General features: G+C 57.1%; 7 protein-coding genes and 1 pseudogene across 18 annotated transcripts in view; 4 read left to right on the plus strand and 4 right to left on the minus strand.

The window, feature by feature from the left end:
- Positions 1-3,113: 3,113 nt before the first annotated feature.
- On the minus strand, positions 3,114-13,007 carry CFAP410 (cilia and flagella associated protein 410). Its single transcript, XM_057698003.1, has 7 exons — positions 12,832-13,007; positions 11,439-11,457; positions 10,033-10,079; positions 7,391-7,620; positions 6,517-6,688; positions 5,616-5,706; positions 3,114-3,573 (listed from the first exon to the last, which is right to left on the minus strand). Exons 1-7 carry the CDS (start codon positions 12,906-12,908, stop codon positions 3,442-3,444), a joined length of 768 nt encoding a protein of 255 aa, XP_057553986.1. The 5' UTR covers positions 12,909-13,007; the 3' UTR covers positions 3,114-3,441.
- A 12,090-nt stretch (positions 13,008-25,097) lies between these two features.
- Positions 25,098-69,319, plus strand: TRPM2 (transient receptor potential cation channel subfamily M member 2). 5 transcript variants are annotated; one of them, XM_057697832.1, is made up of 32 exons: positions 25,098-25,268; positions 26,025-26,113; positions 30,485-30,653; positions 31,967-32,147; positions 32,710-32,876; positions 34,458-34,638; positions 35,666-35,727; positions 36,839-37,039; positions 40,929-41,031; positions 42,783-42,904; positions 43,090-43,428; positions 45,536-45,673; positions 47,101-47,230; positions 47,418-47,563; positions 48,295-48,407; positions 48,770-48,983; positions 50,425-50,543; positions 50,940-51,072; positions 51,489-51,660; positions 57,126-57,288; positions 58,316-58,497; positions 58,730-58,862; positions 59,517-59,604; positions 60,850-60,937; positions 61,583-61,740; positions 62,355-62,431; positions 62,606-62,707; positions 63,910-63,996; positions 64,497-64,602; positions 66,106-66,207; positions 67,387-67,503; positions 68,144-69,319. In XM_057697832.1, the coding sequence occupies exons 1-32, from the start codon at positions 25,098-25,100 to the stop codon at positions 68,267-68,269; spliced, it is 4,479 nt and encodes a 1,492-aa protein (XP_057553815.1). In that variant the 3' UTR covers positions 68,270-69,319. The 5 variants fall into 5 exon arrangements, with proteins under 5 accessions (XP_057553815.1, XP_057553816.1, XP_057553817.1 ...); XM_057697833.1 differs by having other exon boundaries at positions 45,542-45,673; XM_057697834.1 differs by lacking the exons at positions 25,098-25,268; positions 26,025-26,113; positions 30,485-30,653; ... (18 more) ...; positions 58,730-58,862; positions 59,517-59,604 and adding an exon at positions 60,312-60,416.
- Positions 69,320-79,823: 10,504 nt separating this feature from the next.
- LRRC3 (leucine rich repeat containing 3) lies at positions 79,824-82,371 on the plus strand. 2 transcript variants are annotated; one of them, XM_057697470.1, is made up of 2 exons: positions 79,824-81,140; positions 82,130-82,371. In XM_057697470.1, the coding sequence occupies exon 1, from the start codon at positions 79,824-79,826 to the stop codon at positions 80,595-80,597; it is 774 nt and encodes a 257-aa protein (XP_057553453.1). In that variant the 3' UTR covers positions 80,598-81,140; positions 82,130-82,371. The 2 variants fall into 2 exon arrangements, with proteins under 2 accessions (XP_057553453.1, XP_057553454.1); XM_057697471.1 differs by having other exon boundaries at positions 79,824-80,775; positions 81,021-82,371.
- A 13,440-nt stretch (positions 82,372-95,811) lies between these two features.
- On the minus strand, positions 95,812-211,492 carry TSPEAR (thrombospondin type laminin G domain and EAR repeats). 4 transcript variants are annotated; one of them, XM_057697490.1, is made up of 12 exons: positions 211,304-211,492; positions 137,103-137,323; positions 119,318-119,556; positions 117,337-117,427; positions 116,126-116,282; positions 114,693-114,824; positions 113,805-114,031; positions 112,095-112,281; positions 110,925-111,154; positions 101,499-101,686; positions 99,012-99,113; positions 95,812-96,439 (listed from the first exon to the last, which is right to left on the minus strand). In XM_057697490.1, the coding sequence occupies exons 1-12, from the start codon at positions 211,386-211,388 to the stop codon at positions 96,286-96,288; spliced, it is 2,013 nt and encodes a 670-aa protein (XP_057553473.1). In that variant the 5' UTR covers positions 211,389-211,492; the 3' UTR covers positions 95,812-96,285. The 4 variants fall into 4 exon arrangements, with proteins under 4 accessions (XP_057553473.1, XP_057553476.1, XP_057553475.1 ...); XM_057697493.1 differs by lacking the exon at positions 211,304-211,492 and adding an exon at positions 137,718-137,745 and having other exon boundaries at positions 95,832-96,439; XM_057697492.1 differs by lacking the exon at positions 211,304-211,492 and adding an exon at positions 137,595-137,722 and having other exon boundaries at positions 95,832-96,439.
- On the plus strand, positions 149,034-164,219 carry LOC130830459 (uncharacterized). Its single transcript, XM_057697679.1, is given in 6 exon segments — positions 149,034-149,544; positions 150,004-150,175; positions 155,097-155,312; positions 155,537-155,573; positions 156,225-156,449; positions 163,731-164,219. Coding segments are annotated over 6 exon segments (1,650 nt in total).
- On the plus strand, positions 168,801-172,840 carry LOC130830460 (keratin-associated protein 10-8-like; annotated as a pseudogene).
- Positions 211,493-233,558: 22,066 nt separating the features above from the next.
- UBE2G2 (ubiquitin conjugating enzyme E2 G2) lies at positions 233,559-269,655 on the minus strand. 4 transcript variants are annotated; one of them, XM_057697030.1, is made up of 6 exons: positions 269,525-269,655; positions 256,337-256,372; positions 256,198-256,243; positions 246,611-246,729; positions 244,251-244,375; positions 240,866-242,668 (listed from the first exon to the last, which is right to left on the minus strand). In XM_057697030.1, exons 1-6 carry the CDS (start codon positions 269,565-269,567, stop codon positions 242,471-242,473), a joined length of 567 nt encoding a protein of 188 aa, XP_057553013.1. In that variant the 5' UTR covers positions 269,568-269,655; the 3' UTR covers positions 240,866-242,470. The 4 variants fall into 4 exon arrangements, with proteins under 4 accessions (XP_057553016.1, XP_057553013.1, XP_057553015.1 ...); XM_057697032.1 differs by having other exon boundaries at positions 244,235-244,375; XM_057697033.1 differs by lacking the exons at positions 240,866-242,668; positions 244,251-244,375 and adding an exon at positions 233,559-233,967.
- A 2,863-nt stretch (positions 269,656-272,518) lies between these two features.
- SUMO3 (small ubiquitin like modifier 3) overlaps positions 272,519-280,173 on the minus strand; it is a 10,533-nt gene continuing 2,878 nt past the window's right edge. Inside the window, exons 2-4 of the mRNA XM_057697034.1 lie at positions 278,348-278,476; positions 275,048-275,119; positions 272,519-273,742 (exon numbers count right to left, since the gene is read on the minus strand). Of these exons, the coding sequence (XP_057553017.1) occupies positions 273,473-273,742; positions 275,048-275,119; positions 278,348-278,476 (471 nt within the window). The 3' untranslated portion in view covers positions 272,519-273,472. The remainder of the gene's footprint in view (positions 273,743-275,047; positions 275,120-278,347; positions 278,477-280,173) is intronic.

The raw sequence follows: 280,173 nt of genomic DNA on the forward strand, positions 1-280,173 counted from the left end.
GCCAGCGCTCTCGCATCTGTCTCACCGCGTGAAGAGCGATTCCAGGCCCTGGGAGTGCTGCTCCCGCGCGCTTTCCCGGGGGTGCCGCCCATGAGTCCGTCTCGCGGGGGTGATGGGACTCTGAGCAGCGCCCACCGAAGTAGACGTAGACACGTGTGCAGCAGGTGTAACTGGAGCCCTTCGCTGTGATCACGCCGGCGGCAGGGCTCGGCGGGTGCTGGACAGTCTTTCTGGAAGACCACCCCAGAGGCTCCTGTGCCCGTGCGCTCACGACAGGACTGCGGGAGGGCCTCCCCCGAGGGCCTCCACGCAGGGGAGCGGGGGAGGCCCTCGGACACTGTCCCAGACCCCAGGCAGTCCAGGCAGGGGACACCAAGGCCACAGGCAGCGTTTGTCTCACTCTGATGGTTGAGCTGTGGTGCTCACCGGTCAGGGCGCTCGCTCACCTGTGGGTGTGCTCACCTGCTGAGGCGCTCACCTGTGCGCAGGCGCACCCATCAGGCCTGTGGGTGTGGTGCAGCGACGCTGTCCTGGCTTTCCTGCTTGGTGGCACCTCGAGGAAGGGTTGGCGCTGCACCCCCAGCCTGCCAAGCTTCACAGGTTTGTCTCCGCCAGCCCCCACGGAGGGGGAGGGGCACCCGTCGGGCTCCCCCAGGCTATCCGGGCCGCGTGCCTCCCCCGTGCGATGCCGACGGGCACCTTTGCCCTTTACGTAGAAATAGTAAAAAGCGTCAGCCCTGCAGAAGCAGAGACACGACTTCCCAGGGACTAGACCCCTCCCTGAACAAGGGTGAAGACTCGGGTCGACGACTGCAGGGTGCAGGCCGCGCTCGGGGTCCCGTGTGCCCAGGCGGTCCTGGACGGCTGAGCGGCCGCAGGGGGGCAGGGCAGGCCCGACTCACGCCCGCAGCCCCGCTGGCCTCACTCAGCCAGGCCACCGTGCACATCCGCTCCTCTTCGTCAGCCGAGGAGATCCGGCGATCGCCATGGCGGCATCCCGCTCTGCCTAAGCGGGTGCTCCCACGCTCTGGCGGGGCCCCTGGGAACCACAGGCTCCCCAGGAAGTCACTGGAGCCCGTGTCCCCTCACAGAGCCCCGAGGACACCAGCAGCAAGGACCCCTTGTTTCTTGTCTAATTTCCCCCTGGTTTGACAGGGGGCCGTGAGCGTCCTGCAGCCCCTCTGGGGACGGAGGCCCCCACCGCGGAGGAAGAGCATCAGAGGGACGGCCCAGCGTCCTCCTGCACACAGGGCAACCCTGGGCTCGGGGACGAGGGGGGTGAGTGGCCCTGGGAAGGCTCCTTTCCACCCCCGCTCCTCCCGACCGTCGCCCCCGGTCAGCACGATCAAAGGGCACCCCCATCTGCGTCTTCCCCAGAACGCGCTCACCTCCTGACCCTCTGTGTGCGGTGGTGGGGAGGGGGCTGAGGGAGGAGGGTCTGCGGCTCAGCTAACGGCTGTACTGTGGGGGCGCTCAGGGTCCCTGCCCACCCCGCAGCCAGGAGATGAGGAGTCTCCTCCACGTGGGAGGCTCTGGTGGGGGGACTGGCCACCTCCCGGCCCTGGCCGTGCTGCAGCCTGGCCCAGTCAGTGTCACACATCAGGTCAGGACCCAGGTCTCGGCTTGTCCTGCCACGAGTGTTGGACCCTGCCTGCAGCACCCTGGCTTCTGGCCCGGGTGACCCCGTGGTGGGGTCCGAGATACAGAGTGACCGCTCGCGTTCCTGGGCAGCAGCCCTGTGGAGAGCACATGGTGCGTCTGGCCCACCTCCGGCTGCACCGACCAGCATTTCGGACGCGCGACGTGTCCTCCTGGGCCTCAGCCTCTCCTCCATAAACTGGGGCCAACAGGACACACACACAGGGTGTAATGCCAACTCCTGGGAGCAGTGATGTGCCCCCGCTAAAACCTGGGGTCCAGGAGGCCGGGGTGGGTGCCCTTTGTCCTTGGTCCAGCTTGAGGGCTTCAAGAGGGCAGAGTGAGCAAGTGGCTGGGAGTGGGGCCCGGCGAGCTGACGGAGGCTCTGCCTGGGGGGTGGCGAGGGTGGGATGCGGGGGGAGGTGAAGAGTCAAAGGGCTGAGGCCGGCAGCTCACCCGACCCGGGTCCGAGTCGAGGGTCCCCAGCTGAGGCGTACCAGGTCAGGGGGCAGGGGAAGTGGGTGTGAACTGTGCCCGGTGGGTGGGGAGAGGGAGGGTGTGTCACATAACCACCCCCCGCGTGTTCTGACCAGGACGGGGCTTTATTGAGAGCATCCAACACCCCATACACACGAGAAGGCACGTGCACAGGCCGCGGGCACCCATCCTAGATGCCCACACACGGCGAGGCCTCGCTTCCTGTGGCCAGCACTCACCCCCCTGCCCTGAGAACTACAGAGAGGCTGCAAGGTGCGCCACCGCCTTCCCCGGGCCTCCCACGAGGCCGGCGTGAGACGCGCTTCCACGGGCACCGCTCCACCTTCCCGGAGGTGGTGGTCCCCCAGGCTGGTTTCTTGCACATGTTGCGGTCCGTCCCCTTTGGGCCTGTGCCGTCCTCGTATAACCTGACACGCCCTCGGCTCCCACGGGGACATGGACGTTCCTGCCCCAACAGGACACCAGTCCCTGTCATTTCAAGCCCATCAAGAACAGACTTTCCCTGATGGCTCGGAAGGCACCCTCCTCCTTGCACTGGAGGCACCAGGAAGGCCCCCAGGGCTGCAGAGGCACACCGCCTGTGTCCTGGGCACCGCGACAAGGCCCATGACTCTTCCCAAAGGAAGAAAACATGAGACGCAGTTTCCAGAAGGCTGTCCTTTCCCACGCAGCTGCTTCAGGTCCCCAGACAGAAGCGGCAGACCTGTCCTCCAAGTCCTCTCACACGGGGGCAGCACAGACCCCTCTGTACCCTGCAGGGCTCTCAGACAGGGAGACAAAATGCCCTGTGGACAAAACGTCCCCAGAGGTGGCCAGTGGCCTGTCCTTAAGGCTGGAAGTCTCCCGTGGTCGAAAGAAATCCACCCCAAGACCGAGTCAGACGACTGGCATGGAGAAAACATGCGTGAGTGACGGCCTTTACCTTTAACAAGAATGTCAAGGCCATGCCTGTCATTCAGGAAACGTCTGCTTCCAGATCAGACTTTGGAAAAATATTTATTAGGGCAAACGGCTGCAAAACCCACCTTCGGGAAGAGGCAAGGGGAGGAGGCCCTGCTGTTCAGGGGGGCATCTGGCCACGGCCCCTCACAGCGGAGGGCACGGGGCAGGTCTGCCCAGCCAGCCGCGCCTGCCCCTGCCAGGATGCCCGTCCACGGTGAGAGCTCGGCTCTCCCAGGTGGACGAGGCTTCCCAAGGATGCAGCCCTGTGAACCAGGGCTCAGCCTGGGGTCCAGCAGAAGCTGCGGCTGTGTCCGCCCAGGTGCTCAGGAAGGTGCTGGGCTTTAGCTCGGCATCCCCGCTGAGTCACTCCACATCCTCCTGCAGCTCCTGCTTCTGTAGGGCCTGGAGCCGGCTGACCACGGTCTGGTGGACGGCCTCCAGCCCCTCGCTGTCCAGTTCCCGCAGCAGCAACAGGATGGCGGTCAGGATGTTGTTCTGGGGGCACAGAGAGTCCCTGGGTGAGTGCCGCGCCTGTGAGGCTGGGCCGCCCGCACCGTGAGCTCTGGGCCTGGCCAGCACCACGCTCACATCATGAGTGCATGGCCTCCAGGAGGGTGGCCTTCCAGGCAACAGACAGAGACTCAGGTGGACTGAAACCGCAGCCGTGGCACAGGTATGGCGCTCACAGCCTGCAGGGACTTCCTACAAACGGACTCACCCCCTGCTCACAGCCCTGAGGCCCAGAGAGGCTAAGTGACAGGCCCTCGGTCACACAGTTGGTCGGTGATGGAGCAGAGACCAGAAACAGGTTCTCAATAACATGCGCCCAAATGCACACGTGCTTAGCGTGTGACACACACATCTGTCCACATAGCTACACTGGTTTCCACCTGCATTTGAGCAGGGAAACGCTGCCACTTCTACCGGGAAGGATTTCGCACAAAGGGGCTCCATGAACGGATCCCTCTCACGGGACGGCTGCAGGCACAGCCACGAGCTGGAGCACACGGCCCACGTGACCACGTGAGGACACGGCTCAGAGGCTGACACTCAGGGTGCTGAGCCCGGGCTCTCCCACACCCTCCGGCTCCTGCTCCCCTCCAATCTCGCCAGACCCCCCGCCCCGTGCGCCCGGGGCTTCCTGCCACCTGCACCCCACACTGAGAGGCTTGCGGGGGGCTCGATGCCCACAGGGACACCCAGCACGGCCACGGCCCTCCCGTGCTCTGCTGTTCGGAGCAGGGCGTTCTGTCTGAGCGGGTGTGACGGTCTTCTGTTTGCCTTCATGGCAGGCGTGGAGCCAGGGGTCTTCAGTCTCTGGTCCGCACTGCGCTGCAGAGGCCCTGGGGTGGGGGGAGCTTTGGGGCTCTGCCCACCCGCCGGGCACACCCGCCACCGGGACGGGACACACCTCCACACCCCTGGCTCCTCCTGAGACGTGTGGGAAGTGTGTACAGGGACCCCACGCTGCCCCACGTGGCCACCTCGCTGAGGAGGACAGTGTGGTCACGAGGTGACGGTGACCTGCCAGGGCGGGGAGGGCGGGGGAGATCGGCCACAGGCCCAGTGACCGCTGCCGAGACTGGCCTCAGCCTGCGGTCACATCTGTCCACAGCCCTTGGGGCCTCAGTCCGTCCGCCTCTGTACCTCCCGTGAGCTTTGCATGCGTTTGACGTGGTCACTGCACAAACGAGCGAGGCCTCGTGCAGCCCTCGCCTCTGTGAGCCCACGGGGAGGTCAGAGCACCCGGCGGCTCTGGCCAGGCCGAGCTGGGGCTGCAGCAGGTGCTGGGGGGTCAAGGGCCTCCCCACAGACCCTGGGGAGGCTCAGACAGCCCCCCTTCCCGCGTGACTAGGTGGCAAGGTGCCCTCTGGGGTGAGCTAACTGGTGACCCGTTCTCCCTGCCAACGACCAGCTCAGGGAACTGACACCAAGCCTGCGGGGGGGGGGGGGGGGGGGGGGGGGGAGGGGCACACGGGGAAGCTGCTGGGCCGGTGAGGGGACACACGGCAAGAAACGGCCCCACCTCTGTGCCGGACGCGAGCCTGGAGCAGGGCCCCTGTGACCAGGGCACGAGCCCAAGTGCGACACGGGCGGCAGGCGGGGCCTCGGAGGCACCTGGTCTTTACTGACGTCACCCACTGCCCACGTGACCTGGTTACTGTTCAGCCCACAACCCGTGCTCCGTACAGGGATGCCTGCGGAGGCTGCCGCCTGGGCACTGCACGGGGACACCGCCCCCGCCCTGGACAGAAGGGTCCCCCCTCCTGAAGCAGGCGGGAGGCCTCTTCCCAAGCAGCAAGCTTCCCGCCCCCAAGACCACCCTGGGCCCCGCCACGCCCTCAGGCACCCCCTCCTCTGTCTGCCGCGCCCAAGCAGCTTAGATGCGAATGCAGACACTGGACCCAGACGGCCAGCGTCCCCCCCTCCGGGGCCCGGCGTCGCGCGTCCCTCCAGGGTCTCCAGCCCGATTCCCACTCTCTGGGCAGGGGCAGCCAGCAGCCATCGGCGGCCAGAGCGGCCTCCGGCATCCTCACCCTGTTCTTGCGACTGCTCGCGGCCTCCCTCTGCGAGAAGGAAGGAAACCGGTCCCGGGAAGGGGGCTTCAGGCCAAGCTGCCCCTGGACGCTGCCGGTGGGGGGAGGACAGGGGTGCGTGAGGCCTGAGGGGCGCGGAGCCCCGCCCACACCGTCCGCACGTCTGTGGGTCCAGCGCCTCCGGGCCCAGTGGGGAAAAGGCCCCTGACAGTGGAGCCCCGCCGCCCGTTTGTAAGGAACCCCCCACTCCAGCACTCCGCTCTGGGGGGACAGGAGCCGTGGACTGGGGGGCGGGGGTGGGGCAGCACGACGTCTCTGAGCCCTGGGGTCACCTCCCTGCCCCCGGAGCTCCCCCCAGGGCCCGGTGGGGGGGGCGCTAGCACAAATGGCACGTCAGCCCGGGACGGAGAGCGACAGCCGTGCGCCCTCCCTCCCACACCACCGCACGGCGAGGCAGGCGGGCCTCCTCCACGGGCAGACACCGGCCTGGGGCCCCGCGGTGAACGATGGTCTCCACCATGCTCCCCACGTCCGGCTTCTGCCCACAGACGCCCGTGACAACCAGTCAGCGGAGATGCCGTCTGGGTCGGGGGGCCGTCCCTCAGCCCACAGGCCCCGCTGCCCCCGGGGGCTCGGAGGCTGCACGGGGGCTCGGGCGGCCGTGGCCACGGCCACGCGGCTTCCCTCCCACCCACCAGCCCACCGCCCGCGTCCACCCCTCCCCGCGAGGGGCTGGTCTTGCCCTCGCCCGTGCTCCCTGCCCTGGGCCTTCTCTCGGCCACGCGGCTGACACCAGGCTGGGGGCCCCGAGAGCCAGACCAGAAACAACCACCAGGCACACCACCCACCCCCGTCGCAGAGGCGCAGCCACGGGAAGCCCGGGCAGGCCCGCGGGCCGCACCTGGCCTCCTCCTGGCCGAGGCTCAGCGGGTCCCGTGGTGTCTCGCCAGTGGCGTCCACAGCGCTCAGGACGTAGGACAGCGCGGGCGGACCGTTCCCCAAGTCCTCTCTGCTGGGCGCCGTGACCTCCTCTCCCTCCACCAGTGCTCGGGACACCTCCTCCTCGGTCACAGCTTGGGAGAGGAGGGGGCAAAAGCGTCAGTGGCCTCACCGCACACGAGCCCCATGAGCCGCGGCCCGGCCGTCCCCGTGGCAGCCAGCACGGTCTGCTTCGGGGAGGGGCCCGCTGTTTGTCTGTCCTCACAGCCAGCGCCCGAGAGCAGGGCCGGGTCCCCCACCATCGCATCCCCGCCCTGGAGGTGCTGGACACGGGGCAGCCGTGACAGCTTGTGAATCCACACCTCAGCATTTGCCCAGAAAACCCCAAACGAAGGCAGGTTTTTAAAAGGCACAGAATCACTACATTTCTTCTATCTCAACCCCATGTGACAATTTATCTGAAGTTTACTTATATTAAAATGGTTCATCTAGGAGAAAATAAGGGTGCACATGCGGGTCAGGAACCAGCACGGAGAACGCCCGGGGCCCACGAGGAAAAGGCAGAGCCCCGGAAACGGGCCGGAGCCCGCGGCGGAGCAGGAGCGGCCCCCCCCCATCGCCCTGTGGGTGCCGGGAGGCCCCCCCAGCCCCCCCCAGGAAGGCAGGGAGGTGGGGGGCCGAGGAGCGACGCGCGCCGCACCTGGTGCGCTGGGCACGGCCCCCGGGGCCCCCCGCGCAGCGGCAGCGAGGCCGCGCGGCCGCGCAGGGGAGGCGGGGGCGCGTGCGGAGCAGAGGCCGCCCGGGGGGCGGCGGCGGCGGCGGGGCCCTGCACCCACCCTGGTTGTCCAGCCTCTGCAGGTGCGGCAGGTTGCGCAGGACGGTCATGCGGTAGAGGCGGGGGCAGGCGCCGCAGCAGGGGTTCTCCGCCAGCCACAGCACGCGCAGGCGCGGGAGGCCCTTCAGGTGCACCAGCTCGGCCAGGCTGGGGACGCGGTTCTTGCGCAGGTAGAGCTCCCTCAGCTGCCGGCAGCGGCTCACGGGCTCCAGGCTGGAGATGCTGTTGACGCTGCAGGGAGACGCCGTCAGCGCCGCCGCGGGGAGCCCCCGCCCCAGGGACGGGGGAGCGCTGCCGGGCCTGGCCGTGCGCCAGCGCCAGGGGGGCGCCAGGCCCAGGGGAGAGCCTGCGGGGGAAGCCCTCCAGCTAAAGGGGGAAGCGGCCGCCCCTGCCCTGTGGAGGCCGCGAGGAGTCAACGTGGGGTGCGAGGTCTCAGCCCCCTTGAAGGACAGGAGCCTGAGGCCTCCCTGGGACACACCCCCGCGCGCAGAGTGGGCAGCGGCCAGAAAAACCCAGGCGACCAAGAACGGAGCACTGAACTTCCAAACCCCACGTTCACCAAAGACACAGCTACGGGTTTAAACTGTGAGCGGACCCGAGACAGGACGTGCCCGAGGCGCCAGGCAGAGACCCACAGGTCCGCGCTGGCCCAGCGCGATCCCCTCTGCGCACGCAGGTGGACCGGCTGGCTCCGCTCGAGGGGGTGGCCGAGCATCCCTGTGCCCGAGCCCCCGGCCCTGGGGGACCCCGCCCGGCGGGCCGGGCCGCTGCAGACCGCCGTCTGCTGGACGGTGCGTGTGTGCTGGGCAGGGTGCCCCAGGGCTGCTGCACCCCCCCCCCCACCTCTGCAGTCGCTGCAGTGCTCGCCTGACGCCACCTCACCAAGAGCGAACCCAGGCGTGGGTCCCCACCGTCGGGGGAGCGGCCCAGGCCGGGGGGCCAGCGAGGGCTCGGACCTGCAGCGGCCTGGGGTCCCCCCTTGACCACTGGGCTAACACTGCACCGCTACAGGCCGGATGTGCCCCTCACCCTTATAGCAGGGGCCCCACAGGGCTCCCTGCACCCTGCACCACGTGAGGACACAGGGCGAAGCCACCGTCCGCGGCCCAGGAAATAGCCCCTCGCCACACACTGACCTCGGGCTGTGGCCTCAGCACTGTGAGGGGTACACGTCTGTAAAGCCCCATCAGAGAAGCCAGGACGGGCCTGGCCTTCCCTCCCACGGCACCGAGACCAGAGCAAAACGGCATCGTCTCACGGGACTGCCGCCCCGCGTGCGAGCACAGTCCCCAGGCTGCGGGGGCCCCACCAGGTCCAGCGCGGCCCGACGTCCAGGCCACAGCCCCGGGCGCTGCCCTCACTGGGCAGGGGTGATGAGAAGCCCACCTGCCCGAGGAGGGGCCTTGGGCTCAGAGGCCCAGCAACCTGCCCCCAGTCCCTCAGACAGCGCCCAGCAGAGACAGGGTCACATCCACGCCCCGCTCCGTTTCCTGCTGTTCTGGGGGATGAAAGTCTACATTTGTTTGCCATGTAAGGCTTTCTGGGCGTGGCTCACGTCCCAGCTCCACGGACAATCCTTACAGACACGTGACAGCGGACTGCTGGCGCCGGCACACGCCGGCCGCTCCATATTCCCCATGGCGTCCGCCCCTCCTCACCCGCCACCACCCCCCCCCGCCACCCCAGGGCAGCGGCTGCCTTTATGCCCGTCTTACAGCTGGGGAAGCCGAGGCACACAGGCCTGAGCCGGCCATCATTCATTCATTCCTTCATCCCGTGAGAAGGTGCGAGCCTGAGCCTGGCGGGTCGGGGCCGGGGGCACCTGGGCACAAGGCATGGCCCCCACAAGGCAACCTCGGAAGGTGCAAAGGAGACCGAGCAGAGGGCTAGGGAGGGACAAAGAGGGTGGCCGGCTGTGTGATGAGGAAGGGAACTCACGGGTCTGCACGGGATCAAAGGCCTACAATCCCACATGCAGGGCGAGTCTGAGACCTTCTGAGCTGCCAAACAGGGAGTCTGTCTCCCTTGCCCGGCTTAAATCTCCTCGAGGTTTTAGGTGGGGGGACCTACAGAAAGCACCCACCCCAGCACCTGCCAGGGTCAGCTCCCTCCCGGGCCCAGAGTGGGCAGGACAGAGGTCAGGCCTGGAGGGCGTTCCTCCCTCCCCGACCCTCCAAACTCCCCAGGGGCCTGAAGCCCCAAAGGCAGTATTTAGTTCATTCAAGGTTTCCTTAGTCTGTTGAAGCCCTGACGACTCTGAAGAGGTAAGGATTACCAAGGACAGGTTATGCAGGGCAGGGAAGCTGCCAGTGCTCCAGGCAGCGAAGGACCAGGAGGACAGAGAAGGCGGGGCACTGGGGCCGACGCGGCCACCCTGGGGCGCTGCTCACCAGCAGGAGGGCAGCGCGGCTCCCACTGACCCCAGGACGGGCAGGGCGAGGGCAGGGGGAGGCCCAGGTGCCTCCAGGAAGGAGGACAGAGCTGGGGAGCTGCCGGGCCCTCGTGCTGCCTGGGCCTGGCCTGCAGAAGCAGCCCTCCCGGACTACGGCTGGGAGGCCTCAGGTTATCTAACGGCCAGCGGGAGGGACCTGGACATTCTCCTCCTCTTCCAGCCCCAGGGACTTAAGAGTGGCAGTGTAGTACCTGAGGGTGATCACTTCCAGGCTGGGCATTTCCCGGCATATGGAGATCTAGGAAGGAAAGGGATGTGATTGTAAACATTGCTGGGCACTGGCCGTGTGACGTCACACCTCTCCCTCAGCCAAGAGAACCAAGCTGGAGCTGCAGTCCACCCCGCACCCAGGGTCTAAGCGGAGGAGCCTCCGTCGCCCCCCTAGGAGCGCGCTCGCGGGGCTCTGCATCCCGCTCCCTCTGCAGCCCAGACGTCCCTCTGATGGAGAAACGGGCACCCTCTCTGCAACCCTGAACAGCATCACGACCACCAAACGCTGCCAGCCATCAAGATGGACCATTGCTAATCTCAGACGCCCTCACAGGGCATCGGCAAGGGGACCTGGACGGACGGAGAGCCTTTCTTCTTGCTACCCCTGACATCCGGGGAAAGGACAGAAGCCCTTTCTGGCCCACAGAGCTGCGCCAATAGCGAGACAGGCTTGAAGCTGGATCTCAGAGCATCTTAACACGGACTCAGTGGAAAAGAGCAGCGGGGGCTCAGGTTGGTCCATGAAGGCTCCCTAACCTGTAAGGCTGATACGTGGTGAAGCCCCAGAGATCTGCCACCTGCCAGACCGCAGGCACGGGGCCAGATGGGGCCCCTGACGTCAACAAGCTCGCCGGTCAGAATGCTGCACGTTCACAGTGGATTTGTTTTCTGTCACAGTGGTATTTCGTTTTTATGTTTTTGCTGCTAAATATGCAGCACTTCAGCTAGAGAATGAGGTGGAACCGGCTCTTCTGGACAGCCCCGCCACGCAGCATTTCCAACTTTGTTTTTCAGGAAAGGTACAGCTCAAGTTACAAAACAAAAGTGGGTAAGAACCAACTGACTGGCACCCACACTCTGCGAGTTGGAGACATTCATCCCAGGAGTGGGAGGGAGGGTGGGCTAGAAATCTGTTGACAGACAGACAGCTCAGCCCAGCTTTGTGCTCTGTTCCCACCCAGGCCCTGCCTCTTCCTGCCGTGGGAGTGGGGGGAAGCTGGGTTTGGCCCACGGGCAGAGCTGAAGTGAGGCAACTCCTCGGGACATGAAGTCAGGCAACCCGTGGAAAAAAGCCCCAGCCAAATGCACTGCTTCTTAAAGTCAACCAAGCCCCTGGGGCTCTTCCTTGGGTGGCAGCAGGTCTGTGTCTTGGACCCGCCCCCTCCTCTGCGAGGCCAGCCTTCCATCCGCAGGAGAACGCGTGAAGGAACGCCACAATGCACTTGGGTGCTACAGAACTTTTTTTCATGAGTGGCTCTGCTTTACAAAAACTGCCAAAGGAACAAAGTCCCACACAGGAGTCTGGATAGAATGAGTGCAGGTCTGGCAACCTAACCCTCCTCTTGGGGACCAGGGATGGTTTGGAGGTGATCAGCACGATACTCACATCAGTCAGGCGGCTGCCCCTGGGGAGAGAAAAGACATACGCACTTTTATTCTGTTAAAGCTGAATTAAAAAAATTAAAAACAAAAATTAATGACTAAGGCCTACAAACTTTAAGAGTCCATGATTTTAACAACAAAGTAAAAGAAAGCTTTCCCAGATAACTGACAAAGGTGCCAAAAATCATTTCCTGGCTGATTTTGGACAAAACGATTTGATACTGGCGGGCTCCTTCACAGACTAACCTCTACCAGGTTGTCCCGTTTGAAGGACACAAAGATTTACCCGTTCTCCAGGCAGCTACACTGAGGGATGATTCCCTCACTGGGGAAGATAAACAAGGGAGTCTTTGTAACAGGCCAAGTTCCAAGGCTAAACATTCGACTTATGCAACACGCTTCAGAAAGCCTGAAATAGGGTCGTTGTGCTTCCGTGCTTAGGACAAGGACGACCGCCCCACGCAGAACAAAGGCGTGCCTTACTGAAAACAAATAGCAGATGTGCAAGGCTTTTAATGAACAGACAGAGCTCACTGCAGTCAATCTGCCTGATTCCAGGGGGAGGACGCTCTGCTGCTGACCGGCCGCCACCTGAACCGTCCAGTGTACAGAGGCGCGTGGAGCCGTGCTCTGAATCCTTGGGGAACATGTGTGAACCTTTCAGGAGTTTCAGAAGTACTTCCGGCCCCTCCTTGGCTCAGCTAGGCCTGGCCTCCCTGCCTCTGAGCCTGCACCTGTATCTCTTCCTGTCACCTCCCAGACAGTGAGTCACCTGGGGACAACCTCTCCCCGCACCCTCAGGGCTCAACTACAACCGTGTTTACTGAAGCATCACTTTAGAGGCTCAGTTTCCTTTCTTTGCCTAGAAAGGGTGTTAGTCACCTTGATCTCCTAGCTTAGCAGCAGGCCTGGCTCCCAGGGACTGCAGGCAATTTCAGAAATGAGACTGTCTACAGAGGGAAGGGTCTGCCCCACGAAAGCTCTCTAAGGCCCACAGCCAGTCTTCAAGGTAATTCCAAGTGTTTCCAGCAAGGAGGGCAGTCTGGGGCTGTGTGTAAGTCACCCCTGCTCAGGAGAGGTGAACACTCGGACCCGATCTTTGCCAAAGGCCCCCTGAGCGTGTGCAGCCCCTCGCCCAGGCTGCGAGCCCCCGGGACCGGGCAGACCAGCCTGGACGGGGGCCGGGAGGGTGAGGCCGGAGGTGCCCCCTCCACCCCGACGCCCACGGCCCCCTCCGCGGCCCTGCTCCATCCCGCCCCAGAGCAGAGGAGGTGCCGGGCAGGGGCCTCCGTTTCCAGACCGCTCCTCCCGGCCCGGCCCCGCGGAGGGGGGTCCCGGGGAGCGGAGCCGGGCAGCGGGGAGGACGCGCGGGGGCCGCCCCGGCCTCTGGGCCTCACCAGCAGTTGAGCTTCCGCACGCTGTGCAGCTCCGCGGCCTTGGCCCGGGACAGGACCATCTTCCGCGTCAGCTTCATGGCGGCGGCCGCCCGGGTGCCCCAGCCCGGCGCAGCTCTCACGCCGCCCGCGGCCCCGGCGGCCGAGCTCCAGCCGCCGCGCGTCTCCAAGGGGCGGGGCCCGCGTCTTCAGGGGCGGGCCCGGAGAGCTCATTGGGGGCCGGCCAGGGGGCGGGCCGGCGCGAGCGCGGTGGGGCCGCCTGGGCTTCCGCTCGGAGCCTTGGCTCCGCCCCTGCCCGCTCCGCCCCGCCCCGCCCCGCCCCGCCCCTGGGGCCGCGCGCCAGGTCCCGCGCATGCGCAGCGTGGGGACGCCGGGGTCGTCCGTGATTCCGCCGCGACGGCGTTGGAGGCCCCCGCCAGCCGGGAGCGCCCGCCCGAGTCCCGCCCCCCAACCCCGGGCCCGAGTCCGCGCCCGGAGCCCCGTGCATTAGCAGTGATGGTCTCTTAACTGCCCTGAATTAGGGACGTGAAGGGAGGCGCCGGGACAGCCCGGGGGCTGCGGGAGGCGGCAGGTGGCGGAGGGCCGGGCCGGCCTCGCACAGAGCTCGCCGGCCCTTAAGCGCGTTAGGAGTCAGAGGCTGCTCGGGCTGCAGAGTACGTCAGGACAGGTATCCGGGACCCCAGGCCTGCTGCAGGTGCCGAGACCACACTCGGCCGCCTCCGGGACCTCCTCCCCGCCAGGCCCCGGGCCTGTCTTTGGCCTGCCCAGCCCCGTCTCAGCAGAGGTCCTGCTGCGGCACTCCCTCCCTCCATCTCTGATGCCCTCGCTGTCTGATTAAGGGCCTCAGCCCTCCCTCACCAGTGGTAGCTGCTCTTCCCGGCCTGAGCCTCGCCAGGTCCCTGCCCTTGAGGTCTCGTAGGAGCTTTGCACTCACTGGCCGCTCGCCGCCCCTGGGCTGCAAATCCCCCTTATCCTTGTTGAACTTGGAGTCAAGCACCGTCTCTCCTCTAATTGCAATCATCTTGAACAAAGTCTTCCTTACGCTCTTAGCAAGTGTCGGAATCATTTTTTCTTTCGCAGAGGTCACAGGTTGCTTTCCCAGGATGCCACAGCAACACCCGAAGCCCAGAGCCCTGGAGACGAGTGGAGGACCTGCCTGTACGAGGGACCCCTGGCAGGACCAGAGATTGCAGTTCCGTGGGGGGAGGTGGGATTTTGCCGTAGGATCTCCCATCCCACCCAACCCCGCCATTTTTATTATAAAGACAATAGAGGGAATTCGAAACAGAGAAGCGCATTCCCACGCTGCGTTTTCTGTATCTCTTCCCATGGGCTGTATTTTGCTGGCACAGGCGGTGTTGTGAAGGGTTTATCAGTCAGTTCTGGCCCCGAGCCCCCTCACCCACGTCTGGTTTCTGCCCTACGGTGGGTGGGCCCAGGTGCGAGGGGGATGGGGCGGAGGGCACAGCCCGCGGGAGCAAAGGGCCCCAGACCCCCTTGCCACCTCCGCCGCTGTAAGCGTGCCTGTGGCCACACGGGGGCTCCTCTGTTCAGCCGGTGAAGGATGGCCGGCTCAGTGTGGACGTGGACCCTGGAGCAAGCTGCAGGAAGTCACCCTCGGGTGGCCCCGAAAGACTGGTGAAGGCCGATGACAGCAGCGGGCAGAGGTTTGAGCAGGTGTCGGCCTGGGATCTGGTTCGATCCCACGTGCAGGCTAGTACGTCAGCCTGTTGCTCCTTCGTGGGTGCCGGCGGGAGGCTGCGACTCCTGGGTCAGAGACAAAGGACGGTTGTTCCTTGTGGCACTGGCACGTTTGCGTCTGTGCCCCGAACCCCGAGTTCCACGGAGCGACGCGCGGGCCTCAGTAGGTGCTCACTGCCCAGGCCGTGGGTGCCCGCGGTACTGGGAGGGATCAGGGAGCTCTGGGTCCACCACTTCTCCAGTCAGCAGCGAGCAATCCTCATCTCGTTCCAGGGAAGACGTCCCTCATGTCTCAAGGTTACCAGCTGTAGGAACAACCTGAGGAAGTGGGCTGGCAGACTTGGCACACCAGGGAGACCTGTAGGCGAGCAAGAGGTCCTGGGGGGCCCGGCCCCCACGTGGAGCGCCTGTTCCTCTGCTCTGTGTGGGGGGACGTGCACTGGCGTTGGAGCACACGTGGACTCCCGGGTGGGCAGGGATGGCCTGACCCTCTGGTGGGGGGACCAAAAGGAGAGAGACTGGAGAATTGGGGACAGGGAGTCTGGCAGAGGCGCTGGGGGTGGGCCACGGTGCGGAGACCCTCACACCCCATGGTGAAGCCATGGGGCACCCACCATGGATGAGGCGCTGGATGGCCAGGGATGGCAACGCCACAGCCAGTGGACGGCCATCAGCCTCTGTCCTCAGCTAGACCAGGGCTGGCTGGTGGGTCAGAGAGGGTGTGGCCACGGTGGCCGGGACGGAGGCGAGCGCGGTACCATCCCTTGGAGAGATGGGACAGTGACGCGCTCACACAGGATGGACGGGTTCTGCGTCTGAAGGCTCCCAGTGGTTTCATCCACCAGCACAGGGTCCCACAACATCGCATCAGACCAGGGGACCCACTTCATGGGCGCGAAGGCCTGGCGCGAGCTGGCCCCAGCCCCCTCCCCTCATCTTGTGCCACGCTCCTCTGGCACACTCCGCTGGCCACCATGGCCTTCCTGGTGGTCCTCAAACACACGACTTGAGTTCACCTCCAGGCCTTTGCACCTACTCCTCCCTGGGGTCAGTCCGCTTTCATTGGGTGGTTCCAGCTTGATCTGTCGCTTCCTCGAAAAGTGGACCACTTCTTCAATCCACCTTGCTGAGAAAGGCCTACCCAGCCTGCCTGACACTGACCTTATGACCTCCAGCTCCTGCCCCACGGAGCTCCTAGTGTTCATCACACCCCGAGGTGGTTTATGTCATTCTCCCCCTGGACTGCGGGTCTCGGGGAGCCCGAGCCGCTAGACGGCGTCTGTCCGTGGGGAGGCTGGCTGGCCGACGTGCACGCAGGGTGTGCAGGCGCCTTCGGACGCCAGCTCTGGCAGGCCCCCACACCAGCGCCCCCTCACAGCCACTGGGGTGAGAAGGTTTCCCTCCACACTGGGTGGTGAGGACTGCAGGTGGACATGGGAGCTGAGCGTGGTGCTTGGCAGGCGGGGAGTGGGGGGGCACCTGCCAAGCCATCGAGCCTCTCTGTCCTCCTCTGCAGAGCGTGACCCCGGCCGGTGCAGAGTGCTCTGGACAGGTGGACGGATGGACGGATGGGTGGGCAGACTCTGCGGCAAACCACAGAATGGACTTGTAGAAGACAAGTGTGGCCTGAATTTATTCATTTTATTTCGTGTTCTGGCTGCCCGGGTCACTTCCTGCTCCATTCTCATCCTTGTCGCTGCAGCGCGAATGGCCACCTGGAAGAGCCCTCTGGGTGGGCATGCAGCCACTAGGGCATCCACCGTCTTTACTCTCCTGGGCAGCACCACCGCACCCACTTACTTCCACGGGCAGCCCTTTTACATTAGATGGTTCTGGAATGCAGGTCGTCTGTTGACCTCGGAAATGAAATGATAAAGGAGAACAAGGTCGTCCCCCAGCACGAAGCCCACTTCTCTTGGTCCTTTCTCTAGACCAGGGGTCAGCAACCCCCAGCCCGCGGGCCAGATCCAGCCACTGCTTGTTCTTGTAAATAAAGTTTTATTGGCACACAGCCAAACCCATCTGCTCACGTTTTGCCAACGGCTGCTCTCTGGCTGCAAGGGCAGAGCTGACAGTTCAAACGGAGACCATCGCCTGCAAAACCTGAACTATGAACCATCTGGCCCTGGACAGAAAAAGGCTGCAGCTCTTGCTCTAGGCTGTGGCCATGTTGGCTCCCAGCCCTCGGCCCCTGCCTGCCTCCCTCTGCTCTTCTCCAAGGAAGCGGCAGCCTCACCTCTCTGCTCCGGTGCGTCAACCACGAGCAGAGCGGCCGTGCTCATCGGTCAGATCACCATCTGCTCAGCAACTGCAGTTTTTTCGCGCCTCCAGGCCCGGGGGCTTTATATCTTGGGCGTGATATAACAGGCCATAACAAAGCCCTCTGTCCTGCACTTCCTTTATCTGAACTCGAAACAACCCTCAGTCAAGATCAGCACTTGCTGACCTTGTACTTCATGGTTCTGCTTTTTATTTTTATGGAAAAGGCATTTCATAATTGCTCTTGCAGTGGAGTTTGGCAGATGCAACATGACCTTCTTGTGAAACACGTGATTTTCTAGAAGGAGGGAGCCCCACGGTAAATAATGTGGGCACGCGTGTTTCGTCGGAAGCCTGATTTGTGAGATACCTCGCCTTAAGCAATGTTCCCATGGAGGCCCTGAGATGCTTGGAAACGAAAGCCAGCCCGTCCGCTCGTGTCCACCAGATGGCTCTGCACTTCCTGCTGTCTCGTGAAATGTTAACTTCGCCTCAGTATGCTTTTAGTCGTGAGATAACTCTTGTGCCAGAGGGCACCCGGGAAGGAGCACCGGGTGAGAGTGTGGACACAGCTGCAGAGAAGCAGCTGCGGACACAGGTGGGTCTCCACTTCCTTTGCCTGTTAACTAGGGTCGGAGACACCTTTGGGGGGTTGTGGCCATCCTTGCAGCAGGATAATTCCTGTAGCGGCCACTCACTGAGCACTTGCTGCTTGCGGGCTCGGAGAATGCAGCAGTGGCAGCCGGAGGGCTGTGCCCCCTGCAGCGTGCAGTCCTGCAGGCCAGAGCCGTTGGGTAACACCCACTTGGCTGTTCTTTAATTCCGTGGTGCCAACCACCTTGGAGGAGAGGCTCCAGCTGCCTCCATTATGTCTTGGGAAACCGATCGAGTGCTGTCCGAGGGGCCCTGATGGGTTCTGACACCTTCCCCAGGCTGCTTAGAGGCTCCGGGTGGCGGGAGAGTGAGACCGGGGCCAGCCTTTGGCCAGTGGACCTGTGGCGCTGCCGGCTGGCTGCTTTGGGGAGAGGCAGGGGTGGGTGGGGGCAAAGGGCCTTCCAGAGGAGGGTGCTCCTGGCAGGCATCGGGACGCTAGGTCAGCACACCTGGGGGAGGAAATGAGGGTCAGCCGGCAGCCCCCGGGCCCCAGGGTCAGAGAGGCACAGGACCCTGTTCACTTCCCTGGACCCTGAGCGGGGGCCCAGGAGTGGCCGTGGGGCCTTGTGGGGTGGCAGCTGGGAAGGAGAGGGCAGAGGGCCTCTGCTGGGTGAGACTTACGGCCGGGGAGTTTGGACCTTTAGAGAAAGTTGGAATCAGTTTTTCGGGAGTCAGAATGGAGTCCCCTTGATCCTCCAGCCAGGAGGACTGAGAGGGGCCGTGCAGCCAGGGTGGAAATCAGGCACCTGTGGGTCCAGGGGCCAGCACCTGCCAGGGTGGCTGCTGTGCGGTTGCATCTTTCTGGCTCCTCCTGCCCCTTTGGTTCCTGCCTTGCGGGGAATAGGCTCCTGGCTTTGGGGCCCCCAGGAAGGCGGGTGAGGGCAGGGGCAGGCCGGTCGCGGAAGTGGTTCACCCATTACTGGGGCCCAGGGTCTCCAACTCCTGCACCGACACAACCCCCGCCCAGCTCTGCCCCACCCCACCCCTCCCCCAGCCAGTGCCATTAGGACTTGGCGAGAGTGGCTGTCTCCGGGTTCACACGTGCCGCCAGCCTCGCGGGAGGGGGATCTGGGGAGGCGGACCCCGCAGCTCGCGCGTGGCGGAGGCCCGGCTCCTGGCTCCCGCGGCTCATCTCTCCTCTTCGCTCCACGGGACCGGGCGGGCTGCGCTCTCCGGAGCCGTGACGCAGAGCGCACTGCGGGGCCCGAGATGCGGACGGGCCCGCGGGGCCAGGGCGGCCGTCCTGCGCAGCGGCGCGAGTGACGCGGCAGCGCGGGCCTCTCGGAGCAGGTGCGCGCGCCCGCCGGGGTGGAGGACGCCGGGGCGCCGCGGCGGCGCGGCTCGGAGGGAGGCTGCTCCGGGGTCCAGGGGCGCGGGGCGCGCCGGCGCAAGCGGAGCGCAGGCCGGGGTGCGGGCGCCGGTCTGGCTCTGGGCGCGGGGGCGGAAGCCGGGGCGCGGCTGGGGGTCCGGGGCGACTGCAGGCTCCAGGGTCCGCGGGCGCAAAGGGCTGGGCGCGGGCGCGGGCTGGGTGCAGGTGCGGGGCTGCGGCGGCGCGCGGCGCAGGGACCCAGGCAGCGGACCGGACCCGGGCGCGGGCGTCCGCGGGGCTGTGGCGCTGCGACAGGGCTGGGCGCGCTCCGTCCGGGGGCGCCGTGTCCCTTCTGGGGGAGATCAGGGACTCGGCCGTCTTAGGCTCTTGCTCAGACCACCCCCCAGCCCCCGGCCCCCCGAGACCTCCCGGCCTAGTTCTGTGGCCGGTCCTTCCGTTGCCCTTCACCCGCGTGTGGCTATTTATAGTCCGGAAGGTGCTTTCACAAGCAGCATTTCAAAGGATGCTGGAGCTGGAGCCCCGGGAGCAGCTACAGGGCTTAGAGAAGCGGGAGTGGGGGTGCACAGAGGGCCGCAGCCAGTGTGCTGAGGCCAACCCGTGGTTCTGCTTGCTGGTGAGTCTTCTGGGCTGGGGAGGTGGGGTACCAGGAGGAGCCCTCTCTTGGTGAGTCCCCAGGGGCCAAATTGGGACACTCACCCCCTCACTTCTCGCTGTGCCAGCAGCTTCATGTCCCTGTCAGCGTCCTGTGCTGGTGACATTTGTAGGTGTCGTGTTGTGTGGCTGTACACTCAGGCCTATGCGGTCAGATCCTCTCCCTCTTTTCCTGGAGGTCATTTTACTTTTAGAGTTTTCTCAACACGCCTATGCTATTGCTTATGGGCTATTTTAGCTATATCACAGGGTGGCCGAGCTTGCTTTTAGGTGACGTGTGAAGAGAGCGAATGCTGATATGGTTTGGGGGAGAAGAACCCCAGAGAAGGTTGACGCGGGGCTTTGTAAGGTCATAGTCAGCTCTGGGCTTCTGGGCTCTCCCAGGGTCTAGACTGCTGGACAGGGAGCCAGGGTGGTGGAGAGGGGGGAGGAGGGGGAGAGGGTCAGGCCGGCATCTCCCCTGTGGCTGGGCGCGGGCCTGGGCATGGCTCCACGTGGCCCCTGGCTCTGCCCTGCGAAGTCTGTGGGGTGGTGGGCGGGAGGAGCGGTGTCTGACCCGTCTCCCAGGGAGCTGCTGGCAGCCGGGGTTTGAGAAAGGCTGCACAAGCCCCTAGCGGGTGCGCCGAGGTGGGAGACTGACAAATGCGAACCTGAGCGGACGCACTTGAGTTTCCTAAGACCAAGTGCTCTACTGCCCGTGCCTTTGCTGCTTGTCCTGTGCGGGACCGAGCGCTGGAGGGGGCAGGCGCTGCCTCTGGCCCAGGCCTCCTTGCAGACTAGCTGCCTGGCTGTGAGCTCTGCAGAGCCTCGTTTTCCTCTGTGGTCACCTGGCACACTTCCTGCTCTGCTGCTTCCCTGAGAAGCTGGTTGTGAGGCCCGGTGAGCTGCTGTGTAGGACCTGTAAAGGCCTGTAAAGGCCACACAGGGGTAAGGCCCCCTCCGCCACGCGTGCTGTGCCAGGGGGCCCCGGAGGGACGCGCAGCCAGAGCTGCCTGCTGCCTGTCTCCGTCCACAGGGGCTGCTCGGTGGCTTATAAACAGCAGACCTTTATGTCTCACAGTTTGGCGGCTGGAAGTCCAAGATCAAGGTGCCCGCGTGGTTGGGGTGAGGGCCCCCTTTGGGTTGCAGGCTTCCGTGCTCTCACTTGGAGGAGGGAGCAGGGAGCTGTCGGGGGTCTCTTTTACGAGGGCACTGATCCCACGCAAGAGGACTCTGCCCTGCTGACCTAACCACCACCCGAACGCCCGGTCTCTAGATATCATCGCACCTGGGGGGGGGTTCGACACAGGAATTTTAGGGGAACAGTCAGACAGTAGCATTCTGGCCCCCCAAATTCATGTCCTTCCCACACGCAAAATACATTCCCTCCATCCCAACAGCCCCTACATCTTAACTCCTTCCAGCGCCCACTCCGAAGTCTCAGTGTCGCCTAAATCGGGTGTGGGGAGACTTGAGGTAGAGTCACCCCAAGGCAGAGGCCCCTCCAGCTGTGAACCTGGGAAACGAGACAGTGTTACCAAGTGCAAGTTCACGTGCCTGAGGGACTCACTGTGAGGCCAAAGGAACCAAGACTCGCAGTTTGGAGCAGAGAAAAGTGTATTGCTGGGCCAGGCAAGGAGACGGGTGGCCTGTGCTGAGAAAAACCCGAACTCCCTGACGGGCTTCAGCGAAGCACTTTTAAAGGCCACGTGGGGGGGGGGGGGGGGGAGTCACAGGGTGTGTGATCTGCTCGTGCGCGATTCTCTGATTGGCGGATGACGGGGTCGCAGGGCAGGGTCACAGGGGTTCACAGGATCAGGCCTCAGGCGCCAGTAGGTCTGAGGGCTGCATGGTCACGGCCATCAGGTGGTTAACATCTTCCATTTGATGGGCGGTGGGGTGGGTGGTGTTCACACCTGTAAAACAGCTCAGGAAATGTACAGAGCGGAAGATGTGGGGAAAGGGCCTGCCCCGGGGAGGCCCCATAGGGTCCTGCTTGCTTACAACAAGCTGTGTGCTTCCAGAGCACAGTAGAGGGACAGAGGTAGGGTGGGCTTTCCCCCTCCAAAAGGGAGAGCTTGGAAAGAAGGCGGGATGACAGGTCCCGAGCAAGCCTAAAGGCTTCAGGCCCGCGGTGGGGGGGGCGCAGGGGCTCGCGGGGGCGGCTCTGCGCCACGGCCTTCCTGGGTGCCGCCCACTGGGTGCCCTCCTGGGCTGGAATCACAGGCCAGGGGCCCCACCAGCCTGGGGGGCCCCCCGCCCCTTTGCCCTCAGGGCAGCCCTCTGCTGCGGCCTGTGCCCCAGGCTCTGGGCGCCTCCGTCCTTCAAATCGGGGGGGAGACAGCCACTCTGCCCCCCCGTCCCGCCCCCACCCGGGCTGTGCACCCTTCCCCCAGGCAGGGACACCACCGTAAAGGCGCTGCTGCACGAGGCTGGCTGGAGCCGCGCCTGGGGCCGCTGGGGAGTCTGAGATGGGAGGGGCGCCGCGCAGCTGGGGCCCCTCCTGTGAGGTCATTCTGCCCCCGAGCCTTGCTGCGCGGGGCCTGTGCGGGGAGAGCAGCCCCACGAGGTCTGGAATGCCTCGGGGTCGCTCTTCCATCGTCGTGGGCGTGGGTCCCGGCTTCTGTGGAGACGGCTGACCCGTGTCCCCAGCTGGATGAAGACGGCCCGCCCACCTGCATCCTTAGCAAACCCGGCCACACCCTCCATCGTCTGTCCTCTCCACGCCCACAGGCTGAGGACCTCCCAGCTCTCTAAGCTCTGCGTCCTTTTGGATTAGAAGCCCATCTTTAGGTCCTTCCTCTCTCCTTGCATTTTGCTGCAAGCATCCAGGAGGAGCCTTGCTGTACTTCCAACACGGCCTAGATATTTCCTCATCCGAATTTCCGGTTTCATCACCTATGAGTTCTACCTTCCACAGAACACCAGGAGACACGCCGCGCCGTCAAGCGCTTTGCCTCTTTGTAACACGATCGCTTTTCCTCCAGTTTCCAATAACATGGTCCTCGCTTCCGTCTGAGACCTCAGCAGAATGGCCTTTTCCACGCACGTTTCTAGCAGCATCTGCTTGTGACCATTTAGGTTTCTCTAAGGGGCTGAGACGCTCTCTCCAGCTCTCCTCTCTTCTGAGCCATCACCAGACTTGTTCTGTCTGTCCATGGCGATGGGGGCTTTTGCTCGCGCCCTGTGAACTCCTCCACCCTGCACACGGCTCGGTTCCAAGGCTGCTTCCCGTTGGTAGGTGTTCGTAGCAGCGGCCCCCGCTCCTGGTACCAATGTTCCGTGTTTTCCCGGTGCCTCCGTGTGAGGGAGGTTTGGCACCCTTCCTCCAAGCAGGTGTGGGCACCTCTCCAAGTGACCCTGGCCCAGGAGTTGGGGGCGGGAGCTGCCCAGCGGGGGGACCAAGGATGCAGAGGTGAGGGTGGCCTGAGCCCTGTGCGCCAGCGACTGGGCGGCTCAGCCGCAAGTGCCCAGTGCGGAGCTGAGCAGCCCCGAAGAGGGCGCACCGGGAGGGCCGGGGGGCCAGATGAGTGCTGGACGGCCACCTCTCTCCATGGCAACCCCCCCCCCCCCACCCCGAGCACAGTGACCACATGTTGAAGCTGGATGAAAGGTGCTGGGGAGGGAAACTCCCCCCACGGCCCCTCGAGGGTTCTTCTGGCTGGACTAAGTAGAATTGACACAAGACACATGCGCAGGAGAAAAAGAAACTAATTTTAATTCATAGACATGGGACCTAAGAAGTGGCCAACGCGGGCAGCTTTTACACTTCTTAGCATAAATTTGTGAAGAATCGACAAGACAGAGAAATTCAGGCTTTGGGTGCCCACGGAGTGAAGGATCTAAACAGAGCTTGGGCTGCAGTCAGTGAAAGAAGGCATGAGGTTGGTTTACACGGGCTTCGCAGCCCCAAATTCCCCATCTTTGGTGGTGAGGGTGTCCTTCTACCTCCAGGTGCAGGGAGTGCACCTTTCACAGGAGAGACATTTCCTGCTCTCAGGGAAACAGGAAGGAGGGTCAGGGTGTCCCTTTTGCATCGGTCGTTTCTTAAGGAACCGTCATTCAAAATCATCCATATACCTTTGAGGTGCATTTTGGGGCCACCTACGCTGGGCCCCAGCGATGGGCAGAGGAAGGACTGTGCGTCAGGGACCATCGTGTGTGGGGGAAGGTGGTGTGGCCAGAAGGGGCTTCAGGGCAGGAGACAGAGAGAGACCCTGTGATCTGCTCTCTGCCCCCAGGGGGCCCCCGTTCACACCTCTGGAGCAGCCGGGTGGGGGGCGCCTCCCTGGATACGACGCCATGGAGTGACATTCTGGGACATCGTAGTGGGCATCGTGGCTCCAGGGACGGCCTGTGGGCTTCACACACAGCTGTTTTTCCTGTTTGTAAACTGAAGGGGATGCTCAGACTGCTTACCGAGGGCTCAGTGATGGAGACCACATCAGAGCTGGGGCGAAGGATGTGAGAAGATGAGATCTGTTGTGTTTGGAGGACCGTGTCCTGGAGCACAGAGCTGTGCCCCTCCCTGAGACCAGTTCTGTGGGCACCGGGCACTTTTTCCTTTTTGGAAAACAGAAGGAGTGAACCTTCTGGGAAAAGGAGGACAGAACCCCAGCGTGAGCACCGTACATGATGACTGAGTGGTTTCTCTGCTGGTCTGGGGGCTCCTGGGCGCCGCTGGGCACACAAGGAGGTGGTGGGGGGGGATGGCGCTTCTTTCTGACTCTTCACAGTAACCAGAGGTCATGGGTGCAAGGCTGGGCCTCGGGGATGTGGATGTGCGTCCAGACTGCCCAGGGCCCGATGGGGCCAGAGCTCAGGCAGCCGGGAAAACGTACAGACCGGCAAGCTGATGGGGCCCTGCCGGAGGACACGTCTGACTCATGTCCCCCCCTGCAACCCCCCGACCCACCACAGCAGCCCCCATGGCCTGCTTCTGACCTCGGGGGGCCGGGGGCTGCGGCAGCTTGAAGTGGGATCTCAGTCCCCTGACCGGGAGTTGAACCTGGGCCAAGGCGGTGAGGGTGTCGAATCCTAGCCACGAGGCCACCAGGGACGCGTGGCTGGAGTCAGGCCCCTGGTTCTTGTCTGCTTTGAAGAAAGAATTCAGCAACGAGACAGAAAGTAGTGAGGCAGGTAAAGAGTTGAAGCACAGAATACCTGCGGGTGACACATGGGTGGGCTCAGAGAGGCGGTTCAGATCACTCGCCTGGCAGCCACGCCCTGAGTCTTGGTTCTCCTCTGGCCAATCATCTTGCTTTGTTCCCATATCTGGTCTGACTCAGGGCCCCCACCCCCCACCCCGTGCACGCGCATCTTTTAGCCGAGATGGGTTCCAGCGTGAGGGTCTCTGGGAGGTTGACAGGACATGTTGTGGGCTAGGGCCCCTCCTTTTCGACCCCCAAGGAACTTTTCTGCGTACGTGCAGTGGGGAGGTCTCCTTGATCTCAGGAGTGAAAAACGTGGTCGTCTTATCTTTTTACTCCGTCAGAGGTTAGCGCCTCTCTGCTCCTGCTGTTAACTCTTCCTTGAAATGTCAGAAGGGGACATTTTCTTGAAACGTCTAATCGCTCAGCCTGACGAGTTCCAGCGGCTCAGCGGGGCCCGTATCTCTCCTGCCTCACTTCCAGGCCCCGGAGAACAGCCCGTTCTGAGGGAGCGGGGCCCTGCGGAGCGGGGCGGGGGCGGCAGGATGGAGCTGGGGCTGCTCAGGCATCCGGACGGAGCCTCCCGGCAGGAGGACTGCTTCGGGGCACGGCGCGGGACGGGGGCCGACGTGGGCACGGTCCCCAACCTCCGGCGGAGCAACAGCAGCCTGTGCAGGAACAGGAGGTCGCAGTACCTCTTCGGCAACTGCGAGAAGGTAGGTCTGGGGGTCGCCGGGTCCGCCCGGGCCCTGCTGGGGCACAGGGACCGCCCCGGGAGGGCAGAGACCCGGCCGAGCTGGGGGCTGCAGCGCCACACGGCCCTTTCGTGGAGGGACGAGGAGGGGCACGCGGTGGCCGGGCCCGTGCCCCGGGGATCGTTCCTGTCCGTGGTCCGCTTGGGAAGGTGCCGGGTAAGCACCAGGGTGCCGGGCTGCCCGCACAGAAAGCCCCCACCCCCCCCACCTCATCGCACAATGACTGCCTGTCCTTTACGGACGGGGAGGGCCCCGGGCACCAGCGACGTCCTGGGCTGGCCTCACGGAAAGCCCCGGGCAGGCCTGCGTTGGAGACGCTTGGACGTCACAGCCCCTGGTCCGTGGGAGGAGGGTGTCTCCCGTCTCAGCCTGCCGTCCCGCGGGACGTAGGCAGGTGTCCTGACACGCCCTGGCCACCTTCAGACCACATCCCGTTGTTCCTGAGGAATGGCAGCCTTGACCTATCCACTGTAAAGGGCTGTGACGAGTCCCGGGGGCCCAGGAGGACGCGACTCCCCAGCTTCACCCTTCTCTCCCCGATCCCCCCCCGAGGGCCTCCGGCAGGTGGTGGGGGAGGGCTTGGTCTCCCATCCCCGAGGAAAGACCCCTGAAGGACGTCAGGGTGCACAGGCGGGTCTGAGCGAGGCTGGGACGTGGTCTCTGGAGTCACGTTAATATGATTGTCTGAGGATCTCAACGTGCCCTTCTTACTCTCAGCAAGGAAACCTCAGTTCGTGGATTCCTGAGAATGTCAAGAAGAAAGAGTGCGTGTACTTTGTGGAGAGCTCCAAGCTGTCTGATGCCGGGTGAGTGGCTTGCTCCCACGTGGAGCGACCGATCAGGGCAGGATGACCGCGTCCCAGCAGGGGACAGCCCGCGTGTCTGTACCGGCCTGGGGTACGTGGGGCGTTTCCACGCACCCCGCAAACAGGGTTGATGCGTGTGTGCGTTTCCCCTCCAGACACGCCCTCGCCTGCACTGTGCCGCAGACGGCCTCGCTCTTTCTTACTTCCACCCCTTTGTCACCTGGTGACCTGCCTCTGCCTCGGAGCCCTCCTGGACCACGCCCCGGGATGTAACCGCTCCCTGCCACCTCGCTCTTGTTTCTCTTTTCTGCCAGTTGCCCGCGGCACTGCAATGATGTGGCTTTGTGGTTCTGCCTGGTGAGCCCTGAACGCTGACCGTGGCTGAGTCCCTGTATTACTTCCCCGCTGGACAGAGAGCCAGCCTGCAGCTCAGACTGTGGACAGTGCAGGCAGGGGCCCGTCCCGTGCGGGGACGACGGAAGAGGGTGAGGACCTGGAACTGTACGTGCGTGATCACCGGCGGTGGTGCCATTTCTGGGGCCCTGGGATGCGCCCAGCGTGTGGTCACGAAAAGCGCCCCGCGTGGGGGTTCACGCTGCAGTCAGCTCCTCTTCATACGAGAGCCCTCTTCCCCGCCCCCCGGGTAGTGGTAGGGGCGGACCCTCGCCCTGGAGGAAGTTGCCCGCGTGCTCCAGCTGACGGCCTCAAGGCTGGCAACCTCTAATGTACTTGGTGGTCATCCGAGTTCAAGTTCACACCGAGTATCCTGACCATATGCAGAGAGTACTTTGCACTGAGGTCTCCAGTTTTAATTTTTAAAAATAGGTTTATAAAAGCAGCCTCAGAGGAGACGTGTGACACCCCAGCTTTCCAGACGGGGATCACGGGTCCCAGAGCACTTTGAAGACGGTTCCTGCGGAACCTGGCTCCCGTTGGCAGGGGTTTGGAAGCACCATCCGTTGAACGTCAACCCCTCCTTTCCCCTGAATTCTGAACCAGTGGGGAAACGTCCACAGACGTCAGTGAGGCTTGGGGTGCAGTTTGAGGTGGACATGGGGCTCCCTCCTCATTCAGTGTTTCTGTCCCGCTTTGAAGAAATGGGCTCGGGATGCATTTGGCTCTGAAAGTTCCAGAAGCACCTTTCTCCTCTGGATCCAGGCGAGAGCAGCTGCAGGGGTGGCAGGGGGAGCAGGCCGTCACTCAGACGCTGCTCTGAGTGTGTGTAACCCCTGTAGCGGCTCCTTCCTCGTCTGCCCGAGGGGCTGGCGGAGGCTCCCCACGCACGCCCACCTAGGTCGCGAGCGCCGGCGGAAATGCTCTGGTTGCTCAGTTTCTGGGTCAGGGGTCTCCGCGCAATTTCCCCTTCTGTGTCGGGCTTGGGCACAGCAGGCGATTTAAGATCTAATCTCACCAGGTGGGATGCTTAAAGAGAGAAGGGAAGGGGTGGGAGTGTCTGTTCTAGGCTAACTGTAGGAACCTTTGAGAAAGTTTGGGGCAGCCTTGGGCCGAGACACAAGAGCAGGGTCCTCGTCCTGGCCACCCCTTTGCCCACCTGGGAGCCAGCTCTCTCCTCCATGAGTGGAGGAGCTCACACGGCGTGCTCAGCCCTGCAAGCTGAGCCCTGCAAGTCTGGGAGTGACTTGAGTCTCCCTGGGGAGTTGTAGAGGAAGGTGTAAGGGGCGTGCTTGGAGGTCCTCATGGCTGGGCCTGTGCTCCCAGCCCTGGGGACCCCAGCCTGAGCAGTGGGACCAGGGGTAGCCAGGGATGCGCCTCTTGGGCAGTGAAAGGGCACCCAAGTGAGCCCAGGACACCGGGGTAAGGATGGGCCGTGGGCCTCTTCACCCGTCCGTGGTCCTCTGCGTGGTTAGTTAACCTGCACGAATTTTATACATTATTTCTCATCTAGAACCTCATTTGGTGCTTGCAGGTTTTGCAGGCTCAGGGTCAGAGAATGTATCATTTTCCCCAAGTAACTACTGAGAAGTTGAGACAGGGAAACCCATTTTCTCTCTCTGAGTCCAGCCGTGTTTCCCCCGTGTCATCCGGCTCAGTTCTTACCTGGTTTTAGACTTTTTTGGTTTGGTCTCAATAGCTAGTCTTCTCAGTCACTTGTTACTAGCAAAAATAGGACTCTAAAAAAAATGTGCAGATTTCCAGTTAAACAAGCTGTAAAGAGCACAGTTGCTGTCTTCTCTCTCTCCTGCAACCCCAAGGACTAGCGGTAAAGGAATAAAATGATTTCAACCCATGAAGACAAAGAAGGCAAGAGAGGAGGTGACAGTTGAAAAGAGGTAGTGGAAGGTTCCTTACAAAACTAAAAACAGAGCTACACATGACCCAGCAGTCCCACTGCTGGGCACATACCCAGAGAACACCATCATTCAAAAAGACACATGCACTCCAATGTTCATTGCAGCACTGTTTACAATAGCCAGGACATGGAAGCAACCTAAATGCCCATCAACAGATGAATGGATAAAGAAGATGTGGCACATATACACAATGTAATATTACTCAGCTGTAAAAAGGAACGAAATTGGGACACTTGTAGAGACATGAATGGACCTAGAGATGGTCATACACAGTGAAGTGAGTCAGAAAGAGAAAAACAAATATCATATGTTAATGCATATCTGTGGAATCTAGAAAGATGGCACAGATCAACCAGTTTGCAAGGCAGAAATAGAGACACAGATGTAGAGAACAAACATATGGACACCGTGTGGGGAAAGTGGGGGGTGGGGAGACTTTGGGGTGGGATGAATTGGGAGATTGGGACTGCCATATGTACATTACTAATAAGAAAAAAATACCAAATTGTACACTCTAAATATATGCAGTTTATTGTATGAAAAGAAGAAAGAAAAAAAAAAGAGGTGGCAGGAGTTCTCTTTGGGGGACCACGTGCATCCTCTTAGTCCTGTGCCCAGAAGTTTCTGCTTTGAGCCTGCACTGTGTGCTTTTTTAACATGTATATTTTGCAGTAACTATAGATGTATAGGAAATTGCAAAGATACTACAGGTGGAGCGCATGGTCCCACTCGGGGTTACACGGTCACCTCCTCTTCGCCACCGTCTGTAACCCCTGGCCACCACTCATCTGCGCTTCACCTTTATAACTGTTTCCACTCCGGAATGTCGTATAAATGGACGCACACATGACGTGATCTGTTGAGGCTGGCTTTCTTCATGCCGCAGAGTGCCTTCGGGCTCCATCTGACTCCTGTGTGCCGGTGGTTGGCTCCTGATCGCTGCCAAGGAGCAAACTGGCCGCAATCACAGTATTCATAGTGAGGCTTTTGTGGACGAGAAACAGTTGGGTCTTATTATTTTTTTATTCACTCTGCCAATCTCTGTATTTTTGATCAGTGTATTTAGAATGTTACATTTAATGTAACTATTGATATATTAGGACTTGTCTGCCATTGTATTTTCTTTTTACATTTACGTTTACATGACGTTTACACATCTCTCTGTTTTTCTTTTCCTGTCTTTCTGTGGGTCACTTGAACATTTCTTAGAGTTCCATTTGGACTTATCTGTGCTGTTTTTACCTTTCTTTTTCTAGTGGTTGTTCCAGATATTACATCATATATACACAACTTATCACATATTACTGACATCTACTGAGCTACTGATGTATCCGAAACTCATCACAGCCTCCTGGTGTTGACATGTACCAGCTTGAGTGAAGTGTAGAAACGTTCCTCCTTTTGCAACACTTTGCCCTTCCCTGTTTATAGTGTAATTATTAACAAAATTCCCCCACATACGTTGAGAATTATGTTAGATCCTGGTGCAATTGTGCTTCAGCTACCAAACATACTTTAGAAAATTCAAGAGGAGGAAAATGTGTTGTATTCACCCATATTTTTACTCTTTCCGTTGTTCTTTCTTCCTTTTTAATGTTCCAAAATTCCTTCTTTTATCGTTTCATTTCTGTTTAGAGAACTTCCTCTAGCCATCCTTTTTGGGGTAGTTCTGTTGGTGACAGATTCCTTAGTTTTCTTTCATCTGAGAATGTCTTGACGTCCCTTTCACATGCAAATGATATCTTTGCTGGATGTAGAATTTTGAGTTGGTAGTTTTTATCATCTTTTGAAAAATATCGTGTCACTTCTTTCTGGCACTTGTTTCTGGCTTCTGATTTGAAGTCAGGTGTTGGAATTATTTTCTGCGAATAGATAAGGTGTCATTACTGACTTTCAAGACGTTCGTCTTTGTCTTTAGAAATTGATGACTGCGTGTCTCTACTGGCTCCGTGGCCATGGCGTCGTGGCTGAGGCACCAGTCCTGACTCACCGGGCCTCCTCTGACTCCTGCGGGGAGGGCAGGCACTGGTCGTCCCTGGTGACCACATGGTCTTTGCAGGAAGGTGGTGTGTGAGTGTGGCTACCCACGCGAGCAGCACTTGGAGGAGGCCACCAGGCCCCATGCCTTCCAGGGCAAGGAGTGGGACCTGAAAAAGCACGTCCAGGAGATGCCAACGGACGCCTTTGGTGACATCATCTTCACGGGCTTGAGCCAGAGGGTGGGAAAGGTTAGTTTCCATGACTCCGTTGCTCTTACTGTGGATCAGAGCCCACCCTGGGTGACTGAGGGGGCTGGGACGTCCTGCGGTGGGAGGGGGAGGCTGGCAGAAACCTGGGGCGCGGCCCACCTGCCCGGCACTGAGGGAGGGGCGGGGGGGGGGCTCGCCTGGCAAACGGAGGCAAGTGGTGCCCTTGGGGAGCAGGCAGGGCGCTGCCGGGCTCTGCAAGGTGCAGGCGGGGTGCAGCAGCAGACTCTGCGGGGCGGCCTGGACGGCTTTTGTAGCGACCAGGAGGGCGCGGGAGGAGCGCACGGGCCACAGGCGGGTGGGGTGGGGGAGGGAGGGCCTCGGGGATGGTGGGGTGACCCAGGGACAGAGGCGAGAGGCCTGCCAGCGGCGGGCGGAGCAGGGAGGGGCGGGTCCCAGGTCAGCCCGGGAGCACGGGGGCTGGGGGGGGAGCGGGAGCCCGGCTGGACTCCCAGGCGCTGTGGGTCTCAGGGTGGCCGCTGGGCCAGCAGCGTCACTGAGCAGATCCTCGCGTCCCGGTCCAGACCTGCTGAGTCAGAGGCCCGGGCCCCATGGCGTTCCGCAGCCTTCTGGAGGATTCCGTGGCAGCTCTTGGGCAGCCCTGTCCTGGGGGCCCGGCGGAGCCCCTGATTTATGTGCTGGGTTCTGGGACCCTGAGACTCTCATGAGCAGGGTGTGACCTTTCCCCTCGAGGACTCCGAGTCGCCGCCCGCTTGGCCAAAGAGGCTGAACAAGGAGGGTCGGCGTGGGGTGGGCACCGGCCCTAGAGCCACCTGCCTCAGCACGGTCTCCAAGCCCCGCCCCTCGCGAGCCAGTGTCTGTGCGATTCCAGGCCCCTCCGGACGCAGCTGGCTTAACCGGAGAGGGGGCAGGACAGGCCGGGACGGGGGCTCCGGCCGAGAGGGGGTAGTGCCGGATGAGGGAGCAGCAGCTGCTTAAACCCGGGCGGAGACGATGCCGGTGCGGCCTTCCAGGGAGGCTGGCGTCGGGCGTGGGGCTCAGGATGCGGGTGCTCCGAGGGCAGGGAGGCGGAGTAGCAAGGGCGCTGTGGGTGCAGAGGGGAGGCGGCGACCCGGGCTGGCCTCCCCGGGGGCGGCCCCTCTTCCCGGCCCTGCTTCCCCGTCCTCGCCATCGCTGTCCTGCTCCGGTGCGGCCGCTTTACCCGCGGGGCCTGGACGCGGGCGTGAGTGTCCACCCGCCCGGTAGGGCTCTCAGGCGTGGCTGGTGCAGGACGGCCGGGCTCGGGGGCCGGGGTGCCGCCCGCTGACCCCCGGGGTCTTCTGACCTCCCTGCAGTACGTCCGCCTCTCCCAGGATACACCCTCCAGCCTGATTTACCACCTCATGACCCAGCACTGGGGCCTGGATGTCCCCAACCTCCTCATCTCCGTGACGGGCGGGGCCAAGGACTTTAACATGAAGCCCAGGCTGAAGAGCATCTTCCGAAGGGGCCTGGTCAAGGTGGCCCAGACCACAGGTAGCACCGGGGACGGAGGGACCACGGGTGGTGCTCGGGCCTGGAAGTGATTGGCGGGCGAGACGGTCCCCGGGAGGCTGAGTCAGGGCCTTGGAACTGGCCGGCCCTCGGGGGTCCCTGAGGCCAGGCCCGGGCGGGGTGAGCATCCGGTCGGACTCACCCCACCCCGTCTGCCGCTGTGCCCGTCCTGCTGTGCCCGGCTTGTTCACGGTGGCAGACGCAGCTCTGGTTGGCTCCCCACTAGTGATGCCTCGAAACAGAGGCGTTCGGAGACCGTTCTGAGATACCGTGTCCCGAGAGCAGGACAGAGAGAGGCAGCAGGGGGGCGGGGAGAGAGGACAAGGCCTACGGTCAGAGATGGGGACCCTGGTCCCGTCCCCCGCCTGCCTGAGCAATGCGGGAGAACGCGGCTCCCAGCTGCTGCAGGTGGTGGGGCTCCCCGGGGTCGTGGCTTGGAGGCTCACACCTGGAGGGTCTGCAGACGTGGGACCGTGAGCCCCAGAGGCACTCAGGGCGCTCGGCGTCGGGTGCGTGCGTGGCAGGGTCCTCCGCTCCTTCCCAGGGGCCTGGATTATCACCGGGGGGTCCCACGCGGGCGTGATGAAGCAGGTGGGCGAGGCGGTGCGGGACTTCAGCCTGAGCAGCCGCTCCAGTGAAGGGGAAGTGGTCGCCATCGGGATTGCCACGTGGGGCACCTTGCACAACCGGGAGAGCCTGATCCTCCCCGCGGTAAGCTGGCGGCTGCTCCCAGGACGGGGGACTGGAGCACAGCGGGGAGGCCGAGGGGGGTGGAGGCTCTCGGTGGGTGCTCGGCGGACAGGCCACCGCCTGGCCGTCAGGGTGAACGCAGCGTGGAGGGAAACGTCTGGACAGGGCCACCGGAGACGCGGGCAGAAGCCCCCACGCCCCGGACTCTGGTGAGCCCCGAGGAGTAGCTACCTTGGCTGGACTCTGGTTTCCTCCCTGGAGATCACAGGATGGGTCCACACGGGAGTCCCTGGAGCTGCCGCCGGTCAAGGGCTGTTCCTAACGCCGCTCTGACGAGGAATGGACGTTGCGGAAGGCGGTCGCTTGGTCGGGAGCACACAGCCAGCCGGCACCTGGGCTGCAGGGCCCCGGAGCCTGACCTTCCAGCCCAGGGACGGACGATGCGCTGATCTCCCTGCCGCGAGCTTCTCTTTTGAGCTTGAAGACAGAGCCCTCCTGCCTCCGTCCACCTGGTGCAGCCCTGAGAAGCAGTTGCTTAAACGTGGGGACTTGAGCTGGGAAAGATCATTTGATTTGTTCAGTAAGATGTTTGAGGACACAGTACATGCGGCATAACGAGCACGTGTCCCCCTAATTCACGGAGTCGGGCAAGCCTGGGGGAAACACCGGCCCCGGAGACAAGTCTCCTGACGGCTGAGGAGGGGTTATTGCAGCAGCCCCACGCGGGGTGATTGTGAACCAGCCCTTGCCCCTCCAGGGCGGTGACGGCGTGCGCTCCCTTCCTGGGAGAGCTTCCTCCGGAAGGCGGTTCCTTGTGCCGGCCACAGAAGCTTGTCGTCGGGCCGGTGGGCCCCTTGGCCCTCGGCCCTCTGTGCCAGCGTCACAGATGTGCTTAGTGGATGGGAGCGGGTCTGTCCTGAATGCTCGTTATCCGGAGCGGACATCTGACTTCCAACATCAGTCTGCACTTTTCTCCGCATTTCGAGTTCAGAAGATGTCCCGCGGTACAGCTGCCACCCGCTGTGGACACCAGGGGCCGTGTGTGCGGGTCCAGCAGCCACCCTCCTGGGCCTGTGTCCCGGGGCTGCTGGGACAAATGGCCACAGAGCCGGTGGCTTAAAGCAACAGAAATGTACCCTCACATTCTGGACAGCAGAGCTCTGAGACCGGTACCACTCGGCCAAACTCGAGACGTCGGCAGGGCCGGGCTCCCTCCGAAGGCTGCGGGGAGAAGCTGTCCCTGCCTCCTCCAGCTTCTGGAGCTGCCGCTCCCTTGGCTCGTGGCTGTGTCACTCCAGTCTCTGCCTCTTGGCCACGTGGCCTCCTCCTCTTCCTCTGCCTCCTCTTCTGAGGTCACATGTCAGGGCATTTAGGGCCCACCTGAAGGATCCGGGTTTATCTTCCCACGCTGAGACCCTTAGCTTCATCACATCTGCAAAGACCCTTTTTCCAAGTGAGGGCACAGTCACAGGTTCCAGGGATTAGGGCCTGATAGCTTGCGGGGGAGCGGGGGGTCACTTATCCAGCCTGATGGAGCCCATTCCTGGAGGGGAAGATGTAGAGCTTTCCATCTGTCCGTGCCCACCTCCTCTCCGTCCCCAGGGCAGCTTCCCGGCTGAGTACATCATGGATGAGGAAGGCCAAGGGCACCTGACCTGCCTGGACAGCAACCACTCCCACTTCATCCTCGTGGACGACGGGACCCACGGCCGCTACGGGGTCGAGATTCCCCTGAGGACGAAGCTGGAGAAGTTCATATCGGAGCAGACCAAGGAAAGGGGAGGTGAGCGGGGCATGCTTTCCAGGATGCTCGGCGGGAGAGGGGAGCGGGCTGGTCCAGGCGTCTGGGGCGCGGCTGGCCGTGACCAGGACGTCCGGCAGGTGGGATGCTGGGGGCGGGGGGGGTCAGAACGCACCTGGGTGTCTGTACACTTGTTCAGGAGGCGTATCTCCTCGCGTCCCTTTTAACCACTGTCACTCAGGTGACAACATCCTGTGGTCACTTCACATCACAAACACGTCTCAGTTCAGAAATCAGAGTGTGCACGCTCGGGCCTTGACGTCTCTTCCCTTGTTGGTGGGGTGGGATGGGTTCTCGGGCTTTGGGAGGTCAAGTACACAGGAGTTTGTACGTGATTTGCAGGTTGGCTGGACAATTTTGAGCCGAGGTTTTCAAGCTTCTTTGCACATCAGGGTTCCCCAGAGTGTGGGTTCACCCACAGGGGCTCTGACTCACAGGTCCGGGTGGTGAGGACTTGCATTTCCCAGCTCCCAGGGGACACGGATGCTGCTGGCCTGGGGACCACACCTTGAAAACTTGCTTTGACTGAGAGAAGCTGGGTGGGGAGTACTGGGGGTGTGGGGATGGTGAGACCATGTGGGCTCTTGGAGAGAAGGTTTGCTTCCCGGGGAAAGATGTTTCTAGAATCTTCACGAGCTTCCCCCACCCCCCAGCTGCCGGGCTGGATGAAGGGCTGAGGGTGAGGCCAGCCGGCCGGACAGAGGTTCTCCCTGACGGAAGCACGTGCTCCCGTGCCGTGCGTGGTTCCTGCCGGTCTGATGTGTCCCCAGCCTTGCCCACGTTCGAGGCACCACGGCAGCGCTGCAGAGAAAAGCAGGCTGGTGGGGGTGGCCTGCCGGGCAGAGCAGACCGGCCGGGGGAGCCCTGGGTGTCATGGATGGTCCACAGCCCTTGCCTTCCCTGCAGCCCCGAATGGGACAGGAGCGCCCGCAGTTCTGCTGCAGCTGGCAGGGCTGAGGAGGGCGGTCTGAGCCCATGGTCCTAAACTGGGCTCCGCGCTTTGTCCTAGGCGTGGCCATCAAGATCCCCCTCGTCTGCGTGGTGCTGGAGGGAGGACCCGGCACGCTGCACGTGAGTCCTGGCTGGGGGCGGGGGACGAATGCCCAAAGTGCTGTCACCTGCCTCCCGGGGGGGCCCTCGACACAAGGGGGCGGGGAGCCTGTCCGCCAGGGGAGGGAGGGGCGCCGGGTGGGTGGGTTGGAGCCCCCGAGGGGCCCTGGCGCGGGACGTGTGTGCTGGCTTCGGCCCTGGGGCCTGACGGGCACAGAAGCAAGGGGGTCTCCAGAGGGGACTGCGGCAAGGGTGGAGCCCGTAGCTCCTGCCTCTAGGACCCCCGGGCAGCCCGTAGGGGGGTTTCTGCAGCTCTGCACCCAGACTCCCGGGAGGGGGTCTCAAAGTACAGCCCTTGGGCACCCCCAGCCCCGTGGGACCAGCAGCTGAATGCAAAGCAGGTTCCTCAGCAGCTCTGACACGCCGCCACGGGCCTTTGTTCAGAACCCAGTCTGCGGCACGGGGTGGGCCTCCCTCGCGGAAGGCGGGCCAACTTGACCTCTGCTGTAGAACGTAGGACGGCATTGCCACTCGCAGATTTGGGGCCGGAGCACGTCCCGCTTATGGGATCATAGAAAGTGTCCACGTGTGTTTCGTAACTGCAGGAGGTCAGCACAGGGTCCTGGGGTCCCTGGGGGGCGGATGCATCTGGTTCCCGCTCCCGCCACGGCTCTCCTGCAGGGTCGCCTGGATGGCTTCCTCACGCCCAGAGCAGGGCATCCTTCCTGCCGGGGTAGAGCCCCATCCTCACGTTGCTCTCACCCGGGGTCTCTGGGGGTCTCCCTCGATGTCCTGGTCTCACCCTGGGCCTTACCGAGGGGGCAGAGCTCCAGCCCGGGCAGCGGCCCCTCCTTCTGGAGGCAGCACTTGTGTCCGCACGTCAGGGGGTGGAGACGGCCAGACCTTCCGTGACCGTGGTGCTGAGCGATAGAGGTGGTGTGTCGGCGTGCACCCCACGCACGTCAGGGTTAGCCGCTTTTCCCTCTGAGCGGTGGGACGCCACCAGGGAAGTGTCTTCGGTAAAAGTCACAACAGCTGGGCGTCGGTGCTGTTGGAGGGCGCTCCGTACTAGGAGGTGTCCGCGCAGGTGAGGAGCCGGGTCCCGGGCTCACGGTCGGCCCCTGTGTCGCAGACCATCTACAACGCCATCACCAGAGGCACTCCCTGCGTGATCGTGGAGGGCTCGGGCCGCGTGGCGGACGTCATTGCCCAGGTGGCCGGCCTGCCCATCTCCGAGATCACCATCTCCCTGATTCAGCAGAAGCTGGGCCTCTTCTTCCAGCAGATGTCCGAGACCTTCACCGAGAGCAGGATCGTGGAGTGGACCAAAAAGGTGAGGCACGCGGGTGCGTCGGTCACCAGGCCTGGACCTGCAGCCAGCAAGTGAGACGCTGTCAGCCTGGAAGCGGGACACGCGGAACCCGGACATGGAGATACCCGTGGGCCTGAGGCGGGCACGGGGGTGATCTGCAGGGGGTGGGGGGCTGAGATCCCGGCAGGCAGGGCGCTCCGGGCAGGCAGGAAGCCGTCAGCTGAGCTGTCCTGCAAGGGAGGATTCCCTGAACCTCTCGCCTGCAGAACTCCAGGCCTGGGCTGGTACCACAGGGTGCAATGCATGGCCGTCCCAGGAAGAGGACCCTGCTGCGCTGGGCAGGCAGGAGGCTGGTGCTGAGGTCCTAGCGGGGGCAGCGGGGTGGGGAACCCAGATTCCGGCAGAGGGGCGCTTCCAGGTGATGGCAGTGGCGGCAGGGTCCTGCCTGGCGTCCAGGCCTGGTGACCTGTAGGCCACCGGCGAGGTTAATGGAGACCTTCTGGGGCTGGCAAGGCAGGCCGACGTGCCAGATGGGGGCCCACACGTGGCTTCGGAAACCGTGTGACTATCTGGGGATGCTTCACATGCCCTCAGGTAGGGGCATCTGTGGCCTGGGCCCGTCCTGGGACTCCCCTGCCTCCAGGGGGTTTGGAGACTCCAGACCTGGGAGGGAGCTAGCTACCCCCAAAGAGGGGGCCCTCCTGCCCTGTGGGCAGGGGTGCTGAGTGGAAGCACAGGGAGTCGGGGGCATGACCCTGTGGCTGACAAGTCCAGGGACAGACCATTCGAAGGGCAGATTCAGCTTTACTTCCAGTGCCCGCCTGTCCTCTCTCTGTCTTCGTTTTGGAATGATTTTAGATTTACAGAAAAGCAGCTCAGATAGCAGAGGGTTCCCGTCCATGCTTCACACAACTCTCTTGCCGTCGACATCCTACAGGAGCCCGTGCGTTTGCTAGAACCTAGCAGTGAGCTCTGGTTCATCCCTGTGACCAAACTGAGGCTGTTCAGATGTCACGTTGATCCACTAGAGGCCTTTTCCTGTGCTGGAATCCAAACCATTAGCCTGTTCTCCTCATTGCCTTCCTGCCTTCCTTCCGCCCTTCCGTCCTTCCGTCCTTCCTTCCGTCCTTCCTTCCTCTCTCTTTTTTTCTTTCTTTCTGTGTGACATTTTCTAGCTAGCCCACCAGAGTCCAAAGATTTTCTGGAGCCTCGCCGTATGAGCCGGAGGAGGGTGGGCTGCTCTGGTCGTGGGGTGGGCTGAGGGCTCCGCGCCCCGCGTGCTGCCCATCCCTGAACTCCTGAGCTGCGAGCCGCGTGGGCGCCGCCGCCCCCACGAGCTCTGGTTTGGACCCTTCTCCTGACCCAGGGAAAGCATGGCTGTTGCAGACCAGGACCGTGATTGCCCTGCATTTCAGTAATTTTGATTTAAAGCGTGTGGGTACTTTGCTCTTTCATAGCTACAGCGGGAGATGACATTGGTTGAAGACTTTGCAAGGACCCCTTACAGACGGGCCCCTCGGCGGACCCGGTGGGGAGTTAGCGCAGGAATGTACATATGACGTCTCTCCAAGTCCTGAAAAGAAGGAATTTCTCTCTCACGTACTTTGAAGTTGCTTGGCTCAGTGGGGTGACCTGGGGCATTTGGAATGGGCCTCAGAATCGGCCGTGTCCCCAGTCCAGATTTTGGGAGCCCCAGTGAGCTCTGCAGAGGGACCCACGGCCATGACCGCAGCCTCCAAGGAGGGGTCGGTGTGAAGGAGGGCAGCTGGGTGAGCCCTCAGTGCCCACGAAGCCCTTGGCTGGCCGAGAGCCCCCAGCACCCCCGGCCCCCGTGGTCCTGCCGGCCCCGCTGTCTGGCTGCACCTGAGCCCTGCGGCAGGGGCTCACCTGTCCCAAGGCCACCTGCCTTCATTTCCTGGCAGGATTCTTTGTGGGACGGGGGCAGTCAGCACCCCTCTGACCCTCGGTTTCCCCGACCATAACTTGGGGCTGACAAAGCAGTCGAGGTCTGTGTCTTTCATCAGCCCTGTGGCTTCTGAGGCCAGGTTGTAAAACCTCCTGGAAATTCCGTTTTAAGTGCCTGACGTGTGCTCTTCAGGGCCAGTCTGTGGAGCAGCTTAGCTCCAACCCCGTCCAGTTTCGGGCCACGGGGACGGTCCGTGCCCACCAGCCGGAGACCACGGCCAGGGTTGGGGCCCCGGGTGGGGGCTCCGAGGGGAGCCGGGCAGCTTTTGTGGGCGGCACAGCGGCCCTGCTCACGTCTGTCTCGTGGCCTCAGGGAATCTCCAAGGAGCCGACGTTCCGTGAGATTGTTTCTGCCGTCGGCGTCCGCTCAGCTCCTGATGGGGCCGGTGGGATTGGCCGGCTGCCCTGCAGCCTTTCCTCAGTTAGTTTGTAAATTATTCAGGCAGTTCTCAGAAGTAGCTCTAACCTGCGGAGGCTTAGAGGGGCCTGTGTTTTCAATCCACAGCCGAGTCAAGGCCTGTGGTATTTCATACACACCAGCCTCAAGCCAGGGGCTGCCCCCGGGAGTTCGGTGGGGAGGGGACCCCCAGAGCCACGATCACCGATTCACTCCACAAACCTCAGGGCTGGTCTGCCCCGTGGCAGGTACTCGGGTGCGGCCCTTGGAGGATGTGGGGGGTCTCACTGCCGGCCCACGGCCAGCACCGCTTGGCTGATGCTAGGAGGAGTTGCTGGCCCTTTCTCAGCAATCCTGTTTCCTTGTCTGCGAGACAGGAGTAACTGGTGCTTAACCTTGGAGGATAGAGCAAGGTCACCTAGGATGGCGCTCCACGCTGCCTGGCACGTGCTCACTGCCAGTAGCTGCTTCATCCTGTGAAGCGGGGGCCATGTTAAATCCGGGGGAGATGTTGGCTGGAGGACAGGGATGGGCTGGGGAGAGAGACCGGGCGTACATTGGAGCTGACGTGAAAGCTGGACCCCGGGGGCTGGGAGAGGTTGGGGTCTTCGAGGTGGAGGTGGGGTGTGCGAGGGGCCATCTAGGTGGGAGCCCTCTGTATATAGGTGGCAGCTGTGTGGCCAGCCTGGGAGGGGAGGCGGGAAGGCAGGCGGGGCTGGGCGGGGTGGCCGGAGCTCAGGGAGGAGTCTGAAGCTTTGAGGGTTTGAGGAACCAGCTGAAGCCCACCCCAGCCTCAGGGTGAAGGGATCAAGGCGGGGCAGCAACTGGTAGCAGACACGGCAGCTGAGAGATGATAGGTAGATAGGATAGACGATAGCTAGATAGACAGGCGACAGGAAGTAGGTAGGTAGGTGGGTAGATAGATAGATAGATATAGATAGAAAGGGTGGGTAGGTACCTAGGTGTATGGGTGGGTAGGTAGGTAGATAAGCAGGTATGTAGAGTGACTAGCTAAATAGATACATAGATACGCAGGAAGGGTGGGTAGGTAGATATATAGAAGGATAGGTAGGTAGATGGGTAGATAGGATAGATAGGGTAGGTAGGTAGGTAGGTGGGTAGGGTGAGCAGACAGTTACATAGATACACAAATACGTACATGCCTGCATGCATGGACTGATGGATAGGCAGGCAGGTAGCTAGATAATTGGATGGATGGGTGGACAGGCAGGTGGGCAGGTCCTCCCCGAGACGGCAGGACCGGAGGAGAAGTCTTCAGTAACCGAGGCTGGGTGTTCATCAGCGAGGTGACGATTCTTTCCACTTGGGCTGTGTTCTCCGCCCCACAGGCCCCTTGCAAACAGCGTGTGTGTGGCCCTCATGTGTCTTCACCTTCACCGTCTGGGGAGTGGGGGGCGAGGTGGTGGCCCTGGCCACGCTGCGGGCGGGACCCCTGCCTGGGGCTCTGGCTCCACGTCCGGGGCCTCGGTTCTGTGGTTGCTCTTCGAGGAGGCAGGAGGCGCCTCACGTGGGGAATGTCTGTTGCAGATCCAAGACATTGTCCGGAGACGACAGCTGCTCACCATCTTCCGGGAAGGCAAGGACGGCCAGCAGGACGTGGACGTGGCCATCCTGCAGGCCTTGCTGAAGGGTGAGGGTCAGGCAAAGCGGGGCCGAGGGGGAGGAGCGGGGGAGGGTTCAGGACCCTGAGTCCCAGCCTAGAGGAGCCAGAAGTGCCGCCCGTGTGCAGCTGGCAGTGGACCTCGCCAGGCTCACCTCACACTCCTGCCGGGCAGGTGGGGGCCCATGGCTGATGTTGGCGTACAGGCTCCTTTCTCAACTTACCTTCTTACCTGAAATCTGAGCACAGCCCACGCCGATTTACCCCTTCGTGGTCATCTTAGTTTCTCATAAAATTCTAGGGTGGAAAGAAAGAACCTTGGAAGTCGGCTCCTGTCTCCCCACGCTCTGCCTCGTATTTAATTCCTCTGCTTCCAGCGCAGGGTAGAGTCCAAGTGCAGGCAGAGTCCACGTGCAGGGGGCCTCATGACCAACAGAACGCTCGGCCGACGTCTGCTCCTTAGTCTGCGCTCTGCCCTCTGGCCCGTTGTCCCTGGGCCCACACTTCACTCTTCCCTCTTCTCCCACTTTTTCTGGGGGTGGAGGCCTGTGCTCCGCGGTCCTTCCCGCCGGCGTTGACGTGGCTGGGACATCCCTGGTGCCCAGCAGCCTTTGTTCTGCACTGAGTGGCCCCTCGCCCTGGAGGGACGTCGGCCCTAGGCCAGCCCTGACGGCAGAGCAGGAGGCCTCTGTGGGAGAGGGTCAGCTTTCACTTTATTTCCGGGCGTCCGTCCACGTGCCGTGGATGCGGGTCTGGGTGCTCTGCACCCTCGCCGACACTTGGTACTGTCAGCCTCTGAAGCTGTAGCCCTCCTGGTGGCCATGACGCCGGATCTCCAGGTGGTTTGGAATTGTGTCTCCCTGGGCTTGTTGGCCATTTGTATTTCATCCTGGTGAAGTGTCTGTTAGATCTTTTGTCCGTGTTTATTTGGATATTCATCTTATTTTTGAGGCCTACGAGTTCTTGACATAGTCTCATACAAACCCTGTGTTGGAGATCTGTGTTGGGGATATTTTCTTTTGGTTCATGAACCGCTTTTATGTGTCCTTCACGGTGTCTTTGCAGGAGGCTTATATTTTAACGCGTTTAATTTACCAATTCTTTCCTTTATGGTTCATGTTTTTTACATCCCAAGAGGTCGTTTCTGTTCCCACAGCGGCAAATATTTTCTTCCGTTTTGTTGTGAAAGCTCCGTAGCCACAGCTTTCATATGTAGGGTTATGAGCTGCCTCAGGTTACTTTCTGTGTGTGGTGTGAGGTAAAGGTCACAGTTCTTTTTTTTCTTCCTCAAATAACAACCCATGTTTTACAATGTTAACCCAGAAAGAGCAGAAACTAGTTGGGCAAAATACTTGCACTGAGAACCTGGGTGAGGTGGTGGTTTTGCAGACCAGGTAAAGAAGGAAACGTGATGGTTTTTGCGGTCTAACTTTTGAATGTGAATCTAAAATGCCTGCCTTTCAGAGACCCGCGTCTAACGTTAGGGTGGGGGCTTGACCAAGAGCTTGGGACAGAGTGGGGCACTGGGGTGAGCGGGAGTGATGACAGGAACCCAGAGAGTCTCCAGTTCTGCCACTGAAAGGAAAAGCGATTTTATAATACAAAGGGGTGTGGGGCGGGGGCGGGAGTGAAGGGGATTTTGTGACCAGTCACCTTCTCTGTTCATTTAGAATGACGGAGACAGGGGTTGGTGACACACCCCTCCCTCTCTGACTTTGTGAGACAGGAAGTGGCTTTGAGGCCTAGATTGAAGCCCCTGACGCATGTGCTCTTACCTACAGCCTCTCAGAGCCACGACCGCTTTGGCCACGAGAACTGGGACCACCAGCTGAAGTTAGCGGTGGCGTGGAACCGTGTGGACATTGCCCAAAGTGAGATCTTCACGGACGAGCGGCAGTGGAAGGTGAGGCTGCCAGGGGAGGGGCTTGCTGGGCCCCGTCCGGACCCCAGCCCTGCTCTGGGGACGGGGGACCGGCGCATCTCCTCTTCCCGAAGTGGGAGACGCCAGCACCCCTGTCTCGGGGACACCGAGGTCCGGGTTATGTGGGGCGATGACCAAACGCGAGGCCCTCCACGTCCCCCCCTCAGCCCTCAGAGCTGTACCCCGTGGTGACGGCCGCCCTCATCGCCAACAAGCCTGAGTTCGTGAAGCTCTTCCTGGAGAGCGGGGTGCAGCTAAAGGAGTTCGTCACGTGGGACACCCTGGTCTACCTGTACGAGAACCTGGAGCCCACCTGCCTGTTCCACTACAAGCTGCACAAGGTGCTGGCCGAGGAGCCCGAGCAGCCGGCCCCCCGCGTGCAGATGCACCACGTGGCCCAGGTGCTGCGGGAGCTCCTTGGGGACTTCACGCAGCCGCTGTACCCCCAGCCCCGCTCCAGCGACTGCCCGCACCTCCTGCTGCCCATGCCCAACTTCAAGCTCAACGTGAGTGCGGGCCTGCATGACGCGTGTGCTGCTGTGTCCTTGGAGCTTTGAAACATGAGCTTTTATTTTCAGTGGGAAAGTCGGCCCTGGCTGCCGTAACACAGACGGGGCGGCTTACACAGCAGGCATCTTTTGCTCCCTGCTCTGAAGGCTGGAGTCAAGGTCAGGGTGTCGGCAGGTGGGCTTCTGGCGAGGCCTCTCCTCCTGGCCTGCAGGGGACGGACCGTCCTCTTGCCCTGTCCTCACGAGGCCTGTCCTCAAAGCAGCTGGGATCGCTTCCTCTTCTCATAGGGACATCAGTCCTGTTGGATCAGGGCCCCACCCTCATGACCTCATTTAACCTCAATCACATGCATAAAAGCCAGTCTCCAAATACAGTCACATTAGGGGTTGGGGCTTCAGTCTATGAAATTCAGGCGACACCATACAGTCCATAACTCTCCCTTTCTAAAAACTTCCAACAGTACAAAAAGTTATGCGGGGAAAATGCTCCTCTGTGCCCTGTACCCCGAGCCCTGCTCATGGGTGTCATCTGTGTTCGTGTAGCCAGGTCAGCATCTCTCACCCGTTAGCTGTGTGAGATGCGTGTGTTGCAACAATAGGAGAAGAGGGGATTTTCTAGTCTGCATCCTTATTGGATGGGAATCCCGCAGCCTCTCGACATTAAGTGCAATGCTGGCATTTGTGTGTGTGTTTATGTAAGGGAGTCCCTTCTCCTGATTCATGAAGGTTTTACAGATGAAACCTCCGTGCTGAGCTTTGTCAGATGCCTTTTGAGGAGTTGAACTGCTCTTCTTCTTTGACCTATGAATTTGGTGAATTGTAGGTCATTATTATTTTTCTATTCCTGTTTTGAATCTCAACTTGATTGCAGAGTAACATGTATTTAATACAGTGCTGGGTTCCCAATATTTTTAGGGTTTTGCATCAGAAAGTTTGTCTTTAATTGTAGTTTAATTTGGGGGGTTATATTTGTCAGGTTCTGGTATCAACTTTATGTTAGCTTTGTAAAAACATTGGGAAGGCTTTCTTCTTTCTCTGCCCTGGAACGGTTTATGTGGCTGGAGGTCACTGCTTCTTACACGTTTGGCAGACTCCCTTGGGTGTCCATCAGGGCCCGGTGCCTTTTTGGGAAGTAACTCTGATAACTTTCTCATTTTCTTTCCTGATGGTCCTTATGTTTAGGTTTTCTATCTCTTCTAAGATCATATTTGATTTTGTATTTTTCCTGCTAGAAAATTACCCACTTCCTTCAGGTTTGCAAATCTGCCCATTGTCCCGGGTGAGCTATGCCCAACCCCTGAGAATGATGTGGTTGTGGTTTGGTTTTATATATTCACAGTTCTGCTTTTCTTGACTCCAGTATATTTAAGATGCCCAGTTGGAATGTGCTTAAGAAGATCCCAAGTGAAAGCTCACACTGAACCGTGTCTGTAATTTAAGAAGATGAACTAATTTTTCTTTGTTTATAAAGATGAGTCCTCAGGCAATTTCTAAAATCACTTAAAGAAAGTGCAGTTTTGTGTGTGATGTGGGTAATGTATTCTCTGTTTCTGGGAATCATTTCCAGACTGTCTGAGGATGTGTTTATTTACTGATGGGCCAGGAAGCCTGGGTTCTTGTATCACTGTAGGTTGAGTGTGTCTGGGGTCAGGGCCCTCCCACTCACAGGTGGCTTTGTCTGTCTGGTCTTTCTTGCTGGCCTTCTCTGCAGGAGACACTGTGTAGGTTCCCTTGAGGAGCTCACAGCGTGAATCTATTAACAGACTCTGTGTTCGAATTTTACTTCATAGAAAAAAGCTTTGATGCCATCAGATAAGAGTAAGAAACATCGGGGTGCCTGGAGAGCAACAAGAGTCTACAGTGTTGGTGTGGGCAGTGACTGGGTATTGCACTTTCTGGGTGTTTCTTCGTGTCTCCAGCGTGGTGCTTTCAAAACCCCAGTGTACATAAGAACAATTCGGGTGTTGTTGGAAATGCAGTTTGCAGGTCTCATGCTCCAGGCACCATGGGGCTGAGCTCAGGACCTGCAGGATTCTGCAGGCCCCCAGGATTCTGAGGCTCGCGGGGCCCTCGGTGGGGGCTCTGACTGTCCGCTGCTCACCAGGTGCAGGGAGTGAGTCTCCGGTCCCTGTACAAGCATTCATCAGGCCATGTTGCCTTTACCATGGACCCGGTCCGTGATCTTCTCATTTGGGCCATCGTCCAGAACCGCCGGGAGCTGGCCGAAATCATCTGGGCGCAGGTAACCAGACCCGCTTCCTGGCACACACGCCTGTGGGCGGACCAGTGACGAGGCTCTAGCTAGGGTGCCTGGCCAGAGAACCAGAGCAAGGGGGGATTCACACAGGGCCGTGGAGGGAGGGCAGTGGCGTCCACAACACCAGAGGAACTCGGGGTGTCCACGGTTGGAGAACAGAGGGCTTGGCCCTAGGCCCTAGGCAGGAAGAGAATTTTTAGACAGGAGCGCCACGCAATCTCCTCTTGTGGTCTGTCCGGGCCGAGGCCCACGTGGCACACACACTAAGCGGGCCAGGCCACCCTCTGTGGCCCACACGTTCTGGTGGTCAGTGCGCGTGCTGTGGCCGGTCAGCAGACTCTGCAGGCAAGTTCCAACCCCGGAGGGGCCTCCTCTCTTTCCATTGATGGTTGGGGGTCTCAGACACAACCTGCTACTAAGACGGGCACTTCCCAGGTGCCACCCTGAGCCTGGTGGTCCATCTGGGAACGCCCGCCAGCTGGCCGGGCAGCTCCTAGTCCCTGAGCCCGTGTGCGGCTTCGCCACCCGTGATGGGGGGACTCGCCAAGCGGCTCTCTGAGAAGCAGAGCACAAGTCTTCCTGTGTGGTTTTCCTTCAGTTCAAGCTGATTGTCTTCTTAAAGGGAAAGTAAATTTTCGTAATCTTTTCTCAGAGAGGCCCCGCTTTTCTGAGCTGGCATTTCCAGGCTGCGCTCAAGAGCCCTGCCGCCCCCGGGGTCGCAGCGGAGGCTCCGGCGGCTCCCCACTTCTCCGTGGTTCTGGGACGCTTGCCCTCTTGCCGGGTGCTTGGGGGAGGCTCTCAGTGACAGAGCCTGGCCTGACTGTGGCCTCAGGGGTGCCCCATGGGGCTCAGGGGACGAAAAGGCCAAACGCAGATTTCTGGGCCCTGACACCACCCCCTTGCTGGGCCGGCGCTGCCCGCAGGCCCAGCGCCCCCGGGCTGGGCTTCGAGAGCCTCCGTGAGATTTTCTTGGCCCCACTTTGGTGCCTGGGACTGGCGGCGCCATGGAGATGGGGTGCCCTGGGCTTGGACGGGATGTGCGAGGGCCTGGCTCCTCCTTCTCCCCTTCAGGGTGCTCCGTGCATGGGGTTAGCCAGATGCCCAGGAGCTCTGGGCCGCGTGCCGGCAGGGCCGTGCTAGTGCTTGTGTCTAGTGTCTGTGTTCGGGCGGGGGTGGGGGCCGGTGGGCCGCCTGGTGAGCAGACCCCTCCCAGCAGCCAGTGCAGGGGACTGGCCACCAGCCAGAGCGTCCATGTGGTCTGGGTGAGCCCAGTGGCTTATACAGAAGGAGCCGTAAGTACTTGCCTGCACCCCTGCTGTCTCGGGGCCTCTGCTCTCATCACCCTGGGTGGTGTGTCTGGGGTTTGGGGGCTGCACCATCGAGGTCCTCACCACAGCTTCCCTGGTGCCCAGAGCCAGGACTGCATCGCCGCGGCCTTGGCCTGCAGCAGGATCCTGAAGGAGCTGTCCAAGGAGGAGGAGGACATGGATAGCCTGGAGGAGATGCAGGAGCTGGCCAACCAGTTTGAGCAGAGAGCCATCGGTGAGCCTCTGGGCCACGGCCTCCTACCCGGCCTCGGCGCCTCGTGGGTCGCCCGGGGGTCCTCGCTCCAGGGTCTCAGCCCCGCCTCGTTCAGGCTGTGCCATGCTGAGAGGCCACGCTCCGCCACGGTCCCCGGCTGTCCCTGGTGGGGACCCAGCTGCTGTGAGGTGACCTTCCTCCCACCCAGGGGTCTTCACCGAGTGCTACCGGAAGGATGAGGAGAGAGCTCAGAAGCTGCTGGTCCGTGTGTCGGAGGCCTGGGGCAACACCACCTGCCTGCAGCTGGCCCTGGAGGCCAAGGACATGAAGTTCATGTCCCACGGGGGCATCCAGGTGACCTTCCAGAGACACCTGCCGTGCTGCTGCGGGGCACAGGAGGGCACCCGTGTGGGGTCCTGCGGGGCCCCAGGGAGGGCACCCGGCCCATCGGCCACGTGCTGCAGACCCGGCACTTCCTCTCCTCCCTGTTGCCGAGGAGGGAACTGACGCTGCGTGGGAGCGGGTGGCCGGTCGTGCACGCGGTAGCTCACCCCTGCACAGGATGTCCTTACGTGGGAGCCCCCAGCAGGCCCCCAGGAAGCCCCAGGGTCAGGCCTCAGCCTCCCCACCCCTTCCTCCTGGGGCCTCGGGAGGGATACGTGGAGGGCAGGGCGTCTTCCTGGAGCCCGAGTACAGGATGCTCTGGAGTTGCCTTGGTGACACGACACGCGTGGCACATGGTGGGTGCCGCTCGGAACCCTGGCACTTCCTTGGAGCACGGCCTCGTGCTGTCACCACGTCCACAGCACCGTCGTGTGCCCGCCGTGCTGGATCCCAGGGCCGTGGTGGCGAGGAGTCCTTTCCGCACCCCCCAGCTCTTCGGCTCTCCGCCCCTCCCCTCTGGGAGAGCTGCCCAGGCCCTGCCCACCGGGAGCCTCTTCCCCGGCTGGCAGACGATGGGGCCTGTGCCGAGCTGAGCACCACGTCGTGTGCAGAGTCACTCCTCATCGGGGGCCTCAGGGGGCACGGGGTCGGGGTGGGGTGGGGGCGCCCGTCGCCCTGAAACCGGCCACCTCTGTCTGCAGGCGTTCCTGACCAAGGTGTGGTGGGGCCAGCTCTCCGTGGACAACGGGCTGTGGCGGGTGGTCCTGTGCATGCTGGCCTTCCCACTGCTCTACACCGGCCTCGTCTCCTTCAGGTGCCGGCCTGGCGGGGGGCCGGGGGGCCGGGGGGCCGGGCCTTCCTCCCCAAACGCCCTCTCCGGGGTGTCCTCGCTGCAGCGGCTGCCACTGATCCCAGGATGGAGGGGATCCACGCTGGGGGAGGAGCCCCCCCGTACCCGCGGGGCGCCAGGCCCCACCCTGCCCCGCCCGTCCACCGTGGCCCGTGTCGTCACAGCCCTAAAGGAAGCTGAGGGCCCTCTGGGGACCCCTTGGCAGGGCCGTCTGGCCGAGCCCCTGCTGTAGCACGCACGTCCTGGGCCTCCCTTCTGTGCAGCGTGACCGTGAGGCTGGGGCCGGGTGGGCTGTGGGCCCTCACGGCCGCGGCGTCTGCCCGCAGGCACAGGCGGCTGCAGGCCAAGGGGGGCCTCCTGCGCGTCCGCGCCTTCTTCAACGCGCCCGTGGTCGTCTTCCACCTGAACATCCTGTCCTACTTCGCCTTCCTCTGCCTCTTCGCCTACGTGCTCATGGTGGACTTCCAGCCCAGGCCCTCGATCTGCGAGTACCTCATCTACCTCTGGCTCTTCTCCCTGGTGTGCGAGGAGCTGCGGCAGGTGGGGCCCTGCCCCGCCCCCAGCCCCACCCGCTGAGCCTCCCACCCTCAGGGGCTCCCTGGGCTCGGTCCCTTTCTCACGGGGGCCCTTGGCCTGGCGCCGTCCCTGGTGAGACGCACGGGGCCACTGAGAGCCGGGCGAGGCCTCTCGGAAAGGGTGGCCTGTGGTCCCCCAGCCACACCCGCCCTCACTGCTTTTCCACCTGATCCCGTCCTGGGCATCGCTTTCTGCTCGAAAGCCTCTCTGACCACGCCAAATGGGATGCCCTCACCACGTGGCCTGAAGGACTCTGGAGGTGTGGGACACCCTGGCTTCACTGTGAAGGGCACTGCAGAGCGCGGGGGTCCCGGGCCCACCCTCGGGTGGGATCGTTCCCCAGAAGGACGCCCGGCGCCCTGAGCCGGCAGCTCGCGGTTACCCGTGGGTGACCACACCGGAGTCTGCGGCTTCACGTCGGGCGAGGGGAGAGGCACGCACGGCGTCCGTCCTTGGATTCCGGACGCCGCGCTCCCGTGGTCCCCTCCCTCGGCAGGCGGAGATGTTCACGGGGGTCCGTCACGTGCTGCGGGGTGGCCCACCTCGGGGTCCAGTCCCCCAGAGGCCGAGCGGACCCCGGTGGCCCAGGCCCACCCCGGGTCCCACCGTTAGACTACCTGGTGAACAAAGACCCCTTCCGGGCTCGGAGGCTCCTCGGGGGCCGGCGCCGAGGGCGAGGCTTATCCTCAAGCTGTCACCCCTCTGTCCCCGGCTGCCAGGACCTGGAGGCAGCCGGTGAACGGCACCCTCAGGGCTGGGGTGGGGAGGGCCAGCCGCTGGGTGGTGCTGCCTGAGACTCACCCCTGCTCTCTGAACCCGGCAGCCAGGAGCCCCAGGATGAAGGCAGCTTAGCTTGTGTGTGTCGACCCGCTGCCTGCGGGGACCCCGAGGCAACCGCAGAGTCCCCGGGACGGAGGTGCGGGGTGGCAGCCAGGCCTGGGGCCGCGCCGGCTCTGCCGGCCTCACCTGGTGCCTCACGGCCTCCCGCAGCCAGACCCTATGCACGAGGGGTCCACGGCCCCCGGCCCTCGAGCCCCGGCCTCACCGGGGCGGCCCCAGGACAGAGGGAAAGCCCTCCTCCCCGCGTCTGTGCAGCGGTGCCAGGGAAGGGGCCCGGCTCTTCCCACGGGGCCGCTGCCCCACCCACCCAGCTGCCGGGGTCAGGCCGGTACCCAGTACCCAGGGGAGGGCGTGGGGAGGCCTGCAGGGCAGGCCCAGCAGGGCCGCGGTCCCTCCGTGGTCTCACCCCCCTCTGGGGGCTGGTGCAGGAGGCGGGGGTCACACCCTGGGCGAGGGGAGCTGGCCCCGACGCCCCCCGCCCGCGGCCCTCCCCACGAAGCGCGTGGTTTGCCGGGGGGGCGGGGTGGTGAGGAGGGTGACCGCAGGCCCGCGCGGCTCCCCGCAGCTCTTCTACGACCCGGACGAGTGCGGCCTGAGGAAGAGGGTGCTGCTGTACTTCAGCGACTTCTGGAACAAGCTGGACATCTGCGCCATCCTGCTCTTCATCGCGGGGCTGACCTGCCGGTGGGCGGCCTCCCTGCGGGCGCCCCTCCCGTCCCGTCCCGCCCCGTCTGAGGCTCTGTCCTCGTTGCGGGGGGTGGGGGGGACGTCCGTCCCCGCGGGTAGCTGCCCTGTGCGAGCGCCCGCGTCCCAGCCCGGGGCCCTGACCGCTCCACGGCCCATCGAGGCCGCGCGTCTGCCTGCCGTGACCCGCGTCCTCCACGAGGCGGGAGGGCCCGGCCCAGCCTTCGGGCTCCCGGGGTGCCCGCGGGGCCGGGCTTCTTTGCGCGAGGCTGGGCTCCTGGTCCCTCGCGGAGGCTCTGCCCCTGAGCGCCCGCAGCTTCAGGACCGGGCCCGGGCAGGAGCGCGGGAGGCGGGGCCGGGCCCCAGGGCGGCGTCTGAGGCCCCGCTCCCCGCCAGGCTCCTGCCCTCGCTGCTGTACCCCGGCCGCGTGGTCCTCGCCCTGGACTTCGTCATGCTCTGCCTGCGGCTGATGCACATCTTCACCGTCAGCAGGATGCTGGGGCCCAAGCTCATCATTGTGAGGCGGATGGTAGGGGCGCGGGGCCCCAGCGCTCGCTGCAGGGGAGGTGCCCCGGGCGTCGGCCTCGCCCCGGGGCTTCCACCCCACCCACACGCCTGTCTCGGGGCTTTGCCTGTCCATCGCCGCTTCCAGGCAGCCTTCCCTGATCCCTACAGCTCACTCCTGATCCCTGTTACAGCGCCTGTCCCTCCTCTCCTTGGGTCGTGGCCACTTTTGACCCTTCCTGCCCTTCATGGGGTGCCCAGCGCCCCTTTAGGGTATGGGGGCCGCCCCAGGGCGGTCCCCCTGAGCTCCTGGTTCCAGGCGTCCGTGCCACGGTTGTTGGCGGAGTCTCCCTGCCCTGCAGGGTGCACGGGAACCCGCCTGTGGGTGGGGGAGTGTTGGGGTGCATGTGGCTGCAGCCCGGCGCCACCCTGTCCCCGCAGATGAAGGACGTCTTCTTCTTCCTCTTCCTGCTGGCCGTGTGGGTCGTGTCCTTCGGGGTGGCCACGCAGGCCATCCTCATCCACAACGAGAGGCGGGCTGAGTGGATCTTCCGGGGCGTCGTCTACCACTCGTATCTCACCATCTTCGGGCAGATCCCCGCCTACATCGATGGTAGGACGGGTCCTGACAGCTGCGGGAAGGGAGGTGCCACCCCAGTGGGGGTCCTGCAAGCTCACAGAAGTGGGGGGACAGAGGGCGTCTCCCACTCACTCAGTACTGCCCGGGGGCCGTGGCTCCTGCAGCGTCCATGGCAGAAAGAGACAGGTGCATGGGGGGTCCGGGTGTGGGGGGAGGACGTCAGCGGGCAGAGCCTGGGCTGTACCTTGCCGCTGCAGGGAGAGCCAGGTGCGCCGAGGTGAGGCCTGGGGCCCTGGGGCATCAGGTGTGTGAGGCATCCGCTTCAGTGGTTTTTAGTATATTTACAGAATCTGATTTTAGAACATTTGCATCAGCCCAAAGAGACACCCTGCACCCATTAGCTGTCACCCCTCTTCCCCCCGTCCCCCCAACCACAGGTGACCGCCACTGTATTTTCTGTCCCCATAGAATTTGCCTTTTCTGGACATTTCATGTAAAGTGGATCGTGTAATATGTAGTCTCTTGTGTCTTGCTGCTCTTAGCGTGATGTTTTCAGGAGTCCTCAGTATCGCAGCCTCTGTCAGTGTTTAATTCCTTCTTGTTACCCAGCAGCGTTCCTTTGGGTGGATTTGCCGTGTGCTGTGCATGCATTCAGAAGCTGCGGAACCTCTGAGTTGTTTCTGCTTTTTGGCTCTTAGGAATAACGTGACTGGGAACGGTTTTCTGTACATGTGTGTGCGGATGTGTTTTTGTTTCTTTTGGAAGTGTACCTGGGAGTGGCATGGCCGGGTCGTATGGTAATCCCATGTTTGACTCTTTGAGAAACTGCCAAACCGTCTTCCGCAGCAGCTGCCCTGTGTCTGACGTCCCACCAGCAACGTACAAGGTTCCCGTCTCTCCGCATGCTCGCCAACCCTCGTTGTCATCCGTCTGTTCTGAGTCCAGCCTCCCGACGGGGCGGGAAACGTGCCGCGCCGTGGTTTGCGTTGCGCTTCCCTGACAGCCAATGATGTTGAGCGTCTCCTTGTGTGACTACTGAGCCATCTTCTTTGGAAAAATATCTGTTTCAATTCTTTGCCCATTTTTCAAGTGGGTATTGGTCTTTTCACCGAGTTGTCAGGGTTCCTTACGTATGGTTACCAGTGCCTTATCATATATATGGTTGGCAAATATATTCTGCCACCCTCTGGGTTGTCTTTTCACTTTCTGTATGCTGTCCTTTGAAGCACAAAAGTGTTTAGTTTTGTTGAAGTTCACCTTTTCAACCTCTTTGGCTATTTGTGCCCTCGGCGTCATATCTAAGAACACATTGCCTAAGCCGAGGTCACGAAGACTTACGCCTGTGGTGTTATTCTAAAAGGTTTGTAGCATTAGCACCTACTTTTGGCCTTTGATCTATTGAGATTAATTTTGTATACAGTGTAAGAGTCATTCTTTCGCAGCAAATGTTCAGTTGTTCCAGCAGCCTTTGTTGAAGAGACTGTTCTTTCCCCATTGAATTGTCTTGGCGTGCTTGTCAAAAGCCAGCTGACCCTTAATGAAAGGGTTTATCTCTAGGCTCTCAGCTCTATTCACTTGATCTATGTGTCTGTCCTTGTGCCAATGCCACAGTCCTGGCTAGTGTACCTTTGTAGTAAGTTTTAACATTGGAAAGTGTGAGTCCTTCAGCTTTGTTCTTTTTTTCAAAATCATTTGTATCTCTGGGTCCTTGGGTCCACGTGAATTTTTGGGTCATCGTATCCATGTTTCCAAAAAAGGCATCTAGGATTTTGGTTGTTAAACATAGGATGTCGTCCACTTACTTAGATCTTTAATTTATTTCCATAATATTTTTTATTTTTCAGTGTATGAATTGCACTTATTTTGTTAAGTTTATTCCTGTTTTAGTCTTTTTCATGCTATTGTAGGTAGAATTGCTTTATTAATTGGCTTGTTTACTGCTAGTGTATAGAAATGCACTGTATTTTGTATATTGAACTTGTATCCTTACACCTTGCTGGGCTTCTTTATTTCTTCTAATAGTTTTTAAGTGCTTTTTTGGGGATTTTCTATGATCATGTTATCTGCAAATAGAGGTGCTTTTACTTGTTCCTTTTCAACCTGGATGTCTCATTTCTTTTTCCTGCCTAATTATCCTGGCTAGAACCTCGGGTACCATGTTGAAAGGTACCAAGAGCGGATGTCTTTATCTTGTCTCCGATCTTAGGGGAAAGCTTTCAGCTTTCACTGCTAAGTGCAACGTGAGCTGTGGATTGTTTGTAAATACCCTTTATGAGGTTGACGAAATTCCCTGCTATTCCTAGTTTCTCGAGTGTTCTTATGACAGGGTGTTAGATTTGTCAGATCCTTTTTCTGCGTTGATTGAGATGTTCATATGTTTTTTTTTCTTTATAGTGTTAATATGGTGTCTTATATTAATTGATTTTCAGATATTAAACCAACTTTGCGTTCCTGGGATACACTTCACTTGGTCCTGGTGTGTAACTCTTTTCATATGTTTCAGTATTCAGTTTGCTAGCATTTTCTTGAGGATTTTTGCATCTATATTTGTAAAGGGTATTATCTGTAGTTTTCTTTTCTTGTGATGTTTTTGTCTGGTTTTGGTATGAGAGTAACACTGTCCTCATAGAATCACTTAGAAAGTAGTCCTCCTTATGTATGTATGTATGTATGTATGTATGTATGTATGTATGTATCTATCTATCTATCTATCTATCTATCTATCTATCTATCTATCTATTTACTGGCTGCATTGGGTCTTCATTGCCGTGCATGGGTTTTTCTCTAGTTGTGGTGAGCGGGGGCTACTCTTTGTCACAGTGCGTGGGCTTCTTATTGCAGTGGCTTCTCTTCTAGAGCACGGGCTCTAGGCACGTGGGCTTTAGTAGTTGTGGCACCTGGGCTCAGTAGTTGTGGCTCATGGGCTCTAGAGCACAGGCTCAGTAGTTGTGGCGCACGGGCTTAGTTGCTCTGCAGCATGTGGGATCTTCCTGGGCCAGGGATCAGACCCGTGTCCTCTGCATTGGCAGGCGGATTCTTAACCACTGTGCCACCAGGGAAGTCCCAGTAGTCCCTCCTCTTTTATATTTTGGAAAAGTTTGTGAAGGATTGGTCTTAATTATTCTTTAAATATTTGCTAGAATTCACCAGTGACACCATCTGGGCCTGGAATTTTCTTTGTGTGAAGTTTTGAAATTACTAATTCAATGTCTTTACTTGTTATAGGTCTATTTATATTTTCTACTTCTTTTTCAGTCACTTTTGGTAGTTTTTCTTTTTCTAGGAATTTTACCGTTTTTATAAGTCATCTCATTTATTAGCATACAATTTTTTTGTAGTATTTCCTTGTATTTTTTTCTATTTTTGTAAGGTTGGTAGCAATGTCCTCTCTTTCATCTATGATTTTAGTAATTCGAGTCTTTCCCTTTTTTTTTTTCTGGATCAGTCTAGCTAACGGGCCGTATTCTGTTCATCTTTTCCAAGAACCAGGTTTTGGTTTTGTTGACTTTCTTGATTGTTTCTGGCTTCTCTAGTTCATTCTTTTCCGTTCTGACCTTCATTATTCCCTTCCTTCTGCTTGCTGTGGGGTTTTTCCCTTTATTTTACTGTTTTTTTTTTATTAGTTATCTATTTTATACATATTAGCATATGTATGCCAACCCCAATCTCCCAATTCATCCCCCCCACTGCTGCTTCCCCCTCTTGGGTGTCCATACGTTTGTTCTCTACATCTGTGTCTCTATTTCTGCCTTGCAAACTGGTTGATTTGTACCATTTTTTTATATTCCGCATATATGTGTTACTATATGATTTTTGTTTTTCTCTTTCTGACTCACTTCACTCTGTATGACCGTCTCTAGGTCCATCCATGTCTCTACAAATGTCCCAGTTTCATTGCTTTTTACAGCTGAGTAATATTCCATTGTATATACGTACCACATCTTCTTTATCCATTCATCTGTTGATGGACATTTAGGTTGCTTCCATGTCCTGCCTATTGTAAATAGTGCTGCAGTGAACACTGGGGTGCAAGTGTCTTTTTGAATGATGGTGTTCTCTGGGTATATGCCCAGCAGTGGGATTGCTGATCATGTGGTAGTTCTGTTTTTAATTTTTTAAGGAGCCTCCATACTGTTCTCCACGGTGGCTGTACCAATTTACATTCCCACCAACAGTGCAAGAGCGTTCCCTTTTCTCCAGCATTTACTGTGCGTAGATTTTCTGATGATGCCCATTCTGACCGGTGTGAGGTGATACCTCCTTGTAGTTTTGATTTGCATTTCTCTAAAAATTGGTGATGTTGAGCAGCTTTTCATGTGCCTCTTGGCCATCTGTATGTCTTCTTTGTTGCTTTGGGCTTAGTTTGCTTTTCTCTTTTTAGTTTACAAAAAATGGAAGATTATGTTATTGATTTGATCGCTTTCTTTTTTAAATATAGGTATTTCTAGCTATTATAATGAGTTTCTATCTTAGAAAATTAGTAACACTCAAAAAATATTTTTTTAATTAATTAATTAATTTATTTATTTATTATTTTTTTGGGGGGCACACCAAGTTCAATCATCTGTTTTTATACACATATCCCCGTATTCCCTCCCTCCCTCGACTCCCCCCCACCCTCCCCGTCCCAGTCCTCTAAGGCATCTTCCATCCTCAAGTTGAACTCCCTTTGTTATACAACTTCCCACTGGCTATCTGTTTTACGGTTGGTAGTATATATATGTCTGTGCTACTCTCTCTCTTCGTCTCAGCTTCCCCTTCACCCCCCGCCCCTTCCCAAACCTCGAGTTTCTATCTTAGAAAATTAGTAACACTCAAAAAATATTTTTGATTACAAAAAGTGCATACTCATTGCTGAAAAAGTTTTAAATTCAAGGTAAGTATAAAGAAGAATGTTCATAACCCCACCTCCAGAGTTAACCACTACTAACTTAGGACACTTTCTCAGAGATTTTCTAAACGCGCCCGCTGAATATGTGTTTATGTTTTGTGATATTATATATCCTCTACTTTCCTGCAGCTGTGCGGCTGTACTTTGGTTCGCAATCACGCCTTCCATATATAGGAATGTCGCCTCTGCAGGGTTTTCCTTTTCTCCTGTCTCCCTTCCCTTTTCCACAGTTGTTAACTTTCTCTTTGGATTCTTTCCCACCACATTTTGCTCCCCGGGGCTGGGACCCATGACACGGCCTCTCCCGGGGCCGCCTCCGCCAGGGGCCCAGGAAGTGCCCTGGTGGGGCGGCTGGATCCCGGCAGGGGCGCCTGCCCACCTGGAGTGCAGGTCTGGCTCCTGGGCTTCCCTGGCAGCCGCGCGTCCTGCCCGTGAGGACGCCTGGGTGTGGACGGACGCCCCTCTGTGGGCTTCCCTCGGGTCTGAGCTGACAGCTGAGGTCACCCAGATGTGCGGGCATCCAGGCCCGGGGGGGTCATCGCCCGCGGGCACCCCTGTGCCTCCACTTGGCTTTCTCGGTTCACCTGCCCCCTCACTGCCGACGCAGGAGTGAACTTCAGCCCGGATCGGTGCAGCCCCAACGGCACCGACCCCTACAAGCCCAAGTGCCCGGAGCCCGCCTTCCCCGAGTGGCTGACGGTCATCCTGCTCTGCTTCTACCTGCTCTTCACCAACATCCTGCTGCTCAACCTGCTCATCGCCATGTTCAAGTGAGCGCGCCCCGCGCCCTCTCTCCTCCCCCGGGGCAGTGCGGGCGGACGGGGCGGAGCCCGGGACCGGGACCTGGCTCGGCCCGGGCGGACCGTGCGCGGCCACGCTCCCTGGTCAGCGCTGCATCCGTCCGGGACCACGCTGCTGCAGGACCAGCACGCGGGCCACGGGCCTGGAGGGCGAGGGCTGGGGCGCGTTGAAGTCTCTCCTCCCGCCCTGTGAGGGGGAGGGGCCTGCGGGGCGGCACTGACTAGAAATGCTGCGATGCAGGATGGCCTGTATTTGCTCAGGAGCACGGGCCCGGCCCTGACGATGGCGCTGAGGAGGCCGACCCCTGGCCCGGGGCATCGCCAGCCCCTCAGAGCCCCTCCCAGCCTCTGGCCTCTGCAGGAGGGCCCCTGGGACCCGTGGGGTCCCTGCTGAAAGTCCCTTAATTCCTGGTCTGGGCACCCGTTTCTCTTCCCTTTCATCGGCTAGAGTGATGAGGTCGCCACTTTCTGATTTACCGCATGTTCCGAGCAGTGCGAGACCCGGACCATGTGCTGGGCTGTGACAGGGGAGAGGTCAGAGGGCCCACGGCAGGGCTGTGTCTTGGCCCCACCCGGCCTCCCCGCCTCCCTCCGAGGGCCTCTCTCTGGCAAGGATTCGGGTCAGTTGAAGTCCACCCACAAGACTCACACAGTGCGGAAAATAAGTGTTGGCCCGTTGAACACACCGCCCCCTCTGCTTGTCGGGTTCAAGGCTGAGCCCCTTTTAGAGTCCGTTGCAGGACACAGTCCCTATCCTCCAGAGAGGTTTGTAGGATCTCAGATGTAGGTCTTCTTTCTTCCTTCTCCCCTTGGCTCCCAGGAAGCTGAGAGTTCCGGGGCGGCCGCTCAGCTGCCTTCTCCTGCACCTGGAGTTGCCCCACGCCGGGCGGGGTGTGTGCTCTTCATGGGCCGTCAGGGCAGACCGGCCGGGCAGTGTGACCGAGCTTGTGCGGCCCGTGCTCCCAGCCCCGCAGTAACAGTACTCCCCGCCCCGCAGCTACACCTTCCAGCAGGTCCAGGAGTGCACGGACCAGGTCTGGAAGTTCCAGCGCCACGACCTGATCGAGGAGTACCAGAGCAGGCCCCCTGCGCCGCCCCCCTTCATCCTCCTCAGCCACCTGCACCTCTTCATCAAGAGGGTGGTGCTGAAGATCCCCGCCAAGCGCCACAAGCAGCTCAGTAAGCGGCCCCTCCCTCGTCCCCAGAGCTGCGTCTGGGGTGCGGGCGGGGTGGGGGCGGGGGCGGCAGCTGCGTGGAGAGTCCTGGAAGCTCGGCGGGCGTGCAGACCACTCAGGCCACCGGCCTCCCGCCAGCCCGCCGCGGGTGGGCGTGGACGGCCTCCTCAGGCCCTCGGGGTCTCGGCCCCTCCCTGCGGGGCCCCCAGTGGGTCAGAGGCTCCCCTCCCCCGCAGAGAACAAGCTGGAGAAGAACGAGGAGGCCGCCCTCCTGTGCTGGGAGATCTACCTGAAGGAGAACTACCTGCAGGACCAGCAGTCCCTGCAGAAGCAGAGGCTGCAGCAGAAGATCCAGGACGTCAGCGACAGGTACGGGACCAGGGCGGCCCCCCCAGGTCCTGAAACGTCTGCTCACATGTCACGGCACGCCAGGCACTGGGGAGAAGGCAGCTCAGAAACCCCGTCGCAGAAGGCGAGAGCGTTTGGATGGGTGTTTGGCCGTGGAAATATTTTTTGTATAAACACAGAGGCCGAGTTGGGTGCAATTCCTGTGTTGTAGCAAAATAAGACAGAAACCAAACAAACATGCCCCAAACAACAGTGCTGCCCTGTCCTCCTTCCAAAAGTCCTTAGTGGTGCCCGGAGGTAGCTCGGTGCTTGGTGACTCGGTTGCAGAGCTTGTGGCCAATGGCCTGTTGGCACAAGGTGAGGAGCCCAGGTATGTGCTGGTCTGCACACCTGCACCCGTCACCCAGCCATGCCCCCGGGGCTGTCGGTGCAGCCCTGTGAGTCTGGGGTCGCTGTTGGCTGAAAGATCTTCCCCTTGGGCCACTAGGCGGTGCTCATTCTATATGGAACCGTATGTTATAAATACTTTCAAATTCAGGGGAAGATGCCTGAAATTAAGGCCACGGAGCCCAGGCTGCTGGATCTGATAGGCCACCCACGTGCGAAGGGGCACCAGGCTTCCTCAGTGTCCCCGCCCCTGGCCGGGCTGCGGGGCTCAGCAGAGCGCTCTTGCAGGGTGGACACCGTGGTGGACCTGCTGGAAACGGCTCGTCTGAAGCAGTTGGGCTCCGTGGAGCAGAGACTGGCCTCCCTGGAGGAGCAGGTGGGTTCCGGGCTGGGACCTCTGTTTCTGGGTGCCACTCTGATGGACCTGGAAGGTCGCGCTGCGGTGTGGTGACTTTGAGAGTGAGCGCACGGGGAAAGACCGGGAGGAGGGCTTGGGGACGTCGGGGCATCGGGGCGGCTTCTCCGTCCTCCAGAGAATCCTGCCGAACGCTCCCTGCCTCAGCTCCTCATGGCACACTGTGCAGCGGCCACACCAGGGGCTGGTCTGGGGGAGTAAACTCTCGTCCTGCCCCGGCCTCCTCGGAGCTGTCCTTTGCGACGGCCACTGTCCCTGGACTCTGCACCCGGAACCCAGGAGGGGCTGTGGAAGTTACCAAGGGCCCTCGGCTGCTTTCTCAGGCTGCTGGCCGTGCCGGGAGGGAGGGAGTCCACGGGGCCAGCAAGGGTGCGTGTGGATGTCCGCGTGGACAACTGGACGAGAGCAACACCAGAAGCAGCGTGTGGATGTCTCGAACCAGCCCCAGACGAGAGGGGGCGGCCTGTAGGCAGCAGGAGAGCAGCCTCCACCCGCCCTCCCCCTCACTGCCCGCTGACAGTCCCCCCACCAGCCGGGCAGCCCTGAGTGGCCTCACCTCCAGGAGTCATTGCCTCACAGGCCTGCTGGGCTCCAGTGCCTGAGCGATGCTGAGGGACAGTAATGTGCATCCGTCCATCCATCCATCATCCATCCATCCACCCAGCCAGTCATCGGATCATCTGCCCATGCATCCATCCGTCCATCCAGTCATTCATCGCTCTCTCCATCTATCTGTCCATCCTTCATCTCTCCAGCCATCTCCCATGTTTCCTGTGTGCCTCCTCTGTACCTGTCCGGGGCTGGCCTTGAGAATGTCAGGGTGACAGGCGTTCTGTCATCCTCGGGGATTCCCAGTGTGGGGGTGGCACAGACCTGAAAGCTCACTGTCACGACGTGGTTCACCAGGCACAGTGAGGGAGGTGGAGGCAAGGGCTTCGGTCAAGGAGGCCTCAGGACTCCAGGACGAGGAGGGGGGGACCAGGCAGGGGCCGGGTCCCCGGCCCTCCGTGCCCCTCCTGCTGTGCCCTGACCCTGTGCCCCCCACCCTGTGGGCCCGCCCTGGGTTCCGCTCCTCACTCGGGGTGCTCTGGCCCAAGGGCCTGCGCCTTCCGACGCAGGGGAACAGGCTGAACAGGCTGGGCAGGAGCAGGGCGCTCCGTGTGGGGGCGGGTGTTGACCAAGTCTCGTCTGGGATGTGCCTTCCAGGTGGCCCAGACGGCTGGCGCCTTGCACTGGATAGTGAAGGCCCTGAGGGACGGCGGCTTTGGCTCGGAGGGGGACGTCCCCACCCTGGGTGAGTGGGTGGCCACACCAGCCGCGGGTCTCTGCCTGCCTGTGCTCTCTTGCGTCCGGGGGTCCCTGGGGAGGGGAGGCAGCAGGCCCAGCGCCTCGGGGAGCACGGCCCATGGCTACCTGTGCGGAGTGTGGCCAAGCGCCCGGCTTGACCGGGCTGGGGGATTCTAGAGGGGGCCTGGCCCACCCCCGTCCCCCTCCTGTGCACCAAGCTGCAAAGTGGGGGCCGCGCCAGCAGGTGCCCGAGAGCTGCCACATCGACGGGGTGACAGAAAGCAAGTCTCTCTTCCTAAATTTGCAGCCGGCCAGGACATGGGCATGAGTAGCCCTCCTGGGGTGTCGCCGGCCCGGAAGGAGCCATGTGCGCTCCTCAGCTGGACGGGCTTCTGGGAGGGCCTCTGCGTCCCGCTAGTTACCGAGGGCTCTGCTGGGCGCTGCCCGAGGCGGTGGGAGCCTAACCCCAGGCCTCTGTCCTGCCGGGCCGCAGGGCTGGGGGCCCTGGGGAGGGTGCCCTCTTTGGGGCTGATGTTCAACCCGGGCTCGGGGAGGTGGGGGCAGCCCAGGAGTTTGAGGAAAGGACCACAGAGGGCGCCCGGGCCCAGGCCCAGCTTTGCCCACGGCTCTGTGGGGCTGTTCCCGTCCCCAGCACCGCAGATGGCCTCGGTGGGGCAGGACCCTGAGCTGGACGGCGGGCCGAAGACGGAGGACCCGGGCGACGCCTACCACGTGAACGCCCGGCACCTCCTCTACCCCAGCTGCCCTGTCCTGCGCTTCCCGGTGCCCAACGAGAAGGTGCCCTGGGAGGTGAGTGCCTGTCCTGCTGCGCCCACCGGGCCACAGGTGCCCGGTGTCCGGAGGGGGAGCGGTCCAGGCCCTCGGGTGGATGAGCCCACCGTAGCCTCACAGGGACACGACAGACAGATGAGGGAACAGGCATGCGGCCCATGCGGCCCGAGGGGGTGGCGCTAGGGTTTGAGCCGGGACGCCGGTGGGCCTCCGTGCACACGAGGCCGACTGCCCCACTTCTCCTCAACCCCGTCTCCCCAGCGAACAGGCCCCGCCCCCTCTCTGAGTGCCGGGGAGGCCGGAGGTGGAGAGCGAGAGGGAGAGGTGGATGAGGCATGGGGGTGTCCCCCCAGCCTTCTCTCTGTTTTCCGGGAACAGGCAGGCTGCTGCTCCTCCCAGTTTCTGCCGGGGGGCCCCTTCTCCCCTCTAGAGCCCAGCCATTCCCACCCCCATCCGGGGAGACCCCCCCACCCCGATCATGGCCCGTCTGGGTGTGTGCGTCCTCAGGTCTGCTGAGCACGGGCTCCTGGGCCCTTCAGGCTGCCTGGGGTCCTGGGCTCTGCGGTCAGCCGTCCTGGGTGCTGGCCGACCTGGGATGCTGACCGTCTGAGGGGAGCCCCTGTGTCGCACAGATGGAGTTCCTTATCTACAACCCGCCCTTCTACACGGCCGACAGGAAGGACAAGGATCTGGTGGACCCTGTGGGGGAGTGAGTGCCCTGCTTCCTGCCCGGACGGGCCCCCCGTCCTCCCCGGGGGCTGCGGCCGTGCTGGGAGGGCTGCGGCCAGGGAGGGGCCCTCATGGTGGACCCCTGAGGGGTCCCCGTGGCCGCTTTGCCTCCCGCTGTCTCTGTTGGGGACACGACCTCTCCTCTCCCTCCCAGCGCCCCAGAGCCTCTGTCCAGGATCAGCTACAACGTGATGGATGGATGTCTGGACCGGCGCAGCGTCCACGGGGTCTACGCCGTGCAGGGCGGGCTCCCTCTGTGAGTGCGGCCCTTCCCTGCCTTCCTCCGCGGCCTCTGGGGGTTTCCTTCTGGTGTCAGGGTTCCTCTCCAGCAAGGTAGACGTTTTTCTGATAAAAACAAACAAAATACAGAAGAAAAGAAACATCCACATAAAGTGTTTCCTTCGTGGGGAGCTGGGGGCCCTGAGCTGGCCTGCCGGCCTGGGTGCGGTACCCTCACCCCCAGATGTGGCAGGGACGTGGGGTGCAGCGTGGACCACCCAGCCGCCGGCTCCGCAGACGGTGAGAAGGAAGCGGGGCGCTGTTAAAGGGCCCCCGGGGCTACGTGTGGGGACAGAGGCGTTTCCAGGTCTGCTCTCTGTAGGGACAGGCATGGCGCCCCACTGCACAGGCGAGGAAGCCACATAAAGATGCCAGGTGACCATGGCGTCAGGCCCGGCAGGCACCTAGCCGACGCCTGCCATGTGCCAGCCTGGGGTCTGCAGGTCAGAGGGCCTCCTCTGCTGGGGTCGCCGGGGAGGCCGCGCCGCAGGGCAGAGCCGAGGAAGGGGCCGTCCGCATCCGCAGAGGGACCCCAGCCGGCCGGGATGTGGGGACCCCATGGAGCGAGCAGTCATTGAGGGGACCTGTGGGAAGAGTTGGGTGGCGGGCCTCTGGGGAAGGTTCTGGAACAGGGAGCAGAGGCTGTGGAAGGAGGTTGAGAGGCAGGAGCACAGATGTGACCAGGAACGTCTCCATCCCTGGATGGAGGGGTGGGGGGGCGTGGTGTTCAGGAAGAGAGCAGGACAGCGTGTCACGGGGTCGGGGGCACAGGTGCCGGCTCATGGGCCTGCTGAGGCCCTTGGGCGCAGCGCGATGGTCAGCCAGGCGCTCTCCGGGGGCCGTCTGTGGCGGGGCTGGGCTTCTGCTCCCAAGGAGACCCCTTTCCTTTCCAACTCACCCCAAGGTAACCACCCTCCCTCACCCCTGGAGTCCCCGAGGGACAGGATTTGAGGTGGACAGCCCCAGTGGGTGACGCGGCATCGGCCGGACTGGCAAGGGGCCCTCGGGAGTCGGAGGTCCGGCCCAGGGACCTCCGGTGGCCTCCTCCCTGTTCCCGTCTGCGGAGCTGCCTGGGCTCGGAGAATCCTGGCCAGGGCAGATCTGGGGGGAGCCGGTCCGCTGCCCCGGCCTGGTGCTCCGGCTGCGGGCAGCGGGCTGAGCCGACCCCTGTCCACCCAGGAACCCCATGGGCCGCACGGGGCTGCGCGGGCGCGGGGACCTCCGCTACTTTGGCCCCAACCACACTCTGCAGCCTGTGATCACCCGGTGAGTAGCCCCAGGGGAGCACACAGGTCTGCCACGCACCCCAGCCCTCGGAGAGCCCGGAGGACAGCTCACACTTAGCACGGGTGCCAGCCTCACGGCGGGGCCTGGATACACGGGGGCGCACCCCAAAACACAGGGCAGGAACGTCCATGCCCCCAGGAAAGCCCAGGCCCTGTCCCCGCCCAGGCTGCCCTCACTTCCCTGTGGGTGCCCCTCCCTGAGAGGCCCTGACAAAGCCAGGGCCGGGGCTCACGACACAGACAAAATAAAAATCCACGTCAATCCACCCAACGTTTCCAAAGAGTCACAGAGGTGGAAGGGCCGGATGCAGGGCGTGTGCTTCTTTATGGCTTCTGATAGAAAAATATTCTCCAAAGAGGCTGACCCGTTCTAGTCCGGCCAGCGGTTATGGGAGCGGACGGTTACTGTCTCAGTCCCCTGGAGCAGGTGCTCAGGAGGGAGATGGGGGAGGGGCTGACGTGGGAGCATCCCTCCCGCAGGTGGAAGCGGAACCAGGACGACGCCATCTGCATGAAGAGCATAAAGAAGATGCTGGAGGTGCTGGTGGTGAGGTGCCCCTTCTCCGAGCACTGGGCGCTGCCAGGGGTGAGCCCGCGCCCGCCGTCCCGGGCCCCGCGTCCGCGCGTCCATCCCGCCCACCGAGGGGACACCCCCCGCCCCCCCCCCCGCGGTCACTGCCCTGGACGGCTCAGACTCTGTCCCCGCTCCTGGGCGCCAAAGGCTGGTCCTTGCCTTTTAGAGGGAATCCTTCCTCCCAGCTCCTTGTTTTGCTGCTGTGAAATGGGTTCAGGTGCTCCGCGGAGTGGACGCACGAATTGAGCACCTACTGCATCCCGGGGGGCCCTGGGCTCCGGGCTGGGGCTGCCTCGGAGGCTGGCGTGGGTCTCCCTGCAGAGCTCAGGGGCTGGGGGCGGACGCAGCTCCCCGGGTGGGCGTGTCTCAGGTGCGCTCGCGTCTCTGGCCCTGCGGCCGAGCTGAGCCCCGCGGGCGGGACAGTGCTGTCTGGGGTGGGGGCGGGGGGCGCACAGGCGCGCGGCGGAGGGGCAGCAGCTCCTCGCAGCTCTGAAGGCCGCTGGCCACCGCAGAGGCCTTGAGGTGACAAACAGAGCTGGGGCGTGGAAGGCCCCGGGCCGGTCCTGTCCGAGCAGGCCCAGCCGCTCAGATTCTGACCCGTCCATCTGCCCGCCAGCCCCACCCCCCAAGCCCGGCACTGTTCTGGGCTTAGAAGAGGCTGACCCCGGCAGGGAGACCGTGTCCCCCGCCAGGCCTCAGGCCGGTGTCTGGGTGTGGCTCTGTCCGGGGGTCCCTGAGCCTGTTCCCGGGAGTGTGTGAATCACCCCAGCTCAGCAAGAAGCCCGCTGGCTTCCCCCACCCCCACCCAAGGGCGCAGCGGCTCTGCTGGGGCACAGGCTAATGGGTGTGGGGGGGCAGCAGTGCCACTGAGGGGCTTCAGACCCCAACCAGGGTTCCAGGGCCCTGGGCGGCTCCGGCTCCTGCAGCCACGACCCCCGTGCCCTCCAGCGGAGGGAGCGCCCAGGCCCGGCCCCCTCCCCCAGCGGGCTCTCCAGCACGTTCAGCCTCCCTTTCTGGCACTTAGCTGTCTCCTGCCGGCGGGCGTCTTCTGTGGCCCCGAGAGGGGCACTGAGGCCCCTGCCACCGCAGCCAGCGAGGGGCCTGGGCATCCTCAGGGCCGACGCGGACAGACGTGATGTGGACGGAGGGGGAGTGCGGGTGCAGGCCCGTGCCCGGGGCCGGTGGCTGGGAGCCCGGTGTGCCAGGGCGGAGGCTGGAGACGGGGACAGGGGTGCACACAAATAGGACACGGCTGGGCTGGTGGCCCGGGGCGGAGGTCAGGGCGCTGGCTGCCCTACGGTGCCCAGCGCTCCTCGAGGCTGTGCCGCCCCCGCCCCGCAGGCTGACGTGGACAGCGGGCTCTGGGCAGTGTCACTCCGGCCCCGAGGCAGCCGCTGTCAGACGCTCGCCTGCCTGTGCTCGGAGGCTGGCCCGCTGCCCACGCTGGGCGGGCGGCCAGAGGAGGCGGGTGCCCGGACGGCCGTGCCGACCTGCTCCCGCCTCCGCTCTGCTCAGGGCTCCCGGGAACCAGGAGAGACGCTGCCCCGGAAGCTGAAGCTGGTCCTCCGGAGAGAGTTCTGGCCTTCCTTCGAGAACTTGCTGGCGCAGGGCATGGAGGTAGGGCGGCCTTTCTGTTTTGCTCCCACCTGTGTGTCCTGGGCCCTGAGGTGCAGGTTGTGACGGCTGCAGGGAGGGCTGCGTGGAGCTGGGGACGCGCCCCGGCCCACATCCTGCAGTTCCTGGCGGGACCCACGTGGCCGCGGCTGTGGGCCCCTCGCCTTCCCTTCTCTGTCCGGGTTTTCTCCTCCCGAGGTCAAGAGCGGCCACAGCCTCTGCCGCCCTTGGGGCGGCCTGGGGTCCAGCCCACACTCGCTCTTGCCCTGAGCACAGCTGGGCGCAAAGACGTAACTTGCTTTTTCAGTTACTTTGCAAAGGCCGTATTTTTAGGTCCGTGTTTCCACATCCGCCTCCCTCTTTTCCACGACTGCATACTATTTTGTGCCATGATTTATCCAAACGGTCCTCCTAGTGGACATCCGAGACGTTGCTGGTTCTGCCTCTGTCGCATCTCAGGATGAAACAGGCCGTTGCCGACGTCTACGGCTTTGACCTGCAAACCCAGCCGTTTCACGCGGATCGTCCCCTGCAGCCCTCAGGGAGCACCGCCATCTCTCTTTCCTCTACTTTGTGAAAATAATTACACTTCTTTATCTGTTGAGGTGAAATCCAAACAACATAAAACGAACCATTTTGAAGTGAGCAGTTCAACGGCGTTTAGTACGTTGACAACGGGGTGTGGTTCCAGAACATCCCACCACCCCGGAAGGAAACCCGAACCCGTCCATGGTCACTCCCGTCCCCCTCCAGCCCCTGGCAGCCCCGAGGCTGCCGCTGTCTCTGTGGAGTTGCCTGTTCCGGGCGTGTATTGTAGGTGGAATCACACGGCGTGCAGCCTGTGCTGCCTGGCTGCTTTCACTTAGTGTTTTGAGGTTCGCTGGCCCTTTTTAATCCTTCCAGTCCTTTAACACCTGCTGGGTGCCAGGCCAGAGCCCAGGAGGGAGGTGGGTGAGGCCGTCGGCCCCCACGATGTGTCAGTCAAGCTGAAGGCCATGCTGGGGGCAGGTGGACGGGGCAGGGGGCAGAGCCAGGCGGGGCTTGGACACGGTGGACAGCTGTGCTCAGAGCGTCCCAGACCCGACCGGTCGCAGGGAATGCATGGGGCCCCTCCCTCTGGGAGAAAGCCAGGGGGACTTGGGGGCCCATCAGGCGAACCAGCTCACCTGTGCTGCCTCCCAGGTGTACAAAGGCTACGTGGATGATCCAAGGAACACGGACAACGCCTGGGTCGAGACCGTGGCCGTGAGCGTCCACTTCCCAGACCAGAGCGACGCGGAGCTGAAGAGGCTGAATTCTGTACGTGGCCTGGGTCTCAGGCTGTGAGGAATGGGGGGGCTGGGGGCATCGGTGTTCCAGAGGGGCCTCGGGGCCTGCAGGGAGGGGTCTGAGGGGTTCCCAGGCCTGGGGCCAGAGCAGCCAGGACCAGGGTGGGGCTGCAGGGGTCAGAGTCGTGCCCAGAGGGTACCAAGGGGGCAGCCAGGAGAGGCTGGAGGGCAGCAGAGGTGGCTGCGGTGGAGTCGGGGCTGGTCGGGGACCCTAGGGGCCTCCAGGCTCGCACCCGGGGGAGGCTGGTTCACGCGCTTTTGTGGGGATACCGTCCCCTCTACTTAGATCAATCCTACACACCCCTAATCCAGAACTGGGACCGGGAAGTCCCAGGGAACCAAACCTGGGCTGTGTCTGCAGGACGGAAAACCCCCGAATAAGCCGTACCGCCTCTGCCCTCTTTCAAGGGTCTCTAGGGCTTTGCGGGCATTTTCTGATGCGTGCCTGCTCGGTAGAAGGATAAAGTGAGCGGCCGCTGGCCAGGCCTGCAGTAGGGCCGGGAGCCGGGGCGTGGGGTCCCCGCCTCCCCGCTGCCGGCTGCGGGGTCGGAGTGTCTGGGTGGAGGCGGGGCGGTCGGTGGGGAAGTCAGGCTCGACCTCTGTCCTCGCAGCACCTGCACTCCTGCGACACGGGGACGTCCGTCCGGTGGCAGCTGGTGGATCAGCGCATCCCGCTGTACGCCAACCACAAGGCCATCCTCCAGAAGGTGGCCGCCTTGTTTGGGGCCTACTACTGACCCGGGGACGCGGCCCGGGCAGCTCTGCAGGGCCGGCGGGGCCGGTCCATCCACGGCCCACTTGGACCGGCTGCCCCTCACAGCCGGCTCGTGAACTGGGAGGCCTCGGGGAGCCCTGGGAGGAGAGCTGAGCAGGTCACAGGCAGGCTCCAGCCACGGGGCAGGGCCTCGGGGTTGAGGGGGCCACGGGGACCCCGCCGGCCAACACTGCCTCTCTCGAGGCTGTGGGCGGCCCGCGGACGCCGTCCGGGCCACGTCCCGTGAGCAGCACATCCACCCCCAGAGGGGGCGCCGCCCGAGGCCCGCACTTCCCGGAGAGTCGGGCTTCCCCAAGAGGGCCTCCACCGTGACCAACTCGGACCCTCGCCTGGCCTGGGGCAGCGCCCGGTTCCCTCGGCCCCTTCGTGGGGCAGGAGGCCCGGGCAGCTCCCGCGTTCTCCTGAGGCATAGAGGTCTCTGGGTGTGCTGCCCCGGGACCCGGGCGGGAGGATGGAGCAGCATGGGGTTGGGGGGGGCTCTCCTGCACACGGCGCCCCTGCCCCCTCCCCCGACAGCCCAGGGAGGAGCGGGCAGCGGGTGCGGACGGAGGGGCCACCCGGGTCAGCACCGGCGACTCACGGACCGTCAGCACAGCCGTCTGGAGCCGTGGAATGCTGCAAAAGGCCCACGTTAAACCTGCTCCCCCGCCCCCAGCCTCGCCGCCTCTTCTGTGCGTCCTTCAAATAAAGTTAGAGACACGCGCGGTGGTCGGGGGCTGTGTCCGGGCCCACAGCCGAGCTTCCCGGGGCCCGCGGGGTCTCCTGTAGACATCCTGCAGCCCCTCAGGTCCAAACTCACGATTTCTCCTTCAATCAACACCCCCCCTCCCCGCCCCCACACACACACTCCCTCTTCCTCATTTTCCTAGATCCCGGCTCCAGCCCCCAACCTGGGACTCAGCCCCTCGCACCTCCCCTGACCCCCACCCTCGATTTTTATTGGAATCTCATATCCAGCCAAACTAGTGCTCAAGTAGCAGCAGCAAATAAAGACATTTTAGAAGCATAAGGACCCAGAAAATGTGTTCCTCATGCATCCTTTCTGAAAGAATTTCTGAAAGACGAATTACAGAAAAGAAGTAAAGCTTGGGCTGCAGAACAAGGCACCACAGCTGGGACACTCACCTTCTCACAGCTCTGGAGGCTGGGGTGGAGGTCAAGGTGTGGGCACGGTGGTTCCTGGGGAGGGCTCTGCCCTGCTTGTCCACGACTGCCTCGAACTGTGTCCTCAGGTGGTCTTTCCTAGGAGTGTGCAGGGTGGGGGGGCTCTGGTCCCCTCTTACAGGGGCACTAATTCCATCGTGTCGGGGCCCCACCCTTATGGCCTCATTTAACCCTAATTACTTCCTTAGAGGTCCTCCCTCCAAATATGGTCACACTGGAGATTAGGGCTTCAGTGTAGGAATTTTGGGGAGGGACACAAACGTTTAGTCCAACACACACACACACACACACTGAGCTCTGTGGACGCAAAGGAAGCAGTACCACGTATGGCTAAGTTGCACCGTAGTTGAGGCATAACGTAAAGAGAAAATTGAACGCTAGTGTCCTGTTGAAGCCCCAGCTGGTCTTGCCGGATGCCGGCAGAGGGAAGGACGCAGCCAGTCCAGGCACAGGATGGTCTCCTCTCGCTCAGGAGAAGCGAGCAGGTGCTGGGCCGGCACAGTCTGGGAGAGAGACCTGGCGGCGAAGCCCGGGAGCATCTCACAGGCCCCGGGGAACTCACGGCACAGAGACAGAACAACATCAAGCCAGCAGAGGAACCGAACAGAAGGACCAAATCAAGGAAAGAAAAATATCAATAGAAGACAGTTCACATGAAATAAAATGGCAGGAAGTAGTCAAAGCGTGTCAGCAATTACAACACACGCACTGTGAATCTCGCATGGGGATACACAAATGACAACAGGTTTCTCTTCTTTTCTGTGTGTTTTTCTCTGTCACCCCAATGAGACATATACTAGCTGACGACACGGGGGAGTCGTCCTAGCAAGCGCTCTCGAACGGAAAGCTGCGGGCGCAGGTGCAGCGGGGGACAGGGGCCCAGGCTCACGCGTGTCCTTTCGAGGACGTGGGGGGGTATGTGAGGGGGAGAAGGTACAAATCCAGGAGGAAGGCAGCACGCGGGAGCTGCGGCCCACCTGGCACCACACCTTTTTAACTGTACAGTGCAAAATGCACAGCAGTCCAAGGAGAAATGGGCACACTCACAGTAATGTTTAAGATATTTCTCTCAGAAATCAAGGAATCACAGGGCAAAAAAGAAAAATAGGGCAGAATTTGAATAATGCCATCAACAGGATGGAAGTCACCCTGTGCGGCGTGTGTGTGCGTGTTTACCTACATGTTATGCGTGTGTATTTATACGTAAACACAGGTTATACACTATACATATTATAATGGACAGTTATGTAACATATACACATTATATATATAAAATAGTAATTATACTTATTATAATATATACATATATTTATACATTTGTTTGCATGTAAATCACGTGCAATATGTGTCTTTAGGTACACTGTGTGTAACATGTATTTACATTTGTGTAACAAATGATGTGTTCTACGCGCATATATGTACACACCGTCTATGTTGTGTGTGTGGTGTTGTACCCGCCCCAACAACACAGCCCAGAGGAGTCACGTGTTCTCAGACACGGAACTTCCTCGGAAGTGTGCGTCACCCCCGAGGGGATCTCCGCAAGTTTCCAAGGCAGCGCCATCCGGGGGCCACACTCCGCCCGCCGCGTCGGAAGAGTAACATCAGGACGCGGACGCGCACCGGAGGAGGGCAGCAAATACGTCAGTGGTTCCCGGTGCCTCCACGGACGTGAGTGGCCGTCCCCCGGCCAGCTCGGAGGGCGCTGAGGCGGCGTCCAGGGTGGGACACTGTGGCACCCCCGCCCGGGCCCTCCCTGGGGGGCTTCTGTCCTCACTCTGGAGCCTCTCGTTTCCCGGGCAGGAGGACCAGTGGGGAGCAGCTGTGTCTCTACTGGGGGAGGGGACACTCTCCCCGAGTCTCTGGTCGGCTCTAGGACCAGGGCCACCACTGCTGCCCGGGATTTGGGGCAAGAGAGTCCTGCGGGCTGGGCGCTGCCTGGGACAGCCGAGGCGGGGGGCTGCACGTGCTTCCACGCCCTCCACCTCCCGCCCGAGACCTGCACCCTCCCGGGGGGCGGCCAGAAGGAGACAGAGAGAGGGTCTCGGGTCATGGCCCCAGGGGTGTGGCTGGACGTCTCAGGAAGGAACAGTCAGGACCTTAAACGCACTTATTCGAAAATCAAAAGAGTGAAAGTAAATTATCTGAGGTTATGACTCAAGAAGCTCAAAAAATAGCGACAGCGTCGACAAGACCTCAGGGCTCAGACAGGGGGCTAAATCAGAATTTAATGAAAGAGGGAAAATGAAGAGCTGTTACGGTGAATACATTCAAAACTCGGTTCTTGAAAAAGAGCGAGAAAACGGATGAGACTTGGACGAGAGGAAGAGTGCGCGTCCTGGCTGGCGGTGGGGGGGCTGGGAGGCGGGGGACGGGGGCGACGGGCCCGAAATCCCAGGAGAACTCCTGGGTGAGGAGCAGGCGGCCTCCGCGTCCCTGGGAGACGGGCAGCCCTCCGCTCCTGCATCGAACCCCGAATCCCGCGGCAAAGAGTGTGCCCCCTCAGGTTCTGAGGGGCTCAGGAAGGACGCGGGGAGCTGGGCCCTAGCTGCTCAGGCCCAGTGCTCGGGAAGCAGCGTCAGGGTTTTTTTGGTTTGTGTTTTGTTTTTGGGGGGTTTTTTTGGTTTTCCAGTCTGGCTTTTCAAGATCAGATGAGCTGTCCAGGAATTCCGGCAGATCCAGGGAGTCGGGGCGCGTAGGAGGAGGCTGAGTCTGGGCCAAGCTGGGGAGTGCCTTTTCCAAAGGCAGTCCATCCATCGAGGTTCCTTGGCGAGCTCAGGCCCTGCCTCTGCGGCTCTGGGCAGCAGGCGGGCTCCGTCAAAGGGCCCTGGCTCCAGACCCTACCCACGAGCTGGCTGCAGTCAGCAGAGCCCGGCAGGCCCGGGGTTCTGTCTGAGGGTCCCCACAGCTGGGCGAGGGCAGGAGGCAAGGCCGGCTGGGGCCAGCATGGAGGCCAGGGCAGCTGACGGCCGCACGGGTGACTGTGGACGGGCAGGCGGGAGAGCAGGGCGGCCAGGATGTTCCATTTGTCCCCCGCACGGTGGCTGCAGTCGGCTCTGCTCCTCCCGGCTCCTCCCAGGGAGATGTACTCAGGCCTCGCTAGCACCGCAGCCTCGCTGGTGGGGAAACAATTACCGGGTCGGAGCAGCGTTTCTCCCTGGGGTCAGGAGGCCTGGATTCTGGGTGGAGAAATGGGTGAGATAATCATCCCGGAGCCCAGTACCAGTTCTAAGGGTGGATACGGTGGCAGACCACGTGGTCAGGATGGCGTTGGCAGGTTTCTGGTGTTTCTGCGAGCAGGCTGGTGGTCCGGAGTGGACACTGAGCCAGGCTCTTGCGGGGTCCGCGGCCTGGGCCTGGCCGGCTCCTGTGGAGCCCCCAACACCATCACCTAGTGAGGCCGCGGGCCTGCGAGGACCAGGAGGGCCACAGGAGCCCCGAGTGGACCCATCCCTGCATCCACCCATCCCTGTACTCACCACCTGCCCGTGTAACCATCTGTGAACACACACGTGGCCAGCACGCCACTGGTTCCTTTTAGTGACGAGTTACATGCCCTCAGTCACCCGCCCACATGGGAAGCGTGAGCAGCTTGGTGGGTTTTTTACTTATGTTGACGACCAGCACCCAGATCAAGACACAGGACGCGCAGCCCCAGAAGCCCCCTCAAGCCCCTTCCTGCCCTGCCTCCACCGCCAAAGAGCGTTCTTGAATGTTCCATAAGGGGAAGCCATGGCGTGGGCTCAGTGCCGGCCCCTCCCCCATCGCATGCTGTCTGGATTCGCCTGCATCCACACTGCAGTTTCGGGTGGTGACCACATTCCTGTGTTTAACTTAAGTATTAAAGATATTCCATAATTTGGGCTCCCCTCTCCAACCTGCTATACAGTAACACAGCGGCAGCTTCACGGCTCATCTTATTTTATTCCCTTTAAAAGATAGTTGAGGGTAAGATTTTAGGGGCTCCTACACACGTGGACGTCCACTGCATGGCCGGGGGCAGCACACCCTGCAGGGCTCCGACCCTGTGTGGCAGGTGGTCTGACGTGACCGACAGAGATGGGGACGAGACGTGACAGCCGACACCACCCCCTAAAGCAGCCACTGACATAGCAGCAAAGAGTCCCAGCGAGGAGTCAACTAACCATCGTAAATGGGCTCAAAACAGACTCAGTGCAGAAGGAGGTAGGAAGAGAGGAAAAGGGGACAAAGCAGAGTGACAATTGGGGCAGACACAGAGGACAGACGGGCTCTTCCGCCTCCCATCGCCCTGTGGATGTGGTCCCCAGGCCGTCACCTGCACCCCGGCCGTGTGTGCCCCACTTTCCCCACTGGGCCCGGGGCTATTCCAGGATCCCACATCCCATTTAGCTGCTATTTCTCCTTAGTTCTTCCAGTCTGTAACAGTGACTCAGTCTTTTCTTGTCTTTTATGATCTTTCCATTTGGGAAGCGTACTGATCAGTCACTTTGCATAAAATGCCTTTCAGTTTGGGTGTGTCTGACGTGTTCTTGCATTTGGAAAGAGATTGTGCATTTCTGGCAAGTGATGCTGTGTCTTTCTCAGTCCGTGGTCTTAGAGGCTACGTGAGGTCAGTCTGTCTTATTACTGATGATATTAACCTTGGTCACATATGTAAAGGTAGTTTCTGCTGGGTTTCTTCACCGTAAAGCTATTATTTTCCCCTTGCAGTTAATAAGTATATGGAGGACAAAACTTTGATGCTGTGGAAATCCTGAAGGAAATGAAATATAAAAACATAGGGGGTTGGGCTTCCTTGGTGGTGCAGTGGTTAAGGATCTGCCTGCCAATGCAGGGGACACGGGTTCGATCCCTGGTCGGGGAAGATCCCACATACTGCAGAGCAACTAAGCCTGTGCACCACAACTACTGAGCCTGCGCTCTAGAGCCCACGAGCCACAACTGCTGAGCCTGCATGCTGCAACTACTGAAGCCCATGTGCCTACAGCCTGTGCTCCACAGCAAGAGAAGCCACTGCAATGAGAAGCCCATGCACCGCAACAAAGACCCAACACAGCCAATAAAAAAGAAAATAAGGTAATTTATAAAAAACAAAACAAAACACTAACAGTCAGTGGCAGAGATTAAATTTTAACTGTTTAAAAAAATTAAAAAAAAATAGGAGGTTAAAAGCAAAAGGATGAAGGAAGATACCCATGCTAACCCATCACAGGAGAGCTAGAGTGGCCGTTAGTGTCAGAAACGCAGAATTCTAGGGAAAGAATCTGGGGATAAGGAGGCTCTTCTCATAATGATAAAGTGGTCAATTAATCAAGAGGATACTAATGTGAATACAAGGCTTCAAAATGTGTGAAGCAAAAACTGATAGGACTGCAAGGAGTAACAGACGTCTCTCAGGAACCTCAGTGCCCCTCTCTCGACAATTAAGTAGCAAGTAGATGGAGAATTAGTAATCACACCATCATCAGACTTGACTTCATCAGCATTTAGAGAACATTCCACTGAGTAACAGAACACACATTTAAGCACACACACAACAATTATTAACACAGGCCACATTCTGGTCCATAAAATAAGTGTCAATAAATTTAAAAGGATCCAAAGCATACAATGTATGTTCTCTAACCACAGTGGATTCAAATTAACAATCAAAAGCAGAATAATCTCTGCAAAATCCTCAAATATCTGGAATTGAAATAATACACTTCTAAACCCATGGGTCAAAAAGAAATCAAAAGGTACCTTTGAAAATATTTCAAACTTAATGAACATGAAACTACAACATATCAGAGTTTTGGGGTTGCCGCTAGAGCAAGACTTAGAGGGAAATTTACATGCCTGTGCAGGCACATCTTGTTTTACTGCACTTTGCAAATATTGTGTCTTTAACAAATTGAAGGTTTGTGGCAACCCTGAGTCGGGCTAGTCTATTGGCACCATTTTTCCAACAGCATTTGCTCACTTTGTATCTCTGTCACATTTTGCTAATTCTTGTGATATTTCAAACTTTTTCATTGCTATTACACCTGTTACAATGATCAGTGATCAGTAATCTTTGGTGTTGCTACTAGGGCTCAGTTGATGGTTACCATTTTTATTTTAGCAATAAGGTATTTTAAAATTAAGCGTATACACATTGTTTTTTTTAGACATAATGCTATTGCACACTTCACAGGCTACAGTATAATGTAAACATAACCTTTATATATACTGGGAAACCAGAGATTTATCTTGATATTTATTTTATTGCAGTAGTCTGGACCTGAACCTGCAATATCTCTGAGGTATACCCATAGTAGAGAAGAAGAAAGGTCTCAAATCAGTGACCTCAGCTTCTACTTAAGATACTAGAAAAAGAAGAGAAAATTAATATAAGTAAAAGATCAGAGTAGAAGTCAATGGGGGAAAAAAGGAAAAAGAGAAATATATGAAACTAAGAACTCATTCTTTGAGATTATCAGTAAAATTGATGAACTTCTATACTGACTGCTTAGGAAAAGAAAAGAGAGAAGACACAAAGTACCAACATCAGAAATGAAAGAGGTGACATCACTTCATACTCTATATTGAAAGGACGAACAATTTTATGCTGATCTTATGCTGAATCAACAAATTCGATGAAATGGGCAATTTCTTGAGAGATACAAACTATAATATTCAGTCAAAGAAAAAAAAATCAGCAACTCTGTGTCTATTAAATAATTCAAGAGCATATAAAAATAATAAATCACAAACAAGTGAGATTTATTCCAAGAACACAATGTTGATTTAACACTTGAAAATCAATCAATCTAGTCCTCCATATTAACAGACTAATAAAAAATATTCTTGATAGGTATAGGAAAAAGATTTCACAAAATCCAGCATCCATTCCTGATAAAAACTCTCAGCAAACTAGTAACTGAAGGAAGCTTTCTTATGCTGATAAGGACAGCTACAAAACCCTACAGTCAACATTATTCTTAATGGTGAAAGACTGAATGTTTCCCCCTAAGGTCAGGAGGAACAAGCATATCTGCTCTCACTCCTCCTATTTGGTATTGAACTAGGGCTCTAGCCAACACAACTAGGCATGAAAATGAAGTGAAAGACATTCAGACTGGGAAGAAAGAAGTAATACTCTTTTTATTTACAGATAACATGATTGTATATGTAGATAATCCTAAGGCATCTATTAAAAAGTTACTAGAACTAATGGGTTCAGCAAAGTTCAGATAAGTATACAAAAATCAATTTTATTTCTATATATTAGCATTTAACAGAGATATATTGAATTTAAAATACCATTTACAATAACATTAAAAAAATCAGAGATAAATCTGACAAAAGATGTGTGAGATCTGTAAACCCAAAACTATAAAACACACAAACAAGAGAAATAAAAGAAGTTCTAAATAAATGAGAAGATATACCATGTTCATGGATTGGAATATTCAATATTGTCAAGAGGTTAATTCCCTGAAACTGACTTGTAGATTCACTGCAATCCCAAACAAAATCCCACTAGGCTTTTTTGGTAGAAGTTGTCAAGCTGATTCTAAAATTCATGAGGCGATGCAAAGGATCTTGGATGACCAAAAGAACTGTATGAAAGAACAAAGTTGGAAGAATCATATCTCACACCATACACCAAAACTAACTCAAAATGGATGATAGACTCACATGCAAAATGTAAGTGCGATAGGTAAGATTTCTTACATATGACACCAGAAGGATAAGCTATAAAAAATTAAGAGAATAAAAAGACAACCCACAGAATCAGAAAAAATATATACAGATCACATGTCTGATAAAGTATTTGTATCCACAATATACAAAGAATTCTCAGAGCTCAACAATAAGAAAACAACTCAGTGAAAAGTGGGTAAAAGACTTAAACAGAACACTTCCTTAAAGAAGATAGACAGACTGCAAACAAACAGATGAAAAGACACTCAAACCATGAGTGAAATACAAATTAAAACCACAATGATACACCCCTGCACACCTATTAGAACATCTAAAATTGAAAAGAGCGACCGTACCAGGTGCTGGTGAAGACATGGAACATGCACAGCACAGGCATGTAAAACCGTACAGTCGCTTTGGCAGTTTCTTAAAAGTCAAACATAAGCTACCACATGATCCAGCCATTCCACTCCCAGATATTTACCTGAGAGAAATAGGACTGTTGGTCCAGACCAAGGCTGTACACAATGTCCACATCAGCTCTATTTGTAATAGCCAACAACTGGAAACAACCCAAGTCTCCACGAGCAGGTGAGTGGACATACGAACTGCAGCATTCGGGCAATGTCTCATTACTCAGCACTAAAAGGAACAACCAGTGACAAACGCATCAGCGCCTGGTGAACCCAAATTAATTATGCGGAGCGAGAGAGGCTAGACAAAACGCACACACCCACGATTCCACTTACATAAACTACGGGAAATGCAAACTGATCTCCTGACAGAGCAGCTGCGTGCTTACCTGGTGATGGATCCGAGGGGATGGATTGCAAACGGGAAACTGGGGTATTTACTACTTTGATTGCGGGGATGGTTTCACGGGTGTAGACAAACGTCTAAGCGTATCAGATTTGAACATGTGGCTTGTATAACAAGTGCGCCACAATAAAGCTGTTATAATAAAAAAAACCCTTAAATGTCCGGATGCCCACATTCCCCACGCCCCTCGGGATGCCCATGCACGGACCCTAAGACGCGGGATGGAGGGTGGGGCTGGGGACGGGGGGCGGGCGGGAGGCCTAACCCCATCCACGCTTCAGCGGCCGCTGGCACCTGACCTGCGAGGGACGCGCCGCAGGTCTTCGCGCTGACCGAGGGTCTGCAACCTGCCCGCGCCCCCCGCGTGCCCCCATCCTGACGCCAGAGCCGGAGGAGGCGCAGGACACGGGCAGGGGCGGGGCTATGGGGGGGGGGTCCCTTCGGCCCCGCCCACGTCCCCGCCCACAGGCCATGAGACACGCCCCCGGCTAAAATCCTGCTCCCAGGCCCGCCCCACGCCTTCCCACAGGCTACACCCCGGGCCCCGCCCAAGCCCCGCCCCTCGCCCTCAGAACCCCTCCCCCCACCGTCCAGGGCCCGCCCCACCCAAGGCGCCGGCCAGACCCCGCCTAGGCCCCGCCCTCACTCTTCGAGCCCCCGCGCTGTCCTGGCCGCGTCCTGCCGCCCAGGCTCCGCCCAGGCCCCGTCCCCAACCCGCGGCCCCGCGCCGCGCGGGCCCCGCCCCGGCCCGGACTCCGCCCCGCCCCGGACCCCGCCCCTGGCCCGCAGGCCCCGCCCCGCGAGCGCAGGCCAAGCGGCGCGGGTCCCGAGCGGCCGCGGACGTGGGCTCCGGCCTCCGGGTCGCCGGCGCGCCCGGGCGTGGCGCCGGCTCGGGCTCCGAGCGGCAGGGCGCCTCGCGCACGGCGGCCTCCCGGCGCGGCCGCGCAGGTAAAGCTCCCGCCCCGTCCCGGAGCGTGGACACCCCCCCTCCCCCGCCCATGCCCCGCCCCGGGGCCCGGGGGTCCCCGGCGTCCGGGGCCCGGGGTCCCGAGGTACGAGGGGTGGGGTCCCCGGGGCCCGAGCCCCGCCCGCCAGGCCCCGCGCGGCCCCGCCGCTCCACGCCCAGCGCGGGCCCGCGCCCGGGGCTTGGCTTTTCCCTTTTCTCGGTGCCCTTCTTTTCTCACACGTGACTGAAATAAAAGGCGCCGACCCTGGTGCGGGCGCGGGCGGTCGTTCCCACTAGGACCCACAGGGAAGAGCTTTAACATGACCGTTGCCGGAGGGAGTGTCACAGCTGGCCGAGCGCCGAGCGTCTGACAGCAGCCTGGCCCCGGGGATGAGGGTGCCGGCTCGCCCCTGCGCTCCAGGTGCTCCGGAAGACCCTGCAGCCCAGGCTCCCCGCTTTCCAGCCCCGAGCAGCTAGGAGGGGTGGACTCCCACTACCCGGCGCGGCCCAAGCCCCTGACCCCCAAGGCGAGCGGTGGGCGTGTCCAGGGCAGGAGGGCAGGGGGGCAGGGTTCTCGGACCGCTTTGCGGGGCACCAACCCCCAGCCAGCGGTCAGCACAACCTTGCTCTCCTGGGTGGCCCTGGGAATCTCCAGGGGCAAGTGGCAGAGACCCCCGCTGGTCCGGTGTGTCCGTTTGGCTGTGACATCTCCCCCAAAGTCACCGTGTGCGCCCGGGGCCCCAGCCGGACCACCGCTGGCAGTGCTGATTGCTCCCCCCTTTCAGAACCGAGAGAGAACGCCGTCCTTCCTGGCTCCGAGGAAGGAGAGTTTACGTCTGGGGGATGGTCCCTCGCGCAGCAGCGACCCGGGAGTGTGGAAGCGTGTGGACCCCGCGCTGAGGGAGAGCCGCGTGCCGTCTGTCCCCAGGCGGCCAGGATGGGCCCCGTGGGCAGACAGAGCCCCGCCTCCCTGCCGGTCCCCACGGGAGGGTCTTGCCTCCTCCTCCTCTTCTGCCTGCGGTTGGGCGCCTCTTGCCCGCAGAGCTGCCAGTGCCCTGACCACGCTGGGGCCGTGGCCGTCCACTGCAGTGGGAGGGGCCTGCAGGAGATCCCCAAGGACATCCCCGCTGACACCGTGCTCCTGAAGCTTGACGCCAACAAGATTGCCCGCATCCCCAACGGGGCCTTCCAGCACCTGAACCAGCTGCGAGAGCTGGACCTGTCTCAGAACGCCATCGAGACCATCGGCCCCGCGGCCTTCTCGGGCCTGGCCGGGGGCCTGCGGCTGCTGGACCTGTCCCACAATCGCATCCGCAGGATCCCCAAGGACGCCCTGGGCAAGCTCAGCGCCAAGATCCGCCTGTCCCACAACCCCCTGCACTGCGAGTGCGCCCTGCAGGAGGCGCTGTGGGAGCTGAAGCTGGACCCTGACTCGGTGGACGAGATCGCCTGCCACACCTCGGTGCAGGAGGAGTACGTGGGCAAGCCGTTGATCCAGGCTCTGGACTCTGGCGTCAGCTTCTGCAGCGTCCACCACAAGACCACCGACGTGGCCATGCTGGTCACCATGTTTGGCTGGTTCGCCATGGTGATCACCTACATCGTGTACTACGTGCGCCAGAACCAGGAGGACGCCAGGAGGCACCTGGAGTACCTGAAGTCCCTGCCCAGCACCCCTGTGTCCAAGGACCCCATCAGCCCTGCGCCCTAGGGCCCACTGGCTCGAGCAGGCCGAAGCCCACCTGCCTCCCGTCACTTTTGTAGCAGATGGTGACCGAGTCCTGCCTTTGATGTTCCCCCGGTGAGGTGGTGACACGGCTGCTTCTGTCCAGTGTTTCGCTCCTACAGAGCACTGTCCATAGGGCATCTAGTTGCTGCAACACCTCCAGGTCAGGCAATTTTACCATCAGACCCACTGACGGATGGGGACACAGGCTTAGAGAAATGGAAGGTCGCGGCCAGGAAGTGATCCAGTTGGGATGTAACACCAGGCCGTCCATCCTGACATGTCCCTTCCGCGCTGGAAGCTTGTCCCGCGGGGCGCCCGTGGGGTGGATGAGTGTGCAGAGAAGGAGGGGCGTGTGCCCGTGAGGGAGGCTCCCCGAAGAGCCTTGGTGCGTCTTGTCGGTTGAAGGCCCAGGTCGTCCTGCGCTGTGGAGCTGGTTTGCCTTCGCTGCCCCAGTGTTTCCTGAACACATCTAACTGCATGGTTCCTTCCAGAGCCAAGTGGTAGAGACAGGGTTTTTCTAGGGAGGTAAGTGGACCATGTAACCTTTGAACAACTTTGTTTATTCTCAGAATGTTTGTTAAGAGTAACACGTACCAAAATTTCAGTTCAGCGAGAAGGAAAAACAGAAACCCAAAACCAAAAAAAGTTAACCATGGAGAGGACCTGAGAAAGGTCCAGAGTGGCTCATCGGGGGCCGTGATCGCAGCCAGACGAGTGTGGCCCTGCCCCATTCCTGCCCCGCCGGCTCTGCCCCGCCCGGGGAGCCCGTCATCTTGGGTCGCGACGTGCCTTGCTTTTCTACTCCCTGAGCAGCTCCTTTCCAGTGGACAGGAGGACCCATGTCTGACGTTTCAAGGCTGATCAGCGGGCTGCTTCCTTGCCTCCAGGAGCAGGGACTCTCTCTCTCCTTCTCAGCTTTGCTGCCAGGAATCCCAGAGCTACTTTTCTGCTCCGTTTTCTTACCTAATTCACGTTCAGGGTAGACTTTACCTTCACCCATGTTACCCTGATCTGTCTTTCCAGTTTTATTTTTTACGGTCTTTTTTATGAGTGTTTATATTTTAAACTACTTCAGATATTTAGGGGGGACGCAAGATAGGGGTACATTGCTCATGGATCTAAAGTGTAAAGGACAGATGCTTAGAAAGGGTAAAGGCGGAGGGAGGCTTGTACTTGGAAAGCGTCGTGTGACCGGCAGCGGGAAACACATTTATGCGCTGACCCGGAGACGCCGCGCGCAGCCGTGGGACCCGCAGCTGCGGCAGAGACCTGAAAGGCACAGCGCAACAAGGTCATGGTTTTTCAGTTGGTGCATTAAAAAGAAACGACCAACAGATGCCAGTACCCCCCACACCCCACTTGGGTGCGTGAACGGGGGGCTCTGTGCTGCAAGAGTGCGGTGGGCGCTTCTCTGCCCGCCACCCAGACCAGTGGCGCGGGCGTGGGAGGCAGGGCCCAGACGAGGCTGCAAACGATGGCATCCTCAGGAAACCGACGTGCCCCCCCCTCCCCAGGAGAACTAGAGCCAGGCGGCCAGCCGGGCGCCGGTCCACGTGTGGGACAGACGCCGTGGGGGCAGGTAAGTGTGGCTGCCGGCTGCCCCGCGGGACACGGGCTCCATGGGTGAATTGGGCCCCACGTCCCTATCCATCGGGGTGCGCATGTGGGGAGAGGGGTCCTGCCACACAAGGAGCCCACCCGGCGGGTTTGCCCGATGGACGTGACCCTGAGTCCCTGGGTCAGGGGAAGAGAGCGGACTGAGGCCTGGGTGGAGGTAGGGGCAGGTGTCAGGGTCCTGCCTCTGCGGCTCGCGTCCTGTAGGTGCCGGCCAGCCTGGGCACTTTGGGGCGGGGGCCTCACCTGGCTGCCAGGGAACTCTTCATTTGCTCTTACACAGACTCAGCCCAGAGCCTGATGCCACCCAGATGCTCTTCTGGGGGCACGCAGGGAGCGAGCGGGGCTTCTCCCCCCTCAGCCTTTGCTGGCACCCAGCGCCCAGGTGGCCTTCCTCCAGGCGGGGCCTGCTGGGGAGAGGAAGTGGGCCCAGGGCCCCGGAGGACCCGCTCCCTCTCATCCTGAGTCCAGAGTCGAGGAGCTGCCAGGCCCTCCTGGCCTTTCTGGGCTGCTCACCCCTCCTGGAGTTTCCCGGGAGAGGACACCTCCCTCCCCAGACCAGCAGGATCCCAGCTCCAGGACCTGGAAGCTCCTTCATGCTCTTGGGAGCTCTTGTCCCTGGTGCCTGGGAGCCCAGCACCCCCCTCGCCCCTTTTCCCCTCCCTCCTTTTTTGTGTCTTCCCCTCCCCTCCCCTAAGGGACTTCTGAAGACGTGCCCTGCCTGGGCCCAGCCCGTTCCTTGCTCCCCTGGGTGCGTGCAGACCCCTGGACCCCCCACCCCCGTGGGCCCTCGGGCTGACCCCCCACCCTCACCCTGGGCCCTGGGCCTGTCTTCTAGTTCCGCAGAGGCTGGGGTCAAGCCGGCCCCATCCAGGGGACCAGTGTTGACAGTGGTGGGGACATGGCAAAGGGGGTGCCTCAGTCGGGGGGGGGTGGGGTGGCCCCTGGCTCTCAAAGTCCCAGTGGGAGGCCTCAAAGAGCTGCACGCACACGGCCCCACTTCTGCAAAACCCCTTCTGCCTTGGGAGTTAGCCCTTCACAGGGTCTGGGGGTCAGGGCAGGATGACTCTGGGGTTCCTGTGGGGCACAGGGACGGCATAAATGGAGTGACGGCGGGGCTGCTCATCCTTCCCGTGGGAGCTGGAGGAGCTAGAGGGGAGGGGAGGGGCAGTGAGGGCTCGCGGGACCCCTTGGGAGCCCCGTCCCCCTGCCCAGCCGCTCCGGGCTGGAGTGAGACCTCCTCCTCTCTGGGTCCCCGGCCTCACCGTGGACGGTCCCCTTGGAAACCAGAGCCCCACCCTGACCCTGACCCTAGGAGGGGACGCCCCACACTCACAGCCTCCTGAGGCCCCCCCTCCCTTCCTCTGGACGTGGGGGCCCCCAGATACCCATGGCCGCTCCTGTGGGTGGTCCCACGGTGGGGGATGCGCGGACGTACTGCTGAGCCCCCGGCACAGCCGTCCTGACACACACAGGCTGTCTGTCCCTGGTGGGCTGGGCCCCCAGCTCTGCTGCAGAGACGCGCCAGGCTCCTCTGCGAGGCTGCCGGGCGGTGGGGGGCCTTGAGGCTGGGGCTGGGAGGGAGGCGCTGGTGGCCTCAGACGGGATGGTGAGATGGCCCCCCTCCTGGAAGGGCCCCGATGCGGGGGCGTCGGCCCTAAAGGCCGGAACCAGGGACCGTCCTCCACCGCAGGGCCCCAGTCCCCCAGTCCACCTGCAGGGAGGGTGGATGACAGTTTTAAACTGGACATGGGACTGGGGTTAAACATGCATGCGTTTTTCTTAAGGAAAGTTGCCCAGACAGGAGGTGGGCCCCAGCGGAGGGGGTTAGGGCAGGGCCTGCACAGCGCAAAGCCGCGCCGGTTCAGCTCCACGCCGGTCGTCGCATGCACCCTGAGGTCTAAGAGACGTGTCGTGTGGACTCCCCATCCGACGGGGGTCCAAGTGAGGCCAGCCACCTGGACGGCTCCTCCCAGCTGGTCAGCCGGATGCTGCGGTGTTGGCATAGTCGGGGCAGGAGCCCGTGGAGCCACCTTCCCGGGAGCTCTGGGCAGAAGAGCGGGGCACAGGCCCTGGGCGTTCCCGGGGCACCCTCCCCGGGGCGGGCGCTGTGCCCGGCCTGCCCTGCCGGCCTGCCTCCCGGCCTGGCGCCCCCGCCTCTCCTGAAGCCGGTTCTCCAAAATGCGTTTGCACGAGACTTGGATCCTGGACTGAGCTCCCTGGGGAAGAGGCCTGCAGAGTGGGAGGGGTGGGGTGTTGTGGACTCACGGCAGCTCTCTGCCACGGCAGGAGCCTGGGGTGGTTTCTGGAGCCGTCTTTCCTGGAAGTTTGGCCCTAAACCTGATTCCGCTGTCCTCCCTGCCTAATATCTGTCTATCCTCAATAAACATTTGTGCTTAAGTCCGCTGGGTGGGCCCTGTTGTCTGTGGCTCTGCGACCCCACCCGGGCCAGATGCCCTCACCGCCGACCTCGCCGTGTCTCGGAGCTGCCAGCACTGCAAGCCCGCGGCTGGAAGGGCCAGGCCAGGGATGGGGCGCAGTGATGCCGGGCCCACCTGCACTGGCTCAAAGCGGCTCATGACGGCTGACTGTCAGGTTTTTAGGAACTTTGGGGGTCAGTGGACCTCATGGTGGCAGCTTGAGGTTGGCCATGGAAGCGTTTACTTCAAGGCCATTGACAGCAACTACAACCAGGACCCCTCTCCTGCCTGAGGAAGCCATGAGCTGTTTGGAGGTTGTTGGCACTGCTCCTGGGGTCCCACGGGGCACCGCCTGGCACCCAGCGAGCTGGGTCTGCTTTCACATCTCCTCCCTCTTCAGGCCAGTCCTGGGGGCAGAACAGGGGTCCCCGAGGGCATCCGGGTCTAACCCTGGGAGCCTGAGAAGGTGGGGACGGGCCAGCAGCCCAGGAGTGCAGGAAGGAACGCCGGAGCCTCTAGAGGCTGGAAGAGGCAGGGAACCGGTTCTCTCCTGAGCTGCTGGAAGGAACCAGCCCTGCGCACCTTGGTTTTAGCCCAGTGAGACCCGTTTGGACTTGTGACCTCCAGAACCCTAAGGAGATAAAGTAGAGGTCTTCAGGCCACTAAGCGTGTGGTCCTTTGTCACAGCAGCTTCAGGGAACTGACACCGTCTCCCCACTGTGAGAGCGGCCGGCGTGCTCCGGGCAGATGGCCATCCGAGCTCCGTGGCCGCCCTGCTCGTCCTCACTGAGCCCCGGTTCTTGGGGTCAGCACGTGTTCAATCCCTTGGCCGAGTGACCAAGCGTGACCTCAGGAGCTCACTTCACCTGTCGGCCCCACTCCCTTCCCTGCGAGACGGGCGCTCCCCTCCCACACGGAGGGCCACAGTGCAGGGGCCACAGCGCGGCTGGAGCTCTGAGCCCGCCGGCGTCCACGGTCCCCACACACAGCACACACCGCACATTCACCCCCGCTGGCAGGTGTGCCCACGAAGTGTGTGCATACATGCACACACACACTCGCTTCTCTGCCCAGGGGAGGTCTGGGGGCCCCACTCACACCACCCCGAAGCTGGGAAGAGAGGGAGGCCTTGCTGGCTCCTAACCGGGGGCCCTGGGGGCCCCCGAGGGCCAGGCTGGGTGCAGGGCCGGGATCAGGAGGAGGAAGCTGCGTGTCGGGAGGGACGGCCCTTCAGGGCAGCAGCTTGGACCCAGCCTGGAGGAGGGGCCTCTGGGTGGGCGCCCGGGCCCAGAGTCAGCGAGGTGGGCTGCAGGCGGGGGTCCCCACGGAGGATGTGCTGATGGATGGGGATGAGACCCGAGCTCAGCAGCGGCCAAGCCGCACAGCCTCAGGCCCCAGGGTGCGCCCAGGGCGGGCCGCCCGCCGGGAAGGGGCAGGCGCGGCAAAGGCTCACAGACAGTGCGTACCTCCCAGCAGGGTGCCTCCGCAGATTCTCCCAGGGGCCTGGCTCGATCGGGAGTGTTTCTATTTTCAGATGAGAAACCCAAGATTCCGAGGTCCAGGGAGAGAAATGACGAACACAGGAGTTGGCTTGTTGGGGGCAGAGCGGGGCTGGAATCCGGGCTTTCTGACACCGAGGCCTGGACGTTCTCACTTGGGCCCTGGAGTGCTGTCAAAACAGACACGTCCCCGGTTTTGCCCCAGATTGAAGAACGGCCAGCGCGAGAGGCAGAACAGAGCCCAGCCTCATGGGTCCCAGCCCTGTGCGCAGCCGCGCCGGCCAGGAGCAGGGATGGCCTCGCCGGGGCCCAGGTGGGCCAGAGTCTGCGTCTGTAACCATGGCCACAACACTGGCCTGAAAGAGGGCGGGCGCGGGGTTGACTCCGCTTCAGAAGCAGCCGCACACCTGCCTGGAGTTCTGTGCGAAGGGAGGTGGAAAGTGTTCCCCAGAGCGACAAGCTCACCCGTTGGCCTTCCCTGTGAGCCCAACTGCTCTTGGAGAGGAGGGGGCCTTCAAAGGAGGGGCTACAGAAGCCGCAGAGAGAGAAGCAGCCTGGGAGCAGGTGGAGAGTGGCCGCCGGGACAGGACGCTGACTCCGGAGCCCATGTTGGCAGCCAACCCTCACAGAGGCACCCAGTGGCGAGAGGACTTGCCCACGGTCATGGAGGTGCTGAGCGCCCAGCTGGGGTGTGACCAGGCTGCCGGGCAGCAGTGGACCAGAGAGATGTCTGGTGGCTGCACAAGAAGCCTCGTGGCCGGGCAGTGACACCAGAGCAGCTAAGATGTGGAGAAAATCCCGAAAGAACACATGTATGTAAACATCAGCGACTACAGTCACCAGATTTGTACAAGATTGAGTCAAAAATTATTCACATTCCGGTTATATTAAAACTTCCGTTGGCCGCACTGTCTTATCAGCACTTTCCGGTCAAGGCTACTGTCTCCCCAGTCACTGCTGTGCAGGTGTGTACGTGTTACATCAGTTGATTTGTAACTGCAGTGCAAGCAAAAATGGATGCCCCACTCGGGATTTGCACGAAAGAGCAGCGTGCAGTGATTCGGTGTTTGTGGTCTAAGGGTGAACCTGGTGCCGTTATTCATCGAAGACTTTGTGCGCAGTGTGGAGAAAGTGTTTTGTGTATGAATGTGTATGAATGGATAGAGAAATTCAAGGAAGGTCGCACACATGTAGCGATCAAGGAGGAGCCGGATTCACTTCTGATGAAGACGTGAAGACAGCGGTGCATGCGTGGCTCGCAGCTCAGCCTAAAACATTTTTTAATGAGGGAATACGAAAGCTTGTTGACAGGTGGACAAAGCGTATTAGAAAGCAAGGAGTTTATGTTGAATAATGATGTATTTGTCTTTTCTAAAAGTTAATTGAAATAAATTCTACAGCCAGAGTGTGGATAACTTTTTTTTTAATTTTTTATTTTTTTGGGGGTACACCAGGTTCAATCATCTGTTTTTATACACATATCCCCGTATTCCCTCCCTTCCTTGACTCCCCCCCCTCAAGTCCCCCCCACCCTCCCTGCCCCAGTGCTCTAAGGCATCTTCCATCCTCGAGTTGGACTCCCTTTGTTATACAACAACGTCCCACTGACTATTTTACAGTTGGTAGTATATATATGTCTGTGCTACTCTCTCGCTTCGTCTCAGTTTCCCCTTCACCCCCCGCCCCCTCCCATACCTCGAGTTCTCCAGTCCATTCTCTGTATCTGCTTCCTTGTTCTTGTCACTGAGTTCATCAGTACCATTTTTAGATTCCGTATATGTGAGTTAGCATACAATATTTGTCCTTCTCTTTCTGACTTACTTCACTCTGTATGACAGACTGTAGTTCTATCCACCTCATTACATATAGCTCCATCTCATCCCTTTTTATAGCTGAGTAATATTCCATTGTGTATATATGCCACATCTTCTGTATCCATTCATTTGTTGATGGGCATTTAGGTTGCTTCCATGTCCTGGCTATTGTAAAGAGTGCTGCAATAAACATTATGGTACAAGTTTCTTTTTGGATTATGGTTTTCTTTGGGTATATGCCCAGGAGTGGGATGACTGGATCATATGGTAGTTCTATTTGTAGTTTTTTAAGGAACCTCCAAATTGTTTTCCATAGTGGCTGTACCAACTTACAGTCCCACCAACAGTGCAGGAGAGTTCCCTTTTCTCAGAGTGTGGATAACTTTTGACTCTCCCTTGCTGTGACTGGCGTGGCTCTCAGAACAGAGCTGAGACACTGAGCTGTCACCTGCTGAAAGTCCCTTATCTCATCCAGTCACAGCCGACTGCCAGCACCCAGCCAGCCCGGGGCAGGGACCCCACGAGCACGCTCACCGTGGCCCTGCCGCCCTCCCCGCTCATGCCTGCACCGCCCCCCCCCCCCAGGCCTTCAGAAGGTCAGGGGTGGGGCCCGGAGGCATGTCTGGGCAGGGTCACCTCTCCCAGGGGCCTGTTGTGTGAGACAGTGTGCAGGGTGGGCACCTGGGCCCCGGCCCAGCCCCCCGGCATGGCTCGGAGCTGCTGCCCCTGCCAGGCCCCACCAGGGCAGCCTCTCCACACGCACGGGTGAGCTGGAGGTGGCCCCCTGGGCGGCCACCCGCCATCCTGCTCCCCAGAGCCCTGGGCACCCTGCTGTCTCGGCTCAGCTGGCACCCCCCAGCGCCCGCCTCTGGGCACCAGCCAGGGAGGAGGTGGCTTGGCCAGAAGGACTGTGTCCAGCTGTCCCTCTGCAGGGCGGTTATCACCCAGGGTTAGTGGTGTTGCCAGAGGGCGGCCCAGCTTGCGGTCAGCCGGACCCACGTGCCCACCAGGCTCCCCCGGGCTTCGCGGACTCACAGGGGCCACTGGGTCAAGGGCTTGGAATGGACGCCAGCCCTCCCGTCCTTGCCCCGGGCCGAGCAGTCGCCTCGGCGTCCGAGCCTGTCAGTCTGGACGTCACAGTAACGAGGACACCAGGGCCGAGGTCTTCCAGGCCAGTAACGTGCACACGAGACGCGCCGCTTTGCTCAGGCCTGTTTGGCAGCCCCGGAAGAGGGACCCGGGCGGTCCCGGTCACGCGGCCGGCCGCGCCGCGCCTGCGGTTGTGACCTCCGCTGGATGACCGGGTGACCGGCGGGCGCGACCCGCCCGTGTAGGGGTGCCGTGCGCCGCGGGGGCGCCTCCTGCAGGCAGCGTGTGCGCGGCGCCGGCCTCGGTCGGGCTAGAGCGGCGATGGCCTGAACGGGTCCAGCCCGGACGGCCCTCGGTTTGCCTGGCGTTTCTGTTTCTTTATACTTTCGGAAGACGCTGCGTCACGTGTTTGACAAATACATAAACTGTGTCTCTACCTCTATCTTCCCTTTTCATTAACTTCGTTTACTGCCATTGTCTTTGCCTTTAGAAATTTCCTTCCAAAGAGCAAAAGAAATTCTATTCCAGACGCTTTTCATTTCCAACATCTGTAACTTTAACTTTTCCAAATTATGCCAATACCAGGTTGAATTGTTTAATTTTAGTATAATTCATACCTGAAGTTCAAGCTTTCCCTAATTTTTTCAAAATACCTTGGCCCGTTAATTCTTTGAGATGCTCTGTGGAGGTTCATTAATTAAAAAGGGCAGCTTGAGGATTCTGGTGGCCATTGCACAAAAGCTGGTAGGAACGTGGGGTGTTTTGGGGACGTTAGGAGAGCCGTCTGAAGATGTGTGCAAATCTACGTCTCCCTCCAATGGTCTGATCCCCCGCCACACACACACCTGGCCACGCCACGGGGCACGTGGGATCTAGCTCCCCCACCAGGGATCAAACCCGCGCCCCCTGCAGTGAAAACGCGGAGTCCTAACCACTGGGCGGCCAGGGAAGTCCCTCCTGTGGTCTGACTTTTGTGGATTCCTTAGAGTTTGTTTCTGAGTTTAGACAGTTTTAAGCACGTCCTGGTGTGTATGGGGGGGACTGTCCATCTCTGCAAACATCATCATTCTGTTGGATGAAAAACTTGAGGGGCTTGACTGAATGTAGCTCTGTCCTCTGTCCCACCCCACACCCCGCAGCCCCAGAGCAGCTCCCGGCTTGATGCGAGCTCTCGGGGAACAGAAGGAGTCCCGGGACACCGGGCCGGAGGGGATCTCAGCCGTCCCACGTGGTAGAAGGGGGTGTGGTCAAGCCCCTGGGAGTGCTTGGCAAAATGCACCCCTCAGAGATCCACATGCGTGCCCCAGAACCCATGGCTACATAGGTTCCAGAGCAGAGGGGGACTCCAGGGCCCAGTCAGCTGCCCCGGGGGAGGAATGGCATCCCGGACTCTCCAGGGGGGCCTGCTGCAGCCTTGGAGGGTGTCACAGGTGGACCGGAGGCAGCCGAGAGCAAGCCAGAGAGAGCCCGGGGTGGAGACTCCACTGCCCACTGCCGGGACTTGGAGGTGGAGGAGGGGCCAAGAGCCAGGGACGTGGGCGCTTCTAGAAGCTCAGAAAGGCGGGAGACAGATTCTGCCCTGGAACCTCAGAAGGATGCAGCCCTGCCCGCACCTTGACATTGGCCCAGAGAGACCTGGGTGGGACCCCTGGCCTCCAGGGCTGTGAGGCGATGCAGTCCTGTTGTTTTAAGCCACTAAGTGTGTGATGATCTATCACAGCCACACAGGACACTGAGGCGGGGTCCGCCCTCGCTTTGTGGACATGCAGGTGGTGCTGGTCTGCTGTCCTCTCTGCGCGGAAGTGAGGTAGGACGGGAGGGTGGGCTCGGGCCCTTAGACATGCCTAATGGTCAACAGAACTCGCAGAGCCCTCCTGCTGTTTCTAGTCGTTTCCCACAGCAAAGAGACTGTCCGCAGGGCATCACACTTTGTCTCCTTTCTCACATCCTGCTTCTCTGTCCTTTGCTCTCACCGCAAAGTCCACTGCCTGGGCTCTGGTACGTAAACAGTGGCGCCGCCCGGCCCCTGGCACGTCCCTGGGTATGCTCTGAGGCCTCGCGTGTCTCGTGGTAAGTATCCCGCTGGCCACTGGCTTCTGTGTCATGATGGGAATTGCAGACGTGGACGTGGGTCCCCGCTTTGGAGAACAGCTTGGTAATGTTTCACAAAGCGAAGCCGTCACCGACCCTACGACCCCGCAGCGCTGCTCCCAGCTGTTTACCAGGGGCAGGAGACGCACATCCACACCGCATTATTCAGTGGCCTTTCCAGCAGCCCCACACAGAAACAGCCGCAGAGCAGATCAACAGGAGGCGTGACGGGCTAGCCATGGGGGGACCGAAGCCGCCAGGCGAACAGCGAGAGCCAGCGGTGAGAGCGAGGCGGCAGCAGGCGCAGCAGCTCGGATCGGGGTCGGGAACACTGGGCTGAGTGAGAAGAGGGCGCCGCGCGGGCCCACCGAAGGGACCCCCAAGACGGGGGGAGCTTCCTGCGACAGAAAGCAGACCGGGGTGTGTGTGTGAGGGGTGGCCAGATGGGGCACAGGGGACTCCTGGGGGCAGCAACGCGCCCGGCCGTGTCTGGGGGCAGTTCCGTGGATGTGCACGACGGGCAAAACTCACTGAGAAGAACCCTTAAGGTCGGAGTCCAACTCGAGGATGGAAGATGCCTTAGAGGACTGGGGCAGGGAGGGTGGGGGGGACGTGAGGGGGGGGCGTCAAGGAAGGGAGGGGATACGGGGATATGTGTATAAAAACAGATGATTGAACCTGATGTACCCCCCCAAAAAAAATAAAATTTAAAAAAAAAAAAAAAAGTCGGTACATTTTTAATTAAATAAAATTAAATACGTTAAGTCGAAATAACATTACGCAAAGATAAGGGTCCTCAACAGAATTAAAAATAATATTTGAGTCATGAAAAGAACCACAGGCCCCTCGGAGACGCCCTTCTTTTGCTCTGGGTTTGCTCATGTGCTTCTGGCGCAGTAGGTTGTTCCAAGGGCTCTCCGAATGTTGACCGTCTCTCCGTCAGTGACAGTGGAGAGGCTGTCCCCGGGCACATGCATTACTGACAGCCTTGATTTGCTGGTGTGTGGTTTCAATCAATGAGCTGCTGGAGCCCCCGGAGCCCCTGCACTGTGGGGGCAGGTGGGAGCCCCTGGAGGCCCTGCTCAGAGGCTCCAGAAGAGGAGCAGACACACAAGCTAACACACGTGAGCATCTGAACTTCCGTGAATGCTATTTAGTTGGTAAGCAGGTGAGATGAGTGTGAAGGGAGTGTCGTGTTGCAGTTGGGTGCAGGGCGCGGTGGGCCAGCTCTGGCCGTGAGCCAGGGAGGCCTCTCTGAGGGGCAGTGGAGACGAAGGACAGGAGGGGTCAGCCTGAGGGAGGAGCGGCCTGGGCAGGACCGGGAGAGGGAGGCAGCCGGGAAGTCCTACAGGGCCTGGAGGTCAGCGTGAGGAATCTGGGTTCTAGCTACTGGATGGTTGACGCATGGCCAGGAGTGTGCGGTCACATGTGTGTCCCCAGGCCCGGCCGGGCAGCTGGCACACAGTGGGCACTCAGAGTGTGAGCAGACAGCTATGGCCACCCAGACCATCGGGCCGTGCGGAGCTCCAGCTCAGAGCCAGACTCGGGGAATTGCCTGAGACCCAGGCCCTGGCCGGAAGGGATCGGAGACACACGCACACGTGTGGGTGCGCGTGTGCACGGATGTAGGAGCTTGTGAGTGTGTGCGCATGTGTGGGGATGTGCGTGTCTGTGTGTGTGGCAGAGGGTGGACTGTGCTGCTGGTGGCAAGGTCAAGGGGTGTCCACAGGAATTGTCCAGCAGCTGCAAGCCCTGGAGCGGTGACCACGGTAAAAACAAGGTGAGTTTGCTGTCAACCCTGCAGCCACACACCTGGCAGATCGGGAAGTCGGTCACGTCTGGTCTGGGGGTGGGGGGCTAACGGAAGAGGCGTGGCTCACACATCTAGTTGTCCTTCCCCTTAATCGGGTTTCGGGGAGGGGCCCTGGAGGTCAGGAGAAGGCACAGAAACTGCCACAGACAGTCCTTCTCCAGGAAATCATGACCCCAGAGAAGAAATGCGATTTCTGCAAAAACACTCCTGAAGTGCTGTTCATCACAGCAAAGGTGTCGACTTCCTGTGGGTTAACAGAGGATGAGCAGCCAGCAGACCCGGGGTGTTGCCGAGAAGAAACACGATGCGGTCGTCAAAGTGACAAGAATGTGGTCAGGTCACACCGCGTGCACACTCCGGGAGCTGCGTGCCTTGGGGACATTTATCAACGGGACAGCAGCCCGAGAGCTGACTTGAAAAGATGTAAATACTGCCATGCTCTCTGCGCACATTCTCCCTCTGCTTTGCATGCGTCATGTAAACAAATCTTGATTTACGGTTTTCTTGTTTCCACCCAGCAGAGCGGAGCTTGGATGCTGCCCAGGGACGCAGTGGCACCGTTGGGTCAGGACAGAGCCCCGGCAGGGGTGGAGGCGGTCACTGCTGTGCTGGTGGCGGCGCTGTCCATCGTCTGCCCTTCCTCCCTGGGCACCAGCTGGACATCCAGGGAGAGAGAAACCACATGGGATGGGTGCTTGGGGAGCACGGACAGCGCCCAGGCGGCCCCTCCCCGTGGGGGCACGGAGGCTCGGCCACGGGACCAGACGCAGCCTGACTCCAGGCGCCTTGGCCCGTCTGGGTGTTGTGTTCTCGGGGGGTGGGAGTGGGGGCTCTCCCGGGAAACCGCGTGTAGCGAGGAGACATTTTCAGGGTTGGCTCCGGGGATCGTGGAGGCCGCTGAGCCCCAGATCGGTGCGAGGCGGGCCTGGGGGAGACCCAAGAGGGCTGACGGCAGTCCCAGTTCCAGGGCGGCCTGCAGGGGAGCCCCTGCCACTGACTGGGCGATCTCTTCACCCGGAGTCCACTGATCTAAGTGTTCATCTTCTCCAGACACACAAAGGCAACCATCCCAGGCGTGGAGGCGGGCGTCTCAGAGGCCCTGCTGTGCTCCTGGCCAGGGCGGCAGCCCTCCCCTCTGTGGGTGCCCTGCCTCTGGGGGCGCTGCTGGCGGTGCACCTGTGGAAGGAGTCCCGAGGTGCCGTGGCACCCCAGCCTCCAGCTGATCCTGCCTGAGGCTGCCTCCCCGCAGGCTCCCTGGCCCGTGACCCTCCTTTTGTCCCTCTTATGGGCTGCTCAGGCCCTGCCTCAAATCCTGGTTAAAATCAGAACCCCCAGGAGAGCCCACATCCCTCTCAAGGGGGGTGGGTGGTTGAGCAAACCAAAATCAAAATGGGATGCCCACTTGAATCTGAACTTCAGATAAACACCAAGCACTCCTTTAGTAGTTCATGCAATACTGGGGATGTGTATTTTTTTAAAAGCATTCATTGTGTATCTGTAATTCAAGTTTAACTGGGGATCCTGGCACCCTCGGCCCACCCTCCCTGCACCAGCAGATCCACAACCCTCCAGACCAGGCCCACTGGGGCCCCCGTCTGCCCAGGGCAGGGACTCAGCCAGGCCTTAGGGACAATGACAGCAAGGACATATGTGTCCAGTAGGGATGCAGGGCTGCAGCAGCAGAGCCTGACGTGGAGGGAGAGGCACGTCCTTTCTCCAAAGTACTCAGTGCACACAAGGGCGGGGCTTTCCATGCCTGTGGAATTACGCCGGGGGTGGGGGGGAGCCTATCTCTGGGACCTCGCTCTTGCACAGGTCCCCTGGCCTGGCCCCAGAACCCCCCGCCGCCCCCCCACCCCGCCATTCTCCTGGGCAGGGGACATCCTTGTTCAAGGTCAGCCTCAGCCTGCCCGAGGCGTGTGGCTCGCCTACTGGCCTGAGGAGGCTCTAGAAAATCTCCGCTTTGGAAAATCAAGAGGGCCCTGGTTACAGTCTTGAGATCCCAAATCTGGTCTGGGTGGAGAGCGAGTGGGTTCAGCATAGCTTTCCTTCCTGGGCCGTGGGGCCTCGCCAGTTCTCACGAGGAACGGACGCGAAGAGCCAGGACTCCTGCTGGCTGGAGTTGCCACCGTGCCTGCTGTGTGATCCCGGGCAGAAACCAGTGAGAATTTTGAGAGAGAAACGGCAGGGTGTTAAACCGAGCGTGCGGCCCTCCTGCCGCTGAGGTCCTGATTCCCACACTCCATCTTAGAGCAGGCGGGGCCTGGGTAACAGAACAGGCCTGGCTCGGCTACCGCCCCGTGGTCTCCTGGACGGTTGTGGACCCCACAGGGCCTTTCCAGCAAGGCTCCTGGTACAGAAAGTTCCCTTCCACCCAGAGGGCTGCCCAGCGGTGATGGGACCTCCCCTCCTCCTCCCCGAGGCTCCCAGGCTGGCGTCACGTCACCTAGCAGCCGTCCCAGGGAGGCAGGAGTCCGCGCCCGGCGTAGGGTCAGGTGTTGGACATGGGAGGAGCTGGCCGAGCGCTGGCCCCGAGGAGGCCCTGCAAGTCCGTCCGGCACACCCAGGAGGCCAGCCCGGGTGCAGAGGAACGGAGGTCCCATCAACCAGGGGTCTCCGGTGGGTGTAGCCTCGGTGAGGAGACGGGGCCCGTGCCATGCGTGGTCGGGATGACCCTACCCCACCGCGTTCATGGGTAAACTGAGGCCGGAGGCAAAAGCTCCTGCAGAGGAGAGGTGTCCTGGTGACCAGGTGACCAGGGCACATTGGCCCGTGGCGGCAGAGTGAGCGCTGCGGCTCCGTGACGCTCCTGCCGAGGGTCGACTTCCCGCCAGAACACACACACGCAGCGGTGCTTTTCTGTAAAGAGTGTCATAAATATATTTCCATATTCACAGGATACAATAAATAGTTGGTACAAACACGTCAAACAGCATCAGGACACCTTCCCGCGTCTGGGCTCCCCATCCAGAGCCGAGCGTCTGGCCACGGGGTGGACCCTGCAGGAAGGTGACCAGGCCCCGCTGTTTTTGAGGTAACATTTTTTATGAACTTTTCCTTTAAAGCAAAATCCCTGCAGGACACCAGACTCGCAGGGGCAGCTCCAGTCTTCTGCCTGGACGCCCACAGAGCCACCCGCGTCTGGTCACTGTGGTTACCGGGGCAGAGGTGATGATGTCCCCGGTTGGATGAGGGCCAGGGATGGCAAGTTGGTGGCCCTGAAAGCCACAGCCTCTCCCAGGCTCCTTCCCACCCTGAGGCTTCCAGGGTTCCCCGGGTGGGGTTCTGGAGTGTGGCCAGGCGGGTCCCGTTCCTGGGGGCCTGGGCTTGTCACCCCGTCCTCAGCTTCAGCACCCGGGACAGCGGCTCCTTGGCGCTGGAGTAGACCAGGTAGGAGCCGGCCGCTGTGCGGAAGGTCTCCCAGTCCCTGCAGCCGAAGGTTGGGAGGCTGTGCACGGCCACAAAGCCTTCGTACCCTTGCCACCTGTGGGGAGAGACACCGTCAGGTCAGCCCTGGGTCAGTGACGCCAGTGCCGGGCTGCTCGCGGGGAGGGGAGAATGTGCCTGGCATCGGGGCTGCTCCCTTTCCCCAGGGTTCCACCCCACCCCTCCCGTGAGCCTCGCCAGGCCTCCACCTGCCCCTCCCCTCGGCACAGCGTGGAGGGGCCCCGCGTCCCAGCCTCACAATCTCCCCGGGTTACAGGCGTGGGGACCTGGGTCAGGAGGGGCCTTCTCAGCCTGCAAAGAGGGAAACCGAAGCCCGGAAGGGGGAACCTGCCCTGTCCGAGGCCCCGCAGCTGCTCTCATCCACCCACAGTCCTGCCCCCAGCCCAGACCCCCCCGCAGTGGGCGGGGGAGGGGGAGGGGGTCCTGGTGGTTCTGGTCTTCCTCACTCCCGGGGTCGGCGCGGCAGTGAGCATGGCCCTGATGCACACCTGGCACCACTCGGGTGTGGCGCCTGTCTCTGAAGGAAGGAACCTCGCTGCCGCACACGGCTCTGTGACCTCCACCCCCACCCAGCCCATGTCCGGCCCCTAACAGTCAGCGGTTTCTAGGCGTTGTCCACCAAAAGGGATGTATCGACAGGTAGCTCTGTTTCCATTGGCTGGAGGCCCCAGAGATGGCCGCAGGGATCAAAAGCAGTAGTAGGTTTAACTTAAATGTTTTTCCAGATGACTTTCTGGAAAGGCTGGGGCGGTTCTTGTTCTGGTGGGAAAGGGCCAGCCCCCCACCCCCACACTCATGCAGCACGGTGGCTCTTTAAACAGTGTCTGAACAGATGGAGGAGACATGTCATCCTCGTGCTCTGAAAAAACAGCTTCTAACATGTTTATTCACATTTTCCTGGCAGCCTCTTTCCAGCCTGTGCGAGATCTCACGTCTTCTCTGCAGGACTCTGAGGTCTTACAAAGTCATGGTAGCTTTTCTTCTAACATTTCTGTTGTTGAATGTTTTACATTTAGATGTTTATTCCCTATAAAATTTACTTTCTATATAATATGAAGCAGGAGCATAGGTCTGTTTTCTTCCAAACAGACAGAAAATTACAGGAAATTATTTTATTAAGTAATGCATCTTTTTCCCACTGAACTGAAATATAACATTATCACACTAGATGACTGTGAAAGGTACTCTATGTTTTGGCCTGTATTCTACTCCTTCTACGTGTGTATGTTTAGCAAAAATCATACAGCTTTATTTGCATGCTGTCACGACCTCCCTTTCAACATTTTCTTGGCCATCTTTGAAAATTTATTCTTCCATGAATTTTTAATTGCTTAAAATTTAAAAATTACTTAAAATTAACAAAAAATTTTTAATTACTTAAAATTTTTAAATTACATAAAATTTAAAAATTCGTCTTCTTGAAAACAGCAATTAATTAGAAAGTCTAGAGAAAACTGATGATTTTTCTAATAAAATATAGATGACCCAACTTGTCTCAGGAAGAGACGTAGAACCTGATTAAACCAATAACCACGGGGGAGACTAGACAAGCAGCTCAACAGACACTATTGGAAAGAAACCAGGTCGAGACGGCTTTGTAACTGAATTTGACCACATCGTAGAGAAAATAGATAAGTCCTGCTGTTCCAACTATCCCAGTCCACAGGTGTGGGTGGTGTGTCTATTAAGTTAGGTTCCACATTAAGTGTCCAGAGGACACCACGGAACAATTTCATTTCCTATTACAGATGCAAAAATCTGAAACCAATCATAACCACTGGTAGCCAGTGGCATGTTCAGTGACTGAGCATCCTCGTTAAGCGAAGCTTGTCCCTGAGTGTGAGTTCCCCTCTCAAATCATTACATCAGCAGGTTGACGGGAAGACCCATGCCAGGCACGGGGGAACGCCAGCGGGGCGCGCCTGCTCACGTCCTGTCAAACGGTGTGCCACCCAGCCTGCTCCCATCACGGCAGCAAAACAGAATGGCCGGCTGCTGCCCCTACGACTCAAGATCATCCTGGAGCTTCTACCTAACTGAGAAAACTAGACAAGCAGTAAAAACATTAGAAAGACAGAGGCAGAGTTGCTTTTATTTGCAGGCGTAGTTATACTCCTAGAACTCTCACAGACATGCCTTCAGGAAACTATTAGAACTGATAAGATAATGCGACTGGGTGGCCAGACACAACAGTTAATTGCCACGATACGCAGATGGAAATGGACACGGACTTACAATACACGGAAAACTCCCAGAACTGAATGTACTGAGACTGCCACGGTGCCTCTAAGTGTAAAGTGTTATTAAAGACATGTGAAAACTAGAGGCATCCACTGTGGCCAGGGATAGAAACGTTTCATAGGATAATACACTAATAACTCTCAAATTAGTGCATCCACACACTGCATCTCTGCCAGTATCCAAAGTCCTGAGCATCAGTGAGACGAGAGGTCACCCGGCTGACCCAGGGGCATCACCCAGACTCGCCCTGCACTCAGGTACTTCTGGTGCCAGGTGACCTGTGACTCGCTCTGAGCCTGTGGTCACTTGTGGGGAAGGTGGGCACACCCCAGGTGAACCAAGGTGGGGAGAAGGGGCATGGCCTTTACCTGTAAATAATACTGTTTACTGAGAAGGTATTTCCGTCGAAGGAGTTTGCAACCACCAGGAAATAATCTTCTCCCACTGAGAAGAACTCCCAGTCCAGAGCACTGCAAAAGCAAGTGAGCAGACCTCAGGGCACAGGACTCGGACACATGGCCAGGGAACTCGGGGTGGGGGGGCTGGCGTCCAGCCAGTTCTCCCCCAACCTCAGAACTTGGGGCGCTAGGTCCCACCTCCAAAACCCACAGAAGGGTGAGCGATTTTCTCAGTCACACAGAGAGTTGGTCTGTTCCAGGAAAATGCAGATTAGTTATTCACTTTTTAAAATTAAAAACATTTTTAATTGTAGTAAAATACACATAACACAAAACTTCCTATTTTACCCATTTTTAAATGCAAAGCTCAGTGGCATGAAGTACATTCACACTGTTGTGCAACCATCACCATCACCATCTCCAGAATCTCCATCTTCCCAACCTGAAACTCTGTCCCCACGAAACACTCACTCCCCAGCCCCTGCCCCAGCCCCCGGCCCCCAGCCTCCTGCTTTCTGTCTCTGAATCTGACTCCTCCAGGGACCTCGTATCCGTGGATCAGACAGCATTTCTCCTTCTTCGACTGTCTGATGTCACTGAGCACAGTGTCCTCAGGGTTCATCCGTGCCGCGGCAGGTGTCAGAGTGTCCTTCCTTTCTGAGGCTGAATTATATTCCACTGTAGGAACGGACCCTATTCTGTTTGTCCTTTCCTCTGCCGATGGACACGTGGGTCACGAATGTGAACACGGAGGCAATGAACGTGTGCAAAGTTGCTCACTTTGAAGAGCTTGAGACAGAGGAACAGCCCCAAGCTCAAGGTCACTCCTTGAAGGCCTGCAGCGCCTCCTGGAGGCGGGAACTTGAGGGCGCCGGCCATGAGTTCACCCCGTCACCCACACCTTCTCAGGTGACAGCAGGGTCTGCTAACATAGAGACGTTCCCTACATTGGAAGCTGTGGTCCTTTCTGCAAACACACCACTGCATCCTGTCTTCAACAAGCCCTCCTGAACTTGCTAAGGCTGAGTCTGTGCTCAGAGATGCCTCCGTTCCCAGGGATCTGACAGGAGCTTCCCGGAAGGACACTCCGGAGCCCCGTCCCTCCCAGGAGGCCAGCCTGGGCATCAGCCGTGGGTCCCAATCACCTCCCTGATTACTGCAGGCCCCGTGTCCACTTTACAAATGAGGAAACTGAGGCCACAGCCTTGCAGCAAGTGGGAGTCACTTGGATGCCAAAGGCCAGGCTGGTGCGTCTGTGTCCACTGGCCTCAGGGCTATGGCCTGTTCAGGCAGCAGAGGGCCACTCTCTCTCAGTCGACACCCACCCTTGGGTTCCTTCTCAGTGGGGATCGAGGGCACTGCCTAGAGCTCCAGCAGGACCCTGGACGCGAGAGGGCCCATGGAGGAACCTCGGGACATGCACCAGGGCTGAGGCCAGTGGGGGCCTCGGGGCCCCTCAGTGCTTCCCTCCTCCTGGTCTGGGCTCCTTTCCTGGGCCACTTCCAGCCATGGCCGGTTATGATTCGGTCATTCAAAACAAGTGGGGGCCGTGCCATGCCCACTGAGGAGTGGCATGCAGTGTGGCTGTGGGCGGCGGGGCAGCCGTGTGGCCCCACGTGCTGTATCCTGCCAACCGTAACTGGGCTCTAAAACCAGGGCCGCAGAGAAGCATTGGCTTACACTGTCTGCCCCGCGGCTCACGTCAGAAGCTGCCTGGGCTTATCCCAGAGGAACAAGCATCTGGGGTGACTTCCTGTTCTGCCTCCAAAGAGCAGGACGGTGAGCCCGTGGCCGGCCCTTTGAAGCATACGGTTACTCTTCTGAACCGCGCCACGCGGGCAGCAGGTGGAAACAGACAAACGACCATCAACGGAGGAGGGGCTCACAGAGCGTGGTGAGCCGACGCCGGGCCCGCCCCTCAGTCACTGGAAGGAGGGAAGCGCTGAGGTGCCACGTGGAGCAACCTGCACACGTGCCACGTGAAAGAAGCCACACAAGAGGCCACGTCCTACGTAGTCCATCCACAGGCAGTGTCCAGAACGGGGGACCCAAGGGAAAGAAAGCCGACGGCTGGGTGCCAGGGGCTGGGGGTGGGGGAGAGGTAAAGATAGCTAAAGGGTGGGGTTTCTGCTCGAGATGATGAAATGTTCTAAAGTCTCGGTGGTGGTGGTTGCACACATTTGTGAGTGTCATAGAAAAACACTGGATTATAAAAAGCACACACACAAGCCGCACCGTTTGAAAGCAGTCAGTGTCACGATTGCAGCAGGAGCCACAATCACTCGACTGGCCCTGGAGAAGGCAGGTCTGCGGGGCGTGGGAGCGAGGCCACGGCGCACCTGCAGGAGGGGTGGGCGCACCGCGGGGCCTGGGGACGCCCAGGCGCGCGGGGCGGCCGGGTGGGGAGCGGGCGTCCCCGGACCCCTGGCCGCGCCCCTCTAGGCCGCGCCCCTGTACCTGCAGGTGCGGATCTCCTGGAACCGGACGAACGTCTGCGCCGTGACGTTCAGCTCGTAGATGACGGAGTTGATGACGTACGAGTCGTTTTGCACTTGCATTTCCACGTCGTAGCGGTGACTGTTCGCCACGGCGAGAAAGACCCTCTCCCCGATGTGGAACACCTCCCAGTCTGCGGCGCCAAACGTCTGGGATGGGGAGAAGGGGGCCGAGACCCTCAGAATGGCCACCCACGCGGCTCCAGCCCCCCCGGGGTGCCGCTCTCTCCCAGCCTCACTGAACGTGAGTCAGGGGACCATCTGGGTAGAGGGCTTCTTACCACCTGTGCCGCCCACTCCCCCGACACCCCATTGTGCCAGTCTGGGAGGTCCAGCTGCTACAACACCTCTTCCAGCGAGCCCTCCCTGCTTCCTCCAGGTGAGCTCTGAACTCCAAAGCAACCTCTAGGTATCCCTGGAGTTTCTTACTACACACAGTCCCTGGCCTGAGGCTCTCCTTTGGCTACAGGGACAGCCCCATCTCTGGGTTCCTGTGCTGCTCCTTTGAAATCTGGGTTTCTGGAGGGTGAGGTGTGCGTGAGACAACAGGGCTGGACTTTTACACTCACGGCCAGCTGCCAAGCCTGGGCCCCAGACTTCTAGCTGCATGAGCTGACTTACACGTGGGACCCCGGAGGAGGAAGCTGATGGCCAGCATCTTGGGTGTGATGGGGTGGGGGTGCCTGGGGGAGGGGAGGACCAGAGGAGTCCAGATCCAGCCCTGGTCTGAGCCCTGAAGAGAGAGGGTGGGGCAGGAAGGAGTGACCACGCAGGAAGGTGGCGAATGCAGGGCTTAAGTGGAGAAGAAACATGGCAGCTCGCTGCAGCAGGGGCCTGTGGCTGGTGGAACAGTGTGCAAAAGCTCCTGGGGACCCCGAACCTGAGGAGGCTGCTGGGGTCTGAGTTCCTGCATCGGCAGAAAGGGCTTGACACCATCTGTTCCCACGGGCGGGTGAGGGCTGCAGGAGCTCTGACAGGACACTTTGCATTGAAATTGTCTTTAAACGTTTTGCCTCTTGACTTTTGGTTTCTGACCCTGGTGGAGCGGCTTACCTGAGACTGACTGCCCTGCCGATAATCATCGTGAACTCTGGACGCAACACTTAAAACTGTGCACAATCGTTTGAAGCGTCTGGAGAAGGGCCGAGGGCAGGCAGAAAGTGGAGGGGATGCAACCCCCAAATGCATGCATATCTGACTCTTCCCCCGAGGACACTCCCCGTCCCGTGGCACACGGGTGTGGCACTCAAGTGGAGGCAGCAGGCTGGATGGACAGGGGAGTCCAAGGTGAGAGTCTGGGGCTTGCAGAGAAGCGAAAGGAGACTACCCTTGGAAGGAGGGGACTCCAGAAGGGGAGCCCCGACGTCTCCTTATTAACTTCTCTCAAGTCCTGCCCAGCTCCTGAAGTGCACATGTGGGAGGCAGGACCCCAGGGACCCAGAGGCAAACAACAGCTCAGAGGCTGAGGGAACTGACCAGAGAGTTAACCAGTTGGGGAAACAGGCAGGCAAACGTGACCCACCATCAAGAGAAGAAACAGCAGGTAGAAATAGGCTGACACAGTGCAACCCCGGAGTTAACAGATGCACCCTTTACAGTAACTACGATCAGAATCTATAGGAAAATCTGTCTGTAATGAACAATGAGGTGCAGAGATCTGGGGAGCTACGAAAACTCTAAAAGGAGCCAAGTAGAAATCCTGTACCTGACAAGTAAAATATCTGTATCCACAAACCTATTGCATGAGATCAAGAGCCACCTGGATGATCCGGAGGAGTCAGTGAGCGAGAGATGGACCGATAGAAATTATCTGAACTGAAGCACAGAAGGGGGCGGAGGTTACAGTAAAAGTGAGCAGAGCTTCAGTGACTGGTGGGATAATATAGTGCAGTGTAATGTGCACGTAATCGGGTCACAGAAAGAACGGAAAAGACAGTGAGGCAGAAGAAAAGTTTAAGTAAATGATGACTAAAATTTTTCCAAATTTGATTAAAAACACCAAACCACAGATTAAAGAAGATCAGAGACCCCAAGCAGAATAAATACAAAAAAAAAAAAAAAAAAAAAACCCACACCTCGACACATCACATTCAATTATCTGAGAACAGAAGATAAGGCGATTTCAAAAGCAGCCAGAGGAAAAAGACACATTTGATGCAGGGAAACAGTGCTACCAATGGTACCCAACTTCTCATCAGAAACAGCAGAAGCTCGACGTCAACAGAAAAACATCTTTAAAGTAAACGAAAGAAGAAACAGGAACCCAGAATTCTACAACCAGTGAAAATATCCTTCAAGGTAGAATAAAGTCATTTTCAGGTAAGAGTGGTTGAATGAATTGCCAGCACACCTGCTTTATGAGAAGTACTGAAGGGAGCTGCGAAGGCTGAAGCTCTTATACCACAGGGAGATCACTGTCTGCAGGGAGGAAGCAGAGGGCGCTGGGAACGGTGAGCCCGTGTGTGTATGTAAAGACAGCTGACAGCAAGAATGATGACAAAGGTGGAGCTTATAACCTAAGCAGACGTATGAGAATATATGTGCTCACAGTAGCCCAATGGACGGGCAGGCATAAATGAGATCATTTTGCTGTACGGTTATTACATTATATGCAAGGTGTAATATTGATTCAAGATAGATTGTACACCTGAAACTAACACACCATTGTTAATCAACTATACTCCAATATAAGATAAAAATTTTTTAAAGTTTGCATTGTACATGTTAATATGAACTCATGGTTAATTAAAAAAAAGAAAAAAACAAAAATAGATTGTCGTAAGTTGAACACATATTGTGATTACCAGCGCACACAATTACACAACACATTGAATTAAAACAAAAAAGAGGAGCTAGAAGATTATATATGCTGCAAAGAACTTGTATCCAGAATATATAAGGAACTCCTATATATGAATAATGAAAGGCAAAAAATAAAAATTTAAATACGGGTAAAAGACGTGAAAAGGCATTTCACAAGGGGACTCTGGCGGGCCAGCAGGAGGATGGAAGCCCGGCACCGCTAGTCACCGGGGGACTGCGGCTGCACCACACGCAGGTGCCGCTTCACACCCAGGAAGTAAAACTAAAAGTACGGGCGAACCCGGGGCGACGGGAGCGCGCTCGCTCCTCGTGGGAGCGCGGGACACGGTGGAGCCTTTTGGAAGACCGCGGGGCAATTGCTTCGAAAGTCAAACGGCCGCCCACCTTAAGGCGCAGGAGTCCACTGCCAGGTTTTTACTCAAGAGAAATAGAAACAGCGTGCCCACAGAAAGCCTTGCACGGGCCGCCTCTGGTGGATGCCCCCATAGCGGTGAGGAGCTGGAAACAGCTCCGGTTGCAGACAGGGAGCCGGCCGGGCGGCCTCCCGGGCAGCCGCGCGTCCCCACGGGCAGGCGGCCCCGGCAGCGCCGCGGGAGGAACGCGCGCCGCCCCACGGCGCGCGGGAAGCGGCTCCGGCTGTCTGCGCCCAGGCCGGGGAGCGCGGGTCCGACCGCGGCCGCTCTCGCGGGTCGCGTCCCCGCGCGTGGAGGGCATGCGCCGCCCCGCGCGCCCCCTGCCCCGCGGGCCCGGCCCCGCCCGGCCGCCCGCTCGCCGCGTCCCCCGCGCCCAGCAGGCGGCGCCGCCGCCCGGTTCCGCGAGCCCGCAGCCCGCCGCCCGGGGCCCGGGGCCGAGCCGCCGCCGGAGAAGGGCCAGGACCGCCGGCGCGCGCCTCCCCGCGCCTCCGCCTGTCCCTGCGGCCGCGGCCAGCCTCCGCCCCGCGGGGCCTGCAGCCCGCTCTGCCCGGCACCGCACCGACGCCGCGGGCGCGCACCCCTGCTCCCCCCACCCCCGGCCCGCGGGAAACGCACACGCCCCACGCACACGCCTGCACACACGCGCACGGGTGCGGACACACGACCCCTGCGCGCACACACCTGCAGGCACCCAAGCTTTATGGGCACACCCACATGCACACACGTGTCTGCCCATGTACCGGACGCGCGGCATGCATCGCGTACACACATGCGCGTGCCCGCACGCCCACACGAGCACACACTCTCCTGCACGTGTGCGCACCCACGCAGCACAAGGGGCCGGGGCTGGGCTGAGGAGGGGTCTCCGCCGGATCGCCAGGGCCTCCTCCCAGCCCCCAGCCGCTCCACCCTCGGCTCACTCGCCCCGAGGGCCAGCGCGGAGCGGGAGGGGCGTGCAGATGGGGGTCGGGGAAGGGGCTGCCCGGGCCCCGGGGCAGGGGGAGGCGAGGGGGCAGGGGGAGGCGAGGGGGCAGGGCGGGGGCGGGGCCAGCGGCGGGTGGCGGGAGGTGCATCCGGGTGGGCGTGGCTTGGGGCTCTCCCCCCGCCTCTGCTCAGTGCGCGCTGCACAGCCCGGTGCAGCAAGTACCGGCCCTCATTCCATGTGAATTTCAGATAAGCAGTGACTTTTCAGTCTATGTGTACGGACACGCTCTTACTAAAAAATGATTCGTTGTTGATCTGGAATTCACACTGAACTGGGTGTCCTGTATCTTATACGGCAGAGGCTGGCAGAGACCGGCATGCGCCCCCGCCCCGGGTCACAGTCCTTGGCTGGCAGAGCGGAGCCGGCACCTGCGCCCGCAGCCCGGGGCGGGGCTCCTCCCGCTGGGCAGTGAGTGGGGGAGCGTCCCGGCCGAGGGCTGCACCGGCCTAGGCAGGGGGTGACAGGCCTGAGGTCCTGCTGTCGGGCCACTCCTGGATTCTAAGCGCATGAGGGACTCATCGGGGAGAGAAAAAGGAATTCCCATATCAAACAGCCCTGCCAACCCTGCCTGGCACCGGAGCAAGGCGGCCAGGCACCTGCTGGGCTGGGCTGGGCTGGGCTGGGCTGGGCTGGGCTGGGCTGGGCGGGCCCTTCCCCCCTCCTTCTGAGCGGAATTCCCCTGAAGCCTGGCCCTGGAGTCCCCTGGCACCGGGCCTGGTAGGCCCCGGAGCACCTCGAGGGATGCTTCTGGGACTCGGCAGCCGCGAGCATGTGGAGCCCCTGACAGCCTCCCTGGAGGGTGAGTGGGTCCCTGTAACCAGCGGATCACTTGCTGGGCAGCAGGCCTTGGGTTCCAGCTTTGATGGAGCAAAGAACCAAAGTGCCTGGGGAGCGTGGGGTGGGGCACACTGCCAGGGGAAGGCAGGCAGCCCCCCAAAGGCCCCCAGGGGATGCTGCCATCCTCGCTGTGGGCAGTTGGCTAAGGTGGGTGAGGGTCCCATCCTGGGAGGCTACAGGGGGTGCCCCTCCCAGCTCTCCCCCGCCCAGCCGCCCCTCCAAACCTTGCTTCTCCCCAGGCTGCCTGGTCCACTGCCTGCTCCTGCCTCACAGAGCAAACCCGAGGCCCAGGAGGAAGCGCCCTAGCCCGGCCCCTCCCAGCACTGACTGCCCAGGGCGCTCTCACATCTCCCTCCTTACAGACAGGCCTCCTTTTCCTTCGTTTCTGCACGTTTACATTCTTGGTGGAGACTACGTTTCTGACAAGCCCACAGCTCACGCTCTGTCCCCAGACACCCACCGATAGCTCTGGGCAGCGCCTCTGCCCATCCCTCCCCCTGCCCCGACACACGGCTTCCTGGGGCCCCCATCGACCTTCAGCTGGCCCCCCTGCCCCGAAGCTCCCGCTTCCCTTGGTTCTCATTTCTGCCTGCAGCACCTTCATCAGCCCCGCCTCCAAGGCAACAAAGCCCAAATCTTGGTCCAGTGCTCCCCTCCCCCATCCCCTCCTTTCTGGGTCTACACTTGACCGTGACCACAGACCCCACAGCCAGACAGCTCAGGGAGCAGAAATCCCAGTGGCTGGAGGCTGGATTTCTGTGGGTGGAGCCCTTTCCTGCCTGGACACACCCAGCTCAGACCTCCTTTGGTCTCTGTCACCAAGAGGAAGGTTCTAGAATTCCTGGTAGGCGAGGTGGGGAGGTCTGGACGGTGGGGCCAAGGAATGCTCCCTGGGTGGATAGCCAGCCTCCCACGCACACCCAGGCCGCAGACCCGGCGTGGGCACAGCCCGGGCTGTCCTCGTGACCTGAACTCACCCCGCAGCCCTGGGACCCCGCCCGGCACCCCTTCCAGCACCGCCTGTGTGCACGGCTTCACAAACACCGGCCATCCCTCCAGGAAGGTTTCCCTGTGATGTTGGCGCCTCTCCACTCACACAGGCTTTCAAAGCACTGGCCTCATGTTTCAAAGCCCACGACCGTGAGAGATGTTGCAAAACTCTGACCCAAGTGGAAACACACGAAGGCATCTCCAGGACGGAAGAGGATTTAAACACAATAGGAAAGATGCTGGCAGAACATGACAGTGGGGTCTCGTGGGTTCTGAGGACTCATTGCGTGTGAAGAGACGCGGCTTGTAAGAGAAGGTGGCCTTCAAGGCGGTGTCCCTCAGATGCTTGCAGGCTCGGGTGGTGGCAGTGCCCCCTCTCAGCCCCCAGAGTCTGGCTCCTGGGGCAGCTCCGCCTGCGGGCTGGAGACGTGCTCTCTCACAGCCACTGGTCCTGCTCCTGCCCGCCCTTCTGGATGATTCTCCCGGCCAAGTCACACCCTTCGGCTGGTTCTCCTTTAGGCCGTGTAGCCTGGGTGGCCCCGCTCTGGCTCAGCTGGCCCCGTCTCTGCCCCTGGGTGCTGGCCTCCCCTCTGAGGACACCTCGTGTCCGAGGCCTGTGGCGGGGCTGGGCGCAGACTGGCGTCGGTCCAGATGCTCCTGCCAAGGCAGTGCCGGGGCTCATGCCTCCGGAGCTGGCACCTGGGGGGTGTTCAAGGAGACGGGCCAGTGTCCCCTCGGGGTTTGGGACATACTGCACAAGGGACAATGGCAGGAACTGAAGGTTATCCTGAGAGATTTGGGGTGACCGTTTCCAGGTATCTAGCAGACAAGCCGGGGGACAGGCGAGCAGAGCCCTGTGGTGTCCAGAGAGCACAGTCCTGCAACTGAGCACAGAGGCCCGGCACGTGGCCTTCTGGTCAACCACACAGGTCCCTAGCAGGACTGTCACACCAAGCATGTGACAGGAGGGTTCCTGCAGCCGGTTGGGGAGTGCATCCTGGAGATTATCATCCTGTAGATGCCAACAATGTGATCCGACCCCTCCTACCTTTGAGCCAAAGGCCAGTTTAGGAAGGTCTTCATCCCTGCACTTCATCAGGGGCCCCAGGCAGCTCCCCAGCTCCCCGGGGCACAGCCACCCGCGACAACGCCACCCGCTGCCGTGCTTACCATTAAATATACACAGAGACAAAGTGTCCTCCGATGTTTGATAAAAGACCTGGAACACAGAGTCAGGCTAAAATATATACTCGTACGGGGAGAAACTGAGCTGGTTCTAGAAACAAAAGGGAATTTTAAAAAATTATAATTATCTTCAGAAGTATTCAAGAAGATAGGGCATTCATAGAGCAAACACAGAATGCCGTTACAAGGGAAGAGCTCTTGGATACTAAAAACACGATTCCTGGCGCTACGAGAACGTGCTCATCAACGTGGTTGGAGAGCAGAGGTAAGGAAAGGGTCCAGGCTGTAGGACAAAAAGAAAAGAAGATTCAATCCAGGAGATCCGAGGGCTGACTGAAGGAATTCCAGAGAGGGGGAGCAGGAAACGATCAAGAAAAGCTAAGAAAATCTCCCAGGCCTGGGAATGCGCCTCCAGGTGGAAAGGGCGCTGAGACCCCTGACACGGAGGCACGGGAAACCGCCGTGAAGAAGCCTGCGGGTGCCGAGGGCACCTGGGGAGGCGGAGGGGCCACGGCACCCTGGGTGCTGGGGGACAGGGGGCTGCCCCCACGTTCCCTAGGGAACGACTGCCGCCCTCCAATCCCACACGCCGCCTCGAGCAGGCCAAGGGATGCGGCCACCACACGTGTCCACACTTCCCGCCACAGAGGAGCGTTCTCACTGAGGCAAAGCTGGCGAGGTTGCGGCCCCCCCAGCCTGTGGCCATACTGTAGGGGCACGTGGCCCACATGGCTGTGGAGGGTGAGGGGCGAGCTCTCAGCCCCGCCCAGGACTGACGTGGCCTCACGCTGCTCGACGCCCATCGGCGGCCCTGGTCACATAACCTGGCCACGCTGCAGGGACGCTGGAGAGTTGGGGGGGCACCTGGAAGCGAGGATCCTCGAGGTTGACCCCGGGACACCGGACATCAGAACTGGACATGGTAGCTCCAGACAAAGATGGCAGCGAAGGAGAGTTTCAGAAAGGGGACCACTGTCAGTTCTAGAGACTGTCGGCCCAGACGGCACAGGCAGGAAGGCCCAGGTAGGGGGGTGAGTTACGGGAGAAGAGGGGTCTTCCTGGGTGCTCGCTGGCCAGAGGCCTTGCAGACACGGTGGGAGCGCCGACGTGGTGAGAACCCAGAGACGCTGAAGACGCCGCGTTCGCAGGGCTCCCGGGGGTGTGGAGGACCAGCCAGAAGCCGGGGATACGACCATGTGCAGAGACGATGGTTTTCCTCCCCCAGAAAGGAAAGGACGGGGAGGGAGGGACTTGGGAAGACGCGATGAGGGACTTGTTGAAAGCATTATGTGCAGCGCACGGGGTCCACGCGTAAGGGAGCCCCGTGTGGTGGGCTTGTGGCAGGAAAGGAGAGCCTGACCCACATTCAGGGACGGTCCCCAGGGGTGTGGCGCGAAGGTCGTCCTGCCACTGAAGCCACTGAGAAGGGAGGGATCACAGCCGCACCCTCGGCCCTGCGAGGATGACCTCACGACGCGGGCAGGACGATGCAGACGCCGGCGGCGACTCTCGGTTCAGACTCATCAGCGGGGCCTGGCCTGGGGTCCGACACCGAGAGGGACGCGCCGGCGGCCTGGAGGCAGGAGGGCCCCTGTCGTCACCCCAGGCCTCTGTGGGCGTGGAGAGGGGATGCCAGCACCGCCCACGAGCCCGGGACCGGGCGGTACACGCGTGGTTCAGTGGGGGTCCAGCACCGTCCCACCTAATAAAGCCTTCTCCCTCCCTCAACCGGAGGTCTCGCCAGGCAGCCCACGATGGCTGGAACCAGCTAAGGGGCACGCAGGGTCTGCAGGGAAGGAGGACAGTGCTGCCCCCACGCCTGGCCAGGTCAGAGGCCCGCTGCCGGCCGCCTCAGGGCAAGAGCCTGGCACCCACATACAGGTGGGTCAGGCTGTGGGGGCCCCCTGGGGCCAGGGGACCCGGCTGAGCGCTGGGTGCTGCTGGCAACTCCATGCCAGGGCAGCCCCCCCCCTCATTTTAGGGCTCCCCAGGCTGTATCTGGGGCCCCAGGGGCTCAGCCTGAGCCTTATTCGGGGAGGTGCCTGGGTGCGAGGGCCCAGGCGGGGGCCCTGGTCCTGACCCGTGGGGCCCGGGGCCCGCGTCGCCCAGGCGCCAGGCGGCTGTGCGGGGCCTGCGGGCCATGCAGGGTGCTTACCAGGAAGGACTGGAAGAGCTGGAAGGAGCCGCCCAGCCGCACGTACAGGTGGGACTGCAGCCGCGTGGACGTGCCGTTGAAGGCGTTGGCCACGGCCAGGAAGGCGTAGGGCCCCACCGTGAAGAACTCCCAGTCGTAGGCGCCGGAGGTGGCGATGGTCTGGTTGGCCTCAAAGAGCCGGGTGCCCGGGTTCCACTTGTAGATGACGCTGTCGATGTTGTGGTTGTCGCCTGGAAGCCGAGCGGCCGTTGAGGGAGGGGCGTCGGGCTTCCGCGGCCTCGCGGCGGCCTTGGCGAAACCCCGCCTGCCTGGACCCTGCCCCAGGCCCTGAGCCCGTCCAGTCCAGCCAGCCCTGCTGTCCTGCGCCCCACCCGGGCCCTCCGCAATGACACCCTTCACGTGACCTCCCTGCCTCTGGGCCCCCCCTCGCCGGCCCCGCCTTTGGACGGCTCCGGACACCCCGGGGCCTTCCACCGCGCTGGAGGAGGGACCCCCTCCCCTCCCCAGCCTCAGCCCTCACACTGTCCGCTCTCTCTCCCCCACACGTTAGGCCTGCGCGGGCGGGAAGCCCCCTCCCCACACGGCGTTCCCTGGAACCCCAGACCTCCGCCGCCCCCGCTGGGCCAGCCTCTCCCGGAACGCGCGCTGCCAGCGCTGCCGGGGGGAGGATGTTGGGTAGCGCGCGGGCTCCTGGGGTCCCTCTGCCCGTGAGCGATGGTGGGGTCACCTCCCCAGCCCCCCAGAGAGCCCCCCGGCAGGTGCAGACTCAGGTAACCGCTGAGCCTCGGAGCCTGCAGAGGCCAGAGGTGCCCTGCAGGGCCGGCCGCCCCCCAGGGCCCTGTCCCCCTCGAGGTACAGGGCGGGGAATGGCTTGCTGTGGTCACCTGGGGCCGTTACCCGGCCCAGAAGCCAGGTCTTCCAGCCCCTCCCAGGCCTGTCCCCCACGGCACCCACTGCATCGCACAGTTTGTGCTCGGAAGGGAAGAGGGCAGGGACCCCCTAGCTGGACAGGGGAGAGGTGCTCAGGTGTGTCCACCCCCAGACACCACTGTCAGGTGGCTGAGCCCGAGGACACGGGCCGCATGTGGTTGATTATATATTTTTAATGAGATACACTGAACCCTGCAGGCCATCAGGCCCCGGCCCTGGCGTCAAGGTCACAGTCCCTACCTTCCCGGTGGTTGGCCACAGCCAGGAAGTACTCCCCGGCCACCTCGAAGGCCTCCCAGTCCCGGGCGCTGTGGGTGGGGACCCTCTGGTATGGCGTGAACCTCAGCCTTCTCTGGCTCCACTTGTAAATGACGGAGAACTCCTGACCCTTTTCATTCGGTTCAAAATTAGCCACAGCCAGGAAGATCTGGGGAGAGGACCAGGACAGCGTTCTCGTGATACGGGGCGGGGGTCTGGCGCTCGAGGCTGCTGAACGTGGGCCTCGGGACAGAGGCTGAGCCTGGGCCTGGGGGCCCGGGGGCCCGGGGCGGGCCCGGAGCCCGGGACTCTCTCTCCAGATCCTCACTACGTGGGGGCCCGCCGCGCGCCCGTGTTGCCAGCCCCTGAGCTCCGTTTCCATCTCCCAAACCCAGGAAAAGCTCTCTGCACAGCCATGTCCTTCATCCCCTGGAGGAGGAGGGAAATCGTGAGGCCCTGCTACCCCTCAGGAAACTCACATGTGTCCTGCAGTCGGGGATGCCATGGCAATGCCTTACGTGTGACGTGCCCCGGAGGCCAGAGGGCGGGTCGTGTGACTGTGGCAGGAGCCAGAAGCCCGGGGGTGGGGGCGGGGGATGGAGGGGATGCTCACGGCCCCTGGAGCAGCCCCGGGTACACTCTGCGTCTGCTTAGGGGGTTGGGATAGATTTTCCTCTTATTTTTCTAAATGTCCCAGTTTTTCTTTGCTATAAAGTTGTTTTTTATAATGAAAACACATAAACCTTTACAATGTCGTCAACCAAAAAACCAGAGGGCTGGTCCCTCCTTCCCCAGGCCGGCTGGGAGGGTCGCCCTGCCGACGGTCGGCAGGGACGGGGAGCAGAGGTCTGTCTGTTTCGTTCACGTCTGTCCCCAGGGGGGGTGCCCAGGGCAGGGCAGGGCTGCACCCGGCACACGTGCTGGTGAGGGAGGGCCTTGGGGGCAGGCACGGGGAGGTGTCCCTGGGACACTGCCCGTCGGGGCCGAGGGCTAGAAGGAGCCGGGAAGGGAAGCGCATCGTGAAGGGGGTGTCCCGCTCAGCCCCCACCGGCGGGCCACTGCCCAGCGCAGCCCCGCTGGAAGGAAGCGGGGCCGCCGGCGAGGCTCTCCCACCCAAGGCCTCCGGGCCCAGCCCTCACCACCGCGCCTGTCCCCTCCGTCCGGACGTCACGCGTCCTAATTCCTCGGGCGAGGAAAGGAAGGCTGCGAACGGAGGCCTGTCTCCACTCTGACGTGTGTCTGCCCCGCTGACTGCTTTAGGTCAAATCATCTCAAAGGCTTAAGGTGGCAGCGGGGTGTCTGCACCGAGCTGGGCGGCATCTCAGAACAGACCTTCTCAGCCGCACTCTGGAGGCAGGGACGCAGCCCTGCCTGACTTTAACACCCATTTAGAACCTGCATGAGGTTTCGAAACCAGTAGGAATGCTTTTCCCCATAAAGTCCACGTAAGAAGCCCCAGGCTTCGGGCTCTGTGGGTTTTTCCAAGGTAAAAAGGATCGGTACCTGTTTTTCTCTTTCTGGCTTACTTCACTCTGTATGACAGACGCTGGGCCCACCCACCTCACTACAAAGAACTCACGTTCACCCTGCACGACACTGTAAAACAATTATACCCCAATGAAGAGCTGAGGGGGAAGAGAAAGAGGAACACAAACAAGTGAGGATTAGGAACGTCTCCGAACGCAGACTTGCCTTTTTTCCGATGGTGAAATGCCTCCAGGACTGTGCCTGGTGCGTGGGGATGTCCTGGTACGAGGCAAACCTCCCGTCGGTCCATTTGTAGATGGCGGACGTGGTCTTCCGGTTGGCGGCTGCCACGAAGAGCCCGGCCTCGGGGATGTCGAAGACCTCGATGCCCAGCGTCTCCGCGTTCATGAACAGGCTCTGGTGCTCCTCCACGTAGTCCAGCCTTTCTCTGGCTGGTGACAGGGACACGGAGACCCCATTAACGCGTCCCAGAGCAGAAGCCCCAGGTGGACGTCCAGGGGTGTGACCCCAGGGCCCTGGGCCAGGACCTTGAGCACTGGGCTGGGCACGTGACCTGGAGCCCCGTGCCACCCTCACCCGGAGGCCCAGCCAAAGAGCTTCTGGTCCCTGGATGGGTTTCAGGGTCTGCAGAGCCCCCAGCGATACTAGGCGGATGGAACGGATGTGTCAGGTCCTTACTAGACGTTTCCCACGGCTTGTGGCTTCCACGAAAGGCTGTGCTCCAGCGTGAACTAGAGAGTAGAGGCCGCGGCTCGCGGACGGCCCCCGGGAGCCACTTGCCATTTCCTGAGGACCGCCGTCCCGAGCGACAGGGCACCTCGCCTCACCTCCCTGACCACAACACCACTCCCGGTCCCCGGCACCACGGCATTCGGTCTCTGACCCAAGTGGGCGGAGAGGGTGAGGCGAGCACGGGGTCTCCCCTAGACAGGTCGAGAGCGGAGAGGTGCCGGCCCACGAGTCGGGCCCAGGAGGGCGCGCGTTTCCAGGTGAAGCACGCAGGCTTGCTGCCCTGCGGGGGGTCCGTCCCTGTCCCTAAGCAACGCTGGCTCTGAGAAGACCCCTTGGTCCCCAGAGCCCTGCCCGCCTCACCTGCTAACACGGAGACCCACTCGCTGCCCACGCACAGGTACAGCCCCTTGCGGCTGGCGTCAAACCAGAACTGGGCGTCCTCCGCTTTGGTACACGGAGGCCGGGACCCCAGGGTCACCTTCATGTCGGTTTCTGGGCGGGGAGACAGGAAGATGAGTGTCCGGTGGGTATGTGCTCCCTGGAGGGAGGCAGGGTCGGGGGTGTCAGGTGACCCCTGACACAGGCGCTCCTGCCTTCGCCTTCCCCCCACCCCCCGGGCTGCCAGGAGCCACTCAGGGTTGTCAGAGAGGCCTCAGGGAGGCAGGGAGGCCCGAGAGCCTGGGGCCTGCCCGGGGCGTCTGTGCGCAGGACATGGAGATGCCCCCTGCAGTCTGGCCTCCCCGCCCATCTAGCTCTTCCCCCCCGACCTCAGCTCTTCTAAGAACCCTGAGTAACCACGGCCCCCTCGCTCTCCTCTCCCATCCGAGACTCGCTGGCACAAGTTCCCCTAACTTCCGTTGGGCTTAGTTCTAAGGACCCTCAACCGCCTGATCCCTGGGAATTGCAGCTTCATCCTAGGTCCAGCCCTCGTCCTCATGGTGCCACCTGGCCTCTTTACAGCAACGTCCGCCCTGAGGCCCTGACGGCTGGGCTGTGACACCGAGCACATCCTCGACCTCCCGAAGTGCCCGGCAGAGCCCTGGGGTCGGTCTCCTGCCCAAGGCCCAGAAAACACCCCAGGGGCCACGTGCCTCTGGGAATCTGGAGACACTGGTCCAGGATTGGGTCTAAGGGTCAACACGCTCACGGGGCTCCCCTGACGCGTGAAGCAAGGACCGTGAGACTCGAGAGAGAAGGCTGTCTCCCCAGCTAGCCAGCAGGGCTTTGGGCTGTTGGGGGAGGGAATTTGGGATGCTCCATGGCAGGGTGTGTGGCTTACAGAAAGAGTCAGTGTAAAGGAACTCTACACTGGGGAGGTGCAAACACAAACTACAGACGGAAAAGTTGGGGACCCTCTAGGCTGGGGGTGTCCCAGAAAATAGAAATAAACCTTGCGAAGGTCGTGTTCCCCACTGTGGGGGCTAAGCGTTGATGTCCGGTGGAGAGGGAAGGGGAGAAAGGCCCCCAAATGCTGCTCTGGGGGCAAAGCAGACAGCAGGTGGGAGTCAGAGGAGGAAGACATGTCAGCCCAGCCCCGGGTCCCAGGTGGGACGAGCGGTCTATCGAGGGCACCGTCCAGGCGGGGGTTAAACAGCTACGAGGCTGGAGTGCCCTCTGGACAGAGGGTGGACCACACCGTCTGCCTTCCCTGGGGGCCACCTGCATCGGGCCCCGGTGTTCCCTTCGTGCACGTGGCAAGCACCCCCCGTCTCGTGCCCGGGAGGTTGGACGTGACAAGGTTCTCGGGGTCTGCCATCGTGCCGGGGGCGGCGGGCAGCTGTGGCCCTACTAACCGTAGGGATACTTTAGCACCTCATGATCTCCCGGCCTCCCCGGGAGGCCCCGCAGGACAGGGGGGGTGGACAGCAGGGCGAGCTCAGGATTCCTGCAGGGACAAAGCCTCGGCGTGGCGTCCGAGCCGGGCAGCAGAACCAGCTGCCTCACCAGGCCCTGCGGAGAGAGGGACAGCGTGCTCAGACCTGCGCTGCTGAGAGGGCCCCGAGCACCGGGCTCAGCCCACCCAGACCCTGAGGGAGGGGTGCGGGTGTGGGTCTAACCTCCTCTGAAGCCAGGAGACGGGAGTCTGCCCTCTGGGTAAGGGGGGCATTGGGAGCAGTGGTGGAGAGCTGTCACCATTCTAAGGTGACTACACCATGGCTGACTAACCTAGAGTGACTGGGTACATTGCTCACCCATCTATATGTCCATCCATTCGTCTATCTGTCCATCCATCCATTCATCCATCTGTCCATCTCCGTTCATCCATCCATCTGTCCATCTGTCTGTCCATCCATCTGTCCATCCATTTGTCTATCTATCTATCCATCCATCCATTCACCTCTCTGTCCACCGATCTGTCCATCCACCATTCATCTCTCTGTCTGTTAGTCTGTCCATCCATCCATCCATCCATCCGTCCATCCATTCGTCTGTCTGTGCACCTATCTGTCCATCAACCCCTTCATCCACCTGTCCATCTCTGTCCGTCCGTCCATCCAAGCATGCCACTGGTAGATACTCAGAGCGCGTCCTATGCATCAGGCATGGTTCCTGACACTGGGCACAGCAAGAAACAGAAGCCCTGACCCTCATGGAGCAAGGGAGGGACAGGCAACAAGCAAACGCACAGCCGGCCGGAGGGTGGTCGGGGCTATACAAGGCAATGCGGGGAAGGGGACGAGAGGGCTGGGTGTGGGGGTCGTCTTCTCAAAGTGGAGGGGAGGCCTGCACGGTACGAGGGCACAGGGCAGGGCCCCAAGGTCACAGGGAGCGAGTCCCGGCAGCCGTGGGACGAGCGTTCCGGGCGGAGGGCACAGCGGGTGCGAAGGCTCTGCGGCGGGAGTGTACCCGGCAGGCGGGGCGCTCCACTGAGCCCTTCTGCTCCCCAGTCCCATGTACCACACACGACAGTGCCAACCTGGAGCACTGGGGTGCCGGGCCGGCGGTGACAGCCCCCAGGGGCACTGGTGCTGGGAGGGCCGGCGGACAGCGTCTCCACCCTTACCGTAAACTGGCCTTTGGTCCTCCTCCGGCTGCCAATGAAGAACCGGGCTCCTTGCACCGACAGGGTGGCCGGGAAGGGCGTGTCAGCCGTTCTGAAAACATGGGAGGATGGTTTTAGGGCCGTGGGAGAGCAGGGTGGCGGCCCACTCAGGTACAAAAGGACAGTGCTCAGCACTGTGCCTGGGGTGGCCGTGATGAGTACCGCAGGCTGGGCGCCTTAAACGCCAGACGTGGGTTCTCTTGCAGTGCTGGAGCCCAGAAGCTTGAGGTCAGGGGGTCGGCTATGTGTGCCCCCTCCGGAGACTCTAGGGGAGCGTCCCGGCGCCTCTTGCAGCTTGCTGGGGCTCCTGGAGTCTCCTGGCTTGTGGCGGAATCGTGTGGCCTTCTCCTCCGTGAGGTCACTGATCACTGAGTCAGGGCCACCCTACTCCAGCATGACCTCAGCTCAGTTATACCTGCAGAGATGCTGTTTCCAAATGAGGTCCCATTCTCGGGTTCCGGAGGATGTGAATTTGGGGGGACACTCTGCCGGAGGATAAGGGTCTTCTACAAAAGCGAGTGCTGTGGAGGTGTTCGGTGGCTCCTCTCCATGTCACAGGGGCCTCCAGTGGCTTCTCCCTGCATGGGGTCCCCAGCCTGCCCCCCTCCTCTGAGCCCAGGGCAGGGGGACAGATGGTGTCAGGGCCGGAGGGGGTTCCCCTTGTTGGTGACCCAGAAGGTGTTAGAAGATGTGGCCAGAGTTGGGTCTTGAGGTGCACGTGGAGGCCGAACTCCGGAGACAGGGAGGAGGTGGGGGCCTCCTAGAGGGGACGGTGTCGCTGGAGCCTCCTGTGGGGGGCAGTGTGAGCCAGGTGTGTGCTTCCTCCCCGCTGCCCAGCACCTCCCGGGCCACGACACACGTCCTTCAGTCAAAGCACCCGCTCCATCCAGGCTCTGCCACCTGACTGCAGCTCCCCATGCCCTGAACTCCGAGCACAGCTCCCAGGCTTCCTGAGGCCTGGTGTGAGCCCCCCATGGTGCCCGCAAGGCCTGGGAAGTGCAGCCTGAGGGCCCGGATCCCTCCATAGCTGCCCCTGGCTCCGGCACCCTCCACCACCAGGCTTGTCCTCCCGTGCCCTCCATCACAGAGCTGCCCGACTGCCGGCTCTCACACCCGAGACCCCAGCGCCCTGTAAAACCCCTGAAGTATTTAGGGGCCTGGTGGGGAGGGGGTGTGATAAAGGTGTGTTTAAACAGAGTGTCTAAGTGTTAAAGAGACTTTTTTGTACGAGTATTATAGGATGTTGCATAATAACAAAGCAGAAAAAGATTCTACCTTTGAAAGTAATATTTGTCAAAACGACAGATGTAATGTAAATGGACCATTTGTAATTAAAAAGAAAGCTTGGCCAGCCCCAGCCAGCGAGGATGGGCACTGGGAGCCAGTGGGGGTCATCCCGGTCCAGCCTACTCAGGGCCAGGCCACAGGAACCGGGCCACGGGACCCGGGCCACGGGGACCAGGCCACAGCAAGAACGAGAGATGGGCTCGGGCTCCCGCGTGCCCTGGCGGGTGTCACAGCCACTAAGGTTCTTCTGTACGTTTACTTGGAGTCTTGGAGAATATTTACTCTCTCATCCCAGAAAGAGAAACCGCGTCGGAGAGGTTAAGCAACAGCTTGAAAGCTACACAGCAAGACCTGGGCCTCCGTCGGGCCACAGCTCCTCTGGGCTCCTGGGGACCCAGTTCACCCCGACCGCCCTCTGGCCCCTCCGCGCTGGCACCAACGCTACAGCGCGCGTTTACCGGGTCAGGGCCCATCCGCCCAGCGTGGGCACGCGGGAACGGGGGCTCCCTCCCAGCCCTGCGCCCCCACCCGCCGCGGCCTTCCTGGGGTGGGGAGGGGGCGGTTCCACGTCCAGCAGCCCGAGCCCGCAGGGCCGCGCCCCCCACGCGCCCCGCCAGCCTCACGCGCGGCCCTCCCCGGGGGGCCGGGTACCTACACGTCCACGGGGAGGGCACAGTCCGTGGTGAGGGAGAAGGAGCCCGCGGACACGGCCAAGATCAGCACGTGCCAGCGGCCGTCCGCCAGCGCCGGGCTGCGGAAGGACACGCGGGTCTGCCAGGCACCCGGGCCGGCCTCGCTGCGGAAGAGGAGGTGCAGCCGGCTGGCCGAGTAGCGCAGGCCCAGCAGCAGCGAGTCCCGCTCCTCCAGCATCACCGCCAGCAGGTACTCGTTCTTCTGCAAGAGAGGGGCCGGGGCGGGCGGGTGAGGGGCGGGCGGGGGCGGGTGGGGGGGAGGGGAGGGCAGGTGGGGGGAGGGGAGGGGAGGGGGCAGGTGAGGGGGAGGGGGCAGGTGGGGGGAGGGGAGGGGGAGGGGAGGGCAGGGGAGGGGAGGGGAGGGGGCAGGTGGGGGGAGGTGGAGGGAGGGGCGGGCAGGTGGGGGGAGGGGAGGGGAGGGCAGGTGGGGGGAGGGGAGGAGAGGGGGCAGGGGAGGGGAGGGGCAGATGGGGGAGGGGGCAGGTGGGGGAGGGGGCAGGTGGGCAGGAGAGGGGGGAGGGGAGGAGGGGGGCAGGTGGGGGAAGGGGAGGAGAGGGGGCAGGTGGGAGGAGGGGAGGAGGGGGTGAGGGAGGGGAGGGGGAGGGGGAGGTGGGGGAGGGAGGGCAGGTGGGGGGCAGGAGGGGAGAGGGCAGGTAGGGAGAGGGGAGGGGAGGGGCAGGTGGGGGGAGGGGAGGGCAGGTGGGGGAGGGGTGGGGGCAGGGGAGGGGGAGGTGAGGGGAGGGAGGGCAGGTGGGGGGCAGGAGGGGTGGGGGCAGGGGAGGGTGGAGCAGGGGAGGGGGCAGGTGAGCGCGGGGCTCCGGCGGCAGCGCCTGAGGTAGCAGGCACCTCTGTGAGGAGACTAAGTGCAGCGCTCACAGCCCTGAGCACAGCCTCTGTGAGGAGACAGACGATCGCGCTGCTGGTGAGGCTGTGGAGACGCTGGAGCCCAGGGCACTGTTGGTGGGAATGTGTCAATAAAGGGGTGCAGCTGTCACAGGAAACAGTGTGGCGCGTTCTCAAAAAAACGAATGTGGAGCTACCACCTGACCCAGCATCTCCACTCCTGGGTACACGCCCAGGAGGACGGCCAGCGGCGTCCTGCGGAGGTGTCTGCGCACCCGTGTTCATGCCAGCACTGCCCTCAGTCGCTGACATGTCAAGGCAGCCAGTGTCCGTCGAGGGGGAAATGGGTCATAAGAGGTGGTCCGTTCATGCAGTGGGGTACCGTCCAGCCTTCGTCCTGGCATCAACGTGGATAAACCTGGCGGACGTCATGCTCGGTGACGGAGGACAAACAGTGCACAGCCCCCGCGTGTGAGGTCCCGGGGGAGTCAGCCTCACAGGCAGAGAGCAGACGGTGGGGGCCGGGGGCTGGGGAGGGGGTCACGGGGAGCTGCTCTTTAATGTGTACAGAGTTTCCGTTTGGGGGAAGATGAAGAAGGTTCTGGAGATGCACGGTGGGGATGGCTGCACAGCACACGGGCACACCGCAGGCCTGCTGGCAGGGGGCTGGCCGCAGCTCTCTGGGCCGTCGTCCACCTGCCAGGAGGAGCCGGTGCAGGCGTCCCGGGGACCGGGCAGGCAGACCCGGCTGCCGTAGCTCAGGTCGCTGGAGCAGACGGACAGGGTGGACGCGGCCATGGTGGGGGCGGTGGGGCTGGAGGAGGGTGTGAGTGTGTGTGCGTGTGCGTGTGCGTGTGGGCGTGCTCGGAGAGGTGGGCCTTTTATACCCTCCAGGTGTGTGTTGGTCCAGCCGGAGGCTTGCTGAGGCTTCCCTCTCCCTGTTGGTGTTTTGAGTGAGGTCGGGGAGTCCCTATGACTTCTTGTTTGCACTGGGTCCCCCGACCTGTGTGTGGCTCTGTCAGCAAACACGGGGCTGGTCGCGGGTCCTGCAGCCCCGCCCGTGTGTGCCTGCCCAGCTGCTTGCTTTCTCTGTGGTGCTGCGCGCGAGGGGATGTGCATCCCAGAGTCTCAGTGACTGAGCATCACGGAGCTGCATCCCAGAGTCTCGGTGACTGAGCATCACGGAGCTGCATCCCAGAGTCTCAGTGACTGAGCCTCACGGAGCTGCGTCCCAGAGTCTCAGTGACTGAGCCTCACGGAGCTGCGTCCCAGAGTCTCAGTGACTGAGCCTCACGGAGCTGCGTCCCAGAGTCTCAGTGACTGAGCCTCACGGAGCTGCGTCCCAGAGTCTCAGTGACTGAGCCTCACGGAGCTGCGTCCCAGAGTCTCAGTGACTGAGCCTCACGGAGCTGCGTCCCAGAGTCTCAGTGACTGAGCCTCACGGAGCTGCGTCCCAGAGTCTCAGTGACTGAGCCTCACGGAGCTGCGTCCCAGAGTCTCAGTGACTGAGCATCACGGAGCTGCGTCCCAGAGTCTCAGTGACTGAGCCTCACGGAGCTGCGTCCCAGAGTCTCAGTGACTGAGCATCACGGAGCTGCCAGCTGGGACAGTGCTGTCACCTGCTGTAGGATGTCCTCCCATGCACGGGGCTGGACAGTGGACAGACCCGCCTAAAGAAGAAGCAGTAAACGAGAAGACAGACCAAGGAGTGTGTCAAACACAGCGCAGAAGGACGGAGAAATGCACCATAAGAGAGAAACAGGTGATGCTTCCAGAAGATCCAACGTTCGTCAGATGGGGCTTCGAGAGAGAGAGCGCGCGTGTACAGCAAGCGGGGGACATAGAACAGCATTTTCCAGAGCAGACGGGAAAGAAACATGCTTCTTTAGATTTGGAATTTCGACCAAATTTGGGACAAGGTGAATTTGGAAAATGGTGCGTGTCTAGACACACGGGTGTGCGATCTAACACCGAATATGAAGAAACATCCTAAAGCTTCCGAAGAGGTCAGCACCATAGTTCACTCAGCCAGTCAGGATGCCTGAAGACAATGGAACCAAGTCCTCAGGTCTGAGGGGAATGGATCACCTGGCGATGAAAGCGTTTCTGATAATACAGCAGTCCTGAGAAGAAGGCCGCTCTCACACTATCTGTGAGAACACCTTGAAGGTACACCGTCCAGAAAACCAGAGAGTGAACCCAAAGGGAGGTGAAAATAAAAAATAATAAAGAGCAACCACGTCAGCAAGACGCAGGTTAAGGGAGAGGAGGTGCATGGGCTTGACCCCGTAGACCCAAGTGCCTAACTCCCCTGCCCCTCCTCACCCCCTCCGCCCACTCTTTGCTGCCTGCAGTTCTCTGAGTTTTGACAAATGCAGATGCACCCCCACCAGACCGTACAGGCCCCGAACTCCTGCTCCACTGGAATCCGCTCCTCCCTCGGTCCAGAGCCCCAGGCAAGAGCTCATTCCCTGTCCCAGTGGTGGGGTCTCGTCTAGGACGTCATGTAAATGGAACCCGACAGTGGGTCGCCTTTGGGGTCTGGCTTCTTTGGCTCAGCGAGATGCAGTGGGTATGATGCTGTGTGCATCCGGGGCTCACTTCTCCTCCTGCTGCGTGGTACCCATGCGGTGGGTGGTCCACCGTTTGTTTATTCATTGGATGGTTGAGAGGCATTTTCAGCACCTCCTGTTTCGATGGCTAAGAACAAAGCTGCGGTCAGCATTGTTTGTGTGCAGATCTGTGCGTGAGCGTGTGTTTTCACTTCTCCAGGCTAGACACCCAGGCGTGGCATAGCTGCATCCTATGGTAGCTGCATGTTTAGCTTGATAGGAAATTGCCAAGCTCTTTTCCCAAGTGGCTGCGCCAGTCTGCGTTCCCACCAGCAATGCATGACAGTTCTCACTGCTGTGTGTTCTCGGTCAACACAGTGTTGTGAGGTTTTTGTTTTTTAACTTTAGCCTTTCTGATAGGTGTGGAGAGGTATCTTGTTGCGGTTTCCGTTTGCATTTTCCTAATGACTAACAAGGCGGAGCATCTTTTCATATGCTTACTTGCCACCCACGCATCGTTTTTGGTATTTCTTCAAATCTTTAGGCCCCTTTCTTAGCTTTTCTTGATGTTGAATTTCGAGTGCTCTTTATATAGTTTGGATACAAGCACCTCGGTCAGATGTGTGATTTTCTACTGCTCCGTGGCTTGTCTTGTCACCCTCTTAACAGTGTCTTTTGATGAGGAAACCAGTTTAATATGGATAAAGTCCACTTTCCTTTTTTTCTGTTGGAGATCATGCCTTTGGTATTGAATCTAAGAACTCTTTGCTTCACTGAAGGTCACAAAGGTTTTCTCCTATGTTTTCCTCTAAAAGTTTAAAACGTCTACATTTTACATTTAGGTCTATGATAAGTTTTGATTAAAATTTTACAATGAATGAAAATTGAGGTCAGGCTTCACTTTTTTCTTTTGCATATAGACAGCCATTGTTCCAAATATGCTTCTGTCTCATTAACTTGCCTTTTGCACTTTTATCAAAAATCAGCTGACTTATTTGTGCGCGTCTGTTTCTCTTTCCTGTGTCATTGATCTGTGTACCTGTACCTTTGCCAACACTGCATCGCTTTGATCGCTGTAGCTTTATAGTAAGTGTTGAAGGCAGACAGGACGAGGCCTCCAACCGTGTGCTTCATTTCCAGTTCTTTTGGCTACTTGAGCTCCGTTGCCGTTCCAGATAATTTTAGGGTCAGCTCATTGATGCCAACAAAAAAAATCTTGCTTTTTAAAAATTGGAATTGCTTTGAATTTACAGATCAGTTTGGAGGTAACTGACCTCATAACAGTATTTCAACTTGTAGACGTGGTCTAGTTCTACACTTATTTGCGTCTTCTTTGATTTCTTTCATCCGTGTTTTTATAGTTGTCATGTGCATATTCTGTTAGACGGATACCTAAGTTTTCATTTTTTATTCTAATATACTTTTAAACAAAAATTTTAATTCAAAATTTTTATTGCTGTTATTTAGAAATATAATTCATTTTTATTATTCCAAGCTTGCATCATTCAACCTTGCTAAACTCTCTTATATTTCTAGGAGTCTTTTTGTAGATTATTGTGGGTTTTCTATGTGGACAATCACGTCCTCTGTGAATAGAGACCATTTTATTTCTTCATTATGTCTGCCTTTTATTTCTTTTTTTGCCTTGTTGCACTGGGTGTGACCTTCAGTATGATGTTGAATAGGAGTGCAGAGAGAGGACGTCTGTGTCTTGTTCCTGGTCTTAGGGGGAAAGCATTTAGTCTTTTACAAAAATCCTCAACAAAATACTAGCAAACTGAATTCAGCAGTGTATTAAAAGAACTGTACACCATGAGCAAGAGGGATTTATTGCTGGAATGCAAGAATGGAAAGATCGATGTGAAAATGAATGAATGGGGACTTCCCTGGTGGCGCAGTGGTTAAGAATCCGCCTGCCAATGCAGGAACATGGGTTCGATCCCCGGTCCGGGAAGATCCCACATGCTGCGGAGCAGCTAAGCCCGTGTACCACAACTACTGAGCCTGTGCTCTAGATCCCACAAGCCACAGCTATTGAGCCCGTGTGCTGCAACTACTGAATCCCGCGATCCTAGAGCCTGTGCTCTGCAATAAGAGAAGCCACCGCAATAAGAAGCCCGTGCACTGCAACAAAGAGTAGCCCCCACTCGCCACAACTAGAGAAACCCTGCGCGCAGCAACGAAGACCCAATGCAGCCAATAAATAAATAAGTAAATTTATAAAAAAGAAAAGAAAACGAAAAGAAAATCAGTGAATGTAACACACCACATTAACAGAATGGAGGGGAAAATACATAATCATCTCAATTGATGCAGATAAAGCACTTGACAAAATTCAACACCCTTCTATGATAAAAACACTAAAAGTAGAAGGAAACGACCTCAACATAATAATATATAGGAAGTAAGTCTGACGTCATTATGGACGAACCATGAGGACATTGTAGTAAGATAAGTGAGCCAGTCACAAAACGACAAATACTCTCTGATTCCACTTACACGAGGCACTTCAGAGACAGGAAGTAGGATGGTGTTTTCCAGAGGCTGTGAGAAGGGGAGTATGGGAATTGTTGTGTGATGTGTATAGAGTTTGTTCTGCAAGATGAAACGAGTTCTGAGCACGTATAGTGGTGATGGTTACACAGTGTTATGAATGTACTTAATACCACTGACTGTACACTTCAAAGTGGTTAAGATAGTACATTTTGCATTATGATTATTTTACCTCAATTGAAAAAATAGAAAAAAAAGAGAAAAAAGGAGAAATGAGCTATCAAGCCTTGCAAAAAAACCATGGAGGAACCTTAAGTGCACATTCCTTAGTGAAAGAAACCCATCTGGAAAGTCTCCATTCTGTATGATTCCAAGGATATGACATTCTGGAAAAGACAAAACTGTGGAGTCAGTGAAAAGATCAGTGGTTGCCAGGGGGTAGCAGGGACGGACGGATGAACAGATAGAGCGCAGAGGATGTTTAGGGCGGGGAAACTATTCCGTAGGAACTGCAATGGTCCACATATGTTACTATACATGTATCAAAACCCGTAGAACTTAACAACAACAAGAGTGAATGAACTCCAGTGTAAATTGTGGACGTTGGGTGATATTAATATCTCATGTAGGCTTATCCGTTATAACAAATGTAGCACATTTCTAACAAATGTATCAACATCACAAGATGTGGATGGTGGGATAAGCTGTGCGCCTGCCAGGCTGGGGGTGTATAGGAACTCTGTACTTTCCACCCAGTTTTGCTGCGAACCTTAAACTGCCTTAGGTCTGTTAAGTTGATATAGGAGTCTGTTAAGGGATCTGTTTTTTAAGTGAGTTTTGGTTATTTGTGTCTTCGAGGAGTGAGTCCATTTCATCCTAATTGCTCGTTGTATACCCTTTTAATGCCCCGGGGGTCTGCGGTCACTCCTCCTCTTCCATCCCTGCTGCTGGGCACTCGTGTCGTCTTCATGTTTTTCTTGCTCATCTAGCGAGCGTGAGGGCCAGACCTACGTGATCTGTCAAGAAACAAGCTCTGCTTTCCTTGATCATCACTATTTTTTTTTCCAGTCACTCGGCCCACATACTTTAATTACTTTTAGTAACATTTACAAGGTTTCAGAAAGACTTCTGAATGTCTTCCCACATTTCCCCCTTTTTGTTTTCATAGGAGAAGATAAGCCATTCGAGTTACTTCTTTTTCCGTCAATCCTTGGAGCGCTTTTCTTGCGCATCTGAGAATGGCAGGATTTTTCAGAGGCCTCTTACTCTCCTCTTGGGGCTTCACGGCACTTCCCAATTCTTTACTTTTATCAGTTTCACTTTCCGTGAGCCTTCGTCACTCAAGCCCTTCGGGCCCCACGTTGGGCGCCACTTGCCGAGACCAGTTCGGCGACTCGAGGTGAGTGACAGGTGCCGCAAGCTTGAAGAAAACACAGACACAGATTTAAGAGAAAGATGGGACCGGGGGACTCAAGACCTCTAGGATCAAGAGCCTCCTTGATCATCACTATTGCTTTACTGTTTTCAGTTTTGTTCGTTTCAGCTTTTACCTTTATTATTTCATACTTTATGCCTGCTTGGGATTTAATTTACACTTTTTTTTTCCATTCAAAAAATTTAACCTCTTTGTTTCTTTTTATTTAAAGTGTACTTCTCAGAGGCAGCACAGTTGGGGTTTGTCCTTTTATCCAGTGTGACAGGCTCTTTTCTGTTCCTCCTCTCTTCTTATTCAGAGACTCCAATTAGACAAATATTAGGTCACTTGAAGTTGTCCTACAGCTTGCTAATGCTCTCTCCATCTCTCTTTCCTTTTTTTTAAGAACTTTTATTGCGATACAGCTAACATACAATGAACTGCATGTATTTAGAGTGTACAATTTGGTATCTTTTTTCTTATTAGTAATATATATATGGCAATCCCAATCTCCCAATTCATTCCCACCAACCCTCCCCTCTTTCCCCACTTGGTGTCCATATGTTTGTTCCTTACATCTGTGTCTCTATTTCTGCCTTGCAAACTGGTTGATTTGTACCATTTTTCTATAGCCCACATATATGTGTTAATATACAATATTAGTTTTTCTCTTTCTGACTCACTTCACTGTGTATGACAATCTCTAGGTCCATCCATGTCTCTAAAAATGTCCCAGTTTCATTGCTTCTTACAGCTGAGTAATATTCCATTGTATATATGTACCACATCTTTATCCATTCATCTGTTGATGGACATTTAGGTTGCTTCCATGTCCTGGCTGTTGTAAACAGTGCTGCCATGAACATTGGAGTGCATGTGTCTTTTTGAATGATGGTGTTCTCTGGGTATATGCCCAGCAGTGGGATTGCTGGGTCATATGGTAACTCTATTTTTAGTTTTGCAAAGAACCTCCATACTGTTCTCCATAGTGACTGTATCAATTTACATTCCCACCAGCAGTGCAAGGGCGTTCCCTTTTCTGCACACCCTCTCCAGCATTTACTGTGTGTAGATTTTCTGATGATGCCCATTCTAACCGGTGTGAGGTGATACCTCCCTGTAGTTTTGATTTGCATTTCTCTAATGATTAGTGATGTTGAGCAGCTTTTCATGTGCCTCTTGGCCATCCATATGTCTTCTTCAGAGAAATGCCTGTTTAGGTCTTCTGCCCATTTTTTGATTGGGTTGTTTGTTTTTCTGATATTGAGCTGGATGAACTGTTTATATATTTTGGAGGTTAATCCTTTGTTGATTCGTTTGCAAATATTTTCTCCCATTCTGAGGGTTGTCTTTTCATCTTGCTTATAGTTTGCTCTGTCCACCTCTTTTTCCTCCTTGTGTTTCATTTAGGTAGTTTCTATTTCTCTGCCTTCTGGTTCACTTTTCTTTTGTAGTGTCTATTCTGCTGTTAATCTCATTTAGTGTAAAAACTCAGACACTGTCGTTTTCCTCTTTAGATGTTCTTTCAAATCTTCTTCCTCTTTCCTCACATGCTTGTTTAACTTCTGACGTCTCGAGCGCGGGGAGTATAATAACATCTCTTACTAGTTCTACCATCCTTGCTATTACTGGCTTGGTTCTGATGGGTCGACTTTACCCCCATTATGGGTTATACTTTCCTGCCTCTTTGCTGGCCTGGTGCTTTTGGAATGGATGTCTGAAGTTGTGACTTTCACCGTGTTGAGTGCTGGATATTTTGTATTCCTGTGAATGTTACTGGCTTTGTTCTTGGACACAGTTAAGTGACTTGGAAAGGGCTTGTTCTTTGAGGCAGCATATAAGCTTTGCCAGGTAGGACTAGATTAGTGGTTTGCTAGGGCTAATTTTACCCCATGGCTAAGGCAGCATCCTCTGAATAGACCCCTGTCCTGAGAATTACGAGCATTTCCGACGGGCGGAGGCGGGGAGGGGGCGGCTCTCCCAGGCTGTTTCATCTCTGGAGACTAGTCCATCTGGTGTTACGGGTTTTCCCCAGGCTCAGCCTCACAGGTGTTCGCTTGTCATTTCTCAGCTGACACTGGGGGAGACCCTCCGTGGACGGGGTCTCCTCAGAGCAGCTCTCCTCTCTCTGGCCCCCTGACCCCAGACACGAGCTGCCTGCACCACCCCCAGCTCCCCGGCCAAGTCTGGAACAGAGGGGTCCACGGTGCTCCATTTGTGCTTCTGGCCTGGGGCCTGGAATCATTCTTTACGTGCTGAGCTGGAAGACTGCGAGACCCGCTTTGCTTGTTTCCCTCCCCAGGTGGGCCCGTGCTGTCCTCCCCAAGTCCAACATCTCAACCCCCAGCAAGGTCATGACTTTGTTAACTCTCTGGATCTGCCAGATGGGAAGGTCACCCAGGGCCTCTCACCCCGTCACGGGCGGAGCAGCCCTCCCCCCTCACCACGTTTCTGCTAAAAGTGCAGACCCACCAGTGGATCACAAGGGGCGACCCCAGCCCGGTACAGCTTGTGCTGCATGGAACCCCGAGGCCACCTGCCTGGAAGGGACGCTGGGGGCCCATTTGCCCAGATGTTTCCAGGGGGTAGAAACAGTCCAAGAAGCTCGATAAACCCCTAGACCATGGCAGGCCTGCAGGTGAACAGCCTCAGGGAAGCCCCGGGCCGGGGCCTGAGCAGGCACTGACCTCCCCAGCAAGGGCAGGACCCACCCAGTGACCCTGCCCAGAGGAGTCAGGCCAGTGCCCTGTGGGATTCTCAGTCACTTACTCCCAGAAGTACTCATGGCTGGGGGTGCCCAGTGTCTGGTCCAAACTTTGTGTTTCCTCCCACCAACGCCCCTCCCCCCCGACTCCCTGGAGCATCAGATGCAGGAATCAGATCAGGTGGTGAAGTGCGTTTATTTATCCAGGTGCCCGAGGAGGGGCTGACAGGTTGGAAGTCGAGGCCAAGTGACCCAGGCAGAGGACCTGGGAGGGGGGCACCGGTGACCCAGAGAGGGTGGAGGTGCCTCCTGGGAGGCAGGAGCCCCAGGGAGCAGGAGTCAGAGGTCAGGCAGGTCAGGATAGTGGGGACATAGGGGACCCCGTCCTGAGTGGGGGCAGCCATCCAACCCAGGTCAGGACTGAGGGGAGGCTGGGAGGACAGAGTCACGGGGGGGACCTAAGCCCGGCTGGCCCTGGGGAGATGTGCCCGGTCAGCAGCAGGACGTGCCCGAGGCGGGGGCACAGCAGGCCAGGCAGGAGCACACGGGCCGGCAGGAGGGGGTGGGGGCGTGGCAGGAGGAGACGGGCACGCGGCAGGCGGGGCAGCACGCAGGGCGGCGCAGCAGGGACACGGACGAGGAGGGTCTGCAGCAGGACGGGGGGCAGGGGGCGGCCTCACAGCACACGGGCTTGCAGCAGACAGGCGTGCAGCAGACGGGCGTGCAGCAGACAGGCTTGCAGCAGGCGGGCTTGCAGCAGATGGGCGTGCAGCTGACAGGCACACAGTAGCCCTGCTGGCTGGGGGAGTAGCTAGAGCAGGAGGGCTCACAGCAGCATTCTGGGCCGTCGTCCACCTGCCAGGAGGAGCCGGTGCAGGCGTCCCGGGGACCGGGCAGGCAGACCCGGCTGCCGTAGCTCAGGTCCCTGGAGCAGACGGACAGGGTGGACGCGGCCATGGTGGGGGCGGTGGGGTGGAGGAGGGTGTGAGTGTGAGTGTGAGTGAGTGTGAGTGCCTGTGTGTGTGAGGTGCGCAGGGCTGTCCAGTTTTATACCCCTCTGTGTTGTGTGTTGTCCTGGCAGCAGCTTGGTGATGTCTTTCCTTCCTTGTTTGTGTTTGGTGTCACGCTCTGTTTTGGCAGCACTGGTCACTGTCTGTGAGTGCCTCTGGCTGGTGAGGCTCCTGAGTGGAGGCGGGGCTATCCTGGCCTGTGTTTTTCTCCAGAGGAAAGACAGTAGAAATGTTTGTGATGCTCTTGCAGGGACAGGAGCAGTCAGGTGACTTTCTGATTGTGGCAACCCTCTGCTATCAGAAAGTTCTTGTAAACAGAACCTCTAAAGGAAGGAACAGGGAGGGACAATCCCAGAATCCAGGCTTTGAGAAAGGGAGATGTGTTCTGGCTGTGTTCCACTGGCCTGGCCACAGAGCAGGATGCACTTTGTGAGCTGATGCTGCTGGCTGTTGGGGGAGGTGAGGGTTTCTGTGTCTACTAGGAGTGAGCCCTGTGGTGAGTGAGAGGAAAAGTGTCCTCCTGGGGCAGAGATTGACTCACAGAGGGGCAGGGATGCGGACGCTGGCTAGTGCAGAGAGAATGACCATGGAGACAAATGCCTTTTGCTTCATGGCAGCTTGAACTTTTACAGAACCTCCCCGATCGTGTTCATGCTCACACCTCCCTCCTCTCCTCACAGCCCAGACAATATCAGGGGGCGCCTGCAGCCCCTGCATGTAAATTAGAACAAGATTTTCTCCCTCAAGCATCCCGCCACAGGCAGAAGGATGTGGTGGCTGTGACCACGCTCTGTTGTGAGTTCCTGGAGCCTGTCCTAGTGAACGTTCAGTAGCAGAGCCTGGTTGTCCATGGCGGCTTGTCCACAGACACCTGCACAGTGTGCAGCAGCCCTTGCCCCAGTGCTCAGTCTACACCTGTGACCTAAGGAGTACATGACGTCTGGCCATGGTCCCTATGTCCTCATTCTTTGGCCACTGTGCTCTGCCAAGTCTCTGAAGGGGCAAGGGCAGGGCCCTTGGTGATGCTCTGGGCTGCAGGGCACTGCAAAAGTATCCCAGGGCTCCATCAAGGACTTGTTGGGGCCAGTGGGCTTCAGGGTGAGGCCTCACTGACCTCTGATGGGTGAGGTTGGGGCACTGCTGGAGGACCACATGGCAGTCAGATCGCAATGGAAAAATATTATGTCAAAGAAATAATAGCTTAAAACTGTCTAAGTGCATTGAAAAACTCTAATCTACACATCCAGGAAGCTCGGTGGACTTCAAATAAGATACACACAAAAGATTCACAAACAGACACATCATACTAATTATACTAAAAGTCAAAGACAAGGAGAAAATCTCAAAAGCAGCAGGAGAAAAATGCTGAGTCACTCACAAGGGAAGCCCGTAAGATGAACAGCTGACATCATCAGAAACGATGGAGGCCAGAGGCAGTGGGACCATGTATTCAGAATGCTCAAAGCAAAAATTGTCAATCAAGAATCCTACATCCAACAAAGCTATTTTTCAAAATGGAGGAAAAATATATTCTCAGATAAATAAAAACTGAGAGAATTTGATATTAGCAGACTCATCTTATTAGACGTACTAGAGGGAGTTCTTCAGGCTGAAAGCAAGTAGCCCCAGACAGAAATTCCAATTCACAGGAAAAAAAAAAAAAAAAGAGTACAAGTAAAGTTAATTATGTAATTAGAAAAGACAATACAAAAGCATATTTTTTCTTGTTTCTTCTCTTACTTGATTTAACACAATTTATAAAACAACATGTATAAAGCAATTGTATAAAATAATAGGTATACAATATATTTTGGGACCTGTACTCTATAGATATGTGATATATTTGACAACATCAGCACAGAGGAGGTACACGGGAGCAAAGCTGTGCTGGGCAAAGGACAAGACAGCAGATAAGAACTCAAACCCACAGGAAAAAGTGAAGAGAGCCCAACATGATAAAAAGGTTAGGATGGCAAAAGCTTTAAGCTTACACTTGTGTTCCTTTCTTCTCTGAACTTCTTAAAAATCATAAAAGTATACTAAGTAATAAGTATAACAATATATTGTTGGATTTTTAGCATTTTAAGATGTAACATTACAACAGGACAAAAAAGATGGGAAAGAATAGAGTTACATGTAAAAATGAGCAATGTTTTTGTACATCACTGGAATTGAGGTGGTATAAATTGGAAGTTGATTCTAAGTTAAAATAAACATATGGTAGGTCTTAGAGCAAACACTAAGGGAAAACTAAAATGAAATGAGAAAAAAATCATTAAAGAAATAAAAATGCTGCATTGGAAAATATTTGCTAAAAGCAGAAGAAAGCAGTGAATGAATACTAGAGGAACACAACTACAAAAAGACATGAGAAATAGGGGAAAAAAGAGTGAAATAGCAGGTGTAAATCCAACCACAGTTAATACTCATTATTATGTTATAGAAAGTGACTGTAAACACTGAATTAGCAAATACTGAACCATTGCTCTTAGGGGAAATAAAGACTTAGGCTCCTGTGAGCCTCTGGTCTCATTTTCATCAACTAATCAATACATAGCCTTGTGTTATGTGTGTCTTGGAAAAATGCAATGTGTTTTCTTCTACTTTCACACATAATGCTTCTGACACCAGATGTGTGGGTTCCCCCCAACAACAAATTCTCTGATACCAAATGGGTGTCCTGCAAGTCAATTCAGTTCTGACCCTAACCAGAGTCGGCACAGACCCCACAGGTTAGGTCTCAGTCCCACAGGACTGCTCCCCCCCATCCCCCCACCAATTCCAGATGCCAATTAAAAGTAGCAGGCACCCAGGTGACCCACAACTTCTGTTTGACTTGGCTACAAATTGGAGGTTCCCCTGACTCCTTCAGGTTAAATAATTTGCTAGAGCAGAACCCAGAAAAAAAGTTAACTTATTATTGCTGATTTTTTTTTTACAAAGGATGCAGATAAACAGCCTTATGAAGATACACAGGATGCGTTCTGGAGGGGTTCTGTTTCCATGAAGGTGGGGTGCATTGCCCTCCTGGCGTGTGAACGTGTTCAACAACCCAGAAGCTCTCCAAAACCTGTACTCTGGGGGTTTTATGGAGGCTTCATCATGCAGGCATGATCAACTATTAACTCAATTTCTAGCCCCTTTCCCCCTTCTGGAAAATAGCAGGTGGAGCTGAAAGTACCAAGATTCTAACCAAGGTTTGTTTTCCCTGGTGACCGCCTCCCATCCAGGAGCCCACCAAGAGTTGCCTTATTAGAACCGAAGACACTCCTATCCCCAGGAAATTCCAAGGGATTTAGGAGATTTGTGTCAGAAACCAGGGTCAAATACCAAATATTAGCAAGAACCAGGGGTAGATAGAGATAGATTAGATAGATAGACAGATGATGATAGATAGATAAGTAGACAGATAGATGATAGAGATAGATATGGTATTATTTCTCAGTGTATGTTTATTATTCATATGTTGATTAATAAACACTGAACTCACTTCCAACAGCAACATAATTCATGCCTGAATGAAACTTATCTAATGCACATATTTTCTCCATAAGGCACATCACAGCCTTCTTGCACTTAGGAACCCTAGACAGCACTTCAGCACTATATTTGGGGGTCATTTTAGACAGCAAAATCACCAATAAAAAGCACACAAGGTGAAGAAGGTAGCCCTAAGTGACAGCAAAAGGACAAGGACACGTGTCTACAGGATGAGCTGAAGCCTTGTCATCTTCAGCTGGGAACATGCATGTTGGGACGTCAAATGTTTTGCTGCTCTATGCACATCCATGAATGACTTAAAAGTGCTAAAAGTATTGATTTGGGGGATACAAATCAATTTTAGAGAGTAGGTGAATTTGCAAATACAAAATCTGTGAATAATGAAGATCAACCATATATCAATAAATGCAAATGAATTAATCCAATCAAAAGGCAGAGACCAAAGAAACAAACAAGATTCAATTATACACTCTCTACTTGAGACAATTTAGATTCAAAGAGAAATAGATTGAAAGTAAAAGGGTAGAAAAAGATATATTATGCAAACAGCAACCATAAGAAAATATTAATATTTTACTAATATCAGATAACATAGACCTTAAACAAAAAATGTAACTAGAGTTAAGAGGCACAGTTTATAATAATAAAAATCAGTCCATCAGGAATATATAACAATTGTAAACATACATGCAAATAATAGAGCACCAAAATACATAAAGAAAAAATGGACAGAAACAAAGGGAAAAATAGGCAGTTCAACAATATTAGTTGAAGAGTTTAATATACCAATTTCAATAATGGATAGAACAACTGGAGAGAAGTTGAAAAAGGAAACATAAGACTTGAACAGCACTATGAACCAACAAGACCTAACAGACATCTGTAGAACACCCTACCCAACAACAGCAGAATAGATATCCTTCAGAAATGCACAAGGAACATTCTCTAGGGGAGAACATATGCAAGAACATACAACAAACCTTAATAAGTTAAAAAGGACAGAAATTACACAGAGTATGTTTTCTGACCACAATGGAATGAAGTTAGAAATTAATAACAGAAAAAAAAGGGAAATTCATAAATATGTGGAAATTAAACAATACACTCGTAAATAACCAAAGGGTTAAAGAAGAAACCAAAAAGGAAATAGTAAAATACTTTGAGATGAGTAAAAACAAAGATCAAAATACCAAAACGCATGGGATGCAGCTAAAGCACTTCTTAGAGGGAAATTTATAGCTATAAGTACATATATTAAGAAAAAAGGTCTCAAATCAAACCTAACCTTCCTTTAATTAATAATAAATAAATTAACTCAAATGAATCAAAGACCTAAATATAAGAGCTAATTCTGTAAAGCTCTTAGAAGAAAACATTGGGGTAAATCTTCCTGACTTTAGATGTGGCATTGGGTTCCAGGATATGACACTAAAAGTGCAAGTAAGAAAAGAAAAAAAAATAGGTCAATGTGACTTCATCAAAACTGTAAAACTTTATGCTTCAAAAGAGACTATAAACAAAGTGAAAAGACAACCCGCAGAATGGGAGAAAATATTTGAAAATCCTATATGTGATAAGGGACTTATATCTAGAATATATAAAGAACTCTTATAACTGAACAATTTAAAGGGCAAATAATCCAATTAAAACCTGGAGGACTTGAATAGACATTTCTCCAAAGAAGAAACACAAATGGCCAATATGCACATAAAAAGATAACACACCATCATTATTCATCAGGGAAATGCAAATCAAAGCTGCCATGAGATACTGCGTCCTGCCCATGAAGGTTGCTAGAATCAAGAAGTCAGATAATAACAAGTGTTGGTGAGGACGTGGAGACACTGCCACCCTCATCCAGTGCTGGTGGGAACGTCAGATGATGCAGCTACCTTGGGAAACAGGCAGTTTCTAGAAAGTTAATCATAAAGTTACCCTAAGGCTCAGTAATTCCACTCCTGGGTATATACCCAAGAGAAATGAAAACACTCGCCCCTACAAAAATGTCCATGAGTGTTCACAGCAGCATTATTCATAGCAGCCAAGAGGTAGAAACAAGCCAAGTGTCCATCAGCGATGACTGGGGACCAAGATGTGCTACATGCGCACAGTAAACTATGATGTGGCCATAGAAAGGAGTGGAGCACTGACAGGCCAACACGGTGAGCCTTGCACACATGCTATGCAAGCCAGTTTAAAGCCAGTTGCAAAGATCATGATAACGTTCATACGAAATGTCCACAGTAGGCAAACCTGCAGATACGGAAAGTCAGTCGGCTAGTGCTGGGGGTGGGGGCCAAAGGGCTCGGGGCTTCTTCCCGAGGTGCGACCGTGAGCTGCGTCGGCTGTGTGGAGGGCTGCATTGAGCCGCGGGCTGCACTGTGCACCTCAGATGTGTGACTCACGGCTCAGCCAACCTGGTAAAACGTTACTGAGCGTGACAGGAAATAGGGAGACGGAGCAGACGGTGCGCCAGTCCTCCAGGGACCCACAGGTTGGAGTCTTGTTGGAGAAAGTAGCTGACAAGACAAAGACTGTCACCTGAGAACTGGAATTTACATCTAAAACAAAGAAGGAGACATGGAAATTGTAGAACCGAAAATGCAATGGCTGGAGCTGAAAACTCAGCAGCTGGGTTTGAGAGCAGCTTGCACAGAATGAAAGGAGAGAGAACGAGCGGGCAGAAGCCCCAGGGTGTATCAGGATAGAATCACAGCCGCTGGAAAACCAAGTGGGAGAACCTTGGCTGTGAGAGAGTCAGGATTCTGACTGGGAATGGGAGGGACAGTTCGCACGCCTGGGAAGTGCCCTGTCCTGGACCCGGGGGAACCTCCAGGGTCGCTTCCACCCTAGCCAGGGAGGGCGGGAATGTTGGCCGATCTGGGGTGGGTGGGCCTGCAAACCACAGGGAAACAGACCCCAAAGGGCTGTGGTTTTGTTGTTTTGCTTACATTTCCTGCTAAAGGATGTGGAACTAAAAACTCCGAGTGCTATCCCTCGCCTCTGACAGCCTAGCACACCAGAAAATTATAACTGCTGTGCAGACTCCCGGCAAATGGTCACACGGGCTCCGCCTGCACACGCGCAGCGATGGGGACCTCACTCCCTATCAAGGCTGGCCACTCTTGACCTCTCGACCAGATCAGTCGTGCCCTTTGCACACGCTGGCTTTGAGGACATGCGAAGGTACAAGGGGGTCATTCTACAGGAAGAGTGGGAGGCGTCACTGACCTTAGGGGGGAGACTGGGAACTTTCAAGGTTACGACGATGGAAAATTCTTCCGGGAAGAGGTCGCATCTGAAGAACATCCTTGACGCAGGGAAGCTCAGGGCGCGGGGGGCCGCGGCGGAGAGCTGGAGTCCTCGCGCACCTTGGACCTGCACCACCCTGACCCCGACCGCAGTGCCGTCGGGAGGGACCGCCTCTGCCAGGACGTCCAGGGGCCGCAGGTCTGTGTCAAGGAAATCACAGGTGCGTTATGCCGGGGCGTCATGGGGCGCCCAGGTGTGGTCTCAGCAGCCTCCAGGGTCCTTGAAAGAGCCCTGCGCGCCGGGCGTCACGATTATCCCGCGCGGACGGAGGATGTCACCTGCTGTATCAGAAAGCAAAGGCTGTTTCGGCCGTCAAGCCATCACACTACAGCCACCCCCTGACGGTGCACCCTGGGGGGACTCTGGGCGAGCGAACGCGGGATACGGGCCCCAGGGAGCCGAGGTGCCCACCGGAGGACTGATTTCAGTGAGCCCAGACGCTTGCATCTTCCCAAACGGAGAAAAGGGCTGCATTCATTCACTTGAGGTGTCTGGGTTTCTTTCATGAACAGCACTCTTCCGATGTCCAACTACCTGACTTTTGCTAGAAAACTCCTGTATATCCTGGCTCCTCCCTGACCTCCGAGCGGTCCCTCAGAGCCACCTGAGAGCCTGTCTCCCGGGCTGGAAGTCCTCAGAAGGTCTGCTGAATAAAACATAACTCTCAGCTTTTAGGCTGTGCATTTATTTTCCCGTCGACACCCGTCTAACCAGTGAGCAAACAGAGGAACCAGGAGTTCACGAGCCACCTGGGTCTGCCGTGGCCTCTCCTCCCACCCCCACCCCCTGGGTTTCGCTGCCGTGTTTGTCAACAGCCAGGCGCGGCACTGGGGGTGCTGGGGGAGGAGGAAGCCCCCCTCCCGGCCCCAGGGAGCACACGGTCCCGGGGAGACAGGCTCTCACCGGGAAGTACCCAGGGTCTGACGAGGCAGGCACGGCACCCCCGCGCCCCCGGCAGGGCCGTCCTCTTGGAGGACGGGGCACCCGACAGGACCTGGACGCCTCCCTGGCCTGGGCACTGCCTCCTCCCACACGTAGAGGAGCACACAGGCTCCTGTTCTGGAGTTCCAGGTCATCAGCAACGAAACTCACCTGAGCTCAGGTGAGAGGAAAGGAAAGTGGGGAGCGCGGAGAGCACCTGTGACTAGAGGTGGGGGTTCCGGACAGTCCACCTGGCCTCACAGTGGAAGGGAAGTGCCGGCTCGGGGCAGAGCCCACGGCCACCCCTTGGACCCTTCCAGACCCGGCCAGCACGTGGCCGGCCGTGGCCTGGGATAAATGAGGGGCACGCGTGAATCCCCAGAGCTGTCTCCCTCGGGGTCTGGCGGTACTGCTAAGAGGCCTGAGCCGGACACGGGGGTGCTGGCCCTGGAGCCAGCGGTCAGTGCACCACGGGGATGGGTCAGCAAATCAGCAGGGCTGCGGCCGGGAGAGCAGAGGACGCCCCCACTGCGCTCGGGCCCGGCCCCCCGCCCTCGCCGGGGCTGCCCCTGCCCTCCGTCCAGGGAGGCACAGCGGCCAGAGGGCGACCAGTGCAGCGGCAGAGAGGTTTTCTGGGGTGGGGGGCGGGGGGAGCAGGGTGGCACAAGCTGGGGCGACTGAAGCAGAAGACGAGGAGCACGTTCTCTCCATTAAAGCAAAGGAATTCCGGAAGAAAGAGGCCTCTCCTAGCCAGTGCAGAGGAAAGACACCGAGTTCGAAGAAGAGAGGGAGGCGGCAGCTTTCAAACGGCGTGAGAAATGGAAGAAAGAGTCGGCAATTGGAGGGACCAGAGCAGCGCTGGGAGGGCGAGGGCGAGAGGACAGAGGGACTCGTGTCCAGGACGCGGGAGGTTCTCACTAACTCGGGAAAGCGGGCGGGCTGTGCCTCTCGGGGCGGCCTCGACAGACAAGGAACTCGGGCTCTTAAAACCAGACCACACCCGCTCCCCCCCGCACAGCGCTCACACGGTACAGCGTCCGGGGCCATCCCACCTGGCGCACAGCCAGGGATGCTGACGGCCTCCTGGAGAGGGGCACCCTCGTGTGCCCGGAGGCGCGCCGCACGGTGTGGACGTGCCCAAGGGGGTGGGGACCCAGGGCAGGCTGGACGCTGGGCGGTGGCTGGCCTGGCCGCATGCAGAGCGGGACCCCAGCCCAAGGCTCACACTAGCCGGGGACGCGGGGCTGTGGCGGCCTGAGCAGCGTCTGGGAGGACAGACGTGCGAGGGCCTGTGGGGGACGTGGTGAGGGAGGGACGGAAGCTGCTCCGTGACGGGAGGGCAGGTCTCGGTTGTCATTTATGCCCCGGGACGCGAGAAGCAGCGTGGGAGGAGACAGCATCGCTCCCTGGAAAGCACGTGTGCTGTCAGCGAAGCTGCTCTCGGATCTGGGCTCTGATGTACCCGAACGTCAGGGCAGGGGCAGCCCAAGGCCGCTGTGTGTGTCGGGGGCAGGGGTCCCCGAGAGACGCCAGGGAGGAGTCTGGCTTCTCAGCGGTGGAGGGGCGTCTGTGTTCTGGGAGGCGGACCCTGAGCCCAGCCTTGGGCTCCCCAGGCCGGGGGTCAGTGTCCACATCCTGTGGGGTTGTGCCTGGCCGGGGTCCCTGGAGACCATGGGGCTGTAAGTAAACACGGAACACCCTAAATTCACCCCAAAGCTGAGAGACACAGGGTGCCGGGCTGTGCCTGGCGGTGGGCTCACCGTCGCGGTTTAGCTGTGGCCCCACCAGCGTCCGGCCCCTCCAGGGAATGTGGGGCTTCACCAGGCAGGCTGCCCGGCTCCCAGGACACGCCTCGGCCCGGCCGAGCCCCAGGCACCGGGAACCGGGGGGACGCGAATTCGGCTACTCCCTCCATTATGAAACTGAAACAGCCTCTTCTTGCCCACACCCCCCAAACCCCTGCAGGCCCGAGCGGCCTCTGCCCTGTCAGGGCCTCAACCACACGTGCTCTTTCCACCTGGGCCTCGTCCACACTCCCACACGCCTGCCGAGGGTTCTCCAGGTTAACAGAGACGGTGCGTCCGTGCCTCCCCGGGAAAGTGCCGGCGGATGCAGGAGTGAGTGAGTGACCGAGTTCACAGAGGTCAGGGCCACCTCGGGACGTCCAGATACACAAGTGATGGAGGCCGGCAAATTCAGCAACGGGACCCCTTTACTGGCACCTGCTGGATTCACGCTGACAGGCTGGACAGACAGACAGACAATGGCCGAGCCACAGACGCATGGCCAGAGAAGTCTGACCTACAACCCCTGCAGCGGCCAGCCGGGGAGGCCGGCCCACAGCCTCCGCAGCCATCGCCCGGGACGGCCAGAACGTGGCCGGGGACCACCAGCTTCCGTAACTTTTGTCCCCACGTCCAGTCCAGGGCCACGCGGAGAAAACCAGGTCTGTTCCCCAACCAGGCACACGGGGCACAGCTGCTGGTCCACCCCCAGCTTCCCACGCCGACAGCCTCCCTCAGGCCACACCCATGCCTCCTCTTTTCCACTCTGAGCTGTGCCGTCTGCACCTCTGCCAACCCATGTGATGGTGGCGGACCGCCTGCTAGAGCCAGCTTGGAACCAACAGCCATGCCTGTTATCATCTGGGTGCTCTCGTCTGTTCCACAAAGGCTTCTTGAAATGCCAGTTTCCAAAATAAATAGTTGTTGCTTATAATTTAGCAGAGAGGCTGTGGCAGCCACAAAGAGATGAACTCAAAGCTGGCTACACACAGGGTCCTAACCTAGACCTCAGCAGCATAAGATCTGGCCCACGACTGACTCACTACACTTCTCTGAGCATCAGTTTCCCTGTCTGTAAAATGGGGGGGTGGTGACTGTCCCTGTCAGGGGTTCAGCTGGGCTGGAGGAAGAGCAGACCTGCCAGGCGTCGGAGGAACCCATCACAGCAACAGGCGAAGCAGGAGAGTGAAGACTAGTCTCACACCGAGGCAGTGGAAGCCTCTTCCCCGGAAGGGCGCCCGCAGGGCCACGCCAAGGAGCCCAGGACAAAAGCCCCCTGCAGTCTGGTGAGTCCTGGGGCCAGGGAGGGGGCAGGAAGAAGGGCTAGGAGTGGGGTCTGGGCCAGAGTGGGGAAAGGCCTTCTCAAGAGGCCTGAAAGGAGGCCCCAGGGCCGGGAATGCAGATGTGCATGTGAGCATGGCCGTGGCCATGGCCGTGGCCGGTGGGGCCAGCTCCCTCCAGGACGGCCCTGGCTGTGCCCCAACCCTGGTGGAGTGGGCGGCATCCCTGTAGGGCCCGTGGTCGGCCTGTGAGAGCACGCAAAGCATTTTTGGCCAGGAGCCAGGCTCCTCGTGCCCCAGAATAGTCCCTCGGGGAGGCCCCCTGTACTGGCCCCGTGAAGACCGAGGCTGTGCGCGGTGTGGGGGGGGGGCAACTGCCTGCACAGGATGCACACGTGTGAGCTGCAGGCCCGCGGCCAGGTGCACACCTGCCAGCTTCAGACGGTCTCTGAGACGGGCCCCTCGCCTGGGGGTGGGGGGGAGGAGACCAGACGGCCAGTAAGGGCCCTCTTTACTCTGTGGATTTCGTCAGGTTCACTGGGTGCCCAGGGACCGGGGCCATTCAGTTCTAAGAATTCAGGTGAGGCTGCTATTCGGGCTGCCCTGCAGGACAGTGAGAAGGATAACACCGGCGCAGAGAAAAAACAGTCCAGTTTGGGCCCAAGAAGAGACAGATGGACCAGGGATGGGGAGATCTGGGAGCTCAGAGACCCACAGGCAGGCACGGACGATACACGGTCCGGGCACCACGCAGATCAGTGGAGGGCGGACCCATCAGTGGGCGGCAGGAATGCCGGGCCTCGGCGGCGGGGAGAAAACCCAGGCCCAGTTCCTCCCTGGACAGGACACACGTCGTCAACTCCAGGCAGGCTGGAAAGTGAAATCTCCACGGTAGAGGGAGAAGCTGGGGGCTGCCTTTGTGACCTGGGGGAGATTCCTCAACACTAGACACAAACCATCAGAAAGAAGCTGGTCCATCTGCTCACATCAAAACAAGAATTTCCACTCAAGAACGGACACCACGGGCTGTGCTGCAGCCACGTGACAGGGCGGGAAAGGGGTTAACACGCGGAAGGAACAGGCCTCCCCGGCACCAGCGAGGCAGACAAAAGAACCGCCCTTACCCCGAAGGCAGGCAACCTCAGGGGGAAGCAACCCACACGTGCTGAAAGCTAAGTCCAAACAGTCAGAGAAACTCAGATTAAACAGTGAGGAGGTAGTACTTTTCTCCTATTATGCTGGTTAAAAAAGGAAACAGGAGAAAAGTATACAGATGAAGCACAGAAACAACCTAAATGTGCATCGACAGAGGAATGGATAACGCAGCTGTGGTACCTATACGTGACGGAGTACTACTCAGCCGTAGAAAAGAATGACGTGATGGCATTTACAGAAACATGGATGGACCAAGAGATGATCACACGAAGCGAAGTAAGTCAGAGAAAGACAAATATCGTAGGATATCACTATGCGGAATCTAAAATATGACACAAATGAACTTATCTGCAAAACAGAAACAGACTCACGGACACAGAGAACAGACTCGTGGCTGCCAAGGGGGAGGGAGGTGAGGGAGGGACGGACTGGGAGTTTGGGATTAGCAGATGCAAACTATTTATGTATAGGATGGTTAAACAACGAGGTCCTCCTGTAGAGTACAGGGAACTATATTCTATATCCGGTGATAAATCATACTGGAAAAGAATATGAAAAAAGATGTACACGTATGTATAACGGAATCACTTTGCTGTACAGCAGTAAGTAACGCACTATAAATCAGCTATATTTCAATTTAAAAAACTGGAGCACGAAGGGGAAAACGGCCCCCGTCCCTGTTGTGTGTTTAAATCTGCTTCTCTTTACCTGTTTTAAAGGACGTCGAGGGATGCGGAGTGAGGCTGGGCTGCTGGGCTTCGAACGGGACCGGGGCTCTCTGGGCTGGGGCCTGGGATATCCCTGGGTTGTCCGGAGCCTAGAAAGCCAAAGGCCACGTAGTGACCAGGCCGTGGAAGCTACAGGGGAGGCGTGGCAAGAGCAGACCACCAGCAGGTGCACCGGAGCCCCCCGGGCCAGCTCGGGCGAACGCTGCACACGTGTCCACCCTTCAGATCCACACAGGGCCCCTCCCTCAGTCACCCGCCAACGTCTGCGTTAGCCCCGGGAAGGCGTGACGTTGTCCAGAGGGCCAAGCAGAGGGTCAGCGACGATCGAGGCCTTTGCGCCCAGCTCTCCCGGGACCCGCTGGGTCCACAGCCTCTGTGGCCAACCCCTCGGAGGCCTGGTCCCTGCTTTCCTGCGGGGCTGCGGGAGGGGTTGGAGATATTGTAAGGGCGCAGGAGCCGCTCCCCGAATCGACTGCCTCACGGGGACTGGGAGGTGGCCTGCCCACCCCCCATGGCCGGCGCAGGCAGCCCAGGGCGGGGCCGCTTTGTCGGCCCGTTGTTAGCGTCCCTCTTGAGCCCGCGAGAGGGTCAGTGTCTGCCTGCAAGAGGGTCAGTGTCTCCCTGCCTGCCGCCAGGGCTGGCGAGCAGGTCCCCGAGCGAGACCCTCGCGGCGGGTTAATAGCTGACGGGTGTTAATTCACGTCCCGTAAACAGGCAACAGGCGTCCGGGCAGCCTTAGTCAGCTGACACAGAGGAGTCCCCACGCAGAGCAGAGCCCGTCCACCTCCGGCCCCACGCTTGCGGCTCCAACCCCGAACCTTCCTTCCTCACCCACGCAGACGTTCTCCACTGGGCCCAGCAGCCGCCGGGCCTCACCAGGCTCGTGGACGTCCAGGAGGCCGAGACCACGCGCGCATCACACAGGCGGCGGGGCTGGCATGGGGACCAGGGGGTTTGGACAGGCTGCTCAGCTGCCCGCAGGGCCCCTGATCTGGAGAGCCTCCCCCCAGTCTCCTCCTGCCGGGAGCAGAGGTAGGCGAGGCGAGGATGAAGTGGCAGTGCCATCCCGCCGCCGCCCCCGCCAGGGACCTTTGCAATGAAAACACTGCCGGCTCCTGCGGGCGCAATCCGCCTGCCATCCAGCCAGCTTCCTGTGTCTCCTTATCCCGCGTCCTCCGTTGCGTGCAGACGTGCACAGCGGTGAAGCCGGCTGCGGTGGCCTCGGGCTGCAGGACGCGGACGTCCAAACACGCAGCACCTGGAGGCTTCGCTGCCTCCAAACCCCATCGCGTGGGAGTCCCCCCGACTGTTACCCGTGAAACTTGTGTATGATTCCAGCAGTTATGGAATCAGAGTGAAAGGGGCCGAGGAGATCAGCTCATTCAAAGCCTCAAGATACAGACCAGGACGGTCGGCACAGAGAGGACGCGTGGAGGCCGTGGGAGGAGAGGAAGGGTTGTGGTCCTAGGGGCTCCCATGAGAAAAGAAGAAAGGTATCAAACCAACCATCCAGGCCTCAACTGAAGACACTTGAACAAGAAGAACACACGGAACCCACAGTGAGGAGAAGGGAGGAGATGGGCAGAAATCAGTGTGATTGAAACAAAAGAAAAACTCATTGAAACCAAAGCTTTGAGAAGACCAATGAAATTGATAAATTTCTAGCCAGACTGATGGGGAGAAAAACAAGAAGAATCAATGTATCAATGTCAAGAATAAAATAACAGGGCTTCCTTTGTGGCACAGAGATTAAGAATCCACCTAACAATGCAGGGGACATGGGTTCGATCCCTGGTCCGGGAAGATCCCACATGCCGCAGAGCAACGAAGCCCGTGCACCACAACTACTGAGCTTGTGCTCTAGAGCCCACAAGCCACAACTACTGAGCCCACGTGCCACAACTACTGAAGAGTGTGCACCTAGAGCCTGTGCTTTGCAACAAGAGAAGCCACTGCAATGAGAAGCCCATGCACTGCAACACAGAGTAGCCCCCGCTCACCACACCTAGAGAAGCTCGCATGCTGCAACAAAGACCCAATGCAGCCAATAAATAAATTAATTAATTTATATATAAAAAAGGAACAAAATAATGAGCTATCACTAAACATTTTTCAGAAATTAAAAGGATAATGAAGGGACTCTACAAACAACATTACGCCTATATATTCAAAACCTTAGATGAAATGGACTAACTCCTTGATTGGCTGTAACCAAGAGGGACCCTGTGGGGCCTTCCTGGGACAGACCCCCCTGTCACCAACATGTCCTCCATCTGCCTGTTGTCTGTAGGAAACCTTTGGCCTCCTAGGCCTTCCCCAAGTTCCAAAGTAAAAATTTAATCAGAGTATAAATTTAATCAAAGCAAAGGAAAACAGTCAAGCAAAACAAAATAATAAGCTTAGCCATTACACAAAGTCAGCGACGTTTCGTTCCTCCTCAAGGGCTACAGATAACACTCTGAGCCGCGTCCTGTGAGCTGTTTTGCAGACACTGAAACGCCCACCAGGTGGGAGACATTAACTGCATGGGCCCACAAGCGTGTAGACACCAGATGTATCAGAACCAGAAGGTTGATGATGTTGACTCCCGATGACCTCCCCACCAGCCAATCAGAGGAATGTCCATGAGCTGACCACGCCCCCGTGACCCTCTCCCTCACCTTGTCTTTAAAAACCTTTCCCCGACGGCCTTTGGGGAGTTCAGGTCTTTGGAGCATGACCACCCAGCCTCCTTGTTTGGCTCCTGCAGTAAACGCTGCACTTTCCTTCACCACAACTTGGTATCAGGAGGTTGACTTGCATGCACAAGCAGACCAAAAGTCACTGAAGAAGAAAAAGATAACTGAGATGTCCTATCTCTATGAAAGAAAAGTTTAGTTTCTTAGAAGTTTTTACCAAATATTTGAAGAAGACAAAATGCCAATTCTACACCATCTCTTGCAGAAAATGGAAAAGGAGCTAGCCAACCCCTAGGATGAGGACAGCGTTATCAAAACCAAAGACGCTCCAGTGAGAGAGGACCACGGACCAACGTCCTCGTGAGTACGGACACGAAAATCCTGAGCAACACGTTAGCTAATCACATCCAGCAACATGCCAGAAGACACATCACCGCCGAGTGGGGTTCATCCAGCAGCTCGAGACTGCTTCAGCACTCAAAGCTCAACCCACGTGCGTACACAGCAGCTCTCTGAGCTAGCTTCCCAATTCCCTGTGAAGCTATAACCATTTCAAAATGAAAAGCTTTTAAAAATCCATTGATGTAATTCACCATATTAACAGACTTACAAAGAAAACAATATGAACATCTCAACACGCATAAATAGCATTTCATGAAACCCAACATCCACTCATGACAGAATCTCTCAACAACAGAAGAGAATGCTTAGCCTGAGAAAGCCAGCCTAGAAGAAACTATAGCTTATACGCGATCCTTAACGGCGAGACTGAAGGCGTCCCCCTAAGTTCAGGCAGCTGTTAGTTCACTTACGTGCGCCTCCCTTGCTCTGTCCACCAGAGGGCCTGGGGGAGTGACACCCCGCTGCGCGGAGCGCACCTGGCTCCACCTGGTGCCATCGCCCACTGCCAGGCACCTGGGCTCCTTGGAGAAGTGGTTGATTCAGGGATGCTGGAGGGGTCCAAGGACCGAACGAAAGAGCTCCAAAGGTCAAAGAAGGGTCATTGTCCCAAAGCCGGAGCAATTTGAACAAGAAAACAATGATAATATTGTAGTGGAACTCAATGAAATATTCTTTAGTCCATATTAAAATAAATAACAGGGGCTTCCCTGGTGGCACAGTGGTTAAGAATCCGCCTGCCAATGCAGGGGACACGGGTTCAATCTCTGGTCTGGGAAGATCCCACATGCCGCGGAGCAACGAAGCCCGTGCGCCACAGCTACTGAGCCTGCGCTCTAGAGCATGCGAGCCACAACTACTGAGCCCATGTGCCACAACTACTGAAGCCTGTGCACCTAGAGCCTGTGCTCCGCAATGAGAAGACACTGCAATGAGAAACCCTCTCACTGCAGTGAAGAGTAGCCCCCGCTCGCCACAACTAGAGAAAGCCCCTGCGCAGCAACAAAGACCCAATTGCAGCCAAAAATAAAATAAATAAATAATAAAAATAAATACTAAAAAAAAAGGAAAAAATCAAAAATAAATAAGAGGACAAATAAATAGTTGGAGGAAGGAGGACAATTCTCCCTCAGAGAAGAATTTTCATTAATAATTGGAGATGGAACGTGGACGTAGGAAGTCCCCGGGAGCACACCACAGTCATCACCGCTGAGGGCACAGCCCCCGGCGCGGGCTGAAACCACAGGGCAAACGTTTCAGCAGAAAGAGGATATCTGCAAAGTCTCAAAGAATCTCCCCCAAATATTTATTCATTATAAAGGGAGAAAGAGTCGCACATCTTCAGTGATTAGATACATCAACATCGAGTGCCCCTGCTTCACTGGATACATTACTTTTGCGGGTTCTTCCCCTACATGTAACAGTTCAAATCCAGTCATAAGAAAACGTCAGACAAACCCAAACTGAGGGAAAGCCTACAACTCACCTGATCCGTGCTCTTCAAAAGTGTCACAGTCACAGAGGACAAGGAGACGGTGAGCAACTGTCCCAGACTAGAGCCAGCTAAGGACATGTGACGAATGCACCGTGGGGTCCCAGAACAGAGGGAGGACACGCGTGGGAAACTGAGAAACAGTCTGTCCTTAGTGAATGGGGATGTCCCAGTGCTGGTTCCTAAGGCTCGTAACGGACCTACGGTTCTGTGTGATGTTAACACCAGAGAAAGCTGGGGGAGGGGCATACGTCCATTCGTTGTACTCCTTTTATGATATTTCATAAAATAAATTTAAAAAAATCATCCCATGAGGTCAAACCGTGCCTGGACCAGCAGAAGTCGTGGGTGTGCTCCGAATCCGTCAGGCCACCTGCCCCCTGCACGCCGCCCGTCGCTGCTGTGTCCGCGAGAGAGGAAGGACGCCCCTCACCTTTCCCTTCCCTCCCAGGCTCTAGCCGTGTGTCAGCCTCGGAGCAGGGACAGCACTTATTAGGGGCTGAAACGTGTCCCCAAAGGGTGCTGCAGCCCCGGCCCTCAGGACCGGTGAATCTGACCTTATTTAGAAATAGGGTCTTTGCAGACACAATGAAGGTAAGAGGAGGTCTTTGGGGTGGCCTCTAATCCAGCCTGACTGGTGTCCTTAGGAAAAGAGGACATTTGTCCTTATAAAAAGAGAAATTTGGACACACGGAGAATACCCTGTGAAGGTGAAGGCAGAGAACAGGGCGATGCGTCTACAAGCCAAGGAGCCCCAGGCATCGCCAGAAAAACCCCGAGATGTAGGAGACCGCCTGGGACAGACCCTCCCCCACAGCCTCAGAAGGAACCAGCCCTTCCAACGCCTTGACCGCAGGCGTCGGGTGTCCAGACGATGAGATACGTTTCTGCTGTGTGAGCCGCCCGGTCTCCTGGGCGGCACGGCTGCCTGGGACTCTGATCCGGTGCTGCTTACAGAACATGACTCACATTGTCTTTATTTAGAAACGGAAATCCACCCCCTCTCTACCCTTCCAGCCGTGGAGGCCCATGACCTTGTTCAGCCAGCCGGGCACCCCCAGCAGCCCTCACCCTGACCGGGGCCAGGACCCAGCGCCCACAGATGCCGGCTCTGCCTCGGGACGCTGCCTCAAATGACCAAATAGCTTCGCTCCACCATGGGGTTTCTTTCCAGGACAAAAACACGTAAAGACGTCCCAGGCCAATTTTGAGAGTTTTGTGAGCTGAACAACCACGACGGAACAAAAACGGCTGCCGCCTGTCCTCTGGACCTGCTCCCAACAGCAGCCAGGAAGAGGGGGTGTGGAGCCTCCCCCGGACAACACACACACCCGGGAGGGGGAATAAAAGCCAACGGCCCGAGCACTTCACACACTCACACACTCACCCTCCTCCAGCCCCACCACCCCCACCATGGCCGCGTCCACCCTGTCCGTCTGCTCCAGCGACCTGAGCTACGGCAGCCAGGTCTGCCTGCCCGGTCCCCGGGACACCTGCACCGGCTCCTCCTGGCAGGTGGACGACGGCCCAGAGAGCTGCGGCCAGCCCCTCTGCTGTGTGCCCATCTGCTGCACACCCGTCTGCTGCACACCCGTCTGCTGCACACCCGTCTGCTGCACACCCATCTGCTGCACACCTGTCTGCTGCACGCCTGTGTGCTGCACGCCCGTGTGTTGCACACCCGTCTGCTGCACGCCCATGTGCTGCACGCCCGTCTGCTGCACACCCATCTGCTGCGAGCCCGTGTGCTGTGAGGCCGCCCCCTGCTCGGCCTCCTCGTGCTGCCAGCCCGCCCCCTGCCCCCCGTCCTGCTGCAGACCCTCCTCCTGCGTGTCCCTGCTCTGCCGGCCCGCGTGCTCCCGCCTGGCCTGCTGCGCCCCCGCCTCAGGCACGTCCTGCTGCTGGCCGGGCACGTCCCCCCAGGGCCAGCCGGGCTGAGGTCCCACCTGTGACTTGGTCCTCCCAGCCTCCCTCAGGCTGGTCCTGACCCGTGTCAGGTGGCTGCTCCACTCAGGACAGGCTCAGGTCGTAGCTGGAAGCTGAGGCCGCGTCCCGCGTTGCTCCGGCGTCGATTTCCTCGTGTCCACTAGCCCAGTCTGAGCTGGGTGGTGTGGAAGAACGAAGAGCCCGTACTTGATGAGGCAGCCCTGTGGGGGTTCTAGGAGGTCCTCATGACAGTGGCACCCCCTGCAGTTCCCCTGCCCCTCACGAGGGTCAGCTCAGCCTCCCCCCGGGGGGTCTGTGCCCTCAGCTGCGTGACTCTGAGCCTCACTGGATGCACGTGAGCAAACTGACCACAAGCGCCCGGCCCCGAGCGCAGCTCCGACGTCCGCGTGTCTTTGCTGCTGCTCCTCAGCTTAACCACGTCCACGTTCCCCTCCAGGCACAGCGCCCTGCCATCCTGAGAGACCCAGCATGGTCTCCTGGGCCCCAGAGGGTGGGGTGGCGCCGCAGCCCGTGGCCACGCGCGGCCTCCTGTGCTGCGACTCACGGAAGAGCGCCCTTCTTGACCTGACTCTGTGGCTTCCCTTTCTCCACGGGGTCTGTGCACACAGGTCAGCACTGAACCCTGGGTGCAGCGGGGATGGGAGGTGCTTCTCATGGCGGCCAGAATCCCCAACAAAGTTAAACTGCGGCTTCTCATGTCTCTGCAGAACCCACCGTGAGAGTTCCTACTTGGAGCACATTGGCTGCACGGGCCAGTCCGCGGGGCAACAGGCACGTCTCAGGCTGGGCTGGAACTCAGATGGAGCATTTTCCAGAATGGAAGGAGGCAGACTCAGTCTCAGAGACAGGGAAGGCCTTGCGTAGTCGAAGGGGGAAGCGAGGGGGTGGACTGGAGGGAACAGAGCTCTCGGCACAAGCAGTCTGACTTTGCTCTGCCACGCTCTGGACCTGACTCATCCTCCCACCATATGAGACACCAAGTGGGATGCAAGGTATGAAACACCTGCTTTCAGACATTGGACAACTGACAGTGCAGAACCTGGGTCCCTGACAAAAGGGGAACAAAGAGGTGTGCTTGTCCTGACCTGGAAACTCAGAGTTTCCAGGCTGAAGCACAGGGGGAGGCGGCAGGGGGGCAGGGAGGACACAAAGAGCCTGGCGGTTTTGCAGAGCCAGTGAGGTAGGGATCAGGGTTCAAGGTGGCTGAGGCAGCTGGGATTCGTGGGGCAGACACAGGGGAGGAGGGAGGTGCACAGAGAAAGCTCCACGGGGCCCCTTGAGTACGTGCTGAATACTAAGCCTTCCACTGGGCACTCAGGACCCCACGAGGCTGCTGGTGCTCTAAGGGAAGCAGGTAGCAGAGAGGCACTAGAGGACCACCAGGGTGGAGAATGTGCAGTGAATACCAGAGCCACTCAGTATAGACCCACAGAGTCGCTTCTTAGTAGTTGTGCTAAACCCACCCAAGAGTAAAGGCTTCCCTGGATCTGTCCTGTCAAAACTCAGAAAGAGGCACAGAAGCAGGGAAACACCAGGCTAATCTGGCAGACAGAGCACAGCCCAGCTCTCTTCAAAGGAAAGAAATAAAGCCCAATATTCAACAGTATTGCAGTGTTATTTTCTTGAAGTCCAGCATTAAATTAAAAAAATCACTAGACACAGGAAGAAGAGGAAAATGTCACCCATAAGCAAGAGATAAAACAGCTTATAGAAATATACCCACAAATGACAGAGCTGATGGAATTCACAGACAAGGTAGTTAAAACAACCATTATAAATATGTGCAGGGTTTTAAAGGAAAACATGAACATAAAGAGGAGAGAAATGGAAGATACAGAAGAGAACTAAATGGAACTCCAAAAGGTGAAGAATATAACATCAGCAATAGAAAATTTTAAAGATAGCTTAAAAGTAGATTACACACTGTAGAGTAAAAGATCAGTGACTCTGAAGACATAGCCACAGAAATTATCTAAACCAAAGGACTATGAAACAAATTTAAAAATAAAAAATGTACAGAGTCTCGATGACTTTGGGAATAATATTAAGTGGTCTAACATACATACAGTTGGATAACTTGGGGGAAAAGAAGGTGAGATGCAGAAGACCAGAAAAATATTTTAAGAGATAATGGCCAAATATTTTCTGAATTTGATAAAATTAATAAGTATATAGAAAACTTGAAAAATACTATAAGCTAACCTGACTTAATTCACATTTATACTACATGATTGTAACAACAAAGGTATTCACATTTTTCTCAAGGGCATATGGAACATTCACCAAAATGAATCATATGCTCAGTCATAAAAATATCTCCATATACTCAATAGGATTGAAATCATACAGAGAATGCTATTTGGCCACAACAGAATCAGAAATTATTAACAGAAAGATATCTGGAAAATTGTCCAATATTTGGAAATTAAACAACACTTCAAAATAATCCATGAGTCAAAGAAGAAATCAGAATGGAAATTAGGAAATATTTTGAATAAAATAAAAATGAACTTTGTGGGATGCAGCTAGCATAGTATATAGAGGGAAATGTATAGCTTTAATAACATATTGGAAAAGAAGGATGGACTAAAATCAAAGCTTTTACCTTAAGAAGCTATAAAAAGAACACAAGTTAAACACAAAAAAAAAAGTAGAGGGAAGGAAAAAAATCAAGAAGTGTAGAAATCTACCAAATAGAAAATGGACAAATAAGAGAGAAAATGAATGGGACCAAATTTAGGTTTTTGAAAAGATCAATAAAGCTGGTAAACTTCTAAGCTTTACTGGTCAATGAAAAAAAGAGAAAAATAAATTACCAACATCAGGAATGGAAAAAGGGTAATCAGCACAGATTCTATAGACATTAAAAGAACAATAAAAGTGCTTTGTGTACTGTGGTGTCCTAAATGCAAGGCGAAGCCAGAAGGGAGGGGATATACGTACATGTACAGCTGATTCCTTTTGCTGGGCAGTAGAAGTTAACACAGCTTTGTAAAGCAACTATACATCAATTTAAAAAAAAGAACAATAAAGGGAGAAAGCAAATAACTTTAAGCTGATACATTCAACAACTTAGATGACTTAGAGGAAATGGGTCAGTAACTGGACAGATATAAATTATAGAACAAACACAAGGAGAAATTGAAAACCTAAACAGCCTTCTATCAGTTGAAGATATTAAATTCATAATTAAAAATGTTCCCACAAAAAAATGCCAAGCCCAGATGGCTTCACTGCTGAAAATCCTAAGGTATATACAAAGAAACCTAATAGAATTCATAAGCAAATATATCAAGGTCACAGGATACAAGGTCAATATACAAAAACCAATTGTATTTCTACATAGTATCAATGAATAGTGGGAAATGAAATAAGCGTATCATTAACTAAAACATCAGAAATGAGGGACTTCCTAGGTGGTGCAGTAGTTAAGAATCTGCCTGCCAATGCAGGGGACACAGGTTCCATCTCTGCGCCAGAAAGATCCCACATGCCGCGGAGCAACTAAGCCCATGCACCACAACTATTGAGCCTGTGCTCTACAGCCTGTGAGCCACAACTATTGAGCCCATGTGCCGCAACTACTGAAGGCTGTGTGCCTAGAGCCCGTGCTTCGCAACAAGAGAAACCACCACAATGAGGAGCTCCTGCGCACCACAATGAAGAATAGTCCCTGCTCCCTGCAACTAGAGAAAGCCAGTGTGCAGCAACGAAGACCCAACACAGCCAATAAATAAAAATAAATAAACAAACATCAAAAATGAAATAATGGGGAAACAACATATGTACACGGTCTATGTACTAAAAATGACAAAACATTGTTGGGAAAAAAGCAATCCTAAGTGAGAGTCACATTGTTTCTATGAATTAAAAGACTCAATATTGCTAAAATGTCAATTCCTTCCAAATTTATCTACAGGTTTAATGCCATTCCCAACAAAATCTCAACAGGCTTTTCTGTAGAAACCAATGAGCTGATTTTAAAACATATTCTAAAAGGTATATGTAAATGTAAAGGATCTAGATTCGCCAACCAATTCTGAAAAAGAAAAACAAAATTGGAAGATTTACATTGCTTGATTTCAAGCCTTATTTTAAAGCTACATTAATCCAGACAGTGTGTCATTTGTGTAATAATAGACCCAGAAGAATGAAACAGAACAAAAAGTCCAGAAAAAGATCCACGCATCTGCATGGTTGATAGAGATTTTGCCAAGGGTAGGTCAATGGACAAAGGATAGTCTTTTCAACAGGTGATGTTAGAACAACTCATAGCACATTCAAAAATTGACTTGAAATGGACTATGGAACTAAACATAAAAATTAAAACCATAAAATATTTAGATGCAAGCACAGGACAAAATTTATATGGCCTTGGCTTTAGGCAAACATTTCTTAGATAGAACCATTGAAGAAAAAGTGATAACTTGGATTTAATCAAAATGAACTATGTCAGCTCTTGAAAAAGCACTGTTAACAAAATGAAAAGGCCACTCATGTGAGGATTTGCAGTACATATATCTGAAAATCACTGGCATCCAGAATGTATAAAGAGCACTTGTAACTTAATAAGAATACAACCTAAGACAAACAGGCAGCGGTATTGAACAGACACATCCCTGAAGATACACAAAGGGCAAACAAGCACAGGAGAAGCAAGTCCCCATCATTAGTCCTCAGGGAAACGCACACGTCACTGTACACGCCACACGTACCACGTGACCCAGCAATGCTGCACCTGGGGGTTCCCCTGGGAGAGAGGAAACCCTAGGCCGAGTGTGATGCTCATCGTGGCTTCATTCACAGTCACCCGAACCTGGAGACCCCCCCATACACCGCAAGGGTGACGATGCACCGCCCAGGTGTGTCCACGCAGCAAAGCTCCACGCAGCAGTGCAGAGGGAGTCGGCACACCCACCAGCGGACGACAGGGGGCGACCCCAGCCCCGTAGAGGCTGTGCTGCCTCGAGGGGAGGCCGGGGGGTGGTTCGCCCAGATGGACCGTGGATGGAAACGGTCCAGGGGGCTGGAGAAACTCCCAGACCATGACAGCTCTGCATGCGGACAGCCTTGGGGAGGCCCCAGGCGGGTGCCTGAGCAGGCGCTGACCTCCCCACTGAGGACAGGACCCACCCAGTGACCCTGCCCAGAGGAGTCAGGCCACTGCCCTGTGGGATTCTCGGTCACTTACTCCCAGAAATACTCGTGGCTGGAGGTGCCCAGTGTCTGGTCCAAACTGTGTTTCCCTCCTTCCACATCCCCTTCCTTCCCCACATCAGATGCAGGAATCGGATCAGGTGATGAAGTGCGTTTATTTATCCAGGTGCCCGAGGAGGGGCTGACAGGTTGGAAGTCGAGGCCAAGTGACCCAGGCAGAGGACCTGGGAGGGGGGCACCGGTGACCCGGAGAGGGTGGAGGTGCCTCCTGGGAGGCAGGAGCCCCAGGGAGCAGGAGTCAGAGGTCAGGCAGGTCAGGACAGTGGGGACATAGGGGACCCCGTCCTGAGTGGGGGCAGCCACCCAACCCAGGTCAGGACTGAGGGGAGGCTGGGAGGACAGAGTCACGGAGGGACCTGAGCCCGGCTGGCCCTGGGGGGACGTGCCCGGTCAGCAGCGGGACGTGCCCGAGGCGGGGGCGCAGCAGGCCAGGCGGGAGCACGCGGGCCGGCAGAGCAGGGACACGGACGAGGAGGGTCTGCAGCAGGACGGGGGGCAGGGGGCGGGCTGGCAGCACGAGGAGGCCGAGTAGGGGACGGCCTCACAGCACACGGGTTTGCAGCACACGGGCGTGAAGCAGACAGGCGTGCAGCAGACAGGCGTGCAGCAGGCAGGCGTGCAGCAGACGGGCACACCGCAGGCCTGCTGGCAGGGGGCTGGCCGCAGCTCTCTGGGCCGTTGTCCCCCTGCCAGGAAGAGCCGGTGCAGGCGTCCCGGGGACCGGGCAGGCAGACCCGGCTGCCGTAGCTCAGGTCGCTGGAGCAGACGGACAGGGTGGACGCGGCCATGGTGGGGTAGCGGGGTGGAGGAGGGTGAGTGTGTGTGTGTGTGTGTGAGAGAGAGAGAGAGAGACTGTGGCTTTTATACCCTCTTGGCCCTTGTTTCCCAGGCCCTAAAGCCTCCAGGTCCGGCTGCCGGGCTGGCACAGGGCTGTCTGTTGGCCTGTGATGTCATCCACCTCATAAACCCTGGGAGCGTCCATCTCAGGAATCTGTCCCATTGCGTCCCCGGGGTGCAGGCGTGGGGTGGGTGGATTCCAGCCCCAGCTCTCAGAACCCAGGAGGGTGGGTGGGGGCGGGCGTGAGGGGTACTTTGCACCACCCTGGGTGCACCAGGCATCGTCCTGTCACCTGCCAGGCCACCGCTCCCCGTGTGGGTGGGCTGCACCAGGAAGCGTCCCTCCTGGCACACACCCCACCTAGCGGGGCGCAGGGCTGCAGCTGCCTCGTCAGGAGGAGCCCAGGGGCCAGGTCTCCGCGGCCTCCCAAGGCCACCCGGGCTCCGGGGGACTGCTCCCCACCAAAGCACTGCTCTCCACCTGCTGTCTGTGTGTCCACCGCCCACCTGTCCACGTGGCCACTGCCCGCCTCGTGTCCGTGCGCTCGGGGGGCCGCGGGACTATGTGTTCAGGGCCACATCACGCCGTCCTCTTGCCCGCAGGACGACCACAGCCTCCGGGCCGTGGTTCCCGTGCCTGAGCCACGCGGAGCCCCCGGGCAGGACTGGGAGGGGGTCCCAGCCCTCGCCTCCCTCCCGGGCAGCCCCCTGGGTTGGACGGCCCGGCGTCTCCTCCAGGACAGTCCCGTCAGCCTCACCCAGCCCACTGCTGACCGGATGCCCCACCTGCCTCCCCGCAGGACTCCGGACAGCCCACAGGGTCACGACGTAGCACACGGCCACGGCCACGGAGCACACGGGAAGACACGACACGCGGCGTGGAGAGAGGCCCCCTCACCCATCGGCTGGCACCCCTCCTCCTCCCAAGAAGCAGCACGTTCACCCGTTTATCCTCTGTCTCTCTCGCCGTGTACACACGCGCACACACATGCAGTGCAAGCTCAGGACCGACAGCAGCTGTGTGCTCTCAACTCCGCCAACACTGAAGTGAGTACTGAACCATCGCTCCCGGCGGGGCACAGGGCTGGGTTCCGAGAGCTCTGGTCACAGCATTTCCACCCACTGGTCCACAGGCAGCCTTGTGCGATGTGGGTTTCTGTTTGAAGCAGTTTATTCAGTATTTGATATACAGCCGATGTGATGCCAAGCTCACCGCCTACAGGCCTATAACCCGCGCCTGAACGGGGCTCCCCCTACACGCGTCTCGTCCATGGGGCACATCACAGCCTCCGTGGGCTCAGGGACAAGCACGGCACGGCAGTGCCCCCGCGGGGCGCCCTAACCAGCAAATCAAAAGCAGAGAGACCCCCACACGGCAGTAAAGAGACCGTGAAAAGGGCGTGTCTACAGACTGAGAGACGAAACAAGCAGTGTCGGCTGGAGACGTGCGCCGGGGCAGCGGTGGGGGCAGGAGGGGACTCGAGCTTCTGGTCCCTCTGCACGTGCCCACAGGTGACCAGCAAGCGGCGCAGGTGCTGTTTCCAGGCAACAAATAAATGTTAGAGAGTGGTGAGTTCACAAATAAAGAATCCACGGATAATGAGAGTCCCTCCCTCCCTTCCTCCCTTCCTTTTTCGTCCTACCTTTCATCTATCACCCATCACTTATCTATCATCTATTTCTCTATGTATTCTCTCTATGTGTGTATATATACGTCAATATATAATGTCTTTGTGCATATACATTTTAAAAATACAAATTGTATCACACTCTACCCACCATGCTGTTTTAAAGTTACTCTACTGCAGAGCAGCTTTCCTGGGAAACAGAGATTTCCCTCCTGTGTGCGGCCACCTAGGCTCCCACATCGGTCTGTGTGCTCACTTTCTTCTGCTGGGCCACACGGTACCACAAGCCTGTGCCTTAAAACAACACACACGAGCCGTGTCACAGCTCCCGTGGGCCGGGAGCCGGGCGCCGCGGAACTAGGTTCTCTGCAGGGCTGCCACCCAGGGGCTCCTCTGGAGGCCCAGCCGGAGAGGGGCTCCCTGCCAGGGTCGCAGGGTTCTTGTCAGAGTTCCGCTCCCCAGTTTCTGGCTGGCTGGCGATGGAGGCTGGCCTCATTCACCTGGCTCGTGGGCTTCTCCACTGGCCGCTCGCAACAGGACAGGAGATTCTCCCCCCAAGATTTTACATCATGCAATCTCATGCATGTCATCGTGCACGTGTGCTACCTTCTGTGTGTCCATAAGTGTGCTGCAGGTCCTGACCATGCTGGGGGGGGGCGGGGCAGGGCCACACTGCAGGTGGACACACCAGGAGACGGGGGGTGTGGAGCCACTAAGAATCTATCTCCCCCAGTCTGCATCATGGATTTTTTTGTTAATACGTTTATTTATTTGTTGGCTGCGTTGGGTCTTTGTTGCTGCACACAGGCTTTCTCTAGTTGCGGTGAGCAGGGGCTACTCTTTGTTGTGGTGTGCGGGCTCCTCATTGTGGTGGCTTCTCTTGTTGTGGAGCACGGGCTCTAGGCGCCTGCAGGCTGCAATAGTTGCAGCATACAGGCTCAATACTTGTGGCTGGAGGGCTTCAGGATCTTCCTGACCCAGGGCTTGAACCTGTGTCCCCTGCACTGGCAGGCGGATTCCCAACCACTGCACCACCAGGGAAGTCCCTGTGTCATGGAATTTTGAACAGGCTCACACTGAGATGCTTTTGCCAGACCTCATGCCTGCTTAGAAACACCTGTAGGATACATGCCTAATGACTCTGGGTCAAAGGTGCGAGGTTTTAAATTTTGTCCCAAAGCAGCAAAGTGCCCCAGAGCTGTGGAAGCGCCTGTGTCCCAGCAGCGGCCCCAGCACAGACCTGCCCACTCCCTGCGCAGCCTGAGTCCGCGGCATCAACCGTTTTTGCCTTTTCCTGTTTGAAAAGTGAGCAATGGTATCACATGGTTGTGAAATTTGTTTTCTCTTATTCTGAGCGGGGTTGAGCATGTGTTTGTGTTTGAGAACCACTCACAACCTTTTCTCTGCCAGTTCTCTCTCCTTATCTTTAGCTCATTTTCTGTTCTGTTGTCTTTTTACGTATTAGCAACTTGTGGGATCTCATTGGGCATAAGTAGCTGCTTCTCCGAGACACGTGTGGGAACTGTGTTCCCCATGTTATTGTTTGTTTTCTGTTTATGATGTTTTATCCCATCAATTTTTAAGTTTTTACATAATTAAATCTACCAATCTTATTTTTATGGCTTCACTGTTTTACTCGAAGCTTGTAAGAGCCTTTCCCATTTTGAGATAAGTTCAGTTCTGTCCATTTTTTGATTTCTGTTTTAAGATATCTTATTAGGTACATACACTTTTTTAAAAAATAAATTTATTTACTTATTTATTTTACTAGCTGTGTGGGGTCTTCTTTGCTGTGCGCAGGCTTTCTTTTTAGCTGCAGTGAGTGGGGACTACTCTTCATTGAGGTGTGCGGGCTCCTCATTGCTGTGGCTTCTCTTGTTGTGCAGCACAGGCTCTAGGCTCATGGTCTTCAGTTGTTGCAGCACGAGGGCTCAGTAGCTGTGCTTGCAGGCTCTAGAGCACAGGCTCAGTAGCTGTGGCACACAGGCTTAGTTGCTCCACGGCATGTGGGATCTTCCTGGACCAGAGATCGAACCTGTGTCCCCTGCATTAGCAGGCGGATTCTTAACCACTGTGCCACCAGGGAAGCAAAGTACATACCCTTTAAAACCAGTATAGCTCTCCTGTTTCTTGTCTCTCTGGACTGATGCATCAGGAACCGCCTGCGGTCCTGTGTCTGTCAGTGTGGCATCCTCAGTGCTCCAGCCGTACAGGTGGGCTCCAGGGGCCGTTTTTGTTTTTACATGAAGCAATAGAAGTACAAAATACTAAATTTTTTTCAAAATTTAATGTTTTCCATAAAATCTGTTGGCAAAACCCCTTCTCCTTCCCCATCTAAATTTCTTGATTTTTACCTGTTTGGTTTTTTTGGAATATTTTCCTTCTCATATCCAGAGGACGAGCAAAGTAGCACAGATACGTTCTGATGTGGAGTGAAACAGCAAGTCACGATAGGCGGTAGTGTCCCTCGTTTTCCTCTGTTAGTAAGTTTTAAAAGAATGTATGAAGATAGTCATGAGTGTACCGTGTTCCAGTCCTGCTTCAGTTCACCTTGGCTGTGACTACATGGCAACACGTGTTTGACAGGGAACAGTCGTGTCCAGCGTCACGGGTGTGAGTGGGCCCCTCCCCCTTCAGTGTTTGGCCACCAACCTTCCTTCCTTTTTAAGTCTGTGGGGAGGGGCCCCACATCAGCAGCAGTCATCACCCAACCAACGGGACCTACTTGGTGCTGAAGAGATGAGCTGTTTAAGAGTCACTAAGAGTCACTGGCCTGACTGCACCACAGCATGGCCACTCGGGTTCCTGCGGAGAGGGCCTCCGTGTCCACCTCTGCCCCCAAGTGTTTACTTCTTGCCTGATTGAGGAGGAGGGTTTCCAGACCCCAGATTGGAGGCCGTTGCGCTCTTACCCTGCCTCGCTGTGCAGGAAGATGATATGAAGTGGGGGCGGGGGGTTAAGGGACTCTTCCTGTCATTTGGAGGTACTTGCCTCTTGTAGATTCAGCCTTAATAATGTTTTTCTGACATCCTAGTGATAGCAGACCCTGCACAAAGTGGATATCAGAGTTAATACTGTGAGGAGACAAAGATAATGAAATATTGCATAATGTCTGCATTTTACCATTGATTTGAGTGCCTCCTTAGAAAACTGAATGTAACAAAAACCCAGGACATTTTTGGAAATTGTATGCTCTCTAGCAACTTTGTGTGAATTTTTATACAAGTGCTGTTTTATGAGTTATATAAAATGTTATAAAAATACAAAAAAAATTAGTAGAGCTCTCTGGGGGGCTGACCCTTTTAGTTTCATGAATAGACTCTCTTTATCTCAAATAATACATCTTCCTTTGAGATCTACTTTATCTGGTATTAATAAGCCACAGAAGCTTTTGGAAGTTATTGTTTGCTGGATGTATTCTTTTCTATCTTTTTACTCCCAATTTTTCTGTGCCCTTCTAGTTAGGATCTCGCTCTTGTAAGCAGCACACAGGTTTCCTTTCTCTTTTTTAAATCCAGACTAACAATCTTTGTTTGTAAATTAGAATACTTAATGTTTTACCTTTAATTTCATTTTTGATAACTGAATTTATATCTGCTATCTGATTATATGTTTTCTATTTGACCCAACTGTTTTATTTCCTGACTACTCTGGATTAATCAAGCATTTTTATTTTCCCTCTTTTAGTCTACTGTCCTGCAGTGTCACCCCAGAGATTACAGCGTGCTTTCCTTGGTTATAAGCTTAGACCCCATAAAATTGTAAATGTAATATCTGGCATCATAATATTGTGAACATAAATGTAGGTCAACTTTCACTTCTATTTTCCTTCTTATTTACCCTTTCAGACTCTCCTCATTTCTTCCTGCTCTTCCATGTTTTGGTCATTCTGCCTGGAGACATCCCTTTGATGCTAATTTTTAGCGGGTTTTCTTGCACAAAACGTGCTCAGTTTTGGTCTGGTGTCGTTTTGTTTCAGCTTCCCCTTAGATGGTATCCTTGCAGATCTGCAGGTATTTTCTTTCAGCCCCTTAAAGATGTCCTCCCATCGCCTCCTCGATTTCATCATTTCTGTTGGGAAACCTACTATAAATCCTCTTTTGCCGCAACTATGAGGTTAATGTTTACTTTTCCTCTGATGTTTTCAACAATTAGTCTTTATCTTTGACTTTCAGCAGTTTAATTATGAGGCACTCAGGTGGGGCTTCATTAATATTTATTCTCCTAAGGTTTATATCATTTTTTGAATTTGTAGCTCGAGTCTTTGTTTTGGGAAAATCTTTATATGATCTTGTCAAACATCCTCCACTCTCTCTCCTTCCATTTGGGACAAAAATGAAATTGCTTCACCACGTTCTCCCATGTCTATTCAGTTACTTTCCCTCGTTCTCACTCTCCAGCTTCCTCATGGCTTCCATCAGGAATCTGCCCTCTGCCTGGCCATTCTACTATTAAATCCGTCTATCGGGTCATAAATACCATTATTACATTTTTGAGCCTAGATTTTCTACTTGTTTCTTTTTCACATATTTCGGTTTTAGATAAAACAGTTCATCCTTACATCTGTTTTCTCAAGCACATTCATCACAATTATTTTAAAAATCTGTGTCTGACAACTCTAAATCTGTGTCACCTCTGAGTGTGTTTCTATTATCTGTTTTGTCTCTTGGTACTTTTTCATGGCATGACAGTCATCCTTGATTGACTGTTTGACACTATATGCAAAGTTCGAGCATCTCTGAAGGGGCTTCTCCTCTTCTGAAGAGGTTCACCTCCCCCTCTGGCAGATGGCTTGAGTGGGGGCAGAGGACTGTTATTGACGTGAGGCCAGGAGGCAGCCTCTGTAACCTTCCGCCTACGTCTGGTTTTCCCCACTCCTGGGATTCAGCTCTCCAGGGCTCCCAACTGAGAGACGCTCCTTCTTGGCTAGTCTTAACTCTGGGTTTTGTCTCCTTGGTAAAGATTGCAAAAACTCTGCTTGGCTTTTGGTGGCTTTCTGTTGGCTTCTTAGTGTCTTCCCTGCATAGCATGAAAATTTGGCAAATGCCTTGAGGATTCATCCTCCAATTCTAGAGATCTTCTTGGTGCTCCCATTTGGCTGGGATCTTGCCCCCTTGAGTCCTCCTGCCTCCACAATCACAACCCCCCCCCCCCCCGACGTTGTTTTCTCCAAGCCCCTGAGATCCAGGAGCCCTGCTGGCTTCTCTGCATCTTAGTTGCAGCCTTCTGCCAAGTTTCTCCTCTTCACACACAACACCAAGACTCATCGGCCATACTTCAGGAAAAGCCATAGAAGGATGCCGGCTCGCCTCTCTCAAGTTCCCTCCTCAAGTTTGCCCCTCAAATCTTAGCTTCATCAGCAGCCTTCCAAAGCTGCAGACAGATGTTTGTATTTTATCCAGCTTTCCAAGTTATTCTCAGCATGTGTATATCTGGCACAAGCTACCTCGTCATAGATGGAAGCAGACATCTCTCCTCTCTCCCTCTCCCCCCACCCTTTCTCTCTCTATATCATGCATTCCCAGTCTATATGATCAGTTCCTGTATCTCCAGAGGGGCCAGGAGCTGAGCGCAAGAGGCCAGGCTCAAAGGTACTTTATTTTTCTAACTCAAAATATAAAGACATTGGGAGATTGGGATTGCCATATATACATTATGAATAAGAAAAAATACCAAATTGTACCCTTTAAACATATTAAGTTTATTGTATGTCAATTATATCTCAATGGAAGTTCATTTTATATATATATATAAAGACAGACAACTCAGCCCCACACCTGGGCTGAATTCCTAGAACCCTCTCCTGCCTTTCACAGATTTCCTAGGAGTCGAGAGGCCTGGACTGAGGAAACACACAACAGCCAGGAAGGGTGGGAATTTGAGACTTAGCAGAAGCTTCAATGTCCACCCCCCCAGAGTCCTGCCCCAGGGCTGAGGTGGCCTCCTCTGGGCCCTCGGCACACCAGGTGACACTGTGCCTACTGGTCACAAACATCACAGGACACCAAGAGCTGGCCTGTCCTGGGCTGGCAGCTCAGGGCTCGGCCAGTTCACCTTTGCACTCCTGAGCCTGGTGCACAGACAGGCAGGTCCCCAGGGTGCACATGACCGTCCCAGGCATCGGCCAGAGCAGGTGAGGTAGGGCCACTGGATCTCTCGTGCAGCCACCGCACACCCCGGACATACTGTTGCAGACGTATGCCTCTTCTGTCAATACCTCAGTGTTGTGTTCTGGGCTAAAGTTCCCTTAGGATGTGTCAACAGACCCCACAACACACTCAGGACTTTTACAAGCTGAGAAGCATCTCATAGAAGGAAACAGAAGCAGGCACTAATGAGAGATCTCTGGGTTCCAAACACCAACCAGGAAGGAAGGGCATCCTGAGCCTCTGCTGGGACGACACAAGCCGGGAGGGTGTAAAAGCCAACAGCCGAGCACCTCACACACACTCACACTCACTCACACACACACCTCCTCCAGCCCCACTGCGCCACCATGGCCGCGTCCACCCTGTCCGTCTGCTCCAGCGACCTGAGCTACGGCAGCCGGCTCTGCCTGCCCGGTCCCCGGGACGCCTGCACCGGCTCCTCCTGACAGGTGGACGACGGCCCAGAGAGCTGCGGCCAGCCCCCCTGCTGTGGCCCCAGCCGCTGCGCCCCGGCCCCCTGCCAGCAGGCCTGCGGTGTGCCCGTCTGCTGCAAGCCCGTCTGCTGCACGCCTGTGTGTTGCACACCTGTCTGCTGCAAGCCCAACTGTCTCACACCTGTGTGCTGCAAGCCCGTCTGTTGCACGCCTGTGTGTTGCAAGCCCATATGTTGCACACCCGTCTGCTGCAAGCCCGTGTGCTGTGAGCCCGCCCCCTGCCCCCCGTCCTGCTGCAGACCCTCCTCGTCCGTGTCCCTGCTGCGCCGCCCCGCCTGCCGCCCCGCCTGCCGCGTGCCCGTCTCAGCCCAGAAGTCCTGCTGCTGAGCGATCATCTGAAGGTCACGCAACAGCTCCCTGCCATCTGCAGCCCCCAGATTCCTTATTAAGAGCCAAGAGGCTGCCAAGCCCCCTGCCCCCGGGCCCTCCCACCTCCTCACGTGTGGGCGCCCCCCCATCAACATCCCCTCCACACCCTGGGTTGGCGGTCACCCCAGCGAGGCGGCCGGGCTCTCCGGGGCTCTGACCCTCATGTGGAGGGGAGGAAGAGAAGATAAAATGCTTGGAGGTGGTTTCTCATCCCTGTGCCCTGAACCCTGCGTGAGCTGGTTTCTTTATTTTCTCCTCCTCTGTGAGCTGTCAGTCCCTTCCCATACATTTCATTCCTGATCAATTTCACCAGAATTCATTTCTGTTGTTTACAGCCAAGACCCCTGCCCGGACACTCCCCCACGTAAGGGTGGTCCTGGGTCACTCCCGAGGGCTCCATATTCCTGCCCCCACCACCCCAGCCACGTGTACACCCAAGGGAGGGACACGCTTTCAGGGATCAAAGGCTGAGTGATCTGACAGAGGTGCTGCCTCTGGGAGGAGCCGCCCGCAGGGGTGACCTCCGACCGTCTCCAGTCCCCCCACTCCAGAAGGATGAAGCCCACGGCCCCGTGCAGCAAAGAGCACGGCAGGCTGGGCCGCCCGCCCCAGGCAGCTGGGAACGTGCATGTGGGGGAGGGGTCCCGGGTGCTGGGACAGGAGCGCCTCCCGGGCCTAACCCGTCTGCACAGCAAACGCCGTGGCGGGTGCCGCACACCCGCCCTCCCCGGGGGCTGCCGTTGGGCACCAGGCAGAGGGTGCCCACGTGACCAGCCTCTGATACACAGCCTGGGCGCTGGTGCCTCAGAGCTCCCTGCTGGGGAGTCATGTGCACCCCTGGGGCTGCGCGGGGAGGGGCTCGGGAGGCCTGCGCCTGGGGCCCCCAGCCTCCCCCAGGCCGCGTTCCCTGCGCTAATTTACTCTGTGTGCTGAGTCCGGGAGATCTAGCAAATCACCAAACCTGAGTGAGGTTCTGGGGACCCCAACACCCATCACATTGGCAAAAACGTTCAAGCCCGATAACGACAGGCACGGCCTGGAGTGCCGGAGACAAGACCCGCCCTGAGACGCAGGGGAGATTTCCAGTTTTCACAGCAGCTTAGCTTTCATGCCCGGGAAAGCTACACCTGTGCACACCCCACCTCGGAGCGGCCTCCTGGGGAAGATTCATGTGTCTGCACGTGAAACCCACACAGGGCATCTCGCAGCAACGTTAAAAATAATCTAAGTGCTGGACTTCCCTGGTGGCACAGTGGTTAAGAATCCGCCTGCCAATGCAGGGAACACGGGTTCGATCCCTGGCCCGGGAGGGTCCCACATGCTGCGGAGCAACGAAGCCCGTGCATCACAACTACGGAGCCTGCGCTCCAGAGCCCACGAGCCACAACTACTGAACCCATGAGCTGCAACTACTGAAGCCTGCATGCTAGAGCCCATGCTCTGCAACAAGAGAAGCCACTGCAATGAGAAGCCTGCACATCGCAAGGAAGAGTAGCCCCTGCTCATCATGACTAGAGAAAGCCCGCACACAGCAACGAAGACCCAACGCAGCCAAAAAATAAAAATAAAGAAAGAAATAAAAGTTATGTATACGGGGATATGTAAAAAGCCCATTTATAAAAAAAATCATCTCAGTGCCCCTCAGTAGGAGAATGGACAATAGACCACAGACTGTGCACACAAGGTGGGTATCCTGCAGGTAAAATGGCTAAACCAGGGAAACACATCTGTGGGTGGCCCCAAAACATGACACTGAGTGAAAGGAAATCAGGTTGCTGACGGATACAGACATGAGAATACACACACACAGGTCAAAACACAAAGCACTGCTCTGTCTCCACAGCTATAAACACCCCCATTAAACCACAAAACCATACATGGGATTGACGAACACCAGCCTCGGGGCAGCGGCTCCCCGAGGGAGAGGGGAGGCTAGGACGTGGGCACGTGGGGACTGCCACGGTATCTATGACGTTCTGTAAAAACGGCAAAATGTTAAGATTTGTTTACACTGATTTGTAGATGCATGGGTGTTTATTATACTATTTTCTATACTTTCTGAAATATGTTAAAGTTAAAAGAAAAACTATCTGGAAAGGTAAAAAGATGTTACATAGACCACATCCGTGAGCCAGAGTCAGTAACATAAACTTGTAACAATTAAAAGAAAGTTGTCTCTCCAGTTGAGGAAACAGAAACCCAATTATAAGCTCTTTGGAAATAAATGAAACAAGTACTACACCTGAGGACATGTGTGGTTTGGGTAAAGCAGTATTCAGAGAATACATTAAATCCTTAAAGACATACAGAAAAGTGGGCAAGACTAAAAATAAATAAGATTTGGACTGCCCTGGTGGTGCAGTGGTTAAGAATCCGCCTACAAAGTTAAGAATCCAGCGGAGGGGACATGGGTTCCATCCCTGGTCCGGGAAGATCCCACATGCCTCGGAGCAACTAAGACCACGTGCCACAACTACTGAGCCCACATGCCACAACTACTGCAGCCCGCACCTAGAGTCCTAATCAAACTTATAAGTTTTTGCACAGCAAAGGAAACCATAAACAAAATGAAGAGATAACCTGCAGACTGGGAGAAAATATTTGCAAATGATGCGACCAATAAGGGCTTAATTTCCAAAATATACAAAGAGCTCATGCAACCCATTAACAAAAAAACAAACAACCCAATCAAAAAATGGGCTCATGACCTAGAAAGACATGTCCCCAAAGAAGAAGTCCCCACGTGCCCACCCATACATACACGCACGTGGAAAGCTGCTCAACATCACTGATTAATAGAGAAATGAATCAAAACTACAATGAGGTACCACCTCACACCTCACACCAGTCAGAATGGCATCATCAGAAAGGCTACAGATAACCAGTGCTGGAGACGGTGTGGAGGAAAGGGAGCCCTCCTGCACTGCCGGTGGGAATGTGAGTTGGTGCAGCCACTATGCAGCACAGCATGGACGTTCCTCAAACAACTAAAAACAGAGCTACCATATGATCCAGCAATATCATTCCTGTGCATATATCTGGAGAAAACTATAATTTGAAAAGACACATGCACCCCAGTTTTCATGGCAGCACTATTTACAATAGCCAGGACATGGAAGCAACCTAAGTGTCCATGAACAGAGAAATGGATAAAGAAGATGTGATATATATATATATATATACATACACACACACACATACACAAATGTAATATATATATAATAGAATATTACTAAGCCATAAAAAAGGATGGAATGACGCCCCTTGCAGCACCATGGACGAAACTAGAGGTTATCTCACTGAGTGAAATAAGTCAGACAAAGACAAACATCCTATGATGTCACTCATATGGGATACAAAATACGACACAAGTGAGCGTACATACAAAACAGAAGCAGATTCATCACAGACATAGAGAACAGACTTGCGGCTACCAAAGGGGAGAGCAGGGGGAGGGGGAGGGATGAATTAGGAGTTTGGGATTAGCAGATACAAACTACTATATATAAAAGAGATAAACAATAAGGTCCTACTGTACAGCACAGGGACCTATACCCAGTATCCTGTAATAAATCATAATGGGAAGACTATGAAGAAGAATACGTGTGTATATATGTGTATAAGTGAATCACTTTGCTGTACAGCAGAAACTAACACCACGTAGGAAACCAACTACATCCAATTAAAAAAAGAACTGTTCATAGAAAGACACCACGAACACAGCACATCCAAGTGTCACAAGGAAGTGGAGCAACCAGAAGGTACAATGTAACCACGTATGTGTTTATATTCCTGGATGTGCTGAGGGGAAGACCTCACACTACATGATCCAATCTGCATGAAAACCCAGAAAACACAAATCTCATCTCGGGGGGGAGGAGAGGTGTCGTTTTCTGGGTTCAGGGTCGGGAGGGGATGGGGTGGACTGTGAAGGACCACGTGGGAACTTTGGGGTGATGGGAAAGCTCTGGATCTTGCTGTCCTAGTGGTCTCCTGGGTGTCTACGTTTCCCAATGCAGCAAACGAAACTTCGGTTTTTTTTGGTTTGGGGTTATTTATTTATTTATTTAATTTTTGGCTGCGTCGGGTCTTAGTTGCCGTACACGGGATGTTTTCAGATTCAATTATTACTTTTTTTATTGGGGTATAGTTGTTTTACAATGTTGGGTTAGTTTCTACGTGGGATCTTTGTCGTGGCATGTGGGATCCTCCGCTGCTCCTTGGGGGAGTGCACAGGCTTCTCTCTAGTTGTGGCTTGGACTCCAGAGTGCGTGGACTCTGTCGTTGCGGCACACAGGCTCTCTAGTTGTGGCCCACGTGCTCCGTAGTTGCAGCACAAGGGCTTAGTTCCCCACAGCATGTGGGACCTTAGTTTCCCGACCAGGGATTGAACCCACATCCCCTGTATCGGAAGGCAGATATTTAACCACCGGACCCCCAGGGGCGTCTCCAGCAAACGAAACTTGGAATTAGTACATTTTACAGTTTGTAAATCATGCCTCCATGAAGTTGACTTTGTGAAGCGGACACCCTCAGAGGATGAAAAGCACAGCCCCAGACTTGGACGCGCTGTTCGCGACGCGCCTGTCCACAGGTGGCCTGAGCCGTCTGCACCAGCCCCTGCACCACCTGCAGCTGACGGTGCAGCGCTTTCCCCAGCTCTGCGCTTGGTGACATCACGCTGATAGTGGTGCTGAGAGTACTCACAGCATGGAAACTGGCAGACCCCACAAACCCGGGCCTTCTTGTTTCTGTTTTACAGACACGCAGTCATTAAACATTCACCAGCACAAAACTGCATAGATGCAACAGATAACTCGTATTCAGAATGTGTAATAAATGTCTACATTTCAGTAAGAAATACAGGGATTTCCCTGGTGGTGCAGTGGTTAAGAATCTGTCTGCTAACGCAGGGGACATGGGTTTGAGCCCTGGGCCTGGAAGATCCCACATGACTCGGAGCAGCTAAGCCCGTGAGCCACAACTCCTGAAGCCCGCACGCCTAGAGCCCATGCTCCACAGCAAGAAAAGCCACCACAATGAAGAGTAGCCCCCGCTCACCACAACTAGAGAAAGCCCATGCGCAGCAATGAAGACCTAACGCAGCCAATAAATAAATAAATAAATAAATAAAATTTTTAAGTAGCTTTAAAAAAATAAGAAATACAAATAACCTTGTTAAAAATGACTTGAACAGTCACCTCCCAAGAAAAGATATCTGAATGTTCAGCTTTACTGCATCAGGGATGCAAAATAATACAACAACGTGGTAGTGAAATGGAGCAGGACCCTGCGGTCCTTCCCCCCACATCCTCCGCCTGCCTTTTGTCTGTAGAAAAACTTTAGCCAACCAATAAGTTTAATCAGAGAAGTAATAAAATACAGAAACAAAGGAAAATAACCCAACAAGACTAAATAATAATATTGGGTTGGTCAAAAAGTTCATTTGGGTTTTTCCATACCATCGTTCAGAAAAACCAAACAAACTTTTTGGCCAACCCAATAGTTTAGTCATTAAGCAAAGTCAAGGACCTTTAGTTCCTCCTCAAGGGCTACAGATGATATTCTGAGCCATGTCCTGGGAGCTGTCTTGTAGATACTGAAACCCCCACCAGGTGGAAGACGTTAACTATATGATGACCAGTGTGTAGCCATGACTTAAGCTGCTGCAATTCTGATAACTGGCCTCAAAGAAATGGGAACAAACCAACCCTGGAACTAAAGGCTAACTGTACCCAAATCAAGATGACATTGACCAGACACCACATGACCAATCTCAAGATGACTGTCAGAGCTGCCTGTGCTGTTTCTGCATGTCGCCCCCTCCCTGTATCTATAAAAGCTCTCGCCCGCTGACTGTCGGGGGGGGGGGGGAGTCAGCCTTTGGACAGGAGTCTCCCCCACCCCTTGCCGGCACCTAAAATAAAGCAAACTTTCCTTTCCACCAACTTCACCTCTTTATTGGCTTTTGAGGGGTGAGCAGCTGGATCTCGCTTTTGGTAACAGTATCCTCACACTTTCCATAAAGGATAAAAACGCATCATTTTATAAAGAATACAGAGTGACTGAAATTCATAGAATTGACTAGTGGGGATGTAACTTTCTTTAGAGAGTTGCTGGGCAGTACGTGCTACACGGCACACATCCCTGTCACGTGACCCAGCATTGCCACTCTTGGGTGTGTACCAAAGGGAAATTAGTGAACGTATCCACCAAAAGCAAAATGTAAGGAATTTTTGTAGCAGCATTTATTAATATTAGCCAAAATCTGGAAATAACCCAAACCTCTGTCGTTGAGAAAGAGAATGCTAAGTAATGTGCAGTGGGTTTCATGCAACGGTTTTCGTCACAGCAGAACAATAAGCTGTGACACAGGCAGCCACACGGGTGCTTGTCAGAGGCATCTGTTGAGTAAAATAATGAACAAAAGCATGGCGAGAACAGGCAGGATTGATCAACGGGGAGAGAGGTGGAATGGAGACTCCTCCTGGGTGAAGGGGGTTCACTGTGAAACAGCACAAGGGAACAGCTAGGATTCTGGACGTGTTCTACATCTTCAACAAAATGATCTGCAGGAAAACGTTTCCACCCCAGAAGACCATCCCTAGCTAAAGTATCAATCAAGTGTAAAGGCAGAAAAAGGCATCTTTAGTTATGCTATGCTCAAAAATTATTCTCCCATGCACCCATTTCCGGAAAACTACTGGAGGGTGTGCTCCAGCCAAATAAGGGCATAAACTCAGAAGGAAAAAGATGTGGCAATCCACGACAGGAGAGAGATGCAGGAAAAGCCAAGGACAGCAGTGAAGGGAGATCCCTGAACGATACCTGCACATCTGGCTGAGAGAATAGCCAACAGGTATCGGCCCACAAATAGAGAGGGCTCCAGAAGAGGTGTTTCCAAAAATAAGTGAAGCTGGTAGCTTACCTGGTATGTCTGGACCTCTTGAGTGAGCTTGGGATGAATTAGTCAGAGAGCCTGGGGATGATTTATTGATAGGTGCACAGAAAACAAGCAAAGAAACGCAAGAAGCTATTGCTAACTCTAAGAAACAGAAAACACAAGCAAAAGCAAAACACATATAAATAAGGAAGTTAAATCTGGTTTCCCTACACAGACTTGGCTACAAACTCACTCAATAAACGCGATACAGATTTTGAACATGAATGTAACCAAATATTGGGGTATCACTGCCTTCTGACGATGGGGAGAGGGAAATTTTCTTGGGGCTGGTGGAAAATAAAGAGAAAGGCTTCCTTCCACAATAGAAATCAGCTCATACCTAAAACCGAAAGCTCAAAAACAACAGGATATGCATGTAATTTAGTAACTGTGAGATAAACAGGAGAACTAAGAACAGTGTCTGGGATGAGCACTGGGAGAGACGCACACGGGGGTGCGTCTCTCCCAGCGGACACCCTGCCGGCCCCTGCAGGTGGAGTGGGTGAGGGGGGACCTCCCCCGGCCAAGACACCTACTGTGCAGCCCAGGAGGGTCTGCAGGCACAAAACACCCAGGGACCAGAATTCACATCAAAGACACACGAGCAAAGAGATGAAAGAGGAGTCAAGGCTTTACAGACACACCCAGATTCTGCATCTCAGCGCTTGCTTTCAAGACACAAATACACCTCCAGCCGTCGGCCACCGGAAGTCTTGAGGACAGTGTTACAAACATCTCACAGCAAACAAACCTCATCTGCAAACGCCCTCCGAGCAATAACCAGGGAACGGAAGGGCTGTCCAGCCTCGGGGGAGGTGCAGCACCTCAGGGAGGGATACAAAGCCTCGATGCCCAGAGCACCTCGCTCACTCACCCACCACTCACCCCCCGTCCAGCGCACCTCCTGGCACAAAACCCCAGCACGCTCGACACCTGCTGCTCTAGGACTTGTGTCATGGCCGCATCCAAACTGTCCGTCTGCTCCAGTGACCTGAGCTGTGGCAGCCGGGTCTGCCTGCCTGGTCCCCGGGACGCCTGCACCGGCTCCTCCTGGCAGGTGGACGACGGCTCAGAGAGCTGCGGCCAGCCCCCCCACTGCGCCCCGGCCCCCCGCCTCACCCTCCTCTGCGCCCCAGTGCACTGCGTGTCCAGCCCCTGCTGCCAATCAGCCTGCCCCAGCTCCCGCACGGCCTGGTGCTGCCAGCCGTCTAGCTGCCAGTCCCCCTGCTGCACCTGCTCCCCCGCCAGCCAGCCTGAGGTGTGCCCGTCTGCTGCACACCCGTCTGCTGCAAGCCTGTCTGTTGCACACCCGTCTGCTGCAAGCCTGTGTGTTACACACCTGCCTGCTGCAAGCCTGTCTGTTGTACGCCCGCCTGCTGCAAGCCCGTCTGTTGCACACCTGCCTGCTGCACGCCCGTGTGCTGTGAGGCCGCCCTCTGCTCAGGGGGCTCAGCAAGCCCCCTCGTGCTGCCAGCCCGCCCCCTGCCCCCCGTCCTGCTGCAGACCCTCCTACTGCGTGTCCCTGCTGCGCCGCCCCGCGTGCTCCCGCCCGGCCTGCCGCACCCCCGCCTTGGCCCTGGAGCCCTGCTGGCCCTTCCTGGTCTCTTCCAGGGTCCCTTCTGCAGCAGGAGGCTGACCTCCCAGCCAGCTGCCCCTCCTCTGGCTTTCACAGCCACAGGGGACAGGACAGGAGCTTCTCCTCCTGGCCCCGCCCCTCATCTCAAGGACCTGGAATACTAATTCCTTCCTGATGCTGGCCACTCAGGGGTGTCCCTGCAGATGCACCGTGGCCCCTGAACCCTAGGGTGCTCCCCTCCCCCCAGCAGGCCTGATCCCACCCAAGGAAGTGACCTTACCTCTGAGTCCTAATAAAGCCCTTTCTGTCTCACAGTGACCTGTGCTATTTGTGGACATACAGTGGCAGGGTGAGTGGGACTCTTGGTGCTGTCCTCTGGGACCCTGCAGGCCAGGCCCACTGAGGCCTGAATCTCCCCCAGCCCCAGCAGACAGCCCCCAGCCCATCGCAGGAAAGCTGCCCCTGATCCAGAGCCAGGGGTCTTGCCCCCTCCCCAGCAGCCATGGGCCCCTGAGCCACACATGCCTTCTCAGCTCAGCGGTTGCCTCCAAGACTGGAAGCATGTCCCAGACCTGCATGTCTGTCCAGACTGCCTGGCAAGGCAGCCCCTCCTGCAGCTTCTCCCTGAACCTCAACAGAACAGGAGGAGAGCCGCCCTCAGCCAGGATCCAGAACCATCCTCGTGGGTTCTTCCCCGGCCCTTTCCCAGGCGTGGCCGGTGGGCGCGAGGTGAACAGCCCTCACCCGGGAGGATGCCGGCCCCCGTGCAGCCTTCCCTGGAGACCTGGGGGGCCCTGCTGCCTCCTGAACCTGTGTTCCTGGACTCCAACCCCGTCTGACACTCCCACACCCCATCCCCTGAGCGCACCCCCTTCCACCCTCACGGATGGAGCCCCCTCCCCCACGGCCTGCGCCCTGCACGAGGGCCCACTGCTCCGACCCGAGGCCGCCCTTCCCACACGCCGGGCCCCAGACCTGGGCTCCTGCCGCCACCTTCTGGCCTGGGGCTCAGGCTTGCTCCACGTGACACGTGGGACACACGGTGAGAAGCCACCACGTTCTCGTTGCTACTGGGCAGCTGGGCCCACCCGAGATCCCAGACCCCACCCCACCCCACCCGAGGGAAAGACCTGCACCCCGTCAGGCCTCCAGGCACAGCCAGCAGGCGAGAAGGGCCGGCCCGGCCCGGCCCACCCCTGCCTCCGCCCCATCCCCGCCGAGCTCGCACGGTCGGGACAGCCACCTCCCTCGCACCTCCCGCAGGCAGACCCCCAGGACAGGTGGCAGGGGCTGTCCCCGAGCATGAGACCCAGCTGGCACAGGCGCGTCCACACTCCCGGAGCCAGGCCCCTGTGAAGGGACAAAATGAGGGCCCCGAGGGACAGAGACGCGGGCTTTCCTGCTGCGGTCCCGGCGCGTCTGCAGGGGCCTCCGTCCTGGGGCTGGGGGGGGGGGGGCGCCGACACCGCGGGGCCGAGCCTCCCCCTCTGCGGCCTCTGCCGCCGCAGGGTCAGAGCGGACAGTGGGCCAGGGGGCCTGGGACGCACTCCCTGGCACTCGGCCCCGCCGCTGCCGGGGCGTGGCCAGGCGGATGCCCTGTCAGGTGTGTGCTCCCGCTTCGTCAGAACCGCAGTCCCGGGCACGGCCACTGCGGAAAACAGCTCCGCAAAACACTAGACACGACCCCACAAGCCCACTTCTGGGCATCTACCCGAAAGAATTGAAAACACACGTTCCGACAGACACTTGTACAGCCATGTTCAAGCCGCGCCGCTCACGGTAACCACAAAGTGGAAACCACGCAAACGTGGTCGGCCACGCGGTGGAAGGCTACCCCGCCATAAAGAGGAGGGCAGCCCCGGCCACACGGCAGGGTGGAGGAGCCCGGAAACACGATGCTCAGGGAGAGAAGCCAGGCTCAGAGACCACATGGAGTGTGTTTCCACGGATGTGAGACGTCCAGAACAGGCAGATCCAGAGACAGAAGGCAGACCAGTGGTTGGCGAGGCCTGGGGAGGGGAGAATGGCAGTGACTGCGGATGGCTTTTCCGTGGTGAAATGTTCTAAAAGTAAATAATGGTGGTGGTTGCACAGCCCCAAATACAGTGAAACCTGTGAATTCTGACTTTTTTTTAAACTTTAATTTCTGATTTTTGTTAATATATAGAAATACAACTGATTTTCTTTTTTTTTTTTTTGGCTGTGCTGGGTCTTTGTTGCTGCACGTGGGCTTTCTCTAGTTGTGGTGAGCGGGGGCTACTCTTCATTCTGCTACGTGGGCCTCTCATTGCGATGGCTTCTCTTGTTGCAGAGCACGGGCTCTAGGCGTGTGGGCTTCAGTAGTTGCAGCACATGGGCTCAATAATTGTGGCGCATGGGCTCAGTAGTTGTGGCACACGGGCTTGGTTGCTCTGCAGCATGTGGGATCTTCCCAGACAGGACTCGAACCCATGTCCCCTGCATTGGCGGGGGAATTTTTAACCACTGTGCCACCAGGGAAGTCCCGAACTGTGACTTTAAGTGGATGAAATTTACAGCATATGAATTATAGCTCAATAAATCTGTTAAAAACAAAAAACCTCATTCCGTTCCCAGTTTTGCTGGTTCAGTGACTGAGGCTTTTGTCTCCTCTGCATCCAAATGGAAACCAGTGACTCTGGGGCAGTGAGAGGAGACAGAGGAGGCCGCCAGAGGACCAAGTCATTGAGGGTTTTCTGGGAACCGCAGAGCAGAACACTCAGGCTGACTTTCAAATCAACAGAAAGAAGGTGACAAGAGGGCTGGACAAACGGCCTTTCCCGGGGGCTCTGAAGTGGCCCCAAGGTGGGTGCAGCGGGTGGAGCCCCAGCCCAGGTCACAGGGCAGAGAGGACAGGCAGTGCTCCAGGAAACCTCCAGACGAGGGGGTACCCTGCATCCAGCAGGCAAGCTCCCCTCCCCCCAGGGCCCCAGCTGTCACCTCTCCACGCAGAAGGATACGTTTGCTTGTGTCGAGGATGTGCCATCAGTGGACACTGAGCAGCCCAGACCCTCACTTACGAATATGAACACCCACCCACGGTCTCCAAACACTTAAGGAAATCCACGCAAAAGAGAAGCAGAACTCTGAGTACAGGACGAAGCAGACACCGAGGAACTGGAGGGGCTGCCACGCCCTAAAATGAGGACAAGATGCTGTTTTTTTAAAAAGAAGAGAAAAACAAATACTGTATGCTGACGCATATATATGGAATCTAGAAAAATGGTCCTGATGAACCCAGTGGCAGGACAGGAATAGAGACGGAGATGTTGAGAAGGAACTTGAGGACAGCGGAGGGTGGGGAGGGGAAGCTGGGACAAAGTGAGAGAGTAGCATTGACATACATACACCACCAAATGTAAAATAGACAGCTCGTGGGAAGCTGCTGCCTAGCACAGGGAGATCAGCTCGGTGCTTTGTGAAGACCTAGAGGGGTGGGAGGGAGGCTCAAGAGGGAGGGGAAATGGGGAAATATGTGTAAATACAGCTGATTCACTTTGCTGTACAGCAGAAACTGGCACAACAGAGTAAAGCAATTATACACCAATAAAGATGTGAAAAAAGAAAAGAAAAAACAAAGACGGAATGAAGTAAAGAAGGAAGAAATGAGGGAAGGAAAGAGGGAGAGAGGAGGAAGGGAGGGAGACATTCAGGGTTCCTGGAAACTAAAAGCATGACACTCCACATAAAAATGAAACTCTACCCAGTCTGCGTAACAGATGGCGGGTGGTGAAAGGCAACATGGTGATCAGGAAGATCAGGCAAGGATTTGCCCAGAATGCAATGCAGAAGGACAAAGAGATGAGGGTGTGAAGAGTTCAAGACACAAGGAGGGTACACCCAGGAGACCCGGTATCTGTGATCCGGACCTGAGCTCCAGAAGGAGAGCACCCGAGACTGGAAGAAAACAATCCAGTAACAGAACACATGTTCCTTGAGCTCAAAGAGGAAGTGAGCAATGACCTGAAAGTAAGCCAGCCACGGCCTTGCCGTGACATCCGGAGTGCGGGGGGGGCTGGGGGACTAAAGGGCCACACGAGGGAGACACTGCTACGAGGTTCTGGGGGGAGGAAAGCTTATCACAGCAGCCCGCCACACCCACGGGAGCCCCTCAGCGGTGCAGACCCTGAGGGAGACCCCGCCTGAGCCGACCCGCCGTGCACCCTTCAGACACCAGGGCTGCTTTCCAGCGGCAGGGGCCCGGCGAGCCTGCCACCCAGGAGCCTTCTCCCACAAGATGAAAGATGACCCCCGATGGCATTCCAATTTTGAAATCTCTTTTCAGACGTCCCCAGGGCGGTCACGGGTCCCCAGCAGGGTGCTTGCTGCTGAGGGGGCTGCGCTGAACCCAGAAGGTGGGACCACAGGACGGCGCTGCCATCTACCCTTTCCTTAAGTGCAGACTCACCCACTCGGACGTTTTAAGGGCCTCTTCTACACAACTTTTGTTTTACAGTGAACATTAAAATGGATATGATAGGTTATTTAGAAACGAATGATGCTGAACACACTGTATGCCGAAAATGAGAGAATATGGAAAAAGGTTGCTAACAAGACTTCACATCCTCCAATATGTGGGATAGAAAGCAAAATGTAAGCATCTGACTCAAGAAGCCAGAAAACATACCGCAAAATAGAAATTTTAGAAACGGACGGAGCAAGGAACTTTAAAAGATTTAAAGTAAAAATTAATGAAATATAAAACAAAGACTGTTACTTCAAAAGGATAGGTAAAATGTTAAAAGCTCTGCCATGTGTAATAAAAATAAGCACATTAAAAGTGGAAAGAAAGAATATGCTCACAGACTCAGATTATTTTTAAGTATAAGAAAGTATGAGTATATTTATCTTAAAATTTGAAAATATAATGAAATGTATCATGTTCAAAAAACATATAAATTACCGACATCGACGGACAAATGAAAAATTTAATACAATGATATCCAAAGAAAACATAGAAAAAGATATTTAAAGATCTAATTCTTCAAAAGGCACAGGCTCAGTTTTAAAGATGTATATATTCTATCCGCCTTCAACATAGAGACTTTTCCTATAATATTTAAAACATTCCAGGGACTTCCCTAGTGGTCCAGTGGTTAAGACTCTGCACTTCCACCGCAGGGGGCGCGGATTCGAACCCTGGTGGAGGAACCAAGATCCCACATCCCGCGTGCCGTATGGCGTGGCCAAAAATAAAATAAAATACAAGCAAGCAGTACAATAAATAAACAAAAACATTCCAGAGCTTGGAAGAAGCAGGAAGTTTTTTGGGCTTATCTAATGAGGCTGGCAAAACACTGATGCCTAAACCAGCCAAGAGAGCGGGGGGTGGGGGGGGAGGGGGAGGGGGAAACTGACTGGATCTCATTTAAGAGATCCAACATAAACTGTTAGCAAATTCAATATGGGACCACATGAAAAGGCTCACACAGCCCTGTCACGTAGAGCATATCCCAGAATGCAAGTCAGAAACCCTATCATTAACTATACGGGTAGGTGGAAGCAGAAAAGCCATTAGAAGTCTCAGTAGAGTCACACACACACACACACACATGCACACACATGCGTGCACACACAGTCATGCACACGCAGGCGCGCACACACACACACGCAGGCGCGCACACGCACACATGCGCACACACACACACACACACGAGCTGCAGAGGCACTGCCATCACCTCCAGGACCCCCACAACGGAGCCTGCTCTCACCGATTCTCACCGGGGTTGTGCTCCCTCCCAGTCAGCAACGTGAAAGAGTGAAACAGAAGGAAGGACACAACTGGAGAGCACGAGGGGGAGCGTGCTGTCTGCCATACTGTCTGCCCAGCTGGGACCAAAGAACACTGCCCTTCTGCTCACGCTCAGATGCCCAGGGATTTTTCACCTGTTTTTAAAAATCATGTGCTCATTTGACTTTCCACTGAACCTGCCCCACCAGCCCCACAGCAGGCTCCCTGATCGCAGAGGCCTATCTCAGTGAGGGCTGTGGCCCTGGGGCAGGCCGGCCGGGACCCTTGAAGAGCTGGGGTTAAAGCAATGACAGTTGAAAGACACTTTGGCCTGGGATGCAGGCAGCCCACAGGCCAAGGAGAAGGGTGCTGCCTAAAAGGGCCCGGGCGGCACCTGAGGAAGAGCCCTGACACCCACTAGATTAGGCTGGACCCCAGAGACAGCTGCAGGAAGGCTGCAGGACATCTGTACACCTGCCCATGGCTTGTCCCAGACCCAGCCTCGGGCATCTCACATTCCCCAGCCCCAAGCCCAGGTTCCCTCATTTCCAACTGCAAAACCCAAGGCTTCTGGGCACCAGGCCTGGGGGAGGTTGGGGGGAGCCCACAACCAAGCAGATGCCCTCACGGCCAAGAGAGAAAGTCAGAATCCTGGGTCCTCATCTTCCCTGCTCACCACCGTCCCTGTCATAGGTCGCTGCACTTCTCCCAGCATCTTTGCGTCTACAGAAGTGGGTCCCAAATGGGCACTCAGGTGTGACTGTGCATGTGTAAACAGGCATGCACCATGAGGTCCTGTAGACGAGAGCTGCTCTTAGTATGCCTGTCATTCCCCTGAAGCAACACTGAATCCTTCGGCTCTGAGAAGTGGACGAAGCACTCAGTTCTCTCACAACCCACAGAAGAGGCACTGAAAGAATGTTTAAAACGTTATAGGAACCCGCCTGCACTGTTGGTGAAAACGTAAATCGATGTGGCCACTATGGAGAACAGTATAGAGGTCCCTTAATAAACTAAAAATACAACTACCATATCATCCAGCAATCCCACTACTGGGCACATACCCAGAGGAAACTCTAACTCAAAAAGACACATGCACCCCTATGTTCATTGCAGCACTATTTACAATAGCCAAGACGCGGAAGTAACCTAAGTGTCCATCAACAGATGAATGGATAAAGAAGGTGTGGTTCCTATATACAATGGAATACTACTCAGCCATAAAAAATGAAATATTGCCACTTGCAGCAACATGGATGGACCTAGACATTATTGTACTAAATGACGTGAGACAGAGAGACAAATATTGTATAAATAGGATATCACTTATATGTGGAATCTAAAAAATAATACAAATGAATTTATTTATAAAACAGAAACAGACTCACAGACATAGAAAACAAAATTATGGTTACCAAAGGGGGGGGGGCTAAATTAGGAGTTTGGGATTAACATACACACACTACCATGTATAAGATAGATAAACAACAATGACCTACTGTATAGCACAGGGAACTATATTCAATATCTTTTAATAATCTATAATGAAAAAGAACATGAAAAGGAATAGAAATATGTGTATATGTATAACTGAATCACTTTGCTGTATGCCTAAAACTAACACAATATTGTAAATTAACTATACTTCAATTTTTTTTAAGCTATAAGAAAAGCTAAATCAAAGTAGTATAAAAACAAGAAGGGGGTTCAGCAGGACACTGAGTGTTTGTCAAAAAGAGAAGCAGATGGAAACTTTAGTGTATAAGTTGGAACAAGACCTCCAACACACGAGAATGAAACAGCTTAGTCTTTTATTCAGGAAGTCAAGCATCTGACACCAAGGAGCAGGCCTTCTCTGGTGTCCAACAAACAGATCACTTAAGGAATGGTGAGATGCTTGTAAAAACGCACACTGACAGCATCAGAGTTGTGGGGGGGTGTATCCCATTCACATCACAATACAAAACCAAGCTGCTGTGAAAAAGAAATAATCAGATAATGATGTTTGAAAATTTTAAATTTGGAAATAAGTGGATTAAAGGCCAAAAATAGACTGGAAATGGCTGAAGACTAAAATGTGGTCTGAAAGATAAAAATCAAGAAAATCTCTCAGAGAAGACAGCAAAGGATAAACATGGGGGAAATAAGAGAAAAATTAAGAGATAGGAAGACTACTTCCAGAAGATCTGACATCTAATAGGAGTCCCAAAAGGAGAGGCCAGGAAAGATGAAATAATTTTTGAAATATACAAAAACATCTCCTGAACTGAGCCTTCACACTGAAAGTTTCAGTGTACCCCAACCACAGAAAGTAAAGTCATACACAAGCCAGAAACAAAAACATGACATTAGAGAGCAAGCATGGAAAGAAAAACCAAATGCTTATGGAGGGTTAAAAAAGATAAACTATAAATAAATGGCAAATGACAGCTCTGGACTCTCATCAGGAACTCTGGATGCCACAAGAAAATGGAAATACGTCTTGGACATTTCAAGGAAACTATTATTTAAAATCAGGATTTTATACCCAGCCAAACTATCATAAACTGTAAAGGTAAACTTGACACATTTTCAGTCATACAGGAGATCTCAAAATGTAAAACCCACCAACACGTGTGAAAAAGTCTGATCTTTTACCATGGTTAAATGAAAATGGAAAGAATCCAAAGTGTACCTTGAAGTAGCGCAAAGAGAGGGATCTGAGTGTGTCACAGAAGAAAAGGAGAGAGCTTACAGACACAGCCAGTCTTGGGATATTGAAACTCCAAGCTCTCTGCCCAGAAGGGCACTGGTGACTGGGAGGCAGGGGGCACTCAGCTTTCTGTTTTCCAGTCCTCTGTACCACTCATAAGGTGTGCAAGTTTCACTTACAGTTGTATTTTTAAAGGCTTAAATGTAATTTAGAAAATATTTAAAACACCCCAAACACAGGAGAGATGAGACATAATTCATCAATTCACAGAAGCTCACCTCTGAACCTCACTCAGCACAATCTTGCCTAAAATGTTTTCCAGAACTTTTCTGGAGCCAAACAAACGAGAGATGGGAAACCACCTGTGACTCAGGACGTTTACACTCACAAATTTAATGAGTGAAAACGACGGTAGGAACCACGCCAGCACTGATGAGGGGCTCCTGCAGCCCCAGCGAGGACGGGCGGGCGTGGGAGCCGCCTGCCGGGACAACACAAGCCAGGGGCGGATATAAAAGCCCTGCATCCCTGAGCACCTCACACACACACACACACACACTCACCCTCATCCTCCTCCAAACCCACCGCCCCCACCATGGCCACGTCCACCCTGTCCGTCTGCTCCAGCGACCTGAGCTACGGCAGCCGGCTCTGCCTGCCCGGTTCCTGTGACTCCTGCACCGGCTCCTCCTGGCAGGTGGACGACGGCCCAGAGAGCTGCTGCCAGCCCCCCTGCTGCACCTGCTCCTCCTACCAGCAGGCCTGCGGTGTGCCCGTCTGCTGCAAGCCCGTCTGCTGCAAGCCTGTCTGCTGCACACCTGTCTGCTGCACGCCTGTCTGCTGCGAGCCCGTCTGCTGCAAGCCCGTCTGCTGCACGCCTGTCTGCTGCACGCCCGTCTGCTGTGAGGCCGCCCCCTGCTCGGCCTCCTCGTGCTGCCAGCCCGCCCCCTGCCCCCCGTCCTGCGGCAGACCCTCCTCGTCCGTGTCCCTGCTGCGCCGCCCCGCGTGCCGCCCCGCCTGCCGCGTGCCCGTCTCCTCCTGCCGCGCCCCCGCCCCCTCCTGCCGGCCCGCGTGCTCCCGCCCGGCCTGCTGCGCCCCCTCCTCGGGCACGTCCCCCTGCTGACCAGCTGGACGGTCTGCCCCCCCCACAGACAGCTACTGTCTCTCTCAGGAGCCCCGGGAGCCCCTCTGCTGGCACCGGGACCTCCCCCTCCCCACCAGTGAACACACAGTTGCTGCCCAGAGGGGATGTGAACACACCATCTACCCCACAGACCCCTGGACAGGGGTGGACGGTGGGCCCCGGGAGCCTCCTCTGGGGGGTCGGCTGCTTGAAAACCACATGACAGAGGTCAGCTGCTCTCATCAATAAAACGTTTGTGTCGGGAAATATGGACCCGAGTCTGATTTGCCCTCCTCCCCGGGGCCCCCTCGGCCACACCAGTTTGGGGCTGTGGGTGCTCTGTGGGCAGAAACCAGACAATCAAGACGTGTTCTCGCGTCCGAGTTCAACGCGGCTGAGAGGCCACAGGATCTGAAAGCAGGTGCCATCCCCACGTTCCGTGTCCCTTCCTACCCCAGGGCCCACCCTGCCCGCGGTAGACAGCCCTCCAAGGCAGGCACAGGAGGCGGGCATGGGTGCAGAAAGCTCGGACCCTGAGCAGGCCCTGGGTTCCTTCCATGCCCGTCCCCTGCCCATGCAGGTTAAAGGTGACGCTGTCGAGTCGGGATCTGAGAGTCCAGGACCAGCACTGTTGGATGGAGGGGCCCACACAAAGGAGGCCTGCCTGCATGTGGTCTGCATACGAGTTCCTGTGGGCCCCCAGTGGGGGCTGGGTCAGTTCTCCTACTCAAGGTTTCAAGGCCTGACTGAGGAGGCACAGAGCAAAAGAGACACCTTGGAACAAACCCTCAGGACAGTAGGAGAGGATGAGCCTGCAGTCTCAGTGGACCACTAGCACTAGAGGCAGCAGTCAGACTGACCAGGTCAGCATCGGGTGCCCTACTTACCCCCCCATCAGGAACAGACTGATGAGCCCCAGAGGAGCAGAACAGCGGAGGCCGGGGCAAGGGGGACCAAGAACTGAAGGCACGTCCCAGAGGGCCCTGCCCCCACCCCAGCTTAGCTGTACTCAGGGAAGTGGGGACAGAGCAGAACCCTAAGAGGACTTTAAACAGGAAGTGGCCAGATTGTAAACCTGCCTCAACTCTTAAATCTCTTGCCCGAGTTTATTCAAGCCCTGTACCCTTTACTTATTCATTCAGATTTAAGAAAAACACGACAAGCTCCATAGATGAACATAGAGGCATCCTTGGCTCGTGGCCTACCATCTTGCTTCCCTCTCCCTATGGCCTCCCCTTCTGTGGCCGAGTCTCCCCGCCCCCTCTCCCATGTCCCTCCTGGGTGACTCAGGACCACCCCCATCACAAGACCCTTAATTTACTCCCGTCAGCCAAGTCGCTTTGCCGTGTAAGGGGACGTATCACAGGTCCTGGGGTCGGGACGTGGGCATCTCTGGGGACCACGGAAGGTCCCCACCAGGCTCTTTCCCACCCCTCGGGAGGGGGAGGAGCCATGCTTGTCAGAGGAGCATCCAGTTTCCATTTAGACTTGGGGGTGGGGATGGGCGCCACGTATTAGTTGCTGAGCAGAAGACCTTTTACCTAAAAGGGGTCGGGTCAGGACGTTAGTGACTTGCCCTCAATCCACGCAGAGCAGGGTGAGGACTGACCCTGTAAGTTCGGGGGACAGGGCGGGGTCCCCCAGGCGGAGCCCTGGGAGCTCACCCCTCGGCCGAGAGGCCACCTCCCTGGGCTCGGTCACCGGCATGGCCATCTGGTGCCATGGCTTCTCTGCGGAAGGACTTTCCAGAATCCTGGGGAACCCGCCCCGGAGGAAGCAGTTTCGGGGAAAACAATGGAGCAGAGACATCGCACGCTCGGGGAGCCTCGCGCTCTGGTGTTCACTAGACCCGTGATGCTGGAGGCCGCAGAGCCTGGACCCGTGGCAGCCCGTGTGGGCGCCGTGCGGATGACCCAGACCGGGGACACTGTGGGGCGAGTCCCTCGGCCTGGCTGGCCGGCTGGGACCCGGCGGCCTCGCTGGGACGCGGTCGGGTCGGGTCTGGAAGGCGTGAGGAGGGTGACGTCTGGGCCGCCTCGCGGGAGTTCGGAGAGCCGGCTGCTTCTGACCCACACGCGGGGGAGGGGTCCCGCGGGCCATGGGCGCGGCAGCAGGAAGGGACACAGCAGGGGACGGGTCTGCAGACCAGGGCGGGGCAGGAGGGCCGGCAGCACCCGGAGGCCTGGCAGGAGGGGGCCGCACACACAGCGGGCGTGCAGCTCACAGGCAGGCACGGGGCCGGCGTGCAGCTCACGGGGCACCCAAGTGCCTTCCTCGTGGCCGCCTGCTGTCTTTCCTCCTCTTCCTCCTCCTCTCCCTCCTCCGCGCCCTCTTGCCCCCGCGGGTCTCTTCCTGGAGTTTCCAGTTGCAGGGACTCCGTTCAGGAAGCTCCTTCCCAGCGAGAGGCTCACAGTGACCCCATGGCCTGTGATTTCTGGAACCGGAGCCTGGGCTGGATGGGAAGGGCTGTCGCGTGGGGACAGGGGCCCCACAGCATGATTTTCAAGGTCCTCCCCAATTTTCGATGCCGTGTCTGTCCACACAAGCACAGTCACACTCGCCGCACCAGCGTGACCCATGATTTGGAAACCCAGTGATGCAGAAGCTCCTCCCCCCGGGTCAGGTCCTCCCTGGGGGCCGTGGCCACGTGCTCGCCATAATCAGAATGACGGGTTACAGCTCTGGGCCGGGCCTGAGCTCAGCGTTTACGCGGACTCCCGTAACTGATCAGTTATCAACCCTGCCACCACCCAGGGGCAGGTGGTGCCGCGTTTGCACAGACGTTCAATCGGGAAGATCCGGGAGGACCCCGTGACGCGTGCACGTCCTCACTCCTGCGCATGGAGGAGCAGCCACTGAGGCTCGCGGTCTCACCCTAGGATCCGTGGTCCTTACCTTGTGCCTGACGGAGCTGGGCCTCAGGGGTGGTCTGAGACTCTTGGATCTGTGCGTTGTCATCTTTTTAATCAAATTTGGTGATTTTGTCCATTACGTCTTCAAAACATTCTTAGGTTTCAATGTCATTCTCTCCTTCTTGGGTTGAAATTACTTGTGTGTTAGCCTTTCTGATACGGTCTCATCAGCCCTCTTCATTCTTCTTAACCCACGGCCCCTCTTCTTCAGATTGGATACTTTCCACTGATGTGTCTTCAAGCTCACCGACTCCTTCTTCTTCCATCAGCCTGGGTTGTGCTGCCTGCTCCTCGGGTTCCGTGGTCTGAAACTGCCCCCCTGCACCGGCTCCCTAGGCCCCACGCTGCGGGCTTTCCCGCTGCTCCTGGAACACGCCCGTTTCTGCAACAGGGTCCTCACACCCCTGACTGCCTCTGCCTGGAGCCCCGCCCCGACCCCTCACGGCACCTAGGGCCGGCACAGCACCACCTCCTCCAGAGGCCCCCAGTCCACCCACCAGCACCCGCTTCTCTATCTGCTGAACCCGCGTTCCTTTCCAGGCCTCAGCCCACTCTGGAATGATTTTATGCATTAGTTTTTCATTCACTCATTTATCCATTGCCACGGAAGGCTCATGAGGCCGGACGTCTCTATCGCCAGCCCACAGTATAATCTGTTGCAGGAATCAGTTCTTGTACAATTATGATAAGGCAGGAGCTGGCAGACTTTCTGTAAAGGGCAGAGAGTAAGTATCTCAGGCTTTGCAGCCACACGGTCTCTCTCACAACGACAGCGTTGAGGGAAAAAAGCAGCCTTAGACACACTAAATGCACGAGCATGCCTGTGTCCCAGAGGACTTCATTCACACACAGGCAGCAGGACAGACTTGCTGCACAGACTGCAGTTTGCAGACTCCTGCTTTTTTTTTTTATAAATTTACTTATTTATTTATTGGCTGCGTTGGATCTTTGTTGCTGCGCGTGGGCTTTCTCTAGTTGTGGCGAGTGGGGGCCACTCTTCAACACAGTGCACGGGCTTCTCTCACTGCAGTGGCTTCTCTTGTTGTGGAGCACAGGCTCTAGGTGTGCAGGCTTCAGTAGCTGTGGCACATGGGCTCAACAGTTGTGGCTTGCAGGCTCTAGAGCGCAGGCTGAGTAGTTGTGGCACACGGGCTTGGTTGCTCTGCGGCATGTGGGATCTTCCTGGAGCAGGGCTCAAAACTGTGTCCCCTGCATTGGCATGCGGATTCTTAACCACTGTGCCACCAGGGAAGCCCCGCAGACTCCTACTTTAATATATTCCTGTGCAAAATAAAACTCAAAATACATGACGGCCTCAACGTCTTCACTGACGGCGTGAGATAAAAAGGAGTAGAAGGACGCAGTGCTGGGAGTGGGTCCGGGGGCGCTCTGTGCACAGCGATGGGCGGGAGAAATACCGCGAGCCCCGCGGAAAGGCAAACCAGCACATCCTGTTTGCAGGAGGAGCTGGCCTCAAAGCCGAGCTAATTCATGGTGGAGAATGGCACAGGGAAGGGCGTCCCAGGATGATGAGATGCTGGGGGAACACGAGGGCGACAACCACGGGGAAGACAACAGCTGTGCTCCTGTGCTGCGGGGACGCCCTCGGCCCGGGTATAGAGGCCGCCCGGGGAGGCAGCCTGCAGGCATCACCGCCCTGCTCCCAACACCAGCCCAGCCCCTCGCCACCATGCGCCCCACCAGCTGCTCCTCGGGCTGCCAGGCTGCCTGCTGTGTGCCCAGCCCCTGCCAGGCTGCCTCCTGTGTGCCCAGCCCCTGTCAGGCTGCCTGCTGCATGCCCGTGAGCTGCAAGCCAGCTGTGTACGTGCCCATGAGCTGCAAGCCGGCTGTGTGGGTGGCTCCCTCCTGCGTGTGTTGCCAGCCCTCCCGCCCCACCCTGGTCTGCAGACCCATCCCCTGTAGCATCCCTTCCTGCTCTGGACCACAAGCCTCCTCCCAGCTGCTCCCAGTGCAGACAGGGTCACACCTGTACCCCTCCCGGCACGAGTCCTCAGTGGGCCTCCTGGTTCTGCACGTGGCAGATGAAAAGGATGATCAACTAACCTCTGACCTCGGATGAGAAGGTGGCTGGATGATCTGGACCCTTCCATGAGTGGTGTGTCCCCCCAGGAAGCCCTGGTTCCTGGGTTCCTTCTCTGTCTCCAGCAGGAAACCACACCCCACGTGAGCCACATAAATGGTGCTTTCTCAGCGCAGCCTGTCCCTCTGCTTTATCGTCACAGATTTTTGAAGTTTCTTTCTTGAAGGTGTATACAAATCACAAGCACAGAAGACCCTCCTCAAAGAGCCCTCTCGACAGCTCAGCTGAACAGTAGGGTCCTTGGTGGGTGGAGGGTCCCCACATTCACCACTTGAGACTCACGTTATGGATGGGGAAGGACGTCCCCTCCCTCTGAGTGGAGGACAGGAAACAGACCTGGGCCCTGCATCCCCCTGGTGCCTAAAGGTGGCCACACAGGGAGACCAGAAACGCTCATACAAACCCACCACACACACAAAGAGGGATCCAGCCGTCCCAGGGAGAAGAGGCAGGCGTCTGAGAAAGCCTCTCGCCACTCCAAGCCCCAGGCACACAGGGACTGCCAAGGCTGACCCTGGGCCAGGACCAGAGAGCCCCCTGCCTCCCGGCTCCAGCCTGGCCAGCACAGCTGCCTGAGCAACAGCGGTCTCCACCAGGGAGAGGCAGACATGTAGAGGTCCCTTCTGTGTGCCAGGCATGCAGGGGCAGCTGCAAATGTAGGCCAGAGTGAAACCAGTGTGTCCCCCAGCCCTCGTCCCAAACACAAAGTGCTGATGGCTCCCTGTAAGGAATCTGAAGTCACCGGTACCCTGAAGGTCCTCAAGGAATGATAAAACCCGAACCAAAGTCGACATCTCAGCAGGTTGATTCAAACCTCCCACACACGGATGACCTGACACCTATTCCCAGGAGGAAATACTGTCTATGTCCATTTAAATTAACACGTGATACCTGAGATTAACAAATCTTAGAAGACATTCAAAAAAGCAGCGAAAATATCAGTCCATTGTCAACAGACAAAGCAATCAACACAACTAGACTCAAAGTGACCCAGATGCTGCAGCTGTCAGATTGAAACCTGACGATAACTGTGACTAATAGGCTAAAAGGTTGAATGTAAAACATGGACCACACATATGAACAGATGGGAATTGCCACAGAGAGGTGGAAACTACAGGAAATAGTCACACAGGAAGTGTAGAGATCAACATACAGCACAATACCAAAGATGAATTCCTTCAGGGAGCTCTTCAGTAGACCTGACACAGTCAAGCGTGGAATCATTGACTTTGAAGATGGGGAAACAGAAATTACCGTATCAAACACAAAGAGAAAGATGATCGGGGGCAGGGACAAAAACAGAACGTTGAAAACTCTAGGGCAATATCAGATTACCATTGATGCCTGTAGTTAGAGTCCCAGAAAGTGAGGAGAGAGAAAAAAGGCATAGAGAGTATCTCCTCATAGAAGAAATATTTGAAGAAATAATAGCTGAGAAGTTTTCTGAAAATGATGAAAGACATAAGACCATAAATCTAAAAGTACCAGACCACCTCAAGTGGGATAAATATTTTCCCCTACAAAAAAAAAAAAAAAAATGACCTGGACACATTATATTAAAATGGTGGCTGCCAAAAACCAAAAATAAAGAGGAAATCTTGAAAGTACGCATATGAAAAAGACATGCCATGTACAGAAAAGCAAAAATAAGAATTACATCAGAGTCCTAATTAGAAATTATACAATCCAAAAGACAACAGAATGACATGTACAAAACACTAAAAGAAACATGTCAGCCCTATGAAACTGAAAGTATCTTTCAAAAATGGAAGTGAAATTAACAGTCTCTCAGATAAACAAAAAATGAGAGAGATTAACAGAAGACATACGCAACAAGAAATACTAAGAAAACTTCTTCAAGCCAAGGAGTATGATAGCATCGAGAAACCTGGGTCTGCACAAGGAAAAGAACAGCTCTAGAAACGATTTTAAAGAGAAGATAAGGGCTTCCTAGGTGGCGCAGTGGTTAAGAATCCGCCTGCCAATGCAGAGGTCATGGGTTCGATCCCAGCTCCAGGAAGATCCCACATGCCGCGGAGCAACTAAGCCCGTGTGCCAAAAAAAAAAAAAAAAAAAAAAAGAGAAGATAAATATAAGAAGCATTATAAGACAACTGAGTGTTTAGAGCAGATATGGTAACAGTACACAGCGGGATTCTTAACGTACGTAGAAGTAAAATAGAACAATGACACAGAGGATATGAAAGGAAGATGGACAGTATAGATCAAGTGGCATGATATTATCTGGGGGTAGACTGTGTTATATTAAAGTGTATGGTATGAACTCTATGTCAATCCACTTCCAAAAGATGTAAAAGTAATGAGCTAAAAGTAGAGATGAAATGGAATAATTAAAAATACTAAACCTAAAAAGAAGGAAAAGAAAAAGAACAGATGGGACAAATAGAACACAACTAACAAGATGTTATTTTACATTTAAATATGTCAACAACTACATTAAATGCAAAATGTCTAAACATCAAAATCATGACAGATTTTCAAATTGGATAAAAAAGCGAGACTCAACTATAAGCTATCTACCAGAAACCCCACTTTAGATGTAAAAACATAGGTAGTTTAAAAGTAAACAGATGGAAAAACATACCACACACACTAATCAAAGGTGGAATGGCTACATTAATATCAAAAAAGTACATTGCAGAGCAAGACATTACCAGGGATAAAGCGAGAGATCACATAATAAAAAAAGGGAGGTTGATTCACCAAGAAAACTTAACAATCCTAAATGTATAAGCAATTAACAACAAAGTTTCAAAATACGAGACAAAAAAATAATACAGAACTAAAGGGAAAACAGACAAATCCACAAATATCCCTTGACTTCAGCTTCTCAGTAATCAATCAAACCAGTAGATAGAAAATCCACAAGGATATAAAAGCCTGACAATACTATCAACCAACTTGACAGACTTGATATTTACAGAACACTCCAAATGACAATAACAGAATACATTATTTTCAAGTGCACACAAAACAGACACCAAAAATAACATCCTGCACCACAAAATAAACTTCAACAAATTTTAAAAAATTGAAAAATACATATATTCTCTGACCACAATGAAATTAAATTAGACATTAATAACAAAAAGACAGAGGGAAAGCCCCCACACACCCACACATTTAAAAATTAACCAACCTAGCCCGCGCTCCGCAGCAAGAGAAGCCACGGCAATGAGGAGCCCACGCACCACATCGAGGAGTAGCCCCCACTCACCGCAACTAAAGAAAGCCCACGCACAGCAAAGAAGACCCAACACAGCCAATAAAATAAATAAGTAAATAATTAATTAATTAAAAAATTAACCAACCTACTTCTAAATAATTCATGGTTCAAAGGAGTCACAAGAGAATTAGAAAATATTTTAATTGAATACTAATGAGAAGACAATATGTCAAAATAGGTGGAATAAATGCTTACATTCACAAAGAAGAAAATTCTGGAGTCAATTATCTGTTTTCACCTTAAACTAGAAAAGAAGAGCAAATTAAACTCAAAATTAACAAAAGCAAGGAAATAATTTAAAACATCAGCAAAAACAGAAGGAAAGAGAAAATAGAAAAGCAATAGAAAAAGACACCATGTAACTAAAAACTGCTTCTTTGAGAAGAGCAGTAAAATTGCTACACCTCTAGCTTAATCAGGAAAATAAAAAAGAAAGACACAAAATAATATTAGGAACAACAGGATTATTGCAGATCTTACAGCCATCAAAAAGATTATAAGGGAATGAGATCAAGAACTTAATACCAATAAATCTGATAACTTAGGTGAAGTGGTTTAATTTCTTAAAAGACTTAATCATAACATTTCATTCAAGAAGAAATAGATACGCTAAGTAGTCCCATATCTATCAAAGAAATTTAATTTGCGGTTAAAAATCTTACAACATAGAAAACACCAAGACCAAATGGCTTCACCGGCAAATTCTACCAAACATTTCAGGAAGGAATACTGCCAACTGTCCATGAACTCTTCCAGAAGATAGAAGGAAAGTACACTTCCCAACTGATTTTGTAAGGCCAGCATAACCTTGATGTCAAAATTAGACAAAGCCATTGTAAGAAAATGATAGACCAATATACCTCATGAACAAAGATGCCACAACCCCCAACAAGCTACTAGCAAATCAAATCAGGAAACATATAAGAGATCAAAGGGCATGATCGTGTGATTCCTTCATCCCAGGAACACCAGGCTGGTTCAGTGCTCAAAAACCACTTCATATAACTCACTATATCAACAGACATATACGTCCCAGTAGATTCAGGAAAGTGTTTGAAAAAATCCAACATCTTTTCAGGATTAAAGACTCTAGCAAACGAGAAATTAAAAGAAACTTCTTTTAAATAATGCCATTTGCAGCAATGTGGATGGACCTAGAGATGATCAGACTAAGTGAAATAAGACAGAGAAAGGCAAGTATCAAATGATATCACTTCTATGTGGAATCTAAAAAAAATGATACGAATGAACTTATTTATGAAACAGAAACAGACTCACAGACAGAACACAAACTAATGATCACAGACGGGAAAGGACGGGAGGGATGAATTAGGAGTTTGGGATGGACAGGCACACACTACTCTATATAAAATAGATAAACAAGGACCTACCATATAGCGCAGGGAACTACATGCAATATATTGTAATAACCTAGAATGGAAAAGAATCTGAAAAAGTATATGTGTGTGTAACCAAATCACTTTGCTGTACACCTGAGACATCGGAAATCAACTATACGTCAATTAAAAAATAAACTAAAAAAGGAACTTCCTTTAAAGGGCACCTACAAAAAAACTGCAGCTAATATCAAACTTAATGATGAGAGACCGTGTGCCGTCTCCTGAACATCAGGAACAAAGCAAGGGTTTCCAGTTCTACTTCTTCCATTAATTATCACACAGAGATTCCTAAATAGTTCATTAAAGGAATAAAAATAAGCAAACGGCCACAGATCAGAAAGGCAGAGATATTACCATCTCTACTAACATATTACATTATTGTCTATCTAGAAAATCAAAAAATTCCTTTATAAAGCTACTAGAACTAATCAGTGGGTTTAGCAAAGTCAAAGGATAAAGGTCAAAGGTCACTATACCAATATCAAGTTTCTTCTATATACTAGCAATGAATAAATGGACCTCGAAATTTTAAAATAGTACCATTTACAGTAGCATAAAAGATACTGGATGCTTTCGGATAAATCTTGGGGAAAATGTGTAAAACTTGCATGTGAAAACTATAAAACATGGTGAGAGAAATCAAAGAAGACCTAAATAATACAGCATGTTCATGGATTGCCAGATATGTCAATTTTCCCTAAACTGATTTACAGTTTCAACACAATCCCAATAGAAATCTCAACATGAATTTTTGTAGATATGGCTAAGCTTATTCCGATATCTATATGGGAAGACATAGAAACTAGAATTGCCTGGACAACTTTTTAAAAGAAGGAACAGAGTTGGAGAACAAACACTAGCTGATTTCAAGGTTTATAGTAAAGCCAGCTCGATCAAGGCAAGAAGGTGTTAGAACAATGACAGACACTTAGCTTGCAACCCGGCTATTCCACTGCTAGACATTTACCCAAGAGAAATAAAAACACACGTCCACCAAAAACACCTGTACATGAACTTTCCAGTCGATTCGTCTATAACAGCCAAAACATGAAACAAACCAAAAGTCCATCAACTGAGCCATGAATAAACAAGCTGGTCCACCTGGTGCCACTCGGCAAGATACAAATTCCAGCCGCTAATGGAGGTGGCAACACGGTGCACACTCAGATGGGCTACGTGCATCTCTATGATTTTCTAGGAAAAGCAAAACTGGAGGGATGACACCTGATCCGTGGTTGGCAGACGTTGGGAGGGGAGAGGGGAGGGGGGGATTGACTGCAAAGGGGCAGGAGGAAATTTGGGAATGATCGCCACCCCCGCCCGCCGCAGTAACTGTGCCCTCCCCAGGCAGCATGGGGAGATGTCCCCGGGGTGGAGGGAAGCAGGTGCTCCAGGAACTCGCACCGGAGCCCCCCGCTTGGAATCCAGAACCAAGAGCAGAGTTCGGGTCGGGTTTGGGCAGTGAACGGCCTCACAGGATCGCTCCTGAGGATGTAAGTGACACCAGCCTGGGACGGCCGGGCACCTTGGGGACTGTACTGCCTCTCGACCGAGCACAGGGCACGTGGAGGGCGGGGACACACCGCCGGGGGCCCCACGTGGTCTGCGTCTGGCTGGCAGCTCAGCGGGGTAAGAGCCCCCACCAAGCTGAGACGTGGGCCCCAGGCCCTGGAAACAGGCCACCCGCCTGGGCCACGTGGATGCCCGGGGTTCACGGGGAGGCTGGACCCCAAGAGGTAGGTGGGGTGGGCTCCGACAACAGGGCCTCATGGGTCCACAGCCTCACGCCAGGTTCTCCCAGGCTCAGCTGCAGGCAGGGGACTGCGGGGGACAGGCTGGCAGACAAGGACAGGCAGGAGGGGCCACGCACACGGCAGGCGTGCGGCTCACAGGCCTCCTGGGCAGGGGAGGCCGGGCCACAGGCAGGGGGCAGCTGTGGGGCGGCCGGGGTGGCACGTGGCCTGGGCCCCGGATGTCACTGAGAGGAGGACGGGGCCAGGGAACAGGGCAGGGCCTGGCCCAGGTCCTGGTCAGCTGTTGCCAAAATCACTGTTTCGGTGGTGAGCTTGGCTCCAGGGTCTCTGAGCAGGACCCTCTGAGGCCCTCCCAGAATAACCCCCCACCCACGTCCTCCACTTGCCTTTTCATGTAGAAAAACTTCAGTCAAAGAATAAATTTAATCAGAGAAGTGAGAAAATGCAGAAAGAAAGGAAAACAGTCAAAGACAAAACAATAATACTTTAGCCATTAAACAAAGTCAAGGACCTTCCGTTCCTCCTCAAGGGCGGCAGGTAATATTCTGAGCCGCGTCCTTGGAGCTGTTTTGCAGACGCTGAAACCCCCACCAGGTGGGAGACGTTAATGGTGTGCTGCCCACAAGCACGGGGACCCCAGACCCGCTGGAACGGGGCGACGGACTCCCGCTGAGCTCACCACCAGCCAATCAGAAGAATGTCCACAAGCTGACCACGCCCTGCTCCTCGAACACCACCTCCTCCAGGGCATTAGCCCGCGGTGGCCCCCTTTGCCTGGCAAAGTGATAAAGCTATTCTTTCTACTTCACCCAAAACCGTCTCCGAGATCTGGCCCGGCCCCGGTGGACAGAGGCCGGGTTTCCGCATCAGCAGTGCCTCTCCCTGGCGCCTCACTTCAGTGCCCCCGACGCCTGTGCTTTGCACCTGGGGGGTCACCAAATGAGGCTCCCTCCTTCACAGGCGGGGCCGCACCGGGAGCAGGGTGGGGACCGGCTCCCCAGCGTGCACCCTCCCCACGGGGCCCTGGCAGACAAGCGTCGCCGGCACCCGAAGGAAGCCTGCGGCCCAGACAGCAACGCCGTAGCCCTCGCAGCAGACACGGGGGGAGAGCAGACAGGGGGCAACCGCCCCCGAGGGGAGTCGGCAGTCAGCTCTGCTCACGCCCAAGCCTCGAGCCCCGGCCATCCTTCCAGCCCCCAGGGCAACCGGCGAGATCACGCTGAGGCTCTCCACCCCTTGGTTCAGCTACTCGGCCTCACTCGGAAGGCCGGGCAAGCACGGAGGTCCCTGACGACTTCTCTTCCGGAATGTTCCCGGCTGGAATCAGTGAACTGGCCTGCCCGTGAACAGAGGGCACTGAGGTCCAGGCATCTCTGCATCAGACGGGGTGTTCTCTCCATCCATCTCGCGGGTCTTAAAGACGAGCATCCGTCCACGATTCTGCAGAGGCCGGAGGCGGCGCTGCAGGCCCCCGGGGCCAGGCCTCCTCACACACCGTGGGGACCCCACGGCCCCTCTTCTGCCCCTCGCTCCCAAGAGTCCACTATCTTGGACGTGGGGATCCTTCGGAACCCACCTGTGCCCGTGTCGCCCGCCAGGTGCCCTCGCCAGCCACTGTCTGGCCTGGGACCAGGTGCCAGGTGAGACTCAGGGACCTTACCAGTACCAACAGGGGTGAGAATCACTTCCTCGGAGATTCAGAGGGAAGTTTTATGGAGCTCGTGGGTAGAAAAGGCCACGCGGGGCCAGGCTCGGGGCCAGCAAGGGCACGCGGGGCTGAATTCCCTCCCTCTCAGAGCTGACCCGCGGGTCTGCCCTCCCCGGAGGCTGCAGGGCTGTGCGGGCGGGAGCCTGGGTGCCTCCCCCCAGTGTCCTCCCCTGCTTCCCGAGACCAGGGCCCCACGCCAGCAGACAGGACTCCCAAACGTCCCCACAGGAAGAGGCCCCGGTGGGGAGCTGGGGGGGCGTGCCCCACCCCCACGCACGGGCACGCACGGGCACGCTGGGGCGCTCGAAGGTTGGCACCCACCAGGGACACCCAGGGGCTGGGGGGACGCGTGAACTGGCACCCTGATGCCTCGGGGGCAGTGTGTCCACCCCAAACCGCCAGTGGGGCCCAGCGCCCCGCCCAGCATGAGCCTGGCCACGGTCCTGCTGGCCGCTCCCGCTTCAGCGACGGCACTCCACGTGGAGCTTCCTTGTTGGACTGGCTTCGCAGGGCACTCGAAACAGGGACAGGAGAGTGAAAACAGCGTCCACAGCACACACAGTGGCACGGTGGCCACGTTGCCGGGACACACAGCCCGGGTCACAGAGGCTGCCAGGGAGGGAGCCCCCAGGCCTGCCCCCCCCCACCAGCATGTGCCCCGCCGGCTCCTCCGAGGGCTGCCAGCCGGTCCGCTGTGGTCCCCGGGGCTGCACCCCCATCTGCTGCCCTCCCCTGGTCTGTGGGGGTGCCTGCGGCCACCCCGACCCCCAGGGGTCTCTGCTGTGCTGTCCCGTGGGCTGCGTGGCCACCCCCTGCCAGCCGGCCTGCGGAGCTCCGTCGGCATGCTGCCCGGCCGGCTGCGGCCCAGCCTCGTGCTGCAGCCAGGCCTGCTGCGTGCCCTTGACCTGCCAGCCTGCCACGTGCCAGGCCTCCTCCTGCCCCTCCTGCGTCTGCATGCCCGCCTGCCTCTGCATGCCCGCCTGCTGCTGAAGCCACGGCCGGCGATGCCGTGGCTGCCTGGTCACCGACAGCCGCGCTGCGCCACGCAGGTCTTGACCCTCGGGCTCTGCCCTTTGCACGAACAAGCTCTCCAGGCCCCACAGCTGGTCTCCGGCTGATCACCCAGGACCTTGCCCGGCTCCTCCAGAGTGAGCGAGCCAGGAACCTGCTCCCACCAGCTGGTTAATAAACAGCTCCACGTAGCCTCCTCTCCTTGGAAACCGTCCCGAGCACAGGCCCCGGGGCCGGGGGGCGGTGTGTCGTCTGGAAGGCAGGGCTGGGGGTGGCCCATTCTCGTGAGGACGCCCCGACTATGGCCTGAGCTCGGTGCCCACCTCCGCCCTCCCTGCAGGCTGCCAGCGTGTCCCTGCCCTCGCGGGTCCTGCTGCAGCCTGCGAGGCCGGCCGAGCGCCACACTGCCCTTGATCACGGAGCGTGGGACATTCAGCCGCACCCGTGAAAGTGCCCCCACTGGGGGGGACGGGCACCAGCGTAGCAGGGGGTGCAGGCAGCTCAGCTGGGCTGCTCCCCTCGGCTCCCAGAGCCGATCGATTCTTGCCACTGACCAGCCCTCGGCAGGGAGAGTGGCACCTGTCTTCTGAGCACCGAGGGGCGCCTTGGCCCGTGTGCCAGCCGTCACGATGCCTGGCCGTGGGCACTCCTGGCCGTGGATGCTCAGGGACGGACAGCAGGCCCTCCCCTCTCATCTGACTCCACATTCGCTGTTTCCCAAGCACCCTAGGGGACCCAGGGAGGACGGCCACCAGCCACCACAGCAGAGCCCCAGCCCCAGCCGTGGGGGACGAGGTGCCCCTTGGGTGACCACGAGGGTCCGGGTGAACCTGCCGCCCTCTCCTCCCTCACGTGGCGTCTGCAGCCTGGGGCTTGGCTCCCCCCTCCCCCATCCCCACGCACCTGGCGGGCGCTGCACTGTCTGGGCAGCTGTGTCATCTCCCCTCTGCCCTGTCACCAGGGCAACCACCTGCCCGCCTGTCCCCTCAGTGTCCCCGTCTGTGAAGCGGGTCTTGCCCAGTGCCCAGCTCAGGGGCCCTCGGTGAGATGCGGGGCGTCCTCACCAGGACGGGCCACCCCAGCTCAGTGAGCTGCACCGGATCCCGGCACACGCTCCCCGAGGCACCCCAGCCGGCCGGCAGCGTCAGCACGGCGGAGAGCCTGAGCCCACAGCCCCCAGCACGCGTCCACACACCAGGGGCGGCGGACACGAGCGACATGCCCAGGACGTCGCGCTGTGGGGTTTTCGTCACAGACTCATGAGTACGTGTGCCTAAACGTCCACAGAACCAAAAGATGGGATGAGAACGTGACGAGAGAACAAGATGCTATTTACAAGACAGATGAAAAATACATATTAAGTAAATAAATAACAGATCTATTTGAGAGAACCAAATACAACTTCTAAAGCCAAAACAGGGGCTTCCCTGGTGGCAGAGTGGTTAAGAATCTGCCTGCCGATGCAGGGCACGCGGGTTCGAGCCCTGGTCCGGGAAGGTACCACATGCCACGGAGCAATTAAGCCCGTGCGCCACAACTACTGAAGCCACGTGCCACAATTACTGGAGCCCGTGCTCCACAACAAGAGAAGCTACCGCAATGAGCTCAAAGCCCGTGCACAGCAGCAAAGAGTAGCCCCTGCCGCCCAGAACTAGAGAAAGCCCGTGTGCAGCAACGAAGACCCAACACAGCCAATAAATAAATACATAAAAAGCCAAAAGATACGAAATCATTGCAACCAAGGCCCAGGGCCCAGGCGGGACGGCAGGGTGGAGCGCCCAGGGCCTACGGCGCACGCGCACCAGAACGCCGACCTGCGGAAATTACACGGGACCTGAAAGATACTTTGTAACAATGGGCAGCGGCTCGCAGACCTGGAAGACGGAGACGGGCCGGTGCCCGTGTCACGCGGTTCCCAGCGAGGAGCGGGGAGGGCCACACCCAGAGGCGGACACTGCGCCCCACGGATGCCCGCACGCCACGGTTAAGAAGAGGCACCCGCGGCGGCAGCGGAGGACGCTCCGGGGAGGGCGCGCGCACAGCACCAGGGCGAGACGCGCGGCGAGCCGGGCCGGGCCGCTCTGCTGCGGCGCTTGGCCCTGGACACACGCTCCCTGCGCAACGGACGCGAGGAAGCCGTGAGCGACGAACCGCGGCCGCGCGCATCTGCGGGGGCCCTCGGGGCAGATCACGGGCGAGACGCCACGAGGCCCAAAGCCCACCTGCCGCTGCCGAGGGCCCCGCTCGTGCCCCGCTGACCCGCCCCCACCTCCCCCCACTTAAGGGGACCAGCTCGCCCCCCACTTGTTCCTGCTCCCCTGCTGCAGCACGAGTCCCGGGGAAGCCTCCCCTGAATGTCTCGTCTGGCCTCTTATCAATCTCTGTAGATCAAGGCGGCCGAGCACCCTGGTCGGTGACAAAAGGAGCAGCTTGACCACGAGGGGCAATGAAGAGGGGGCGGCAGGAGGAGGCGGGCAGGGCGGTGGGGATGGGATGGTGTCACGCTGGACCTGCATCCCCGACAGCACCCACCAAGACCCAGGGCCGCACGGGGTCCTGCAGCGTCTACCGGCCGCACCCGCGCTGAAGGAGGGTCTCAGGCGAGAAGGACAGCATCCCAGGAGGAGGATCCGGGCGGGGGGCAGCGAGGGCACTAGTTGGTAGACGTGTGATGAACAAATATTAACTGGGTAGAATAAAGACAACACGGCTAATTCGTGCAGTTAGAAAAAACCAAGGTAGAACTAGAGCCCTGGACGGACACTGAGTGGGAGAAATCTGCTTTCGGTGACAAGGAGAGTAGAGGTGTGACCAACCCCAAACCATAAAGGGCAGAAAGGTTGGAAGTAAAAGGAGAGAAAAGAATATACCCAACTATGGGACTTCCCTGGTGGTCCAGTGGGTAAGACTCCATGCTCCCAATGCAGGGGGCCCGGGTTCGATCCCCTGTCAGGGAACTAAGATTACACAGGCAGCACAGCGGGGCCAAAAAGCAAAAAAAAAAAAAAAAAAAAAAAAACTATTAAAAAATACCCAAGTGAAAATATCTAGAACAACTATTTTAAGAGACAAAATACACTCTAAGGTAGAAAACATTATCATGAATGAAGACAGTTTTTTTTTATAAATTTATTTATTTATTGGCTCTGTTGGGTCTTTTCTGCTGTGTGCAGGCTTTCTTTAGTTGCGGTGAGTGGGGGCTACTCTTTGTTGTGGTGCGCGGGCTCCTCATTGCCGTGGCTTCTCTTGTTGCAGAGCACGGGCTATAGGCGCATGGGCTTCAGTAGTTGCAGCACATGGGCTCAATAGTTGTGGCTCACGGGCTCTAAAGTGCAGGCTCAATAGTTGTGGCGCACGGGCTTAGTTGCTCTACAGCATGTGGGATCTTCCTGGAGCAGGAATCGAACCCATGTCCCCTGCATTGGCAGGCGGATTCTTAACAACTGCACCACCTAGGAAGCCCGAGTGAAGACAATTTCTAATTGATGATAATAAAGTTCAATTCACCAGAAAAACATAATAACCCTCAGCATCTATGTACCACACAGCATAGCCTCAAAGCTGTGAGATCGGCCTGGTCCCAAGGAAGAAAGACAATCCTAGTCACAGGGAGAGACTGACACACTCTTCTCGGAACATGCCAGAGCAAGCAGACCAATGGCATCAAAGGTTAATTTATTCACAATTTGAAATTTTTCAAATACTTTTCTTTAGCTTTGGATGAATCTTGCTGAAATGAGACTTTGTCCAATTAAATTTTGGGTATCTCTTGTCTCAAAGAACTTCCAAATTTATGAGGAAATGTTACAGTGGCCTAAAAAATTGTGCTTGAGGTATAAATACATTTGAATCTTTTACATCCATCAAAGAAGAATTTCAGCTAGATACCCCCAAAATAGTATCTATCACAAGATGCTGCTCAGCTATGACAGGTCAAAATCTGACTTTATTGTCACTTTGAAACGAGGGACTGACGTTTCCCTTTTGGCTTCGTTCTGGTAGATGACATATTGACAATATCCGTGCTGTTTTCTGAAACTTTTCTATGAAAAGTATCGTGGAAAAATGGTTAAAACCATTCAGCATATACATAGCAAAATTGGGGGCAGAAATTAATGAAACAGAAAACAAGTATCTGCACAGACCAACAAAGCCAAAGATGGTTCTCTGAATGGACAAATGCTTGTTTGTGGAATTGGCTGGCAGAGTAAAAGAGAAGGCACAGTAGTAAAGCCTCCTCAGAAACTGGGAATGAAAATTATGGACAGAACGACAGATATAACAGGGATTTTAAAATAATCATTGTCTAATGGAACAGTTTTATCCCAATAAATTCTCTAAAAATGTATAAAACTTACCACAATCAACTTCTTAGAAATCTAAATATCTTTTCTCATATTATTTATTTATTTATTGGCTGCATTGGGTCTTCATTGCTGCACATAGGCTTTCTCCAGTTGCGGCGAGAGGGTACTATTCTTTGTTGTGGTGTGTGGGCGTCTCAGTGCAGTGGCTTCTTTTGTTGCGGAGCACAGGCTCTAGGCATGTGGGCTTCAGTAGTTGTGGCATGCAGGCTCAATAGTTGTGGCTTGTGGGCTCTAGAATGCAAGCTCAGCAGTTGTGGTGCACGGGCTTAGTTGCTCTGCGGCATGTGGGATCTTCCCAGACCAGGGATCGAACCCGTGTCCCCTGCATTGGCAGGCGGTTTCTTAACCACTGCGGCCACCAAGGAAGTCCACGTCAGAAGCTAAACTAGCACCTTTCCCCCAACTCGCCTCTCCCCCCTCCCCGAGCTTGTCCCCAGGGGGCAGGGCTCCTGCTGAGCCAGCGGGACTTCACCCCCACTCCCACCCCCACCATCCTGGTCCCAAGCCTGAGGCTCTCCGGCCACATGCTTTGGGTCTGTACGTGCTTCTCACAGCCACCGGTTCCCTGGCTCTGGGCAGTGGACAGGGCCTGGGTCCCCAACAACCTGTCCCCGGGATGAGGCCTTTGACCAGTACAACATGCCAGTTCTGGAGAAAGATGAAAAACTGATGGGTTTTGGAGAAATCCTGCCTTCCAGGGTCCCTCAAGGCATCAGCACAAAGTCTAGGGCGCTAAAAAAAAAATTAAAATTGAAAAAGTTTTAAATTAATTAAAAAATCAAAATAAATTAATAAAAAATAAAAATTAAATGAAAATTTTTTAATTTAGAACAGGACTTCCTTGGCAGTCCAGTGGTTAAGACTCCACACTTCCACTGCAGGGGCCCCGGGTTCCATCCTGGTCGGGGAACTAAGATCCTACATGCCACACGGCATGGCCAAACATAAAAATAAATAAATAAATAAATAAATTTATATAAGTCAATCTAAATAAATAAATAAAAGGCCAGGGCACAGGTGGCGGAGTCGCAGGCAGCAGAGGAGGCTGGGCTGCGCCGGGCGGGGCCGAGCCTTTGCCTGTGCCCTGGGTCCTGCCCTCCCCGGAGCTTGCACGGCAAGAGGGGAGAGAACAGACACCCCGCGGCTCCCCTCCTGACCCAGAGCCTCCCTGCGAGCCGCAGCCGGGAAGCTTTTCCTGGATCAGCTGCTGCCGGGGGGACAAGAAGGGCCTCATCCCACAGTCGTGCACATGACCTTGGGAGGAAAAGGATGCTGCAGATTGACTGCAACCTGCTGATTAAGGCTCCTGACAAACAGGAGGTGACGTGAGGAGGTGGCAGGGAGGCGGCCACACGCCAAGGACGACCAGGGCCGGGGAAGCTGGAACAGGCAGGAAGGACTCTCCCCTCCAGCCACACGACGCCCTGATCTCAGTGCAGTAAAACTTTCACACTTCTGGCCTCAGGACGTGAGAGAATAGATTTCTGTTTCTTGTTTCATACGATCAAGTGTGTGATCCCTTGTTACAGCAGCCACGGGAAACTGCTACAAGAGTGTATGATAAACATAGCGTTCATAATTCCCAAGTATTCTGCTTTAAAATCTCGAGACAATATAAAAACAATAATAATGAAACACATCCTCAGCCTGTAAGGGTTCCCACCCAGCCACCCCACCCTTGGCAGCCGGTGCTCTAATCCACTCCCTGTGCACAGCCTTCCAGGGTCTGCCTGCCTTCCTGACCTACCCCAGACCCCTCGGCAGGGCCTCCCTACCCCCCAGCTCCCCCCTTCCACGGGGGCTGTCGCGTCCCAGCTGCCCTGCCTGCCAGCCTCGCTGCCCCGGGCCACCTTCCCCCTGAGCCACCGCTCTCTCCCCTCCCCCACCCCCACCTGCAGAGCGCCCTGACGGCCACACCTGGCAGCCTCTGGCTCAAAGAGCTTTCGGGGACTGTTCCCTGGACCACTGAGTATCCCACTGGGGCGTCCCAAGAGCCCACGGACAGAAGTCCAGGACAGATGCGGGGAGGGTGGGGAGAGCCTGAGTGGACACATGGAAGGAGGCGGGAGGCGAGGCGGAAGGAGCCCCCAGCTGCTCGGCAAGCAGGAGGGCTGACCAAGCCTTCGGCGCCCGAGCAGGTGCCCCGCTTTGGGAGGTAGGGCGGCCACTCCCAGCCCCACCTGGCTGAGCCTGTGCCGGGCCACCATGCTGGCTGCTGTGGCCAGAGCCTCAGGGGTGCCGAGAGCCTGGCAGGTGGAAAGAAGGCACACTCAGCACGGAGGCGGCTGCCCAAGCCCCTGGAGCCACGGTCTGCAGGGAAGCGGCACCGAGCCTGCTTGTCTGATCCACATCCGTCCCTCCCGGCCACGCCACAGCCAGAGCCCGCCCTCACGTCCCCACCCTCCTTCCATCTGCAGGGACCTGTGACACATGCAAAAGAAAGAGGACAACACGCCCCAGAAAGGAGCCACTTCCAGGGCCCAGTACCCAAGTCACATGTCCTGATCACCTGGTTCCCAGCATGAGTGCCCAGCGGCCAAGGGCCCCCACCGCCCACACTGGGTTCACCCCGACCTGGGACTCCCAGGCCCACCCAGCACGTGGTCAGGACTTTTATGAGCTGGGCCTCCATCTCCTGGGAAAATAATGCACCCCTAATAGGGGTTCCCGGGAACCAGAGGCAAACACCAGTCAGGAAGGGCAGGCGTGGGGCCTCTGTTGGGACAACACACACCCAGGAGGGTATAAAGCCAACAGCCCCGAGCACCTCACACACACGCACACGCACACACACTCACACGCACCCTCCTCCACCCCGCCACCCCCACCATGGCCGCGTCCACCCTGTCCGTCTGCTCCAGCGACCTGAGCTACAGCACCCGGGTCTGCCTGCCCGGTCCCCGGGACGCCTGCACCGGCTCCTCCTGGCAGGGGGACGACGGCTCAGAGAGCTGCGGCCAGCCCCCCCGCTGCGCCCCGGCCCCCCGCCTCACCCTCCTCTGCGCCCCAGTGCGCAGCGTGTCCAGCCCCTGCTGCCAATCAGCCTGCCCCAGCTCCCGCACGGCCTGGTGCTGCCAGCCGTCTAGCTGCCAGCCCTCCTGCTGCACCTGCTCCCCCGGCCAGCAGGCCTGTGGTGTGCCCGTCTGCCGCACGCCCACCCCCTGCCCCCCGTCCTGCTGCAGACCCTCCTCCTGCGTGTCCCTGCTCTGCCGGCCCACGTGCTCCCGCCCGGCCTGCTGCGCTCCCGCCTCGGGCACATCCTGTTGCTGGCCGGTCACGTCCCTCCAGGGCCAGGTGGGTGCTATGGGCCACCCCTACCTCTGCCATTACCAGCCTTTCGCCACCGTCAGGATGTAACCCAGCACGAGCTGTGTCTACACCTCTAGCTGAACGCAAGCTGACCCAGGACCCCAACAAGCAGGGCTTAGCCCATCAGCGTCCTCCAGGTCAGGCCCCGGTGAACCTGAGGCAGCCCTCCCCTGTTAATGGGGGTCCCCAGGTTACTCCTGACAGCCACGGACGCTGCTCTTCCTCCCAGCCTTTGGGGCGTCCCTGTGCCCTGCCTGCCACTCCTGCCCTGTGTGCCCTCCCGTCCCCCAGAGCTGAGAGAATAAACCCGCCATCCTCGCCGTGGTCGGGCCTCCTTCCCAGCCGGTTCTGTTTCATCGGTTCCGCCCCCTTGGTGACATAAATGACCCTGGCTTCAGCGGCCGTGGAGATGAGCCTTGTCTTGGGAGCAATTCCAAGGATGTTGAGCTCTGAGGCCCACCCGGTCATCCCCACGGCCCTCAGCTCCTGTGTCTGTGTCTCCGGGCAGCGCTGGGTGGCTGTGCTCAGTGTCCAAGATCGCGGTGGCCGATGCCACCTGGCCAGTGGGCCCCTTGGCAAGAGAGTTGCCTTGCCCCCGGCCTGGCTCTCACTGGCCAGCCTGAGGACACGCAGCGGGCAGGGCCATGCTGGCTTCGGGCCTCCCGGGCACAGCAGACGTGGAGCCTTCCTGCAGACCACCAGCCGTACCTGCCCCTCCACCTCCGCTCGAGCTGTACGCTTTATTCAGTTTTCAAATGTCCCAACCTGTCTTGTCTGTGCCACACATACTGGTGACAACGCCCCCTCCCCGGCCCCGGTCCCGGCCGGGTGTAGCAGAGGTCAAGGGGAAGAGGCCAGAGGGTGAGTGACTCCCAGGGCCCACACGCTGGGGCTGAGGCCCCAGGCTTGCTGCCTGAGGTTGACCCCTGGGGCCAGTGTGGATGGCCCGCTTCCCGGGGCCTAAGCGTCCCATGCCCAGCCCTCACTCCTAACCTGCGTCCGCCCCCCGCCCGCCTCCCCCCCCCCAGTGTCACCTCTAGCTCCTGACCCTCCCCTGCAACTGACGTGACACCTCCCTCCCTCCAGGTGGCCGTGAAATCCAGCAAGACGCTCCCCTAAAGGAGGGAGGTCAACAGTGAATGCCGCCTTAGAGCAGGTCTGAGGGATCCCCTGGTCCTCCGATGGTCTCCCCTGGAGAACCTGGTCTAGAGGGGTCCTCAAGGACCGTGTCAGTGGAAGTAGGGCCGTCCTACCACTAGAACTGGGTGTTGGAAATGGGTGCAGACAGACCAGTGCCCCACGGCCCTCCTCCTACTTTCTGGGCTTCAGAGGCAGGTGGGGCCCTGCACCTGCCACCCTCTCTAGGGGTCCCTGCCCCGTCTCCTGGGACCCTCCTATGGAGGGGAAGGTGTGAGAAACCAATTCCCCCAGCGGTTAGCGGAGCCAGAAAACTCCCGGAGGGCTCGGCCCACCAGGGTCTCCTCTGTGTTCAGCGGCCTCCCTCGGGCCAACTTCCCCAGACCCACGAGAGACCAGCGAAGTGGGGGGTCCTTGGCTTCCTGTCCGCCTGACTCCTCTGGCCAGCTAGTGAAACCCACAGGCCCCTTCTAAGAAAAGCCAATTTATATGCATAACATGTAATACTCCCGATTTCAAGGAGAGACCATTATCACCACCAATTACAAAAAAAGAAAAAGAAAAAAATTTTTCTTTAATGACTAATAAGATGTGGGCTCTTTCATTAAGGCATTAACAAGAGGAACGCAGGCCCCATGCAGATGGGGACGGGTCGTTTGTGCGTATTTGGACCCGGCAGGAGGATGCCGCTGGCTCAGCCGGTGACAGTCCCAGGTGCTGCCAACACAGGCACAAGCCGCACTGGCAGCTGCTGCGTCTGCATTAGGTATGGAGACGAGGGTGCCGCGCGAGCAGCCCAAGCTGGCGGCCACTGAATTCCAGCCCCCGACCCCAGATGGAGCCAGCTGCGTGGGGGACAGAGCGCACACGGGCCACGGCGGCGGCCCGTCACCAACGACTGGTGACCCTTCCCAGGGGCGCCCCAAGCTCCGCGCTCGACCCCACCCCGGACGCACGACACGCGGAGCGAGGCATCCACGGAAGGGTCGTTCCCCAGCGCAGCGGTCCCCCGAGCGCCCACCCGCGCCCGACCCGAGCCCGGACACCGTGGCCCCGAGAGCCCCAGCCCAGCGCCACCGCCCCGCACACCTGCGCCGGGTGGGGCTGCGGAGCCGCGGCGGGAAGGGTTTCGCGTCTGCCTCGGTTTCCCCGCGCTGCCCGGGTCAGAACCACCGCGGAACTTCGTCTCCTGCAGAGATGAGCTCCGGGTTCCTCCCAGCCGCGCGCGGGCGCGCACACGCACTCACACGACTACTCACACGTATTCACACACCCGCGCACACTCACACATCCGTGCGCTTGCACCTCTCTTCCCCTCGGCGTGGGACGACCCCCTCGGTCCACGCGCGCCCGCGGTCCCGCCGGGCCGGCAGGGGCGACGCGAGGCCCGCGCGGCTGCCCACACCACACCCCGCCCCGCCCAGGGGGTCGCCTCCCCTCCCTCTTCCATCACCCGAGGCCCGAACTGGGGCGGAGGGGGGCTCGCTGGGCTGCAAACCGACCGTCGGGCCACCGTGGAGGCGGGGCGGGCATTTTCCTTTGCCTCTCCCACCTCCCAGCAGCGGGGGAGTGGCCCCGGCATTGCCAGAGATGCACATTAGACTGGATTCGCCGGAGACCCCCACAGGGTCCCCACCCCAAGACAAAGCGCCGTGCCCCTACCTGGGGGTGGAATGAAAAGCGAGCCGCCAACAGACGGGTCCCCCACCCCGAGCCCGGGCAAGGACCGGCTTTCAGGCTTTCTGAGCAGAACTGGGGTGGGGGCACGTGGGGCGTTAGCCTGGGCGTGGCTGTGGGGTGAGGAGGGGTCGCCTGGAGGCTCGGGGAGCCGCAGCCCGCGTCCTGGATGCTCCTGCAGGCGCAGATGTGGGGTTAGGACCCCGAGGGTGATAGCAGGGGACCAGGTCCCCGTCGCTCCCCAGATCCTCTAAGTTCGAGCTCAGAATCCACCCCGGGTGAGGGGTGGAGGTCCAGCTGGAAACAAAGTCCAGACCCCGAAGCATGCATTGGTGGCTTCCTAGATTTTATCCTGGAAATCTATGATTTACTCCTAAAAATCAAACCCAAAAAACCGGCCTGTAGTGTATGAGGTTCCATCATAAAAATGAATGTTCTCTGTTTCCTAATTTACGTGCAGACAGTGCCCTGGCTTAGCGGCTAAGAAAGCTTTAAGAGGACATGGGCGTCCGGCTGACAGATTGCCCTGAATCGCCGGCCACACCCCAGTCCTGCAAAAAAAAAAGGTGAGGTGGGCCTCTCAGCCTCGGCCCCCCACGACCCCCGCCTTGGCAGCCTCTCCTCCCTGTGCCCACGCAGAGTGGTCCCACGTGCCCGGCTCCAGGGGTCACTTGGATGTGGAGCTCAGGCCAGACTGGTCTTGAACAGGACGCTGGCCCGGGGCTGGGGCTGCCCCGATGCAGCCTGGTGGGCCCCAGCAGCTGAGGGCGGGGTGGGAAACCACGCCCACGTGGACAGAGGACCCCCCACCCAGAATCCAGCCACGGTTTCCTCAGTGCGAACCGCGCGGCGGCTTTGCTCTCCGCCGCGTGAGCCCAGCACCTGGCAGGGAGCGCAAACGGGACTCGGGTTGCGGGGGGAGGCTAGGCCGCCAGGATTCCCCAGCTCCCTGGGAGCACCGCCCTTCCTGCAACGTGTTGGTTCAAGGAGCCCAAAGGGTGGAAGAATTCCTGGGAGCAGAGGGGGAGGGCTTCCTGCTCCCCCATGCCCTTCGCTGAGCCACCTGCCTGCAGCACCCACACCCCTGCTAGCTTTTTTGTGTGTCCTTTTCCTTTCCTTTTTTTAATTAATTAATTTATTTATTTATTTATTTATTGGCTGTGTTGGGTCTTTGCTGCTGCACATGGGCTTTCTCTAGTTGGGTGAGCAGGGGCTACTCCTTTTTGTGGTGCACGGGCTCCTCATTGCCGTGGCTTCTCTTGTTGCGGAGCATGGGCTCTAGACACATGGGCTTCCGTAGCTGCAGCACATGGGCTCAGTCGTTGTGGCTCACGGGCTCTAACGTGCAGGCTCAATAGTTGTGGCACACGGGCTCAGTTGCTGCGTGGCATGTGGGATCTTCCTGGGCCCGGGATATAACCCGTGTCCCCTGCATTGGCAGGTGGGTTCTTAACCACTGTGCCACCTAGGAAGGCCCTCACTAGCTTTTATAATGCAAACCTGTGCCCCTCCTTTCCTGGGCACTTCCTCCAGTTCCAGGGATGCACCCCGCCCCAGAGCCCCGGTCCGACCATCCGCCCACCCTGGGGGCCCCCACACCTGCCAGGAGCCTTGTCCAGGCACGGGGCGGAGCTGCGACAGTGGGGCTAGCTCCCGGCACAACGCCACCCTTGCAGGGGAGTGGAGCGCGTGAAGGAGGGAAGGAGGGGGGTGCCGAGGGTGCTGGGTTTATCAGGCACGCAGGGACCAGCCCCAAGTCCTGGGCAAGGAGCCGCCTCTGACTTTCCTGGGATAACAGGGGACCCCGCAGCAGGTCAGCCCGCCCCAAGCCCCCACCCCGCCCCTTCTCTCTGCCCCACCCCTGCACCCCGCCGGTGGCACGGGGCTCCCGCAGAACCACTCTGCCTTTGCCTACTGCTCATGTGAGACGACGTTGGGTCAGGACAGGCTGGGTCGGGGGTGGACGCCACACTCTTTGGCCACAGCGGCCGGTCCCTCCCTGACCAGGAGCCCAGGTCTAGAAGTCAGGTCACCAAGCTGTCCCCCAGCAAGACACCCCAGCCACCTTCCTGGAACCACGCACGTCACGCACCCCAGAATCGTGGGCTTCACGTGGGCGCTGAGGGCCCTACAGTCACGTCCACCCTCTGTCCCAGGGCAGCTGGCCCGGCTCGGGGGAGCAGCGGAGGGGTCCGGGCATCAGAAGACCCAGGTGGGCTCTGGGGCCAGGGGGCCCCCGAATCCCGCCTGCCACCCTCATCCTGGGGACCCCGCCCCACAGACCCCGTGCGCGCCCAGAGCCCCCTCACCCTCCCGCCCTGAGGCTGGTCCAGCAGCTGCACCTGGTTTCCTGGCCGGCACCCCCCACCTGCCCCCCACAGCCTGGTTTGCACTGCCTGCCTGCCAGGCTCAACCCTCAGGCTTGGCGGAGGCTCTCCGAGACTTGACCCTGTGCAGACGGGCCAGCCCCAGGCCCCAGCCCTTATCAGAGGGTGTGCACCAGACACTGGGCAGAGAGGTAACCTCAGTTTCCCCATTGGCAAAACTGGCCACACCACCTCCTGTAAGAAGCTGCAGCCTCGTGGTCACAGACTTGGATGGGGTGGGGGTGGGCGTGGAACAGGACTTTAAAACCCGGGGTCCTTGGGAGGGAATGAATTGGGAGATTGGGACTGCCATATATACATTACTAATAAGAAAAAAATACCAAATTGTACACTCTAAATATATGCAGTTTATGGTATGTTAACTGTATCTCAATAAAAGTTCTTAAAAAAAAAAAAACCCGGGATCCTCGCAGCCAAGGCCCCGGCACTTCACACACAGCCGCACAGACCCATGAACAAAGCCTAAGGGAAGGTGAAGTGCACCCCCACGCAAACCCTGCGGCGTAAACTCCTGTGCTTCTCGAGACCAAATGCGACCAAAGCGACTCCTTTAACTATTTGATTCCTGACTAGACACTGTCAGTGTGTCTTGGGAGCGTTCCAAATTTAGTTCACTACTATTTACTTGACTTTTATCTTTCCTCCCTGGTTGGCAGCATTTATAACTGGGTCATCTGTTAACTATTTGCAACACCTCTCCAGGGGAGAGGGGGCGGGCTTTATAAATACTCTTTCTTATTACTGTGCAGGTAGATTCTGTTCCAGCGCTGAAGGGAACATGAAGACACACGCCTGTGACTCACCCCCCCCACCCCGGGGAGGCTCACCCCCCCGGGGAGACACCAAGTGCTCAGGATGACGCGGCTCGGGCGCTGCGCCCTGGACCCCACGTGTGGGTCTGTCCTCCGCGCCTGACGCTGGGGATTCAGGGCCACAGGTGGGCTTGGCTTCTGTGTGGTTTGCACATCACACGTCCCACGGCTGTGACTACAGCAGGTGCAGAGGGCCTCGCGGCCCAGGAGCCAGGGCTTCAGTCCTTCCCGACACCACCCGCCAGGGGCTACTCCCCTCCACCAGCCAGGTCTGGATGTTCCTGGGGGGCTGGGGATCTTTATGCACCCGCCCCCGCCCCGAGTTTGAACACAAGTCCTTGTTCCAAACGTGGGTCATCACGCGCCATCTCCTGGTCACATCACCGGGAACCAAGTTCATCAGAGCAAGGAGCTGTAACACGCGGGGGGACTTGGGGGGATCCCAGGACGCCAGGAGGAGATACTCGCAACCAAACCTGGAGCCGCGCGCAGCACAGACCGTCTCAGCGCCGCCAGGCCCTCGACGCCGCCGCCGCCCTCGCCCCCCGCCCCGCACGCCCCTCACTCACTCCCCATCCCGAAGCCCGGCTTCTAGGCTCCGGTCTCGCCTCCCCGTTACTCTCTTTTTCACTGTTAGTTCTGATAAATCAAGTCTCTTGGTAGAAATTCAAAAAAGGCGTGACAAGGTCGTGGTCACTGGCAGGTCAACGCGGCCTTTCTAAGGAGGAGGGGGCGGAATGTCCCCACCGACTCCGCTCTCCTCTGGGGCGGGCGGGGGGGGGGGTCGGGGTGCCCGGGGCTGTCCCCACGCCACCCGCCTGTCCTGTGGCAGGACCCCCAGGCCCCGGCGGGCCTGCGCTGTGCTACGTGCAGCCCTGGGTTCTCCGGCCGCTGGGCCTCATCCCTCCCTCCGGCAGGTGCATGGCCTTCCCGGGAGGCCCAGCAGGTAAGTGCCTGCGAAGGGCCCGGGCTGGGGGAGGGGAACGCTTTGAAGGGCGTCCCCGCCCTGTTGGCATTCCTACTGTGAGCGCCCTGCTTTCATCTTCTCTCCCCTCTTCCGCTCAGCTCGGCGCCGGCACCCGCCCCCGGCCGGAGAAGGGGGCTCCGCTCGCCCGGCGCGCCCCGCGCCCCCACTTACCGGTGCAGGGCTGCCATGGCCGGGCGCCTGGGCCCGGGGTGGCCAGGGCCGGGAGCAGCGCGCACAGGCTCAGCAGGACGGACATGAGGGGCGCGGGTCCCAAGCTCCACGCGGGGGCCCCGCCCGCGCCCGCGCCCGCGCCCGGGGGCAGCCGCTCGGCGCGCGCCCGGCTCGGCGCTCCCAGGGCGGCCTCGGGCCGGCGGTCAGCGGGGCGGCCGCATGCCCGGGGCCTGCGCGGGGACGGCGGCGCCGGGCCGGGCCGCGGCCGCGCCCTAGCGCCTCATTTCCGCCCGGGCTGGGGTCCCGCCGCGCAGGTGGCAGCTGGTACCATCTCGGCGGGGCCGCGGCGCGTCGCTGGCAAAGCGCGCTTTTCCCCGAGGGAAGGACAGAAGCGGATCCGCCAGGAGGGCTGAGAGCCACCCGGGAAGCTCCCGGGAGCTGCGCTCCCCGCGCGCAGCCTCGGCGCGCAGGTCGGGCCGCAGCCCGTGGGTCCCCGCGCCCAGGGCTTTTATCGGGCGCGCAGCCCTCCCGGGGGGTGGGGTTGCCAGCTGCCAGGTCTCAGGAATTTCCCCGCGGAGGGGAGTCAGTCCTCCGAGGGAACGGCTGACGAGCGGCCCGGAGCGGCCCGGGGAGGGCGTGGCCGCGCGGCGGGGGCTCGTTTCCCGGCGGGGGCTCCGGCCTCCCCGAGCGCGGCCCGCGTGCCAGGCTGCCCCCGGCGGGACGGCGGCTGAGCGCGAGTATTCGTTCCTGAGAGCCCGCGGGAGAGTGTGCCAGGGCAGACGGGGGAGGGAGGGAGCCCACAGGCCCCCCGAGGGGCACCTTCCCCTCGCGCGGAGGCGGCGCCAGGGCTGGGAACCCCGCGCTCTCCCCGGGAAGCCGCAGCGCCCCCAGCGCCCCCAGCTCCGTGGGCCGAGGCCGGTCTGAGCCAAAAGGAGCACGTGCAGGGTACAGACCCCAGGGTTAGGGCTTGCGGGGAGGGGGAGGGAGAGGGAGGGAGAGGGAGGGAGAGACAGAGACAGGGAGGCGGGGGGGGGGGGGGGGGGGGGGAGGGAGGCAGCGAAAGAACACGTCGAAGGCCCTTCCCAATAAAACTGCCCCGGTGACTCCAGAGAGTCTCCCGCTGTCCGTCTCTCCATCCGTCTGTCTGTGTCTGGGGTCATGTGAAGAAACTCAGCGAGCCCCTCTTACCCCTGCCCGGCTCCCAGCGCCGGGAAGGGGGGCTCCCTCACCCCTGCCCCAGGCCCCCTGCCCACCCAGGCCCCGGCCGCACACAGTGTCGGCACAGAGACGCTGACTGCTCGGGATGCTGGGAGCCGTGAAAGGCTCACAGGGCACAGGTGTCGGCTCCATGTGATGAGAGGAAGGACGTGGTCCCCCCAGAGAGTGAAAGGCCTGGCCTTTGGAGAAGGGACCGCTGTTAAAACTGAATAAATCGAGCTTTTCTCTTTTCTTTCTCAACTGATGAGAACTCGGGGGTCACAGTGGCCCTGGGTGGGGAGGGGGCAGGTCCGAAGGACAGGTGACTTCCCACAGGAGGGGCAGGTGGCCCACGAGCAGGGCCACCAACCCAGGCAGTGTCCCTGTGACTCCTGCTGGCCTTGCCACATGACCAAAGACCTCTGACCGCCAAGTCTCTCGCTGACCTTTAACTGGTTGACAATAAAATCACGTATCGGTTTTTAACAACCAGATTTCAAAAACCAAAATTATGTTACCTGGGACCCTCCAAAAAAGTTTTGCTTCTATTACATTTGATCCAGTAATACCAGTCAGACTCTCTATGACCAACAAGGGTTAATCCGTGAAATTTTATGCATTTTTAAAACTATAAAAATATGTGCCTGAAAGCAGAGAAAGCTCAGAATTTCCTTCTCTAGACTGGTTCCCACGTGACCCTGGACAAGTCACGTAAATGCTCTGAACTGCTTCCACGTCTGTAGAATGTGTCTAGTAAGCCCTGCACGGCAGGGACGTCCTGTGAGTTACGTGGCAGCTTTAGTTTACAGGAAGCAGCATTTCTGCAAACGTGTCCTGAGCATGCAGCTCTGAGGGGCTCTGCCAGGGTAGGGGGATTCCATGTCCTTCCCTGGGGACACACAGGCGCCCAGAGTGGAAGCCTCTGAGGTTTCAGCAACTAAGAAAGCTGCTGACAGTTTTCTGTCCCAGTTTTCCCCACACTCATTTGCCGTGGAAATCACTTTTTCCCACATCACAGGCCCTGAAGTCACGGAGATGCGTCCCCAGAACCCACTAAGACAAATGCATGTGCAAAGAACAGAGCACAACCCAGCCCCATCTTTGTGGTTGTTCAGGACCTGCCCCAACCTATCGTGGTCGGGATTTCCCTCCTGGGAAGCAGGCTGGATCAGTCCCCAGAAGAGAGTGTAACTATCTCCCAACGAAAGCACAGAACATCTCCCAAGAATGTCCCCAAACACATCCTGCCTAACTCTGGTGCCAACTGCCCCTCTCCATTGTGTGCCGCCTTCTCTTTGGTGCTGTCCAACTCAAGAGAGGCTTGTATCCCAACCAGGAGTGATGCTTTTTCTGGGAAAATGGGGTGAAGTGACAAGTAAAGGAGAAATTTGAAATGGTAACTTTGTGTTACAAAAAGGTATCACCCAATCCCCTGGTTTTTCTATTAAACTAACCTGTCACATACTGCAGACTGTTGAACCTCAGTGGTTTTTAATCATTTAAAGACACACACACTCCTCTGGAATATGCCATAATTTGGTATTTAATGACCAGTGTTCTAAGGATGTTGGGAAAGTTGTCTGGGGGACAGACGAGAATGCTTGCGCATGACAGCGAGTCCCGATGGACTTGGGAAGCCCCAGCAAGCTTGGACAGTGAGCATAGCCAACCCAGGGCTCCCACAGCTCCAGGGCTGGGCTCCCACCTGGCACCCAGCTGTGCTCCCATCAACCACTGACTCACCTGGAGAGGAGCCCGTGAGACCCACTGTCTGCAGAAATGCAGGCTAGAATTCCATTCTGAAAGTGATCTAAGAAGAGAAGTCTCACTAGGTTATTGAATAAGAGAATAGAGTTTGTTTTTCTTACCACAGGAAGCATTCTTTGGACACTAGGGCTACTAACTCTTTGTCTGCTAAAGAGTTACTGCAACTATTTTCTCCCTATTGCTTCTTTTTTGATGCTTTGGTTTAAATGCTTTTTTTTTTTTTTTTTTGGATATTTTTTGACGCTTTTGTCTTTTGCCAAGTATTTAAATTTTTTTGGTCAGCAATATTTTCCTTAAGACTTGTGGTTCTTAAAAGACTTCCATTTCTCTGCTGCTGTATTTGTATTGCTCTCCATTCCGTCTGGAGTGTGGTCCTGGATATTTGGAATTCAGTGCGGCGAACTCTGTTTCCGGAAAGCTGTTACGAAGGGCTATTTGTTACGTACTCCCCTTTCCCACCACCTTGAAATGTCGCACTTGTGGTGGATGAGGCTTCTATGTCTACGTGGACCCGTTCCACGAACCTCTGTTCTGCTCATCTCTCTGTCTCTTTCCTTTCCCAGCACGCTATGTTTCACGTCAGCATTTATAGTACGTGTTCATACGTATAAAGAACATATGCACTAGTTTTCCCTTTTCAAGTTGCCCCCACTCATGTACTGTCCCATAAGAACTTAAAAATAATTGGTTCTCACCTCTGCCTTTCAAATGAAATTTGAACAAATGAGCAAAAAACACTGCAGGAATACCTATGGGAATGGCAATAAGTTTATAGATTAATCTCAGAATACTGGACATTTTTATGATATGAACTCTTCCCACTCAGGGACATGTGTATCTCTCTGTTTGTTCCAATCTTGAATTAAATTCATCAAAAAAATGTATAGTTTTAACTATAGAGGCCATGTACTTTTTCTGTAAGGTTATTCCTGTGAATATCATAAATGTATGATGTTATCAGCAGCAGGGACATAATTCCCCCATTTCCACCTGTCGCTGGTTATTGCTCGTGTAAAGAAAATTGGGGGAATTCCCTAGGGATCCAGGGGTTAGGACTCCAAGATTTCACTGCTGAGGGCCCAGGTTTGATCCCCGGTGGGGGAACTAAGATCCCGCAAGCAATGTGGCAGGGCCAAAACAAAAAAAAAAAAAAAAAAAAAAGGTTCATTTTTTACAGTTATCTTGTATCTAGCAACCTTAAATTTACTAAGCAATTTTAGAATCTTTTTTTCACTAGACAAACATTGTCTACAAATAAAAATAACATTGTCCCTTCTGTTTTAATACGTGCACCAGCCTGTTTTCTTATTTTATGATATGAACTCGACAACAGCAAGCTTTCCTCGGCCCCGCGTTCAGTGGGGATCGCAGTGGAGTTTGGAAGCATCGTCATATTAAAGAATTTTTCTCTTTTCCTCTTTTACTAAGAGGAGGAAGGGCTGCTGCATTTTCTGAAGCGCTTCTGCACCTCGATTGATATGATTTCATGTGTTTTCTATTTTGCCAGTGGAATTAATCCCAAGCTCTCTTCCTAGTGCTGAACCAGCCTTACCTTCCTGGGGTGAAGCACACAGGGCTGTGGTGCATTCTCCAAGGACACTGCAGAGTCCACCCACTGTTTCACCTGCAATCCCTGCGTCATGTGCACATCCTCCGCTCCTCACTCTCTCCCCAGGCAGCCTCCGGGGGCTCCAGTCTCACCCCGGACGCAAGAGGCACAGCCTGTAGCTCTGTGATGAGCATCGGGCTGTATCGGCAACTATTCACCTGACATCCTCCCCCCACACCCCTGCCCCGGCATCCCAAAGGCACTGTCCCACGCTCCCCACACAGAGCAGGCCCCATCCTGGGTGCAGGCCAGAAACCCAGACTCATCCTTGGCACCTTCCGTTGAGTTCATCCCCAAACACTCCTGCCTCCCGCCCCCTACCTTCCCAGTCCAGCCACCCCCATTCCATACTGCAGCTGCCCAGCCGCCTCCCACACCCTCTGGGCCTCCTGCACCTGCCCATAGCAAGCTCTGCAGAACCCAGACCTGGCCTGGCTGCTCCCCCTCCAGTGGCACCCAGGATGAAGACGACGTCCAGGGTGTGGCCTTCAGGCCTGGGGTCCGGCCCTGCCCGCACTCACGCCGTGTCCAGGCCGTGCCCCCTCCTGCCCGGGGATGTTCCGGGGGGCGGCCCCCCAGCACCCTCTGCTTCCCTGGCCTGACTGACTCCTCTGGGGAAGCCTCCCTGCAGGAGCTCCCAGCACCTCGAGTGCCTCTCCTTCGGGGAGGGTTTGGTCACGCGTTCAGGTGACGCTTCGAACGATGTCTGAAGCTCCAGCACCCAGACCACGCCGTGTCGGGCTCAGCCTGTGTCCCTTCACAAACATGTAATCAATTAGTGAACTTACTCGATTGATCATGGGATACTAAGGTTACCCCAGCTTTAGGGGTGCTTTCCAGGCTTTTCCATGGTCTAGAATACTTTGACTGTGGTAAGAATTTGTTTTCTGGAGATAAACTGGGCCTCATTTGTGAAAATGTTTGAGCCTTCTTCTTGCAACATTTTAAAAAACTTTTCAACTCTACCGAAAAGCTGGCAAAAAATGTGCTTTGATGCAGCAGTTAACACTCTGTCAAGCCTATAGGTGCCTATAGAAACTCTTTTTTCTGTTGAACCACTAGAGTGTAAACTGTTAACGTGACATTCACCCTGCATATTCCTGCATGTGTTTCCGAAAATAAGGACACACTCCAGTATTTCTATAGTAAGATGATCATATCTAAGAAAAATACCATTAATCCAATAATGACTGTTTTTAAGTTCCAGGTTGGGACTCTTTCAGTAATAAATGTTTCAAACAAACTTATAATTCCTTTTATGTTTATTTGTTTACTCTTTATACTTCCTCATGAGTTAATGTTGATGACTTCTCTTTTACTGGGAATCACCCACTTCCTCGAAATTTTCAAATTTATTACCAAAGTATTAACATTATGTTCTTATTTTTGAAAATAAAATTAATCTGTTCTCTATCTCCAATTATATTTTTACTCATATTTAATGTTGGGTTGCTTTACTTTTTCTTTAAGGTTTGCTATGAAGTCGTGTGATTTGTTCATCTTTTGAATACCTGAGCTTTCTGCTAGATGCATATTAAAATCTCTTATTAAAATGATGTTTCATCTAGTCCTTACGTTTTCTTTTTTTTCTGGACCTGACATTTTATTAGCTTTATGTTTCTTCGTTTCAGTTTTGGGGCTCTAATTCATTTATACATTTTTAAGTGTATGGGTATATTTTCCTCCATAAAAAAGACGGTTTTACTAACATTATCTATAAAACAGTCCACTCTCCTGCTGTGTGTGTGCCTGTGTGTTTCTGAGTGCTCTGTTCTCTTCCACTTCTCCTGTAATTCTGTCCCTTGTTGCACCATAAATTCCGACGCCATATCGTCAGGTGCATGTTTGCTTGTGATCGTTATATGCCCTTAATTTATGTTTCCCTGGCTGGTACATAACATTCCTCTTCATGCTCGAGTTTGAATATCTCTAGAAGTCTGTCCGAGGTGTTTTGCTCCTCTGGGTGTGCTGCGCTTCTCTTCTGTAGCACTACAATGACACACCCCTGTCTCACTGCGCAACATTGGTGCTTCTTCTAATCTGGGTGAAACAATCAAAGTTGCAGAAATCGATTTGCTTCCTGAAGAAAACACGGCAACAAGAGACGAGCTGGACAAAGCCCGAGTCCTGCAGATGCCACAAGGAAAGAGGACGAGGGGTCAGCAAAGCGGCCTGAGAAGAGAGCTGATTGTCACACAGGCCAGTGTGGACAAGGAGTCCTGCTGCCGCGCCAGGAGCGTCACGACAGACAGAAGACCGCTGGGCTGGGAAAACACGGGAAACCATGGAAAACCTGAATTCTCTGCATCCTTCAGCTGCGGGGGAGGAACTTCGCAGAAGAAAAAGAAGGAGCGGTGTAGTGACCCTCATTCTGTGACCCCCTGTAAACCCCTCGGGATTAAAGGTGTTTATAGGGGTCAATGCCAAAGTCTCTTCTCTGGCCTTAAGAAAAGTTTCACTCATATAACATCTACTTTACCCATAAAACGTTACTCATTTTCATTGTATAAAAATATAATTAAGCAAAAAAAGAGGAACGGGGATCTATAATTCTAGACATAATCACTGTTAATGTGTTAGTCTAGATCAGAAGCCTATATGTAAATATACAGCGGATACAGTTTCACAAAGTGATATCACGTCATACATCTTTGCCTAGACAGAGACAATGCAGAAAGGTGGTTAAAACGCAAACCCTCAGGTCCGAATTCCTGGCTTTGAAACCTGGCTCTATTAATTCTTAGCTGTGTGGATCCTGGGCAAACAATTTAACTTCTCTGTGCCTCTGTGAACGCCTGGGTGAGATGGGCACAAGGACGGCCCCTGGCTCGCCGGTTTGCGGGAAGGACTACAGGAGGTGGTACGTACAGTGAGCTCTTCGCATCGCCCTAAGGTATTGTGAGCAGGAGACACAGAGCCACCCTGCCTCGGTTGTTCCCTTACTGTACTGTGAGCCACTTCCCAGTAAACACACAGCAGCCTCTGATCCTCCGTGACAACACTCCTGCTGCTTCAATAAGGAGAGTTGCTCCACGGGGCATTTTAACACGTATGCCTTGAACATTTCATAGATTTGGAATCAGAAATTAGAATTAGAATTGAATGCTTGATAACAAGCTGTCAGGAGACCCGTCTCCCTGGGTCTCTGGCTTATCTTACTGTTTATCTCGTGAGCCTCGGGGCACCAAGGGTCCTTAGTTCTGAACTATCTTGTCAAGGGTATTTGTACAGGGAATGGCCTGGAAGTCAGAGACAGTGTGTGTCTCAGGAGCAGTGAGCCGACACGCTTACTGGCCAGGACATTAGAGACGGCGTCCCCTCCAGAGCCAAGGGCTCATCCTTGCTGCCTGTTACAGGCTCAGTTGTGTCTCCCCAAATTTCACATGTTGAAATCCTCAGCCCCAGTACCTCAGAATGTGGTCTTACTTGGAAATAAGGTCCTTGCAGATGCAATTAGTTAGAAGGAGGTCTTCCTGGAGTAGGGGTCCCCTAATCCAGTATGACGGTGCCCTTATAAGAAGGGGACATTTGGACACAGACACACACACAGGGAGACGCCAGGTGAAGGTGAAGGCAGAGGCCAGGGTGATGCGCCTATGAACCGGGGGACGCTGAGGATGGCCAGCAAAGCCCCAGAACCTCGGAGACAGCCTGGGACAGACGCTCCCGGTGGCCCTCAGAAGCAAGCAACCCTGGCGACACCCCGAGAGCCGATTTCCGGCCTCCGGAACAGTGAGACGATACGTTTCTGTTTTCCCAGCCCCCGAGTTTGCGGTGCTTTGTTGCAGTGGCCCTAGGAAACTAACATGCTGCATTTCAGACCATGTTCAGCTCCCTACACTCGGGTTCCTACAGGGCAACCCACTGCACACACACAGGTCACCTGGCCCCTCGCATCCCCCTGTGGAACCGGTGCAGATGCCAGCGTCTGCCTCCCGCCATCGGGGGACGGACACCCTGCCTCTGTCTCGGGCCCAGGAGTCTCACGTCTTCCGCCAGAATCCGTGACACTGTGGCAGGCCCACCTGTCAGTTTGCAAGTGGGGCCAAACTTCAGCCCTTAAGGGTTCTTGACATAAACCTCTTGAAGTTCTCAGAGTGAATTTACTTTGACGTAAGCCAGATGAGGTTGATGGAGAAAAACACACACATATTTTTTTTTGGTTCTAAATATTAATGGCATCTGTGATGTCACTATACTGTTCTCAATTATTTTTAAAATCTCAAATCTATAAACAAAATGCTGCTTTTGACTTGAATATCTTCACTGGTACGTGGTCACGCCAGCTTAATTAGTATCACTTACAATGGAGAAAAATTAGAATAATCTAAATTCTAAAAATAGAATCAGTGTGATAAAAAATATATCACATAAATTTCAATAAATGTAACATATTTCTCCTTTTTTTTTTTTCTTTTTGGCAGCACCGCGACGCCTATGAGATCTTAGTTCCCCAACCAAGGATCGAACCCGCGCCCCCTGCAGTGGAAGCGGGGAGTCCTAACCACTGGACCGCTGGGGAATTCCCTGTTTCTCTTTCTTAACAAGTCAAATGCCCTGTCCTCCCCCTCCTCCAGGTGCTTCTCATCCCCAAATCCCTGCTTTTGCTCTCCTGGGTGTCTTTGGCTCCTGAATCCTCCTATTAGTAGAGACACGTGAAGCCCAGGTGTCCCTCAAAGCTCCTCCAGGGTCCCCGAAGCTCTCCAGGCAGTGTCTATTCCCTGAGGAGGTTCCGACAGGCCTTAGGCACTTGTTTACTGTTTTCTACACTCTCCTGCCCTAAGAGACTCTTTGATATAGACTCCACCCAGACAAACCCCGTCCAAGGGCTCAGTGTTGTGTCATATTTGCGGTTCAAGGAGACCCTGGCAGTTCTCCTTTGGAGGTTCTGGGCTCAGCCAGGTTTGCCGCAAATGTGGGACAGGCCCAGGGAAGCCCGTTCCAGAAAGAGGGAAGACAACGTACTGTCACCAGGAGCCTGCCCGGAGGGAGAAGGCACGCTGAATTTCTTTTTTTTTAATTATTTTTTTTTAATGTATTTATTTATTTTGGTTGCGCCGGGTCTCAGTTGCGGCAGGCGGGCTCCTCTTAGTTGCAGCACGTGGGCTCCTTCGTTGCGGCACGTGCTCCTTCGTTGCGGCGTGCGTGCAGGATCTAGTTCCCCGACCAGGGATCGAACCGGGGCCCCTGCATTGGGAGTGCAGAGTCCTAACCACTGGACCTGCAGGGAAGCCCCGGCATGCTGACTTTCTAACACCACAACCCCTGTCCCGACCCCAAGTAATTATCTCTAGAAGCAGGTTTACTGTTGGAGCGGTACTTGTTTACTGACGTACCCCTCTCAGAAAGTTCCACCCGTTATGTTGGGACCAAATGTGGGGAGGGGGAGGGGGTGGGTGGAAGGAAGTACCACCTTGCTTTTTCCCACTAACAGGCTTGGGCTTATTTCAAATACCAAAGCTACATGGGTGTGATCACTGGAGGTAGCTGCATTAACTGGTTGTGAAAAGGGAGCAGACGCAGGCGGCCAAGCTGCCAGGGCCTTCTGCCTCGTACTGTTTCTGTGACTGCTGTGCCCCAAGGCAGGACACGAACGACGCGCACCTGCCCCGCGAGGGACGGGCCCAGCTGCCGAGGCCACCAGGACGCTTCCTCTCCCTGGTCCACCAAGCCTGTCATTTCCAGCTGGCCTGGGGCACCCGTTCCCATCTCCAGGCCAAGCCCATCCTTGCCACACCAAGCATGTTCTTAAAATTCTTTACAGATTAACCTACGTTAATCTAAACGCGATAAAAGCATAGGTTTTACCTTCTGCTCGGAGCTGCACTGTAATTTCCCCAACAACTTGCTGAAAAGACCAAGAAGAGCGTAGCAACCAGCAGCAGGGCCTGGAGGGAAGCTACAATTACGGGGTGCGAGGCCGGCCGGGCAGCGGCACCTACTTCAAAGGCTGGGGCGGGGGCGGGACGGGCAGGGCTGTAATTAGCGGCCCTGAGGAGCAAGAAAGCCCCGCGTGCACCGCAGAGCAGGGCGGCAGGAACAAAGGCCCCACTGTTTGCTGTGAATCACCCCGAGTCCGGCGGGGAGGCACGTACCTCCGCCCTCCGCCCTGCACCCGGGACCCCGTGGGCCACCCTCCCTCCGCCAGGTCCGTGCAGGCTCAGGGATGTGACAGGCCAGGCTTCGGGGAGACGGTCAGGACTCCTCCCCTCCCTATCAGGGCTGGCCCGGGCCCCCCGAAGCAGGATGGAGATGGGCGTGGTCTGCGGCTCACACTTGGGGGCATCTGCGGGGACAGGGCCCGTCCTGTGCCCTGGCCTGCATCCTGTCGGGGCCCCAGCCGCCCGCGGCAGGCAGAGCTCAGCGCCTCCCTGGGGCTGGGTGTCCCGTGTACCTGCAGAGCAGGGGCCCCGCCCTCCCTGCCACGGGGACCTGGGGACCTGGGGAGGGAAGCTGGGCTTGGGAGGACCCCGGGAGGACACACTGGAGAGAAGAAAGCTCAGGGTCCAGGGTGACCATCCACTGCCCACTGGCCTGATGGCCAGCTGGTCCCAGACTGGCCCCAAATCAGAGTACTTTGGCCCCTGTGTTGGTGTCCAACCCATGTTACCTGAAGGTATTTTTAAAATCACGTCTTCCAAGGACACCGGCTGTGGCAATGCTGGCCCTGGGCATCGTGTGTTCAGTTTTTAAAGGGTTTTGGGGCAGCGACAGTGGTTGCAGTTTTTTAGCTTCAATAGAAACAGAGTTTGTGGATTCTTAGGCCTGCATCGAGATTTTCTTTGGCAATGTCTTCTTGCAGAGGTGGCCGTGGGTGTCACCCTGCCTGGTCAGTGAGATAGATGATGGGGTCATGACCCAGCCTGCCTGGGCGGGGCAGGGCGGGGGAGAGGGGGAGGAAGAATGGCCATTACCACCAACGCCGCCCCTGTCCTCCGCCTCTTTGTTGGGTGTGGGAGCCCATGGTCAGAGGGCGTGTGCCTTCCTGGGGTGTGTGGGGGGGTGCTCTCTGCAAGCCCTCTTCTCCCCCAGCTGAGCGACCCCACTCCTCCCCAACCAGGTCCACACCCCTGCCCCCCTGCACTGCAGGTGAGGCTCCGTCCTCGGTCACGGCAGCACCCTGGGGGACCCAGCCCTCCTGCTCCCCACGGCCCTGATTCCTGAGGGCGCCCCTGCCCCCTAGCCCTGCCACCTCCCCCCCTAAGGGCCACTCTCACCATCTGCTACGGGAGGCTCCAGGACAGCCGTTCTCAAAGCCCGGTGCCCGGGAACCCCGTGCGCCGACCCAGGGCGCAGGCCCCCGTGGGGCTCCTTCTCCACCCTGGAGAGTCTCGTGCCCCGCCCCCTCCTCACTCACCCCTCCTGCCCCCGCCTCTCAGCACAGACCCCCTTCTCCCCTACGTCTCGGCTCTGCGGCCCCCAGCCTCCAGGGGGGCTCGGTGAGTGGGATGCCTGTGCTGGGATGCGAGATCGGGCCCAGTGGGGGTCACAGAGGCTGGAGGGTGGCCGAGGCCTTCCTGTCACAAGATCCCCTGGATTTCCCCAAAGAACAGATGCCTCGGTGGGTGTAAGTGACCTCGTGAGGTGCTTTCCAGCAGAGCCGCCAATAATTTCCCCAGTCACGCGTCACTCCCACGCTCCATCCGCGTTGATGGGGGCCCGCCCCACTGCAGCTGAGGTCCAGGCTGGGCAGCGACGGCGAGAGGCAGGCGGCCGTCCTTCCACGGTTTTCCTCCTGCATCTGTGTCCTAATCTCCTTCCTACGAGGACGCCAGTCTTACTGGATCAGGGCCTCACGTGACGTGAACCATCTCTCTCGAGACCCACCTTCAAATACAGCCACAAACTCTGACGCAACCAGGGACTAGAGCTCCCACATACGAATTTTGGGGACACAACTCAACCCATTAAAAACCGTCACCACAGAAGAGACAGTGGTTAGGACTCCACGCGTCCAATGCAGGGGACGCGGGTCAATCCCTGGTCAGGGAACGAGGATGCCACACGCCACGTGGTGTGGCCAAAACAAAAACGTAGACACATGAAAGCACAGATGGCCTTAGTCCTTTTCTTGGTTCCAGGAATCAAACCGGCAACACGGTAACTAACGTTGGTCTCCACCGAGCGATGCTTTCTGTGGGGGAGGCAGGCCCCGTGGTACCCATCCGTACGTGCCCGCACGTCAACTCAGCCACAGGAAAGATGTTGATCAAACTGTGATTTGAGGAGCTCATTTCTCTCAGGTAGAATCCTGAAGTTACAGCAAATTGGAAGCTCAGGTTCTATCCGGGCAGCTGATACGGCCCTGCTGTGTGTTGTTTGAAAGAAAATTCTCACGTTTTATTTGTGAGATTTGTTAAAATAACAATGACGGAGGCCACTGAGCTTTTACGGGTTTGTCCCCCGCTGACAGATGGGAGGGGCGCTGTTAGCGGGACGCTCCTGCGTTTGTCTGCGATGGCTCTGGTCTATTACACCCAGCAAATACATGACATCGCTTCGACACACACGCCTTTAAAAATAACCTTGTTTCTCTTATTGCACAAGTAAAACTAGGCTCACTGTTGAAGGCTCATCACGTTCTGATGACAGAGGAGGAGGCGAACACCTTCCGCGGTCCTCCTCTCGGCAGCTCACTTCGTGCCTTGTACACGGCAGCCGGGGTCCTCTGGGAGGGAACTAAAGCAGCAGGACACGCGCAGCCTCCTCTCTCCTGACTTTTCTCAGCCAGCGATGCAGCTGACGTGAGCCGTCACGAGCACAGAGGCGCCCTCGTACCGGCTCCCCGAGGAGAGCGGGACAGGAGCCACCCGCCGGGTGCCCGAGGCCCAGCTCCTCCTCCGGGTGGCTGCTGGAGCCGGGGCCGCGGGCTGTGTGAGCAGGGCTCCCGTGCGTCCCCCTCCCAGGGTGGGGGGTCAGAGGGTCAGGGCATTTCATGAGAGGAAGCACCCCTCCCCTGCAGGCGGCCTCCCCCCAGGCCTGCAGCTCTCTGCTACACCCACACGTCAGGGCTCTGGGTGGGGGCCCAGCACCCCCGGGGGAGGGGTCGGGGCAGACCGCTGACGTCGCTGAACTCCGCTTCCTGGTCTGTATGACAGCAGCGCCGGCGGGGCCCTGCTTCCCTGAGTTCGTGTAAAGCAGACGACACGGGCCCACCATCAAGGGCCTGGGCCCAGCCCTCCCCTGGGCCTGGAGACGCGTGATCACCGAGAACGCGCGGAGGGGCCCTGGGAGCAGGAACTCCAGCGGACGCTCTAAGCCCCTCGGCCCTGCGTCCCGGTGCTCCTCGGCGTGGGGCCAGCCCAGCACACATTCTCTCTGCGTGGACTCGCCGTCCAGCTGGACGGCTTCTAACCCGCACGTCCGCTGCGGGACACAACTCAGGCCTCTCGGACACAGGTGTTTTATCCTCGTACTGCCCGAAACTTGGAGGTTTGCGCGGAAACGTGGCCAGAAGGCGAGCGGTGGCCACGCCGCTCTCTGGACGCCTGGCCCGTCCCTCCAATTCCTCTCCCTCCTCCGCCCAGCGCGGGCGCCCTGGGCCTTCTCACTCCAAGCAAAGCTGGAACCTTCCCTGCTGCCGGGCCCCCTCTCCTGCTCCCAGGCCCGGCGGAGCAGAGCTGGGAGAGGGGTGCGGCCGTGGAGGCCCGGGAGCGGCTCTGGGTACCACCCAGGGCGGCCCCTCCTGCGCGGAAGGGCTGTGCACGCCCAGGAGTAGCAGGTGCGTGGGGGTGAGGGGAGGAGCACGGGCTCCCTGTCCCGGGGGCGGGGGCTGGGGGTCTCTCTCGGCCTTCTCCAGGACGGGGGGAGCCCCGTGGCAGTGGAGGCCAGGAGCTCCCTGTGGGACCTGAGAGGCTGGAGGCGTCCGGGTGCCGTCCGGAGGGGAACCAGGAGGCGGCGTCCGCGCTCCCAGCCCGGCGTCCACGGCCCGCCTGTGCCGAGCGAACGCCCTCCCCGGGGTTCACCCGACCGAGGCTCTGCCCCGGGCCTTCCTCAGCCGGGAAGGCAGAGAACCCAGCCGTGTCTCTGGCTCTGACCCAGGACAGCCAGCATGGGGGGGCCTGCTGCGGGCCCCCCGGGGACGCCTCCCCTGGGCTGCTGGCTAGCTGGGAGCACGGCTGGGAGGAGACAGGACGGTCCGTCGTGTGTGGGGTCTCCACCCCCGGGGCCATCGGGGGCTGCCAACCAGGCGGGCACCTCGGGGAGGGAGCCGCTGCTTCTCTCCAGGCAACTGCCGGGCAGGGACGCAATCGAGCGGCAGGGTGCTCGCCCCCCGCAGCGGCCGAAGCGAGCGGACACCCCCCCCCCGGGGCTTGAAGGACAGAACCGTCTCAGGTCTGCGAGCAGCTGCCCTCCACGTCCATGGCGCCCCAGCCCCCGGCGTCCGGGCGCGAGGCCGCGTCTCTGCCTGTCGCCACTGGCTTCTGCAGTCACGCCTCCGCTCGAGGGCACCCGTTGTTGCATGAGGGCCACCCTGCTCCAGCAGGGAAGGTGCGCCAGGCGGTGCCCCTGTCCTCGCCCTGGGGCTCTGGGCCTCCTGCCCCCAGCGGCAGCCTGGCACGGAGCGTAGCCGTCCCTCTGAAGCCGGGACCCTTCACGGGCGCACTCCCACACGGACGCGAGGACGGAGGCCGGGTGCCCTGGTGGTCAGCCTCAGGGGCCCCGGGCCGGGCGGGCCGCGCGTGGGAGAGGCTGCGGGAGGAGCTGCCCGCGACGCGGGAGCCGGGACGGCGGAGGACGGGGAGCGCCAGGCCCCCGCCCCGGCCCCTGGGAGGCAAGGAGGGCCCCCTGTACCCGAGCTGGCCCCCGTCCCAGGCCCGACCCAACCCCCCGCGTGGCGAGGGCCCAGGGCCCGCGGGGCAGCAGCTACTGGGCAAAGGCGAGGGGTGCGTGACACACCACGGCCACGCCCAGCCCTCAGAGGAGGCCGCGCAGATCCCAGAGAGAGACGAGACCCCACGGGGTGCGGGCGGAGCTGCGGGGACAGACGGTCTCCCCCTCCCCGTCTCCCCCTTCTCTCCCAGGCCCGGCTGCACGGGGAAGCGCCCAGGCCCTCAGGCGCCACTGACCCTGAGAGGCAGCCTTCGCGGGCGTGGACCCTCCAGCCCCCCAGCCCCGAGCATGGAGACATCGGGGCCGCCGTGGGGCTCCTGCCCGAGAGACGGACACGTGTGTGTGTGTGTGTGTGTGTGTGTGTGTGTGTGTGTGTGTGTGTGTGTGTGTGTGTGTGTGTGTGTGTGTCTTGAGCAGCTACGCGTGGGGGACGTGTCACAGGGCAGCTGCTCAGGCCGGTACCCACTTCTGCTGGGATACAGCCTTTCCTCCCGTCGCCTGCCTGCCCCCTCCGCTTCTCCATCAGCCCCGCCCCGTACTGACCGGACATGGGTCAAACTAACCGCGATGCAGTCACCCCTAGCTCCCGGGAGACGCCCGCCAGCCGCCAGAATACTCCCAGGAGCCCCGGGCTCCTGGGCGGCCCGTGACGTTGTCACCAAGCCCGGGTTAACGTCCACTGAGCCTGGTTTCATCCCATCAACCAGTGACACGGGAACTTCAGGAAAACCCAAACACCCATCCAAGCCAGAGACGCATTTCCCCAAAAATGCCTACTGTGGTTTCAAATAGTTTATCAAAACATATAATTATGTTTGCGCAGTTTTACGCATTTCGTACCGAGATTAATTCAAGGGACAATCCAGAAAAATCCAAAAGACATTACCAAGACATGGTCACAGAACTTTTTTTTTACTGTTTATTTCTGTATGTGTTTGTTTGGGCCGCCCCGGGTCTCCGCTGCAGCACGCGGGATCTTTGTTGTGACCTGCAGGAGGATCCAGCTCCTCCCCCGGAGGGAACCTGGGCCCCCTGCATTGGGAGTTCAGGCTCAGCCCCTGAGCCACGTCCCTCACAGAACTTTTTAAACATCAGTTCCGTTCGGCACACGGACATCTGCTGCAGAGAACTGCGATAGGATGACCCACAACAGCCTTTCCCCATAAAGCAATGGGACTTTGGTCAAGCTGTGAGCGTGGGCAGCAGAGGCTGTCTTTGAGACACCAGCCTGCACCGCCCCCCACCCGGCGCCACCCCGCCCGGCTCCCTGCGGTCCCCTGGGTGTCAGGTCGACACGCCTGCCCTCGGCCGTGCCACACGCAGGCCCCGCTCCGCCGGGGCCCCGGCCAGACCCGAGCCAGAGGCGGGGCAGCAGCCCTTCTGCAGGTGGGACTCCCCGGTGCCCAGGTGGGGCCCCCCAGAGCAGCCGCAGGGGCATCACCTGGGCGCGCGTTAGACATGCAAATTCTCAGGCCCCACCCAGGCCCGGGGGCCCAGCCCTGCTTTAACAAGCCCTCTGGGAGGTGCAGCTGCCGGCAGCAGACTGGGACCAGCTGTGGGGAAGGAGAGGGATGCGGGAGGCGGGGTGAAGCCTGAGGAGGGAGGAGAAAGAGTGGGGTTTGAGTACCTGTGGTAGAAAGGCCGAGAATCCCAGGCCCTCAGGCGCCCGGAGGTGTGGGCCGGGACGGGCTGCGCTGCAAGAGGCGTCGGGCCAGGACGTCGGAGGGAAGGCCAGAAACGAGGCGGTTTCCCCGACAGCCCCGAACACGAACTTCCCTCCAGGCAGCTGTTCAGTAAAAGCCGCGCCCCATGCAACGTGGCTGAACCTCAAAACCCCACCCTTGGCGGAAAGCAGCCGGACCCCGGCCCCACCGTGCGGGACCCCGTTTCTGTGAAACACCCAGAACAGGCAGCTCCGCGGCAGCAGAGAGCGGATTCGTGGGTCCCAGCTCAGGGCGGGGGGCGGGGGGAGGGGAGAGACGGCTGGTGGGTGTGGGGTTCCCCTTTGGGGTGCTGGGCCTGTTCCGGAACCACAGAGAGGTGATGGCGGTACCATAATGTGAACGTGCTAAACGCTGCGGAACGGTCCCTTTAAAGACGGTTATTTTACGTTACATGAATGTTATCTAAAAAAAAGGCCACTCGGGACCACCGTGTGAGTCTGTCTTTCTGTCACCTGCCCACACTTTCGTTGTCACTTAGGGCACGAGCTGTTCGAGATCCTTCCCCGTCAGCACAGCTGCCCCAGTACCAGAGACCAAAGACCTCACTGGTCAGGGGGCCAGGTGGGACCAGTGCCCAGGCTGCCTCCTCCCCGGGGGGCAGTGGTGCAGCTTCCCCGCGGGGCTGCCCCGAGGCCAAGGGCCGCCTGCTGTGCACTCAGCTCAGAGGCTGCGGCTCTGGGCCGGGTGGGAGGCCCGGACACCGTGCCGTCACCCTCTGACCATCCCAGATCACTGCCTGCAGCCCCCAAACAGGGCGTCAGGAACAGGAGAGGCAGGCGCCAGGGCTCAGGCTCAGGTGTCGGCCACACCTGGGGGAGCAGGGGGCCTGGGGTCCCCTGCAGGGTGGTGGCTCTGGTTCTCCCCACACATCCAAGCCTGGTCACGGGCCTCCAGACACAGGACACTCACTGCTGCCCCAGCCGACCCCTGACTCCTCCCAGGCTGGTCCCAGGAGCTCTCACCTGGCCAGGGCAGGCTGCACCGTGCTGGCACTGCCGCCGGGCCCCTGCCAGGAGCCGCCCCGTGAAGCACAGCCGCGCCGGCCCACGCTGGCCCCACGGGGGGGACTGCAGCCTGCAGGGTCCGTGCTTACCTGGCACTTCCACCAACCAGAGCCCGCCTGACCCTCAACTGAAACAGCCCTGAGGCCTGGAGGCCGAGTCTTTGGAGCCTGTGTCTCCACAGGGGTAGCCCAGCCCCCGTCCAAAGGTGTGAAGCACTCGGCCAAATCTTTCCGAGATCCGTGCCACGATCTCACAGTCCGTCCGCCTGCAGCACCAGGCTGAGCAGAACGCACACTGGCACCGAATGCACGAACGAACCACATCCTGCGCCACCGACGGCTCACCGAGCAGCTGGCGGAGGCCTGGGGCTCCCCCAAGGCCCACGAGGCCTGGCTGCAGCCCTGCTCCGCCCCCCCGGGACTCAGAGCCCAGTCTGGGGCACCCGCCGGCTCTCGAGGGCTCTGCGCGGCAGAGGGGCCCGCCGGGAGCTCTTACGTTTCTGGCCGTGGACACAGACGCTGAGCCGTGTCCCCTCCACGCTCTGCACTCCGTGTCCAGGTGACGAGAATCTACCCAGATGCTCTTGCTCACACGTCGACACAACGCCCGCTGATTTCTTGCTCAGAACTGGAGCCGTTTTAGGCAGGGCTAACGCCTCCCTCCCCGTGGCTGGTGTCAGCGTGTAACAGGCAGAATTAAGTGCCAGTCGTGTGCGTGCCAGACGGTGGACCACGTCCACGCCGCGCAGGTGGGGCAAGGCCGCGAGGGGTGGCTGGGGCACCTCCACAGAACCCACCGGGACACGAGGCAGCTACAGGTGAACGTCAGACAGGAGCGCCCCGTGGAAGCCTGGCCCTCTCTAACTCTGAGCGGCTTCCCTCCCTGGGGTTTCTGCCCCCCACCTGCCTCCGCCCCGAGCGCGGGACAGGACACGCGTGTCGCGCATCTCTCGGGGGCGAACGTTCAGAGGCCCCAGCGAGGAGCCCCTCAGGCTGCAAAGAACAACATCGGCCCCTGGGGGCCGGAAGCGGGTGGAGGGCTCCGGGGTCACAGGGCCCCAGGACGTCCATCCCGAGGGGGACGGGCACAGGGTGTGTCGGCCCCGGGACCCGGCTCGGGGCTCCAGCCCCGGAGGCAGAGCCCTGGTGGCTGAGGCGTGCGTTACAGGCTCCCCGCCCCACCGACTGCCCCTGTGCAGGGAGGCAATCCCGAAAGGGCACCGGGGGAAGGGGGGGAAGGGACCCGGGGCCCAAGCAGTCACTGCACACGTCACACTGGCCCAGCTGTCCCCGTCCCCGCAGCCGCCCGGCTGCGCCAGCCAGCAGCCGCAGTCCCTCCCCTCTGCTCCTCCGCAGACCCACTGGTAAATCCTGTCAGTTCTTCTCCAAAATCAACCCCGAGTGCATGCAGTCTCCATCTTCTCCACTCCCCCTACCCAGACCCCCCAGCACAGCCTCCAGCCAACCCGGCCTCCGGGTCTCCCACCCCACCCCTCCCCCACCAGCAGGAGGGGCCTTTGAAGACGCCACCGCCCAGGGGTGGCTCCTGGAACCACGCCCGGCCCGCCGCCTGCAAAGGGACAGGACAGCCCCACTGGACACGCCGCCCCCGAGGCCACATCTGGGCCACTCCACGCAGCCCCCACGGGGGAGCCCAGTTCCCAGCCCTCTCTGTGGGCGTCTGCGTGTGTGTGTGTACATGTGCATGTGTCTCTGCGTGTGCACATCTGTGTGTGTGCGTGTGTGCACACGCGCGTGTGGCCGTCTAACCAGTAAGGACAAGGGCCCCACGAGATGCCGAGGCCTGTGCGTCACCTTCCCGCAGGCGATGAAGGCCGGGGGCAGGCCTGCGGCTTTGATGGGATCTGGGCAGGTCAGGCGGGCGAGTGCGTCTCCAGGTGGCGGAAGGGCGGGAGCTGGACAGGTTCCGAGCGTGACTCCCGGAGCAACGTCGCAGCTGCCGCCGCTAATGAGGGGCTGGCGACTCGTCTGGACACGCGGTGGGCCCGCCCGCGTGCGTGTACATGGGGGTGAGGGTGGGGCTCCCCGCGATGGCGGTGCTGCAGGCGGCTCGCAGCGCGGTGTCTGGGGGGAGGGGGGCACCCTGGAAGACAGCTTAGTAGAAAGTGCCTGTGACCCGAGGCCCCCGGGGAGGTCAGCCCCGAGCCACAGTGGGCGGCAGGCGTGACAAACAACACTAATAGTCGCGGGACCTGTTTGCCGCGAGCCCCGGAGCGCCAGGTTCCAGCCTCCGCAGGAAGGATCCAGGCCGGAGCCGGGTCCTCAGCAGCCTGACCTCGGGCCTGGCCTCGGACGAGCTCTCCCGGGCCAGTCTCCATCACTGCGTCACAGCTAGCAGGAGGGCTCCTGGGGATCTCGCGGCGGGAGGCCCTACAGCAGCAGAGGACAGAGGCTCTGGACCAGGAGCCGGGCCACGGGAAACAGAGGAGGAGCCGCAGGGATGGGCACCCCTGCAGGCGTCGGGGGGGGGGTGCCTCGTGCTGGAGGCTCCTGAGCTGGGACAGAGGTAACAGGCCGGGGGGCACAGCAGGGCCCAGATCCCAGGGAGGGGCAGGCGGGGGTGGGAAAGGGGACTCGGCTGTCCGCCGCCCAGAGGCCCTGCCCGCCCCAGGAACACTCACAGGGCAGGGCACCCGAGCCGGGCTCTGCTCTTTGCGCCGGTGGCGAGGCCGGCGTGGACAGGCTGCTGGGTCCCCCAGATCCACAGAGTGAAGCCCCGCCCGGTGAGACGGTGTGCGGAGATGGGAGCTTTAGGGGGTAATTTGGTCAAACAAAGTCATGAGGGTGGGGCCCCACAATGGGATCCGAGGCCTCCCCTCTTGCCCTGAGAGGACATGGCGAGGAGGCTGCAGGCCAGGAAGAGGCTTCTCACCAGACCCGACCGTGCGGACACCTGGCCTCAGCTTCCGGCCTCCAGACCCACGAGAAGGAAACGTCCGTTGTTTAAGCGGTGGCCTCTCGTGTGGCAGCCGTGCCGACGGAGACAGTGCCCTCCCCACAGAGACTAGACGGATGGGTAGGGGTGCTGGGGGAGGGCGGACGATGGTGGGGATACGAGAAACGCCTCCCCCAGCGCATCCAAGGCCGGGAGGCAGCAGGAGCCCGCAGGCCAGGGAGGAGGACGCAGGAACTGGGAAGGCACCCGGCCTGTCCCGGGCTTTGCAGGACCTGGGAACCTGGGCATCAGCTACCCGGCCTGGCTGAGCCCTCACGTCAGGAGGCAGGTCCCCGGGCTCCTGAAATGAGATGTCTCCTTAAGGTGGGACCTCACCCCCAAAGGGCTGCACGCTCCAGGTAACCACAGTCCCGGCCACGGGGAGTCCAGGAAGGTGGCCCTGGACGGCACAGAGCCGGGAGACCCGTCCTGGAGGAGCGGCGGGCCCGGCCGGTGCTGGGCAGTCAGAACCTAACAGATCCAAACCACAGCAAAGTAAAACCAACCCACCAAAACCAGGCGATGCAGGCAGTTTGCAGAGGAGCGGCGTCCCTACACCTGCAGGAGCACAGGCAAACGCTCTCTGCAGCAGGTCTGCAGCACCACGAACTAGAGCCGGAGCTCGCTGTGGGCGCAGGCGGCGGAAGCCACTGTCATCCCCTGACGCCGCCCAGGCACAGCAGGTCCTGCCCTGACTCCGAAGGGTCCCGGCCCCTCCATCAGGGACCGGGACGCCCTTCCGTGGGCCTGTCCGCCTGACACGCATTCCAGTGGCTTGAGCAGTCACACTTACTCATGTGTGTTTGCAAAGTGTCAAAGGAAACAACGAAGTTTCTAAAAAAGAGACAGCGGAGCGAAATGTGGCTCTTCGGCTCCTCCCCAGAAAACATCACGAGCCCAGGTGAGCTCACGGTCAAGGGCAGGGAGAAGTGCCAAGTGAGGGAGGGGTGAGAGGTGAACCCCGATCTAAAAGACCCGCCAGCTCCCAATCCTTCCAGGCCCTGGAGGCCCCCCCATCCTTGTCCCGAGCCCTGTGTGTGACTGCTTCCGGCCAGCAGGCTGTGAGCGAGGTGACCACAACCCAGAAGAGTAGGTACGTGGTAGGGACAGCCCCGGCCCACATGTCAGGCGCCTGCAGGCCACGCTCACTAAAGAGGAGGGGGGACCCCCAGAAGGGACCCGGCACCGCCCAGCGCAGCCTGCACACCCAGGCCCCGGGCTCAGCCTTCGTCCTGGGAAGGGCCGGCCTGCAGCTAGTGCGGCTGCAGAGCTGGGCCTGGCCTCGGAGTGACGGGAAGAAGCGCCGGGCATGAGAGGACCGGGTGAGTTCGCCTGTCCAGTCCTGGCCACAGAGCAGCGCGGCCCGGCTGCCCGGTGTTTCCTCCCGTTCCGATGCGCCGTCGGTCTCGGAGTCCTGGGGCTACACGGGTTTGCCGCCCTTGCTGCTGAGACCCAGGGACGCGTCTCGTGGTGAAGCATCCTCTAGATGCAGGTCCTGCAGCACACCTGGCGCCTCCTGCTCCTCAACATTCATGTGGCAAGTCGTTCCTCTAAAGCACCCTCCGTAAGATTTAACTGCATTTTCAAAAGAATTAGATTTTCAAAAGCTTAATTTTAATAATTTTGATCTCCATGTTATACTCATTAATTATATTTGCATTTTGCAAATTATTAGTTATAATATTCATTTTTACTTTTAATATGTACCTTTGAATACCTTAGTAGAAAACTTTTTGAAAACACTGAACAGTACTTTGTTTTTTATTTTTATATTTAATTTACTTGTCTGATGGACATGTATTCAAGTTTTGTACACTGTGAATACAATTACAGCTTTTAAAAATATTTTAGAGCAGCACTGTTAATAGATATTAAATGTAATGAAAATCTCGAGTACAATGTAATTAGTGATTCTGCTGAAATAAGGGGAAGGGATAAAAGTGTCACGGGATACACGTACAACAGGGGAATAACGTGTCTGTTTATCACGTGTTGTCACACCACCTCACCAACAGAGGCCCAGGCCAGAGCGTCCACAACTAAACCGTGTTTTCACACGTTGCTGTCAGCCACGGACACGCCAGAGCCTCACGCCTCCTCGTCGCGACGGGGACAGACCTGTCTATCTCACGGCTTCCTGTCTCCTCTCCGTCCTCAAGGCAGACCACCCCCCACGCCACCTCAGAGCCCCCTCCCTTCCTGGAGGGGCCCAGGCAGGGGAGCAGCAGGCCCGCCCCGGCCACCCTAGAGCCTCACAGACACCTCACTGCAGCCCAAGTGGCCGCCCAGCCGGACCCTGAGACCCTGCTGGGCCCCGCGCCAGAGGCCGCCCCTCCCCGGAGCGCTGGGCAGAGGGGCCGGCCAGTACCCGGGGCCCTGGGCAGGGGCCCTGGGCAGGGGCCACAGTCCCGGCCCCTGAGGCCGCTGGGGTGTGCCACCTACAGTCGGCAAGGTGGCAGCAGGCGGGCAGAGGGGCGCGGGGGTCCCCGTTCTCCCGATGAGGCGTGGGCCCCTCCCCCGGCAGCGGGCCGCTGTCTCCCCCGCGGTGACGATCCCCGGGAACCAGGCGTGTGCTGGCTGGCAAACCACAGGTGACTCATGTGGCTAATTTATTTACGACCATCAGGCTACATTTAGGTTAATCGCTTTTTAATCATTCTCTCGAGGGTACATGGAAATACTTGAAGCCCGTCCACAAACGCGGAGCGCTGCCGGGTGCAGGGCGCTATCTGATGGATGGGGTGCCAGCTGGCGGGGCCCTCGGGGGAGGCACCTGGGCCAGGCCTCTGCTCTGCTCCGTGAGGGGACGGGGGGCCCCTCGCGGGGCTTCCCGGCACTTAGACGTGAATGTGTGCTGGACACTGTCTGCTTGCCCAGCCCTGCGGCTCCCGAGGGGGGGCCGCTGACCCAACCCCCACGGCCCGTGGGCCGGGCACACCTGCGTGGCGGCCTTGCCGTGTCGGGGGTTCTGGCTCTTGCTGCCTTGGGTCTCTGGATGGGCCTGACACCAAGGTCTGTGCGAGGCCCCCAAACAGAGTGTGGCTCACACAGAGGATGGCCTGTCTAAAGCCAAAGAATAATGTGAAACACACTTTAAAAGCAACCTCCAGGCGTCCTGGGGGGAGAGAAGACGGTGCAGAAACGTGACACAGCGATGAGAGCTGTCAGCTGCTCCAATCTGGCAACCACACGCACGTACACACTCACAGGACAACCTCCAAGGGGGTCAGGATCAGACACAGCCCCGCGTGAGAACCACAGACGGACACCGGAGCCTGGACGCCGTCGGAGGCACGGAGCGTGCCGGGGTTAGCAGGTCCAGCCGGGACGGCTCCGCGCCAGACGCAGAGGCCCGCGGGCAGCCGGGACGGCGCGTCCAGTCCGAGTCCTACGCGGGGTGCGGCATCTCCAGGGACACGGACAGAACCCGCAGGCTGGGAGGAAAGAGACGAGGAGGATGTGGGGCCCGCTGGAAGTCCTCGAGGCAGAAAATGTCACCGGGGAGGAGGCCCCAGAGGCAGGTGAAGAAAGCAGAAACAGTGAACGTCTCAACAAGGATAATATGCTATGTGTCCCCTTCCGTCTTTAAAATAGCTCCTGAAAGCAAAAACTAGAACACCATCTGGGTGACCCCCCATGCGCACGTGACATGGATGACAAATGGGGGGGGCTCCTGTGTGCCTGTAAGGGTTCTGGGTGTCACTTAAAGGGGTAAAATATTAACATATACGGTGTAACCCCCAGAGCAATCACTAAAAGATGGCTAAAAAAAGATTCAAATAACCCAAAAGAGGGCAGGAAAACAGGAAAAAATACCCCAGAACGGACAGAAAGCAAACGAGATTGTTACATCAGATAAAAGTAATAAAAACAAGACCCCAATACCTGCTATATAGAACAAATCCACTTTAAATATAATGCTATATCTGGCTTACATGTTTTAAAAAAAAAATCCCCAAAGAAAGCAGCAGGTCCAGGTAGATGAACAGGTAAGTTCCACCAACTTTTCGAGAAACAGGTGATCCAGGAAGCTAAAAGAACGGAGACTCCAAACCACCCTTGAGGCCCGTCTGACTCCAATGCCAAAACCAAGGCACAGAGAGGAGCCCAGCCCAGCCCCTCGTGAGTGTGGCCAGAAACCCCTCCGCCAAACGCCACCAACTCAAGTGGAGCAGGGACTCTCAGGAAGAACGTGCCACACGCAAACCCACACACGCACCTACAAATGGTGCCATCCCAGGACATCCGGAAACGCACCTCACCTCACGGATCCGCCGTGGGAAGGGTGCTTGTGGTGCAGGCAGGTGGCAGGGGCGGGGAGGGCATCCTCTGAGGGAGTAGCGCCCCGAGAAAGACCTGCAGTCGGGCCGCCTCTCAGCGCGGCGGGTGGTGGGGAGGGGCGGGCAGGCTCCCCCAGGCCGTCCTGTCCTCTGGTGACCAGGAGCCCTCCGGCTTCACAGCACAGGCGCTGCGGGACTCGGCTGGTGCTCTGAAAGGCGAGTGACCCGGGGGCAGCTTTTACGTCCCTGTGGTGACCGGCAGCCGCCCTCGGGGTGTCCTGTCGGCCCTGGGCAGCAGCGCCACACGTGCCCAGCGGACACCTCACGGGGCTCACCCACCCTGATTCCGCCTTCACGTCGGGCAGCACCGAGGCGACGGGGAGCCCCGGCCGGCGGCGGGAGGATCTGCGCCGGAGGGCAGGCCCCGTTCTCTCTGGAGTTGCTCCAAAGACCCCCAGGGGCCCTGGCACAAGTACGCACTGTCCGCTCCCTCGACCACCCTTGGGCCCCAGCCCGGCAGACGGCTGGCCCCGAGGCCTCCCTTCCGGCCCAACATCCAGGGTGCTCTAGCCCCGGGGCCCGGCCCAGCCCTCCTCCCTCTGCGACCCTGGCTCAAGCCTCGATCTCGGGGGCACCTGTGACCCCCGGCCTTGGGCCAGGTTTGGCCGCGGGAAGGCCCAGCATGTCCCCGCGGCCCGGAGGAGGGCAGACAGGCGGGGATTCACCCCCACCCTCCCCCGTCGCTGGGCTCTGGTCGGCGGGGGCTGGTCCCTGGCTGGTGGCCGGTCAGAACCCAGAGACCTCAGCTTCCGCGCAGCCGGGCTGGGGTACCCTCTCTCCCTGGTCCCTGCAGCCCAGGCCTCACGGTCCCCGCAAGCCTGGTGGGCTCCCGGCAGTGCCCAGGACGCGAAGGCACGCTCCATCCCACCCCGCCACGGCTGGACCTCAGGGGGTCTCATCCTGCCCGGATACTGGAGGGGCCGGTGTGGGGGGCCGGTTCTCACCCGCCACCAGCCCTCAAGGGGGCCCGGGGACCGCTGTGTGCACGTGCGGGGAGGGGAGCGCCGGCCTCAGGCAGGTAGGGCCGGGCTGGGTGAGGGGGCGCCTGGGTCTGCAGGTGGGTCCTCCCCGCCGCCCGCTGCCTGGCGGAGCTGCTCCGCGGGCGGGAACTGGTCCAGGAGGGAGAACCCCGTGAGAATCCCCGAGCCTGCTCTGCCCTGAAGCTGCAAGTGTTTCATGTGGTTCCAACGCGTTTAGCACAGCACCCAGGATTTCAAAGAGCCACCAGCAAGAGACAATCCCCGTCTCTGGTTTCCAGCCCAGGCGGTTCCAGCGTCAGGTCCTCTGCCAGGAGGGTAAGCCCACACGTGCACGCACACGCACACGCGCACGCGCATGCCAGCTTGAAAGGAACGTGTCACCACCCGAGTCACGGGGACGTCCGCTGCTCACCCACAGCTCGGCCAAGCCGCGTGGGGTGGGGACGGCCGGTGGGCACCACCCGCCCGTGTGGGGGGGGCTCCTGACCTGGCCTGGCTGCCCCAGGGCACCCCCGCCCAGCAGCCCCCAGTCCGTGGTCCCCGCGTGGCAGCCCGGGCACCCCTCCCTGTGTGGCTGCCGCGTGCAGCGGGAGCTGCTCCGCCAGGCTGTCCCCAACGGCAGCGACCTGGCCTCATCCCCTCCCCTGCCCTCCCCAGGATGCGGCCCTGCCAGCCACACCACCGCGTCCCCCGCAGCCTGTGCCGCTTCCAAGGACCGAGCTCAGCTCCTCACAGGGCCGGGTGCCCAGGCCTGGGGACCGTGAACACATCTGCCCTTGTCTGGGCTCCTGAAAGGAGGGGATGGCCACCAAGACCCCCTGGGACTCGCGGGGGACCTCCTGACACCTGCTCAGAGCCACTCGGAGCCGCGCAGGATTCCTACAGCTGCCCGGTCAGGGGGCTGCCCCTCCGCTGGCCCCGCGGGCCACGCAGCCCAGCGCCCCTCAGTGTCACATCAGACACACCCCACCCCGGGAACCTCTCAGTTTCTGTTCTGTGCGTTTTACACGTCGTCCTTCATGACAGGTCTCGTCGACAAAGGTGAGGTCGAGGACACCCCACGTGTTGCGTCCGGAGGGCGGCAGGACGACTTGCCCCAGCGGCACTGCGTCTGCAGGGACGCATGGAAGCTGCCCGGCCGCAGCCACGGGGGCCACTTCCGCCTTGTTCAGATGAGGAGCCCGGGGCGGAGGGGGCCTGACGGCTCAGCAGGCTGCCCAGGGCCGCCAGATGCAGGCGGCATGGGCTCCTCGGTCAGCAGAAGGGGACAGAGCACTGCTCCCCAGAGTCTGCTCCCCAGGGCACACGCGGTACCCCCAGGAGGGCAGGCGCTGGTGGAGAGGGAGCCTCTGGGTAACGGCGGTGGGGGTCCAGGCAGATGGCCCTGAGGGGAGGCTGGGGGGGCCTCTGTGTGACCGGGCTGGGCTGGCACCCTCAGGAGCTGGGCTTCGCTCGAGTAGGGAGGTGGTGGCCTGGGATGAGGCCACACCCCGGACACAGGCCACACACCGTGGGGGCCCGTGCAGCAGGGGCAGGGCTCAGGGACCCGACCATGGGTGGGGAAGGCAGACTTCTGCCTCTGCAGGGATGGAACTGTGGTTTTGTGCCCTCTACAAAGGCCAGTGCCGGGTCCTGCTGTGCTCTGAGGTGCCGGGAAGGCACCAGGGCCCAGGCGTAGCCTCCGGGCCACAAGGTCTGCGGTCAGGCCTCGGGGGGTGCGGGGAGCAGCAGCAGGCGGTCCTGGGCCTCCCCCGTGTGGCCAGGGTGGCTCCCACATCCCCCAGCAGCCCTGACTGATATACAGGGCGGACGCACCACACCAGCATGGCCTCTGAGCAACCAGCAACCGGACCCAGACAGAAACCCCACGTGGAGCAGCCCCAGCCCACACACGGGAGCGAAGGGCGGGGCGGGGCAGAGCCTGCGGGCTCCACGCTTCCAGGCACCCGGGGCCACAGAGCCCACAGGTCACGCCCCTCCCCCCAGGACACGCCTAGGACACGCAGTCAGTGCGGCTCCCACACCCAGAAGACAACACCCCAGAAGAGCCAGACGGGCACACAGGAAAACAGGGGTGGACACTGGCCCCAAATATCCAAACATCTGCAGGAGACCAATGCCATGGAAAAGGGCACCAAACACAACAGATGAGAAACGAAACACAAATCTAACAGAGCAAACAAGCATTTTGAAATACGTCTAACTGCAGTCCCCAAAGGGGAAGAGTTCACGACACCTGTGCAGGAAAGGGCACGGCAGGCTGGGCCGCCCGCCCCAGGCAGCTGGGAAGGTGCATGTGGGGAGGGGTCCCGGGTGCAGGGACAGGAGCGCCTCCCGGGCCTAACCCGTCTGCACAGCAAACACCGTGGCGGGTGCCGCACACCCGCCCCCCGGGGGCTGCCCTCTGGGCACCAGGCAGAGGGTGCCCACGTGACCAGCCTCCGATAGCCTGGGCGCTGGTGCCCCAGAGCTCCCTGCTGGGGAGTCACGTGCACCCCTGGGGCTGCGCGGGGAGGGGCTCGGGAGGCCTGCGCCTGGGGCCCCCAGCCTCCCCCAGGCCGCGTTCCCTGCGGTGCTTGAGCCCCTGGGCCTTTGGCTAAACCACCTCTGTGAGGCCTCCCGGAGAACCACTGAACCTGGGGGTGGCATCTGGGACCCCAACTCACGATCACGTCAGAGACCTTCGACAGTAAGAGGCATGATGGAAACCCCTCGGCAAAAGGCAGAAAGAAGCCTGCTGGGGGGCCGGGGCCCTGGCCCGGACAAGGCACGGAGGGCGCAGGGGGAAAGGAGGCAGGAGGACACCGGGGCCACGCGGGAAGCCAGCCACGGCCGTCACCGAGGCAGGAAGGGGGTGACGAGCCGGCCTCCGCACCCACAGCACGCGGCACCCTGAGGTCAGCAGCTCGAGAAGCGCGACCTCCGCGCCCGCCGGCTGCCCCGTGGCCGACACTCACAGCTCAAGGGGAGGCCGAGGGGCAGCGGAGGCTGGAGAAACGCCTGCACAGCCCGACCGGGACACAGGGAAGCAGGCGGTAGTGGGAGTCCCGGCATCCGTGCCGCCTGTGGGGGGGCAACTCCGCTGCCCCCGGCCACCGGGTTCCCATACGATCGTATCACAACACCACAAAGGGGGACACTGCTGGGAACGGGAGGAAAATATAACTTTATTTTCACCGTAGGAATTAAACTCTGTCACAGAATAAGGACACCATGGGATGCTTTCTCGTTTCATTTAATAAATACAAACGAATAAAAATACTGTGTTTTGCAGAGACTGCCTCTCTTGCTTCTGCGTGTTTGCCGGAAGGCCCCGTGGCCACTGCTGAGGTGGCCACAGGCCTGCACCCCGCGGTGCCCGCCCGCCACCTCCACCCACAGCCACGCTTCCTCTCCGGGGGGAGGGCTGCCTCCCCCCCCCCCCCCCCCCGCAAATACTATGTAGGTACAACGCCTCTCCTTCCCCCACCCCCTTCCAAATACAGGTCCTCGTCCTGAATTTCAACTTTTAACTGACCCCCCGTGAGAAGGAGAGAACCTGGTTTCCACAGCCAGTACCAAGAAATGAGGGAGGCGTCCGTGAAAGCCTCCCGTCCACGGGCACACTATGAGAGGTGAAGGAGGACGTGAAGTAAAACGTATGTCATAGACCACCCCGTATTTCAAAAACAGAAACTCCTATTTAAATTTAACCTGTTTGCCACAGGCTGGATATGTGACTCTGCACACACCAGATCTGTTATTGCTTGAAACGGAGCCCAAGCCCCGCGACGGAGCTGCCCGCGCCAGAGGCATCCAGATGGCCTCAAACCCGTGAGCCACCGCTGAGGCCCGCCCCCACCCCGGGGCCCCAGGGACCCCGCGAGCCACGCCTCCTCGGGCGCCGGTCAGGCCCGGGACCAGGAACACCTCTGCGCGCTGCGCTGGCGGGAGAGCCCCTTCCCTTCCCAAGTGCAAGGAACGGGCGTTGTCCCGACAGTCAAAGTCCCTGCGGCAGCCAGCGCGCACAGAAGCCTAGAGCTTCCCGGGTTCAGCCTGGAGAAGAAAACTCCTGCGCACCCGGAAGACGCTGACTAAAACGTCGGCCTCACGTGCTCCTGCTGGGGGGGACGCACCGGTGACTGAGACATGGCTGCACACCGTGGTCGGCACCCGCAGGGAGAATGCCCGTCTTCACGGCCAGCAGGAACTCCTTTCCTGTGTACCCCATTCTTCATGAATCCACATTTTAAAAAAGTATTTATTTCCTGAAAGTATTTCTAAATGTGATTATTTGCAACATATTACAAATGAAAAATGTGACTGGACTGCAAGAAAAAAATCTGCTTGTAAAACAAAGTACTGGAACAAAGCCATGTGCTCGTCCTGGGGGACGAGGGAACCCGGAGGGGCCCCCAGAGACGTCCGGCCGCCGCCCTCCGCCTGGGCTGCGAGGCCCCACGTCTTCGGGAGGAGCGCCACCAGTTCTAGTCCTGGGGGGCCGGCGCCTGCGCCCCTCCCCGCTCCGGGAGGAGAGGAGGCCACGAAGTGCTGGGTCCACAGGCGCGTCAGCCGGAGAGGCAGCGGTGACGGCTCTCATCACCTCCCCGGGCCACCTCGGCAGAAACACCCTCAACTCACCCAGCGGGCTGTCATCGTCCCACAGAAACTATCCCTTCAGAAGAGAAGCCTGTCTGGGGTGGGAAAGGTAGAAAAGAAATAGATGCTGTGGTTCTGCAAGCTTGCCTTTTTTGGTACCAGCACAGAGGGTCACTGTCACTAAGTGTTCCAGAGGAGAAACCCCAGAAACCGCTCGGTGGTGTGTCTGCACACACGTGAGCACGTGGCTGTGCGTGGGAGAAGCTCAGAGCCCCAGCGACTTCTGCACAATCTGCTTGGCGACCTTGTAAAACTGCTCCCGGTCGTCCCGCCACATCTTGGAGGCGTCCACATTGGCCCCGCTTTCATCGTTGGGCTCTGAAAGAGGGAGCACCTCCATGTGGAAGGGGCTCAACAGGAAGGACCTGGCGAGACCTCCCACCTCCCGGAAGAACCTCAGTGATCTATCTTCCCAGACAGGGAACCAGAGGCAAACCAGAGACACCAGGGATGTGGAGCTCCGGGCAAGGGCGTCAGCTCTGTGGAAACAAGAGCCTCCCCCGAGGCATGGGGCTGGGTGGCGGTGCGAGGGCAGTGGACGGCGGGGCAAGACCCGCCTCTTCAGTGCTCCTCCACCCCGAGCCTCTCAAGGGCCCACACCAGCCGACTCGGCCTTACTCTGCAAGACCTGCCAAGCAGACCGAGTGGCCGCTGTGGGCCGCCCCCCGGGCCTCCTGTGGCACCCCCAACTCTCTCCTTTCGATGCTCCATTTCATGGAGGCTTTTTCCCCCCGGGTTTCCAGGCCATTCCTCCCTCAGCTCCTCTGAGGGCTCCTCTCCCCGCAGGTGTCCTGCGTACACCATCCCCTCCAGAGACGGACACACCCTCCGCTCCACGGCCAGTCCTCAGAGAGCCGCCCGTCAAGGTGGACCCTCTCACACACAAACCCTTCTCGTCCCCAAATCCTGCTCCCTCTGGAGTCCTGTCCCCAAAGTCAGCACCCCCCGCAACCTGCAGTCAGGGCAGGAGCAGGAGCCCCCAATGCCAGGGCACCAGGTCCTAGCGCCCCAGCCCCTTGGCCTGGGACCCTCTCCGCCTGCTTCAAGCACTTGGGCTGCAAGGACAATCCGTCTAAGTGAAAGAGGAGCCACACGGAGCGTGGGGCTGCCTCCTCCTCCTCCTCCTCCTCCTCCTCCTCCTCCTCCTCCTCCTCCTCCTCCTCCTCCTCAGGAGGTGAGCCTGCAGCAGGGCGGGGGCGGGGGGGCGGCAGGGACGGGGCGTTACCTGCCATGTGGTCTCACAGCCCCACAGAGCGTCAGGCCCGGGCGAGTGCACATCCACGGGTGCCCCCCCCCCCCCGCCAGCTGGGCTCCAGCCACACCAGTCCTGGCTGTGCCCCCACGAGGGTCAGCTGAACCCCCACCCCCCACCTTGTTAACTCCTACATGTTCTAAACTCACCTCGGGAAGTGGCCCGAGAGCCCCCGTATCCTGATCTCAGGATTTTCACAGTGGCGTGCACCCATTGGTGGATGTGACAGTTCTCTTAGAATGTGGGGCCTTAAGGCTGGGGTCAGTGTCACCTGAGCTTACACCCCAGGACACAGTGTCTGCAGTGCACCAGGCCCCCGTCAGTGCCCACGGAATGAATGACATGCCCGTGGACCAGAGCACCGCTAATCACAGCCAACAATGTGGTACACACGGGACCACCTTCACATCCGTAACTGCGAAAAGTAAGCTGACTCTTGGAAAAGCGTATCCGAGTAACGTTAAATGAAAAAGCAGAAGAGAAAACAGTACACGTCACTCCTCAGGGTGGGCGAGTGAGTGATGAGATGAGGGTGAAAGAGGAACGAGGGGCGGCACGGAGCGTGGGGCCACCTCCCCCTCCCCCCCGGGAGGGGGCCTGCAGCGGGGCGGGGGGTGGGGGGAAGGCGTTACCTGCCAGCATGCTCACCACCGACAGCAGGATCTTCTCCACGCTCTGCACGGGGCTCCACCGCTCGGCGCTGCTCTCGTAGCCCATGGGGTCATCGCCGGGAGCGTGCAGGATGGAGATGCAGACTCTGCCGTCAGGGTAGACTGCGGGGTCGGGACACACCCGTGAGCCGAGGAGGCGGCGTGACCGGGCGCTTCTGTCAGGCCCACAGAGAAAAGGCAGCGCGCGGCACACACCCCGAGGCACACACCCCGACACAGAGCTGTCTGCACGCACACGACCTGCGCCCGAACGCCACACTCAGGGCCACGGCCACGGCCACGTGCTCCCTGCAGGCCCTGCCGGGCTCCCCGGGCACCGCTCACAGACAGGGTGTGGGGCCAGTCGGGACAGCTCGAGCCATCACGGGGTGACTCCACCTTCCTACGGATTTTAAAAGCATTGTACGCAGAAGAAATAAACGAAGGCTACCTGGCAGTCAGATATTCCACCAAAGTATCTCACGTAACTAGGATTCCTCACAAGACTTTGCACAATGAGTTTCACAGATACCCCTCATTCTGCCATTACACCCCTGAACTGGACTGTGTACAATACATGTTCCCATGGCCAGGAAAAAGGCTACGGGGATTACCTAAATACCCAGAAAAAGACAGGCACCAAGATTTCTCTTAGTAACTTACTCTAACAGAAGAGCCATCGCCTCTGTTCTCTGGAAACCGGCTGGGCCTGAATCTAAACCCATCTCCCATCGACAGCACCACGCACGAGACCCTCAAGATCTGATTCAAGAAAACTGAATTTCCAATTCAACGTCTGGGATTGGTCAAGAAAGTCAAAAGCATCTGTTATCTTTCTTTTACACACACTTGGGGAAATTCTCAGATGGTTTACTATATACTCGGATATCCAGAAATCACTTGTAAAATCGTAAGGCTATTAAGCTATAAGAATACCAGACCATTTTAAATAAATCTATTTAATTCACCTTTACTCATGAGCTCAGTGTTGTGAGACCATTTAGAAATGTGAATCGTTCTACACAGCCTTTCTTCTACACCTGGTCCCTCATGTTTCCCATGCCTCCCTTGTTCTAGCGGTTTCTGTGCTTTGAAACTGTACCACAAACTCTCACCGAAGGGCCGGGGAACCATGTCCAATGGGCCACAGACACCAGGATGTCCATCTGAAGTCCACAGGCACGGCACCCAGAACGCCTTGAACAGTTCTCTCTGCCAGGAACTGAGAGGAGCTGTCGAGACGTTTTCACCTTCAGTGTCACTTCCTCAAGGTGACAGTACCACCCAATGACACTGCTAACCCCAGAAACATCAAAAAGCAGCTATGTCCCTGCCACCCCCCATCGCACCCCATCAGCTGGCATCATTTCCTAAGCCCCACGTCCCTCCCCAACCACACCCACACCTGTGGCCAGGCTGGCAGTCTCTGCTCCAGGCCACAGCAGCGTTCGGGCCAGCATGCTCCGCTCCGCCTCCACACTGCACCACCGGCGCCCGTCACAGGCCGCGCCGCCCCCTCACACGCACTCCCAGCCCCTCAGCAGATCCCCACTGCTCCTCAGAGAGACACCAGACTCCTTAATGCTGACCAAAAGCCCCCCCCCCCCCCCCCACGCAGGGCCTCTGCACATGCTAGATCCCCTCCCTGCCCCAAACAGACCCCTGGGTGGCTCCTGCGGCTCTCCTGAAGGCGGTGGGCTCAACCGCACCTCCGCCGCCCGGGCCTGCTGGGTGGCCTCACACCTCCCTCCGTGAGGCCCTCATCAGCGGCATGGCCGCCCGCAGACCGCCAAGGCCCCCACCTCTGACCATCCGCTCACCACCGCATCTCAGCAACTCCTGGTGAATTTCTCGGATTTTTCTTTTAATATTTATGGACTGACCAACTTTTATGCTATGGATAGGCCTACCAAATAGTTCTTCTCAAAAATAACTTTTACAAAATAAAAGTAACACATACCCACTTGCAGTAAGACCAAATTTAAAAACTATTTGTATTGACTATCTGAACATCAAAAATAATCACCAGGCTATCCTTGGTACACACTCACATAATGCAGTCAGTTTACTGGCCATATCTGCCTTTAGACCACATCACAGCTGTGGCTCTAGAGTACACTCATCCTCAATATAACCTTATTACCTAATCACTACCCACAACCCTCTTCACAGCTGCATTTTATCACCTTGAACCTGTTAACCTCCTCAATCGAATCTACTGACCATAATGAACTTTTAACCTCTGTCTTATGGAAAATTCCAAACACACAGCAAAACAGCAGGGTGCAGTGAATGCCCACTTGCACGCAATCACTAGGCCTCTCCTGGAATCATCAAAACCACTTCAAAAGCACTTACTGTTGGGATGAAACATCTCACAGGTAAATCTCATCTTTGGAGGACTTAACGGGTAATCAAGCGGGAAACTCAGGATGGCAGGAAAAACCCCAAACTCAAAACAGGTGTCTTCCGGGCCCCTAGAAGACAAAACACAGAGACACAACTTCAAGGCAGATTTTTTCTAACATCTCCCACACTTTAGAAATGAGTTAAGGAAATGTCCACTGCTTTATAAATGCACATGAAAAGATTATCTGAATAACAACAATGAATTGCTACTTTCTCCTGGATGGAAAGTAATGTGTCACGGTCCTGCTCCAATCTGGTTTAAATCACAGAGACCGGATCACAGGCACAGTCTTCTCATTAGTAAGGGTGAGAATGGGGCAGCAGCACCTGCTGAGAATGACGGGATCAGAGAAAAGACCTGCAGCCAACACTACAAGACCTCAGGGACCCTGTTTTTCTGTCCATGTGGTACAATGACATTTGAGGATACAGATACAGATCGTGGTACGTGTTAGAGCACGACGCTACGTGGTAAATGAATGAGAGTTAAGAGTTGTTATTCCAAAGGCTATTTTTAATTTTTAAATGTGCCTGAGAAGTGGTTTTGTAACCGTCAAGACACAGAGAGCACACACGGTCCCGGATGACACCGTGCGCACGTGCACCCACTGCAAGCCCCAGCCTGCAGGCCTGCGCGCAGCCACATCCTGGGCTGATGCGGCCACCTGCGTCCTCACCGTCCCCAGGCACGTGCCTGCCTGCCTGCCTGCCAGGGTTCACGTCCTCCTCATGTGGAAACTGGCAGAAACGGGCCAAACCACTTCCAAAATCCTGTCAAACTGAAAAACTCCATACGTATAAATGAACGCTATCTTGACCAACAGACGCGTCGTGAAGGCCAGCCGGAAAGGGAGAGCCGCCCAGCTCACACCGTACTGGGGAGAGGAACGCCTCCTCCCCTTATAAATGTCATTTATAAAACATGCACGACAGTCGTTTCTTAAAATCTTAGACCATCTTTCCCATGTACATTTTTATAAGGAGGCAGAAGTGTTGAGTGGCAGCTACACACGCCGACACAGGCAGCACTTCGGGAAGACCAGGCAGCACAACAGGGAAGAGGAATCCTGTTCTCTTTATGGGCTCGGAGAGGGCCAGGCCCCGAGTGTAACACCTGAGACCCCGCGCCACAGCAGCAGGTCCAGACGACAAAACGTTCCCCAAGAAACTGCAGACGGCTTAAGTTCCACCTGGTGCAACACCTGGGACTCCGATGGCACCAGTGCAGGGGAGGCCAGACTGCATCACGGGGTGGGGGGGTGGGGGGGCAGGGGGCAGGTAAAGCAGTGAAGAGGAGAACAAGGCAGCACGTGCTTGGTGGAGCCACATTTCTTTCCCTTGAAGACACATGTCTGGATTCTGAAAACTGTGTCCTTGCTACTTTGGGGGAAACAAAAGGGAAACCTACCCTGCTGTGGAGGGACGCGTGCCCCCGGCAGCGGTGCCCGGAGCCTCGCCTGGACAGGACGGCCACACGGAGAGGCGAGCTCAGGCTCCCCCGACAGCTGCCCTCCAAGGCCTCCCCTCTGAAGGGGGTCAGCGCCGACGGCGGCAGGGGGAGATCTGCGCCCCCCGCCCCCACCTCTTTTCCAGCTAAGAGCTCACGGCAGAGGGCCGGTGCCACTGTACTGGCTCCCCACGCGTCCTTCCGAGGGACGGTGCCAGGAAGCGGGGCTGTCCCCTCGGCAAGGGTCACCTGGCTTGGGCCAGGTCCCGATGGGTTGGCTCAGCGGTGCGCAGAGCAGAGGGCCTGGGGGGGCAGCTGCGCGGGAGCCCGTGCGGCAGGGCCGCGGGCACGCCAGCAATGCTCGTGGCGCCCGGGGCTCCCGGCGCCTCCCTCCCAGGGAGAGCAGAAAAGCACGTCTGGGTAGTTAGTGTTTTTGGACTGAGCCAAATGGTATTTGCTCAAGACTGATAACAGGTCTTTGTTTCTCAAAAGAGGGCTTTCTTTTTTTAAAGAAAAAAAAACAAAGCCCACTGGGCCGCCCGTAGCTTCAGAAGCAAGATCAAGCATTCCCTGAAGTGCTCCCACGTCTGAAGTATCAAAGCCATTTTCAGACACTCCAGTTCGCTCCCGGTTTGAAGCGGGGGCTTCTCTGCCCTGGAGCGGCCGGTGGCTCGGCCAGCACACAGGTGCACCCACGGGCAGCAGCGGGCCTGCTACCTGCGTGGAAAACGCTATCGAGCACATTCCTGAACCAAGACGGGAGACGTCATTAGTGTCATTTTTGGACAGCTCTCCCGCCACACTCAGGACAGCCTCCCTCCTCTTTCACCAAAGAAGGCCTCAGCTCCGAATCAAACTTATCTGAGGCAAATACGAACTCTTCAAAGTCTGCAAGTTATTTTCTATCTTAATTGATTAAAACAATGGCCTAAATTATTTTAGAGCTCTGAGATAAGTATTTTACTTATTTCTGAGACCAGTATTAAGAGTAAAGCAGAACGACCTTGCTCTCCTCTGTAAAGGCAATAGTCCACCCTGACTTCCTGGCTTCAGGGGAACGAGAGCCCAGGGAGCTGGCACGGGGAGAGCACGGCCTGCACACTCACTCCTCCCACAGGACAGCGCCGGCTCAGCAGCTGCGATCTCGGGCTGTCACTGGTGGTCAGTCACTGGCAGAGTCCATAAAAACTGGAGACATGCTTGGTTAATCTTTCAACACTAAACTCAAGTGAAGAACCGTGCTTTGCTTTCATTTCTAATACTATGCGGAGATAAGGGAGCAGCCCAAGGCCTGCACACCGACGGTGGCAGGGAGGCCGGAGCGCGCCACCGCGAGAGCTGGGTGTCTGGGTGTCCATGAGCCATCTGCCCACCAGGCACATTCTGGGACCACAGCCTGCACGTCACCCCAGCTGCGGCAGGTGTGGAAGAAGCTGCTTTCGCACTGTTCTCTTTTTCAAGTTTGTCACAGCACACGGACAAAATGTCTCAAACACACACACCGGGCTTGAAATAATGGAGACTGTAAACCCACTCACAGCACGCACTTGAACTGGATTATCAAGGACTATTCTCCACAGCCATGACGACCTAAAGCACAAAAAAGGGCACACTCGTCACAAACACCCTCACCCTCTCCCTGCAGAGCCCACACGCAGCAGCCGGAGGGCGGCATGAGGGGCAGCAGCTGGAGGGCGGCATGAGGGGCACCGGGCGTCAGAGCAGGGGCCCACCTCCTTCCTGCAGCCTCAGCTCTGCAGCGCAGCCGAAGCTTCTTGTCAAAGCCCCCGCCCCCCCCCAAGGCCGGGGGCTCTAGAAGCCAGGACTCCGGCTCGGCGTGCCCTGCTGTGCCTCTAAGCCCCCAAGTCACCGAAGGCGCGCCGGCTGCGTGAGGGTCACCCCGCCAACAGCATGGCTGCATAGAAGCCGACCTGAAGGACCTTCACACCTGCAGGGAAGACAAGACGGGCACAGGGAGCAAAGTGCCCACGCTGCCTGTCTCCTTGGGAGCCTGGCGGTCTCCGCCGGACCACGTGTCTACACCCACCTGGCACCGGCCCTGCCTCGGCGCCGTGTCCCTGGGGATGGACCCAGAGCCGCTGTCCTCTTTTGTTGTGTACTAAGCACCCCTAGTGACCCTTGATGTGAAGAACTGGTGCTGCTAGGTGTGAGGAGGGAAAGGACGGGGGCCTTCCATTTCAGGAAAGCGCGGCAGTAACAAGCACAGGTTTTCTTCCACCTAACCATCTTCACGACTAAATCTGTCTGAAAGCAGACCACGGTCATCCCCTCATTTTTGCTTCCAACAGAAATTTCTGAACACTTTAAATCAAATATATTTGAACTATATTTAAAATTTACTAAGTTCGTCAATTACAAGACTTCATACTGAATTCTGACATGGACAATAACTGCTAAAACATAAACTCTGATTCTAGAAAAAATACCTATGTTAGGAAATACCCAAATACACACGCATATTAAATAGAGCAAATGCTTCCTTCCCGCTTCCTGAACCAGCTCCGGTTCAGCCACTGCAGAGCCTGGCTGTCCTCCCAGGCTTCCCTCCACATGTGTCCACTCACCTTCACCCACAAAACTGGATCTTTTTTTATTAAAAATACACCCCGGCACTGCTGAGAGGAATTCTCACAGACCTGAGTAAGTGGAGAGACAGTCCATGCGCGTAGACTGAGCACTCGAGGCTGCTAAGCTGTCACCGTTCCTCACACTGATCTAAAGACTCAGCACGATCCCCATCAAACCCCAGCTGGCTTCTTCACAGAAACGGACAAGCTGGTCCCCAAAATCCAATGGAGACGCAAGGGACCCAGAACAGGTAAGACACCTCGAAAAAGGAGAACAAAGCGCTTTTCAATTTCAAACCTTACTATCGAGCTGCAGCGACGGAGAGTGTGTGGTGCTCATGGAGGGTCAGGCACGGGGTCAACGAAACAGGATTCAGAGTCCAAAATAAACCCTCACACTTAGGGTCAATTGATTCCGACAAAGGTCCAAGGCGACTCAATGTAGGAAGGATTTTCTTTCCAACAAATGTTGCAAGACAACTGGACAGCCACATACAAAAGAATGAAGCTCGCTCCTACCTAATGCAAGACCCCAAAATTATCCAAAATGGGCCAAAAACCTAAATTTAAGAGCTATAAATATAAAACTTCTAAAGAAAACACAGGAGAAAATCTTTGTAACCTCCGGCTCTATGACACCAAAGGCATAATCTATACAAGGAAAAACGCTAAACTGCATTTCATCAGAAATAAAAACCTTTGCATTTCAAAACACCCGATTAAGAAAATGAAAAGGAGGGACGTCCCTAGCAGTCCAGTGGTTAAGGCTCTGCACTTCCAATGCAGGGGACACGGGTTTGATCCCTGGTCAAGGAATTAAGATCCCGCATGCTGCACAGCGCAGCCTAAAAATATAAAAAATTAATTAAATTTCAAAAAAAGGACTTCCTAGGTTGCGCAGTGGTTAAGAATCTGCCTGCCAATGCAGGGGACACAGGTTTGAGCCCTGCTCTGGGAAGATTCCACATGCCACAGAGCAACTAAGCCTGTGCACCACTACTATTGAGCCTGTGCTCTAGAGCCCGTGAGCCACAACTATTGAGCCCATGTGCCTCAACTACTGAAGCCCACGTGCCTAGAGCCCGTGCTCCACAACAAGAGAAGCCACGGCAATGAGGAGCCCATGCACCACAATGAAGAGTAGCCCCCACTCGCAGCAACTAGAGAAAGCCCGTGCACAGCAATGAAGACCCAACGCAGCCAATATATAAATAAAATAAATACGTTTATTTAAAAAAAAAAGGAAACGAAAAGGAAAGCTGCAGACTGGGTGAAAATATCTGAAAATCATACATCTGACAAAGGACTTGTATCCAAGATATATAAAGAACTCTTAGGACTAAATAAGAAGACAACCCAATTAAACACTGGATAAAAGTTCTTCGGTTCCTCACTAAAGATACGTGAATGGCTCATAAACCCGTGAAACGATGCTCAGCAGCATCGGCGACCAGACAACGCAGACCAAACCCACGAGGCCGCCTCCCACCCCCCGGGACCGCCGACACCAGACCCCACCGAGAGGCTGCGGAAGTGGGAACTCAACACTGGGGGTGGGGGTGTGAGGGGGTGACTGTCGGGGAGAGGGAAGCCTGTCCACACAGACGCAGGCCCCATGTGCGCGGCTGTACCGCCACAAAGCTGAAGAGGGGAGCAGCCAAACACCCGGCCCCAAGTGAGCGGGTCCGTGGTCCATGCAGTGGACACAGCACAGCAGTGGCGGGAGGAGCTGCTGCCACGGGCTGCACTGGGGAAGCGCGAAGGCACCGCGCCCAGAAAAAGGAGCCAGGCACCCAACGTGCCACGTTGTGTGACTCACTTGCAGCAGAAGTCCAGAAGAGGCACGTCAACAGTCAGAGAGCAGATGCCCACAGCGGAGGGGGAGTGGGGACTGAGTGCACCCGGGCACGGGCACCTGTTTGGAAACGCTCTAAAGGTGAAGTGTGATGACTGCAAAACCCTATATATAAATGTGATTTACTAAAACACCTATTTGTGCACTTAATACAGGTAAACCTCTGCATGTAAATTCTACCTCAATAAAGCTCCTGAGTGTCCCGGCCACATCAGGGTCTCTCGGCCTCGGCACCGCTGCCACCTCAGGTGTCCGCGGTGCTCAGCGCTCTCCCACCCGGGGCCGGCAGAGAACTCCCCCTGCCACCCGGTGTGACTATAGACCCACAGGGTCTCCAGACAATGCCCAACGTCCCGCGGGGCAAGGCCGCAGCCGGTGACAACACTGGTCTAGACCCGCCGCCCAGCGTCTGCCTGACCCGTGGCGGTGTGGCCGGCACCCTGCTGACTGGATGCCCATCGCTTATGCCGGACGATGACGTTTCCACTGTTTTTATGACCACAGTGACTGCTGTCAAACACTTCCTCACGTAGAGGTCTTCCTGACACTCCTGATGAAGACATTCCCAGCGTGGGAACTGCTGGGTGAGAGAACACACAGTACGAACTATAGACAGTTAGAACTATCGTAACGTCTCGGGTTTATCCGAGCAGGCACAACCGCGACAGGAGCCAGGCTTCTGTAAAGGAGAAAGCCTGATGTAGAGGGTGGCACCGTGACCGTGGCCTTGGCACCCAGCATGGGCCAAGCACAGCCTAGGAGGAGCCGCAGCTGGGGACTCCTCGCCGCCGCAGGTGTGAACCAGCTGGGACCCAAGCGCACCAGCGCAGACACAGGGATGGGGTCAGCCAAGGGCCCTGAACCGTCTGGGAAGGAAAGGGCCTTCTCATCTCCCCACAGCCTCAGGGCCCTGACGTGGAGACGGGACAGTAGCTCGGCTGTGGGCCAGGCAGGGAGATCACCACGCGGCTGCTTTAAGAGGCCTGGGGCAGGACAGAAACGGGGCGGACAGGCTCCAAGGGCTTCACACCTTTCGCAGCCACAGTAAGTCACCGCCCCGCACGGCAAGGCTCCTCCTGTCCTGCAGAAGCACGTGTCCACCCTCCACAGCTGCCACACCGCAGTGAAGGGCCAACGAGGACAGAGACCCCGGAGCTGGAATAGGTGGACGTGAAGCTACTTGTCAACAAAGGTGTTGAACCTCTGTTTTGATCCAAGTAAATGAAGGTCAGAGAGGCAGAGTGACTGCCCAAGACCATAAAGCCAGGCCAGGCACACACAGCTCAGGGGCCCGCAGCCCTCAGTGTGACTGACTGGAAGCCCCAGCCTTTTCCCTCTGGTCACAGGCCCAAAATGCCAGCCCAGCTCAGCCGGAGTCACTGGAGTTCCGGTCTCCTGTCACCCAGAGAACAGGCTGTGGCAATTTCATCACTGTCCTCCCCATCCTAGTCTCAAACTTGTTCTTTCAAAGAAGAACAAGTAGAGATTGGGGGTCACCCAGGACATGCCTGTATCCCCAGACGAGGGTCCTAACACAAGAGGTACTCAGTATGTGCTGCTTGAAATCTGAAAAGATGTTTTCCTCCCTGCACAGTTGAGGCCCAGCACTGCAAAACCCAACAGCACCAGACTCCCAGAAACGGAGGCAAGCGTGGTTTTTAGAAGCACTAGGGTATGGAAGAAACTCTGGAAACAATCAAAGAAAAAAAGAGAGAAGAGAAAGCCTATCACTAAGGAGTGAAGCTCAGCCAGCTGTCTGCCAAAGCAGCAGAGGGAGGCGAATCCCTAGGAGGACAGTTAATTCCTTAATAGATGTTTTACGTACATGTGTAAACGGCCTCTTGTTTGTGAAAGGACCGGGAACAGGGCCAAACCCCACAAACTCACCAGATCCTGAAGCAGGGGAATTCCACACTAAGGCAAAAGCCTTCTTCAAACATAAAAGTGCTCTACCTAAAAATAGTTCTAATTACTTTTTTTAAGATAAGTTTTCAAAATATTGATTTAATTTTATATTATTTATCTATAATTAGTAATATTTACCCTAACAGATTCTTAACAATAAACCCTTTAAAAAACCATAATGGAAGCTCAAGCGCCCCTGGAAGGGCTTCTCAACAGTCTCCTGTGGGTGTGCACCAGCCGTCCCTTCCAAAGACGGGAGAACCATCAGGGGCCAGCAGACCTCTGCACTCGCAAAGGCCTTCCCATCACCTGTGCGCCCAGCCAGGCCGGCCTCCCTGGGGTGTGCCTACGCACCTGCATTAACACACAAAGAATGCGTGGGATCGAACACATGAAAAGAACAGGCCACAAATCAAGTTCATATGCTATGATCTCCTGTTTCCCTGAAGATAAAAAGCTACAGCAGACCGGAGAGCGCACAATGCCCAGGAGACCCACCCCCCCCAATCTGTAAGTGCCTCGGGGGTGAAAGACACAACACCGTACTGGATGGATACAGATTGTGAAGTCATCCTCAGGCCAGAAACTGTTTCCTAAACACAGGAAGAAAAAAAAGGTATCCCAGGCCCAAGCAATTAGGGTATAATGAACGATCAGGAAATGTTAGGTGTGATGTACTTTCTCTGGATAGTGTTTATTAATGATTTTTAAAACAATATGTTTACCAAAGAAACTCATTTTCACACCCATTTTCATGTACTAATCTAAGCTCCACAGACAACATTTAGCAGCAATTTGCTTCTCAGACTGAACATGATACCAGCCCGGGGCAAACGCAGCCGGTCTAACGATGCCAACGCTACATCCTCAAACCGAGCTCACACCCGCTCCAGCAAACCTCACACATCTACCTTCCAGGCCCACCCCACCGGAGCCCACCTCAACCCAACAAAATCCCACCTGGGTCTCATTTCATGCATACTAACCAGACTACTGAAACTGATGATAAATTTCAACTGCCTAAATGCTACCTCACCACATTTTGTTAAAAGTACAGTCTAAAACTGGCCAAGAATCACATATCTAAGGTAAAAAGAAGAAAAGGGCCTGGGGCAAAGGGCCAAAGAACACTCTGGAATCAGGGGTCCAGCTGGCTCTTTCCAAGCAACATCACTGTAAATGAGACATGAAATCAGTCAGGCTCTCTCTAGAATGAGGTCAGGAAGTAAGGCACACCTCTAAGTCAGGACCAAGGGAAGACTAGACAAGGTGCGCAGGAAAGGAGCAGGGGCACAGGAGCTGAAGGAGGGGGGCGGGGGAGAGGAATGAATCCAGGCGCACAGGTGGGCAGGGCCCAGGCTGCACCAACAAGCTGCACCGACACCCTGAGGACCCGCCCCGCCGTCAGAGCCCCAGGCTCACAGTGACGCCTGGAAGCCAGAGCCCATTCTGCTTGAGGCAAACCCAACATCCAAACTTCATTATTTTGAAACTCTACAAATATAAATACTTACAACGAAACCTTTTACTGGTTCTAACGAAATAGTTTCATTTCTTTCGGATGAGTGTTTGTGCTGTTTTCTGCTTTCAGATCAGCAGACAGAAAAGCTCAATGAAAGAGATGCACTTGGCCTTTTTTTTTTTCCATTGATGCTTCTGAGCAGTCACAGTGCTGAATGTGATTCACAGCTCTAGTTTCCAATACAGGCTTAACACCAAACAATACATGTGATTAACTTACATGATCAATGCCTCCCATTCAAAAAAATTCTCTTCATTCATGGGGCCTGCAAGAAAAGAAGAAAGGCCACAATTTTAACTTTGAAGGAAACTCTGGCAATTAGGAGTAAATGACAAAGAGACGAACTTCACTACCTTACCTGCCACGATTCCTTCTGGAGGATTCAGCGTTAATTCTATAAGATTAAAAAGTAAAACCATTACGAAAAAGAATGAATATTGTTGCATTTTAACAAAAAACTTTAAAATGTATTTAAGGCTATAAATTACATGGTATACATGTTAGCAGATGAAAATTCTGCTTGTCCCAAGCGAAGGCCTGCTCCAGTTACATTTCTGACCAAGGCTACGTGAAAAGTTCCTTATACCAGCAAAAAGTAGAATTTTAGAACTGTCAACACTTTCACTTTACAATGAAGAAACAAGCAAAACATGTTTTTTTAACTCTCTTTCCAAAATACTCCTGCTGGTTATTTTGATTCAAGCTCATAAATCAAACATGGTATATTATTTCCCAAATGAATGGGATTTCCTGTTATTTTGAGAGTGGGCACACATCTTCCTCAATGCGACAAAGCAGACAGATGAGCCTGCACCGAGGTTTCAAGAGCCTAGTACTATCACGTCCATCAGCACCGTGCAGGCTGGCTGTTGGCCCCCAATACGACGCTACAAAGTCCGGGAGCCCCCACAGATGTGAGGTCCCACGGAACATCAGGCTGAGAGCAGAAATGGGGAGAAACCAGTCGGCAGCAGCGTTCCTTGGCAATTTAAGGCCAGGAGCTGTTCTAAGGCTTTGCCACCTGGCCTGCTCGCTTTGTACGGATGTATGGGCGGCTCTAGAGAGAAGCCACACCTGTAGACAAATCTGGCAAGGAGGACAGCGGGAGACGGGGGAGGACCCGGGGGAGGACCCGAAGGAGGAGGTGGGCAAGAAGGGCAGCCACAGGAGCAAGGGCTCAGGCGGCAGGGGCACTGTCTGGGCTGAGGGCCGTGCTGGGGACGTGACTACAACAGTGAGAAACATACAAACAGAAGGTCGACAAAACCAAGAGCTCGTTCTTTGAAGAGACATAAAACTAACAATTCTCTGCCAAATAAATATAAAGCCTAACGGCTGGAAAAGAAGAAATAAAACTGTCATTGTTCACCGATGCTACACGTATCTACATGAAGTTCAAAGGAATCAAAAGATAAATTATGAGAAAAAATGAGTTTGCGAAAGTTGCTGAATACAAAGTCGATGTGTATAACTGAACTGTCCATCAGCAAGTTAGGAAAGTCTAAAAAGATACCAATCAGAATGGGAAACATGTAGCAATCAGCTTTTCAAAGATGGGCAGTCTGTAACAGAACAGAAAACAGTATTAACAAAAAATTTTAAGAGACCTTAATAAGTGGAGGTTATACCACTTCAGAGACTAAAAGTCAACACTGTAAAGTGACCAACCCTCCTCAAATTCAATCTATGGAACCAGCACAACCTCAGCCAAAATCCCACCAGGCTTTTTGTTTGAATTTGACATGATAAACATACATGAAGACGTAAACCACCGAGAGAGCCAAGACACACTGTAAAAAGAATAAACCGAAAACCATCCATGGGCTAGCAAGACGTACAGCAAAGCTGCAGTAAGTAAGGCAGTATGATCCTGGCGCAAGCTCAGCAGACAGGGGAACAGAAGCGAGTGCACCCAGCACAGGCCATGCAGAGAGAGGCCCTCAATCTGCTAGAAGGGAGCCCCACAAGAACAGAGGCGAAAGGGCAACCTTCCCACAAATGATGCTAACCTTTAAGACCAAAGAAAAAATCCTTTTCCCTATCTCGCACCACATACAAAAATCAAAGTATATAAGAAAAAGGGGAGAAGGGGCACGAGAAATAATAGAAAATCTATACGTTGTCCCCTGCCCCCAGTTCCCAGCAGAGCTCCTAAGTCCCTATAAATTCCCAAGTAACAAGAGCACCGGGAGCATCTCTTGTCCTAATGCGGTGCCTCTGGACGGCTCCCAGTCGTGACCGGCCACGATCAGCAGGTTTCAGCCCCCACCCCCTTCTCCAGACTGAGAGGGGCTGGAGACAGAGCCGCCACACACTCCCACCAGCACAAGGTGCAGGGAGCCTCTGAGTTGGTGAGCACGTGGAGGGGCTGGGAAGGTGCCCACCCAGAGGGCAGGAAGCTAACCCCCTCCCCACACCTGCCCTCCGCCCCGCCTCCGCCCCCCCCCCCCCCCCCAAATCTGGCTGTTCCCAAGTTCCTCCCTCTCACAATGTACTGGAAATCACGTAAGTAAAATGCTTCTCTGCATTCTGTGAGCTGCTCTGGCAAGTTAATCAAACCTGAGGAGGGGGATCACGGAAACCTCCAATTTCTAGCCAATCAGTCAGAAGCACAGGTGATACCCTGGATTTGCAATGGGCCGGGAGGGGGCAGTCTCATGGGACTGGGCCCTTAACTTGTGGGATCTGAGACGCTAACTCCAGGTAGGTAGTGTCAGAACTGAGTGAAATCGCAGGACACCCAGGTGCGGTCACATCGGTTGTCAGAAGTGCTGTGAGTGTGGCGGTCGTGGGACCGTGAAGGAGACATGCAGGACAAGGGAGGTTTCCCAAACAGGGCATGAGAACGGACAGAGGACACGGAGGTGAATCTGCACATGAAAAGATGCTCAACAAAGGAACTCAGAAGGGAAAGGAAATTAAGCCACTAAGAGACATGGCTGCACACCCTACCAGTGAAAATACCTTCACTTACAACAGAAGAGTGAGAATGTAAAAGACTGATAACACCCAGCGTGGGTGAGGTCAACAGCTAGTCTGTCCCGCGTCACCAGTGGGAATGCAAAATGCTCTGGCTGCCCTCAGCAGACAGTTTAAACACATACTCACCCTGAGACCCCGCAACGCTACTGCTGACTATCTACCCAAGAGAAATTTAAACTTGATTTCCTGACTGTTTCGTGCACACGCAGGAGCCCTGTCTGAGTGGTCCGTGAGCCCCTTCACAGCACCTAGCAGAGTGCCCGGCGTGAAGCAGGTGTTCAGGAAATGCTTGACTGACTACGCTGTTTACAGAAAAGTGTTACCCCGTGCTTCCGTCTGCTCCCCTCGGTGCTGTAAATCTGTAATATTTTCTTAATTCTTGATTCTCAGGGATTAAAGACTGTGGACAACAGCAAAGTACTTCCTTCCCCTCCCCCAAAAGAAATGTATATTATTCATATCAACACAAAGGTATATGCATGTGTTCCGTTAGGAAAAATGACACACATAACAGTTTTATCACCAAAATAATAAAGCATTAGGGACCCTGAGCGCTCCTGCATCCCCCCTGGGAGCTGAGTCCCGGTGCGCCAGGCCAGTGTTCGACACCTGCTGACAAGGCAGACCCCGCCACACGGCTCCCACAGCGGAGCCCGCGAGCACGGAGTCCGAAGGGATCCTGCAGCCTTGGTGCCAGCCGCCTGGCTGCAGCCGGACGTCACACACAGTGTGTGCTGAGCTCTGCAGGCAGCTGAGGACGGGGAGAGTCAGGACGCAGCTGCGCGTCGGACTTGAACCACAGGGAGGACACGTGCCGCTGAGCTGGAAAACCCCACCACGAGAAACAGGTTTCAGAGGGAAGAAACTAGTCTAGTTCTGAAAACATCAAGTTGAAGATGTTTTAAAGTCATCTAAGTGCAGGAAGGAGGAAACTGGACCTGAGACTAGAGCCCTAAACAGCAGCCAGGCTGGACACATAAATCAGGGGTCCTGAACGTAGGGTGGCAGCTAAAAACAGGAATAGAGTACAAATAAGTAAAACTGAAAACTTACGTCCCCAAGGGCTTGTACGTGAATGTTCCCAGCAGCTCTACTCCTAACAGCCCCACGCTGGCAACAACCCAAATGTCCGCCCACGGGTAAATGAACGAGGTGGGACCCACCCACACCAGGGACACTACTCTGCAACCGACAGGAGCAAACCACCGGGTGATAAAACGGCGGACTCTCAAAGCACCAGTCTGGGTGGAAGAACCAACACAAAGGCTACACACTGCATCCATTTATACGAAATTCTAGAAGCAAAGCTATAGTAATAGAAAGCAAATCCAGCATTGCCAGAGGCCAGGGTCAGTCACAAGCGAACTTTTCAGGGCAATGGAAACAGTCTGTTCACAGCTGGGTTGATGGCTATACAACAGCATACACGTGTCAAAGCTCAAAGAATCGTATACTTGAAACTGGCACATTTTATAATGTGTAAATTTTATCTCGGTGAAAGCTGACCCCCCCCCAAAATTAATGTTGTTTTATGAAATATAAAACAGCAAGTCTCGGGCTTCCCTGGTGGCACAGTGGTTAAGAATCCACCTAACAATGCAGGGGACACAGGTTCGATCCCACATGCCGCGGAGCAACTAAGCCCGTGCACCACAACTACCCAGCCTGCGCTCTAGAGCCCGCAAGCCACAACTATTGAGCCCATGTGCCACAACTACTGAAGCCTGTGCACTTAGAGCCTGTGCTTCGCAACAAGAGAAGCCACTGCACTGAGAAGCCCGTGCGCCACAACAAACAGCAGCCCCTGCTCTCCGCAACTAGAGAACGCCCGTTTGCAGCAACAGACCCAACACAGCCTAAATAAATAAATTTAAAAAAATAAATAAAACGGTAAGTCTCCTAGAGGATAATGCAGGAGAATCTCTTCATGCTCTCAGTGTAAAGACTTCTTAAACAGGACTAACTATAAAGTTAATAATCAAAAAGCACAAACCATAAAGGAAAAGACTGATAAAATTAAGAATACTAAAATTAAGAACTTCTGGGAATTCCCTAGCAGTTGCAGGAGAGGGAGGGGAGGCACTGGTTCCATCCCTGGTGGTGGAACTAAGATCTCATGAACCAAATGGTGCAGCCAAAAAACAAACAAAAACTTCTGACATCGAAAGATATTTTTGTTTTTAATATTCAAAAAACACCTTTAAGAGAATGCAAAGGTTAGCCTCAGAGAGGAAGACATTTGCCACAGATATAACCAACAAAGAGCTACTATCTGAACTTCTAAAGAGTGCCTTACAAATCAACACAAATACATAAACAACCCAAAAGAAGATCAAGCACAAGCCTTGAACAGGCACTTCACACAAACACATACACACACACATAACATCTAAGTGGCCAACAAATGTAAGACAAGGTGTTCAACCTCCCTAATTAAAGGGAACTGCAAACTAAGCCCGCAAGCACAGCGCTACGCAGACCAGAATCACCCAGCGATCACAGCCGCGAGGGCTGACCATAAGAAGTGTCCGCACAGAGAAGGAGCCACAGAAGTACAACGCTGGAAGGAGTGTGAACTGCTACAACCACTTTGAAAATGAGGTTGCTCTCACCTCCTATGACCCAAAAATTCCTCTCCGGAGTGTAAACTCACAGGTGCGTGTGCACATGTGCACCAAAAGACATGTGAACTTTTTTTTTTGTACTGTTCATGTTACGACTTAGAAGACTAGCTCATCATCTAGGTAGCAACCAGCATGCTTCTGTGCAGAGCAACTCATAACAAATTATAACAATCACCCGATGTATCAACTTCTGGAAAAATACGGGGAAATGGCAGGTGAAATGTCACTGGATGTAATTACAGAGTTTCATATCGTAACATGTGGCACTCTCCCAAAAGGGACAGAGAACGGACTCTGACCAAGGACAGTAGCTTAAGCAAGAGTAAGGAGAATTCACCAGTACCACTGCCGAAGAGCCTCGATGAACCTAATCTCGTAAGACAAAGGACAATCTAGGTACTTTTCTACTGTCATGAAAATATTGTCCAGACTGGTGGTTTAGGAGTTTGTCATGTGTCTCTAACTTCCTATATAACATTATAGTTACAATTCTAATCACACAATCATTCAATTCCAGGTGGAACTTCATTTTCTTTACGCTTGCTTCGTGGTGAAATTTGAAGCTCTGAGGAGCCAGACAAGCCACAGGGCAATGGCTTGAGCACCCACACTTGGCCAACACCACCAGAAGCCACCAACCGCTAATCACATATCAACCAACAAATATCAATTACACTTCTTCTCTGCAAAGCACTGTTCCAGGCAGCAGGGATGTCGTGGTGAATGAGACAGACGAGTCCTGCCTCCAGTGAGCTTCGGTTCTAGTGGAGGCAGGCAGGCAGTGACCACGCAGACATATGAACGCATCAGCGCCTCAGGTCTGATGAGCGCAATGGAGAACACAACGTGGTGAGAGCAAGACGTGGCCGGGGGTCAGGGAAGGCCCGCTGTGCCCCTGCAGGTGGGCCCCTTTTTTCAATCGAGGTACAACTGACATGGAGCGCTGTATTAGTTTCAGGTGTACAACAGAGCCATTCCACAGCTGCAGGTGCTGTGAAATGACCAGCACAGTAAGCCTGATTAACATCCACCACCACAGTCACACATTTTTTTTCTCATGATGAAAACTTTGAAGACCTACTCTCTTAGCAACTGTCAAACATACAACACAGCATTATTAACTGCAGTCCCATGCTGTGCATGGCATCCCCAGGACTTACCACCTATACGAAAAAGCCCCACAACAGATTGGGACAGAAGAACAGAAGTGCTCAAGAGAGGCAGAGGACAGAATGTCGGTGGGAAAGGGAGCAGGCACCGGGCACCTGGAGCCTCGAGGAGGCGCTTTCACCACAGAGCTGGCCTCATTCCTCACCTGCGGAGCTCCCCGGGAACTCCCCTCCCCGACACCCACCCTTTAGGGTGGGAACCGCGGCCTCCAGCAGCATGCCAACCTGCATTCTTGGTCAACAGCGGCATCTACCGGTCAGCAAAGAATTACAGCAACTGAGTTCTCCAGGTGGAGGGAATGCTTGTGGACTACAGTTCCCTTGTTGTTTTTTTGTTTTTAAAACACACACACACAACCATACAGTTCCATGTTTAATGGTAAAAACAACTTAAAAAAGAGAAACAAAATCTTAACAATATTAGAGAAATTTGCAATGACCATTCTTTGCCATGGGTTCCTTGAGAATGTTAATTGGTTAATAAAAACACTGCTTTAAGTAGTGGCTTAAAAATAGACACCACACGAAATAAAATATAAATATAAACTTTGACCAGCAGTCCTATTTCTTGGAATCTATCCCCCAGACACACTGGTAAAAATAAGAAAAGACACATGTGTAAAGTTATTCATTTCAGGACTTTTAGTAATAGCAAAAAAAAAAAAACAAAACTGGAAACAACCCAAATGTCTACCAATAGGGGACTGAAAAATTATGAGACATCTACTGATGGGACACTGCAGCTGTAAAAAGGAATAATGAACACCTCCGTGTCCTAGTGCAGGATGAACTCCAAGACATAGTAAATGACAAAAAGTGGAGAAAAGTGTGTAACTAGCATCTTTAAAAAAAGAAGTAATTAAATGAGGTCATTGGGGTGGGCCCTAATCGAATCCAACAGGTGTCCTTATAAGAAGGAGATTAGGGCACAGACATGCACAGAGGGAGGAACACATGAGGACACAGGGAGGAGATGGCTGTCTACACACCCAGGAGAGAGGCTTCAGGAGGGACCAGCCCTGCTGCAACTGGACTTCAGACTGTAAGGAAATACCCCTGTGGTTTAAGCTCCTTGGCCTGTGGTACTTTGTTACAGCAGCCAGAGCAAACTAATACAGTGCTCAAACAATTGGACGGCCATTTGCAAATCATCTGCAAACACACCTCGACCTTTATCTCATACCACACACAAAGCTTTATATGACATGGATCACAGATCAAAACATAAGAAATCATAGGAGAAAACCTTAGTGATCTTATGCTAGGCAATGATTTTTCAAACATACACAGAAAGCAAGAAATGTTTTAAAAGGCAATAAATCAACGTCACCGAAAATTTTAAAACCCTTGCTCTTTTAAAGGCAATGTTATGAAAACTACAAGGCAAGCCACAGGAGCTGTCGTTCAAGGGACAGAGCGTTTCCACCCAGCCTAGTGAAGGAGCTGCGGAGTCACATGCACACAGCTCATAGCGCTCCCTGCACGCCGCGAAGCAGCATGCGTTTCCTACCAGTTTTTTAAAGAGGCAAGCCACGGTCTAAGTGAAAACGTTTACAAAATATCCAACAAAAGACCTGTATCAGCACTGTATAAAGAATCCTTACAACTTAACAAGGAAACGAACTCCACTAAAAACTGAGCAAAAGACTCAAGACATTATCAAAAAAGGTATATGGATGGCATATACAAACATGAACAGGACTTCCCTGGTGGCCCAGTGGCTAAGACTCTGTGCTCCCAACACAGGGGGCCTGGGTTCAACTGACCCCTGGTCAGGGAACTAGAGCCCACATGCCGCAACTAATAGTTCACATGCTGCAACTAAAGATCCTGCATGCCACAACAAAGACCCGGTGCAGCCAAATAAATAAACAAAACAGGAACTAAAACCACAAAGAGATACCACTACACACCCAACAGAACGACTAAAAACTTTAACACGGACCATACCAAGTGTCAGTAAGGCAGTGGAACTCTAGATACACTGCTGGTGGGGATGTAAAATGGTACAACCACTGGGAAAACAGTTTGGCTGTTTCTTTAAAAATTAAACACATACCTCACGTGTGACCCAGGAATTTACTCAAAAGAAACGAAAGTATCTGTCCACAGAAAGACAGGTAGCCAAACTCTCACGGCAAGTATATCTGTAACAGCCAAGAACTGGAAAGAATCCAAAGGTCCACCAAGAGGCGAATGCAGCGACAAGCCGTGGTCCTGAAGGGACCCGAGCAGCAGCCTGGGGGAGTCACATCACGATGATGCTGAGGGCAGGCCTCTGACACAGAAAGGGCAAGACAACTACACGAGTGACCCAAGGCAGCTCAGCCACTGCCCGGGCCCTGAGGCCGCAGAGGGAGAAGGAAGGCCAAGCCAGACTACACAGAGGCAGCGCAGGCGGGGAGGCGGCGGCCACTCAGCACCCTGCCTGTGGCGATGGCTTCACAGGTGTGTGCACATACGTGCAAACCCATCAGATGGTCACGTCGACAGCTCAGCTTACTGTATGTCAATTACGCTTCGATAAACCTGTTTTTAAAAGGGTGGCTAGAAGAAAAAGACACCACAAAGGTTGAAAACACAAAGCACAAACACATACAAATCCTTGTAACACATAACCAGCAAAGGAGCAGGACTATACAAAGGGCTGGGGAGTTTACACAGCACTCCTACATGCCAGTAAGAAAGAGAAGCCACACTACAGAAATCTGGTACAAGACATGAACGGACATTTCACAAAGGGAAATACGAAAGGAGGCTCCTTCATTCGTTAGTCATGATGTACAAATTAAAACCACGAGGAACCATGTCACATCCACCGGGTGGGAGGAAACAGACCCCGCACAACACTGAGGTGTCCGGGAACACCCAAAGCCACACGCGCGGAACATGCACACGGGGAAGCACCACCCGCCAAGCCGAGCTGTGAGCCGCCGGGGCCGCGTCACTCCCGGGGCAACACCGTGCACAGGCACCAGGAATGTCCACAGCAGCCTGTGTGTATGACAATCAAAGGCTGGAATAACCTACGTGCCCAGCAGCGACATAAAGGACAAGTTGTGGCTTATTCATAAATGAAACACTGCTCAGCAGGGAAATGGACACAGCTTTTATGCGTCAACATAAATGACTCTCAGAAACAGTGCTGAGCAAAGATTCAATCTGCAGAATGCACACTGTGCAATCCCATTTCCACCAAGTATAAAAAGGGGCAAAAGTAAACAGTGTTGTGTAGGAGGATATTCAGTGACAGAGCTACTATAAACAAAAAGAAGGGAATTCCCTGGTGGTCCAGTGGTTAGGACTCCGTGCTTTCACTGCTCAGGGCCCGGGGAACTAAGATTCTGCAAAAATAAATATTAAAATAAAAAAGGAAAAGAACAAGTCACAAAATTCGGTGGTGGTAACTCCTGGTGGGGCGGGAAGGAGCACGAACCAGACTGCTCAGTTCCTGCTAACGTTCTACTTCTTAAGCTGGTAACACAGGTGCAGACGTTCATTTTACTATTTCATCCAAACGTACACCTTTTACATCCTTTACACATAAAACATACTTCACAATGAAAGATGCTTTAAAAAGCTACAAGGGGTGAATGACAGGGAAGGATGACGGTAACGGGAAGGACAGGCTGAGTCTGGTGGTTCAGAGAAGGTGGCTCTGGGGAGCAGGGCAAGGAAGGCTGACACCCCGAGAGGAGTGCGTCGCCACCGCCGCCACTGGGGCTGCAGAGACACGCGGGGTGGAGGGGCCCGTGAGGTCAGAGGCAGAAGGCCCAGAGCACGCAGAGCCTGAGAGGTCACTGCAAGGGCTTCTGGACAGAGCAACCCGATCTGACTCTGCTGTGCTGAGAACAGAGCCAAGCGGGGCAAGGGAGAAGCAGACCACTGTCAGAACTGGGCTGCAGTTACCGGGCCAGAGGTGAGTGGCTTGGGCCAGCACTGGACTCCGGATGAATGAATAAAGTCTGACAGTAGGTCAGCAGGTTCCACATGGACACACAAGAAAGTGCAACCTCAAAGAGGAATCTAAGGTTCTGAGCCCAAACAGCTGGAAGAATGAGGCTGCCACCACCTGAGAGAGGGAAGGCGGGGGCAACAACGGTGCAGGAGGACAGGGGCTCAGCTCCACACAGGTTAGCTGGGGGCTCCTACTAGATACTGTACTGGGTTGACCCATATCCCCCGGAATCTGTGAAAGTAACCTCATTTGGAAATGGGGGCTGTGCAGATGTAACCAAGTTGAACTGAGGTCACGCTGGACTAGGATGGCCCTAAATCAAGGACAGGTGTCTCTACAAGTGGGAAGACGGCCATGGGTTGTTCCGCTGCCACCAGCCAAGGAACATGTGGGCTGCCGGCAATACCCGGAAGTCGGCAGAGGCAAGGAAGGACCCTTCCTAGAGGCTTCAGAGGGAACGAGGCCCGGTTGACACCTTGATTTGGGACTTCTGGCCTCCACAACTGTAACAGAATAGATCTCTGCTGTGGATGCCCCCAGCTGTGCTACTGTGTCACGGCAACCCTGGCGACTAATACCTAAGTCCATCCTGATACTCCTAGAAAAGGCTACATGATACAGGAAGATAAAACATCAAGAAAAGATATCAGCTTAAGACGTCTTGGTTCCTTTCCTGTCTCTCCTTTTTTTCTGGTTGTTAGAACCTGGGCAAATCATTTTCTCTGTTATTCAATTTCCTACAAAATTTGTAAAATTAGGGGCCTGAACAGAATCACATCCAAGGTCCTACTGCCTCTGAGTCTCTGCAGTTCTGTGACTATTTCTAATACAAGACAGGAGACCTGAACCCCATGCAAACCTACCTAAACCCATTCCTCACAGAAGTTGTTTCTGTAAAGCCCACGTTTCCAGCGGATGTGCCACCTTGAAATGTGGTAGGAGGACAAACCAGACGCTAACACACAAAAGACAAGAACCACTAAGTGGAATTTTATCATGTTCCTAAGATACAGCAACAACAACAAAGCCCTCCCTGTAGCACGCTGTGGTCATTTCCTATGGCTGACATGACTGTGACCACAAACTCAGCGGCTGAAGACAACACCCACTGATGCCCGTAAGGTTTCCTGGGCACTGCACAGGCCAGCTGGTTCTCTGCTAAGGGCCTCACAAAGCTGCCACCTGACGTTCATTCAGAGGGCTGGTGGAATCCCGCTCCCTGCGGCTTTGGGACTGAGGCTCCAGGGTCCTCACCGCTGTCAGCCGGGGTCATTTGCAGGTTCTAGAGGCCACCGTGCTCCTCGGCTCCTGGCCCAGCCACATCAGAGGACTCCTTCTCCTGCCCTGGGTCTCCTGATCTACCCCCTCCTGCCTCCTCTTCTGTTTGGGGGCCTCGTGTGACGTGGGTTCCACCCCGAAAATCCAAGACACTCTCCCCATCTTAATTAACGTCAGCTGATTAGTTACCTGTAAACGACATCTCCAAATCCCTTCACATGGTGCCCCGGTAATTGTCTGACTGAGTAACCTGGGTATGGGAGTCTTAGGGAGGCACCTGTAGAGCTCTGTCTGTGACACACACCCCAAAATGTCGTATGTTTACACATAAAAACACACGATACACTTATCTGATAGCACTCTGGAAATCCACTGCTAATTATGTTTTATTACTACAAACTGACAATACGGTTTAAATACTGGATGGGACTTTTGTAAGTACAGTACAGGGGAAAATATTAGGAAATACAAGCTCAACAATGCAAAGACTGGACTGAAGCAGCCACCTAAATTCCCCAGGCAAGGGTTTAATAGAGCTCTTTTCTATAGAAATGAGAAAACGATACCTGCTGGCAGTCCAGAAACAGGGCCAAACAGACTAAAACAGATGCAGCAACACACACCAGGACGGCAGGAAATGGCACGGGTTCCCAGACATCTGACCCCCAGCCAGGCTTCCCGAGAGAAGACAGGGGCAACGGTCCCCCATCTCCAACCCTCTGTTCAGGGGGAACCATCTCTCCCCACTCTGCCCCCCAAAGTCTCTCCTAAATATACGTTCTTACTTTAGAGATCACTAGACGGTGAGCGTCCCGAGCGCAGGGCCGCCAACACGGTTTACGAAGCGAAGATGCATGGGTGTTCACCACTAGCTTTACGACAGTCACTGTTTCAGTTCACGTTCAAGTTTCCCCTGAACGTGTCCTCAGCGCAGTGACAACAGTCGCCGCTCGCGCCCGGGACAGCCAGCTGCCGGGCGCCCGGCTAGGCACGGCCCGCACAGGGGGGAAGGGCAGCGCGCCGGGGCCGAGGGCGGCAACCAGCAGGCAGAGGCGGGTCCCGACCCCGAGCAGGCCCCTCCCAGCCTGTGCCCGGCACCCACCCGGCGTCCACCCCCGGCTTCTCCCAGCGACTCCTCGGGGGGCCTCCGCTGTGAACGGGAGGACACGGCGCCCGCCTCCCCTGCTCTCCCCCGCGGGCGGGGGCGGCCCCGAGGAGGCCTGTGAGCACCGCCGGGCGGAACGGCGGGCGGCCCTGTGCATCCCGCCCCCCCCCCACACACACACAGAAAACCCAAACCTGCCCTTTCACCTCCGCCTGTCACCGGCCCCCCGCCCAGGACGCCGCCCGGAACTTCCCAGCGGCCGGTGAGGGGCGTCCGCCAGGCCGGCTCAGGGCGCCCTCCGGGTCCCGGCGGGGCCGCAGCCCCGGGTCCCCGGGCCAGCGCCGCGCCGGCTTCTCCCCGCCCGGGCCCGCGCGCAGAGTCCACGCCCCGCACCCGGACGGCGGGCGGGGGCGCGGGGCGCCGGACTCACGTTTGTACTCGGCCATCAGCCTCTTGAGCGCCGTCCCCGCCATCGTCCGGGAAACAGCTGCGCCGTCGGCCTCGCCTCCCAGCGCTCTCCCCTCCCGCCCGACGCCGGGGCCGCTTCCGGGTCGCCGCGGGGGCACAGAAGCCCTTCCGGGGCGCGGGGCGCGAGCGCGGTGGAGGGGGCACGCAGTGGGCGGGGCGAGGGGCGCGCGGTGGGCGGGGCGGGGCGGGGCGGGCAGGGCGGTGGGCGGGGGCCTGGTCGCGGGGCGGGGCGGGGCGGCCCTGGTCTCAGGCCCGCAGCCTCTCGCTGGGGTCCGCGCCGCTCCCGGGGTGCAGGTTCCCGCGGGGAACTTTGCAGAAGATCCCGGCGCAGCGGACGCCCGCGGAGTGTGAGTGAACCGCCTGCGCCATCCTCGCGGCCTCGCGGCGGTGCTGGAGGGCCGTGGACAGAGGACGGAGCCGGCGGGGAGGGCGGACGAGAGAGCGGGTGGGCAGGGCTGGCCCCTCGCCGGCCGGTGGGGCAGATGTCGCTCCCACCGTTTGCTGGAGGCACGCGTGGGCCGTGTCGGGGCTCCTCGCTGTCCCCCTGCAGTTCAGGCCCGACCGCACTGAAAGCGAGGACGTGCGCTCCGAAGACCCTGATGCCCCGGCGGCTACCCTCACGCGGCGTTAGGCGCCCGTGGCGGTCCTGTGCCGCATCGGGGCGGTCCTGGACTCGGCGTGGCCAAGGGAGGCGCTCGGGGAGACGGCGCGGGCAGAGCAGCGGCCAGACCGTCCCCCCACCCCCCGGGGGTGCACGGGCGCCCCTCCTCGCCGCCAGCCTGCTGACCGGCAGGACCCGGGGACGGCGGGTCCAGTCTGCCCCACGGCCCCCCGGGCAGCCCCCCGGGCCACCGCCTCCGGAGGCCGGCGAGGGGCTGCCATCGGACCCCGGCCCACCCCCACGCTCCGGCCTCGCCCTGGCGTCACGCGTATCCGGAAAAGTAGGCCAGCGAGTCCTTTTCTCATCCTATTCCTGGCGGTCCTGCTCCTGAGTGGCCCGCTGATCGAGCTGTTGATCTACGTGCGCTTCTTAAAACCGCATTCTCACTTCAGGGCAAGTCAGCACTTTCAGTACCTGCGGCACTGCCGTGCAAGCACACATGCATCTTTCAAAAAACTGTTTTTGTCCTCACCGCACTTATCCAACGTACTCTTCTACAGAACTTACGGCGTAACGTCCTGTCTAGTTTTCTAGCTAATATGCAGAAACATGTCCCATGAGGGCAGGCTTCTGTTTCATGCGCTCCTGGATGTAGCCTCTGTATCTGGACGTGGCCAGCAGTATCTGTCAAGTCAAATAAAATTAAACAGTGCAAATAAACCTCACAGTGGTGCATATTTTGCAGTAGAGGTGTCACAAAAATTCAGTCTGACTCTATCTTTTCAAATGACCATGGTGATGTACAGAAACAACACAGTACTTTTAGACAGTTCCAAAGAGTAATGGACTTGCACGAGTACTCATGAGGTTTCCTTATCCTGGTCAAGTAGCTGCCCTCTCTGATCAAACCACACTCATCCCCCAAGCCAGGCAGGGGTCAGAGGTGTTCCCATGGCAACGAAAGGGCAACTGCACCTTGGCACCTAAAGGAAGGGCAGGGGATGAGAAGCACTGCCATCAGCATTATGACGCCCAGATAACAGCACCTGTCATGTGCGGGACGTTTCCCTGACCGCGTCCATGGCTGTGTCACTGCTGGCTTCTGACGTCCTTTTCCTGTTGTAGAGCAGCCTGTGTGTTCACAGTTTGTACCAGGATTGGCTTCAAGTGACAAAAGCCCAAAATATGAGATGCTCACCATCACGGGAGTCTCTCACCTCACTGTGCCTGGTGGGACGGCCTCACCTTCAGGGAACCAGGCCCCCCCACACGTCCTCTCTATCTGAGATTCAAGTGTAACTGGGGACCTGTATTTTATTCACTCAATCTGGCAACTCTCAGTTCAGTGGGTCCTGCTGTCCCAAGGGTTCTGAGTAGGAGATGTGTGATATCAATACTTAGAGGCTTTTGCCCACTGGACAGGCCAGCAAATTCAGAATACACCAGTTTCTCTGGGGACTGAAGTTCTGAGGTACAAAAGCTGTGTCTCCTGGTAGAGCCAGTATTCACACGTGCTTCCCCACCTGTGCTGTGCGGCACAGCCAGGCTGGCACCGCCTGCATGCCGGGGACTGCAGGGTCCTGGGACGTGGGACTTTCAGTACTGAAACCAGGAAAGTGCCAGCCGGGACCCAGGGCACCGATAACAGGGTCAACAGGGCCTGTCTCCTACTGAAGCATCGGTTTAACCCAAAGACTCTGGGAGTTGGGTTTAGATGACAATATTTTAAAAATATTGATATCAACAGATCTATTATTCCCAAAGCACAACCTGCACACCCCTCTAAGATAAAAGACAACCTCCAGGACGTGCCGCTCTTGCGTCAGGCAGTGCTGCCCTGAGGCACCTGCACGTCCTCACAAGTGCAGGGGCTGCCCGGCTGGGATCACCTGCCCACCCACCCTCTCGGGGCAGCTGACAAATGAGGCAGCCCCATGCTGTGCCGGGATCCACCCGCTGCTGCTGCCTGGCTGCCCTCGCGCTTTCCGCGGGTGCCGCCTCGCCCGACGCGCCCTGGTGCTGCCGCAGCGTGGCACGCCGGCAGTTCTCCAGTGAGTGTCAGCTCACTTCCGTTTCAAAACAGACGAGTGAGTAGGTTGTCAACCGCACAAAGGAAAACAGTCTTCTATTCAAACACCACAAATATCGAGATGCCCAGAGTAACAGGGACCCCGCACCCAGAATGCCCAGGAGAGGACGGAGGAGAGCGCTGAGGGCGAGGGGGTGGCCTCGGCAGGAGACGCCGCCCGCCTGGGAAGCCTGTGTGTGCGGGGCGGGGGCGGGCATCGGGTGAATCGGCCTCTAGATCAAAGTCTGAACGGCCTCGCTGGAGGGTCCCTGCAGGTACTGCACGTGCCACGATGCCCAAGCTCCGCATGCAGTACTGAGGACAAGCTGCGAGGCAGAATAGCAAACTGTATTTACTGTCGGCAGTAGGAAAGGACGACAAGGAACGTCCAACGTGGGGAGTAAACACAACAGAGCAGCAGACACCCCACCCGTGCGCGAAGAGCAAAACACAAAGCAAACGCAGACATGTTGAGCGGGACCGCAGGCAGCGCGGGGCCGTCCGGGGGCGGCTTTCCCGGGACAGGCGCCCAGTGCCTCGCGGGACGGAGGTCACGCGCCACGCGGCCCCCGCTTACCTCCCCGGGTCGCAGAGCGCAGCCGCCTCCGCCCGTCACCCGCCCCGCAGCGGCCCTCTCACACGAGCCACGGCTGCACGCTCAGCAGCGCCCGCTCTTCCTTTCTCACCCGCAGCCCGTGCTCGTGCAAGGGCGGCGCCGGCGGGGAGCACTCCGAGGCCCCGGCGCTGCTGCGGGCGAGTGTGTGGGGGTCCCCTGCTTCTCTAGGAGGGGCCGGGGGAAGCCAGCTTCACCGCCCCTCAGCAGCCTCGCCGCCCGGGCTCCACACCCCGCCGGGGCCGCGGTCCTCAAGAACTTCTTAACTTTCAACAGTCGCTCCAGTGCTTTCCACTCAACTTTACTACGTTCGGACAAAGCTTACATTTATAAGAGTTAGCATTAAAAAAGTCTGTGCCCACGAGAAACAGGGAGTGAAAATTTGTCTCCCATCCCGACTGTGTCCCCAAAACTCGCCCCACAGAAGCACCCCCAGAGCAGCGAGGGGAGTTCTCCACATGAGTAGCCTCAGGGGGTGTCAACACCTGGGGTAGGAGCCCCGTCTAGACAGAAAGTGGGCCCCGGGGCCACACGCTGGGGGGAAATGTCACAGGAGGGAGAAAAAACACAAATGCAAGTAAAAACAGAACCAAAACCCCTCGCCACAGGTTCTACCCAAACAAAGGTATCAGGTCGACGGGCCGAGGGCAGCTGCGGACATCCCCGCGGCCGCACTGAAGCACGTCAGAGAGCAACGTCCTTCCGGGGAATGTCCTCCGTGTCTCAGCCTCCCGGGTGCGGGCATGATCACGCCTTCACTGCTCAACAGCAAACACAAGCCCGGCGGCACGAGGGCACAGGGGCTCCAGGGGCCGCGCCCTGGGAGGCAGCTGGCCCCCCGGGAGCCCCCCGTCTGCTGCCGGAACACGTCGATGGTGTCTTCGTCCTCCATCTCCAGCTGCAGACACAGAGGGAGTGGTGAACGTCCTCACGTCGCAGGGAGGGGACCCGCCCCGCTGAGCACACAGGGTCCGGAGCTGCCCGACACCCCCACCCCGCACGCTGGGCACACTGCCCCAAGGTGCCCGGGCCCGGAGCCTGCCCTTGGCGGGCACGCGGGGACACAGGCTCAGCGGTGGATTTCCCCAGGCTTCCCTCACGGGACTCCCAAAGGAACGGTCAACGTCAGGGACTGGACCGGATAGAACAACGAAGTCCTGTTACAAATAAACAGGTGTCTAAAGTTTTACTGGAAAGTACAAACTGTCCAACGTGGCAGATCCAGGGTCCAGACCACAAGTGGGCGGTGACCGCACCTGCCCAGCTCGCCCAGAGCCCAGAGAGGGGGTCGGGGACCAGCAGGCCCAGGCTTCATCCGTGACCCTGGACCACCTCTGCCGAGCACCCAGCCCTCCTGCGCCTTCTCCCAACACAGAGGAGGCTGACAAAGGACATTTTTCTCATTCAAAAACCAAGCTTCAAAAATACAAAATCAAATAATCTAATAATTAAAGCCATTAAGAAAATGTAGGGGGGTTTCCCTGGTGGTGCAGCAGTTAAGAATCCACCTGCCAAATGGAGGGGATGTGGGTTCGATCTCTGGTCCGGGAAGATCCCACATGCCTCGGAGCAACGAAGCCCGTGCGCCACACCTACTGAGCCTGCGCTCTAGAGCGCTTGCTGTGTGACAAGAGAAGTCACCATGATGAGAAGCCCTCGCACCACAACAAGGAGCAGTCCCCGCTCGCCACAACTAGACAAAGCCCGTGTACAGTAACAAAGACCCAACACAGCCAAAAAATAAAAATAAATAAATAAAAAAAAAAAAAAAAGGAAAGAAAATGTAGGGACGTCCCTGGCTGCCCAGTGGTTAGTTCTCCGTGCGTCCACTGCAGGGGGCACGGGCTCCAGCCCTGGTCAGGTGGTCAGGGAACTAAGATGCCACATGCGCAGTGCAGCCAAAAAAATTTTTTTCAATAAATCAAAAAGAAAAAAAGAAAGAAAATGTAAGGTGGGAGTTCCCTGGCGGTCCAGTGGTTGGGACGCTGCACTTCCACTGCCAGGGGCCCAGGTTCAGTCCCTGGTCGGGGGAGTAGGATCCCGCAAGCCGCTTGGAGTGGCCAAAGAAAACAAAGAAAGGAGATGTAAGGCATTCTCTCTCTGTGAGCAGCAATCAGTGACTCTCAGTGCGGGCGTCCCAGACGGCGTCCTCACACGCAGATCAGGGGGAGCCCTCGCGTCCAGCCAGGGCTGGCCTTCCTACCTGTGCTGGGGTGTCTGTTTCATTAATTGGTTGTCCATCAAACCTGAATCGAATCTGTCTCATTGACAAGCCCTGAAAAGAAAAAGCAATTATCATTAAATATTTCCAGCTGACATATTAATTCAAAAAGAATCACAGTTATATCAAGACACCAGATTTCTGAATATACAGACTTACGATGCAGTTGACCACAAAGCCTCACCAGTGGGGCTACAGCCCCACAACAGCCTTTCAGACATCACCATTCCAGCACCTTCTGGCTCCTGGGCCCCCCCCCCCCCCCACGCCCTCCCTCTCGCTCCCCTCCAGGCACTGAGCAGGATTTCAACAATGTTGGCACCATCACTTCCTCCCCTTTAAAGAATTCTCAGAAATAGGTCGGGTGGCCATGAGGCCTGTGCCGAGCAGCCCGCCTGAGGCTGGGAAGCTGCCCTTCTGTGACCTGAGGGAACGGGTGGACGTGCTCGGGGGCAGAGCCAGTGCATCAGGACAGACAGGATTAAAACAGCATCTCTGCTCCCTCCTGAAACCTACTGACGTGATACAAAGAAACAAAAAAGCCGTAAACAACAAGGACAGAGAGCAGGAGAGGGGACAGGCCAGCAGACAAAGGACATCACCTCTGGGCTGGAAGCTACAGGACAGTGGACACTAGACCCCAAGGTCAGGATGTGGCGGGGGGGGGGGGGTTTGGGGAGGGGAACAAGAACCCCAAGAGGGGAAGGGGCTGGGCGCACAGGTGTGAGGCAGAGATGTAGCAGACTTGGGGTGACTGCTGGGAAGTCCACATCTGAGCCCCAAATCGGGGCCCCCAACCCCAAGGTCAGGTGCTGTCCATCCCACAGGCAGAAGGTCCACATTCTGAAGAACTGGACTCAGAGCCCCGGGCTGGGGACACCAGGCACAAAGGAGGCAGTGACAGGTGGCCGGTGGAAGCAGGAGAGTGACGGCCAGCACACCCAACACCTCACCGAGCCCACGCCTCCCGCCCGCCGAGCTCCCAGGCCACAGGCAGCAGCTGGAGGCCACTTCCGGGAAACCTAACCACTCACAGACGGCGACACCTGGGACCCCCCACAGAGCCACCATCCAGGCGGGTCACCCCACAGCAACGTGCGGGCCCTGTTGACACACCAGGGTGCGGCTTCTCACCAGCTTTTCAGTGCTTCATTCTTAAAGGTGAGCTGTCTGCCGCCCAGGGAGAGAGAACAGTTAAGGAAAGACTAATAATGTGAAGGGTCAAAGCAAAGGAGGAGGAAAGGAATGAAGCGGGCACAGGGGGATGATGGGATCAGAGAATTCCAGGATGCGTGCACGCACACCCATGCACATGCACTCACACACAGGGATGCACACACACAGACACACAGACACACACACACACGCCCCTGAAGCTCTTAGGGAGGTAGAAAACAATACAAAGTTCCCCTTGGGGAAAAACAAGCCTCAGAAAACAGGAAAGAACAAGAACTTCTGAAAATCAGAAATCATGACAGGGGGCTTCCCTGCTGGCGCAGTGGTTAAGAATCCACCTGCCAGTGCAGGGGACACAGGTTCAATCCCCGGTCTGGGAAGATCCCACATGCCTAGGAGCAAACTAAGTCCGTGCACCACAACTGCTGAGCCCACGTGCTACAACTACCGAAGCCTGCTGGCCTAGAGCCTGTGCTCCACAAGAGAAGCCACCCCAATGAGAAGCCCGTGCACCACAATGAAGACCCAAAGCAGTCAAAATTAATTTAAAAAAAATCATGACAGAAACAAGACTGTCCATAAAAAGCAGGAACGTAAAGTTGAGAAAACCTCCTAGAAAGCAGACACAAAGCAACAAAGCCCAAGCACAATGGGAGGAAATGATCCAACCCAACACACCTGGGGCAGGAGGCCGCACGCTGGGTGCGAGCCCCACCGCACAGGGGCACAGTTGCCAAAGAACTAACGGAAGGTCTACTTTCTGAACTAAAGTGAGTTTCTAGACCAAAAAGGGCGAGAATGTGCCCAGAAGAGTAACTGATAAAACTGCCTACCTCACAGCAGGGGAATAAGGTCGCAAAACCTATCAGAGATAAGCCAAGTCACAAGGAAAGGACAAAGAATCCGAATATCATTGAACGTTCCCTACCAATGCTGGAAATTAGAAGGAAATGATGCAATAACTCCAAAACCAAAAAATGAATTTCAAGCTCTGTGCGATCAACCACTCCAGCATGAGGTTCACAGAGCAAGGCACTGTCGGACCTGCAGTATTTCTCATACCCTTTCTGAACAAGATGCTGGAAAGCTGTGCTCTATCAAAGCCGGGGAAGATTAATCCAGAAAACGCACAGGAGGGGGGCCCAGGCCGTTTGCAGAACGACTGTCTGGGATGAGGGACAGGAAGGCAGGGGCCCAGGGTGGGGGTGCGGGGGAGGTGCAGCCCAGCAGGAAGTTTAGGGCATAATTAATAATGGGCACCCAGCCCCCACAAATGGCACACAACGGCCACCAGACCAAGAAAACAGGCCCCAGACGCGAGCCAGAGAGCAGCAGAGGCGCCGTGTGGCTCCGGGCAGCGCCGCCCTGGTCACGACGGGAGCAGGAGATGCCCCAGCCAGGGGCTGGGGGGCAGCTGCGCGCAGGGCACCGGGGCACGTGTGGGCGGCGGGTCAGAGCCGAAGTCCCACCTCGCACAGGCGAAGTAATCTCCAACGTGAAAAAATGTGAAGAAATAGAAGCGCAAGCATATTTACCAAGAAAAAGTGGGGGGAAAAGGTGGAGTTGAAAGGGATCTCCTCTGAGGAGCGAGGTCTGAAAAGTGGGGAGAAAAAGAGGAAGGCGTGGAGCTTTCTTTAGGCTGTTTTTAATAATGACAGCAACAGAAACCCCAAGGCAAGCATCATCCAAGCCAAGAACTCACTAAAGCCTAGGGTTTCTGAAGCACCCCGAGACAGGCCGCCTCCCTGCAGGGACGGGCCCCGGGCGCAGAGGCCAGGCAGGACCAGCAGAGAGCGCAGGGGGCCCGAGGCGCTCGGGGCGGTCGGCCTCCCTGGTCGCCGCGGGAGGGCACCAGCGCAGCGCCTCCTGACTTTGAAGAGCCGTAAATAAAGCGCAAGCATCAAACTGTGCCCAGCGCAGCGTCTCCACAGACGCAGCGGAGGAGGGATGGAATCCCACGCGAATCCACTGCTACGACCCCACGAGCACCAGGGACCACCGGGGGGCTGAGGAGGGAGCGGCCGGCCAGCCTGAAGGGGACACGTGGGGGGGGGAGGGCCTGCGGGCGGGGGCGCGCGCGCGCACACAGCCCGGGGCCCCGCGCACCTGGCGCTCGCAGTAGGCCCTCATCAGCTTGCTGAGCGGCGTGTGCCTCTTGATCTTGAACTGGACGACGGAGCCGTCCTGCCCGGCCACCTTCAGGCTGATGTGGTCGTTCTCCGTCTTCACTCCCTCCTGCAAAGACACGCGGATCTGGGCCCCCACTGGAAAGGCAGGTGTTGAGGCGGCTGCCGGTCTTTTCTGAGGTCATGAAAGCCAACCTACTTCTTATCCCCCAGCACCCCGGTGGCTCGTGCGGCTGCTTCCTTTCTACACAGAACGTATTTTTAACCTGCACTTTCTGAGTCAGGAAATGCCCTGCCAGTCTCGCATTTCCACAAGCTGTCAATTCAAGGGGGAACATCTGCTCCGTAGGCCCAGAGAGCAACGGAGCGCACATCCACCTTTGTTCTGAGTGCTCTCGCGACAGTGGGCACCGCACGGACGCACAGCTGATGTACACTCAGGTGTGCAGGTGCAGGAGGAGACGGGAGAGCGGGGCGCGGGGGCTCGGGTGCAGGCCGCCCGCAGCCTCCCTGCCCGCCGTACTCTCTCCTCACATGATCCACTGCACGCCCCAAGCTGCTGAGCGATCCTCTAACGGGGGTCTCTGGCCCCTGGAAACTACTGGAAGTGGATGCAAGAAGCTCGTGTTTGGAGCAGGGGCCAGCCCGAGAAAACCATTTGGGGGAGAGAGGAGTCGTTTATTTTTTAACAAAGTGATGACGTGGACCCCTGAGTCAAGCTGCAGATGAGTCTGGATGGAGACCAAAGCGGGGTCTGTACCCTGTCCCGGCCACACGCTCCCGTCCTCCTCCTGAGGCTCAAGCCAGTGCAGACGCCCCAGCGCTCTTGCCCGCCGCGTCCCCTTCCCGCCCCCCGCTCCCCGCCCCCCACTACTTCCCGCTGCATCCCCATCATGGGTGCCTCACAGAGGGGGCCAGGAAGGGAGCCCACCGGGCACTCCAGCCCCTGGAGCCCCGAGAAGGGGAGCTCAGACTGGCCTGAGAAGTGGACCCAGGAGGCGAGGCTGCAGCAGTGAGCCTCCTCCTCTCATGCAGCTGGGGCCCCACGATCAGCCCCTCTTCGCTCCCCAGAGACGAAGGGTGCATTTGCTTTCTTCATAAAAACGTTTTCTTTTGGAATAATCTTACATTTCCCACACCACCACCTCTCTCCCCCCACCCCCACCTACCCTGTGTTAACACCTCACACACGGCAGGTATGTGGTATGCGTCACGCCCAAGAAACCAACACTGGCACACCACTGGCAACAAAACTGCAAGCTTTTTCGTATTTCACCAGTTTTTCCACTAATACCCTTTTTCTGCTCCAGGATCCAATCCAGGGTAGCACCTTGCATTTACAGATAAGAGTCTTTTCCATTTACTCTTTCATTTCTTTTCCATTTATTTATCTTAAAATACACATAAAATTTACCACCTCAACCATTTTTCAGTGTATAGTTCAGTCGTATAAAATACAACCATCACCACCACCCATCTCTACAACTCTTTTCATCCTGTAAAACTGAAACTCTCTCCCATTAAACACGAACTCCTCCCTCCCCCAGCCCTGGCCCCCACTGTTCTTCCGCCCCTAGGAATCCGACTCCTCTAGGGATCTCCTCTAAGTGGAATCACAGCCTGGGTTCTGTGACTGGCTTCTGTCACTCAGCATAAGAGCGTCTTCGCAGCGCATCCCTGTTGTAGCGGGTGTCAGGACTTCCTTCCCGTGTAAGCCTGAATAACATCCTCCTGCATGCAGGCGCCAGGTTTTACTTATTCATTCACCCAGGGACCAGCTGACACCTGGGCTGCTCCCACAACTTT

Source organism: Hippopotamus amphibius, chromosome 10 (assembly GCF_030028045.1).
Source record: "Hippopotamus amphibius kiboko isolate mHipAmp2 chromosome 10, mHipAmp2.hap2, whole genome shotgun sequence".
NCBI lineage: Eukaryota > Metazoa > Chordata > Mammalia > Artiodactyla > Hippopotamidae > Hippopotamus > Hippopotamus amphibius.

What these genes read in the sequence shown, in the direction of transcription:
- CFAP410 (XM_057698003.1), bottom strand. Translation starts at nt 12,908, where the DNA reads ATGAAGCTGACGCGGAAGATGGTCCTGTCCCGGGCCAAGGCCGCGGAG. An exon ending in CTCGGCCAGGAGGAGGCCAG is followed by an intron (nt 5,707 to 6,516) that starts GTGCGGCCCGCG and finishes CCCCACCGGCAG; the next exon opens with CGTCCAGGGGCAGCTTGGCC. An exon ending in CGAGCAGTCGCAAGAACAGG is followed by an intron (nt 3,574 to 5,615) that starts GTGAGGATGCCG and finishes CTGTGCCCCCAG; the next exon opens with AACAACATCCTGACCGCCAT.
- TRPM2 (XM_057697832.1), top strand. Translation starts at nt 25,098, where the DNA reads ATGGAGCTGGGGCTGCTCAGGCATCCGGACGGAGCCTCCCGGCAGGAG. An exon ending in CCTGCAGGCCTTGCTGAAGG is followed by an intron (nt 41,032 to 42,782) that starts GTGAGGGTCAGG and finishes TCTTACCTACAG; the next exon opens with CCTCTCAGAGCCACGACCGC. An exon ending in ACCGGCCTCGTCTCCTTCAG is followed by an intron (nt 48,408 to 48,769) that starts GTGCCGGCCTGG and finishes GTCTGCCCGCAG; the next exon opens with GCACAGGCGGCTGCAGGCCA.
- LRRC3 (XM_057697470.1), top strand. Translation starts at nt 79,824, where the DNA reads ATGGGCCCCGTGGGCAGACAGAGCCCCGCCTCCCTGCCGGTCCCCACG.
- TSPEAR (XM_057697490.1), bottom strand. Translation starts at nt 211,388, where the DNA reads ATGTCCGTCCTGCTGAGCCTGTGCGCGCTGCTCCCGGCCCTGGCCACC. An exon ending in TGTGCCCTCCCCGTGGACGT is followed by an intron (nt 117,428 to 119,317) that starts GTAGGTACCCGG and finishes CCATGTTTTCAG; the next exon opens with AACGGCTGACACGCCCTTCC. An exon ending in GTAAACAGTATTATTTACAG is followed by an intron (nt 96,440 to 99,011) that starts GTAAAGGCCATG and finishes CTCTCCCCACAG; the next exon opens with GTGGCAAGGGTACGAAGGCT.
- UBE2G2 (XM_057697030.1), bottom strand. Translation starts at nt 269,567, where the DNA reads ATGGCGGGGACGGCGCTCAAGAGGCTGATGGCCGAGTACAAAC. An exon ending in GAATGGGAGGCATTGATCAT is followed by an intron (nt 246,730 to 256,197) that starts GTAAGTTAATCA and finishes TTTGTCTTCTAG; the next exon opens with GGGCCCGGAAGACACCTGTT. An exon ending in AGAAGATCCTGCTGTCGGTG is followed by an intron (nt 242,669 to 244,250) that starts GTGAGCATGCTG and finishes TCCCTCTTTCAG; the next exon opens with AGCCCAACGATGAAAGCGGG.